General features: G+C 39.5%; 12 protein-coding genes and 6 non-coding genes across 23 annotated transcripts; 4 read left to right on the top strand and 14 right to left on the bottom strand.

Moving 5' to 3' along the window:
* Positions 1-2,263: 2,263 nt before the first annotated feature.
* On the bottom strand, positions 2,264-6,451 carry clec3a (C-type lectin domain family 3, member A). Of its 2 annotated transcripts, none has more exons than XM_017477365.3 (3): positions 6,213-6,451; positions 5,995-6,075; positions 2,264-3,391 (listed from the first exon to the last, which is right to left on the bottom strand). In XM_017477365.3, the coding sequence occupies exons 1-3, from the start codon at positions 6,313-6,315 to the stop codon at positions 2,994-2,996; spliced, it is 582 nt and encodes a 193-aa protein (XP_017332854.1). In that variant the 5' UTR covers positions 6,316-6,451; the 3' UTR covers positions 2,264-2,993. The 2 variants fall into 2 exon arrangements, with proteins under 2 accessions (XP_017332854.1, XP_017332855.1); XM_017477366.3 differs by having other exon boundaries at positions 5,995-6,072; positions 6,213-6,449.
* Positions 6,452-10,609: 4,158 nt separating this feature from the next.
* vat1l (vesicle amine transport 1-like) lies at positions 10,610-45,658 on the bottom strand. Its single transcript, XM_017477339.3, has 9 exons — positions 45,246-45,658; positions 44,580-44,709; positions 43,342-43,557; positions 42,254-42,396; positions 40,401-40,504; positions 38,555-38,610; positions 38,244-38,438; positions 15,053-15,136; positions 10,610-13,595 (listed from the first exon to the last, which is right to left on the bottom strand). The coding sequence occupies exons 1-9, from the start codon at positions 45,458-45,460 to the stop codon at positions 13,497-13,499; spliced, it is 1,242 nt and encodes a 413-aa protein (XP_017332828.1). The 5' UTR covers positions 45,461-45,658; the 3' UTR covers positions 10,610-13,496.
* A 2,597-nt stretch (positions 45,659-48,255) lies between these two features.
* bola3 (bolA family member 3) lies at positions 48,256-52,837 on the bottom strand. The gene is made up of 4 exons (XM_017478984.3): positions 52,672-52,837; positions 52,056-52,188; positions 51,875-51,963; positions 48,256-49,762 (listed from the first exon to the last, which is right to left on the bottom strand). The coding sequence occupies exons 1-4, from the start codon at positions 52,699-52,701 to the stop codon at positions 49,697-49,699; spliced, it is 318 nt and encodes a 105-aa protein (XP_017334473.1). The 5' UTR covers positions 52,702-52,837; the 3' UTR covers positions 48,256-49,696.
* A 2,555-nt stretch (positions 52,838-55,392) lies between these two features.
* bco1 (beta-carotene oxygenase 1) lies at positions 55,393-62,133 on the bottom strand. 2 transcript variants are annotated; one of them, XM_017478143.3, is made up of 11 exons: positions 61,966-62,133; positions 61,639-61,767; positions 61,222-61,351; positions 60,186-60,333; positions 58,876-59,023; positions 58,573-58,790; positions 57,189-57,440; positions 56,309-56,414; positions 56,147-56,238; positions 55,928-56,039; positions 55,393-55,794 (listed from the first exon to the last, which is right to left on the bottom strand). In XM_017478143.3, the coding sequence occupies exons 1-11, from the start codon at positions 62,027-62,029 to the stop codon at positions 55,598-55,600; spliced, it is 1,596 nt and encodes a 531-aa protein (XP_017333632.1). In that variant the 5' UTR covers positions 62,030-62,133; the 3' UTR covers positions 55,393-55,597. The 2 variants fall into 2 exon arrangements, with proteins under 2 accessions (XP_017333632.1, XP_017333631.1); XM_017478142.3 differs by having other exon boundaries at positions 58,864-59,023; positions 61,966-62,131.
* A 2,908-nt stretch (positions 62,134-65,041) lies between these two features.
* Positions 65,042-74,206, bottom strand: bco1l (beta-carotene oxygenase 1, like). The gene is made up of 11 exons (XM_017478145.3): positions 74,083-74,206; positions 73,204-73,332; positions 72,136-72,265; positions 71,905-72,052; positions 71,645-71,810; positions 69,326-69,537; positions 67,561-67,830; positions 67,375-67,480; positions 67,138-67,232; positions 66,483-66,594; positions 65,042-66,382 (listed from the first exon to the last, which is right to left on the bottom strand). The coding sequence occupies exons 1-11, from the start codon at positions 74,144-74,146 to the stop codon at positions 66,219-66,221; spliced, it is 1,596 nt and encodes a 531-aa protein (XP_017333634.1). The 5' UTR covers positions 74,147-74,206; the 3' UTR covers positions 65,042-66,218.
* A 3,372-nt stretch (positions 74,207-77,578) lies between these two features.
* Positions 77,579-102,452, top strand: pkd1l2a (polycystic kidney disease 1 like 2a). The gene is made up of 42 exons (XM_053683067.1): positions 77,579-77,932; positions 78,467-78,472; positions 80,814-80,972; positions 81,055-81,243; positions 82,502-82,612; positions 82,917-83,064; positions 83,147-83,376; positions 83,465-83,951; positions 83,993-84,095; positions 84,179-84,326; positions 84,455-84,644; positions 87,377-87,485; positions 87,575-87,707; positions 87,810-88,076; positions 88,168-88,310; positions 89,496-89,678; positions 89,763-89,900; positions 89,976-90,131; positions 90,454-90,578; positions 91,135-91,255; positions 91,422-91,553; positions 91,816-92,038; positions 92,603-92,793; positions 92,890-93,120; positions 94,147-94,248; positions 94,330-94,508; positions 94,837-94,983; positions 96,182-96,381; positions 96,481-96,728; positions 96,826-97,027; positions 97,133-97,578; positions 97,657-97,753; positions 98,154-98,294; positions 98,369-98,554; positions 98,642-98,972; positions 99,942-100,075; positions 100,162-100,289; positions 100,398-100,558; positions 100,696-100,906; positions 101,283-101,384; positions 102,039-102,170; positions 102,248-102,452. The coding sequence occupies exons 1-42, from the start codon at positions 77,611-77,613 to the stop codon at positions 102,368-102,370; spliced, it is 7,515 nt and encodes a 2,504-aa protein (XP_053539042.1). The 5' UTR covers positions 77,579-77,610; the 3' UTR covers positions 102,371-102,452.
* Positions 102,453-103,374: 922 nt separating this feature from the next.
* Positions 103,375-125,879, bottom strand: ipo7 (importin 7). Of its 2 annotated transcripts, none has more exons than XM_017478139.3 (25): positions 125,669-125,878; positions 122,060-122,141; positions 119,108-119,261; positions 118,854-119,012; positions 118,615-118,771; positions 118,422-118,511; positions 116,615-116,709; positions 116,363-116,447; positions 116,123-116,257; positions 114,731-114,830; positions 114,496-114,572; positions 113,252-113,368; positions 113,045-113,134; positions 112,392-112,557; positions 112,126-112,286; positions 111,834-111,962; positions 111,484-111,550; positions 111,256-111,381; positions 109,487-109,584; positions 109,127-109,222; positions 108,816-109,036; positions 107,497-107,705; positions 107,178-107,384; positions 106,658-106,774; positions 103,375-104,561 (listed from the first exon to the last, which is right to left on the bottom strand). In XM_017478139.3, exons 1-25 carry the CDS (start codon positions 125,750-125,752, stop codon positions 104,464-104,466), a joined length of 3,120 nt encoding a protein of 1,039 aa, XP_017333628.1. In that variant the 5' UTR covers positions 125,753-125,878; the 3' UTR covers positions 103,375-104,463. The 2 variants fall into 2 exon arrangements, with proteins under 2 accessions (XP_017333628.1, XP_047013912.1); XM_047157956.2 differs by having other exon boundaries at positions 104,534-106,542; positions 125,669-125,879.
* LOC124628617 (small nucleolar RNA SNORA23) lies at positions 113,876-114,054 on the bottom strand. Its single transcript, XR_006983204.1, has one exon. It is a non-coding gene; the product is annotated as a small nucleolar RNA SNORA23 (small nucleolar RNA).
* A 3,747-nt stretch (positions 125,880-129,626) lies between the features above and the next one.
* Positions 129,627-141,186, top strand: tmem41b (transmembrane protein 41B). 2 transcript variants are annotated; one of them, XM_017478146.3, is made up of 7 exons: positions 129,627-129,868; positions 132,460-132,577; positions 134,983-135,111; positions 136,033-136,126; positions 136,270-136,374; positions 137,241-137,379; positions 139,446-141,186. In XM_017478146.3, exons 1-7 carry the CDS (start codon positions 129,778-129,780, stop codon positions 139,613-139,615), a joined length of 846 nt encoding a protein of 281 aa, XP_017333635.1. In that variant the 5' UTR covers positions 129,627-129,777; the 3' UTR covers positions 139,616-141,186. The 2 variants fall into 2 exon arrangements, with proteins under 2 accessions (XP_017333635.1, XP_017333636.1); XM_017478147.3 differs by having other exon boundaries at positions 132,463-132,577.
* Positions 141,187-143,791: 2,605 nt separating this feature from the next.
* On the top strand, positions 143,792-198,428 carry dennd5a (DENN/MADD domain containing 5A). 2 transcript variants are annotated; one of them, XM_017478561.2, is made up of 23 exons: positions 143,792-144,145; positions 173,667-173,738; positions 174,677-174,786; positions 174,887-175,487; positions 179,434-179,621; positions 179,869-180,183; positions 182,735-182,950; positions 183,211-183,445; positions 185,727-185,877; positions 186,771-186,864; positions 189,061-189,192; positions 189,331-189,483; positions 190,270-190,357; positions 190,472-190,556; positions 192,416-192,544; positions 192,911-193,032; positions 193,123-193,268; positions 194,826-194,944; positions 195,026-195,207; positions 195,294-195,376; positions 195,472-195,595; positions 195,733-195,901; positions 197,010-198,428. In XM_017478561.2, exons 1-23 carry the CDS (start codon positions 144,046-144,048, stop codon positions 197,191-197,193), a joined length of 3,798 nt encoding a protein of 1,265 aa, XP_017334050.1. In that variant the 5' UTR covers positions 143,792-144,045; the 3' UTR covers positions 197,194-198,428. The 2 variants fall into 2 exon arrangements, with proteins under 2 accessions (XP_017334050.1, XP_017334051.1); XM_017478562.2 differs by lacking the exon at positions 173,667-173,738.
* LOC124628610 (U7 small nuclear RNA) lies at positions 161,380-161,439 on the bottom strand. Its single transcript, XR_006983197.1, has one exon. It is a non-coding gene; the product is annotated as a U7 small nuclear RNA (small nuclear RNA).
* LOC124628613 (U7 small nuclear RNA) lies at positions 162,407-162,462 on the bottom strand. Its single transcript, XR_006983200.1, has one exon. It is a non-coding gene; the product is annotated as a U7 small nuclear RNA (small nuclear RNA).
* On the bottom strand, positions 162,917-162,974 carry LOC124628612 (U7 small nuclear RNA). The gene has a single exon (XR_006983199.1). It is a non-coding gene; the product is annotated as a U7 small nuclear RNA (small nuclear RNA).
* LOC124628611 (U7 small nuclear RNA) lies at positions 165,025-165,081 on the bottom strand. Its single transcript, XR_006983198.1, has one exon. It is a non-coding gene; the product is annotated as a U7 small nuclear RNA (small nuclear RNA).
* LOC128633845 (U7 small nuclear RNA) lies at positions 168,097-168,151 on the bottom strand. Its single transcript, XR_008397142.1, has one exon. It is a non-coding gene; the product is annotated as a U7 small nuclear RNA (small nuclear RNA).
* Positions 198,429-200,157: 1,729 nt separating the features above from the next.
* On the top strand, positions 200,158-206,443 carry sinhcafl (SIN3-HDAC complex associated factor, like). The gene is made up of 6 exons (XM_017479018.3): positions 200,158-200,214; positions 201,854-201,993; positions 202,597-202,696; positions 202,801-202,915; positions 203,180-203,330; positions 204,673-206,443. Exons 2-6 carry the CDS (start codon positions 201,866-201,868, stop codon positions 204,857-204,859), a joined length of 681 nt encoding a protein of 226 aa, XP_017334507.3. The 5' UTR covers positions 200,158-200,214; positions 201,854-201,865; the 3' UTR covers positions 204,860-206,443.
* Positions 206,444-209,969: 3,526 nt separating this feature from the next.
* adgrg3 (adhesion G protein-coupled receptor G3) lies at positions 209,970-222,871 on the bottom strand. The gene is made up of 12 exons (XM_017478824.3): positions 222,668-222,871; positions 222,121-222,184; positions 220,668-220,764; positions 216,867-216,989; positions 215,192-215,305; positions 215,026-215,071; positions 214,722-214,813; positions 214,478-214,596; positions 212,328-212,596; positions 212,028-212,115; positions 210,789-211,075; positions 209,970-210,661 (listed from the first exon to the last, which is right to left on the bottom strand). Exons 1-12 carry the CDS (start codon positions 222,747-222,749, stop codon positions 210,561-210,563), a joined length of 1,482 nt encoding a protein of 493 aa, XP_017334313.2. The 5' UTR covers positions 222,750-222,871; the 3' UTR covers positions 209,970-210,560.
* A 49-nt stretch (positions 222,872-222,920) lies between these two features.
* Positions 222,921-238,666, bottom strand: LOC108271315 (adhesion G-protein coupled receptor G2). The gene is made up of 13 exons (XM_017478820.3): positions 238,532-238,666; positions 238,048-238,140; positions 236,129-236,229; positions 235,905-236,040; positions 235,079-235,195; positions 234,836-234,958; positions 233,968-234,007; positions 232,524-232,630; positions 232,275-232,399; positions 228,184-228,452; positions 226,053-226,158; positions 225,600-225,880; positions 222,921-223,671 (listed from the first exon to the last, which is right to left on the bottom strand). Exons 1-13 carry the CDS (start codon positions 238,535-238,537, stop codon positions 223,592-223,594), a joined length of 1,584 nt encoding a protein of 527 aa, XP_017334309.1. The 5' UTR covers positions 238,538-238,666; the 3' UTR covers positions 222,921-223,591.
* Between the last annotated feature and the right edge of the window lie 4,522 nt (positions 238,667-243,188).

Consider the following 243,188-nt stretch of genomic DNA (forward strand, 5'->3'; position numbering starts at 1 on the left):
ATTTTGAATGCATGTATCTTCTAAATGCGAATTCTGTCATTGTTTTGGAGCACACTAGCTTATAGAAAACCTTACGGCCGGCGTATTCATACGAAAAGCCAAAAACTTTTCTGAAATTTGGATTTCATGGAGACTTTAAGCTGAGGTAGTTCTATTGAAATTACCAACATATATAATAAATATTTATAAATGCATGGTAATACAGGATAAAGCTGAAGAGAAATGAATAGAAAATGTATTATAGTTATATACAGTGCTGTGAGTACTGATTTTTTCTGTTTTTGTGTATATCTCATACTAAATAGTTTTAGATCTTCAAACAAAATACAACATAAAACAAAGGCAACCTGAGTAAACACACAATACAGTATTATTTATTGGTTTATTTATTCTGACTGAAGAAAATAAGTTATTCAACACCTATCACCCATGTGAAAAGTAATCTGGTTGTGCCACCTTTAGCAGCAATAACTGCAACCAAACGCTTACGATAACTGGAGATGAGATCAGTCTTTCACTTACTTCTAGGACTAGGATTTACTCCTATGCTTTGGATCATTGTCTTGCTGCGTAATCCTGTTGCGTTTGAGTTTCAACTTACGCACTGAAGGCTGGACATTCTCCCTTAGGATTTTTCTTCTTGTTGTTCAAAAAGTTCTATTTAAGTGTTGATTTGATTGAACAGGGTTTACAGTAATCAGGCCTGGTTGTGTTTAGTCCATCTGAACCCCATTATTAATGCAGTTTCGTAGATTTGGGGAATTAGTAACTATGGGGGCAAATACAATTTCACAAAGGCCCAGTTGGAATTGGATAACTTTTTTGCTTCAATAAATAACATTATCATTCAAAAACTGTATTTTGTGTTTACTCAGGTTGCCTTTGTATTATCTTAGATATGGTTTTAATAATAATTAAATTTTTAGATATGGTTTTAATTTCTGAAATAATTTAGTATGAGATATACACAAACGTAGAAGAAATCATGGTGGGACAAATACTTTTTCACAGCACTGTAGGTGGTGTGGGTGTTGCGTAACCAATTCCATGCTCTAGTCCTTGGTGCTGTCCTGGTTGAAGGCCTGAATGGTCTGTGGGAAGAAGCTCCTCCTTATTCTCTCTGTGTTGGCCTTCAGGGAGCTGAAGCACTTCCGTGACCACAGCAGAGAGGAGTCTATTGTTAATCCAGTCTGAAACTGTCATTTTTTATTTTATGCCTCTTGAGTTCTGGATTGTGATTGGTCAGAAGGTGTTGATCTTTTTTTTTTAATTTAAAATTTTTTTTTTTTATAACAGCAGCTCTGATAATAATTCAGACCACAGATTTTCATATCAATGTGCTCTTCTAATACATTATTGTTTCCATAGTAACAACTACTTCACAGTGACTTGTATGGCAGGCACTACACATATCTAAAAAAAAAAAAAAAAAAAAAAAAGTTGTCACTTTACGAATACAAATGTACAATCTGTGATATGGTGAAGCTTTTTGTAAGGAGTCTCCAGTTTCAGGAGGTTTTCAGACATGGGACAGTCTTCAGAACAGAGGGCTTTGCACTTTCTGGTTTCTCAGTAACATGGCGAGCTGAGTTGTTGTTGTTGTTGTTTGTTGTTGTTTTTTCTCTTATTAATAATATAAAAAGACAAACAAGAGAGAGGCTGATGAAGGAACAGCTGTTTATAGGTGCTGTAATGTAAGTGATATCTTGAAGTAACTTGTCATATTAAATGTAACTATAAACAGTTAAAACGCATGACGTCATTTGTTACTAATCTCAAAATTGAAAGCGTTGACAGACTGCTGTGGTATTAGAGGAATTAAACACGTCAGGATGGGCTGTTGTAGGAAAATAATCCACCTTGGGGTGGTAACAGTTACTCCGTTACATGTCAGATGCATCATATAACAGCCTGCCACATTGTGTTTTATTCCCTACGTATAATATAGGTTCACAACATTTTTCAGAACACAATCTCATCACATTGTTATTTTCTATAGTAAGGGTATAAATACATAGTGTACATTTTGTTTTTCGAAAATTGTAATAAATATGTGTGTGTGCATGGACTTTATATGGAAATAGAGGCCTACTGTATGTTGTAATGTTTCTGCTGTGTAACCAACCATTAAATATGCTTATTATTTATATACATATTAAATATTTGCATATTTGTGAATATTTTATCATATTATATTTACGTATCATTTGAATTAAGGGTGGAATGTAGGTCTGTGTAGCAGTATGGCATGATACCAAAAATGTCTTTATTTATTTATTTATTTATTTATTTATTTTAAGTAGACCAATCACTGATGACAGAATTCGATATGCAATATTAAGGTAAAGTAGGCATGAGGACAGATTCAAAACAAAGCCAGGTTAAGAAAGTGAAAAGAAATTTACCCATACACACACATTCTTGTACTTATAACATAAGAGGACACTAGACCCAGAAATGCTTTCTGAGGACATGACTTTCCTGTGATCCAGATACAGTGTGGAGAAAAAAGTATGCTTGGAAACCTAAACATGAGCTCAAATTCTGGATTTAAATGAGTAAATCAGTTAACTCAAATGAATCTGTGTTTAACTCGTTATGAGGAAATAATAACATGTAATTAATGGGGACCTAATAAGCGTACACAGAAAATATCAGAAAGTGAAACAATGAACACACACACACACACACACACACACACACACACACACGGACACACACAGCCAATCATATGGTTAAATTTTGCAACAAAGTTATGTAACTGTTATGACTGTATTCCTGTTACAACCTTGTGTATGCTACTCTAAATATTGAAAAACAATAATACAGATAATAAAGATGTGATTTTGCACAGACTGAAGTCACTCTCAGACCAGACTTTTAATGCTACAACAAATATGTGGAACATGACGTCACATCCTTAGACAGCTTTAATAACCAGCATCAGTGATGAAATTGTCATCATGCATAGAGCATTGGATATTAATGGCAGATTAAGGAATGAGGTATTCACATATGTATCTCTTCTCAGTGCGACACACCTCGTCGTGCCACTTGCCCTGTGCTGAGAGCGAGAGCACAGCACAGCTCTCTCGTTTTCCTCCTGTCGGCTCCTTCTTGGCACGATCCCAATTGAAGTAGGTGATGGGCATGCTGTTGACATCGACGTACTGGCCTTCTTTAACAATATCGGTCACACCTATCCAGACGTCTTTGGTGCCTGGCGAGCTGAGTCTGGCGTAGTCTCGTAGGTCGCTGTTTTCCCTCGGGTTTCGGGGTGTGGCCAAGGTTCCACCCTGAGCAATGCAGTCCTCATTGGCCTCATGATAATGCTTGGGTTCCTCAACGACCAGGTAACACTTCTTGTGAGCTTTGATGCCACGAAGACAAACTGAAAACATACAGAAATAAATTCATTCTATCCTTTTTGGCTGCTTTTTTAAATAACGTAATATGAGAGGATATGTCTTTAATCGGAGCATTGTGGTAATATACTGGCGAGTTGTTTTCTTTCCATAGGAACAATGGAGGATAACTAGTAACCAATGATGATGATGATGATGGTCCAGCTATATCAGTATGTGTAGCTTCAGGGCTACCAGTAGAAATTTGTTCGAAGTGTTAATGCATTTCCCCCACTGTCTTGGTCAGTTACTTTTCTCCTGAACTATACCTTTTCACTAGGGCCTCCTTGGGACCCATTTGCGCCAGCCCTTGAAATCTGTTTCAATGTCTTGCCCATTATCTCCTTCAATCACCTCTGTCATTTTCTTTCAATTTGATATTTCAGGAGGCTTCTCTTAGTTTAAGACCACTTTGTGCTCACAACTACAGTATTTTAGCATAATGGAGGACTCTAACAGGAAACATAGTCCACCATTGAAATATTTGAAAACACTGCACCCCTACTGCTCCACAATAAGATTGTAGGATTGTATGCTGTTGGTTCTTGATGTTTTTTTGTATTTATATATTTTTTTTAACTTTCCCATATCACTTCCTGCTGAAACATTTTCACCTCTATGAATTTAGGTATTATTTGTCATCCATTAGGGGCGCTCGGTGACTTAGTGCTTAGCACGTTCACCCCACACTGGCAGGGTTGAGGGTTCAATTCCCGTCACTGCCCTGTGTGTGGGGGGTTTGCATATTCACCCCATTCTTCCGGGTACTCCGGTTTTCTCCCAGAGTCCAAAGACATGCGTGGTAGGTTGATTGGCATGTCCAAAGTGTCTGTAGTGTATGAGTGGGTTCCCTGTGATGGATTGGCACCCTGTCCAGGTTGTACCCCACCTTGCTCCCTGGGATAGGCTCCAGGTTCCCCGCGACCCTGAAGGATAAGTGGTATTGAAGATGGATGAATGGATTGTCATCCATTACTGTGATTATATGATGCACAGATAGTTCTATCCAACAGCAGAGGGCAGCAAAACACCCCAGTAGATCACATACACACATGCAGAAACAGTGCTCCAGGATAGCCAGGTTGGTTTTATAAGCCCTATCAGGACAGGATTAGTTCCACTAGGTGAGGTCTGTAATAATATAAACTTATTCAAACTTTTGCATCTGGACAGTAATTAAGTGAGTGTGAGACCACATTTAAATGTATTCATAGTTTTAATATTTGAAAAAGAATTACTGGATCATTTATGAGTATGTTTATTTATTTGGTGGCACGTAATTTTAGACAACTTAGGTGCTGACAGCAATACAACTGCTCATGCATTTTTCAATAAAACTAAAAGTTCATTTGTCCTAGTCAGTGTCCCGGTGGATGTTGAGCCTGTAAGAGCACTGGGCGTGAGGTGGGAATACACCCTGGATGGGACCCCAGCATTACACACACTGAGTAGCCAATCATCCCAGTATGTTCATGAGAGGAACATGCGAAATTCCACAAAGACAGTAATCTGTTCACGGGATCGATCCAGGGAGCTGTGAGGCGCCAATGCTTCTTCCTGAACCACCATGATATTGCGTCATAAGTGGCTTAATACCTGTAGCTATCATTATAATAGCACCTTAAATCAGCCTACAGAACCCGCTCTTCTAATTTCTCCATGTGGAAAACGTTTAACATGGATACAAACCCTATGTGACTACTTATGACACGTAGCGGTGGTCAAAACCATTTTCCTAATGCAAGAGGCAGCCTGTAAAATTACAGAGATGTCGATCGATCGTGACAGGACTAAACTGATCAGACCAGCGCAGAGTAGGTAATTTAGTAGGTAATTTAATTTAGATAAACAACAATATTGTTCATCTGGATGGAAATAAAATCACAGAGAAGCACCTGGAAATTGTGGAATTACCCCAGGCCCCCATATAAACTTAATCTGTCTGAATAGGGCTTTAGAAAGGTCCAAGAAACCACAGGATCATAAAGTGGGCCTCTGTGCAAGCTGCTACACTGCAAACAGACTTGCGTATGGTTTCAAAACGTGCATTTCGATTAGATACCGTAATTGTTTCGAGAGATGGAAAATAATGGAAACGTTAGGGTGTTTGCATGGGATATGGCAAAACTACTAGGTAAAAGGGTGACATTTGTGACTTATATTATTGCTATTAAATTTATTCAGACGTAATGAATTACACCTACTTCATATCAGTTTCAATAATTATTGCATGGTTGTAGGTGTTTTGATTTGAATTCTTCAGTATGAAGAGCTATAGACCAACTATGAATCCAATACAGAAATACACAATGTGGGCATTTTTTATACAATAATCCTACCACTGTGTGTGCTCCTGCCTCCTGAGGAACAAAGATATCAAATAGAATTATAGTTGAGAAACGTACCCTCGTACTGTCTAAACATTATGTGCCATTAGCACTGTCTCATTAAGATTCTTATTGCTAGCATAATGCTTATTCCATGTCTGTAATTATATGGAACATTTTTCAAGCCATGCATCTTCCTTGTTAAAAACAAGCTCAGTATATCTAAGCTGAAAATTAGCCGCAGTGTTTGGGTGTGTATCTACCTGTTTGCAGCGCTTGCATCTCCTTCAAGGAGTTCACCTCTTGCCATAGTTTATCAATTTGTGCCTTCGTGTCGTCATCTTCTTAGTCCCATCCAGAAAGTAACCGAATCAACAGAAGAAATTTTGCACACAGTATACATTCAGCAATTCGTTGAAATAATGACATGCTTCTAATTATTTTCTGTAATTCATTTCTTCCCCTCTACTGAAAACGTTACCTTGACCTGCCGCAGCTTTCCTGGAGCGGGAAGGACGAGCACATCCCTGATGAAGCAAGGTGCAGGACAGCAAGCAGAGAAGAAACGAGCGAGGAAAAGCCATGGCAACTGTGAGAAAGAAGCCAGCTCACACAGAGGCTACATTTATACGCGTACAAGAAGCCACTGAGAGAGCGGACAGCTCACCAAATATACACCAGTGCTCGCCATGCAGTCTCCCAGCTTATTGGCTGAAAATGTCGAGTTGGAGTGTGAGCTCTAAAAACAAGGGCATTGCATACCAGAGGTGCTGTAAACAACCAGCTCACTGTATCCACCCATTCATAAATATTTACCTGGGCCAACATGTAGCTCGTTTCCTCCAGTCGTCAGTCAACAAGCCACCTCAGGGTCACAGGACGTTCTGTTCCGATTAAAACGAATAACTCTCTTTCGTCCCACTTCGTCTACAAAATCTATACCATTTACATTTATTCAGGAGAATATAAAAGGATGCATAACCAACAATAAGAGCAACACTCTAACCCCATTTGACATGGAAGAATGGTTATAACTGTACTGTATAAATTCTAGGTTTAGTTAAATCCCAATCCCAAAAATCCTGTGCAGTACAATTTAATCCAATATATTGGAAAGAATATATTGCACAAACTTAACTACAGAAAGGAGTCCACCAAAAGTCAGCGACCTGGTAAGCAGGGTATTAGTCAGATGAGGCCAAGGGTAACTCTGAAGGAGTGGGAGAGCGCCACATCTCAGATAAGAGAAGTTCTTCACAAGATAAACATAGCTGACACACTCCAAGAGTAGTGAGAAGAGATGAAAAAGCCAAAAGGAACCATGGAGACTCTGTAAACATGTAGAAAAGTGTTCTCTGTTCAGATTAGACCGATATTTAACTTTCTGACCTCGGCACAAAACACTATGTTAGACTCAAACATTGCTCATCACTCTGAACACATTACCCTCACAGTGAAGCATGGTGGTGGTGGTATTTCATCTGCTAAATGCACCATGTTGTGGGGATGGGTTTCATCAGGGACTGGGAAACTGGCCAGAGTTGAGGGCATGATGGATGAAGCCAAATAGGGCAATCTTAAAAGTAAATCTGTTCCAGTCTGCAAGAGATTAAGGATGGAGCAGAGGCTAATCTTCGAACAGGACAATAACCCTAAACATACTGCCAAAGCTACACTATAGTGTTGAAAACCAAGAACCTGAGTGTGTTAGAGTGGCCTATTCAAAGCCTGGACCTTAATCCGATTGAGAATCTGTGGCAAGATTTGAAAACTGCTGTTCACCAGTAGTCCCCATTGAATCTGACAATTGCTTTGAGCAGTTTTTTCCAGGAAGAAAATCAGGATCCAGATGTGCAAAGCCTGATAGAGACATTTCTCAAAAGACGCGGTAATTTCAGCCAAAAGTAGTTCTACCTTTGCTGTAGGCGTCACAAATGTCTGCTTTTATTGTGTTTAATTAACCTTGGCGTCACAATAAAAATATTTTTGCAAAAATGTTAAACACAACATGTAAATCAAACTGTAAAACTCCCAAGTCAGTTTCAAATTCAGGTTGTAACACTACAAAATGTGGAAAGGTTCAAGGGGGTGAATACTTATGCAAGGCACTGTAATGCCAACTCACAACTTGTATTTGTACAACACTTGTATTTTCTTGGGTTATACAGTCAGAGAGACTGGTGAGGAAGTCCAGTTTATTGCCGTGTGTTCTGACAGGAATATTTTTAGCCCTGATGCTGTGAGACACATGGTGGGAGTGGAAAGAAGGGTGTTCCCATGGTCCATCTCTCATACACACATATAAACTGTTACACTCTGGAATCCTTGTAGGACTATTTATGTAAAATGGCATTAATCATATCAAATATAGAAAGTACATGGTTGTTGGTGCCATATGGGCTGGTTTAAGCTTTCAGAACCTGCTGAGCTCTAGAGTTTACACAGGGTTTACACAGAATGGTGCAAAAAAACATCTAGTAAGCATCAGTTCTGACGCTTGTTTGCTTCACACCTCCAGAGTCGGGCGTTCGATTCCCACTGTGGCCCTGTATGTGCAGAGTTTGCATGTTCTCCACGTGCTGTGGGGGTTTCCTCTGGGTACTCCGGTTTCCTCCCCCAGTCCAAAGACATGCATGGTAGGCTGATTGACATGTCTAAAGTGTCCGTAGTGTATGAATGGGTGTGTATGTGATTGTGCCCTGTCCTGTGAAGGACTGGCACCCTGTCCTGGGATAGGCTCCAGGTTCCCTGTGACCCTGAAAAGGATAAGTGGTATAGAAGATGGATGGAGGGATGAATAACTCAAACAACCTCTCTTTATAACCGTGGTGAGCAGAAAAGCATCTCAGCTTGCACAACACATCAACCCTTGATGCTGATTGGCTGCAACAACAGAAGACCACATCAGGTTCCATTGCTGTCAGCCAAGAACAGGAATCTGAAGCATCATTTGCCACTCTCTTCTGACCTCTCCCATCAACACCTTGCCTCCATTGGGGAACTGACTCTCGGAGAATGTTTTTTGTTTTTCACACCATACTGTGTAAACTCTAGAGAATGTTGTGGGTAAAAATCCCAGGAGATCGGCATTATCTGAAATACTCAAACTAACCAATCTGGCACCAACACCCATAAGACGGTCAAGTTACCGATTGAGTCAGCCGTTTTTTCCCCATTCTGATGTTTGATGTGAAGCTCTTGACCTGAATCTGCATGATTTTATGCATTGTACCGCTGTCACAAGGGGGGCACAGTGGCTTAGTGGTTAGCAGGTTTGCCTCACACCTCCGGGCTTGGGAGATCAATTCCCCTGTCTGCACAGGGTTTGTTTTGTTCTCCCCATGATTTGGGGGTTTCCTCCGGGTACTCCGGTTTCCTCCCCAAGTCCAAAGACATGCATGGTAGGCTGATTGGCATGTCTAAATTGTCCGTAGTGTGTGAACGGGTGTGTGATTGTGCCTCGTGATGGCTGTTAAGTGTTGAAGGTTTATACAAAATAAATTTTTTACTCTTCAAAAAGATGAAAAAGCTGGATATTATGCTGAAATTGTAGAGCTTTTCTGAGGAAAAGATCTGCATTATATCTTAGTCATATTTAATACATTTATAGCAAATCTAGTGAAAAGGTCAGCGGCTGATATTTCTGTAGGTCGAAAGGGCTTCGTTTTAATCACAGACGACATTGTCATTTCTCACGCATTTCCGTGCTGCTTAGCAAAGTGGAAAAATCTGCCGTGACCTTATAACATCTCATGGCCGCCATCGAGTGACGGCAAAAAATAGGCTTTTATTTTGATGTGACCTGAATCTAAACGGAGTGGCACGGTGGATTAGTGATAAGAGTTTGCCTCGCACCTCCAGGGTTCAGGGTTTGAATCCTGCCTCTGGGTACTGCACAGATCTGTAGTGTGTGATTGTGCCCTGAGATGGGTTGGTACCCCGTCCAAGGTGTCCCTCATCTTGTGCCCCTTGAATCCCTCGTGGGAACTCTCTCCAGGCAACCCTGTGTACGGGGCAGTGGTGGCTTGGTGAACATTTTCCTCAGTAAATAAATGACCAAGTATAATATTTCTGTCTCATTTGTTTAATTGGGTTCTCTTTATCTACTTTTAGGACTTCTGATGATGTGTTATTCTGATATTTATGCAGAACTGTACAATTCTCAACTCACAAACTTTCAAGCAGCACTTTACAGACATATTCGCATGCTAAACCTATAACATTGACTACACAGCTCAAGCTTTTTGTTCTCCCACTTCGTAGCTCGAATGCACAGAGCTCGAATATTATGCTGCGTTTGACATGAAGTTGCACCTTGTATTTCCCCGCGCACAACCGGTAAAACGAAACTGTTTGCCCATCCACCCATCCATCACCTTTTCAGGGTCACGGGGAAACCTGGAGCCTATTCCAGGGAGCATCGGGCACAAGACAGGATACACCCTGGACAGGGTGCCAATCCATCGCAGGGCACAATCACACCCATTCACACACCCATTCATACACTACGGACACTTTTAAAACGCCAATCAGCCTACCACGCATGTCTTTGGACTGGGGAAGGAAACTGGAATACCCGGAGGAAACCCCCGCAGCACGGGGAGAACATGCAAACTCCACACACACAGAGCCACGGTGGGACTCGAACCCCTGACCTGTGAGGTGAACGTGCTAACCACTAAGCCACCGTGCGCCCCGAAACTGTTTGTTTCGTTTTGAAAGTCAGTAGTAGGGTGTTTAATTCTCAGGTTTAAAAAAAAAAACTTCTGCCGGTAACTACGAATAAAATACGACACAAAATCGTCTTGTCCTGGGCTTCCTCAATATGATTTGTCTTTTGGATGTAAATCCAACCCAAGAAGAAAGACAGCACACGAATGCTCCGCAGGTCTTTTTATTTCAGTAACCGTAACGAATTTCTATGCACACCATAGTAAAAGCACTAGCAGCTACACTACATCTAAACATTACTCCGTTTCTGCCTGGAATGACTCGAGACACAATTACCAAGCATGAAGAGTTGTACTTTTTAAGGCAAGTCAATGAGCTTTCACACACTTGAGACTATAGGCAAAACAAAACAAAACAAAAAACAGGAAAAGCTGTTTTATATCCTGGGTTTGTAATTTTACACAACATACTGGAGGTCTGGAAAGACTGGAGTGTGCAGTAGTGAGTGTAGCGTATCACTGACCTCTTCACTGTTCATCATCATCAGTTTCAGTTTCAGTCGAGGAAAGTGCAATGAAGATTAGAGACTAGTTTCTTCTCAAATAAGGTCACTTTTAATAAGTGTTCAAGTTGTTTGTTTCTGTCCTTTATCTAAAGGTTAATTGTTTATTATCTGAGCTGTATGAGTACGAGATGCGTTTTATATGAGCTCAACATTTGGAAGCTTTAATAATTAAAATAATGTTCTTTCTTTTCTTCTTCCCTTTCTTTCTTTGTAAACAAAAATGTAAAAAAAAAAAAAAGGTGTAAACAAAATGTTTTCTTATTCTTATATTGTCTTTCCTTCTTTCACTTTCTTTATGTCTCCGACTTGTGATTTTTCAAGTAAATTTTTTTTTCTTTTCTTCTTTCTGTTTTTTTTTTTGAGAGGGTTAGAAATAATGAAAGATTCTCTCCTCTATTCCCTCTTTCATTTGTCTCCCTCATCGTTCCAGACGTTGCCGTTTACATTTTCAAAAGTTAAGGCGTAAAGAGTATAAAAATAATTTCACATTTCCCTCCATTCTTTCTTTCGTTCTTTCTTGCGCTTTCAAATGTTCTCTTATTCCTCTTTCTTTCACTTGATCGATCTTTCAAGCGATTTTTGCGTTCTTTCAGCTCTTCCTTTTCTTTCCTTCTTTGTCCTTTGAGAGTTTTAGAAATAATGAAACATTTTATCTTCCATCTTCTTTCACTTCTGTCTTCCCATTTAGATTTTTTTTAAAAGTTAAGGCTTAGAGGGTATAAAAATAATTTCACGTTCCTTGAGCGCAAACTGGCACTAAAGTACAGCCACCCTACTGTCTTTCTTTTTGAGATCATGTAACGCCTTTTATCTGTCCCCTGTTGTCGTACTAAGACAAAGGGTGATCGAGCCTTTTCTGTGGTCGGTCCCAAACTTTGGAACGTTCTCCCTTTTCCGGCTATTTTAAACCTTCTCTTAAAACCTATTTTTATCCTTTGTGTTATAATGTTGTTTAATGTGATGAATTTGAGTGTTTTGTACAGCACTTTGGATCAACTGCTGTTGTCTTTAAATGTGCTTTATAAATAAATTTGACTTGACCTGACTTTCTTTCTTTCTTTTCACTTAGTTTCGAATTAATTCGTTTTTCTTGCTATTGATCAATGTCCCGAAAGATAGCTAGTCTCTTTAATGGTAATGTGATATAACTGGATGATTTATGATGGAGATATGTGTGATTACAGGTATGTACGATGCGTGTTGTTTCCTTCTTTCAGAGTACAGTAGAAGTGATACAGGCACAGAACACGGTTCAGTTATACGATATGGAGAGGTACAGGTGCAGGTACAGGTAGAGGTACAGTTACAGTTCTCTCTGCACACCATTACTCTTGCAAAAATATACTTTTGAAAACAATAACTCAGCACAGGCACCAGAGTGTAAACACAACACAGAATCACACACACACACACACACATGCAGAATCACAAAAGCCAACAGGACTCAGAAATTCACATCCACTGCTTTTCCTTCACGCTGCTGTTCAGCTTTTCCTTTCACTGAGAATCTCTAATCAATTGTTTGTGAATTATAATCTGAGAAAGGAAGAGTTTCTTTCTTTGACCTTGCCGTGTGACCAACATGGTGGCCCAAAGGCTCTGGGAAATCTGTCTTTGAAGAGATATTGAGTATTTCTTTCTTTCTCATTAAATCTTTTAATTCATGAACATTTCCATCAATCATTTAAAATTCAATCTCCCATTTTCTTTCTCTCCTTCTTTCTCATTATTTCAAGCATCATTTACATTTTTAAACTGTAAGGCAAGAGTTTAAAAAAAAAATAATTTGATCTTTCTTTCTATAATTTTGGTTTGAAACGTTTGACACTTTTATACTGTTGAGCTTCTGAAAGCCTTAAGAATAATTTGACATTTTTCGCACGTCTTTCTTTCTTTCTCATAATTTCACTTAAAAACATTTACACGTCTAAATTGGTAAGCGTTCCAGAACCTTAAAATTAGCTTAGTACAATGTGCTTACGTATTGTTTCTTTCTTTCCATAATTTCAGTTAGAAATTTTTATGACTTTAGATAGTTAAACCTTTGAAAGGCATAAAAATAACTTCACTTTTTTATAACCCTCACTCTTTTTTCTTCCATTCTTTCTTTAAAGATGAATTGAAATAGCTAATCCTCTGAAAGCCTTAAAAAAGAAACAACTTCACTTTTTTCTAATTCTTCCTTTTTTTTCTTATTTTCACTTTGCCCTACAGGCTGTGGGAAACCTGAAGGGACACAGCAGACACTGAAGCTTGCTTTCCTCAGTCACTAATACAACAGAACTACACACGTTCAAAACATCCACAGACATGTAGAGAAGAAGAGCACACATGGTCAGGAAACACTGGAACACTTCAGCACTGTGCTGGGAATGGCACTTCAGTTGGACAGTCGGCAAGAAGGATATTTTCAGACGCGCTACAGTCACACACTCGTACACTTCACTACAGCGTGGGGGTGGGGTGGGGGGGACACGGGAGACTCATCCCGTCACAGTCTCTCCGTCCACCGGGGCTCATCACTGGGGTCTACTGGATGAAGGGCATTCGCTCCTTATTATCACTGTCTCCTTCGTGCTCCTCCTCTTCCTCACCTGCCTCGCTCGTCTCTGTGCTGTCGCTCGCCATCTGCATTAACAGCACATATCCTTTAACACACACTGCCACTCAACAAAGTACCATCCATCCTTCTTTCTTTCTCTCTATAATACAAATGATAAACATTTACACTTGAAAAAACAGTTAAGCTTATGAGAGCCTTAAAAAGAGCTTATTAACAATTCTTTTCCTTCGATTTGCTTAAATAAAAAGCCTTATTCGTATTAAACTCACTTTCTTTCTTTCTATAATCTCAATGATAAACATTTACAGGTTTACATTTAGCTCGTAAAAGCCGTAAAAAAAAAAAGTCGAACATTTTCCCCCTGAATCTTTCTGTCTTTCTTTCGTTTTCATCCCCTTCTCTAGAGGACGAAACATTTTTCTCTTTGAAGAACATTTCATTTTCATTTGAACTTGTAGTGTTCTTACTTTGTTAATATTTTCCCTTACGGTCCCCTCTGAAACTACTGGAACGACGAGACCAATTCATTTGGTTTTTTTTGCTGTAGACTGAGGTCAAAAGATGATTATGAGAAGAGAGTTTAGAATTTCAGCTTTTATTTCCTTGTATTTATACGTAGATTTGCTAAACAAGATAGAACATAGAACATTTTGTATCAATATTGGAAAGTGTAACTGACAGGTGTTTTCTTTAAGACTTAACTGTTCCTATACTTTTGCTCACCTAAAAATTGGGTGGTCTGATACAAAACCTTTTATATTGTTCGACACATTTAGATGTAAATACCAGGAAATAAAAGCTGAAATCCTAAACTCTCGTCTCGTCTCGTCATTTGAGTTTGGATCTCAAACCCAAATGCCTTTGGTGTATAGCACAGACCAAATAAATTGCCGTTCCAGTAGTTTCTGACGGGCCTTAAAAATCAGCTGTAAGGCTTCAGGTATAACAGGTAAGATTATTAAAAACCTTTCATGAACTAATTACTTTCATCTCCTTGCACGCTGATCTCCATCAGCAACAGCACATGTGCATTCAAATTTGGGAATCAAGGTAGTACCTCTGTTACGAGGCATAGGTGCACACCTAATATCCTGATCTCAGGAATGGCAGATGAAATTGTGACAGAAACCGTAGTCCTAGCAAGAGGTTAAAAGTTCTTGCTGTGCTTTCATAAGCCATTATTTGTGCCGACTCTCTCTTCATCGTACTGACAGATCTCCATGGAAACTAAGCCCTGGAATTTCTCAATCACTGTCATCGAGTTGTGTTTCTTTTGGCTTTGCTTTTTCGCTCTTGTCAGCATGGAAAAGGTGTGCTAAATGCTCCCTTGTGCTCTGATTTCAGCAGCTGTACTTCATTTATTGATAGATCTCACTCGCTGTTTCGTAGAAAAGAAAAAAAAACTACCAGAATTGATCATAGTTTAGAAATCACCGACATTTCTCATGTACGCTTATACAAAACCAAACACAGATACAGAGTACAATGTATTTGTGTGTGTGTGTGTGTGTGTGTTACTCACTAAAGGAGTGGGAGACTTTTCCACATCCAGAATCAGCTTTCCGATGTTTCCTCTGTCGTGGATTCTCTGCATGGCCTCCTTCACCTGAGGTAGCGAAGAAGATACACACATTTTACAAATTCATTCCTGTACCTAAAAAGACAGCTCTGACTGTAACCCTTTCATGACCAAATGAGCTAAAAGCAAATCCAGATTCTTTAGATGGTTATTTTATTACTTACAATTGCGTGTCATGTGACATTTGACATTTTTCTAAACATCACCTATATTAAAAACGTAAAACCTGAAATAAAATTCTTGTTTAAAAACCAAAACTGTTAACATTCACATCTGAAATATTCAATATTGATAAGCAAAATGATCGAAAATGTCATTTTTCAATAGAACGTGGAACGATTTTTGACTATTCTTGAAACTGTAAGCACTGTGGCAATATGAGTACTATTACAACAGATCTTAAGTATAACAAAGTCAATACCTCGTATGTGGTTTACAGACTGGAGTGTTCATGTGGTTGTTTTTATATAGGGAGAACAATGTACAAACTGAGGGCGCGAATGGCCGAACATAAACATGCTACAGTGTAAGAACTGGCAACCCGCAATCCACCATGGCTTTACATTACCAGGAGGCTGAACACAGCGGCTGCAACACATGAAAAATATCCGGTATAGACCATATTCTGTAGCAAACTCAATGAAGGCTCTTACAAAGAGAATCTTTTTTTGGATATACATTGAAAGTAATGCAATATCCTGGTGAACTGAACTTCTCCCATTTTCTGCAATGGTCTCTGATTTAGTCATCTGGGAACTCTGCCTAACATCATGTGCAGTTTTTGCAGTATGTATTGAAAACTAAAATATTAAGGCGAGGCTTAGTGGTTAGCACGTTTGCCTCGTACCTCTGGGGTTGGGGGTTTGACTCCCATCTTCTCAAGTTCCCAAGTTTTCATGTTTTCTCCTGTGCTTTGGGGGTTTTCTCTGGGTACTCCGGTATGGAAGTATAATAGTGCCAAATGTCCTCAAGGCAAAATGGCATGTTGAATTACATAAATTGAATAAAAACATATTGCAATGACAGTACTTGAATTTTTCTGCCCAGCAATTTGACACAAATAATAATAATAATAATAAAAACACAGCAATAACAGTGCTTGAATTAGTTTCCTCTGCAATTCATTGGGTTTGCATATTTTGTTTGAAAACAAAATTCCAGCATACAAAATTCAATGCACACATATTCACCTTCCTAAAATACAGTTCCAAAATATTCAGTTGTTAAAATACCATTTTTATTATTCGTCAGGAAGTATTTCAACACATCATTTGTCAACCTCAAAAATTCAGGCTGCAAAAATTCAGGTCTTAAAATCCGGGTCTTAAAATTCAAGTCTTCACATCCGGGTCTCACAGGAAGAGCAATGTGTTGCCGATACTATTGTAACACGCTACTCTGGGGCGGCCCCTAGTGGTGGGATTGTGCTGAAAAGCCACAAGAGAAGATGAACCTAAGTTGGCTCGACTTTGGACGTTCGGTATTCAAAGATATGCGCAAATTAAGGGACCGTCTCTAAAGTTACATATTGGTATACATGTTTCTAACTTCAACAGCATTTGAAGGGAATGACTTGGTCATAAAACCAACTGGAAAGTGTTCATCTAGGTGTCAGCTATCACGCACACAGGCTACACGCTCCCGGCGACCCTGTGTAGGATAAGCGGTACAGAAAATAGACGGATGGATGGAACATGGTCTGCCTTGTGACTACTCACCTGTCCATGCTGATCATGTGATTACTTGTTAACATCTAGAAGAAACAGCCCTAAAGCACCCATTCTGACTTGCCCCGATGAAGGCCTTAATGGCTGAAATGCAGCATGTTTTTTTTTTCTTCAGTAATGGCTGAATAGCCAAGAGATATTAAAGGTTTTTTTAAAAGTCATTACTTTCCTGAGTGCCTTAGATTTCTTAAACAATACTAAACTATTCTTGACTCTTGCATGATGTTGATGCTTTCTGACATTTAAAAAGTCTATCTTCAATTTGAAAAAAAAAAGAAAAAAAGAAGTAGTTTTAAGTGAGCCAACGTGTTCGATAGTCTTCAAGTCTCCCAGTGTATTACACTGCAGTCTGAAAAGATGCGGTCAGCTGCCCTCATGTGTCTCAGAGAGAGCACTGTTTGCCTTCACCCTCCCTGGTTGAGAGCTGTCACGTGATTGGGGAGAGCTGGTGATGAAACGGGAGAAAATTGTGGGGGGAGGCTTAGATGAAATACATTTTCAAATATCTCAAATAACTGGAGACTGGAGACCCTTCGCAACATGAGACTAATAGTATTTTCTCTCCAAAAAACAAGTATGGCAAAATTACTGATGAATATTTACAATAAATGCTCATTTTCATCATCATCAAAATGTGCTTGGATTCAAAGAACTCTAGTGCTGCCTTCAACCAAATATTAAATTACACATACGCATACCCTGTTTGTCATCCATATTTCTGGGGGCAGAAACCAAAGCGCAACAGATGGCAAGTCAAGCAGTGGATATAATAATACTCATTCATATATCAATACCATTTAGGCAAATAAGCAGCATAGTGGGGGGGGGGGGGGGGGGGGGGGGGTGAGAGAGATACTCCCTGGGATAGGCTCCAGGTTCCCCGTGACCCTGTAGGATAAGCGGTATAGAAAATGGATGGATGGATGGATGGATGTTTGGAACTTGCCAGCAATTGGACGCATGAACAAACTGTCCCTCTGTACATTGTCCTGTGAGGACAATGCAGTTAGAGGCAAAAAGACTGTAAAGATTGACCATTTTAGATGTCTACAGGTTAGCTGATACTTGTGCGTGTCAAGTGTCGCAATCACATTACACATCAACATGCGGTTTGGAAGAAGTGCACTGAAGAAGCCCTTCTGGAAGCAACCCACAAAAAGCAGTGTGTACTGAAAAGCTCCGATCCCCATATATTTCATCAGGAATTCATCACTGATTGCATGTGATGGATTTGCATTTGCATGAGTGGCAATAATACTGTAGTGCATTATTTCAACACAATTCAGTTTCCTCCTACCTGTCAGAAATGTGCCGGTAGGTGGACTGGCTAAAATTGCTAAAACTGCCATTTCAAAAAATGAAAGGTTGCAAAGCTTCAACTTTTATGCTAACACTGCAATCAACTAGATCAGGCTAGTCATGTGGTAGATCATTATCTAGCCGAGAGTAGTCTATGCTTCAGTGCATTTTTGCTGGAAATTTGCTGTCTCTATTACTTCCTTTTAGGATTTTTCATTAATATGACACTGAAATCTGCTGGGAAATGGTGAGTCAGAAAAGAAGCTCTTGCTCTTTTGTTTTTTTTCCGAGCGAAACCTTACAGTTATTGATTTTGTTCTCCTATTAAGCCCCATTATAACTGCGCTAGTGATGTCTTCTTGTGCCGCCAACCACTAACTTCTCGCAAGATTAAACACAAATTAGCACCAGGATCTAAAGCGAAGCACCATGTGTTTCCCTATAAACATATTAAACATGTTTCAGGGTGGATTTTCCTTTGAAATGTTTTAGCCCCAGCCTTTGTGTCAATTCTGCAAGTAATGCTTTATTACGTGTGCTATTTTCTCTTATTGCTTGGCATCCTTTTCTATTGTGCACAGGCTATAATCACGACTGTCCTCATCATCCTTATTCTGTGTTTCTTGCAGCAGATGCAGCCTGTAAACAGGACACACAGTGTGTTTCAGCCCTAACAGCAGCTCAGAGTATATTGCCAAACCATGCACGGTTTTTCACCACTTATCCTCCACTGAGTGTCATTCGCCCCATAAACCACGAACCGCAACGCCTCCTGCATCCCCCCACTCAAATCTAGTTTCATCCGAGCGGCACTGCAAAAAAGGCTCGATTGCCTTGGGATGAAGCCACTGCGCCGGGAACGCTAAAATGCGTCCAGATCTTCAGGCTAATAATACACACAAACACAAGACTGACCCTTCATATGGTGTGATAATTTTATCATATGGTTTACCAAATACACACACATACATTATATACATACATATATCTATATCTCTCTCTCATATATATATATATATATATTTGTTGCACCATCTTTAGCTTTGATTATAGCGCACATTCATCATGGCATTGTTTCGACAACCTTGTGCAACTTGACAGCATTTATTTCCATCCAGCTTTGCGTTCAGTTTTGGCCGAGATCTTGTATTGAGCACGGGAGCGTCGAACCACTCCGTAAAGTCTTCTCCAGCACGTCCCACAGACTTTCAATTTAAGGGTTAAGGTCAGGACACTGTGGTGGCTAATTCATGTGTGAAAATGATTCCTCATGCTCCCTGAACCGCTCTTTCACAATTTGAGCCTGATGAATCTTGGCATTGTCATCCTGGAATATGCCTGTGCTGTCAGGGAAGAAAAAAAATCCATTGATGGGATAACCTGCTACATTCAGTACATTCAGGCCCTCAGCTGATTTCATTTTGCTGCTGCATCATGTTTCAGAGTCTAGACCTGACCAACTGAAGCAAGTAGGCACAATGGATGATGGGTGCATCGCTCCATGTGCTTCCCTTCTTACCTTGACGCACCCATCGCTCTATGGAATAGGGTAAATCTGGACTCATCATACCACATGACCTTTTTCCATTGCTCCAGTCTTTATGCTCCCTAGCAAATTGAAGTCGTTTTTATCTGATTAGCTTCACACCGATTAGGCCACACAGCTGTTTAGTCCCAATCCTGTAAGTTCTCATCACACTGTGCATGTAGAAATGCTCTTACGTTCACTATTAAACCTAGCCATGAGTTCTACTGTCGATTTTTTTTTACGATGTGACTTCACCAAGCGTTTTAAAGCTCACCGATCACGATCGTTCAAGATTTCGGACGTTCATATTTCCGTACACATTTCTCTCCTCCAACTCCTTCCAGGTTTCAATAATGTGCCGGACAGTTCTTAACCCAATTCCAGGGATTTCAGCAAGCTCATTAATTGTTTTCTTTGCATGATGCAGGCCAATAGTTTGCCCCTTCTGAAACACAGCAACATCTGTTCCACGGCCAGGGCATGCATCTATAAACAACATATGGTTGTTTAAGAAATGAGAAGCTCCACACTGCATCAGTTAGGCTTAAAAGAATTGCTGCCAGCTGAAAGATATTTAATCACTGCAATAATGATCCAATCATAGGCTCTTAAGTATGTGTTTATTTAAATCCAAACAGCGACTGTTTTTTTTTTGGATAGGCAGTGTATATGGAGATACAATATGGAAATTTAACATAAAACAACATTAACTGTCTATGGGCATAAAATCCAAGCATATTGATTTTCATAATAAAACACTGAGTCATATCTGTTTTCGAAAGAAGAAAAGCTGGCTTGTTGTTCTGGTAAAATCATGACTCATTATTCGCTGGTGAATCACTCTGATGACTCTCTCCAGTGTTTCATGGACAGAAAGCATATTTTTGTGAGCTGCACCCACACTGTATGATAATGTGCCTGGTTTACAGCGTTAACCTGTATTGAGATAGATCATTTGCAGTGCAAAGCTTGCTTTTTACCATTGTGAGCTAGGACTGGCTCCCCGGCTGGACCGTTCTTAAAGTGCACGTTTGACTCGGCATCAGCCGGGAATACGGCTAGTGGACCGTGCCAGCTTCCTCACTCTTACGTGACCTCGATGGTAGCTCAACTTCATTTCTGGCGAGTGAGCAGATCAATTAGTGTACTTAGTTTGGAGAATAACATTAATAATTCAGCCTTCTTAGTAGATTTTTTATTATCTGGTTCCCTGAGTTTTAAGTAAGGAATAAAAGAAATTGATCGACGGGGTGGTGTGATCCCTGACGCAGAGTGACGCAGAGTTCCTCTTACAACCCTGAAGTTGATTCATTTCCTATATGTGCACGTCCATCAATGTTTTATTCCTCTTAAACCACAGCAATTTGCCAAAACTAAATATTTATTTATTTATTTAAAGTTTACCGTTTATGTTTAAAAAAAAAAAAAAAAAAAAAAAGTCTACACACCCCTGTTATAATGACTGGTTTTTGTGGTGTAAAAAAAAAAAAAACAAACAAAAAATGAAGCCAAGATAAATAATGTGAGAACTTTTCCCATCCTCAATGTGAAATTATAACATATAAATTAAGTGGAAAAACAATCAGAAACACTGAATGGAAAAATATGAAAAATAAAAAAAAAATACAATTACCTGGTTGCACACCCTTTTTCAACAGGATGTGGCTGGGTTCAGAATGAACCAATCACATTCAATCTTCAAAAGTAATTATCATACAGCTGCCATCAATGAAATATGAAATTATTCTGATTAACCCCAAATAAAGACCAGCTCTTTCTGTAGGATTCATATCTTCTCCGTTTCATCTGATTGCTGAAGCCTTGGTCCGGAAAGAACTTACAAACCATGTATGGTATCTAACTTGTCAAAAGGTATCGATCAGGAGAGGGGTATAAAAGAATTTCCAAAACATTATATCTACTATAGAACACTCTCCACAAGTGGAGAAACAAGTGGACTGAGGCTTTTAACAAGATGGAGGGAATCATGACTACTATGCTGTGAAAAAGTATTTTCTTCTGTGATTTCGTGTATATCTCATACTAAATAGTTTTAAATCTTCCAACAAAATACAACATAAAACAAAGGCATCCTGAGTAAACACACAATACAGTTTGTATTTATTATTTTTTTACTGAAGCGAAAAAAGTTATTCAACACCTATCATCAATGTTAAAAACTAGTTGCCTCCTTAAAATTTAAATCTGGTTGTGCCACCTTTAGCAGCAATAACTGCAACCAAACGCTTCCGATAACTGGAGATCAGTCTTTCACTTACTTCTAGGACTAGGACTTACTCGTACGCTTTGGATCATTGTCTTGCTGCATAATCCAGTTGCGCTTGAGTTTCATTTTCTCATTTGTAAGTCGCTTTGGATAAAAGCGTCTGCTAAATGAATAAATGTAATGTAATGTAATCTTACAGACTGAAGACCAGACATTCTCCTTTAGGATTTTCTGGTAGACAGCAAAATTCATGTTTCCCTCAATTGTTGTAAGTTGCACAGGCCCTGAAGCAGCAAGCATCCCCACACCATCACACTTCCACCACCATGCTTGAGCGTAGGTATGATGTTCGTTTTGTGGAATTCTGTGCTTGGATTGTGTCAGATGTAACGGGACCCCTGTCTTCCAAACAGTTCCACTTTCGACTCATCAATCCACAGAACATTCTCCCAAAAGTTTTGAGCATCACCAAGGTGTGTTTTGGCAAAATTCAGATGAACCTTAATGGTCTTCTGGGTTAGCAGTGGTTTTCATCTCACCACTCTTCCATGGAAGCCATTTTTGCCCAGTTTCTTTCTGATAGTGGAGTCATGAACGGTGACATTTATTGATTCAAGAGAGACCTGTAGGTCCTTTGATGTTGTCCTTTTCTCTTTTGTGACTTCCTGGATGAGCCAGTGCTGTGCTCTTGGTGGAGTCTTGGAAAATCGGCCATGTCTGGGAAGGTTTACTATCATTCCGAGTTTTTCCATTTGGAGATAATGGCTCTCACTGTGGTTCTTTGGAGTCCCAGAGTCTTTGAAATAAATTTCGTTACCTTTGAAATAACTTTGTTACCTTTGAAATAAACTTTGTCTTTGAAATAAACTTTGTTACAATTCTCAGGCAGCCAGAGAAAATTTTGTGTTTTCTCAGGCTGCCTTTGTTTTATCTTAGATATTCTTTTCATTTCTGATACAATTTAGTAAGAAATATACATAAAAACAAAAGAGACCACAGCACTGTATTCACAAATACCCACTGATTTTAATGTAATACCTTCAGGTGTCTGCTAGTAAGCTGAAGATGAAAAGGAATTTCACCTTTCAGCAGGACGATGACCCGAAGCATACAACCAAATCAACAAAGGAATAGCTTAATCAAAAGACGACGTTTTTGAATGGCTTAGATGTTTTGAGTGACCTGGAGAGGGCTGTGCACACGAGATGCTCTTACAATTTGACGGATCTAGAATGTTTTTGTGAGAAAGAGTGGGAAAATATTGCCAAGTCTAGATGTGCCATGCTGATAGTCTCTTCCCCAACAAGACTGAGTGGTGTAATAAAATCAGAAGGTGCATATACTTATGCAACTATGTTATTTTAACTCCTTTATTTTTCTCTAAAATGTTTTTCCACTTAATTTCTAAACGTTATAACTTCACTTTGAGGGTGGAAAAAGTTCTGACATGATCTATCTTGGTTTCATTTTTTTTTATATCACAAAAACCTGCCATTTTAACAGGGGTGTGTAGACTTTTATATCCACTGAGAAAAACTCCTTCCTGATATTATAGAAAATAAATCAATAAAGGTTCATTAAACACTTTCTGACCAATCAGAATCAAGCATTCAACAGTGCTCTCTATATAAGACTATATAGCGCATTATGATGAAACCTAAAACATAATCAAAAATCCTTTTGTCATGTCAATGATATTTTTTGTTCACCTTTTTTTTTAACTGTTTTTTTTTTTTTTTTTTTTTTTTAAACATACGTGATTATTGAGTCAGGGAACAAAAAATGATTTTATAGCATGCTGTTCATGTGCTGCTATGAGTCACCTTCACCATCCTGTAACACATGGCAAGCACTTTGTATGTATACGTCATATGCCAGCTTATATCCATCAAATCTCATCAACTTTAGGCACGAAATAAGTCTGACTTCAAGGTGACAGACAGGAGACAGACAGAGTGAGAGTATAAACAACCAGAAAAGAGTGAGTGACTATCCAGGATGGAACCTGATGGATGATCTCTAATTTGGAGAAGTGCTGATAGCGGGATAGTGATGAACAGCAAGAGTTGGTGAATTTCTAAGTATCTCTGAGCTAGCGTGCTAACACTATTCGGCTTGTTCTAAACTAAAGAACAAACTACACAGATTCGATCAAATACACGGATAGCAAAGATCAGGTAAACAAACAAAAAGCGTCTTTTGTTGTTAATATAACTATTGACATTCCCAACAGTTTTGTCACGTTTATACTTTTTGTCACTATGCACTTGCTAGCTAGCTCAATCATTAGCATGACTCATTAGCCAGATTATTCTTGGAATCTGTATTTCCCAGTTGCCTAGTAACAGTGTTCTCTCTACTTAATTGGCGAGCGGACCCTGTCTTTTGAATGCCCTGAACATTATAAGAACATTGTGAAGCAGGCCATTGGTTTTGTTATTTTTTCCCCCAGAAGATGCAGGAACGTTATTTTTGTAGGATGAGAGTCGAACCTTCTCAGAACACACTGCTGAATGATTACGTCCTTCCTTGATTTCTTTGTCAAGATAATAAAATAGAATTATTAACATGGATTATCTCTAAATGCATTTAACACACACACACTGACACGTATTCATGGGAATATTTTTCACTTCTGCTTGGACACCTGGAGGCTCTTATGATTTATTACACTTTATACCAAAGTGCTGGTGGATTCTCGAATCAGAAGGTGTTTGTCACGATTTCCCCTCGAGCTAGCGCTGTAGCATGTAGCGTGTTCGGAAACCCGAAGCACGAGCTCTAAGCGAGCGCATGTTGTTTTTTGTTTTCAGTGACACTGACTTTGTTTACTTTTGACACGTGTATTTGTTATGGTTTATGTCCTGTCTCCTCCCCTGTATTGTCATTGGTTGTTTCCCATATGTGTCATCATTAGTCAGCTGTTTTGTGTTTCACCCCTGATTACGTTTGTTATTTAAACCCCTCGTGTATCTTGTACGTGGCAAAGTATTACGTGAATTTTCCGTATACCATGCGGTTGTTTCTTGGTTCATGTGTTATTGTTTCGATCTTGTTCTCGATTCCTGTTTTGCCTAATTTTTGCCCGTTTGCCAATCGCCTGACCCATTGAGTGCTTTTTGACCACGATATTGTCTCATGATTTGGATTTGTCTGCCTGCCTCTCTTTAATAAAAGCTCTTATCTGCACTTGCATCCGTCCTAACCTCCAATACGTGAAAGCATCGAGTAATTTTCTACAACAGCATTTCTGACAGTAGTTTCAGCCGTAACGTAAATGACAGGTTTATATTAATGCGCTCTTTATAATATGTTATCGTTTCTATACTAACAGCTCATTCACAGGGACTTGTAAGGAGGACACGTCAGATAATTTATGGATAAAGACAACGTGTTATTTTACAGACAAAAACGTATAATCGTTAACAAGGTATAGTTCTGTTAGGAGACGTGTACTTCATATTTTAGGAAGGAGTCTCCAGTGTCAGCGCAGTGTAACGGTCAGCAAGTTTTGCAACATGGGAAAGTGTTTCGGATAGAGGACTTTCTGGTTTCTCTGCTTTTTTGTGTCCTGTTAACTTTAAGACAGAGAAAAAAAGAGTGGCTGGTGAGTAAACGACTGTTTATAGCTGCTGTAACGTAAGTCATAACAGGAAATAACTTTTCTCACAGACGTTCCATAACATTAAATATACAGTGCTGTGAAAATGTATTTGCTGCCTTCTTTGATTTCTTCGGTTTTTATGTATATTTCATACTAAATTGTTCCAGAAATGAAAACAATATCTAAGATAAAACAAAGGCAACCTGAGTAAACACAAAATACAGTTTTTAAATGATAATGTTATATATCAAGCAAAAAAAAAACCTCCTCAGATCTATGAAACTGCATTCATAATGGGGTTCAGCTGGACTAGATGCAATCAGGCCTGCTTACTGCAAAACCTGTTCAATCAAATCAACACTTAAATAGAACTTTTTCAACAGCATGAAGTTGGTTAAAAGGTCTTACCCAGTAACACACTATGCCAAAATTGAAAGAAATTCCACAAAAGATGAGGAAGAATGTGATTGAAATACATCAGTCTGGGAAGGGTTACAAAGCTATTTCAGAGGTTCAGAGGTGAGAGCCATTATCTCCAAATGGAAAAACTTGATACGGTAGTGAATCTTCCCAGAAGTGGCCGATCTTCCAAAATTCCTCCAAGAGCACAGTAATGACTCATCTAGCAAGTCACAAAAGAGCCAAGGACAACATCAAAGGACCTACAGACCTCTCTTGCATCAATAAAGGTCACCGTTCATGACTCCACTATCAGAGAGACACTGGGCAAAAATGGCATCCATAGAAGAGTGGCGAGGTGAAAAACACTACTAACCCAGAAGAACATTAAGGCTCATCTGAATTTTGCCAGAACACACCTTGATGATCCTCAAACCTTTTGGAAGAATGTTCTGTGGACTGATGAGTCGAAAGTGGAACTGTTACATAGCATAGGAGCATAGGAGTAAATCCACCTGTGAATGGCTCAAAAAAACAATATCAAATCACTCGTTTTTGAGTGGCCTAGTCAAAGTCCTGACTTGAACCAATCGAGATGCTGTGGCAGGACCTTAAACGGACAGTTCATGCTTGAAAACCCTGCAGTGTGAGCTAATCTAAAGCAGGTCTACAAAGAAGAGTGGGCCAGAATTCCATCACAGCGCTGTGAAAGACTGATCTTCAGTTATCGGAAGTGTTCGGTTGTAGTTATTGCTGTTAAAGGTGGCACAAGCAGATTTTAAGTTTAAGGGGGCAGTTAGTTTTTCACATGGGTGAAAGGTGTAACAGTAAGTCAGCTTCGGATTGGGCCGTATCACGCGACACAGATATGGTTTATTTTCCTATGACATAATCTAAGGATGAATACGGCCTGTTATTAAACAAAGAACGGCATCTAATCTTTGATATGGTGACGTTTTCTGTTAGGAGCCGTTTATTTAACAGTTATGGAGGAAGTCTGCAGTGTCAGTGTCACAGGGCCATGGGGGAGATTGGAGCCTGGACGGGGTCAATCACACAAGGATGTATTATTTATTACTTTTATGTTGTCACAATATGTTTTATTGCACTTAGAGATGTGGATATATATATTGTGTTATGTCTTTGCATGTTTTTTCCCCCCTCTTTTTCCTCTGTGGCTCCATCTACTCTTCTCGGCAGGTAGCTAACTGCCACCAGCTGGCCCTGAGTAACCGTCAGCAAGTTTACCTGCGCCATGTTGTTTTTGTACTACAGTGGCTGTGTTGAAGCCCTTTTTTTTCTTGTGTATTGACGGTTGTGATCTTAAGTTCGTGCCGCTAGTGAGCATTGAACTTAGACTAGTAGTTTATGTTAAATTGTGCTACGGAAGCTGTAGGGAGGTGGATGCCATATTGTTTCTATTTCTCTGTTTTCTCCTGTTTTTGGCCAGCCAGGGAATTAGTGTATATTTCTGTTGTTTTCCTTTCGATAGTTTAGCTACAATTTTCCTACTGGACTAGGTAGCGGGTTTATGTTGGTTGTTTTGGCCGTTCCCCCTCCTGAAGTTACTCACTTCCGTTCTGAGGTACTATTTGGGTCTTTGTTATATTTCGTATAATAAATGAACTAAACTGTAAAGTCGTTGTCTGTATTGCTGGGACAGGGGACAGACCATCACTCACTACACCATTCTTCTTTTACTCCTCTCTGGCAACCTCTCAAGACAGTTGCAGGGGAGGACGATACACTACGGATAATTTGGAAATGCCAATCAGCCTACAGCGCATGTCTTTTGAATGGGGGAGGAAACCCCAGAAGCAAACTCTGCGCACACAGGGCGGGGTGGTGGGATTCGAACCTCCAACCCCAGTTCACGCATTAAGCTTGATTTCCATTGCGCCACTAAGGAACTCTTATCTCGGTATAAATTGGCAGCTTGTACCAAAGAAGCTCAGCATGGTTTAGTGAGGAGTCAGTGTTATTTCATCCTTCTCTAATCTTTCCCCCTGCACACTCAAGCCAGCAGAAACCTGAGCTCCACTGCAATGACCGTAATAAAAGTCTTCAGTATTGACATTTTCACCTAAAGGATACATGATATAGCCTATATATTTTTTAAACCTCAGCACTTTTACATCATTTTATGCAAATGTGCATTAACAAAAATTTGCAAGCACATTGCAGTTAAATGGTCAACCTTTGAATTAAACTCAGCACATTCGGTAACCAAGAAACCGCTTCCAGCCAATCTGTGTTCAAACCTGAGGAACGGAGAGACTGTGCATTAACATGCTTCCTGCTGAGCGGTACCAGCCTGAACCAGGCTTTCCGACAGCTTGCACGATCATTAATATTTTGCAAGACGCATCATCATGAACCATCTTCCGACTCTTCTTGGCTGATTTTCGATGAGCAGAACATTCACTGGGATAACCTTACAGAGCCGGCGGCTACATTCCAAATGAATGGAGAATGCAAATTTACATTCAGAACCACTCTCATTAAAGACAAGATGATAATAGATTTCTTTTAAGAGAGAATGCAATCACATTGAGCGCTTTTATTAAATTAGTCATCAAAATTCTTGCTTCCAGAGTCTGTCCACTCCTCTGGAACTTAGGGAAGCTCAGACCTTTGGCATTTTTAAAGCTTAAGACTTACTTTTTTTTTAAACTTGCATTCGACTGCTGATGTCTACTTTTATTATTATTATTATTATTATTATTATTATTATTATTATTATTATTATTATTAACTTTTATCATTATTTTTTCAGTGCACTGCTTATTTTGTGTACAGCGCTTTGAGAAGCTGCTTTTAAAGGTGCTCTATAAAATAAAGTTTATTATTATTATTATCTGTCCAATTTCTATACCTCTTATCCTACACAGGGTCGCGGGGAGCATGGAGCCTATCCCAGGGAACTCGGGGCACGAGGATGGGGACACCCTAGACAGGGTGCTAAACCATCGCATGGCACAATCATACACATTCACGCACTACAGATAATCTGGAAATGCCAATCAGCCTACAAGGCATGTTTTTGGACTGGGGGAGGAAACCGGAGTACCGAGAGGAAACCCCCAAACTGTCTGACTGACTGAGCGTCACTGTTGAAATGCTAGGAGTCTAGCTAGCTGAACTTCAATCATTACCCTTAGCTAGCATGCAGTAAACAATACCAGGAACATTCTGTGATATACAGTACAATACACGCATCTGCGGTGTTTGTTCGCAAACTAGCGTCAAATATTATCGAAGCTAATAACTTATGTTAATAGAAGGGGTGCGAGGATGTTAAATGTATTTGTAGCTACATATTTTCTTGACCTTTATGTTGTTTTATTTACAGTAGATTATGTGTTCTGCGCATCTAGCTAGCTATCGAACAGTGCCACAGCACCTTTTTTGAAACACAGGGCATTGCCCAAAACTCGAAATTACATCTCAAGGACTTCTAATAAGAACAATATTAGACAATTTAGTCCCTACATACTGTAAATGACTGCCTTGCTGCTCTTGAAAAGCCTTTGAAACTTGTTCGACAAATGCCATGTAGCCGATGATTTTTTTTGTTGTTGTTTAATTTAATGGAATTGAATTAGATTTTTTTTTGTTTAATGTGTTGCATGTTATTTTGGATATAGAGTAAGACTTAATGAAACAATTTCAGCCATAGAACAGGTAAAGAAGACCAACCACAGCTATCATAAATATTGTACTAAAAATATTGAAATTTGTCCGGTTGTTGAAAAAAAAAAAATGCAATGAGCCATTCGGGAGTCGAAAGAGTCGACTCATGGGTGAGCTGAACCAAATGATCTGACTCACTCACTATTTGGGCAGGTGCAGCTTTGGTTTTATCTATCGGAATTTGATTGGCTTATAAAAACTGGATGTTCCAGAGACTCTCAGAACTCATTCTGGTGCATGAAGATAAGAGTTTTGCCCCAGGAGTGAAGCCTTATTTATTCGAGCCTGTTCATGCTGCCGGGAACGGAGGTGGTGATGACTCAGATGCTGAGGTCAAAGTTTCTCCTGCAAGCATCTGCCTGTTTTTTTCCCCAGCCGCACCTCTCACAGTGACGTAGTCAAAAACCAAAGACCATCATGCCCAATCTAAAGAAAGGAACGTGAGCTACGGGTGTAAAAGAAGGCCGATTTTGATTTGAGCTTGTCTTTCGATCGCTTTTGGTTGTTAAATTTGGCTGAAAACAATCATTTTCTCAACAGTTCATACATTTCAAATTCCTAACCAGCTTCAGCTTGCGTCAAGTCCTTTCGTTCTCACAATCAAGCTGGCAACTTATTTCACCTAACCTTACTGCATGGTCATGAAGGATTGCCCTGATCTGCATTTAAATTAAACCTTAAATTAAACATTCTTAGTATAATAGATCCTGAGCAAAATTCCTATTTTGTTAACATTAAATATTCATAAATCAACCATTTGATGGATGAATGACTAAAAAGGCCAAGAATATTTACTATGGAAAGTCCCCAGAACCTGCTAAAGAGTTGGTCAATTTTTCTTCCATGTCAGGCTTGGGATAAGGTGAGCAAAAATAGCCTAAGAATTAATATTTATTGTAAAAACTTACAATGAAGTGCAATGACTTATTGTTCCAGTGTTAGTTCCTTTGCTGCTGGATTTCTTGATGACCATGACCAATGACTACTCTTTTCTTTAAGAAAAACGTTCTAATCTATTGTTTTCTATTCTAATACAATAATTCTTTGCATTCAGAAATGCTTCTTCGTATGGCGTCATTTAGCAACTTTTTGAGTTTTGAGCATGCTTTAGCTACTTTCTCCTGAAAAGAGTTGGAAACACAGCTCCCAAAATACAACCTCTACCTTCTCCAAGCTTAAAATACAACATACAGTCCTCTCTGCCAAGTCATTTGTTTGTGCTATACACCAAAGCCATTTCGGTTTGAGATCAAAAGATGGATATGACACAAGAGATTAGGATTAATTTTATTTCCTGGTATTTACATGTAGATGTGTTGAACAACAGAAAACATAGAACCGTTTCTTCTACCATCACGAGTTTCATCATCCATTAAGATTAGTGAGCCTGTTCCAGAAGCAGCCATGCAAGCCCAAGCCATGACACGACCTCCACCATGTTTCACAGATGAGCTTGTATGGTCTGGATCATGAGCAGATCCTTTCTTTCTCAAACAAATGCAGTCTTCACAGGTGAAACTGAAGGCTAAAACCAAGAGCAGATGTTCAGAGCTATTTATGTTTCAATCTATCAATCTATCAGGACATACCTGGGTAACAAGAAACACCTGTCAGTCAGTCACATGTTCCAGTATTTGTGCTCACCTACAAATTGGGTGGTCTGATACAAAAATTGCTGTGTTCTATGTTGTTTAACACATCTACATATGATACATACAAGGAAATAAAAGCCCAAATCCTTAACTCTCTTCTCATGTTCATCTTTTGATCTCAAACCCAGTGTACTGGAAGAAAAAAAAAAAAAAGAACTGACCTTGCCGTTCCAATAGTTTCGGAAGGGACTATACCCCGTTGACTTAAAACAGTACATGACTTAACGCTGAGAGAAAACTGATTATGTGATTGACGTTTTATCCTCCAATGTTGGAGTATTTATTGGTACTATTTCCTCTCAGATAGTCCATTCGAATTATTTATAAAGCGTTTTAGAAAGAATTCCGAGAGCTCTTTGCCAATAAAAACTATTTCAGAGCCGTACCCATGACCAGAACATGACCTTTCTGGGATTCAAGCCCTGTCCACCAATTCTCTGGTTGCATCACTCATAAGCAAATGAATCAAAAGAGAACCTGAAGATGCAGCAGATGTTACATTTTACACCCGTGTCTTGCCCTTGTATTAGTGCATCATTTCACCTGGATACTGCAGATTTGCTCCTATGAGCTGCTCCGGTTATCATAAAGACTGTCCCAAGACTCTTAGGAGTCCATTTGAGTGTGGTTCCTCTCAAGGTTTTTCCTTTTTTCTTGCATTTCTCAACTGCATTTGGCTTGTTCATTGGAAAATCGAACTCTATATCCGGATTTCTGTACCGCAGCTTTCTGACAATTTCTATTGTTAAATCAAACTGAATTGAGGTTACCGCTCTGGTCGTGCAATAATCCCCCCCCCCCAAAAAAAATCCTTTATTTAAGATTCAGCCTACACAGGTTCAGGAAATAAGCTTGCACAGATAATAAAATCTCTGCAATGTTACATAAGGTCAGATTCCTCTTGTTCAGTTCCACCGGGTGCTCCTTTCACAAACAACCCACCGTTTTATAATCAGAGAAAAATGGCTCGCCAACCTCACCACAGTTACACACTATTCGAAATCTCACTAGTCATTTCACCCTTGACAAGTTTTGTTCCATGGTGAATAACGTATGACATACTGAGTAATTCAATTAGAGGGAAAAGCAATAGAGACCTAATTGAATTGTATGGATCTTAGATGGGACTGATTTTGTTACACGTAATAAGCGGCAGAGTGAGAAAATGTCAGTAAGGGAAAATCAAAAACGAATGCATCGACTGAACTGTAAGCAACAGTTTAGTCGACAAGTCACTAATGCATTTTGTGTATCTGTATCTGTAATAACAGCCCGAGCTGTACAAGCCATGTACCGCTGGTTAATGCATCATGGCATGGGGTTGTGTTGACGATGGCAGCAATTATACGTACATACAAAAGTTCAGTCAGCGGTCACACAGAAACCTGGTGTTAATTACAAGTGTGATGAGGCTGGGGGAAACATCTGAACAAATAATATGTAGTCATTTTGGATCAAGGTATAATTATAGCTGGAAAAAAAGAAGCACTTACAGTACATTAGGATTTCCTGTACTACTAGAAGAAAATACTAATAATACTGTCAGTCAGGGAAGTGCTTGAATTCACCACACCATGTCAAATCTTATATTACGCACCGTTTACTGCTCGATTCTGATTGGTCAGGAGGTGTTTATTCATTTTCTATAACAGCAGCTCTGACAAGACAATAATTCCAGCCTCAAGGAATATCAATTTTATATTAACGAACTCACTTGAATACTTTAGCATTTCTATTGTAAGGGCTCCTTCAGAGAGATTTGTAGAACTGTTTATTTAGCATTTTTTGGAAGGAGTCTCCAGTGTCAGCACTTTGCAACAGTCAGAGGTAAAGCTGTAACGTAATGCTTTCAGACACTGGACACAAGATCACTGTAATACATGAGAGCCCCATTAAGTTATGTGAACTTAGTTCTTTTCTCCAACTGTCCAGACGAGTTTTAGATCTTGAACTCAAGTTTATAAGTTTTCAAGAAAAAACGAAATTTAACGTAACCCATTGTTTTGACTTGGAAAACTTGTCAAACGTAACTTTTTGAGTTGAAACAAAGGTTATCTTCAAGTTGAGTTAGCTAACATTTTTAAAGCAGCAGGTGAACTTGCGCTTCTAAGGTTAACCACCTGAAATGTTTTACACTGATGCGCTTTTTTGTCTTATTAACTTCCAAGGCAGAAAGAAAGAGAGCTTGGTGACAGAACAACTGTTTAGAGCTAGTGTAACATAAGTGATAGCAGGAAGTACCTTGTCTCAAGGACGTACCATAGCATTATATGTAGCTGTAAATGGTTAAAAAGTATAACTGGTCATTCTTTAATAAATACGAAGTGTAAATGTTGGCTAATTGCTGTGGTATAAGCAAATGAAGCACTTGATTGCTGCCTCAAAGTTTGGAGTGTTATTCGTTTTGAGATGCTTTTCTGCTCAGCATGGATGTAAAGAGTGATTATTTGGAGTTAAAGTAGCCTTCCTGGGAGCTCGAACCAAACTGGCTATTCTCCTCTGGCCTCTTTCATCAACGTTTTGTTGTTTTGTTTTCCCCACCATTTTCTGTAAACTTTATATACTGTTGTGTGTGAAAATGCCAGGAGATCAGCAGTTTCTGAAATACTCAAGCCAGCCCATCTGGCACCAACAATAAAGCCACGATCAAAGTGGCTTATCTTAACATTTGATATGAACATTAATTGAAGCTCTTGACCTGAATCTGCATGACTTTTCGGACCGCACCGGTGCCACACGATCGGCTGATTGGCTAATCGCATGAATGTGCGGCGGTAATAACATGGTTGAGTGCATATCACATTATATCGACAATACTCGTGAGAATTTGACAGGAATATGTATGAACGTTATTCAAATTTCTTAGCGTAATCACAGACCGAACCACAATCTGGTGTGATTTCACACCCGAAATCACATCAATCATACTGACAATATTCTTGAGAATTTCCTGTGAACACAAGTAAGAATGACTTTAACTGTGCCTCATGCTAATCATTAAGACTAAGATTCATGCAGATGAATCGACTGACGAACGAAAACGGCACTTCGCTTCGATTTCAGACACATGTTCGCAGATCTCAATCGCTCAGGGTTCATTGAAATCTCTGGCTGTCAGACAAATACTGGCTGCGCAGTGCTCATTATACCGGGTCACCAGACTCAGTCATCAGAGCGGCTCCCAGGTTAGCATGGCAACTGATGTGGTTGCTAAAAGCATGGCCACGTAGCTGTCGCTGACGTGGAGCTTCACAGCAGGATCGTGCCAAGCTGAATCACATGCTTCTGAGAAATTTGACCCTGCGCAAAACGGATCAGTGCCAAAATCAATTTAATGCAAACACCTGCTGAGGTCACGATTTGTATATAGAACATTTAATGCAGCACACGATTGCATACAATTCCTTGCATATTCAATTAAGGCATGGAACTTATTGCAAATGTGTACGCATGAGAACGCAATCCCTTTTAAAGCCCTCGGAGAGGCATATGAGAAGGCATCGCCGTTGCAGAGATATTGCACTGCAGCATAGAAAAAGGTTCACGGCGATCCTAATGTTCTATTGAGCGTCCAGATAGACATCTTCCTTCACCCCACAGGGAGGGGAAAAAAACAGAGGAACAGCATCTGGACTGCGCATAGGTAATGAGATCCCAGGCTCTCCTGGTGAGCATATTACTGTCTGCACTTGGACTGCCACCTTAGGCCACATTCTTATTTCCTCCTTCTCTTCTCCATTATTCTTTCTGCTTCCCTCAAATAAAACTGTCTTTCCTTCTCTCTTCCTCTCTCACTTTCTGCTAACAGGAACAGCAGTGAGATCACACTCTCAAGGGAAGGCGTCGTCACAGTCATGTGATTAGGCCCATACTTTTGTCTGTTGTGCGTAACAAGGAGATATTTTGAATTACACTGGGCACACATTAGTCTAATCTCATCCCACATGAAAATGAATGATATAGTCCAACGTTGTTATTGTCATCATTATTAGCTACACTCTGTGGTGCAGCTGAAGTGTTCCACCACCGAGGGACGGTTAGTGTGAAAGTTCTGGAAAGGGACCTTGAGCCACGCTGAATAGGATCTACTAAGCGTAGGTCGTTAACCCATCGCAGATTGCGTGAGGGAACGTAAGCCTTCAGGAGTGTGCTGAGGTAGCTTATCCTATACAGGGTCATAGGTCCTGGAACATATCCCAGGGAACTCGGGGCACAAGGTGGGGGACACCCTGGACGGGGTGCAAACCCATCGTAGACCACACACACACCCATTCACACACTATGGATAATTTAGAGATGCACCCTGGAGGTGCACGGCGAACCCCCATGACAGTAGTAGAAGAGTTTTTACTACTTGAAAGCTTTAAAGGTAGAATCTAAAAGTCCATCCTTTGCTGTGGCTCTGGAGGCAGGAAATGAAGTATTTGAGCTGCTCGTGTGACTTGGCTGTATGCAGCTCCAGTTAAAGTGAGACATTACATTGAGCGTCCCAAAAATAGCAAAGTTAATAGTTGTGAGGAAATTCGGCAGTGAAATATGATCAATTCAGCTCATCGTTATATTTGCACACACACACACACACACACAACCTTTACAGTTGTTACTGCTCACCTAGCAGCCGTAAGAGGCTCTTCTGAAATGCAAGCACAAACACAAACATAAAGAGAAATGATACCCTGAAGCCTGTGTTGGCAGGAACTGGGCGTAAAATGGCACAAAAACAAAGAATCCTAATGCATGTTTGTTTTTCCAGCACACACATCGTCCACACTCACATACACATTCACAGATGATGCAATAGAGCAGTGAGATATCAACGCTGTATCCAGTTGGATGTGGGGAAAACGTGACGAGCATTAGGACGTACGTGTGTGTGTGTGTGTGTGTGTGTGTGTGTGTGTGTGTGTGTGAGCATGACGTAAAGATACCTAATGCAACTCCACAGAAAAAATGATAAGAAGGAGAAAAGAAACTAGCTCTGACACCATGCCAGTAAATAAATAAATAAATAAATAAATAAATAAATGGGCTTGGGATTATGACCTAACGATATTTCTTACCAAGAGAAAAGATCAATCAATCATACAAACAGCAGAATGGAAGAAACCGCAAATGACAGCCAGTTCTTTAAATCATCGCTGGTTCCACAACATGTGCAGGTCTGTTAATCTTAATCAAAAGTGATGGAGGACCGTCTGGCTGCGTAGGCAGGGGAGAAAAAAAACCAAAAACACACAACCGGATTTATAAAAAAAAAAAAAGGGCTGGAAAGTACACCTGTCATTCGATCCTGAGCTCTTACTGACAGCTCCTGATTGCACTGCTGAACAGATGACGCTTAGCATGCCACTTCCTGTTAAAATACCGCCGCTGCCCACATTTCACCTGACTACCTTTGGGCTTTGGGGAAACTTTGACTGACAGCAGGCTTGGAAGCAGTATTCTTATTGACAGCTGGAGGAAGACAAAAGAAGATGTCGACTACGATAAAGCAATGCATTTCAGACTAGTGGTAATGAAACAAAGCGAGTGGACTTTAGTTAGTTTTTTAGATTAAAGCTGCAGGATTTCGTGGAGTGCATTGAGATTGGGATCCAAAAAAAAAGTCACAGGAATGGGCATTCAGACAAAAAAAAAAAAGTATGAGAACTGGCCAAGACCAAATTAGGGAGAAAACTTGTGATTAAAAGTTAATGACTACACAACTCAGACATAACATTAAAACCACTGACAAGTGAAGTGAATAATTGATTATCTTGCGACAATGCCACCTGGCAAGGGGTGGGATATATTAGGCAGCAATTGAACAATCAGTTCTCGAAGCTGATGTGTTGGAAGCAGGAAAAATGGGCAAGTGTAGCGTGAGGATCTGAGCAACACTGACGAGGGCCAAATTGTGATGGCTAGACGACTGGGTCAGAGCCTCTCAAAATGGCAGGTCTTGTGGGGTGTTCAGTGGCTGGTACCTACCAAAAATGGTCCAAGGAAGGACAACCGGTGAACCGGCGAGAGGGTCATGCCTGACTTGCTGCGTATGGGGCTGTGTAGCCGCAGAACTGGACCAGGAAGCAATGGAAGAAGGTATACAACCCTTCATGGCACAGGTAGTCCCTAATGTCAGAGTCCTCTTTCAGCAGAATAATGCACCCTGCCTCACTGCAAAAATTGTTCAGGAACGGTTTGAAGAACGTGACAAAGAGTTCAAGGTGTTGACCTGACCTCCAAATTCCCCAGATCTCAAAACAATCGAGCATCTGTGGGATGTGCTGGACAAACAAGTCCAATCCATAGAGGCCCCACATCACAACTTACAGGACCTGCCGCTAACGTCTTGGTCCCAGATACCACTGCACAGCTTCACAGGTCTTGTGTAGTCCATTGCCTCGACAGGTCAGAGCTGTTCTGGTGGCACAAGGGGGACCTACACAATATTAGCCAGGTGTTTTTATGTTATGGCTGGTCGGTGTAAAACAGTATGCTTTTCTAAAAATGAATGGACGGAGAAGTACGTGTTGAGTGTCCTCACGTCAAATTCAAAACAAATGGTGTCTCATCTGTTCAGAGTGTGTGGCGCTAAGCAAAAACCGTAACAAAATATAACAACTTCTTTTATAGCCAGAAACGAATCATTAACGGTTAAGTATTAAAAGGTAACTGCTGTCACCACTCGCTTATGTTATTTTTATATCCGAACCTTTGCAAAGCTATTGCACATGCTATTATATGCTATTATTTAGCATGTAATATTTTTACTATATATATATATATATATATATATATATATATATATATATATATATATATATATATATATATCCTATTCTTCTATAAATCCCTTCCTCAAAAGTTAATACGGCACACGTTAATGAAACCATGAGATACTAAATCATGCTGCAGATTTAGAACAAACAGTCTGTTATCTTGAGAAACCGCTACTATACAGCACATTGCAAATGTCCTTGATAATTTCCCGCCACGTTAACATCATTCCATTCGTCTGCTTACCTCCTCAAGAGCCCAGAGAGAATCCACTAAAGGTTTGATCTTCTTTTCACCGTAGAGCGAAAGCAGACTGTTGACGGCGGCCTTCACTCGGCTGCAGCCGCCCTGCTTAAAGAGGAGGCTGAGCAGCGAAAATCCAGCCATGACTTTGTTTTCTTCATACAGTTTTATGGGGTTCACCTTCTCCACCTGCCACCACTGGAGATGAAGAGACAAATTGGCATTTGATGAGAAGTTAAGTTGCGTCGGGAAAAAAAAGGATGGCGTTTAAATCGACTGAACGAGGAATAAACGACAGTCCGGGTAGCACTTACAGATTTGGCGAAGGTGAAGAAACTTTTCGTCTCGCCTGTCACCATGTTTGAAGAACCTACAAGCATTGAAGTAAATCACAAAGTTATAACTTGCAATAAAACTCCTGCTTTGGGGAAATAACAGATACACCGTTTTACGTTTACATGGACAACAATAATCCGATATTAACCCGATTAAGACTATACTCTGATTAAGAAACTAGCATGTAAACAGTGATTATTGATGACCTTAATCCGACTAAAGTCATACTCGAAGTAAACACAAATGGAATTTGTGCTCCTGTTTTAGTCACATTACCGACGTGTATTACAGACATGTACACACCTTAATCACATTATTAACGTCGTGTGGGAGTTTTCACTGCAATTAGCGACAGGACACGACCGTGTACTTACCTACTATATAGTAGTCAAAATACATGTATCTCTATATACTATATAATAGGCAAGTACGCGGTTTGGGACGCAGCCCACGGCTTCAAGCAGTCGTCTATTTGCACGTATAGCATGACAAATAATTAACTGCACTTGAAGCTTCCATAAAATTAAAAATGAAACACCCAAAACTGTATACGGTTCCATAACGAAGACCAACTGTATGTCGATACGCGAAATTCTGGAGGGAACGTCGGACAACGTGGCTTGGGGAAGTAATGACGTGTGCCATTAATCGCTCTATGTTCTATAACATGTAAAACATGAACATGAAAGGAGTATTCTAAAAGCGACTCATGTCAACACCTTAATCACAATATTGTCTTATTCAGAATAAGGTCAATAATTAGATTACTGCTGTCCATGTAAACGTACAGCATAATGAATTCATTTGTGATGCAGCAATATGTGTTTGTCAGACCTGACAGCTTCCTCGCCAATTAAAAGGTCCACGCTACAACATAAAATTCAGGGATTATTCATTATTAACTACTAACATTCTGTGAATTAACTACCATTTTGTCCTTATACGCTGCATGTAGTTCGTTTCAAACCAGAGCCAAAGGGTTAGAAATTCAGACCTCTGACTCAGCAGGAGGTTAATCATTAATCTTTTTTTTTTCTTCCCTTATGCATGAACCTTAACACTGTATTTCTATTATAATCATTATTACTGGACCACACACGGATAACGGATGCTTTAATATGTCCAGAAGTAAAATGGCAAAGTTTGTTTTTATCATCGGTTAATAAAGAATATTCGTTGCAATTGGATCTATCTTTGTTAAATGGTAGTCGATGTCATTTTGAACTCTTTTCCTTTTCCAGGATATAAATGATACAGTGGATTGCAAAGGTTTTCCCACCCTTAGGACGAAATAAAAAAGAAGGACTATTATTTCTTGCAGCGAGACCGTTAGTGTGTTCATTTTCACTAGTACAAGTAACAAAGATTGTCCAGTGATGAATATTAACATATTAGTTTTAAAAAATAAACATAATGATATGGGTTCAAAAATGTGCATTTCCCATTCTGAACATGAAATACATATTCGCCAATAATTTTCTTCCATAACGACAGACCAGATTTCGGATCCTCAGCCAATTATTGGCAAACATTTTGCCACTCGTGCTGGCATAGTTCTCATAACTCTGCCTTCAGATCAGTTCCAGCGAGCCAGAAGCTTACAGCAAAACTAACTGTTTGACTTTTGGCTCTTTTCAAACTATGCTTTCAGTGAATTTGCTTTACATTTTGGATTGTTAATCATTTTGCAGTATACACACACGCATTTCCTTTTTAACCACCCCCCCTGCCCCCTATATTTTTTTTCATTTCTTCCACCCAATAACCATGGAGGACGAAAACGTTTGCACTCAAACGCATTTCCGATTCACCGAAAATACCAACCGTAAAGGATGTAAGTCCCGAGGGGCTTCAGGAGACTCAAACCTTTCCCTGTGTTCTCCCCACACAGACAATCGAGAACAATGTCCACTCCTTCAGGGGAGATCCTAAGCGAGAGAAGGGATTATCATTACTGTTTAGTTAATCATTTTACCAAGGAATGCATCCAGATCGCTACTGATATACCGTGCTCATTTTTCCAAAAAAATCTGTGCTAAAATGTCGCAACACCAACATTCGACACCACATTCTACTATGTAACGTGAAACTAGAATACTGTTATGCTAATAAACAAACAACACAAATATCCAGAGGAGGAACTACAGCAGTATCAGCGAGCGTTGTCGTTGAAAAATATCCACGAAGCAGGAGAACTGAAGCGAGTGTCCAGAGAAACTGTCGCGCAAGATAGAGAGCGTTTCACTTCTGCGAGCACTGAGCACCTAGACACATGCACATCCTTTTCCCTTTGCTCTCCAGAGTCTATACTTTACGAGTTGAGGCGCGATTCATGACTCATTGCGCTCAGATTTAATGACTACGCTCCCTGATACTGCTCTCTCTATTTGAAGATGCGGTTTAAATGTCAGCACATCCAACAGCTCACAGCAGCATCCGATATTACCAGAGCTAAACAATATGTCCGTGATTAACACTAGGTAGGTAGGTTACTTGTATCTGTATTAGAATGAGAATAAATGAAAAAATAAATAAATCTGAAAACAACAGTGTTAACGCATGTTTAATTTGATCCTAAATGATGTTGGTCTTCTATTCATTATACTTCTACGTAGTTTGGGTTTCAGTCTGCAGCAATCAGCCTTTCCCATGGAAAGGGAACTCTTGACTAATGACTAAACAAGAGGCAGAAATTCGACATGATCAAGACCAAACAGTTTTCAATGCTGAGTCCGACAAACAAGACAAGCTGAAAGGCATGAGAACCATGTCATTAAAATGGAGTGGTCCCAAGGCCTTTTTCTTTTCTGCTCGGCTGTTCTGGCTCGGACCGCCTGCATTGTGGCCTTGTGATGCAAAGAGTCTCACCTATTATAAGGACCGACTTGAAAGAGCAATTTAATTTTGCTTTTCTCCTGATCCTGAGAGGAATGTGGGGCGACGGAGATGAAAGGAGTATTAATCTCCGCTCTCCTACTCGTTTTACTTTGGTTTATTAGCACTCAAATGTGCACAAGGGCTTTACTCAAGCGATATCAATCAGCACGTGAAGCTGAGCGTGGATCTCAGGGTGTTCATATTGATTGGATGGAGCGCTAATGTTACACTAAAACTGAATCACTCTATGCTTGCTGTGTGTTTGGCAGATCAGAAATGACTCTGAAATGAACAGATTTGTTGAATTACTGCCAATATGCGAAGTAAGACGATTCAGAAGGAAATCTGGCCAACATGACGTTATTCTTCTGCAATCTGAAATTACGTTAAGTAATATCTAGGGAAAGTCCACTGTGGGGCAAGGGCTCAAGGCCTCTGTGTGTGTGTGTGTTTGAATGAGTGTTCTGGTGCCCCTCCTTCTATTAAAGCACTACAGTCGAGCGGAGTGTTGCCATGGGGACGGCAGCCACACAGATCCAGAGAAGGTAAACGTCTGCCTCCTCAGACCAGCGCTGTCCTCCGAGCGTGACTCACATTATCATATCCTGATCATTCACACACTCCATTCCTTTCTAAGCGTACCATCTTTTGCCTCACGTCGCATCTTTAACGTACCTACACGCAACCAAATCCTTGGAAAAACCGTCGAATTGGAGAACACACATTAAAATGGGCCACAAATCATCTTTGGTTTAAAATCGGTCCCCACAACATACACGCATAGACGTCGGTCTGCTTACTTTCGAACTTCTGCTACGTAGTCGAGGTTTCTGTCGAACAGGTGCGTGACGGAGTGCCGAATGGCTTCGTGTTTGAAGGGCGAGGCCGTGCCGAACACTGTGACGCTGGGGACGGTGGCGCACAGCTGAGCAACAGCTTGACCCTGAAAACAAAACATACATAAATAAACAGGAGAGGTCTTCGGCATTAAAACTGTCACTGAGGAAAATTGGAAATAATACAACATGAGAAAACCGGCGTGTGCAATATTGAAAATGACGACGCTGGTATGATTTAATTAAGCGTTCATATGTTCATACAACTAATACAGCACATCCTTGACAGAAGTGATTTGATTTTCTGCACAGCAATATTAAATTATGCATTGGGAGTATGTGGAACAACACAGGACACAGCAGGACTGTGTCCAAACATCAGTTCTGTCAACATCCACACAGTGTCTTTTCTTACAAAAATCTTTCATTGATATTTTGCATGAATGCAGCTTTTTTACTTTTATTAAATAAACACCCTCATACCACAGTGCTGTTTATTTCTCAGTCCTGATTGGATAGAACTGTGTTATTATTTAAGAATGAAAGAGATATAGTCATTGACAAGGTGAGATTTTCTGTGAGGAGATGTTTATTCAGCTTTTCTGGAAGGAGTCTCTACTGTAAGCACTATTTTAAAAACGTATTAACTTCAAGAGAACATGAAGGAACAGCTGCTATAGCTTAAGTGAATACAGGAACTTGTTTCGTGGATGTTCTACATCCTTAACTGTATCTATAAGTGGATTAAAAAAGTATGATGGCACTCTTTGATACACAGAAAACTGTAATTGTTGCCAAATTGCTGTTATAATAGGAATAAAACATTTATGCTTTATTGCTTACACAATAACTATAAAACACTGCAATAGTGATATTCTTATATAAAGGTTTTTCTTGGATGTGCTTCAGTATGTTCCCATAACCACCAAGAACTATGTCATAAGCCTAAAATATTAAAATAATAAGATCCTAGTATTAAAGTGTTTTTTTTTCCCCTCCTCTGGTGCTGTTTTTATGTCCTCATACCCATAACCCCAGGCTGAAAGGCTTACCACTCCTCCCCCTGCTGAGTGAATTAATACAGACATCCCCTCCCGGAGATTGGCCACTTCAAACAGCATCATGTACGCAGCCACAAAGTTCATAGAGAAAGCAGCAGCCTCTGGGAAAGTCATCTCATCAGGTATCTTATAAACCCAATCCTGCAGCGTGCACACCACCTCGGCCCAAGCGTTGTAGTTTGTAAAGGCCATCACCCGGTCGCCGATCTGAAAACACACCGTAAAAAAAAGGTACACTTATCTAGAAGGAAGTCCAACAAAAAAATGGGAGGGAATGAGTTAATGATATCTCATTTGCATAACCGTCTAAAATCGAATCTATTATAAAAGGGGTTCTCTACATAAAATGTTTCAGGGTTCTCAAAGAGGGCCGACCCAAGCACCCTTAAGGGAGTGTATTCATTATTAGAAATTGTGCAGTTTTTAGGTGGTTTCATCCATCCATCCATTTTCCATACAACGCTGGGTGGCCCGAGGAACGTGGAGTCTATCCCAGGGAACACTCAGGGGACAATCTGGACAGGGTGCCAACCCATTACATTCCAGACAAGTTGGAAATGCCAATCAGCCTACAACACATCAGTCTTTGGACTGGGGAAGAAACCCCTGAAGCACGGGGAGAACATACAAGCTCCGCACATGCAGGGCCGAGGCGGGATTCGAACCCCCGAACCAGGAGGTGCGAGGCAACATCCACCATGCAATAATATAAACAGTAATAATGTTTAACAGTGTGCAGATCTTTGGTTGTTATAAGCTACCGATGATACAAGGAATAAACATGGATGTTGAACGATCATGGTGATTGGCTGATCATTTAATGGAACTAATCTAAAGTGGCATGTTGTACCAATATATTTAACACACACAGTTCCTCGAGGGTTCTTTGGATAGTTAAGAGCTCCCAAAGCTTCCTAAAGGGGTACTTGAAATCCTCTATACATAACCCTCTGATAAGGTACTGTCTCTGATACATCTCCTGCCGTGATCCTTAAAATGGTTCTGGTAGAAAGACAAGCCAAAGGACTCTTAAGGGTTGCAGTCAGTTTTAACCATATACATCACATCCTATCAGCTTCCACAAAGACTTTTATCCTAAGCATAAATATTCTCATTTTCTATGAAAGAAAAAAAGATCTCTATATCGTTAGGTATATTTAGCTATATAGGTTTCTAGTTAGATACATACAGTACGAGTGTGCACGAAAGTGTACAATCATGTCACGTACCTCAAAGCCTTTAGTATTTTCTCCCACAGCTTCCACTATTCCAGAACATTCAAATCCAGGTACTAGAGGGGTTTTTGGAGGACTATCAATGTTTCCTTGACGTACCATGAGATCGAGGAAATTCAAGCCGCTGCAAAAATTCATATATTACAATCATATATCTTGATTACAACGAGATATGTCTTTTTTCAAGCTGGGTGAACAAAATGGTGCTGATGACAGTGTTTCCTTTTTTCTTTTTCTTTTTTTTTCTTTAACAGCCACAGTGCAATCCCTCACACATGACTATCCTCTCTATATCTACTCATTTATATCTCCAGCCCATTTTATCCAAAAGGTAACAATATAGCCTACTAAAACTGAAATGGCTCATATGAATCAGCATGTTCCAACATCTTTGCACTTGTGCCTGTTAAAAAAGATTCAGAAATTCAACTATTCAGAAATGATGACATGATTCTTCTCATCTCCATTTATCCTTAAACACCTGTTCATTATGACAGTTTTACTGCAACATGTTGCTATAAAACACACAATCATTTTCAACATCTCCCAAACACATCACATTTTAAAAACATAAACAATATACATATATTTTTTTAAAGAAGAAGAAGAAGAAGAAGAAGAAGAAGAAAGGGGGGGAAAGGATGATTAAACATGCTGTACCATGCTTTAACCCGAATTTTGACTTCTCCTTCTTGGGGTTCAGGCATGGCTTTCTTGGTCACTTTGAGTTTGTTTAGACCTCCAAAGCCTGAAAGCAGCACAGCGCGCATTTCCTTTGAATCTGGCGCATTAACGGTGCTCTCCGGCTCTTTAGCTCCATTCTTCTCGATCATCTGCTCGGTTTCCTCCGCTGTCTCTGTTCCCTCCTTCGCCATCTCTGCCGGTCTAGCGGTCCTCACGATGCTCCTCCAGCAGGTCTGGCGCGACTTCAGCTCTGCCCGGAGAGTAGCGGTCCTCAGCTCGGGCTATTCCAAGATTTACGGTAGACTCAGAAGATACCGTAAAAATGGTACAGAAAGCGAACACAGACTCGTTGTGCTGCTGAAAGATTTCCACACCACCTTCTACTTATTTCCTTCTCTCGAAGTCTCTTGGAAATTTTACTCTAAGCAAAAACAACAAAAAAAATACTACTATTAAAAGTTATAAAATAAAGCGTATATTCATAACAACCTGTTATGGTAGTTCAGCTAGGCTAAGACTGTTATGAAAAGTGTTGAAGTGTTAGCCTCCTCACAAACACCTCACCTACTGCACTGTATCTATCACCTCAATTTAAAAAGTACTGTTTTACTAGCGTACTATTCCATTTAAAAGCCTAACAGTACAGTTCATTAAGATGCAAGAGGCCATTTTTTTTTAAATATATATATTTTGTGTGTTAAAACAATGTAAAATTAATCCCTGAAGCAGGCGTATACAGTATTAGCCTTTGCCTCACAAGCTTGTTATAAACTTTCCCTCAAGGTTTCTCACTACTTTTAGTATTTATAGATAGCTTGTTTGTGAGGGCTGTGAGTAAAAAAAAACAACATACTGTTCTGAATAATAATACATGTGAAGAAATGAGAGAAAAACCTGTTGTGCAGGATGGTGATTTAGCTCTACTAAAATCAATAGTGTTTTGATTAATGACTATCTCTTTTGATTAATAGCTGTCACTACCTCATCATTTAGTTAGCCCACAAGGTAAAGCAATAATTTTTGAATAAACAGTCTTTTAGGTAATAAGTAATGAATAAAACATGACACAGGAAAATAATCCACATCAGGCAGCCCAAAGTGAAGCAGTTACTGTTACTGCTCCAATAACAGTACATTATAAAATGTTTTATTCCCCTAAAACCACAGCAATGCCAGTGCCAACACTGTTTATTTATTTATTGATTAAACAGTCATGTCATACTTTTTATCCGTTTTGTTTAATGTTGTGGAACATCTGAAAAACAAGTCTCCTATTATCACTTACATTATAGCAGCTATAAACAGTCATTCCTTCAATCTGTTTCTTTCTCTTATAGTGAACACAACAAAAAATACAGCTCGTCCTGGTACCAATTAACTGGAGAGCACCAAGTCTCAGCACTGACACTGGAGACTCCATCCAAGAAGGCGAAATAAACATCTCCTCAAAGACATATCAACAATTCTGCACGTTTTTTAATCTGTATATGTGGCTCGTCTGCCATTCAAATTTCTGTATACCACAGTGCTGTTTTTCTATCAGTTAAATCAAGTGCTTTAATATCAACCTTGCCGTCATAACATCTGTCAGTGGTTAACATTGGACTATTGATTGGAAGGTTGTGAGTTCAAATCCCATCCCAGCCCTGCCAAGATGCCATTGCTGGGCCCTTGAGCAAGGCCCTTAACCCTCAACTGCTCAGTTGTATAAATGAGATAAATGTAAGTCTGGATAAGGATGTCTGCCAAATGCCGTAAATGTAAATCCTGGCCAATCAGAAGTGAATATTCAACATCGCTGTGGGACAATACTTGTAAGCTAACTAGGTTAGCTAATTCCTGTAACTAGTCACTTGGCTGAACTAAAGCCAGAGCTGTTATTAAATTGTGAGATTAAAAAAAAGTCACTTGGGATATTGTTATCCTTTGGATTTCATAGTTAAATTGTGTCTCTTAGTGTTTAGCCCATTAATGTTCATAAAATACACATTTTATAAAATGAGGTTGTGTGGATGACAGCAGGAGTTCATTTTATATTATAATCCAATTAACTAGCAGTTTAACAGTTCACTAACCTGACAAATAAAGACAAATTCTTCCTTTTAGGTGGGGATTCGTGTACATGAGCATGTCTAGGAGGCAGGGTTCCATGTACATGAGCATGGATGGGAGGTGAGTGGGGTTAATGAATAAACAAATCATCCCAGGGTTACTGTACCAAAGCCTGAAGGCAGGGTGGTTTAGAGTTTCAGTTCTACCCAGTGCCTCTTTAAGGGATGATGTACCATAATTCTACCCAATGAAAGCGCTTTAGATATGTTCTTCTCAGGTTTAATCCATACTGCTATGACATTGAAAGTTGCAATGGGAGGCATATGAGATCCTGCATGTCTAAGCATTCACTCAAAAAACTTAATCTAGAGCAATGATGGAAATGAGCAATTTTTCCTACTGCATTTTCAATATTCTGTGTATATTATGTTAAGTGTTTCATTTTTAAAAATCAGCAGCACTTGCAGGAAAAGGCAATCTTATTATCTAGTTCTGATACAGTCAACTTCAAAATTATTGGCACTCATGTAATTAAACAAAAATTACTTTTTTTTTTTTTTTTTTTAAATAAATATATTGGTTTCAAAATTATTGGTACTCCACAACAAATAGGGATGGTGATGCCTCCTCTGGAAAGCATAACAGTACCAAGCCATTTTCTGTTAATGGCTTAGTTAATGACAATGTAGAGAATCTTGAACCACTCCTACATGTACAAAATTACAAACTCCTTCTTAGCTTTGGGCATGTACGCACTGTTTTCAGTTAATAGGGTTCAAACCCAGAGACTGAGACGGTCGTTGCAAAACACTGATTTTCTCTCCTGCATCATTTGAACATGCACTTGTGGTCACTGGATCTGTCCAACAGCTAAGTTGTATAATTCTGCCAGTTTTCTGCTTTACTACTGAAAAGAAAAGAAAGAAAAGTACACTTGTAAGTACCAAATAAAATTTATTCGGTAATGCTTCATCCTTATAAAAAGTTCAGGAACATTTAACGTTTATGGACTTCAAGGAAAACCTGACATCTTGTGGATCAACATGTCATTCACATCATTTTTAAGGAAATTCATGCTAAATACACTTAAGATGATGTTTGTGCCTGATAACATAATCTGTTTTATCCGTGCACACATGATATTTTTCCAAGATCTGTACTATTTGATCATATATAAGAAAATGACAACAGAAAAGGAATGAGATTTAATGGCTTTCAATTCCTAATCATCATAATCAGAACACGGAGAAAAACATAGAAGTGTCATAAATAACAACAAATGCAGAAGTGTTTGAAAGCAATTATTTATGATTAGTCAAGTATCATCAGTGTTGTGAATAACACCAACAGTAATAGCTTTTCTGAGTTGCTTTCCATGTGGTTTTCTCAAGATACAACAGTGGCTTTGTGATATTGTGTTATTTCTGTGCGCATTGCAGCATTCAAGTCACGTTTTGTGCGTACGGTAGAACAATAATACCAACAATAACGGGCCTCATTTACCAAGCTGCGTTCAAAGAATGTATTCGTAAATCATTCACAGGAGCATTTACACAACAAATGTAGTTCATGAAAATCCACTTCATTCAAAAAAAACAAAAAACTTTCATATCCTATGAGAACTCCTGACTTTGTGTACACGTATAACGATGGGCTTCAAACCATATTAAATCGACAATACTGCAAATCAACCGTGAAGTTTAAATCACTTACTTCAGCGTGAAATTTAGTCATTTCAGATTAATGATTTGAAAGAAAACAGTCCATGACAAATCCATAAATGAAGACGAATAAGACTAGCCATTCAATTAGGACAAAAGTAATGACACCCTATATAAAGGGGAGGTGTTAGTGTGTGTCTATAGTGGTTGATGCACTGCAGTGGCAAAACTGAAATTCTGGAAGATTTAGAGCAAGCCACACTAACGAGGTGTTCCTTCAGCGTTTAGTCATCATTTTTGGTCTTTTTTTTTTTTTTTTTTTAACTCTGTGAGCTTTGCCTTTTATGGAGTTTTGTGGGCATCACTCAATGTAAATCAGCTTTGTCGTGATCACACTTGGTCATTTACGACTGATTTGCATTACCGACATATGTGAGTAGGAAGAAAATCGAATCTTTTATAAATCTGGCACAGATTTTTCGTTTGGTCTGGCCTACAAAAACTTTTACACACGGCTGTACTAAACGATCGATAAATGAGACCCGTTAAAGCTTGTCTTTCAAAGGTTTTCTAGATTTTTTTTTTTAATGTCATGTAATAGTTTATCTGAGATACTTAAAATATATATTCATTAGTGATAATCAGGTCCAACCCATGACACCAGTTTCCAGCATAAGTCTGGGCTTGGTGGAGTGAAGAACTCTAGTGCAGATTCTACTTTTTTGGAACTTCTGTGAAGATCCGCAGTCCATGCATCTCTTTAATCTCTTCTTTGAGCGCCTGTGAAATAATACATTTTTACAACAGTGAGTAACTTTAACAAACTTACATGACCTTATCAGCTCAGTGCAAAACAATTATATTGCTAATGATGTGCAAGAAATGTAATGAAAGAAGTACAAGTAGTCAAAAAAATGTGATTGAACTGCTTATTTATGATTTTTGCCTTATACCTTGTAATCTAAAGTCCCCGATCATTATTCAGTTACTTATCTTAAAGCATATTATACATGAATTACTATGAATTATACCGCAGTGGTGTTGAATTCTCAGTTCTGATATATATATATATACAGAGAGGGAAAAAAGTATTTGATCCCCTGCTGATTTTGTACGTTTGCCCACTGACAAAGAAATGATCAGTCTATAATTTTAATGGTAGTTGTATTTGAACAGTGAGAGACAGAATAACAACAAAAAAATCCAGAAAAACGCATGTCAAAAATTTTATAAATTAATTTGCATTTTAATGAGGGAAATAAGTATTTGACCCCCTCTCAATCAGAAAGATTTCTGGCTCCCACGTGTCTTTTATACAGGTAACGAGCTGAGATTAGGAGCACACTCTTAAAGGGAGTGTTCCTAATATCAGTTCGTTACCTGTATAAAAGACACCTGTCCACTGAAGCAATCAATCAATCAGATTCCAAACTCTCCACCATGGCCAAGACCAAAGAGCTCTCCAAGGATGTCAGGGACAAGACTGTAGACCTACACAAGTCTGGAATGGGCTACAAGACCAGTGCCAAGCAGCTTGGTGAGAAGGGAACAACATTTGGTGCGATTATTCGCAAATGGAAGAAACACAAAAGAACTGTCAATCTCCCTCGGCCTGGGGCTCCATGCAAGATCTCACCTCGTGGAGTTGCAATGATCATGAGAACAGTGAGGAATCAGCCCAGAACTACACGGGAGGATCTTGTCAATGATCTCAAGGCAGCTGGGACCATAGTCACCAAGAAAACAATTGGTAACACACTACGCCGTGAAGGACTGAAATCCTGCAGCACGCGCAAGGTCCGCTGCTCAAGAAAGCACATATACATGCCCGTCTGAAGTTTGCCAATGAACATCTGAATGATTCAGAGGACAACTGGGTGAAAGTGTTGAGGTCAGATGAGACCAAAATGGAGCTCTTTGGCATCAACTCAACTCGCCGTGTTTGGAGGAGGAGGAATGCTGCCTATGACCCCTGGAACACCATCCCCACCGTCAAACATGGAGGTGGAAACATTATGCTTTGGGGTTTTTTTTCTGCTAAGGGGACAGGACAACTTCACCGCATCAAAGGGACGATGGACGGGGCCATGTACCGTCAAATCTTGGGTGAAAACCTCCTTCTCTCAGACAGGGCATTGAAAATGAGTCGTGGATGGGTATTCCAGCATGACAATGACCCAAAACACACGGCCAAGGCAACAAAGGAGTGGCTCAAGAAGAAGCGCATTAAGGTCCTGGAGTGGCCTAGCCAGTCTCCAGACCGTAATCCCATAGAAAATCTGTGGAGGGAGCTGAAGGTTCGAGTTGCCAAACGTCAGCCTCGAAACCTTAATGATTTGGAGAAGATCTGCAAAGAGGAGTGGGACAAAATCCCTCCTGAGATGTGTGCAAACCTGCTGGCCAACTACAAGAAACGTCTGACCTCTGTGATTGCCAACAAGGGTTTTTAAACCAAGTACTAAGTCATGTTTTGCAGAGGGGTCAAATACTTATTTCCCTAATTAAAATGCAAATAAATTTATAACATTTTTGACGTGCGTTTTTCTGGATTTTTTTGTTGTTATTCTGTCTCTCACTGTTCAAATAAATCTACCATTAAAGTTATAGATGGATCATTTCTTTGTCAGTGGGCAAATGTACAAAATCAGCAGGGGATCAAATACTTTTTTCCCTCACTGTATATATATACAGGGGGGGCATGACGATCCAAGTAATATGCAAATTCGTGATGTCCTCTGACCACCTGTAGTGACTTTTTGGAGCATGCATTACCTACTTTCCCCTGAAAAGAGTTCAAAACACTGTGTGCCATTCTAAACAACACTGTGACATGCTTACACCCGTTCTGTGCCCGACTTTAAATCTAATTTCACATCTCTGTTTGGGACATACCTCATTCACTAACTGGTGCTGCTTCACTGTTCTCTTCCCTCTGAATTCATCTGACTCGATGTGGATTTCATACATCGCTCCGCAGCCGCCTGAAATAAACCGACAACAGCTGAGCACAAGCAGACAAGTAATATTATATCAAATATAAGAGATTATAGATGTTAATCATACAAATGCTTACCGGATATATCCACAACTTTGAGAGACAAAGCTTGGGGAAACTTCTCTTTCAGTATTTTAGTAATGCGGATCTCTCCTGCAGTGTTGGTCGAAAAAGACCTCTGTGTCTGTCTACATGATAACGCCTGAAGAGTCTGCAATGACAACAATTAATCTAAACTGATAACAAACACAGCAACTCCTAATATGCAAATATTTATTATTTTACATTTACACTGATATTGACTGCTATGCAAAGCTGGCGAGTCTACTCTTTACTAGCTAAGTAGCTGCTGAAAAAAAAAATCAAAAATAGCAAGCTAGTTTACAGTATGGAGTAAGATTACTATTTGTTTTGTTGTTGTTGTTGTTGTTGTTGTTGTTTTTACAAAAAATACTCATGCGTGCTTATAGTGGTAGATTTTGAAGTTGTATTCTCGCAAAAACACACACAACATTAGGATTTTTCTGAATTATTATGATTTCATTTGTGCAAGAACGCATGAATACAGATCCTCGTGCACAAATGTACATAAGCACGCGCGACCATTTAACAGTAATCTTCCATACACGCAGTTGTAGCTTTCTAGCTAGCTAACTAGCAAACAGCGGTAACCGGAAGGGTTCCAAATATTTACTTTGCATTTTAGTAATCTGTGAAAAGACATCCCGAACCTGACCGCTACACGGACTGATATAAATAAACAAAACAAAACAGAACAAACAATTCTTCACAGAGTGCCTAAGAACTTGACGGGAAAAGTCATGCCCTGACGGCTGTTGTCGCACAAACATGACGTAGGTCTCTCGCTTTGGTTATGTTAGTCGCAGTACATGTGTCCGCCATATTGGAAAGGGCCAGATTCGCTTCAAAAGCCAATGCAATTGTAAGCCAGGTGCAGGTTTTTCCATAAATTTCTGCATATTATGGGTGATGTAAATATAAATATAGTCAGATTTTGATATGAAAATCAAAAATGTTTTATGTAGAATTATCCATCCATCCATCCATGTTCATACCGCTTATCCTACACAGGGTCACAGGGAAGCCAGGAGCCTATCTGATGGATTTCAGGGCACAAGGTATGGGACACGAAGGACAGGATGCCAACCCATCGCAGGGCACAACTGCACACACATCACACACCCATTTACACACTATGGACCATTTGGAAATGCCAATCCACCTACAACGCATGTCTTGGGACTGGGGAGGAAACCACCCTGCTGAAACAAATAAAAAACAACAACAGAACCCCTCACAGAATTTGTAATGGTTTTAATGGTTATAATGAGAATTGTATTGGTTTTAATAGAAACTGTAACTGTTCCTGTGGGTTTCTACTGGAAATATGTTGCCTTCTATCGGTGGGATGTTATATCTAGTGGATACCATTAAGAACCAGTAATGGTAATGGTAATGTACTTTAATGGTTAACTGATGGTTTGTAATTGTTTTTGTAGTGTAAACCATTAGAATTTCCGTGATGGTTTCTATTGGGATTTTTTTTTCAGCATGGCTGAGTACCCGGGGGAAACCCCCGAAGCATTGTGAGAACATGCAAATTCCGCGCACATAGGGCAGAGGCGGGATTCGAATCGCCAAACCCTGGAGGTGCAGGGCAAACGTGCTAAACATGCAGAATTATAACATCATGAATTGATCATTATGGTCATTATGACAAAAATCTATTAAAGTAAACGCTGAATAAAGTAGCTTCACCTATTACATAAACCTGTATGTTTCTACTGAAATCACCACACCACAAACCTCTATCAGCACCTCAAAGGTTCCCAGTAAGCATATAACATTCCTACCGATGGTTATATAAGTCTGAATATAGATGGACTATGACCTACCATATATTGTAATATAGTCATTGTATAATGGCTTTCATAGGGAACAGCATACAAAATAAATCCTGAAAATAGCATAATTTACACACATTTCAGGTTAGGAATAAAATGGTAATCTTTACAGGGCCTTCATTGCACAATTTCTATATTTACAATTATCTTATGTGGATTGAAAACACGGTCATACATCTTACATTTCTTATGACGAATTCTAACGAGTCCTTAAACGTGGCTGCTATAATTACATGTTTTGGCATTATACGAGAACAGTATAACTTTTCAGTCAACACCAGCATGTTTAATGTTATATATTGAAATTTACTGTATCAGTACTCCTTATAAAATATCTCATTACCATAGTGAACAGGACTGTGATGGCTGAGGAAACCTTCAAATTCCTGTGAACCATTATCTCTCAGAACCTGAAGTGGGAAGCCAACATTGACTGTATTGCCATATAGGTCCAGCAGAGGATGTACTTCCTGTGAATGCTGAGGAAGTTCAAGTTTGCACATGAGCTATTGGCCCACATGTACACAGCCACCACTGAGTCTGTGTTTGCCACTTCAATGACCGTCTGATTCAGCTGAACAAGCTGCAATGTATTGTCATGTCAGCAATACAGCAAAAGTACTGATAGGAAAAATCAGGGAGTGTTTTCATCCAGAGCCAGAAAACAAACAGAAAAAAAAAATCATTAGTGTACTCTTGCATCCAGGCTACCACACACACACACACACACACACACACACACACACACAAAGTCTGAATTCCTTCCATCCAGCAGCTTTAGATCAATGTGCGTCAAAAAAAAACATCACTTACCAGAGTAGCTTTTTTCCAAATGCAATCATGTTTATGAACACTTATTTTCCTCCCAAACATTATGTAATTACAGTACAATAGGTGCACTTCTGCACATAGAAAATGTGTTATATTACCAGTCTTTTATTATTATAAAGACAAGCCATTGTCTTGGGGGGCACGGTGGCTTAGTGGTTAGCCTTGCACCTCAAGGGTTGGGGGTTCAATTGGTTTCCATTGGTTTCCTCCGGGTACACTGTTTTCCTCTCCAGTCCAAAGACGTGTGTTGTAGGCTGATTGGCATTTCCAATTCTCTGTAGTGTGTGAATGTGTGTGTGTGCGTGATTGTGTCCAAGCTCCCCATGACCCTGTGTAGGAGAAACAGTACAAGAAAATAGATGGGAGCATTTGTCTTATTGGCTTGTCTTTGGGAGGTGGACAGAAACCACAGAAAACCCATGGGGACAGCAGGCAAAATGGCTTGTACTATATTTTCCTGTATGAAAGTATTGTAATATAAGATAAGATGTACTTCATTATCCCCACAGGGAATTTTTTCTTGGATTCAGATCTTTGAGCGACAACTGTATACAGAGCATATTCAATCATAAATTCACATACATACATCACACACACAATATCATCATCTGCTGTTGTCTGCTCCCATGCTTTATATACAGTGCAAGAAACCACAAAACTTTACAGGACTTCTGATTTTTATTTTTTATTATACAAAACGCTTTGCATTTTGATATTAATATAGTGTCCCATTTATTTACTGCAAGAACCTTGTATCCAAAGTGACCCTATAGACAATCTTTCATAATGCCATGAAACGTCTTTAACATTTAGTCCACTTAGTTAAGTTAAACTAACTAACACATTCTAGTCCAAAGTACATATTCAACAGCGGGTTGAAGATTCTTTAGCAGCACGTGGAGGTTCAATATCATGTTGTGGTATAAATAAGCCATGCATGTCTATGTGCAGCTCCACGTTCACGCTAGCCCGGGCCATTTCTTGGAACGACTTCCCATCAAGCACCAGAAGAAAGTCAGACTCACCCGGATTACCGTTTATGACTGTAGTTAGGACTACGCCTAAACATAGTAAGCAGACAAGAACAAGTCAGTAAAACTCACAACCAATCCATTCCGATTTGATGACTCTTCCATGCCTGCTTCACTGAATACTGACAGGAATGAGAAAAGTCATGATTCTTAAACAGCTCACCATCATGCTCTTCACTCGCACCAGGTCTAGGAACAAACACAGGCTCGGAAGGCCAGCAGTTCTCTGCGCTCCATTCAACTTGCAGCTTTGTTTCAACATCCAACTTGATAACCTGGATAAAGATTTCACCATATTCTACAGTGATACAATCCAACAAGACCTGACATGTTTGTTCTTTTTTTTTAATGATGAATTTGATTAAAATGTCTATCTCCTCACCTTTGTAGCTGTTGGAGTCCCCACGTCGGTCACATAAGCATATCTGTGCTTCTGTCCGTTGTAATTGTAATTGATTCTGGGAACTTCAGTGCCTAGTTTCCAAACAACAATCAGTAAATATTATGGTACAGAGCTGCACGAATTCATGAACTGTCAAGTTACCTTCACTCATAACCTCTGGCTTGCAGAGTAGTTTTCCTTCTTTCTCTTTTACGGCAGTCGCTGTCGTGTATTTCAACTTGACCAGGTTTTCTCCAGTCTTGGCACACTATGGATAAAATGCATCAATGTTACAGCTTCACTGTTAAAAGAAAACTCCACGCTGAAACACTTTAAACATGTTTATATTGAAAGAGAAAAGGTAAATGGCGCAATTATATGGCACTTTTATCAAAAGCACTTTACACTGGTTCTCATTCACACACCAATGGTAGCAAAGCTGCCATGCAAGGCGCTAACTTGCCATCGGGAGCAACTTGGGGTTCAGTGTCTTGCCCAAGGACACTTCAGCATGTGGAGTCACGTGGGCCGGGAATCGAACCGCCAACCCTACGATCAGTAGACAATCCGCTCTACCACCTGAACCACAGCCGCCCCACATGGGGGCACATTTTTACTGCTAGCACATTTACAATGGAGTTTAATAGGAGATCTTTTTAAAAATGTGAACAATTTCATATAGGTTTCACTGTCATCTCCAAAAAACTTTTAAGTAGTGGAAATATTTGTGCAAATGTTGGATTGAAAGTTCCAGAATGAAATGTAGCTATACAATACAGTTGGCTTACAGCAGAGGGGCATAAAGGTATTAGCATGAAAGCTTTGGATCTGTTTGAGCAGATCATACAGATAAGTAGGCGAGAAAGCAGGATAGACTAAAAAAGGGTACTATCAGCAGGTAGGCAAATGACATTGTGGGTAATGTAGGAAACCATTAGGCAAAGTAAAATAAATATTGCATACCAATGACAATCATGTGTCACTTATGAATATTGATATGCAAGTTTGCACTAAGGAAGCAGGAGTGCCAAAACTAAAGTACCTTGTCAGCAAGTGGCAGCACAAAGCGTTTGTACTGTGGCTTGACTTTATTACTGCTTGCAGATCGTTCTTTCAGCTTGTCCAGGTAGAACATGTCGTATAGGCCGTAGTCATCATAAGCGATCACGTCAACTATCACATGTCCATCCTCTTCAAAAGCATTGACGTGATGGTATACCACCATCGTGTCTGTGGAGTATTTCACGTCAACTTCTTTCTTGGTGTGTCGGTCAATGAGGTGAATTAGGACTTGCTGCAGGAATGAAAACGCACTGTATTCAGTATCAACGACTTGAGTCCAACAGTTATGTCAAGATTTATACATGTATTCAGAGACGGGTTACGCAGCTGGTTAAGCTGCGAGGTTGCACAATCAGGAGTTTTTCTGATATCAGGTGAGGCCAGTAAATTGTATGCACAAATTAATGAATTCACAAGTTGCTAAATCAAGATCATGAAATTTTAATGTGTGCATGCACTCTAATAAACCAATGGGTTAAAAACAACTGAATTGGTTTATTTTTAGCCAAACGACTGGGTAAATATAGGACAGAACACATTTTGGGCTAAATTAACCCCTCAAGTTGGGTTGTTAATTTTAACCCAGCAAATGGGTTGCTGTTCAACCCAAAGTATGGCTTAATTTTTTACAAAAACGCTGGGTTAAATTTATTTTGTAAATGGGTGAATATTTTCAGAGTTCTTTTTACCCTTTGAAAATGTCAAATATGCCACATCATAAACAAATATGTCTACATGGAATCTCCTTTATTTAGACACAAGAAGGTGTTCAGAAATGTATTGCTAGAGCTGCTAAAATTGTTGAAGTAAATGACTCAAATAAGTCATCTGTTTAAGACGAAAACCTCAGATTTTGATCAAAGGAGGCGTTTAAAACATCCAAAAAACCGAATAACCAACTTACGATCCAGTGGTGGGCGGTACAAACAAGTAAGCCAAAGCTAACGATGTTCAGTCCATGTAAACCGGACTGTTATCGCACATTTTTGCTTTTTCTAGTGAACAGTAATGGTTTTATGGATAAATATACTGATTTCTCCAAATAAATCTAACAGTCTGTCCAGGTGAAAACCGTTACCTCCACCTGAGGTGAATTCAAACAGTTGATATGACCCAAGGAGCTGGGCTGATGGGTCGGGTTTATATTGATTCAAGTGACAGTGAAAATGACCCAGCCACTTACCCAGCGGTTGGGTTACACAAAACTACACCACAACTACCCATGACTGAGAAAATAACCCAATTAAATGTCCCAAAAGGCTCAACCCAGCATTTGGGTAGAAAACATAACCCAGCATTCAACTCTGAATACGGCCCAAAAATACTAAACCCATTAACAAGAGTCTGAAATGAGTGATGCTTACATGCTCAGGCTGGAATTTCATGCAGCTAGCCCAGCTCACCCCCCTCATGTAAGCAGTGGCCATTTTGACAATGTCCAGCTTTAAGGGTTGCTCAATAAAGATGAAAAAGTTCTCTGTCATGCCAAAGCTGTGGTAATAACTCGGAGTGAGGAGGGAGTGGCAAGGAATCGTGGCCATGATCTCAGCATTCTTCAAGGCTGGAGTCCAATCAGAGGTAGCTAAAAAAGTACAAAGACAGCGGGTTATAAGCGGCAAACAATAAACAGATAAACATCAGATAACCATAAGCACCTGGAGTTTTACCACGTTCAACTGCAGGGACCTTAAATATCACAAATTTGGTCTTGCCCTTGTCTGCAATTGACGTTCCCATGTTGTAGCTGTTTCCTTCTTTATCATAGTGTGGGTGAGATATAGCAAGGCTTATAGCAATGTATTTTTTGTAGTCCACCTGGACAAAATAAGAACGTGAACTTGAGAACCTGCGTATAACAAATATCCATATTATTTAAATAGTAAAAACCAGAGGCATTATGTAACTGTTTTGTGGAGGCACACTAGTATGTACAAATGATAAAGAATGGTAAAGATTAACTCAAGTCTAGCATGAATACCAGTTCTTTATCTTGGTAGTCATAGCTTGATAGCTTAGATCAGTGGTCACCAGCCCTCTTCCTGGAGATCTACCTTCCTGAATACTTTAGTTCCAAGCAAAATGCCCACCTGACCATCTAATCACTGCCTTAAGAAGTTCTTGATCAGCTAAAACAGATGTGGTCGATTTCAGTTGGAGATGAAACCTGCAGGAAGGTTGATCTCCAGGAACTCCCAATGTTTTTGACCACTGGCTTAGGTAATAGCAGTAGATGAGTGTTATTGTGTAGAGTACAAATTCCATGCAGTAAGGGAAAGATTGGGAATTAACATTCATTTTACAGACTTAAACCTGCTACATGTACAGTTTTGGAGTTTTGTCCTCTCTGGTACAACGAAAAAAAAATGCTATTCTGAGCTATTTACAGAATAACAAACTGGGCTGCATTCCAAAACTGTGTCATGTAGGGTTAGCATAGTTCTTATTTTGGGCTATGTTTCTCAGATAATAATAACCAGTCTAGAGTTGTTAATTACATGGGAATCAAATTATAAACCAGAATCCAGGGTTACACCGAGGTCTTTAACTGTAGATCTTGGTTTTAAAGAAAAGCAGTCTTTTTTTTTTTAACGTAGTACCCACTTCAGTATTTCTGCTTTGGTAAAATTTTGAAATAGTAAACTTTTACTCATCCAATTTTTGTTTCAAAATACTAATGTACAACAGTTTTAATAGGGGACATAAAATAACACCTTGTGAGACACCACAGTGTATTTTTTTAGGCTTTAGGATTTATGATAACAGACTTCTAACGGTTAAATAAATTCCAATCCAAACAGAAAATAATCTTACCTGACTGCATTTTACAGCCTGTCTATTACAATATTATGGTCAAAAGTCCCACACTTTTTGAGACTAAATTGTTATTGTTGTTCGATAATAAATTGCTGTGAAATATCATAAACTTACAAAAAAAATGTAAGGCCATGAGACCCCTGGTGAGGAGTAACTGCTTTACCTTGTCTTGAGTCTCCAAGGTCACTGGGTCAATTTTGCGAATGTAATTGGTTTCAGAAGTAGCATAATAATCATTTCCATATTTTATTATGTTACTAGCACAATTGTCTGTGAAGTCTGGGACGGTGTGATTGATAAAGGTGATCACTCTGGAATAAACAAAAAAAGCCATTGGTTTATCAGAGGTTCTTAATCATTCTGAATTCCCTCCATCTATTTTCTATACCGTTTATCCTACAGGGTCACGGGGAACCTGGAGCCTATCCCAGGGAGCATGGGGCACAAGGCTGGGTACACCCTGGACGGGGTGCCAACACCCATTCATACACTACGGACACTTTGAACATGCCAATCAGCCTACCGTGCATGTCTTTGGTCTGGGGAGGAAACCCCCGCAGCATGGGGAGAACATGCAAACCCTGCACACACAGGGAAGCGGCGGGAATCATACCCCCAACCCTAGAGGTGTGAGGCGAACGTACTAACCACTAAGCCACGTGCACCCATTCTGAATCGAATTGACCAAATACACTCACTCACAGACCCCTTTGCACAATTAGGAACACCTGTACACCTATTCGTTCATGCAATTATCGAATCAACTAACCATGTGGCAGTGGCACAATGCATAACATCATGAAGATACAGGTCAAGCTTCAACTAATGTTCACATCAAACATGAGAATGGAAAAATGCAATCTCAGTCACAGTCAAATAACCTCTCTTGATTACTACTGTGCAGAAAAGCATCTCAGAACGCACGTCAAACCTTGAGCTGGATATGCTGCTACAGCAGAAGACTACATCGGATTCCTCTCCTGTCAACAAAGAACAGGAATCTGAGGATAGAGTGGGCTCAGGCTCACCAAAACTGGAAAGTTAAAATCTGGAAAAAGACAAGGCAACATTTTCCTGTTTGACGTGTTGTGCTTTCTGATATGTTTTTCTGCCCTTGGCTGTAAAGAGTGATGTAGCCTGCCAGCTCAAACCAGTCTGGCAAGGTGTACCGGTGTTCCAAAATGAATTATAATGCCTACTTGGTGAGCACGTTTTTGGATGGATGCGGATATGCCATGGTCCCCATTTCTGAAACTACGATTCTATTGGCTTCCATGTTGCTGTTGTACGTGTCACTTCTGAGATACTTGCTTCTGTATGTAACCTCTCCTGCAAAGACAAATCCAAATGAAGCAAATCCAGGGCTATCAAACCAATCCAATTAATATGCTATACAGAAATGGCATCATGCAAAGCTGACAATGATTACAAGTTTATGATGATAATGATTATAGTTTTAACTGGTCTCAAGATCAAGGTACTTAGACTAGCCCTTCAGGTGTGGTGGAGAGAAAAAAAAGTAAGAAATAAATCTAATCTTATAAAGTGCAAAGGAATTTCTAAACCTTAGATCCCATCTATTTGACCAAAGGCATATTAAGGGAGAAAGTATTTACCATGTTTGATTGTGAAACTGTGCAAGAGCGCCATTCCATCAAACCAGTGATTATAAGAAGTCTCTCCACATGAGAAGAGACCTGGGCCATTTCGCACAAGAGTGCCTTGCAGCCAATCAGGAAGAGATCCTGCATAAAAATCAGTACTTATTCTACATGTGTGCTTGCTTTAGAGGGTTTTGAAGAGAAAAAGAGACCAAGCAAAAAGAGTCTTGGAATATTTGATTATATTATATGCTAACCATATTCCTGCACTAAAAGCAGCAAAAGAATCAATATTGTAAACTTTTAGGAGACAAACATTATCATGAGTATCTTTTGACTTACCTTTTACATCTGCTTTTACAGGTTCAGTTTGTTCCTTCTTGTTTTTTCCATAATCATACTGCATCTCTTCCTGGATTCTTCAGGCTTCAGGCTGTTTACAGACTCTACAAATGTTTTGATTCAGAATGCACTCTGCCCTGTTCAGAGACTTAGTCACATTTAAAAACCTCCAGAGGACTGGCTTGCCTTATCTCACACTCAACCTGATTGGATGTTCTGGCTGGAGATTATCAGTGTAAAGGTACAAGGTTGCTATTGCATCGCATGCCTCTTTATTATTATGGACATCAAGTTCATCTTTTGTGTTGATTGAGTATAGGATAAATGTTAATGTGTTCACCATGCATGTACAATTGAGATAAAAAGGCTAAGGATATTTCATTTCAGTTTTTCATTTTTATTAGATGTTAAAAATGATAATAGATATTCATTCTATATCATTTTGACAAATCAATCAGAGCATATACATTGCTCACATCAGAGGTCATTTTAAAACAATCGATTAGAGGCAGATTTTTTTTTTTTTTTCAGACAGACATAAAAAGTCAGATCGGTTTGCAAGTGATCACCAGAGCATTTTGGAGGACTGTTCTCTGGTCAGATGAAACAGAAAGAAAGAAAACTTGAACAGTTTGGCCATAATGATCAACGATGTGTATGGAGGGAAAAAAAAGGTGAGGCTTTTAATTCTAAGAATACTATCCTATCTGTGAAGCATGGGGGTGGTAGCATCATGTTGTGAGCGTGTTTTCCTGGAACAGGGACTGCTGCGCTTCAGAGAATAGATGGCATCATCGGGAAGGAGGATTATATAGAAATACCGAAGCCACACATCAAGACGTTAGATAGGAAGTTAAAACATAGTTGAAACTTTCATCATGACTGTGTTCCCAAGCATACCTACAACGTTTCCAAAATGTCTCCCAAAAGGCTTAAAGACAACAAAGTGAAAGTACTGAAGCAGCTAATACAAAGCTCTGACCTGAATCCCATATAAAATTCATGGACTGAACTGATGTTCAAGAATGGAAACCCACAATCCTGACCAAGTTACACCACTTCTGTCAGGAGCGGTGTGAGATGCTTGTAGAAGACTCCCCCGAGCCTTTGGTTCAAGGTTAAGCAATTACAAGGCAGTGCCATGCAATATTAACAAACTGTTAGTATTGACCCACTTAAAAGCTGACATAATAAATAAAAGCTGATATAAACCTGTCTCTTAGCTATTACCTATTTTGAAATGATCTCTTATGGAAATAAAGTAGATACCCTAATTGACTTAACACAGTTGTGAGAAATTGAGTTTAGCCTATGTCATTAGCCTATGTGTATGTAAAGCTATGGATTCACCTGGATATAAGTATACTATCTAATACATGGGATAAAGCATTTAAAATGTGAAAATAATATGTTTTATTCAGAAAGGTCTTGGCAAACTGTGTAGGTTGCACTAGTGTTTTTATGTTGCACTCCAGTCAACAATCAATTTTTTTTTTTGCATGTTCCATACAGTCCATACTTATAACTTCCCTCGAACACTACTGACGTTATTTAACACACGCACAGTAAACATTCATCTTCCTACACACTGATCCCAAACTTATAACTTATTCTAGCTTGTTGTGCTGAACTCATGGATTGTAGACAATTGAGCAACTGTTGAGCGACACAAGGGTTACCCAAACTTTTTGGTCAAACAACCCCAAATGGACACTGACCTCCCTATTTTTTTTTCATTGTTAGCACTCTCACTGCACGTTACATCCAGAAGAAGCGACATCCACACACTTAAACACAGTTAAACTCATTCAGTCGCTCAGTCTTTCTCAAAATTGTCCGCTGTCATCGTGATTGTTGTCATGATCTGCGTCTTAAAATCGAAAACTCTGACCTTACATTCAAACGTATCTACTAATCTAGAAAATCCAGAAGGCTGGTACACTAAACAGACCTTTGGATAGGTTTGAAGGCAACATTAGAGGGTTGTTGTTTTTTTGTTTGTTTGTTTTTTATTGTTATTCAAACAATAACTGTAAGAAATTCTTTTGTGTTAGCTACCTTGCTAACATGGCTAGAGAATCAAAAATTTCTTTGATGTATGTTTCTGTACTATATCCCTTTAATATGAGGGTAGCCTATATGAGGTGAAAGTGTGTCAGTAGCATCTTTTTGCATTAAAATACATACATTATATCTTCTTGTTTTGTTTTCTGCTCTGCATTGCTAGCGTGAGAGTGCCTTAAAGTGGACTGCTAAGGTGCTTGGCGTCTTTGTCTCTGCGTGAGATTCGATTTCAGTTAGAGTTTTGGCAAATTAGCAGATAATCTATACAAGTCTAAACTGTTTATGATATTAAACAACTGGTTACTTTCACTTTAGAATAGTGCTGGCTTGTACCTCAGAGAGTCATTTTTGCTGTTTGTACTTTATGCATTTGAAAAACCAACATACACATATACACACACACACACACACACACACACACACACACACACACACACACACACTTGGGTTCATCACACAATGTCTTTTGCAATAAAAAATATTAAATCTAATCTCTTTAATGAACAAACAGGAACATGAGCACGATTAAATAACAGGGTATCTGCAGCTTTGAGATCATGATATGTAAGGTCTTTAATAAAGACTTTTTTAAGGCAAAAGAAAAAGAAAAATTATGTTACACCACGGCCAGCAGAGGGCACTGTGGCACGGCTCCGGACTGGTCACATGACTGTTTTGTTTTCATTCGCTTTCTGCCCGAGTTCTAGTTTCTGTTTTTAGGTTGTGCTTGATTTAACCCAGGTGTATTTGGCTTAGATTAATTATGTTGGGTATTTAAACCCCTCGGGTCTATGCGCACGTTGTGTGATATTATTTGTAGTTGGAATACCTGTGTGAGAAGGATCAGTCTTAACGGTGTCGCAGCTATGTTTAGCATGCTAAGCGGTCTTTGTTTTCATGTCCTGTTTTCTGCCTCGACTCTAGTCCCATGTTTTCTCGCTAACTCTGGATAGACCGCGTTCCCGTGTTTGTTTGTGTCATTTATTTATTAATAAAGACAGTGCTCCTGCACTTACTTCCTGTCTCTCCCTCTGTTTTGTAACAAATTAAGACAAAATGGTTTAAAAACACATAAATCATTTCTAAGTCGGTTTATAAAAACTGAAGATGTCAAAAATCAGTACTAACAAATCAAGTCCACTATACGGCTATTTGGATGCCTCTGGAAAAATGTTTATTTTATTATAATATACGTTTATGTATATTCTTTTGTAAATAGTGTTAATACATATAGATAGAGAACATACACAAAGAACATATGCTTATTTATTCCAAATATCCTTCATTAAAATACAGGTTGAACTGCTTAAAATGCATTGTGTAGGCCAACACATCCAGTGACAAGACTGAATTAAACTTCATAAGGAACTTTAGGGATAAAACATTTTAAAGAAAATGATCCCTATAATAAGCCCTATAATTTTAAAGAAATGATCACGTTGCTTGTTCTTGGTCGTTTTGTTTAGATTCTCATCAAACATGACCATAAATGCACCATTGTTTTCTGCCCTTGTAAGGGTTTTTTTTTTTTTTTTTTTTTTTTTTTTTTTTTTTTTTTTTTAAAGTAGTCGATGTTGTTAAAAATATATGAGTGATGATTCGCCACTGTCCGCAATACACAGATGACCTCCGCTTTCAGTGTGTTGGCGTAGAGCCACAGATTGCTGGAAGTTGTTGCTTGTATATGGTAGCTGGGAGCAAGAGAGAGCAATAGGATTTTGCTGACAAGCTTGCACATATTGCTTGTGCTTTTCCCGTTGCAGGTGCAATTCCTTGGCTTTAGCACCCATAGAGCCAAGTTTAAAGCGTTTCCTACAAATACTACAGTGGGCATCCAAAAGATTTCCTGATACTGGTTTCAGTCGATCCGAGAATTGATTATTTTCGAGCCACTTGCTGAAAAATGTACATTTCTCCATTTCTTCACGTCCACGTCACCGCATCCCGTGCCGCTCTAGCAGCTCTGTTAGCATGCAATTCATTTACCATAATAATTGCCATCCAAAACCATGTTTTCTGTTTCAAGCGTCTCCTCTGTTCACGCTCCAAAATTTAAGACGATTTTAAGACTCCACTATTTATATTTCATATTTGATTTATGACTTTTTATGGCCTTAAATTGGTGAAAAGGTTTTTCAAGGACCTGTGTGTACCATGAACAACCGTTTTCCCAGAAATGTAATTTGATTTTATTTTAGTTCAGTCTCCTGCGGGATGAAAATTCCATGGAGGTCCAGGTGAACAGTGGCGTCAATTGAGGCACGAGCGATCTCCTTGAGGGTCTTCGCATCCAGCACCAACATAAAGGGTGACTTTTTGGGATTGACTGAGACCACAGATGACAGGATCACACCTAAAGAGAAACCAAATCTTGCCCTTATTACACAACTAGAACTAGAATTCATACATATTTGCTTGCTAAAATGTATTTACACTGTATTCAAGATGTTTACCGTTATCCTCATCCACAGCGCCCGGTGATGCCACAAACTTTGGTTCAGATGGGTAGCAATCCTCTTCTGTCCACTCAAGGTGTGTTTTGGTATCCACGTCCACTTTTGCGATCTGCAAAGTTGTTACCATCAAGCTCAAACTAGAGATATGCATTGGGACTGGAAGGCAACAGAAACGTCATGCAAGGAGGAGGTTTTAACATAAATGTGGGTACGAGGAAGCTGTCAGATATTAACATGAAATGTTCATTAACATGACCATTATAATGGTCCTACTTGATTTATAGTGTTCATTCATTCATTCATCCTTAGTAACTCCCTGGTCAGGGTTGTGGTGGTTTACAACCCCAATTCCAAAAAAGTCGTGGCGCTGTGTAAACTGTAAATAAATGTAAATAAAAACAGAATGCAATGATTTACACAACGAATCAGTGCCCCTCTACACCATCAGTGCCATCGGACAACCACTGATCAGATATTGGGCCTCATTTATCAACCGCTTGGTAAAGTTATGCATAACTGTTTTTATAGGCAAAACTGAACAAAAAATTCCTGTCAGATTTACAACATACATTGATAAATGCCAATTTATGTTTCGTGAACTATATCTACACAAAGTTTGAGATATAGGGTATAAAGTTTAAGTGCATATTACCTTGTTTGCTTGTGGTGACCAATCCATCATCGAGCCATAGAAATATCTGTACTTCTTTCCGTTGTATTGGTAGTTAATGGAAGGTAACTCTAAACCTGTAGAGAAGCCAGACAGACTGCTCTACACATCTGATTATCCAAACATAAATATACAGTAATATATCATTACTGCTAGTGATGTTCTAGCTGCTTGACTAATGAAACTACTTCAAAACAAATCAAACATTGTGATTCTAACCCTGAAACAGTGTTTCTGGAGTACAGTATAAGGAACCGTCCATCTGGAACACTGCTGTAGCTGATGTGTCCTCTAGCCTCACAAGGTTCTTGCCCAGTGGATTTCCCTTTAATGCCAAAACAAGAAAAAGTTTGAGACAAGTATTGAACAATTAACAGGCATATTGTTATAGATGATGATTATTACCTTGAGGTCAGCATTGAGAGGGATGACGAATCGCTGACAGACTGGTCGAGAAAAAGCCTTACTCGTCTCAGTGAATTTCGGTGCCTCCTGCTTCATGTAGTCTATGTAGAAAAGGTCATAGAGACTGCTGTCTTTATATGAGATCAGGTCAAACACTATATGGCCGTCCTCCTCGTAGGCATTGATGTGATGGAAAACCACTAACGCATCCCCATAGAACTTAGTGTTCACCGCGTCCCCAGTCTTCCTGTTGATTATGTGGAACAGAGTCTGTGAGGAAGCAAACAAAAAAGATAGTGTATAAGTTCAGCCTCAGTGAATCTTTACAAATTGAGCAGTGTTCCAATGTGGAACTGAACTGGACTTAACTTGGGTTTCGGGTTAATTTGATTTACACAATATGTCTAACATTTAGGGTTTTTTTTGTTGTTGTTGTAACAAACATTCCCCCCCTTGTCGATATTTTTTGGCCTTGACACAAAGCTCTATCTGTACATTTGGAAAAAATCCAACACTGCTCTTCATTCTGAGAATGAAGCATGGTGGTGTTATCAGTTGTGTTACAGGATGCTTTCATCAGCAGGGACTGGGAAACTGGTTAGAGTTGAGAGCAAGATGGATGGATCCAAATACAATTCCATATGAAAACCTGTTCCAGTCTGCAAGAGAGGATCACCTTCCAACAGGACAAATAATCCAATATTAACCCGATTAAGACGATACTCTGATTAAGAAACTAGCATGTAAACAGCAATTTTTTCATCACCTTTATCTGACTAAAGTCATACTCGAAGTAAACACAAATGGAATTAAGACGTGTGGAGTACTTGCATTATTGACGTGTATTACAGACCTTAATCACACTATTAACGTCGTGTGGGATTTTTCACCACATTTTGCGACAGGACAAGTACACACACGGCAGTGCTCAACCATTTTACGGCAAACGAGAGCACGGCTGCGTCCGAATCCACGTACTTACCTGCTATATAGTAGGAGAAATACATGTATTTCTATATACTATATAATAAGTAAGTACGAGGTTTGGGACGCAGCCCACGGCTTCAAGCATTCGTCTATTTGCACGTATAGCATGACAAATAATTAACCGCACTTGAAGCTTTTGTAAAAATCAAAAATGAAACACCCAAAACTGTATACGGTACCATAACGAAGACCAACTGTATGTCGATACGTGAAATTCTGGAGGGAACGCTGGACGGCGTGGCGCGGTGACGTAATGACGTGTGCCGTTAATCGCGCTATGTTCTATAACTGTAACACAGGAACATGAAAGGAGTATTCTAAAAGTGACCCATGTAAACACCTTAATCACAATATTGTCTTTTTCAGAATAAGGTCAATAATTAGATTACTGCATCCATGTAAACGTAGTTACTGATTCTAAGCATAATACATGCTGCTAAAGCTACAGTGGAGAGGTTAAAAACCAAGACCCTAAATATTCTAGAAGGGCCCAGTCAAAAGCCAGACCTCAATTTGTATAAGAATCTGTGGCACAAACTTGAAAATCACTGTTCACCAATGGTCTGCAGCACGTATTCTGGGATATGCTTCTGTCACCATATAGTCCCAATTCAGTCCGTTTCAGTTCCAAGATGCAAGACGACAAAATGTGGAAAAGTTCAAGGGGAGTAGGATACTTATGTAAGACACTATATCATGAGACAATGACAACAATTATAAACTGATCAAAACAAGGGATCAGTAAAAAAGAAAAAAAATCAATCAATGTTTTGCTTACAACATCATCTTGGTCATAAAAGAGGCACTTGCCCCAGGTGGTTCTTCTGAAGTAAGCCGTGGCCAGTCGGATAATGTCCAGCTTGAAGGGCTGCTCAACGAATATGATGTAATTCTGTGTCATCCCAAAGCTGTGGTAGTAGCTTGGGTAGAGTTTTGAGCGGAAAGGAATGGCGCAGATCTGTTGCAGATTCTTCAGTGCAAGGTTTGTTTCTATATTATATAAATGAATATAATATATAAATGATTTCAATTATATAAATGCAATGATTTATGGTATAACTACTATATATATATATATATATATATATATATATATATATATATATATATATATATATATATATATATATATATATAGACAGATAGACAGATATCGTCAACGGTCACTATAATGTTTTCTTTTTTTGTTATCAGATTTAATTTGAACAGTTTTATTGAATATTTCTGATTTCTTCTGTTTTTGTGTATATCTCATACTAAATATTTTAGATCATCAAATGAAAAACAACATAAAACAAAAGTGTCATGATTGCGGAAATGGAGGCACTTGAGGATTCAAAGTTTAATAAGAGTTCAAACCAAATACAAACGACACTAAGCATATGTGAGCAAGGGAAGTAAACAGAAACCAATACTTAGGCCGCGAGAGCATAACGGGACAACCTGGGACAACCAAAGCCAGACACTGAGTGCTGTACAAACCGTGACTAAATACACACAGGTGCTCGTTAACCAGGATGAGAGTCAGGTGAGTGGTCATGTAACCGTGATGCAGAGGTGCAGTGGATGCTGGGAACTGAAGTCCATGGTACCTTCCGGAGATTTATAATAAAAGGCAACCTGAGTAAACACACTATACAGTTTTTATTTATTTATTTTGTTATTGAAGCAAAAAAAAAAAAAAAGCTTATCCAACATCTATAACCAATGTGAAAAACTATTTGCCCCCTTAAACTTAAAATCTGGTTGTGCTACCTTTAACAGCAATAACTGCAACCAAATGCCTCCAATAACTGGAGATGAGATCAGTCTTTCACTTACTTCTAGCACTAGGATTTACTCCCATCCTTTGGATCATTGTCTTGCTGCATAATCCAGTTGCGCTTGAGTTTCAACTTACAGACTGTGGACTGGACATTCTCCTTTAGGACTTTCTGGAAGAGAGGAGAATTCATGTTTCCCTCAGTTAGTGAAATTTGCCCAGGCCCTGAAGCAGCATCCCCACACCATCATACTTCCACCAGCATGCTTGACCGTAGGTATGATGTTCTTTTTGTGGAATTCTGTGCTTGGTTTACGAAAGATTTAATGGGAGATCTGTCTTCCAAACAGTTCCACTTTCGACTCATCAGTCCACAGAACATTCTCCAAAAAGGTTTGAGGATCATCAAGGTCTATATTATTTAGAGTCCCAGAACCTCTGAAATAGCTTTGTAACCCTTCCCAGATTGATGTATTTCAATCACGTTCTTCCTCCTCATTTCTGGAATTTTTTTCAACATTGGCATAGTGTGTTACTGAGTAAGACCTTTTAACCAACTTCATGCTGTTGAAAAAGTTCCATTTAAGTGTTGATTTGATTGAACAGGGTTTGCAGTAATCAGGCCTGGTTGCATCTAGTCCAGCTGAACCCCATTATGAATGCAGTTTCATAGACTTGAGGAATTAGCAAGGGGGCAAATACATTTTCAAAGTTTTTTGCTTCAATAAATAAAATTATCATTTAAAAATCATCTTTTGTGTTTACTCAGGTTGCCTTTGTTTTTATCTTAGATTTTGTATTAATTTCTAAAACAATTTAGTATGAGATATACAAAAAACAGAAGAAATCAGGATGAGGGCAAATATCATAATATATCATCATCAACAATCATAATATATATTTATGTACTGTATGTATGCATAATTATTTGCATAATATATGAAACATTTTAGACTTACATATTAAATATAAATAAACCTGAACTCATAAACTTTTAATATCTTTAAAGCATTTAAATTTTCAATTGCAGTCAAGCCACTCAATATGAAATAAACATCTCCATATGAGTGATTATAGATTTTTAAATCTGTTTATGTGCAGCATCTGCCCTGCAAACCCCTTTGTATGTTTTTACTGTAGAAATGACGACGGGTAAATAAATAATAATAAAACTTGTGATTTGCCTTGCAGCCAGAACTACTGTCAGAGCTGCTGTTATAGAAAACACCTTCTGACCAGAATTTTTTAAAAATCAATAGCACTATGATATGAAAAGTGCTTACAGTAAATTCATTAACACCGATCAAATAATTAAAGAGACAGTTAATTGCATACTTCCGTTGTCCTTTATATCTGATGTAGTAGCAGGCACCTTGAAGATGACATATTTGGGTCCGCTCATAGCCAGGATAGCAGTGCCCATGTTATAGGTATTTCCCTCATCATCATAGTGAGGGTGTGCTGTTGCCAAGTTCAAGGAAATATAGTTTCTGTAATTGGCCTGAAACAGTTCAAAACAAAAACCAGATCCAGACATCATTTGATGCTGGCAAAAAAAAAAAAAAAATCAAAGAAATTATAATATTTGCACTTACTCTTCCTATAGTGTCAAGAGTCACTGGGTTGATTTGGTTGATGTAGTTTATTTCCGATGATGTGTAGTAATCATCTCCATATTTTATAATGCTCACAAGGTTGTTGTCTGTGAAATCTGGAATGCTGTTGAGCAGGTATGTGAAGGCTCTAAAAAAGTGTTAAGAATTCTTAAATCAGATTCATCCCTTTCTTGGCAAGAAAAATGATTCTTCAAATAAGGGTTGAATTACTTTGAGAATATATTCTTGCAGGGATCTGGGTAGACCATTGTCCCAAATTCTGACACCACGATCCTGTTGGCAGCAATGTTTTTCTTGTAAGTATCACTTCTGAGGAATTTGCTTCTGTAATATACATCACCTGGGGAAAAAGAGAGTCAACCAAATGACAATTGCTCTTTTTTTCTCATGTTTGGACGAGTAAACATTCGATCCTCTTTGAAACAGTGCCTTTTGATAATACATTATCCAATGGCACAGACAAGTGACATTTTCTAGCTATCTGTCTCAAAGTCGAAATGAAAGTGGACCTTTCAAAAGGATAATGATCCTAAACACATTAGCAAATCCACCAAGAACTGGTTCAAAAAGAAGAAATGGAGGGTTATGGAATGGCCTAGTCAAAGCCCGGATTTGAATCCCATTGAAATGGTGGGGGGGTATTTGAAACGGGAAGTACATATAAGAAAACCCTCAAACATCTTGCAACTGAAAGAGTATTGCATGGAAATGTGGTCAAAAAATTCCAGCAAGCCTGGTGGACAATTATATATGTATATATAGGATACAATACTAGCTTCTGAGGCCAAGGGTGTACTTACTTTTTCTACAGACTAACATCACATCAATTGATATTTATGTTGAACAAATGATTTAAAAAGCTCATTTTCCTTGTGGTTTTGTTCATGTACATATATGTGTGTGTGTGTATGTATATATATATATATATATATATATATATATATATATATATATATGTATATATGTATATATACACACACACACACACACACACATACATACATATATATATATATATGTATATATATGTATATATACATATATATATATATATATACATATACATGTATGTATGTAAGTGTGTGTGTGTGTGTGTGTGTGTGTATATATATATATATATATATATATATATATATATATATATATATATATATATATATATATACATACACACACACATAACTAGTTTCGTTGCCATATGAGTTTGTTTCAGCATGAAACCACACAGTGGCACTAGATACCAGGGGATACAACACATTTATTAAGGGATTGACCTACCATGCTTAAACGTGAAACTGTGAATAAGAGACAATCCATCAAACCAGTGATTATAGGACGTTTTCCCAATGGAGAAAAGGCCAGGTCCATTGCGTAGAAGTGTCCCCTGAAGCCAAGGTGGGATTGCACCTTCATGAATACAAAGTATTAGTCCGTGATACTGAAAAACCAACTCCTCACACACTATTTTACATTTTACATTAATAATAACAGAGATATTAACACTAAGAAATACTACATCTGGAACTGTGCAGTGACCAGGAAAAGTATTAAATGCAAACCATTTTATATTTTAAATTCTTCTCATCCAGCTTCATGATGGGACTTCAAATTGGCCAAGCTTCTACATGAGCAAGTTCTACATGCAAACTACTTGTTTGGGGAAATGGCTTATGCAAAAGCTGCCTATTTAAAAATATATATTCACATAATATTACAGAATAAAATTATACATGGGCATTAGCTTCACTATTCACATTTGTCTTAGAAACTAATTTCAAACTTCAGCCTTTATCAAAATGTCTTTAAGACAATAAAAAACATATATTCAGCCCAGTGTGTTGAAATTTCAATAGCTTCGTTATTATTATTCTAAAATAGTAAAAATGTGGAAATCCTTTCGATGAGCAGGGGTGTACAAACTTATGTTTCATAGTGTATGTCTATGACTTATGTTTGCTCAAATATGTAATTCTGTTTCATTATAAATCAGTCAGTGTATCTCTGAAACTTGCATAAATGTGTACTGTCCCTTTGCATGATGAAATCTGAGAGCAATAAAACAAGCAGTTGTATTACAGTTGCACCCAAGAGCTTTTCACTACTTGTTATCTGAAGTTATGTCTCTAAAAAATATTAGCTGAATTATTTTCTGCTTACCTGACACCACTGCTTTGACCGGTTCAGGTGTCTCTGTGCCATTTCTGCAGAATATCGCTTCCATGATGTGAGCTGATTCTACTGAGGTTTGCACGTACGGAGTTATATCTTCATTTATCTTATAACTTTGACCCTTAGTACTTCAAATAGATAGGACATTGACCCTGCTTCCATTAGCTCTGCCACAAACCTCTTTCCTGAGTTGCTAGCTTCAAGGTAATACATATTTAAGTATTTCACATATGGTATGCCCATACTGTATGCAGAGATGGAAAAAGTACTGAGAAATTGTACTTACGTGAAAATAAAGATAATGTGTCAGAGTCTTGATCAGTTAAAAGTGAGCATATCCAGATCAGAAGTGTACTGTGAAAGTGAAATGAAAAAAATCTGCTCCCTTAAAATGTACTCATTTATTAAAAAAGTAAAACATAATGGGCAAGTGGAAGGATCTGATTGACTTTGACGAGGGCCAAATTGCGATGGCTAGACTACTGGGTCGGTCAGAGCATCTCCAAAACGGCAGGTCTTGTGGGGTGTTCCCGGTATGCAGTGGTTAGTACATACTAAATGTGGTCCTCCAATATCACTGTCGTAATACATTAAACCATGTTAAGCGTTTTCTTTATAACAGTTTTCTATCAGGGAGAGAAAACTTAACGTGAAAATACTGCCTTTCTGCCGCTGTCTTAGCAGTAGATGAGCGTTTATGACAAGATAAATGTGAGAGAAAATGGTTTTCTCTGGTCGTTTTAGTACATTAAGCCACGTTAAGCGTTTTTCACAGTAATCGTTTTAGAATATCCCCGTGTAGCTTCCCTGGGGAAGAGATGGCACCAGGATGCACTATGGGAAGAAGGCAAGCTGGCAGAGGTTGTGTGATGTTCTGGGCAATGTTCTGCTGGGAAACCTTGGGTCCTGGCATTCATGTGGATGTTACTTTGACACGTACCACCTACCTATACACTGTTGCAGACCAAATACACACCTTCATTGCAACGGTAGTCCCTAAAGGCAGAGTCCTCTTTCAGCAGGATAATCCGACTTGCCTCACTGCAAAATTGTTCAGGAACGGTTTGAGGAACATGACAAAGAGCTCCAGGTGTTGACTCGGCCTCAAATTCCCCAGAACTCAATCTGATCAAGTATCTGTGAGACGTGCTAGACAAACAAGTCTGATCCATGGAGGCCCAATTTCACAACTAATATGACTATATTTCTTATATGTCTTGTGGAGTCCATGTCTCAAGGGGTCAGAACTGATTTGGTGGCACAAGGGGGACCTACACTATATTAGGCAGGTGGTGCGTGTGTGTGTGTGTGTGTGTGTGTGTGTGTGTGTGTGTGTGTGTGTGTGAGAGAGAGAGAGAGAGAGAGAGAGAGAGAGAGAGAGAGAGAGAGAGAGATTTGTAACTTCTAAATAAAAGTGTAAGGAGTAAAATGGTGTCTTTGTTTTTGGTTTGTTTTTGGAAATGCAGTTAGGTAGGAGTATTCCATTTCAATAATGAAGTACACCAAAAATAATACATAGAGTAATAAAGTACAATTACTCACGTATTTTCCACCCTGTTACGGATGCTTAACTAATTTAAATTAAATATAATCACAGTTTCTGCAGAGAGCACAGTTTCGATAATAAAATATCACACACTACTAAAACTCGTTTGGAAAACTTTCTTTCCGGAATGTTTTTGTTTGGATGTGCCTCCTGTCCATCATTTTATAAACACTTAATTTCATAGTTGACCTAAGATCCTGGGGTTGGGGGAGCTTCGTGAACAAGGACAGGAATCGTTCAACTATCTAACCTTTAGAGAACTACTACTGGGGGAAAAAGACTCATTTTTCCCAATGCACCTTTAAGAGATAGGGTGACTTAAGATATATATACACACACACACACACACACACACACACACACACACACACACACACACACACACATATATATATATATATATATATATATATATATATATATATATATATATATATATACACACACACACACACTGTTTTTTTTTTAATGTCCGCCTTCAATAAGATTTCTGTGCATTAATTAAAACAAAATACCCCAACACATGATTCATTTCTGAATTCCTAGAAGTGTTGACTATCTATCCAGTCATTTCCACTGATCACTAACCTCATGACCTTTGCATCTGTGTGTGAGACCATGCTGCGTCATGGATTTCTATTTACTTTTGACCTTGGAAATTGTACATTATCTGTGTGGCATAAGTTTTGTCTAATGCCAATCAAGGTGTAGATTTTACTCAGTCGATAAAAGTGTTACTTATGTGAAATTACTGCTGTGTTCATTTGGATGCCTCAGTTAGTGTACGTTAAGGATACATTGTAGGTCATAATTTCTTTATCACAAACCAAGTGAATGTTTCGAGTCTTAATAATGGTGTTTAGTAATAAAACGTTACTGTTTTAATATAGGAACTTACCTCCTTATTCATTATGTATAGGGCACACTTCCTAACTACTAAATAATCAAGGAAAGAGTGGTGTAATTCATCTGGATGCCAAGCAGAGGTACTGTATCCACCCCAAATTTTATTATTTCCCTATAACAGCACGTCCTGAAGTCCTTTTATTCCTATTACATATAACACAGCATTTGCCAATAACAATTTTTTTTAGTTCATTAATGAATGACACATTATACATTTACTATTTATAGTTACACATAATGTTGTAGAACGTCCAGTTAGTTCCCGTCATCATTTACATTAAACACCAGCCATTATTATTTGTCTTTCTTAAATTTAATGAGACAAAATAATACAGCTCACTATGTTGTCCTCTGTCCTCTGTCATGAAGACTTTCCTGTGGTGGAAAACATACTGGCACTGGAAACTTCCATCTCAATTTCCATTCGACTTGATGCTCATAGATTGTATTTGGTGCTTTCCATTGTAGGCCTTTGAAATTTTAAACCAAATATTCCAAGAAACAAATGTAAGTTGTGTCATATGATCCTATAAAACTAAAGAAACACTGATAAGCCTCACCATATCAATGACTGTATGTTTCTTAGGCGATTAAGATTATGTGTTGTTTTAAATAACAATGTATTACATTTATTATTAGCCTTAGGTTATGTAGAACATCCAGCATACAAGTCCCTGTGTATGAGTTGTTACTATAGAAATGAGAATGCATTAGATCAAGGGCATCAATATAACCCTGTGATTTGAATTACAGCCAGAGCTGCTTGGATATCACAGGACTGTCATTCATGACCAGTCACTGCTCTTATCTCGGTCCATGCAGGCTGTGTTTTGAGATGTTAAAGGCTGCCTGTACAAGCAGAAAGAATGCTCTTATGTACACATGAGCCATTATTGCACTGTTCAGGGACAATTCTTCCAATTAGTATATTGAAAAAGTGCAGAACCCAGCCAGCCAGAGCTACTAGTATAAATACATTGTCTTTGGCAGACCCTGACGTCAATCCCCTTTAAGTAGAGATGCACACCTGACTGTTTGTGTATCATGCAGGAGAAGAGGGGAAGATGAATACACATTTTCTCTCCACTCTCCTCCTTTTGGTCGTTCTCAATGTCAATTCAATCTATAGTGAAGAAGATACAGAAACTCTGCTCTGTCTTGAGCACCAAAAAACTTTTGAAGGCTCCTGCTATGAGTTTGTGACCCTGCAGCGTAGCTTCCTCGAAGCTCAAAGTTGGTGTGAGCGTGGTGGTGGACACCTGGCCTTCATCCAGAATGATGAGATGCAGCAGTTTCTCCAGAGACATTTGCAATTGGAGCAGGACTGGTGGCTAGGACTGGCGCCTGCCTCCTTCAACCTCAGCATGGGCTCGGCTGCCACAGAGGGCAAGTGGTTTTGTCTTAAATAATGCTACATATTTAATTTCGTATTTGCCCTATTTTAAGCTGCGTGTTAAGGTTTTTAATCATTTAACTTATTGACTTGGCATGGAGTAACTGCTGAACATGCGTTACAATCTTAAAGGCAGTTTGACCCTCATCTAAGTTGCTTACCATAGGGTTCTGTAGACAAGAAGATAAATGTCTTAGAGATCGCAACACAAGTGTGAGTATCGTTTTACCCTTGGAAATGAAACCGACGCAGTACATTCTTTACAGTATATGTTAAGTAAATGTTGATTAATGACTGGTCATAAGATCGATTAATTTTCTATAACAGCAGCTTGGGCAATATAGCCGCTGTAATTTAAATCACAGGTTTATATTAATGCGTTCCTTCGAATACTGTATGTTATTGTTTCTATAGTAACAGCTAATTTACAGGAACTTCTACAGTATGCCTGACAATATGCATAATGTTACAATAAACAGATTTAACATATAACATATAATCATTGCTCTGGTAAGGTTTTGTGTAAGAAGATGGTTATTTAACATTTATGGAAGGAGTCTCCAGTGTCAGTGTTTTGTGAGAGTCAGTAAAAAAAAAAAAATCCTGACACTTTAGGACGTGCTGTAATGGGAAAATATAATCTTGCCATTCTAATGCAGTTTATTTTCCTATAACAGTATGCCCTCAGGTGTTTTATTCCTTTACACAGTAACAGTGTACAAACACTATCTCACAAGCTGCACCTTTGTTCAGTAAAGTGTCTGCAGTTTATCACACACTGTCATGCTTTCCAGTGATATCTGACAATCTACCTCGCATGCATTTCCTTCATTAGATATCTCGAATAGCCAGCACCCTTTTGATGGCTTTTTTGCTTCATTCACTGAGGCCCTAAACGTGTCAGTCTCTTTGATTTGTTGGAGAGCCTTTTGTTGCTGTGAACAAAGAAGCTGGTGTTATTGTTCAGACACTGACACAGCTCCTATGGTGCTGCGTATTTTCAAATGCTGTTGTTTTCCATTCTTTACATCCTCATCGTAGGAGATGGAAGCAACAAAACTGTCAGCTTTTGTTTTGGGGTCTTTTCTTACTTCAGTTTTAGCAATGGGTGATAAGCATGTTGGAAATAAATGATGAGAAATATTTGAGTAATTGTACTTTGCTACTATATTTTATGCTAAACATCGTGCATATTATATACGGGCTCTTGTGGATTTTATATACAATTATAAATAAGATATATTATTTATAAAAATGTTTTCATCACATTCAACACAATGCTATAGCTATCTGTGTGCACTTGAATAAGGATAAGGTGTTGAATTTTTCAAGGATGAGTGCCCCTGGCCCTTACATCAGTAAAATGTTACAATATGCTGTAGTAAGCAAAGACTCGATAACATGAGGCATCTCCTTTGCTTCCCTAATTAGAGCTCCAGCATGTTGAGGTATGTTTTGCTAATTTGGTAACATTAACTGGCTAATAAGCTTGTTTTCTTTGCTTGGTAATGCTTGGTTTGACTAGCATAGATTCCTGTAGTAATTGGCTAGGCAGCAAGTCAAATTCTAGCTAATCTAAATATTTGTTATTTACAGTTGTGGTCATAAGTTTACATATGCTTTGCAGAATCTGAAGAAATGTTAATAATTTAAAAAAAAAGAGGGATCATACAAATTACATTTTATTTTTTATTTAGTACTGCCCTGAATAAGCTAATAACAGATGTCTACATATAGTCAACAAAACACAATAAAAACTGAATTTACACAAATGAACCAGTCTAAAAGTTTACATACGCTTGATTCATTATACTGTGTGTTGTTACCTGGATGATCAACGAGTGTTTTTATGTTTTGTGAGAGTTGTTCATGAGTCCCTTGTTTGTCCTGAGCAGTTAAACTACCCACTGTTTTTCGGGCCCTGCACATACATTGCTTTTCCAGCATCTTCTGCATATTTGACCTCTTTCCAACAGCGGCTATATGATGTTGAGATCCATCTTTTCACATTGAGGACAACTGAGGGACTCGTACACACTATTACAAAAATTTGCAAACATTCACTGATTCTCAAGAAGGCAACATGTTACATTAAGAGCCAGGGGGGTGTAAACTTTTGAACAGGATGAACAGTGTAAATTGTTATTCTTTTGTCTTCTGGGAAACATGTAAATATCTTATGTAGCTTCTGAAGGGGCAGTATAAAATTACAAAATAAGAACTTTAAAGAAAGTAATAACAATTTACACCGATCATCCTGTGCAAAAGTTTACACCCCCCTGGCTCTCAATGCACTGTAGTGTGTTGCCTTCTTGAGAATCAGTGAATGTTTGCACCTTATGTAACAGCTGTGTACGAGTCCCAATATCATTGGGATATGAATATAACGGATCTGAATACCATGTAGCCGCTGATGGAAACTGGTCAAATATGCAGAAGATCCTGGAAAACCAAAGTATGTACAGGGCCTGAAGAACAGTGGGCAGTTTAACTGCTCAGAATAAACAAGGGACTCATGAACAACTTAAAAGCAAAACTTAAAAACAGTTATTGAGGTAACGACACACAGTATTAAGAATCAAGCTTATGTAAACTTTTTAACTAATTAATTTGTGTAACTTCAGCTATTATCTTGTATTGTGGACTAAATGTAAACATCTGTTATGTGAAAGAGCTTATTCAGGGCAGTACTAAATTATCTTATTTATAAAAAATAAAATAAAAAGATTAACATTTTGCAGATTCTGGAAGGCCTATGCAAACTTATCACCTTAACTGTACATGGTATTGTACTTCTGATTAATTCCTTAACAAACTATATTATGTGTCATGTATATGACCAGCAAATATCCTCTTTGCTTCTTGCATCTATAGGTTCCTTGTCCTGGCTTGATGGATCTGACGTCAGTTACTCGAACTGGCTCCGTGAACCTGAGATTGGAGAAGCTTGTGGTTACATCTTGAAGGAATCCGGATTTCAGTGGGCGTCGACCAAAAACTGTAGCCAAGAGTTCCACTTTATCTGCGAGTTTGGTTAGTTTTCTTTGTACACACACGGGCAAGTTTCTGATTCCATATCTGTAACGTGAATTCATATTAGTCTGATTTGTTGTAGAGTCGGGACATGGTCTAGCCTGTATGGACCACAACGCCACGCTACAGTGTGGCTCTGGTCAGGTTATAGAGATTGATGACAGCTTCTACGGCAGGAAGACTCTACACTACTGCAGGGCCGGACGCTCTGTTCCTCATACATCCTTACAGGAAGAGTGCAGCTGGGTCGACGTGGTGGATACAGTGTCAGGTATGAATGGAACACTGGTAGAAATATTTTTAAAATATACTCTATTGGGAACACCTGTACACCTGCCCACTCATACAATTATCCAATCAGCCAATCAGTTGAAGATTGAATAGTGACCAGGTGACATTTTTCCACTTTCAGCTGACAGGAGTGGAACATAATGTGGTCTTTTGCTGTTGTAGCCCGTCTGCTTCAAGATTCAACATTCGTGCATTCTGAGCTGCTTTTCTGAACAGCCCTGTTGTAAAGAGTGGTTATTTGAGTTACCATAGTTCAAACCAGTCGGGCTATTCTCCAATGACCACTCTCATCAACAAGGCATTTTCGCCCACAGAACTGCTGCTCGTTGGATGTTTTTTGTTTTTCGCACCATTCTGTGTAAACAATAGAGACTGCTGTGTGTGAAAATCCCATGGGGATCAGCAAGCAGTTTCTGAAATACTCAAACCATATGAGATACCAGTGATCCTGATTCCTTCTGTTTTCCCATCTGCCCAATCCATCCTGATGCCCTACTTCTGGTTGGAGTTCTCATCAACTGGAAATCACGCTCTGCTGCTAAGGATGGCCCCACACGGTGCAGCCTAAATCCTAAATATCATTAAGATTACTGAGGATGGTACCACTTTAAACCATAAAGATGGCTTTGGACCTCAATATGAACAGTTATGGACTTCACTTATGGACTTGGTGGTTTAGGACTTCGATTGCTATGATAGCTTTAAGACTGCAATTGCCATGAACAGTTTTGCACTCAGTGAACAGTGGATAAGTTCAACAAAACTGTTGAAACAACAATGAAAACTGTAATGAATTTCCTGGTTACACAATTGCACTATTTGACCATGTAGTACACAGTTATAGAAGGGATTTGTTTATAATCGCACTATCCGGTGTCACGCAGATACCGTCTTAGGAAGTTTTTCTTTGCCATTGTTGTCTCTGGCTTGCTCATTAGGGATACATTTATCCATTTAAAATCTATATCTTGAATTTATATATTTCTGTAAAGCTGCTTTGGGACAATGTCCATTGTTAAAAGCGCTATACAAATAAAACTGAATTGAAATGAATCGAAACCATTCCATCTGGCACCAACAACCATGCCAGATCATTTTTCATCATTCTGATGTTTGAAGTGAATGTAAACTGAAGCTCTTGACCTGTATCTTAGATGATTGACTGATGAGCAGGTAAATAAATCGGTCTGTGAGTGTATATTTATATCTATAATTACTATTTACCTTCCTCTCTCTAGGGCACTGCCATGGGTTGCAGGTATGCCAAGCTGTTGCAGATGTAGCATTGTTTGGAGAACCGTGTCCAGGACTAGGAAGCTATTTATCAGTGGATTATCACTGCAAAGATGGTCAGAGACTTTTCTAACTCTTTATCACTCTCATTGTGTTAACATATGGCAATAACAATTAAGTTGATGTAAATATATTTAGCTAATTAAAATAATCTTGATAGCAGATATGTCTCAAGATTACAAGAGCAGTCCTAACTGTGTTGCAGCTCAAGCAGTAAATGAACTATAACCTTTAATCATTACAGTTATATGTATGTTACGTGCCATATTACAAGGCTTCAAAGTTGTTGCGAAATTTATTGGATTATATACAAGTTTTTATGTTTTAATAATATAATAACACTGCTGTGTTGCTTAACAGGACTTCATTTGCTGATTAGTAAGCAAGCTGCTGTCTCTGATAACGTCACCTTGACTATAAAGTGGTTGCTCCATCCTTTCCAAGGAAATCTCACATGCACTTTGAATGCTGGTGATGGGCACACCATCGACCCCTACATGCCTGAGAAGTAATTACAATACCTTTGTAGAATACCTTTAGAATTCATCGAGAAAGCTAAAAAATTAGGTTAAGTCTCCTTGTCTTTTTAGGTTACAGAGTTATGTAGTGCACAGATACCGACATGCTGGAGTCTATACTGTTACAGTAGAGTGTAGCACCAGTGAGTGGCACGTGACAGCTCAGAAAACCATCACCATCCAAGAACCTGTTGGGGAATTTAACACAATTGTGTGCCACAGCTCAAACCAGACAACGGACAGGGAAAACTGCAAAGGTCTTAACCACCATGCGCTGGGAATCCAAGTGCAGCTCAGTGCTGGTAAAATATAACACTGTCATCATCGTCTTCACTAATGAAAACCTCAACCGCAATATAGATCCACTTTAAAATCCTTTTATTCCGTCAGGTACTAACGTCACATACAAAATCCAGCATGGGATCACTGAGCTTGTCCGCTCTTCTGAAGTCAGAGGGATCATTCCTCACAACATCACTATCCCTCAAGAAGCTTTACAGCTTTTGGGCTTGGGATGCCATCAACTTACTCTCCTGGCCTCCAATGGAGTGACCGCTCCAGATGTGTCTGCTACTCTGGAACTTTGCTTGGTGGAGCCAGTGGCTGGTCTTCAAGCCTCTGTGGCACCAGAACAGGATCTGTGCTCAGACTCAGCTCTATATGTTAATGTCTCTCTGGACCATGGTACTCCAGTTGAGGTGCTCTTTCTGGTCTCTGGGGATAACAGCAGCTTCTCTGAGACCCATCACATGCGAAATGGGAGTTTACAGATGTTCAGGGTCTCCAGCAAAATAGAAGGTTCTGTTGATATTGTTGTAATATTGTTTTTTTGTTCTGTTTTATTTTTTTATACCAGGAAATCAATTCTTTCTTCTTTGTTTTTTTTTTGTTTTTTTTTAAGTAACCAGAGGAATTTTATTTTACAGGGTCAATGCAGGTAAAGGTCAGGGCGTGGAACTTGTTTTCATCAGTGGAAGTTGATGCCGGAGAAACACTACTGGATTGCCAGGTGGACAACTCAGTATGTAAAAGAAACTGTTTCCTTCATGTCATCAAAATTGCAAAAGGCATATATCAACCCTATTAATAATTCCGTCATTTTAGACAGAAGATCACATGGGAGGGCTAACTGGCAATAACCTGATGATCACTGCAAACCCTGAGAACCCAGTCATAGGCATGAGTAGCATAATGTTGGGTGTTAGTGGCCTAAATGGAAATGCTGAACTTTACACATTTGCCTGGAACTGCAGTAAGTGGTCATTTATTAAAATAAAAATCCAGTGTGCTTTACATACCTACCTAGATGCAACTCCCTTTTCTGACCATACAATAAAGAATAATGGTATTGGAATCCACTGCCATTTCTTTTTCTTTCAGGTGGAACTTGTCCCTGTAATGTCAGTACTCAGACTAAAACCCATCAGATAAGTGCTAGTTGTCTCCCTCCACCCTACAGTTTTTCAGTCTACTCTGTGACCGCTACAAAGGCAGCGGGACAGCTAGAGGAACGGACAGCAAGCAAATGCATCTCTGTGTCTCCAGGGAATGATTTTAATCCAGTGATTACGTAAGAGGATGTTTTATTTACTTCCTTGTGTAACTTGTGCAGAGTTTGTTCTTTCTGTTATTTCTGAGGCAGATGGCCGGTCTCTATTATTAATTATTGACTTTGTGTGTTTGTCTGTGTGTGTGGGGGGGGGGGGGGGGGGGGGGGTGTCAGGGTTAGACTTCAAAACAGTGTTACTATGAATGCAAACTTCAATACACTGAAAAACACAAACTATTAGCATCATATATATATATATATATATATATATATATATATATATATATATATATATATATATATAAAAATACTAATTATATATCAGATGCCATGAGTGTATCTTCTACCATCAGTTACACATTTGAATGACCATGTAATACGAAGCAATATGATAACATGGAATGAAAATGACCTTATATACCCATGGGCATTGTTTTCGACTCAAGACAGCTGTCATTTGCTGCTATTGTTGAGCAACTGTTTGATGCTGTACACAACAGCACTTCACCCTTCAAGCGTTCACTGAGAGTAGGCTAATGATTGGGAGGCAGGAATTTGGCCAATAGTTGCTGCAAGTCTTTTATAATCGACCAATTGGTGTGCAAGAAGGCGGAAATTACAGAGAGGGGTTAAAGCAATTCAAATATGCACACACATGATGTAGTATTAGACCATATTTATTGCACATCATGAAAATAAATTTCCCAGATGCTTTTATATGGTCCAAAAAAGAGGACATATCCGGGAAAAAGAGGACATGTCCGTGAAAAAGAGGACGTATGGTCACTCTACTCTAAGTTACAAAGCCATTGCGTCATGTTTTGACAAACAGAATTTAAAAAATTTGTTTATTGTGTGTTTAGTGTACTATAATGTTGTTGTATTTCTGTTAATGTTTTCTTGCCTAACCTAGCCTAGCCTTGCATTGCCTTGCCTTGCCCTGACCGGCCTTATTCTAGTCCTTTGTTGTTTTTTTGCTAGTTTTGTTCCTTTAATTGCAGAAATTTAATCTGTTAGCATTTAATAAAATTGTCTGCACATCCTGCCCGGATTCATTACAGAATGCTCAGCTAATATGGATGCAGCAGACCTGGGGGTGCTAGGGCAGGAGTTGGCAGCATAAGTTCTTCTCCTCGGGCAGCACCAGCAGCAGCTTGAAAACCTGGTCAACAAGCAGAAGGAAATAACTGAACTACTGTCTCTGTAAAAAATGGTCAGGGGTGGGGGTACAACTCCAGATCAGTGATCTTGTTGTCCCCCCACACCCCAGCCCTACTGAGTATGTTACTCCACCACGTTGCACGTCTCCACACTTCCTGGTTCTGGAGGTGTGCAAATCCAGCACGGTGGGCAGCTTTACACTGATGGTCTTTTCAGAGCAGCCTGATGATGCGCTGCAGTTTGTGAATGTCATGTTTGGTGGCTGAGCTGCATTAGACTGTGATGGAGGTGGTGATAACAGACTCTACGATGACTGTGTAGAACTGCACCATCAGCTCCTGTGGCAGGTTGAACTTCTTCAGCTGGTGCAGGAGGTACATCCTCTGCTGGGCTCTCTTAGTGAAGGAGCTGATGTTACTGTCCCACTGCAAGTCCCTGGTGATTGTAGTTCCCAGGAACCTGAAGGACTCTACAATCATCATGTTCTGTCGAGGATGGTGAGTGCTGGCTGTGTTAGGGGGCTTCTCCTGAAAAATACCAACATGTCCACTGTTTTGTTCAACTCCAGGTTGTTGTGACTGCTCCAGAGGACCACCTGTTCGACCACCTGTCTATTAGCAGACTCATCACCGCCACAGAAAAAACAGATGACTGTAGTGTCATCTGCAAACTTCAGGATTTTGACAGGAGGATCCATGGAGGTGCAGTGAGAAGAACAGAAGGGAAAGCACACAACTTTATGGGGCACCTGCACTGATAGTTTGAGATCCTGAAATGAATTCTCCCTCACCTGCTTCTCTCTGACAGTGAGGAATTTGGTTATCCACTGGCAGGTGGAAGCTTGCATGCTAAGTTCGGTCAGTTTGTTGTGTAATAGTTCCAGGATGATTGTGGTAAACACTGAGCTGAAATCCAAGGACAGGAATCTTGGATATGTCGAGGTGTTGAAGGATAACGTGAAGTCACAAGTTCATTGGGTCATCCACCAACCTGTTGCCCCAGTATGCGAACTGCTGGGGGTCCAGTAGGGTGTTTGTGATGTCCTACAGGTGAGTCAGTACCAGTGTCATGACCACAGAGGTCAGGGTGACGGGTCTGTAGTCCTTCAATCCTGTGTTGGTTGCCTTTTGTGGATGGTATTATTGTGGAACATTTGAAGCAGGAAGGTACTTCACACAGCTCCAGTGATCTGTTGAGGATCTCTGTGAAGACAGGTGCAAGCTGATCAGTGCAGGCCTTCAGACAGGAGACATGTCACAATTTACATATAACTGATGAACATTTTTATTTAAAAATTTGGTATGTCCAAACTTTTGACTGATAGTATAGATTCTTGGCCTATGGTTACTGGAGCAAAACATGATGTAATTTTCAACAATAACTTATGTTGCTTAGCCAGTAGGCGACTAAAGGTAAAAGAGATAAGTAGACAAATAATATTTTCACTGCAATAGGTTGTCCCACCATGTTATCATGTACCGTGGCCTGCTTTCTGCTTTTACTAGGAAAACAATCTTTTAGTGTCTTTTATTGCTCATGTTATTATTACGTTCTGGCTCACTTTCTTGATATTTATGCTATTCTCTCTTCAGATGTTCCAACTGTGACCCAGTGAATGTCAACGCAAATGTTAAGTTGCAGTTGCAGTGTGAAGGCTGTCAGCAAATTGTTTGGTACTTTGAGGACACAAACCCTGTACCTGTAAGTGCATTTATACTTCCTGCAATAGCTCCATATTCATATAATATAGTGTCTAATGAGACATTGTTTCTTTGCTTTGTTGCTTTTAGGATGTTTTGAGTTCCTGCTTTAATGAAAAAGCACAGAAGGCACTGATCAAACAGAAGGAAGGTGTCAGCTCTTTTGTAATCGAGAGTGCAACCCTAGTCAATGCAGATCAGAATATAAATGTTGTTGCTTATGGTGGGTATCACTTGATTTTATTTTTATTTGGACTTCTTCAGGGATTTACAAATGAAAAGGCCACACCTGCTAGTGAGGCTTGCATCAATTTCTGCATTCTAGGTGTAAGAGATGGTTTATCTGGAGCGACTGAATTCACCATCCCAATATTCGGTGCCTCGTCTACTTTGTTTCCATCATTACTACCTGACAGTCAAGCCACAAATGGGCAGCTTGCATCCCAACCCCAAACTGAGGTTTTCTCTCCACCGTCCTGTAACATTAACCCCACTGTTGGAGACATTCTCTCTCCCTTCAACATCACATGCACTGTGGCTCCTTCATTCTGCAAAGCTGGACCCTGTATGTACTGCTTCAGAACATCCACTGGTGAGAAAACCTTTACCCAAATTTCATGATGTTCTCATCATTCGTCCAAACAAAAGGTACTTTACTGCCTTTTGTTCTGCCTCTGCTATAGGTGTCTACTTGTACTGTGGCCATAACCAGATGGTGGAGTCATTCTTTCTCCCTGTGGGGAGCGATGGTAACTACAGCCTGGTTGTAGCGATCACTGTTGAGAATGTGGAAGGGGAGAAGATTAACACAACCTTATCTGTCCAGGTTTGCACACAACTATACCACAATCTCTAGCTATATTACCCTACAAAGGCAAACATTTATAACTACATTAACATTGAAATTGAGAAAGGTTTGTAGGTATCCCAATCAATGTGTTGTGGTTAGATAGTTGGCACCAGATTTTCTCCAAAACAGAGCAATTTGTCATAAAATAAAACAGATTTCAAGAAGGCCATTTTCAGTCATAGATCCATTTTGACCAAAGTGTCATTACTGAATTGCAGGGGTTTTTTTTTTAACACTCCTAGTTAAAAAAAAAAAAAAAAAAAAGGATAGATTTATTACCCTAACATGTCTTCAGCTGGTGAAGCATGGTCCAGATACAGCCACAGTGTCATATCACAGCAAACCAGTGACTCCATTTCCCATCTTGCACTGTGGCCTACAAACATGGCCGCCATGGACTGCAATTCCCAGAACAATTACATTCATTCTAATCACGCACACCTGCATCAAATTCACAGCACTCACAACCACAGCATAAAGAGACTGTTTGAACACAATGACTTCGCGAAGTATGGAGTGTTATCACCGTACCAAACGTTTATACCCTGTTTCCTCGTTTTGTTTCATGTTCATTGATCTTGTTTCTCGTTCTCGATTCTTGCCTTGCCTCGTTTATGCCTGTTTGCAGATCGCCTAACCCATTGCCTGTTTTTGACCACGCTATTGTCTCATGATTTGGATTTGTCTGCCTGCCTCTCTTTATTAAAAGCTTTTATCTGCACTTGAATCCGTCCTAACCTCCAATACGTGGATTTTGTGACACACAGCAAAGTATTTCATGGGACCAACCAGAGGGCTTTATAAAATATTGTAACAGAGACATTAAATGCTCCTCTGTTGTTGTTTATTCAATCACATGCATTTATGTATCTTATTTAGCTAAAGATAACTCATCAGACCTAGGTACATGGCTAAAGACATTATGTCGGAACTTTCATAGATTTAAAATTTAATTTACGCTCTCTGGGCCGATCTCACAACATGGTTTGTTTAAGCAAAAACAAGTGGATGACAAAAACATGTAAAGACAAATAGATAAGGAAATATGCATTTCTTCACACATTGAATTTGAAATAGTATGTCCGGAGAACATTTGAAGGACATTTTTCTAAGAGTGTAGTGCAGTATATTGTATTTTCTTAATTCACATCCTGTTCTCAGGTAAATGATGCTAGCATTGGGAACACAGTGGAGGTTCTGCAGAGCTTTGTGTCCAAGCAGATGGACCAGTTGTTGCAGCTTGGGAAGTTGACAGGGGCAACATTAGCCCAGATGTTCCAGCCGGTGTCTAATAAGCTGAATGGGGACACAACCGAGGGCCAAGAACAAGATGCAAAGATGAAGGTGCACATACAGAATCATTTCTAGATTGTTGACCATTTCACATCTCTGCACATATAGTAATAAATGTGCTTGTCCTGACTGAAGCTACGAGAGCAGATGCTGTTAGACCTGGGCAGAGCTGTGAACACTGCCCCCCTCAGGAACCCTTCAGAAGTGCAAAAGACAGCTGATGCTGTTGTGGGCCTCACTACACAGAGTGAAGAGCTAACGTCTACATCTCAGGTAGTACTCCTGTTCCAGCAGTAGACTAATCTGGATAACGTGCAGTTCTGTCAAATATTTCTTTCTCATTTGCAGCTAGAGGCCAGCTCACTTTTGTCAAACCTCAGTATGTCCCTGGTGTCTTTCACACTCTCTGAGGGGGGTGACAAAGAAGTAATATGGCAGGCAGTCACATCTATCATTCAGGCCACCAGTAACATCCTCAAAGTTTCTGCCAGCACAGACCAGCAGGTATCATACTCCAACTGGTAGAATCTCATCTGTAAATACATATTGAAGGATTACTGTTACCCACTGTTACCCACTGAACATTTTCATTCATTAAAGAACAATACGCCATGATGTAGTAACGAAGAGAATTAAAATGTGTGCAATAATATAAAACCTGGAATTTTTTTTTTAATTACAGATGGCACTGCAATCAGAGCTGCTGTTACAGAAAATGAATGTATTCTAAAAAAATCAAACACCTTCTGGCCAATCCGATTCGAGAATTGTACAGCACTGACGTATAAGTTACTGTATCTCTCCTTTGGTTTTTTCTTTGCTATAGGAAATCATTTCAGAAAATGTGCTAAATGCAGCAGACAACGTCCAGAGTGTGCTGCTAGCTGGTGCGAGCATAGACCAAGAGCCCATCATTGTTAGCACCTCCGAAATCAGTGTGTATGTAAACAGGTAAGCTACAGGCAATACAAAAACAGACCAGCGTGAGTGAAAAAATGAATCTTAATTTATACATAACACACAGAAAATACCAACTCATAATATTATGTGGCTTTCTATCCTCAATCGTCAGTCAGCTTTCCAGCTGAGCCTTTAACAAACAGACAAAGTGAAGAGGCAGAATTGTGACAGAAATATGGCATCATGAAGGTGGCTGATGTATAATCAGTGTTAATATTAGTGTTAAGATGCCTAAAAATACTTATATGGAATTATGAAATAAGGAAAATTTGGGAGAAAACCCATGCCTGAAGCTCAAGCTTCATCCTACTCAACTTCCTATAAGTTCCCATCTCTGTCTTTCTTTACTAGTTATCAGTTAAGGGCCCAACAGTGGCAGCTTGGCAGACTTGGGGCTTGAACTTCTGATCAGTAACCCAGAGCCTTTAACCACTGAGCCACCACTGCCCATATACTATACACATTATGATTTATGTGTGTATGGAAATTTGTTCAATTTGAAGCTTGAATGTCTTTTTACAATAACATTTTCTTTAAATTTCATTAGAGTGTCACCAGTGGCACTTCAGAAACAGTCCTTAAGAATTGGATACAACAGCTCAGCCAGCTTTGTGCTTCCGTCTTTGGGTCCTAACGTGCTGCCTTTAGAAGAGCCAGTGGATGTGCGGGTGTGGATTTCAAGTTACTAGTCTGTGATTGTCTCTTTGTACCAAGAAAGCACTTTTTCATGCCTGTCTTTTTACTTTATCCTTCAATTCGCATAATGTTCTGTTCATTGTACAGCATATTAAATGGATATTATTGTTCTTTTACTGTGTTCTTGTCTGGACACAGATGCTGAGTTTTGCGATAAACCCTTTCCCCTGGAGGGAAGGTGAGCCCATAAATGGAGCGGTAGCATCTCTCTCCATCACCCGAAAGAATGGATCAGTTATCTCAGTATCAAACCTCAGTGAGGAGATCGAGGTAAGATGTTTTTGGTATTAAAACCGTTTTAATCTTGATGGATGCACATACCCGCGATGGACTGACACCCTGTCCAGGGTGTACCCCGCCTTGTGCCCGATGCTCCCTGGGATAGGCTACAGGTTCCCCCGCGACCCTGAAAAGGAGTAAGCGGTTGAAGATGGATGGATGGATGTACATATTCATTAAAGCAGTAGCATCTAGGATTGTTCATAGCGACTATATAGTACGAATGTTCTGTTTATGTTGCTTTGTTTTCTAGATTATCTTACCAAGACCAGAGGCTGAAGTTAACAGTACATTTCTGGACCTGGGGAACTACAGTACCTTGGTCATTAATGTGACCAAGCCAAACATATCTCTGGTTTTGAAATTGCACCCCTCAGAAGAGATACCTTTACATTTACTCCTGGGGTTTGAACACTACCCAAACAACACTCACTACAAGACCACACTTCAGCTCCCTCAACCAGGAAATTCAGCAGGTTATTCAATAACTGACATTTAGACAGGACTAAAAGGAAAACTCCACCTTGGACGACTTGCGTATGAATCTTTATCATTAACATGTGGCATGCAAGATTTATTTTGTAATAAAATTCTTCTTTCATTGGCATGTTCGCTTCCGATAAACGGTTTCCTACATTACCCACAATGCCATTCGAACCACTCTACCTAAAGAGTAAATGCAGCAGTGCTTTAGTCCTTCATTCAGTCCAGCTCTCGCACCTCCTCACATCGTGACTCGACACAACTGTGTTTTTGAGTCCAGTGTTTGCTGTCTTCACAATTCTATGCTAGATTTCTCATCAGTAGAACATCATGTCCTCATATGACATCAGAACAGCAGACAACCACTAACTTCTCACGGGAATTACGAAATACAAGTACCAACTAATAAATTAGCACTAGAATCGCTAAGCACATCAGAAATATTTCAGTATAGACATTTCATGTGTATCAGAGTGGAGCTTTCCTTTTACCTTAAAGATTAAGATAGTAATTGAAATTGATTACGATTATGATTGTGTTTGTGTGATATACTGTAGAAGAGAGGTATGCATGGGTTCTGGACCCCAGGGATATAGCACTAGAAGTTGGGGTTTACTATCTTCTGGTGAGGCCTATTGGCCAAGCAGGTGTAAACTCCTTGAATGCCTCAGTGTACATCACGTCGATAGCTGCTCAGTGTAAGTACTGGGATGAGACGGTAACCAACTGGAGTGACTCTGGCTGCAGGGTAAGTTTAAGTAGTAGATTTCCTCAAAGGAAGACTATACAAACGATTATCTATTGTAGAAACGTTCACTTATTATTCACTTATCTGTCTCCGCAGGTTGGACCTCGCACCACACCACTTCTTACTCAGTGCCTGTGTACACATTTGACATTTTTCGGGAGTTCCTTCTTTGTCATGCCGAACCTAGTCGACGTGTCCCGCACTGCTGAACTTTTCGCCACGTTCGTCAGTAACCCTGTGGTGGTGTGTTTTGTGGGTGCCATTTTCCTCCTCTACCTCATAGTTGTGGTTTGGGCGCGAAGAAAGGACATCCAAGACACAGCAAAGGTCTTCTTTATTGCAGTCATTATTCCTGAGTACTGATTATTTATTTATTTTTTTATCTTGTTATATTCTGGTTCTAATCCAGTATAAATATAAAAACATATACCCATACTATTTTATGAGTTATTTCATGGTTGGGGTGCCATTTGTGTCCCATTTATATTACATTTACAAATATGTATGTAAAGTAAAGGGAAAAGACATTTTAAACATACGTAGAGTGACATTCACAAAAGAATATGTGCATTTTTCCACAAACAACTTTAAAACATTCATAAAATCCATGTACAGAACTTTGAAAACAATATTTTACCCATACCAGCTTTTTATAATTACACCTTACCTTGAAATATAATCATTAAAATACATCAACTCTTATTTTTGCATTGATGTGTAAATCTATTTAACATATCATGCATGAAACATCCTTTCCCATGAGTCATCCGTTATAGTTTATGAAAATTTTTAGTTCAGTTCATTCACTCAGCCCTTTTACTTCAACACATTCACCCCTATACAATGTTTGGAATATTTCCGAAGTTCAACAGGAAGTTGCATTTTTTCGAATTTTCTGAAGATCATAGGAAGAAGAAAATGAAGTCGTCTCATTCTTTTTCCTATGTATTTAATGATCTTAACAAGAGTTTTGTACCCAAATTATAGACTGAAAGTAAATGATCAATTTAGGGAAACAAATTTGAAGTAAAAGTAGAATGCCTCCAATGTTCTTATCCCATTAGCATAGATGCTAGTCAGCTACATTTTGTGTAATTTCTAATTCGATGCTAAAACACAACCCTGTTATTTTAAAACCTGTTACTCAAATGTGATTCCTGTCTGAGATGGGTTAGTATATATTTTTTTAATGATTAGATGAGTGTTTTCTTAGATTCATTGATAACATACATTAAAAAAAAGAACTGTTTATAGGGATAAATGGCACCCTAATCACGGAATCGCCTTCATAGCTTTTATCTGAAAATGATATTGATGCATGATTTTTATGTACGGTGTAACGTGATCTTAAAGGTCAAAGTTACAGTGCTAGAGGACAATGATCCCTTGGCTGAATATCGCTACTTACTGACCATCAGCACTGGGCATCGTCGAGGAGCTTCTACATCCTCTCAGGTCGGTATGTCTACCTCAGTCCGAATGTCAAATCGGGAATAATGTCTAAGTGTCGTTACATGATTACCATTGCTACCACAGGTTACAGCAACTCTACTAGGTTCTGAGGGAGAAAGCGAGCCCCATCATCTAACTGACTCAGACAAGCCGGTATTTGACAGAGGAGGAACAGACATGTTCCTCCTCACCACGCCTTTCTCACTTGGAGAGCTGCAGAGCATCCGATTATGGCATAATAATTCTGGGAAACATCCTGCTTGGTAAACAATTGTTCTGCACTCCCATAGCCTATATTTCATATATAATATTTATACCACAAGGCTGTTAAATATTCAAATTTATCTGTTTAGATTAAATGTTGATCAGCTCTGACAGAAGCAAGAATCATTGAAATGATAAAGGTTGTAGATAACATTTTGGAAGAAGCCTCAGCAAATAATGTACTTTTGTACGCCAGGCCACATCACATTACTCTGCTGTTGATTGTTTTCCTATAACCGCATGCTGTCATGTTTTACTGCACGCATTTATTTCTAAACTGCCATTCATATTGGAGCTGCTTGATGACCATGGATATCTACGATTCAGGTATGTTAATAAGGCGATGGTCCAGGACCTGGAGACAGGGCAGAAGTGGCATTTCTTATGTAGTTCATGGCTGGCCATTGATGTAGGTGACTGCACCCTGGACAAAGTGTTTCCTGCAGCAACAGAGATGGACTTAAAAAGATTTAGGTGGGTAACTTTGGTTATTTAAATCAACAATATTCCCCTGAAGATGCACTATATGGACAAACGTCTGTGGACACCTGAGTATTGAACATCCCATAACAAAACTAAGACATTTAATATGGAGCTGTGCCTCCTTTGCTGTTAATAACCTCTATTCGTCTGGGATGGCTTTCCACTAGATTTTGGAATGTGGCTATGGGGATTTGTGTTCATTCAGATACAGGAACACAAGAGGTTGGGCACTGATGTCAGGTAAGGAGGCCTGGTGTGCAGCCATCATTCTAATTCATCTCAAAGGTGTTCAGTGGGGTTAAGGTCAGGATTCTGTGCAGGCCACTTAAATTCTTCCACACCAACCTTAGCAAACCATGTCTTCATGGATCTCAAATTAGTTCCAGTGAAAGGAAATATTAATGCTACAGCATACAGAGACGCTCTAGACAATTGTGGGCTTCCAACTTAAACTGCGCTTCCAGCAACAGTTTGGGAAAGGCCCACACATGGCTGTGACCATCAGGAGTCCACATACTTTTGGCCATATAGTGTACATCATATAATCATACTATAATAATAATAATAATAATTCGCTAGATTTATATGTTTTTCTAGACACTCAAAGCACTTTACATAGTATGGGCCCCGCCCCCATAACAATGGGGATCTCCTCAACCACCACCAGTGTGTAGCATCCACTTGGATGATGTAGTGGATAGTGCGCCAGAACACCCACCACACACCAGCTATTAGTGGCGAGGAGAGTGATGTAGTCAATTCAGATCATGTAGCCATGATAGAGAAGGGCCAATGGGGGAATTTCACCAGGACACTGGGGTTATACCCTACTCTTTATGAGTGTTTTAATGACCTCGGTTAAACGTCTCATGCGAAAGCCGGTGCTGTTTTTACAGTATAGTGTCCCCATCACTATGCTGGAGCATTAGGCCCCACACAGACCACAGAAAGAGTACCAATTACTGGCCTCACTAATACCACTTCCAGCAGCAGCCTTAGTTTTCCCCAGGTGGTCTCCCATCCAGGCTCAACCCTACTTAGCTTCAGTGGGAAACCAAGTGAGAACTGCAGAACTAAGAACTGAGATATGGTTCTGGTGGTATCAGAAGCTATCAGAAGCTATGACAGCTTCGGAAGTTGTTTTTTATCTTGATATAAGTGTTAACGCTTCACATTTCTATTTCAACAGTAATCTGTTCTTTATGAAAACCACAAAGGATTTCCAAGATGGTCATATTTGGTTTTCTGTGATCAATCGGCCCCCCAGCAGTAACTTCACTCGAGTGCAGCGTGTTTCATGCTGCTTCTCTTTGTTGCTCTGCACCATGCTGACCAGTATGATGTTTTGGGGGATTCCCACTGACCCCTCTGAGCAGACCATGGATCTGGGTAATGCCCGTTTATGTGCATTTATTATACTACTAACTTTGTCATGACAATTTGAAGCGCTTTAATCAAGAATAATGCTCTGTTAACTTCTGACTAAAGGTAAGATCGAGTTCACTTGGCAGCAAGTGATGATTGGAATCCAGAGCTCCATTATTATGTTCCCCATCAATCTTCTTATCGTGAGCATCTTCAGAAACACCCGACCAAGGGAACGAAGGACAGATCAAACTCCTAAACAGCCTAAGACTGATTCTATTAAGCAAGGAAAAACAGGACGGGTGTCACCAACCCAAACTCCTTCTCCACAAAGTGACCATAGGGAGATCACACCAGACGCTGTAGTCAAGGTACACAATAGTACACTGACCGGTAAAAAAAAAAAGAAGATTCCCATTTTCTGGAATATTTTAAATGTTTGTCTATTTGCCCTTGTTAATATTTTAGGATATCAAAAAGATAGCCCAATCACTCTCCAAAGCTCTGAGAAGCCCCATGCCAAGGATAGACCCTGAGAAAATGGATATCAACGCTCTCCTATCACTAGTCGAAGATATTATTTGTCAGCAGAACTGTATAGGAGGCGAGTTTTACTCTGATGCCTCCAAAAAGCAGTTTGCCATCTCTCTGGGGGCTGTAAATCTTCATGGTATGGACTGAAAATCGAAACATGTACAAAATCAGTTCCTATGATCTCTTACATTTTTGCAAAACATGCTTTAGTATCATTTTGTTCTTTTCACTACATTTCCAGAGAGGAGTCCTGAACAGATGCCAAAACAGAAACACAGTATCTACAGGCAGTATCTCTACAAACAACTCCAGAATGTGGAGAAAGAGCTGAGACTGCTGGGTCCTTCCCGGTTCTCTAAACCAGAGAGCTACATTCAGGCAGTGCTGCAGGTTCAGGGCATGAAAGGATTGCTTGAGCCGTATCTCTCCTCCAGCTCCAGTAGGGACCAGGTCTCCTCCGGCTCCAGTCTGGGGGAGGGCCGCAGAGGTGATCAGAAGTGCTGCCAGAAAGGCTTGCCCTGGTGGTTTGTGTTTGTTGGCTGGATTCTTGTTGCAGCCACTAGTGGAGTCTCAGCATATTTCACCATGATGTATGGGCTGACGTATGGAATGGATCGCTCTATTAGCTGGCTCATTTCTATGACTGTGTCTTTTTTTGAGAGCCTCTTCATTACCCAGCCTTTGAAGGTAGGCGGTCCTGCTTAATTTGGCTCTTTCTTTGTGTATTAAGTGGACTCTAAACAAATTTCAACTCTTTTTATTCAGGTGCTGGGATTTGCCGTCTTCTTTGCTCTAGTTTTAAAGACAGTTGATCAAGAGGAATGTGGAGATGTTCCTATTGAGGGGGCTCTATCAAGTACAGGTAACCTTTAAAGAAGGCACATTGGTGTAAGCAAGTAGTGTTGCCACCTCACAGCTTCAGCTCTGGTTAAATCCTAAGCTCAGGTGACTGTCTGTGAATGTTTTCCCCATGTCCATGTGGGATTCCTCCAGGTTCTCTGGTTTCTTTCCAGTTCCCAGAACTAGTCCAGTAGGAGTACTGACTATGCTAAATTGCCCTTAAGTGCGAAAGAGTGTGTGAATGTGTATATGCATGGTGCCCTGCAATGGGCGGGAGTCCCACCCGGGTTGTATTCCAAACTCATGCCCGATGTTCCCGGAGTAGGCTCGGATCTACCGTAATACTGACCAGAATACAGCGATTACTGAAGAGGAATGAAAGAATGTTCCTTATCATGTTTAGTATGAATTATGCTCCACAGATAATCCTGATGGCATATGCATTGCCAGGAGGGACAGCACATGCAGTTTCTATCAGCCTCCTCCACCCTCTGATATTGAGAAGATGAGGAACAACATGATCAAAGAACAGAAAGTCTTTGCACTCATCAGGGAGATTCTCAGTAAGAAATGCTGATTTGTAATGCAATGTTTAACTGAGAAACCGCTTAGTGTAAGACAACTGTTTCGTTTACAGTTTATGTCGGCTTCCTCTGGATGCTGCTCCTGGTGGCTTACGGTCAGAGAGATCCAAATGCTTACTACCTCACTCAACATATTCAGCAGCGCTTCGGGAACAGTATTGCTGACAGCATGAACTACAAAGATGTGTTTACCTGGGCGAACACCACGCTCATAAATAGCGTTTTCGGACGACAACCAGGTACGTATTTTAACCTGTGTATAAAGTAGATGTCCACTTTGACCAAATGTATTCATTATGTCTGATATACTTTGGTCATTATGATAGGCTTTATCACAGATGGAAACTCGAAGCTTGTAGGTAGTGCTCGACTCCGGCAGGTGCGAGTGCACAAGGACTCCTGCAAGACCTCCAGCTTCATGAGCCGCTCCATTCATGACTGCAATGCTCCATACTCTTGGGAGGTGGAGGACATGGGGTCCTACGGTCCAGGCTGGAACAGATCGGCAGATGTAAACGCGTCTAAAAGTCTCCTCATGCCATGGCGGTACCAAACCCAGTCCAGACTCAGGGCGCATCCTATCTGGGGTGGGGTGGCTTTCTACAGAGGTGGGGGCTTTGTTGTGGACCTGGGGCCTAACAAACAAAATGCAAGAAGGTATTGATATATCATACTAATGTGCAGGGTTGAAGAGAAGCTTGTAGTAGCTTACATTTGAGAGACACAATGCCATTTCAACTGAATTGTTTTTACAGCTACGACACTAGCCTGTTGTGGGCGTCTTTGAGCTCATATATGCAGAAGACGTTAGATAGCACTTTCCTAAAATAATTTTATATTAATATAAAATTATAAACTATTAATATTAATAGTTTTATTTTCTTAACATTCAGATGGAACACTTCCATTTTCAATGTTCAAAGCATATACAGCGTCCTGTAATTCATTCATTTTATAATCCTGTAATTGCTTGCCTGCACAAAGAATTAAACATGACAAGGCTTTACTGTTATAGGAAAAGCGTGATGCCAGTTTTCCAATGACAGGACACCTCAAAAGTGTTTCATTCTTCTTACACCACAGCAGTTTGCCAATGATTACATAATTTTTTAAATCAGTTTTTAAAAAAGAAAAAAAAAATGAAAGAAGAATACGTCGTACTTTTTAATCCATTTATAATTATTGTTGTGGAGACGTCTGCGAAACAAATGAATTCCTGCTCCCATTATGTTATAATAGCTACAAACTGTTGTTCCCGCACCTCTTTTTTTCCCCTAAAGGTTAACAAGACAAAAATAATAATAATTACGTTGTTACCAAGCTACCGCGAAGACGTCCGTCCTGAAGATTTTCCCTTGTCTGAAAATTGGACAGTGGAGACTCCTTCAAAAAATGTTCAATAAACATCGCCATAAACAAATCTCACCATATTAATAGTGGATCATAGAAGTCCATACAAGTCTCTGTAAACTTGTTACTCTAGGAACGCTAATACTATAGAAATGAGAATGAGCCGTGCTGTTATAGATCATTCAGCCCCTTCTGACCAATCACAATCACGCACCCAACAGCAGTTATATAAATTATTCAGAACTATATTCTGAACCCCAGTGTTTTGCTTCACAGTTTGCTTCAGTACCTTTTTGACAACACCTGGGTGGACAGATACACTCGGGCTATCTTTGTGGAGTTTACAGTGTATAACGCTAATGTCAACCTCTTCTGTATTGTCACGCTGATGTTTGAGACCACAGCAGTGGGTGAGTCTCATTTTCTCCCAATTTCTGGGCGTCTTTGGTTTATATGCGTTCCAGGAAGTCCATGTTGTTGTTTTTTTGTTTCACAGGAGCATTCCAGTATCGCAGTGATCTACAAAGTGTTCGCCTTTATCAGTCAACTGGTGGTTTTCATATTTTCATGATGGCCTCCGAGGCCATCTATTTTCTCTTCATTCTTTATTACATGTTTCAGCAGGTCAGTCCTGTTCTACGTAAACTGTGCAGTTTGATTATGGTTGATTTAACAGAGAATCAGAAAATGGGCACAGAGAAGGATATCCTTTTTTTGTTTTTGTTTTAACAGGGCAAGCTTATGAAGCAGCACAAGTGGGAATATTTCAGGAGCAAGTGGAATGTTTTGGAGCTAGCCATCATTATTTTAAGCTGGAGTGCATTGTGTGTTTTCATCAAGAGGACTCTGTTGGGCAACCGGGACATTGAGTACTATCGAAACCACAAAGACCAGTGAGTTCATTTAGGCATTTTAATCCCTTGACGTCAAGATATGAAAATACGGGATTATCTCCTAAAATGTCAATCGGTTATTTGTGAGCGAAACTTTGCTTACTAAAAACTCCGCTAACCCTTTGCTCTTCCGCCAGACATGCTAGCTTCCATGAAACCGCCACAGCAGATGGAGTTCTTGGATACCTAATAGCTTTCCTGGTTCTGCTGGCTACGGTCAAACTGTGGCACCTGCTACGCCTCAACCCTAAACTGCAAATGATCAGCGCAACCTTGCGTCGGGCATGGAACGACATCTCTGGCTTCCTCATCGTCATGACGATTATGTTATCGGCGTACTCCATCGCTGTAAGCAATCTGGAATTGAATTCGATCTGTGTGTGCTTTCTCAGCTCTAACCAGATTAGGCTATGTTCACATTGCAAGCTTCGTTGCTTATTGCTTCTTCATTTTTATATGACTCACATGTATCACAAACAATGAATAGTGTCATATTTGTAAGACAATCCAGCATAGCAGAAGTAATCCTGTAAGCTGTGATCCTTAACGATGGCACGACAAGACTCGTGGTGTAGAAAAAACCATTTCCATCCAAAAAAGTTCGAAGGACTGGGAGAAGGAAATGTTTTTACAGAAACGTAGCGTACAGTGACTGATGATTCTGAAGATGATGAAACCATGAACTTTAAATGAGATGTTTCTCATCTGGTTTGTTCTCCCACAGTGTAATTTAATGTACGGTTGGAAGCTTTATTCATACAACACTCTTCTACATGCTGCCAAGACCATCGTAAGCTTACAACTGGGGATCTTCAACTATGAGGAAGTATGTGAGATCATCATTTACATTAGTTTATTAATTTAGCAGACGCTTTTTTCCAAAGCGACTTATAAACGAGGAAATACAAGCAAAGCGATATATCAAGCGGGGAACAATACATGTAGTGCCTACTAAACAAGATCTGTGGATTGAGTTCTAGAAGAAGCAAAGTGCGCAGAGTAGAGTGTAAGTGCAAGAGTAAGGAGGGGTTGTTTTTTTTGGGGGGGGGGGGGGGGGGGGGGGGTTGGTTACGTGCTCACGGAAGAGGTGGGTCTTTAGCTGTTTTTGGAAGATAGTGACAGATTCTGCAGTCCGGATTGAGGTTGGAAATTAATTCCAGTACTGAGGGACAGTTAGTGTGAAGGTTCTGGAAAGGGACCTTGAACTGCGCTGAGTAGGCGCTACTAAGCGTCGGTCATTGATTGATCGCAGATTGCATGTGGGAATGCAATCCTTCAGGAGAGTGTTGAGGTAGGGGGGGGTGCTGATCCAGACAAGGTCTTGTACGTGAGCATCAAGGCCTTGAATTTGATACGGGCATCTACAGGAAGCCAGTGGAGGAAGATGAAGAGGACATGGGTTCTCTTGGGCTGGTTGAAGAACATAGGCATGCTCCTCAAAAATGATGAATCTCAATGTTTGTAATCTCCCCTCCCCAAGGTTTTGCAGTACAATCCTGTTCTGGGTGCATTTGTCATTGGTTCCTGCATCATCTTCATGACATTTGTGGTTCTGAACCTATTTATATCCGTTATCCTGGTGGCATTTTCTGAAGAACAGTTACACCATAAGGTACAGACATTCACCTTTTTGTTTTTCAAAACTATACAAGGAGCTCCTTTTTTTAAAATGTCGTCTCTACTTCTCAGCCGTCCGAAGAGGAAGAAATCGTAGATCTGATGCTGATGAAGATATGCAGTCTTTTGGGAATCAAGGTCAAGAAGAACCAGTTACCTGAGGAACCGAAAGCAAGACCGTTTGCCATATCATAAACGTACGATTGGGATCGAAACATAAGAGTAGCACATGAAGTGGATTATAGAAGCTTTTATGTAATGCTCTTTTTGTCTTTGGAAATTGTAGAACTATTAATCTCTCCATGCACAATGTGGTCATTATATTTAAAAGCTTGATGTGAAAGGTGTTACATGTACTGAGTGTGGGCTTTTATTATATAAGCTGTAAAACGCAGCCCTTTGGGTCTCTGTACCAGGCTTTTAACTGCTTGATTTCTTCCTGCTGTCCTTAAATAACAATCATAAAACCTACAAAGCTTGGTCTGAGGAGTTACTTTTTGAGTTTTCCTTTTCCTTTGTGTTGGATATATGAAGCTTATTCATCAGTCCTGACATACATCCATCTAGCTAATCAAATTTATACCACAGCACTGTTGGATTCTTGAACGATTGGTCAGACAACGTTGATTAATTTTCTCTGACAGTAGTGCCAGCCGTAATATCACACTCGTACAACAACAAATATGACAAAGAAAAAATGTATAAGCATTGATACGGTGAAGTTTTGTGCAAGAGGTCCATTTACAATGAATGGAAAGCATCTCTAATGTCAGGGCTTCATAACAGTCAGTTTTCCACCGCAGGAAAGTCTTCCTAGGTGAAGATGCTCTGGTTTCTCCGTGACACAAAGAACTGCATCTTATTTACTTCAGATAAGAAGAAAAGGCGAGCCTGGTGATGGAACCCGTGTTAATAGGTGCTGTATTATAAGTAATAACAGAAACTGACTTATTTTATTGACCTCCATTGTTAAACGTATGGTAGTTATTGGTCAATATCTGTAGTACAAGAGGAAGAAAACTTCGAGATGCTGTTACTGGAAAATAACACCACCATTACACCACCCAGTCTTTATTTTCCTATAACAGCATGCAGTGTCGTGTTTTATTCTTTATGTAGTAAAAGAGCTTACAAAAATGTATTGAGAATTTCCACACGTTTATATGACCCCATATTACAAAAAAATAATAAATCACCAATTAAGTCGTTTTTCTTTTTAATGTCATATATAGATGGTTCATCCATACATCAACCAAATGCTTGAGACCTTCACAACCCAGCCCAATTGTACATGCGGCAATTAGTTAATCAAACCTTCACTGCTCTTTTAATGTAAATGTCCGGAATTGAACATTAAGAGCATTCCATTTTGTGGAAACCTTAAACATTTCCAATACAAGCGGCAGAAGTAGTGCCCCTCCACTGAAAACGAATTCATCAACCAGACAATCACGGGGCAACCTGCCTGCCAAGTAACAAAGTTACAGGTACTCTGTTTTAAATAGCTTCAAATTGTGTTTTTAAAAAAAGAAAAAAAAAATTGAAGTCTGATACAGAAGGCTAAGAGACCTGAACAATATGAAAGTGCTAGTTATTAATTTACAGATTTCAGGCATCACATAGTGCTATGACAAAATATGCTACATTTGAATACACATTTGTCACCTTACAAATGCCTCTGGTTGGTTGTCCAGGCTGCTTAAAAATTAAGAGCCGTTGCTTGTATATACAATAACGTGATTTCCATTTACGCAGAAAAAAAAATGGACACTACTGCCAGAGGTATAATCTTACAGTGGCCCCTTGGCCAGAACAGTGAAAATGATGAATCAGTCCCACTAACAATTTCAATTATTTATAGCCCCCGATGCATGTAGGTGGTAAGAAAGAAAAGAAGAAAGAAAAAAAAAAAAAAAAAAAAAAAAAAAAAAAAAGAGCTGCCGTCATGGTATCCCTCTTGTAAATGGATTCCATAAGGCAACATTGTTCAGAGCTTCTTTGTTTGTTTTTTTTTTTCCTCTTGAAAGTTCGTTGGTTTGTTTGTTTTTTTTCCTCCCCCAGCCATTGGTTGTATTTGGTTGCCTTCCCCACGTCTTCTGGTGCTGTCTTAGATTGATAGTCAGATTGAAGAGTGAGTGAGAAGAACCAGTTCAGGAACCACTACTTGAGGGAACAACACAAGCTTTTTTTTTTTTTTTTTTCACTTCACTACAATCAGGGTATAAAAAAAAAAAAAAAAAAAGAAAAAAAAAAAAAAAAAAAAAAAAAAAAGGAGGAAAAGGGACGACTCAATTCATTCCAGGTGCGCTGCCGCCGAAGTTGAACGTAGATGGCACCACTGGAACTGTGAATTTGTAACCCCCGTGCTTCTCGATCATCTTTGATTCTGAAACCAGAGAGGGAGAGATACACGGACACCAATTAGCAAAGACGAGTTGGATTTCGATTGTAAACCTTATGAGAAATAATAATAAAATAGTGCGTATGTAAAACGTATACAAACTGAAATGATAATACTAAATCATAGGCATGGGCAAAATGATATCAATACTGTTAAGACGTCACAATATACTTTTCTGAGATATCGCAATCTCTCAATATTAGAACCGTGACGCTCTGATAGAAAGGAGCTGACTAGTAATGAATCCTAAAATAAACAGATGAAATGTTTTGCTTTTTTTCCCCTTTCCTATTCAGTGCGACACTTTTGGCTGACATTAAATAGAAGCATTATTGAACTATAAGTAGGTTTGAATGCTCCATGTATACTCATATTATAATAAAATACTCCAGGTATACTCCATGTGAGTGACAGGGGCACTGCTGCCAACTACTTTCAATGGAAAGTCTCTAATTGTCGATAGAGGATGTCATGCGCTAATTAGCATATTCATTACATCATAGCATACTTGCATTCTGCCTAGTGTTGGCTGTTTACATCCGTTTAGTTCTCTCCTGCTCTCACATGCTGTATAATGATACAGCCGAATTCGCAATAAAGCAGTTCTCGTTGACATCTCTGTTTTTGTTGTCGGATGACAGAACGAGTACGAAACAGTGACTGAAAAGCGGCACGTCACGACTACGTGTTAACCAGCAGTCACTTCCAAGCTGCTGCTCTGCACTGCTAAAATCCTGATTTTATAACCACGACGTTTTCCGACAAAAATCACCAGACACACAAGTTAAAGACAACGGTGGTGCTGTGACGTTTGGTTATATTAACATGTAAAAGGATCACTCAGAAAGTTTCTTCTTTTCTCTCGCACACTGAATGTGGGTTGTGTGCGTGTGCTAAAAGGGCCTGAAAAGTGGACCGGAGCTCGGTCTGTTAAAATGAGTGAGTGAACGAACACAGCAGGAGGAGAGGGATTGTATTCATGGTCCGCTCAAAAAAATAAACCCCTTCACATTATTTAGCGATTCCGTACTTATTGACTTTTTATAATTCAAGCACTTTTTAAGCACTGCTTGATAGAAAATTAGGGATGCACCAAATTTCGGCCGCCGCATTTTTGGCTGAAAATACGAGCTGCAGATACACGCCACTGTGCTCCGTCCTGCCCCTCAGTGCTCAGATTTCATTCTAACCGTTGTTCGGTTATCATGGCGCTACATGGCAAAGGGCGATCACGTCAGTGGTTTTGGAAATACTTCAAAGTTTCTGATAAGGACATCAAATTTGTAATCTCCAGTGTTTGCTCTGCAGAAATTTCAAGAGGGGTTATAGTGCACAAACACTTTCCCATGACAGGTTTGATACACCGCCTGAAAACACAACGTCCCGTTCAATATGCAGCAAAACACCAAAACAGAAGAGCGGGCCTCTCCCATTCTGTGTTAGTCTGCTGTTTTGATTAAAATGATTCTGTAGCATATTTAAACTGTTTGTATTTGTAAGACGCTAGCCTAGAGCTGCTAAGTTCATTACTCGTCTGTTGTTTTGCATAAGTTAACGTTACATTATTTGGATAAAAAAAAAATTATTATTTTTTTTTAACTGTTAATTTGAATAGTTACAGAACTGAATGAAGATATTTTTTGTTTTGGTGTGTTATCAATAAAAATGTGATCATTTAATTGGTTTGTAGTTTTTCAATTCAGATTCATTAAATTCATTAAAAAGTCTAATAACAATTACACACAAAAAAACAATTTTAAAATGCGTTTTTTTTTATTTTTTTTTTATTTTATTTTTTTTAAGTGCTCTTCAAGCAGCTTGTATGAACCCTGTAACAACATCCCTTGCACCCAATCACAGTGACACTAACCGATCATGTGACACTGGTTTCACTTTTCTCAGAGGAGGCTCATCTTAGCGGTCACTCTCCCTGGTTTGGAACCATCATGTGATTGGTGAAAACGGGCTAGTGGGTGAGAACAGTTTCTTCAAGCATCACGATATACGCGCGTCATATCGCCCACGCATAATTTGTCAAACGCACACAACACAAACTTATAAAAATAAAAGCCATCTCGTACCATGTGCTGCTCGTCTCTGATCTGCAAGTGTGCCGATGTCCTGGAGCTGTTTACCCTGCTCTTCATCCAAAGCCTGAGTGAGCGCCTGGTACCATGTGGGATCACGGCTTTGGAGATCTACAGAAGAGAAAATCCATCGAGTTAAAGGAACAGTTAGGAGATGAAATTTTCCACAGCACCCCACAAATGCCACTGCTCACCCAAGACATGCCCAGTGTCTACAGTTTGCGTTTAAGAGAGTAGCGTATAGGGGAAATAATCTCCAGTTTAGTACTGTGATAACTACATGCCTGAATCACACTATTGCTTCAGAAATAATCTAATGATAATAATAAATCTAATAATTACACCTATTGAACAGAAGGTTACGAGTTCAAATCCCTGGAAGTGCCACTTCTGGGCCCATGAGCAAGACCCTTAATCGTCAATATAGCTTTGGATTTAAAAAATAAATAAATAAATAAATAAATAAATAATTAAAAAAATTGCAAACAAATGCATCTAAAATAAGAGTTCTTACTCTGTAATATGGCTTTGAAGATCTGGTACTCGTCAACAGGATTCTCCTCGTCGTCGACAGCGGTGGCGAATCCCTCTAACGCGGTCTCTTCAGCATCATCTTCCTCCCACTCCTCATCGTCACCATCTTCTCCTGCTTGCTTGGCGAGCATTTCGAGGTATTCCTGCCCTTCGTCGTCAATGTCGTCCTCGTCGCTTCCGAGTTCAGCTAAACGTCGCAAAAACACTGTGTTAGCACATGCACACCTTCAAACACAGTGCTAATGTAATAACCCACGCAAACTTTATTTGCTACTCAGAGACGCTTTGTGATCGGTTACCGTTCTCGTCCTCCTCTTCTGCATTTTCGTCGTCGTCGTCGTCCTCATTCTCGTGCTCGGCCCTGCAGGCGTAGGCCCTCTTCAAGCCGCTAAACAGGAGGATGGCAGCAGGGAGGAGCTGTCCCGCTACTTGGTTGACCGCTTGCGGTCTCTGCTCCAGATCCATCAAAGCGCACAGCCCCAATACGCACATCTTTCTGTCGTGAAGCCTACAAGAGCAACCGAAGGACCTTCTGTTACAGCAGATGCACACAGACAGCCCTTCTGGCTTAATTTAGCAGCTCATAAACGAACAGTCAAAAGTTTTCACACACTTATTCTATATATTTTTCCCCCTATATTTTGTAATAATAATAATAATAATAATAATAATAATAATAATAAACAACGTCATCAAAATTAAAAAACAACACAAATGGAATCACGGGAATTATGTTGATTAAAAAAAATCCAAAATAAATCAAAATAATTTAGTATTTTATCATCTTCAAAGTAGACCCCCTATTGGCCTAGAATTTCCAGAAATGTATTCTTGGCATTTTCTCATCGGATTTCTTGAGGAATTTCCCCGAGATGCTTTTTAAACAGTATTAAAGGAGCTCACACCGACACTGGACTCTTATCGGCTGCTTTTCGGAATATTTCACTCCGAAAAAAAATCACTGATAAAATCACTCCGAGTCATCTGCTTAAAACAATTGTTTTTGTAAATAAAATGTTAGTTTTCGAATGAAAGAAACAAATACGTCGGCACAATTATATTTTTGTCTACAACACTGATTTCAAACATTTAATCACACACCTTCAGATCAAAATTTTTAAGATTATGAGAAACATTTCAGTCCGTTAGTGTAGATACCAAAAAAAAAAAAAAAAAAAAAAAAAAGGTATGCTTGTTCATTTCCTGCAGATGAGAGATGAAAGACTTTCTTAGGACAATCGAAATCGAATTTAGACACAGACTGTTTCGGTCCGCACCAGAGTTTGAACGCACCAGGGTTAGACTAAATGTCTTGCTTGTATATTCTCATTTGTAATTTGTCAATATGAAAAAATGTAATGCAAATGCCGCACGTGAAACCTACCCATAAATAAATAAATTTTAAAAAATGATGGTACACACATTGGACTAATATGCGATCTGCTTGAATAATTGGATTCGACTCATAAAAAGGATCTGTGCTTCAATGATAAGGACAGGTTTAGTGAACTCCTGCTCTAGAGAACAGTTATTTCTAAAAAAAAATCTGCAAACTGATTTATGAATGACTTTTTTTTTGTAATTTAAAGTGAAGAGGTGAAAGCTGCAAGGTAAGTACCCGAGGAAACAGTCGACATCTTTGAGCCACTGAGAGATAAAGTGGTTGGTGATGGGCTCCGTGTTGTTGGGGAAGCGCAGATTCTCCAGCGTGTTGAGCAGCAGAGGAGGGTTATAGTAGAGTGCCGCGATGGCCACCTGCAAGCACATGGTCCTCAGCTCGCTGGTCTTCACCTCTCGCGTCAGACGCTCCAGAGCTGTGGTTACGAACAGGGGAACCACCTGCGCAAGACGGACAGGACGACGTGACTTTCTCGAGCAGCTTTATTACAAGAGACAATGGATTGTGAGAGTAAGGCTGGTTTAAAGTACCTGGTCGATGCCACGTCCTTTGCACTGCAGGATGACGACTTCAAGCAGCTTGGCAGCGTGGCACTCTGGGTCCTCTCCTGGGTCACCTGACAGAACCTGAGAAGAGAACGCACTACGATTAGGCGCAAATCGTCTGACCGACAGCTCAATCCGAATATAAAAAACACTAAATGATGAAGCCCTTAAACGAGAATATAGTAAATAAGCAAGATGTGTAATCCTTTAAACCACCCGTTAAACAGAATTTTTTTTCTTGATCTTTTAATCCAACTAATCGATTAACCGAAGAAATAATCCACAGATTAATCTATTTTATCAAGATAATCCTTAGTTGCAGCCCTAATGTAGAGGTTCTCCTACCTTTTTGCACATGCTGTAGATGATTTCAAGGTACTTGGTGTCAGACAGAAGCGTGTCCGTGTCGACTGTAATGTAGTTGTGGAGGAGTGGCATCATGTCTGCAATTAAAGCATTCAGTGTGCTTAGAGAAGCAACAAAGGCCGTCCCGAACAAACTTGTACATTCTACAATAAAGATGCTTTGACCAGCTTTAACCCTTAAACACGTGTACCTCGGATCGTTAGCGATCTGGGACATCATCCTGTACCCTCCACCCCGTTCATTTTTTTACGTTAGACCTACAACCTTCCTAGTATTCCTCAATCTATTTACTACCAACAATATAACAAGAAAAAAAACCCACCAAGCTTGTCAAATGATATCCGTTTTATAATTCATTCATTGTTTAATAAATAAATAAATAAAATGTTTATAGGGTTGCTATTCCATAGAATAGTGTAATATATTTACATAGATTTACAATACAATATAGTGGATACATTTCTGTGCAACAATATCGACTCTCATGGCTCAATAAGTGCAATTCACTTTTATTCCTCAAGGTGGGAATGTTTGGTAAAAGATGATGTAACGTGTCGATCATAATGGTAAATGGTCTGCACTTAGATAGCGCTTTAACCTTTGCAGTTCCAAAGCGCTTTACACCGTGTCTCATTCACCCATTCACACACACACACACACACACACTCACACCAATGGTAGCAGAGCTGCCAGGCAAGGCGCTACCTTGCCATCAGGAGCAACTTGGGGTTCAGTGTCTTGCCCAAGGACACTTCAGCATGTGGAATCATGTGGGCCGGGAATCGAACCTCAACCCTACGATCAGTAGACAACCCGCTCTACCACATGAACCACAGCTGCCCCAATCAAAATGACCCCAGGCGTAAAAGAAACGTTACAAAACTCGACATGGCTCAGCGATTTACTGCAGAACAGGCTTCTATTCAAATATTAGCATCATTTGATGGATGATATTGATTTTGATGATTATGAACACGATAGTAGCCTATCGAGCGTAACGTATCGGATGATCCGGTTCCCGAATATGAGCCAGATGCCGAATTTACCGGGCAAAGCGCAAAGACGTCATAATATTAGGCTACTTGATATTGTTTTTAGCCATGAAAATTACTCATGATAAAATGACTTTAAATATTGTAATGATTTTACATTACAAACCATTGAATGAACTCAAACCATTGAATGAAAATGCTACAATACTTTCACTATTTTGGCGTGTGAATTATAAGTGTGTAATTTTAACAGTGTGTCCCAGGCTATTTTTTTTTTTGCATCTGTTTAATGACTAATAAAATGTCAATATATAACGGAATATGCTGTAATTTTTAAATTATTTTGTAACTTAAAATATTATGACATTTTATACTATTGGGGCGGTTTAGAGATGCGTTCGCTAACGACCCGAATATGTAATAATGATTGGCGAAACGTATGTGTTTAAAGTTTAAAGGTTGACTACAAGCCCTGTTTAACCTTTAGTATAAATTCGTCAGTTAAAAGATATTCAGAAATGACATTCTGCATCCATACAGGTCAGGGAAGAAGGTGCATGTATACCTCCAGCAAAGAACCATCTCAGTGTTTTCCGATGAGCACCTGGCATTTTCAGCTGGCTTAAAAAACGTTTTGGTGTACACACAGTCTAAGGGGTGTAGGTATAAACGTTCTATACGTGTTGGTCGTGTTATAGAAGTCAATGGGTTTTCTGTTCTTTTCTTAGAAATAAATCCATTTAAATCTGGATTTACCTGTGAAATAGTCGAAACCGTCCTGTTGGAAGACCTCGTAGACCAGTGGGAGGAGCTGCCACATCTGTGGGGACACTTGCTGACACGTCAGACTGTGAGCCAGTGACAAGATCTCTTCATAGAATTCTGTTTATAAAATAAATTTAAAAAACCAAACGGCGAGGAGTCAGAGTAATTACAGGCTGCTTTGTGAAACGCTGTGGTAAGGAACTGAAACGCAAGACTCACCTAGAACGTGCTGCTGCAGAACTGTGCCGATCACTTGCAGACAGATCCCTTCCAACTGCTGCGTGATCTGAAACGAGCCAGTAAACTAGTCAGCGATTGGCTAGCTGCCTCCAGCAGCAAAGCAAACTCACACAAACTGTCCAGCAAAAAATTTCCTTTGCAAAATACCAAGCGCTGTATACTGTAATCACGCTGGAGAAACAGTACGTGTTTCTTGGAACTTGTGGGTGGCAGGAAGTAAGTCAGCACTATGATACACAGCAGGGAGAATTGAAGGATGGAGACACAAAACACACTGCACTAGCCTGTTCTGTTCTGAGAGTAGCGCGTGGGCGTGTGGCTGCACTGACCTCTTTATGGTCCTCCACTACACTGAGCAGTGTGTCGATGGTGTTGAGGATGCCCATGGCTGTGACTGCTTTATCGTCGCCCCCTTCCTCGTCAGGGCCAGTCTGAATCACCTGGTTGAAGGTCATAGCCTGAGAGAGGAATATAACAAGGCGTTCGGACAAGTTATAAAAACCACACTAGTAAAATATTCATAAGGGAAACATTAGCAGCTACACGATGTGCTTGTATTACATAAAAACCTGGATGCAGAGTAAAAATACATTTCAAAACATTCAGTCTCGGTGACCTTACCAAATGCTGGGTCATCTCGACGGCGATGGGAGTCACCTCCTCACTGTACTCGCAGATCATCTTCTGGATGACGTTGGTGAGGTCGTCGTTCTCGGTCTCGCGCACGATGTGAAGCAGAGCCTGCATCACTGGCCGGATGAACGGGGTGATGTACTCTTTGGCTGTCGATGGAGCGAGAGAAAAGAAAAAAAAAGTTGTCTGTTATAACTGACATTAATGCCTTCAGGAGCTACTACGAAGGCGAGTCAAGAGGAAAGCCGCCTAACCTTTCTCTTGATTGCTGATGAGGACCTGCAGGGCGATGGCAGCCTCCACTTTCACGGGCATCTCGTTGTCGTTGATGAGGCAGAGGCGGGTCAGCTCCAGGGCTGTCTGTAAGTTCTGGTCGCTCTTAAACTTCACCTCGCAGAAGTAGTGCAGCACCCAACATGCCTGGGCACAGAGACGGTCAATTCAAAAGCAATCAGATTTCTAGACACTTATAAGCTAGCGACACAACACCACTGCCCGACGGTAATTATATCAAGTAGAGCTGAGCTAGAGCAAAGAATTTGAGAGTGCTGCGGAGTTAAGTAAACTTAAGCATATGTGGGTTGAGACATGGGTCTTAAATCAATTCATTTGCTACTACAATTTTAATACTACAACGATCGGCTCCAAACCCTTGCATATAGCAGGATGTGTTTGGAGCAGCACTCAACACTTTCCCAATGTGAAACTGAAAACTATTCTTCGGTTTAATACATTTTACTGTTTAACAGCGTTAAAAAACAAGAGTTGCGTTAATTCACTTCATTGTTTAAGGCCCTTTGATCTTTTAAAAGGCCAACATTCGGCTTTAGAGTTCAGCACCGCTGCACACTGGAAAATATACGTTTTTAAGAGAATGACCCCAAATCTACTCTGGCCTGCTCCTTACCCTCGCTCTCATGTACCCCAGCTCACTGCGGAACAGCGGAAACACGTGGTTCTGCAGCATGAACTCCATCTGGTCTTTGTAGATCTTTTTCTGCAAGACAAGAGACAAAAACATTTTAAAACGGACCGTGATCCAAGCACAAGAGGTTTCGCATGATGGAATTTCGGGTCTCGAGTTTTAAAATAACGATCAGGTAACGGTTGAGACCTTGAGCAAGATCTCAGCCAAGGAGCCGATCATGTGTAGAGCGCCATCCTTCTTGCGGGGATCGGAGGTGAGCTCGGTGAGGATCTGATAACAGAAGCCCATGGTCTTCTGCAATACCTGGAACACAAACACACGACAAACGCTCAAAAACCACACATGCGTTATTTCTTCACTATTTCTAAAATGGATCTCCGAAAGAAAACGGTTTCTCTTACGCCGGTCTTATCTTAACACCTGCATTAGCTCTCGCTCTAATCGTGCATGGTTTATAAGAAAGTTTCAGTTAAACAGGTTTTCGGTTTCTTTTTTCACTTCAGTCCAAATGCTTACCGGCTACAGACAGCGCCTAAGCTGAAGATTAAAAAAAAAAAAAAATAGTAAAAAGTATTTCTTTACATGTCAGGCAAATTTCAAGCCATCTGCTAGTGTTGTTTAGACAGTACTGGCTGGGGCGTAGCTTTCCATTTGCATATCCCGTGTTCCTGGTATTTTGTGCTTCAGGTTCTGCACATATCTTTTGTTTTCTTTCCCCGATCAGTATGCATGTCTTGTTTATGAAGTTTTCATACAGAGTAATCTTTTTCTCTTTTTTTAAAGGACAAACTATGTTATCCCTTTTAAGAGTTGTGTAGGAGAGAATGGAGGCTGACCAGTGGTAGACGGTCGTGATGACGTCACTAGGCCAGTACTATGATCTCCAGTGGCTCTGTGGCTGCAGGTGTGGTGTGAGCACGGTCACAGACTGTAAAACACAGACTGGAGACGGCACTAAACGCAGACAGGCACCACGCACACCGCTTTACCCGCAGCCAGTAAGATATTTGCTCCTTTTTTTTTTTTTTTTTTTTTTTTTTTTTTTTTAAATAACAGGAAGATCCCAGGCATTATACAAAATTAGAAAAATCAACAAAGTTCACCTAAAATCATCACGATGCAGTCAAATGAATGGGAACTTGCTTTTCATTAGGAAAATATAACCCCGCACTAATTTCCTAGTTTTTGCATTACACAAAGGCTGCAAATCTGTCTATATAACGTGCAGCTCTATGTGAATTCACAGCGCCACGCTAGTTTTCCTAGTATTCTGAAAATCCACCTCAGCAGCTGTTCAACAGTGACGCTATACGAACAGCAGGGTGCTGATTAGATACATCAGCATGTTGGCAGTAAGACCTACACAAATGGAAGTGAGCCCGAACAGTCAGAGGCCTTGTAGTGCCAGATGGCATTTTGTGAGCACTCACTTCTTTCCTTTTGTTACAGGCGGTGAAGAGCAGGGTCTGAGCGGCCGTCGTGGGCGAGATGAAGTCCTCGAACACGTCTGAGCAAAGGCAATAAAAAAAAAAAAAAAATCATCATATATATATTTAAAAAAAAAAAAAAAAAAAAAAGACAAACAGTGAAGAGCTTTCTCTTTCCCGTGGCTTGATTTCCTATGACGAGACCGTAGAAGACCCGCAGCTCATTGGATACCCTTACCGAACTTCATGCGAATGTACTCGTAGGGATCCTCCTGCCACAGCTCCTGATCGCTGTCTGTGTAGCACATGAGGGGGAAGACCACGTCCTGAATGATGCCCTGCAAACACACACATTCATAGAATCTGATCTCCACTGACTTTTTTTTTTTTTAAATTTCATTGGAATACATTTATTTCCAACAAATGGCTTCTCAAAATCCATCACATCTAACAAAATAACCTCTGATAATGACGAATACGGTCTTCGGTATTGCTCATTATTATTACTCCTGGCTCGGGTGAACCTTTAACTGTCTAGAACCGTTACATTTGTCGTAGTTGAATCAAACTTCTGGACCTTTACTGTACATGCCGTACACAAGTCCTACGTTCTGACGCACTTAAAAGCACACAAAGGACCCAGGAATGCGGTTTCCGCATAAGACCCTACCTATTGGGTGACAGTTCCTGGAACTTTTTTTTTTAGTTCCTGCCGCAGTGTGGGTGCTTCATTGTGAACCATTTGTGTGGGACTAATCATAGTGAATTCATCAGTTGGTCAAAATTCGGGAAGCTTCCAAAAACAAACAAACATTCAACTCAAATAAAAAAAATAATTATTCAATAAAAACATACAATAAATAAAAATAGAAACGGCACCAAGCGACTACCCAGGATAAGTATCAGGCAGATACCCGATAATGTTTACGTATAACGAGATCAGACAGTACTCGCGTTAGAATTTATATTATTCACAATGCAAGAGATTTTTATAGGAAAGCTGCACTTTTGTGAAAGCTGATTTTTTCCAGATATGTCTTTTTCCTGTAAATCCATCCATAACCGCTTCAGTAAAAAAAAAAATTATTTCAGAGAATAACTTTAAAATAGCGGTTTAAGAAAAAACATCAGATGGTGATTGATAATGGCTGATGCGCAAGGGTTCACTATCTGTATCGGAAAGAAAAATCGGTATTGTACCATGTCAAAATAAAATAAAACAAATACATTAATTAGAACCGTATAGAGACGTAATTTTTTTTTTTTTATTATTAAAAACAAATAGAATGATTAAAGCCTGTTTAATACCAGAGACAACTGGCAAAGCAAACATTTCCTTGACACTTTTTTTAATGCTAGTGGTTTAGTTTAAATAAATAAATTATATATTAAAAAAATTTTAAGGCTGTGGGAATGTGTTTTGAACATTTCTCCTGGCACACAAGATGTGTTAAGCAAGAGAAGAAAGAAAGAAAAAAAAGTCTTGAACAGTGAAATCTAACTAGTTCCTCAAAAGAGGTTTCACAATGCATCAACAATGACCACTGAAGGAAAGAAAACAACAGTTGACCGTTACACACACTGCCTCGTAACACACATCGCACAAGTACACAAAGCAAAATCCCTTTACCTGGATGTGAGGCTTGAGGTTTTTCCAGGTGACGGCGTGAGCAATACCCTGGTTAATATAGTTCAGGGCCTGCTGCAGGACTCGGGGTGCTACGTATTGCTTCTCTTTATAGTGATACAACACCTTCAGCAGCACCTGTGAGGAGATGCAGGAAGTAGAGATCAACACCACTGCACCAACGATTCAAGGAGACATCCAAGGTGACGATGATGTATTCACCATCACGTATCCGCTCCTTACCTGCTGAGCAGCCACGGCATAACCCTTGAGGAAATGTTCGGCAAACTCCGTGTACTCTTTGGTAGTGTTGCCAGGGCTGCCGTATCTTAAGAGACAAAAACAAAACATTTGGGAACGAGGTCAGTTTACAGTTTCATAAACACACACGAAAAGCCTGCCGAAAATAACCAGTGTGGTGTTTCACGCCGTTCAGCGTGGGCTGCGAATTCAGCAGCGAGTTATCACAGAGCTGAGAGCGAGGGCGTGTTGTACCTTTCGAACAGCCGAGCCAAGATGTGGAGAGCCCACTTCTTACACTTCCACCAGGGCAGCTCGGGTCTCTCGTCCTCATCCACCTGCAGGGTCTCCTGTGGAGAAACGTGAAAGCATGTGGCACTCAGCGCTGACTAAGACATGGGTATCAATGATGATTTCTTCTTTACTACTTAAAGCATAGGACAGATCAATACAGTATATGAATGTATAACTATAAAAATGTATACATACACACACACACACACACACACACACTATGGACTGACTCACAACTGTAATCATTAGAGAACGTGTCCTTATAATGTGGGTTTCATACACTAAGGCCAAAAGCATGCAGACATCTGATCATCACATCATCATACATGCTTGCTGAACATCCCATTGCAGGTGTATTCCCCTCCCCCTCTATGCAGTTATAATATCCTCCACTCTTCTGGGAAGGCTTTCCACTAAATTTTGGAGTAGGGCTGCTCGATTATGGTGAAAATCATAACCATGAATATTTTGGTCGATATTCAGGTCGAGATTATTGAAGCCGATTACTCACTGACTTTGGAAACATCATACATTTACTGAACTTTTGAGAAATAAAAACTTTTTTTTTTGTATTTTTAGTAGTGGAATTCCTTGAATATAATTCAAGTGGAAAAAAAAAACATGTAAAACAAAATTAAATAAAGTAAAGTAAACAAAGCTAGCGCAGCAGGTCACGTGACTCATTTTGGTGAACCGCATGGCTGGAAATGAACTTTAAACTTCCTTAGCTGATGAAATTCTGTCTTCTGGTTTAGATCAGCCTGCAGTTTCTCACTATTAGTGAGCTCTACAAAGGAAATGACCGATTTTAGACCAGCTGTCATGACGCTAAAGGAAACGAGCTTTCCAATGATAACAAACGTTATTTCTTTTTGTTCCACATCAGACTCCTTGAAACCAAATTGTTTCCAAACAGCTGAAACGGTTCAACCTTTCTTGTCAACCAAAGGCGCTCTCTCTCTCTCTGTCATCTTGGCTCGAGCTGAACTAAAAATGCCACAGCCTGGCAGGGAGCGCGTCTGGCCTTTTAGGGAGGGGTGAAAGCGTACCGTTGTGAAGAAAAACGGCATGCGGTTTTTAAAAAGACAAACATTGCAAAACGGAATGCAGCACAATAATCGTTTTATCTCGTTTATTTTGCTTTCATAATCGAAATCGAGAAGTAGATTAGTCTCACAGTCCTATTTTGGAGCGTGGCCGTAGGGATGTGTGCCCGTTCAACCACAAGCGTTATCGAGATCAGGCACTGATGTCGGTCGAAGAGGTCTGATGCGCATTCGCCGTTCGGGTTCATCGGGGTTGAGGTCAGGGCTCTGTGCAGGCCACTCGAGTTCTTCTGCATTCATCAACCTTGGCAAACCATGTCTTCATGGAGCTGGCTTTGTGAACGACCCACGGTCATGCTGGAACCGGTTCAGGCCTCTTCGTTCCCGTGAATGGAAATCGTAATGCTAAGACATACAAAGACGTTTTATACAATGATGTGCTTCTGAATTTGTGGCAAGAGTTTGGAGGAAGAACCTCATACGGATGTACTGCTCAGGTGTCCACATACTATTGGCCATAGCGTGCATGTTGACTGGCTCATCGGACATTTTTAGCGGGAGAAAAACCGGCTCTTTTTGGCATATTTTTGAGTGATAGCTCATAACAGCGACCCCAATTTCTTAACGTGTTAGTCTTAAAAAGTGAGTAAACGGCATCGACTGCCAAAGTTTCGCACAGCCTGTCACATAGTCCACACTCGCGCGAACCCAAACAGCCATACCGGAGGCACATCTCTGTCCACGACGGTCTTCATGATCTCCATCCATTCGGTCAGGTTTTGCCTGTTAATCAGCTCCAGAGGGAGATTGTACTGTGGAGAAGGAATGAAGATCAAGTCTCAAAGTTAAAACACTTAGCTCAATATAAATAAATAAATAAATAAATAAATAAATAAATATCTCACGCAAGACTACCTGAAAGAGCGCATAAAGGATCTTGAAGATCTGTTTCTGCACCAGCACAGAGTCGCTGGAGGGGTCTGGCAGCAGCTGGATGAAGCGGTCTTTCAGCATGGGCATGAAGATCTGCATGGCAGCGATTAGTGGCTGCCGCTCATCTGGTTTCTTGTACCTGTGATGCACACAACCAAATCAGCAACCCTCATCCCTAATAACACTGCACTGACATGTTACCATTTGTGCTCTAGCCTTACTCGTAGTTCTTCACTAGCTGGTACAGGCACAGCAGGATGCCCAGCCAGTAGGCACTGTTGTCGGTCTGCAGGTAAATGCCAATCTTGTCCACGATGGCCGTCCATTTGTTGGGGTAATCGTGCTTAATCATGTGGTGAATGCAGGTGGTGAGCTGCACTCTGTAAGCATGCAGCGAATAGAAAAACAGTTAGGAGACGAACAAACCAATCCCGTCTGCAGCTTGTACGTGTATAGACACACACACACGCGTTACCTGATGCGCTCTGGGGACTGAATGATGGCCTCGACGATGTGGTCTCGGATGAACTGGCGGTCCTCTTCGGGGATGTTACTCCCAGGCGCTTCGCTGTGCGTGTTGTCACCTTCGCTCCAGTACTGCGTGATCATGTTCTTCAAATAGATCACGCCTAGGCGAGGAAAACACATACAAGTCGCTGAATTTTCATGCACAATAGGGGATAATAATGGTGTCATGGGAAATCTATTAACACTGAGAAAAGGCGATAATGCCAAACCTACACAACCACCTTGCCTGATGCATGCCTTAAAATCACTAAACGAAACATTAAATATGAAAGAAATAAGAACACGGGCGTTTAGGGCATGGAAAAGAATGGCTGTGTTCAGATGTGTACTGAAGGGTTGATTTATAGCAGGCTCCCTGTATCAGTGCAGCTGAGCTTGCACTCAATACAAGCAGGTGTGCTTTTCAGGCACAGCTCTTTACTGTATTCATCTCCACACACACACACACACACACAACAGAAAGAGAGAGAAAGAGAAAGAGAGAGAGAGAGAGAGAGAGAGAGAGAGAGAGAGAGAGAGAGAGAGAGAGAGAGAGAGAGAGAGAGAGAGAGACAGGATCTGTTACAAAACCTCTATCCACTCATGTATTCAGCAGGCACAACGGCCTGTGGATCAGCCTCTCCTTCATGTGGAAATTGGCACTGCAGGCCAGATGACAGTGGGGGGAGAAACAAGTTCTGGTTGGTGTCAATAGGGTCACCCCAAGAGTGTGTGTGAGAATGTGCTAAAAGTAAAACAGTAGCAAGACATGGGGGTTTAGACTCACTCTGTATGCCCCATCGTTCACCCTGCACTCTCCAGCTATATGCCTATGAGATGCTTTAGATGGATGTGAATCAGATAACAGACTGCTGACACAGACATACCCATGGAGTTGAAATCCTTCCCACTGCCGATTCAGCAACTCTGTCTGCAGTACTGCATGGAACGGGTATCAACCCATTCCAGAACTATCTGTGACTAGGAAGTACCTTTACCACCCGCTCACAATCACATGACAGTACATGTGACAGTTCTCTGTCCTGGACAGGGTTCTGGAGGCAAACCAGCCGACCGAACGGAACTTTCCAGGTCTGCTGCACTTGATGGAAATGCTATGAGACACTACAACATGCTGAGGAACATGGCTGTGTGGTCTAAATAGAAAACTAAACTACATCTCAAACCACACACTATATTATTCAAAATCAGTGGTCATAAACCCTGTTCCTGGACCTTCCCGAAGACTTTAGCTCCAACCATAATCGTGCCCACCTGACCATCTGATCATTGCCTTAAGAAGTTCCTGATCATGTACAACAGGTGAATGGTAAATGGTCTGCACTTATATAGCACTTTACACTGGTTCTCATTCACACACACACTCAGCAGAGCTGCCATGCAAGGCGCTAACTTGCCATCAGGAGCAACTTGGGGTTCAGTGTCTTGCCCAAGGACACTTCGGCATGTGGAGTCACGTGGGCCGAGAATCAAACCGCCAACCCTACGATTTTTTTCCTGGGTTCTGCAGAATCACAGTCACCTCTACGATATAAGATACGTTTCAGTTTGTAGTAGTTTTTTTTCCCCCGCATAATTGTTTACTTTTTCTTTTTTTACACTTACAGCTGTGCATGACCAATCAGTAGTTTGCTCCACCTATAAGTTCCTGTTCAGTACTTTTGGCACCCTCACATGAAAGACCAAACCCTGCATGGGTACTTACAGTATAGGTCACTTAGCAATGGAAGTGCCAAAGTGCAGAATCACGGAGTTGTTACCGTACCCACACCATGGCGTAAAAGTGCTATATTTGTCCCACGACGTCCGGCTCTGACTTTGGAGGACCTGTTTCGAAGAGTTATACTTTAACTGACCTGATTCTTATTTGAGCTCAACAGGTTTAGATGTGTTTCTAGAATTAGGAAGTCTAACGGACTCTCAGGCATGTACATCCTTGTAGTAAAAGATCCCAAATCACTAAAGGAAACAACTGAAGGAAGCTTAATCAGATGTGTAATCTGGGCAATCCCGCATCAGGACCATTTCTAAACAAAAGACAACTTGTGACGCAGAAACAGCTTGGACATCCTAATTGTTTTTCCAGGAGCGGCTTGATTTAGCCGTGACCGCACCTCAGTAAAGGTTCTCGCGTCGGAGGATGGGTTGTGTAGTGTGCTGAGCTCCACACACAAAAGTGATGGCAAGCTACAGTAACTGCCAGCCAAATTAAACCTGGTGACTGAACTAAAGATGTGTTTGCACCGTCTGTCTCTTGTACCACCCTCTGGGCATTATAAACGCTCCATATTATGACGGCTTTATTCTTTTCCCAAATTGGTGCGTGGTGTCACAGCCGTGAGTTGACAGATGTGACAATTCCAGGCAGCAATGCGCCGAGGGGTAAAATGAATCGTAAAAAAGTCGTTTGGCTGCCCTTACCACTCACACACACACACACACAGAGCAGCTGTCGCAAGCTCTTCGTAAAGAACTCTACATACATCCGAGGAATGTAGGCAAGCGCTCCTCCTGAACTCTATACATACAGCCATCCTGTCTTGGAGCAGTAAAGTACTGAAAATAACTGAATCAAGGCCAAAATACAGGAAGGCAGCTCAGAGAATGGTGCAGAAGTGTCTCCATGTGCACTCATCAGTGGAGCCATATCAAAAAAAGGAAGTATAGACTAGGTTTAAAATATTTTAAAAAATAAATTATATTACATGTGGACAGAAGGTCCAAGCTGTGCAACTGTGCTACTCCACATATTAGACAGAGACAGGTGGTAGATTGAACCAATAAAACAGTCTTGACATGTTAGATATCTCTTTCAGTCCTTTGAAAGTAATGGTCATGGGGGGGGTGTGTGTGTGTGTGTCTCTCGAACAGACACTGGTACATCTGCGAGTGCATGTACCTGCTTGTCGGACCGGCAGATCCAGCTGGTCGGACATGGTCAACTGCAGTAACGTGGCTGTGAAGTTCACCTGAGAGTGGCCCTGTTAGGGAGGGAGAAAAAGAAAAAAAAAAGAAAGGAAAGAAGGCATCAGTAACTTTTTTTGGCTTGAAAATACAGGTACAGGAGCCGATAAAACAGAATTAGCATTTCCAAGAATTAGTTACGATGCTGAAATCCAGTAACATGAGAGCGCAGATTCTCAAGCCCTTAACAAACCCAATGCTTGAGCTCACGGTAAAAAGTCCCTGTTTATTAAACCCTCTCATCTGTTGCCTAATGAACCCGTTGTAACACGTGACGTAATATTGCCACTCTTATACTCAAGTAGCTGAAAAAAAGTACAGCAGTCACTGGGACATTCCTGATTGGTCAAGGGAACATGTTTAAACATGGGGTTTTTTTGGTGTTTTTTTTGAGGGCCTCGCTTACAGACACTTCACACAGACTCTGTTTTTCCTGCAGAAAATATTTAATTAGTGACCCTTAAACAGACCAAAAAAAAAAAAAAAAACTGTAAGGAAAATGAAATGCCCTGTCACCGCTCTCGCATGTTTTCAGTCTCTGTACGTGTCAGCACCCTGGAATCCAAGCCTGCCGTCCACATGGAGCGTCTGGAGCCGGGCCAACACGGTGGCTTCGGCAACAGGGAACGCATTCCTGCGTTCGAACGGACTCTGTCTCATTTACAAAGCATTTCCTCTTTAACAACCGAGCGCTCGGCACATCAGGAGGCCACGGGGAGGACGAATTATCTGTGGTCAACATATTACACCGAGGACATCTATACAGACGACAGTGCCGGACTGAGTCCCGGATGCACACTTCCTGCACACGTCTTGCAAACGCAAAAACGGTTAAACTTGCTGGTCAAATTTAAATAAATAAACACGGACGTGAAGGCAAACGTTACGGCAGAATCGTTTCTCGAAGTAAGGATGGGAGATAAGGCAAAAATAAATATGCTACGATACTTCCCAGGAACAGTTTTTCTTTTTCTTCGACGTTGATGTCATGAAAAGTTAAACAATTTCTACAGAAATAGCTTTTGAAAAAATGTTTTAATTAAATCGCCATGTTACAATAAGTAAAAGGAGTTACACGAGCACTGACGCACGATAACCACGACATTTGACGTTATAATTATATTGTGATGTATAGGATCTGAACATGAGAGCATGTGATAAACGTAGAAGTGCATTTGTGAAAGTCTCATGAACAGCACTACGGGACGTTTCTAAACTACGGAGGCAAAAACGACTATCACGGATATTAAAATGAGCAGGGCTTTGTTTTTTTGTGCTAAACCTCCAAACAGCTGACGGGTAAAGTAGTGCATTGAAAGCATTCGATTATAGTTCTGATACAAAGTATGAGTAATTACCACTGATTAATACCACCAAGTTGTATCAGCACATATCTACAACCACCTCATCCATATGGTATTAGTCATCAAAACTCAGATGAACTTGAAGGATCATTTCAGATCCTATGATGATCCTAGAGATCATCTCATAGCCCATGTTGTTCACTTGAGATGCAGCTATTAGGTACGAAATAACACACTCTGGGTCGTGTCGTTATAGGAAAATAATCCACAACAGGGTGGTGTGACGTGGCTAGGCACAAAGCTGAGCCACTGTTACAACCCCGAGGTTTAGTATTTTCCTTTAACAGCATGTCTGAAGTTTTATTCCTTTACTGTCGCTTTCTTTTATCATTTATTTCATTACCCCATGTGTTTCTGTTCTGTCATGAAACAGCAATCCACTTTTATTTCAATATTTGTTTTTAAATTATATATATATATATATATATATATATATATATATATATATATATATATATATATATATATATACACACCACAAAAAATTACATGTATTCAAGGTTCATCATTTCAAAAATGACTTACGACCCAGGAAACGTACGTCAATCGAGACACATTTTAATATTACGGAGCGTCTGAGAAACAAATTACAATCTCTTTTAGTATTCTCTCAAAGTTAATAAGACAAAAAAGAAAAGAAAAGAAAAGAAAAAAGGAGCCCGTCTAAGACTTTCCTGAAGTGAGAAAGCACTGACACTGGAGACTCCTTCCCTACTGCAGAAAAATAACCCGACCAATCAGAATCGAGATCCCAGCAGTACTGTGGAAGAAAGCAGCGTTAAACTGAACTACTTCTCCTGCTATAGACGTCAGTGTACACACACTTTTTCAGCTGTGACAGATTTCTCTCACCTCTCCCTGGATACCACACAACATGACTCACCTCGGATAACACTCAGCACTTCCTCACAACATTGTTTACAGCTGATTTACCTTTTAGTCAAACTGTACATATAAATAGCTGAGTTCTTATAAAAGGACAATGTGGTTGTCTAAGCTAATGAGATACTACACTTTCCTTACTAGACTAGTTGTTTATTTTTATTCGGGGGGGGGGGGTTAAAAAATTACAGTGAACCAAAAACTCAGTTATAAGAGTTTATAAACTCGGATTGACCATAATATAAACGACACGTTTGGGAGTCTTGAACACCGCTTAGTCACTTCAGCTACTCGCTAGTTCCTCTGCCTTTGCTCTTAACTTGAAAACTAACACCACGTCGTTGTTTATTTATTTGTTTTTGTTTGTTTAGCTAACATCGATTAGCACTCGCAAAAAAAAAACTAAACAAATGTCATTCCCAACGCAAATATACACACCAAAACAGCGCGTCTAATCCTAACCAAACTGCTAGCTAGCGCAATTTTAGCACTAGCTATCAACTCAACCAACTTAGCAGACCGTATCGGCCCAAGAAAAAAAAACACACACAGTCCTAGCTACATGCTAACACAGCTTGCTAACTTTTCCTAGTGACGTTTTATTTAGTCGAAACGCTTTGCTAACATGGCCGACGGCGTGTTTTCAGTGAGTACGAGTGTTTAGCTGATAATGGTCGGGGGGTTTAAACTTTATAAAGACCGTCCGAGTCGCCACGAAGAGCAACAGCAGCGACATGACACGTGAGAGACTCGCTGATGTGAGGTGAGGTAAGCTAAGCTAAGCTAAGCTAAGCTAGGCCAAGCTAGCGCGCAAGCTACATGAATGTACGTCAATGGGTAAATGTTAGCGCGAGGACGGTTTTGCTAGCGAGACGTTTAACCGGCTAAACAGCGACCAGAGATAATTTGTCAGATAAACTAAAGAATAGAAGCAACGATGTGGTTTCTGGTCGCTTCAGTGGGGGAATGAATTCTGATAGTTCATTTCCACACGCTAGGAAATGATGGTTGGCTTTAGAGCTAGTTGTTTTTAAAGAAAACAACGACCATGAAATGAAATCTAAGTGGCGTCGCGTGACAAAATAACTACTCATCGAGGCTAGTCAGTAACACACACACACACACTGCTCACAACTCGGACCAACATCCAGGTGTGCGGTGTAACGCACACAAACCCGAGAACGCTGATTATTAATTCACGCGCTGTACGGAGACTCCATGCTGAGCGCGAGGCCCGATGTATATACGCGCGCGCGCCGCCACCTCCACCACCACATCATCCCGCATCAAGTCTTTACCTCATTCAGTTGTCTCTCAGCGGCCTCCCGTAAATTCGGGTCCATGGTGCCCCGAAGGGCCTCGATCAGAGTGTTAAGATCCATAACAAGGCTCAGACGTGTGGCTCGGTGTGTGAAAGGCTCAGCGATCTTTACAGGTCCGGGGCGATGCGCACATGGGACGCGCGGCTCTCCAGCTACCGGCGCGAAAGGAAGAAGGCTATGACCGGGCCGGATAGATCAGCGCCAAAATTTCCCCACACTACTTCCTCTCGGCGCGTAAGGCATTCTGGGATATGTAGTGTTTTTCTTTCCCCTCCGCTTCTTCTTCTTCTTTCTATGAACCAAAGGTACTACAGAGAAGCCTTTCCTCACGGGAATAAAGTTGGCTTGACGTTGGACGTTCGATATTCACAGATATGCGGAAATTAAGGGACCGTCTCTAAAGTTACATACGACATTGTCAAACACGATTCTAACTTCAATATAATTTGAAGGGAATGATGTACAGTCATATAAGCAACTGTAAAGTGTTCATCTAAATATCAGGTATGAGGCACACCTTTTAGATTTTTGATATTTATTAAAATAAACTATTAAATCATATGTAAATTAGATATGAATTTCACTACAGAATGGGGTCATACACAAAATATACTATAATTTAAAGCTCAATAGCATTTGAAGGGAGTGATGTACAGTCATGAAGCCAATTGTAAAGTGTTCACTTTACGGTTGATTATATGACTGTACATCACTCCCTTCAAATGCTATTGAAGTTAGAAACGTGTTTGACAATGTCGTATGTAACTTTAGAGAAGGTCGAACGTCAAATCAACTTTATTCCAGTGCTTTACTGGAGGTTTGTTTGATATGTTGTGCAATAATTCCCATATTTTCGCATTTGGAGCTCGTTATTCACTCGTTTTTCACTCTTCGAGCAAAAATAAATGGATATTCAGACTGTACACTGTCCAATTCATCCACCTCAGCATAGACGCCATATTGCATTTTTCACCCTTCAACAGTTTTATCTTGTTTTCTTTTATTTATTATTTATTATTTCAAGTACTATTAGAGGGCAGTGGTGGCTCAACAGTTATGGCTCTGGGTTACTGATCAGAAGGTTGGGGATTTAAGCCCCAGCACCACCAAGCTGGCACTGTTGAGCCCTTGAGCAAGGCCCTTAACCCTCTCTACTCCAGGGGGTCTGTATTAAGGCTGACTCTGACCCCAACTTCCGAAAAAGCTGGGATATGTGAAGGAAAGAATTTCACTGTGCTGTAATGTATATGTGACAAATAAAGGCTTCTTCTTACTATTAGGTACTATTGCATATGGGTAGGTGTATAGATGGGGTGCTTCTCAATACTCAAATCGATGCTTCCTCGTTTCCTCGCTCCTCCGTCCTCCAGCCCATGACCTGGAAATCGATCAAAGTCAACCATCTTAAAGGACGTATCAATTCTCTAATTGCACCGCGAGGAGGCAAGGAGCGAGAAAGCTTCCAGAGGAGCTAGGAGCGAGGACACACAGGTGTATCCTATGCGGACGTGTTTCTTGTCGAAAAACCCGACACGCATATAAATTCCCCTCCTTCTTTACATCTGCCACAATCTCAAACAAAAAGTCCTATGATGTTGTGACGGAATTTTGTGTGAAATGTAATTAAATAATAATATGCTTACAATGAGCATTGTAATGAATTGATCCTTGCATGTTTTGGATATGTGATAAAAGATGCGATGAATTACGGTTTGTTCATTAATTCATTGTTGAATAACGCAGACATTTCACATACTATCAGTGCATTTTGCTTTATTAAGAATGCCGTTATTAACCAAGCTCCAACAACATAACGGCAGATCCGTGAAGCGCAGTGAGGTGATCCAGCTGAGCGCAGTCATCATTAATTGACGTCGCTTTGAGGCGACGCTTGAGAGAGCGAGGATATTCCATTCGACTTACTTCGATTCCTCTCTCCTCGGATCTCATCCTTGCATCCTTCCCTCGCATCCTAAGGGGGTGGAGCTAAGACAGAAGGAAAGGAAGCGAAGAGAGGAAATGAGGATGCACAAATAAGAAATGAAGCACCCAGGGTATCGGAAAAGTCAGGAACTGATGGGAATACGTTGAGGAAATACGTCATCCAGCGAAATCCGCAAAAACGTGATACATGCAAGAGTCTAAGGGTGAGTATGTAGACCATATGTCAAATCAAGTGGGTTTTTATTGTCATACCTCTATATGGAATGAAATGTCGTTTCTCCAGGACCATGGTGCAACACAGTGCGCATAAGACAACGTAAATTACAATACACATTCAGTGTGAGGCAATAAATACATATAACAGAACAATAGATACACAGGACAATAAATACACAGAACATGGGCTGTAAACTGAAATATTTTGTAGTGTAGCAGCAATATTGGCAGCAAAAATGAGCTCCATAATAAAAGTGACTGACGCAGCTTTATAAGGTGCAGGTGTGCAGTGGTATTGAGCCATGCTGAGTGAGGTGTTTGACTAGCCCAGGTGAGCATTCACAGGCAGCAGGGTGATGAGTAATCGGACTGCCTTAGGGAAGAAACTGTTGCGGAGTCTGCTGGTGGTGGAATGGACGCTCCTGTACCTTCTGCCAGATGGCAGGAGGGTGAAGAGTCAGTGAGAGGGGAGAGATGGGTTGTCCGCAATGCTGCTGGCTTTGCTGATGCAGCAGTTTTTGTATGAGGTGTCTGGTGTGAAAAGAGACTCCGATGATCTTTTCATCTGTTCTCACAATTCGCTGTAGGGTCTTGCGGTCGGACGCTGTGCATTTCCCGTACCACACAGCGAGACAGCTGATCAGGACGCTCTCTATCATCCCTCTGTAGAAGGTGTCGAGGATGGGAGGGAGGAGTTTGGCTCTCTTCAGCCTCCGCAGGAAGTGGACTTGCTGCTCGGCCTCCTTGGCTAGGCAGGTGGTCTTGATAGTCTGGGAGAGCTCCTCCATCATGTGCACACCAAGAAACTTGGAGCTTTTGACTCTTTCCATAGTTGTTCTGTTGATGTGCGGTGCTGAGTGGTCCACTCGGATCCTCCTGAAGTCCACAATGGTCTCTTTAGTCTTGTCAACATTAAGATATTGACGTCTCTACACCATTTTGTGAGCTTGTTCACCTCCTCTTTGTATGTTGTAAATAGTAAATGCCAAATTAAGCATGTGTAGTTTTACTGTCATTGGTTCCTAATTATAATATTTATTTTATTCCCACATTATATATATGCTGCTATGACACTTAAACTTGCTTTCTGGGATTATTCATGCATTCATTTATTTTCTGGTTATCTTTTTACAGCTCTGTGTAACCAGCTCTCTTTATATTCTTAATATTTCTAATCAAGCTGCAAAGCATTCTATGTACATCCATCCATCCATCCATTTTCTATACCGTTTATCCTACACAGGGGAGCCTAGAGCCTATCCCCGGGCACAAGGTGGGGGACACCCTTGACAAGGTGCCGACCCATCGCAGGGCACAATCGCACACATTCACACATACGGACAATTTGGAATTGGTTGGGGGTTCTATTCCCGCCGCTGCCCTGTGTGTGTGGAGTTTGCATGTTCTATCCTTGCTGCTGGGGTTTCCTCCGGGTACTCTGGTTTCCTCCCCCAGTCCAAAGACATGCATGGTAGGTTGGTTATCATGTCCAAATTGTCCATAGTGCGTGAATGTGTGTGTGGTTGTGCCCTGCGATGGATTGGCACCCTGTCCAGTGTGTACCCTGCCTTGTGCCCGATGCTCCCTGGGATAGGCTCCAGGATCCCCGCGACCCGGTAGGAAAATGAATGGATGAATGGATTATTATTATTATTATTATTATTATTATTATTATTATTATTATTATTGAGTAATCCTGTATGTCATGTCCTTGCAGATACAGCAGAGTCCCGGCAGAGGGTGCTCTTCATCTCCAACTCTCTCGTCATCACCGTCGAAGAAGACGAAGGTCACGAGCGTCATTCCGCTTCATCGCTCATTAGGAAATAACCCCAGAGTGTGTCTTGAAGTAACCGGCTGATCAGACGGTTCTCAGTGAGCGACACTACACGCCGATTTCTAAGCGCCATTTGAAATAAACCAACATGGCGAAGAAGAGGAGCGGAGTCCACGAACCTGAAGGCACTACTCTCATACAGGAGGAAGCAACGACAAAAGAAACGCAACCTCTTAAAGGTAACTAACTGGCTAGACATACCCGTATTGTGACAAGTCCCGCCCTCTGCTCTATGATTGACGGCTGAGTCAGGCATTCACACATCGGCAATAATCACGAGCCCGGCTCACGCGTGTGACTTTTCATCCAATCCTAGCGCTGGGGGCGGGGCTTGCCTGTATACGGTTAGGAAAATAAAACCTCTACACTGAAGTGTTTAAAGATTACTCAGCTTTAACATGTAGCTCGTTTAATATGTTTTTTAGTGAAGCTGGCCATCTTGTTTTCCAAAGCTCAGTTTGAAAAATGTTCGCTTAGGCAGCTAATTCAGGATATATTTTTAGGATGATGGCTATATTTTGACCAGTTGTGTGGATATAAATAAATCACACAGAGTAATATCCGCTCTAAGTGAAGGACACAGTAAAGTGATCTGATTTGTGTAAACTGAAGTGTATTTATGTGTAAGCTGTTTAAGACAGAGGTCCCTGATGTCCCTGATGTACCTGGGGATTTTGAAACCCTTGACGCAGAGTTGAGCAACTTCCTGCCCTTTAACACGTCACCTCCTATAATAAACTACTATAATAAAAGTTGTTCTAGCTGTTCTAGTTATTTAGTTTCGCAATAAATGATTGGCACTTGAATGAAATGGGTTTAAACGATGCAAGGTACTTGCATACTGTATGGAATAAAACACTTCGTGCTGTGCTGCTTAAGGAAAATAATCAATGAAGCAGAGTCACTTTCTGTGTCCCAATTCACCTATTATCCGTCCTAAATAGTGTTCAAGATTCGAATCGGTACATCCTGAATCGTAGTACGTCGAAACGAGCATCCCGAAGGTAACCCAGATGGGCTACTGTTTCCAGTGGATTTTCAAAGTGGACAGTTTTTCTGCTAATATTTCCCACAGCCCCTTGCGTGAGGGAAGGAGGCGGAGTTTCGTGACGGTTTGCTTCGTGTAAGAATGTAAATATTAAGCACTAAACAAAGTTGTTTTTTCTTAAAATTATTGTTACGTAAGTTTAACAGTTGGATGTTGTGTAAAAAGACCGCCTGACATAATCTGCATTAAAAGTATGTAAAATAAATAAATAAATAAAAAATTCTTGTTTGTGAAGGAAAAACGACATACTTTTGAGTGTGTAGTAAAAGAGTACGCAAGTACCGGGACACACCAACACGCCATGTAACGGGAGCGAACGTCGTCGCGTAGTCACACACACTGGCAGTGTGACTGTAAACAAACTCCTCTTTGCATTTCATCTTTTCTTCATTCATTCATTCATTAATCCTTATATAATTTATACTATGTTAATAGAATTTACAATTCCCTTGATTTATTTTTCTACATTTCATTTACACCTCTATAAAATGTGTCCTTGAATTCAACAAAGCAAACAGTCATGAAAACTCCTCCTCCTCCTTCACACAAGGAGTTGTGGGTAATATCAGCTGAAAAAGCGTCCACGGATCAACACTTTGAAAATCTACCAGAAGTAACCCATACGGGTCACTCGCTCTAATCTCTAATTGGGACCTAGAAACAGCGAGCGCAACTAGGCAACAACTAGGTGGGTTCAAACAAAAGGTTCCGTGTGCTAAGTTGTTTAACACATCTAGATGTAAATATGAGGAAATGAAAGCTGAAATTCTGATCTGTAGTCTCATTCATCTGTTGATCTCCAACCCAAACGCCTTCAATGTATAGGATATACACGGAAGAAAAGAATAGAGTTGGCCTTGCTGTTCCAATACTTTTGGAGGGGTCTGGGGAGAGAACAACTGATACCGTGTATCATAGACATAACATTTAATGTGGCTTTAAATGGAGAAAAAGTACAAGGTAAAAAATTGTTAGTGTTAAAGTACACCTTTTATGGTTTTTCAAATATTACCTTTCATGCAGTGTTAGAGCAGTTTGTGAATGTAAAAAAAAAAAAAAAAAGTCTGCAAAATTTCAAACATCAAAGCGCACGACAAACGGAGTTATCGACTCCCAAAAGAAGGAATCGATTCTGAACAGCTGAAACGAGTCGTTAGTGATTCCAGACGTTACTTCCTCTACTAACCTACGTAGGTTTGTAACAAAAAGCCCCGCCTCCGGTCTTCATCCGCTGCTCGCTGACAGCGGTAGACCAATCACAACAGACTGGGACATCTGACCAATCAGAGCAGAGTATGCTCTCTGAAAGGAGGAGTTTATAATGAATCATTTAGAACAGATCATTTAACGAGTCGTTTGTGACACTGGGGGGAGAAAAGGTAATGCTGCAGTTTAGATTATGAGCACGTTAAAGTGTTTTTTGACCTCGGATGCACGTAAATCTATTGTACGAGACCTTTAAAACAAAAACCATAATCGGTGCGCTTTAACAAACCGCTGTGCTATAAGAGCAATAAAACACTGATGTTAGGATGCGTTATTATAAAATAATCGGCATCAGTGTGGTAATGGTAACTCCTTTTAGTCCACAATTCTTGAATTCTTTATGAGAGTATAACAGCACAGATTGAATTCATCTTGGGACTGCAAAAGAAGTTCGAGCGGCCCTGCTTGATGTGAGACGTTGTCTTGACGTATTTTGTTCCCATGTTCCCTGTACAGCAGCGCAGTATACCGGAGGACGATCTGCACGCATGTCCCTCCTCATCCTGATCTCCATCTTTGCCTGTGCTGCTTCAGTCATGTACCTGGTTTACAGAAATTTCCCAGAGCTGAGCGAGTAAGTGAGCTGTTTCAAGGAAGACTTCGTAACTAGGTCATTTAAATCAATAATAAAAAGTTTTTTAAATCTACATGTTTGATCATTTCCAGTCATGAGTAAAGACTTCAGGAGAGGGGACTTTCTGAGTTACACACTCATTGTTTATTTTAATTTTTTCGCCCGCATTTTAGAATAATAATAAAGTCATCAAAACTCTGGAGTAACACAAATAGAGCGATGGGAATTATGTTGTGATAAAAAATCCCAAATAAATCAAAATAATTTAGTATTTTATCATCTTCAAAGTAGACGCCCTTATTGCCTAGAATTTCCAGAAATGTATTCTTGGCGTTTTCTCGACCGATTTCTTGAGGAATTTCCCCGAGATGCTTTTTAAACAGTATTAAAGGAGCTCACACCGACGCTGGACTCTTATCGGCTGCTTTTCGGAATATTTCACTCCGAGTCATCTGTTTAAAACGATATTTTTTTGTAAATAAAATGTTCGTTTTCGAATGAAAGAAACGAATACGCCGGCACGATTATATTTTTGTCTCCGACACCGATTTCAAACATTTAATAACACACTTTCAGATCAAAAGATTTTGAAGATCATGAGAAACATTTCAGTCGAGTGTCCACAAACTTTTGACCGGTAGAGAATGTGACAAGTGGAATTCATCTCTCTTTTTTTTTTTTTTCGTTCTTCTTTTTTTTTTTCCTCTCCTCGTCGTGACGGAGAGAAAAACGAGAAGCTGGTGAAGATATGACTGTTGTTAGTTAGCGTTGTTATGAGACAGGTGATCGCAGGAATTAACTTATTTTTGAATTTCTACAATGTTTGAACGGAATTACAAATGGATTAAAAGTATGACATGTTTAAGACATCTTTAAGAAATAAAAATGGATGTTACTGGGACATGAATTCACTTTTGGGTTGTAAAGGTAACTCCGCTTTGCTTCCTGTCACGGATTATTTTTCCAGAACTGCATGTCCCCAATATGTTAAATCATTCCATACTGAGCTGTAAAAACAACTGGAAGGCAATAATGTGAAGGCGAAAACCAGGGTCATCTCATATCATCAGTCTTTTATGGATTTAATGACTTTTTTCCACTTAATTTAGGAACGCCCCTATTCCACATTTTCATTTCCAGTACAATACCGATATCGATGCTGAGATTCAGCTATGATGATGCTGACTCCTCACAGTACCCGAGCTGAGCGCCTTCAAGCTACGTGGAACATCAGAGTCATAATGTCTTATAGCACGTGGCCAAGTTGTGTTCTTCGCTCACATCAGATATTGATATTTTTGTGAGTTTATGTGAATCAGCGTTGACGTTTTTTTTAATATGACTTATATCCCCAGAGTGTCTTGGGTTACGAAAAGGCAGATCGGTATCTTTACATTTACATTTATTCATTTAGCAGACACTTTTATCCAAAGCGACTTACAAATGAGGAAATACAAGCAAAGAGATATATAACAATACAATAACAATACAAGTAGTGCTACCATACAAGATTTATAATTGAGTTCTAGGGAAGCAAAGTGTGCAGAGTAGAGGTGTAAGAGCCAGAGTAAATCATTATTATTATTATTATTATTATTATTATTATTATTATTATTAGGTGATCACGGAAGAGGTGGTTCTTTAGCTGTTTTTTGAAGATAGTGACAGATTCTGCAGTCCGGATTGAGGTTGGAAGTTCATTCCACTACTGAGGACAGATAGTGTGAAGGTTCTGGAAAAGGACCTTGAACCACGCTGAATAGGAACTACTAAGCATCGGTCGTTAAGCCATCGCAGAGGGAACGTAAGCCTCAAGGAGAGTGTTGAGGTAGAGGGGTGCTGTTCCAGACAAGGACTTGTAGGTGAGCATCAAGGCCTTGAATTTGATTCAGCAGCTACAGGAAGCCAGTGCAGGGAGATCAAGAGGGGTGTCCGATATCAAGCGAGATCGTATTATATCATAAATGGAAAAGCTGGGATTGGTACATCACTGGGATCAGTCAACACAACACGCATCTATAACATTAAAATGCGTTAAAATATATCAGGCAACAGAAAAGCGTTCGGAAGATCATGAGGTTGAAGCTTGGCGATGCCACAGTCGTCCATGGCCGGGAGTCCACTAGAGGAAAAATTGTCCTTACTGTCTTGGTGGTAGAGATAGCGCATTCTCACCGCTATCCATCACAGAGATACTAGCGAATCGTGGGTGTCCACGAGCTCATGTATGCGGGAGAGGGTAAATAGCGTGCTTTCCTCGGAGTGTGTTACCCTCCCATGTGATGTACCGGTTTCACAATTTCTCTTTGTAATGAAATATTTTTTTAAAAGTTTAAAACCATGAATTATGATTGTGTTTTTGAGAGAATAGCCACATTTTATGTTCAAAACATTTTCTTTTTCAGAGACGAGAGGGACAAGATAAAAGTCCCCAAAGACATGGACGACGCTAAGGCACTGGGTACCGTGCTCTCCAAATATAAGGACACCTATTATACCCAAGTGCTTATAGCATATTTCGCTACATACATCTTGTATCCTTTGCACCAAATCAGACAAGTTTACAGAGTTACTAATTTACCACTTGTTGAAGCTTAGTGGTTGAGAATCTTCTCCATTGCTCAGGTAAATAGTTTTGTCTGAAGCGTCTGAAGCTGTTCTTTGCTCCTGACACGAGATTTTTAAACATCTTTAATTCGACCAAACAGGAATTCTGCTGCACTTCTATATGAGGTCTTGGAATGATGCGGTTCTAATCAAAGTATTAGAAATATATCATTTAGATGTCCTTGAGTGCGTTTTAAAAAGTATATTAAAAATAAGGGGGAAGGGGGGGGAAAGTCCTACGGTAAAATCTGATCGTAAATCTAGCATGCACAAATTCTACCGTTTTCCGTGTTCGTCAAAGTAAACATCATCCTTGCCGTATTTGTAAAAATCCAACTCGCGTCTGATTGGAGTGCTTGTAGATATGATCGTAACGTTTTTAACAACCTGACAAAAAGCTTATTATGATACGTACGCAAAAATAATACCAATAATTATCACAAGTAAACAGAGTAGTAGCTTATAATTAGTAATAATAATAATAATAATGATGAATAACAACACTGATAACCACAAATGTGCAGGTGAGAATCTTGTGCTTTTAAATGTATGTAATGATGTTTAGTGTCAACATGTCATTTTATAAATAAAGCTCTGTTTTACTGTTTTATAATTTTGAAAATGGTGCGAAAAACAATACAAAAAAATCCAGAAAGGGAGCGGCAGTTCTGCTGGAGGAAACGCCTTGTTGATATGAGAGATCACATGAGTAACTCAAATAAGCACTCTTTACAAGCGCGGTGAGCAGCAAAGCATCTCGGAACGCACACGACCGGCGACGTTTAATAAATCCGTAGTTTGGAATATAAGGACGAGGAGATCTGTTCTTGTCCTTAATAGTTCTTCAGCCTCCAGACATTTGCCATTCCAGGTTCAATTTTCCTCAGTATCCTGTCTGGTTATCTGTATCCCTTCCCCCTGGCCCTGTTCCTGGTTTGCCTGGTAAGTGTGACCAATCCTACACAATCGATCGCAAAGCAACCAGTTAAACATTGTGATATATTTACACCGTTGTCACTTTACTTTTTATTCTGCACCACAGTGAAATGTTCTGCTTAGTAACGTACGGATATTCTGCTCTTCAGTGCTCAGGTCTGGGAGCGTCTTTCTGTTACATGCTGTCCTATTTAGTGGGCAGACCCGTGGTGTACAAGTACCTCACAGAGAAAGCGCAGAAATGGTCACAACAGGTAAGATGTTCATGTAAACATAGACCGAACAGCCATAACATTAAAACCGCCTGCTTAATATTGTTATTGTAGGTCCCCTTACAAGGCATGGACTCCACAAGCCCTCTGAAGGTGTGATGTTTTATCTGGCACCAAGACGTTATCAGCAGATCCTTTAAGTCTTCTAAGTGGCGAAATTGGGCCTCTATGGATCAGACTTGTTTGTCCAGCATATTCCACATATGCTGGATTGTTTTGAGATCTGGCGAATCTGGAGGCCGAGTCAACACCTTGAACTCTTTGTCATGTTCCTCAAACCGTTCCTGAACAATTTGCAGTGAGGCAAGTCGGATTATCCTGCTGAAAGAGGACTCTGACATTAGGGACTACCGTTGCGATGAAGGGGTAGAGGTAGGTGGTACGTGTCCAAGTAACCGGACCCAAAGTTTCCCAGCAGAACATTGCCCAGAGCACCACACAATCTCTGCCAGCTTGCCTTCTTCCAATAATGCATCTTGGTGCCATGCACAAGTACCCGGAACACTTTTAGTGGAACACCTCACAAGACCTGCTCCGACCCAGTCGTCTAGCCATCACAATTTGGCTCAGATCCTTGCGCTTGCCCATTTTTCCTGCTTCCAACACATCAGCTTCGAGAACTGACTGTTCACTTGCTGCCTAATATATCCCACCCCTTGCCAGGTGCCATTATAATGAGATAATCAATGTTATTCACGTCACCTGGCAGCGGTTTTAATGTTATGGCTGATCGGTGTGTGTATATATACTGAAGGCAAAATCAACTAATGCATAATTGTAACATTCTTCTGTTTCTCCCCTTTTATATACAGTTAAGTGATAAAGCCTTGCCTTTAATTTGTCTGCAGGTCGATAAACACAGAGAACACCTCATCAATTACATCATCTTCCTGAGAATTACGCCTTTCCTTCCAAATTGGTTTATCAACATCACTTCTCCGGTCATCAACGTACCACTGGGAGTCTTCTTCTTTGGTACATTCATTGGTAAGAAAGAAAAAGAGCACTTTTTAATTCTCATATGTACAGTGTCCTCCACTAATATTGTCACCCTTGGTAAATATGAGCAAAGAAGGCTGTAAAAAATTGTCTTTATTGTTTGATCTTTTGTTTTTTTTTGTTTTTTAAATCACATAAATACTCTGCTCTCATAGATATCAAACAATTGCAAACCCAACACTGGTTTACCAAAAAAATCTTTGTAACATATAGGCGTGCAACATTTATTGGCACCATTATGAATTCATATGAGAAAATTATATTTCAAGTATATTCCCATTGAGATTTTTTTTTTTTTAGTACACCTGGGTGACTAGAAACAGGAAATTGTTCAGCCATGAATTCCTGTTTCACAGGGATCATTCTTAACAATGGGCAAGACCAAGGAATATAGCTATGATGTGCAGCAAAAGGCTATTGAGCTTCAAAAAATGCGAAGTGGCTATAAGGAAATAGCACAAGCATTGAAAATAACCATTTCCACCATCAGGGCAATAATTAAGAAGTTCCAGTCGATTGGAAATGTTGGAAATCAACCTGGAATTGGACTCGTGTCTATATTGTCTAAACACACTGTGAAGATGGTTCGAGTGACCAAAAACTCTCCACAGATCACAGCTGGAGAATTGCAGAAGGTAGATGCATCTTGGGGTCAGAAAGTCTCTAAAACTACCATTCGAATCAGTTTGCCAGACACTACTGAAACTTCAAATGGGATGTGGTGCACACAGAGAGGTAGCCATATGGAAAAGTACCTCATGCCCACGGTTAAATATGGTGGAGGCTCTTTAATGTTTGGGATGTTTTTCTGCCAGAGGACCTGGACATTTTGTTAGGATACATGGCGTCATGGACTTTATCAAATATCAACAAAAATTAAACGAAAACCTGACTGCCTCTGCCAGAAAGCTTCAAATGGGCCGTGGTTGGATCTTCCTGCAGGACAACGATCCAAAACATACATCAAAATCAACACAAAAATGATTTACTGACCACAAAATCAAGGTCCTGCCATGACCCTCCCAGTCCCCTGACCTGAACCCCATAGAAATCTTGGCAAAGGGAGGCAGCACAAAGTATTGACTAAAAGGGTGCCAATAATTGTTGCACACCTATATTTAACCAATATATATATATTTTTGGATAAACCCGTGTTTTGTTTGCAATTGGTTGATATCCATGAGAGCAGATTATTTTTGTGAATTTTTTGAGCAAAAGATCAAAAGGTTAAACAATAAAGACAATTTCTTCACAGCCTTCTTTGCTCATATTTACCCAGGGTGCCAATATTAGTGGAGGACACTGTATAACATTCTCCAAAGAGATCATAGGTTTCATGTGTGAAAGAACACGATGAAATTCCTAACCCAAAACACCTCGTTGGTGTCCATTAAATATATAGTTTAATATACAGTATGTAATTAGAGCTGTCTGAGGAAGTGTCAAAACAAAGCAAAGCAGCCTTTTGCCTTGGAAAATGTAACAGCAGTGAAAGAATTCTGAAAACCACAAGATGAAGTGTTTTTTTTTTTTTTTTTTTCTTTTTTCTTTTCTTTTTCATTTAAAACTGGAAACAAACCAAGGTTTTCAAATTGTTCTTAAAAACCGTGTGCTGGTGAAAATCTCTTCGTATTGCTAGTAAACGAATACGATGATGTTTTACGGCGTGTTGAATTGAAATGATTTCATCGTCATGACATCGCCAGTACTGCTGCAGTCGAGATTGAAAATCTTGTCTATTTTTTGGGACATTCACAGGTATGTGACGTGACGTCCCACTTCTCAGGTCGCACGAGCGGCTCAAATTCTCTTGATTTTCTAAAGCCTTTAAAGCAACAGCAAAGACCAACAACCTCCTCATTAACCAGAGTTAAACCAATCTGTATTACTACTGCTAATAAATCTATACTAGGAAGCAAGCAATGCACACACAGGCTCACTCAAACCAGCACTCAAAATAAAAATAAAAAAAAGTGAAAACATCCTGCTGGTAGATATGAATATCATTTTAGACCGGTTTCATTATTCAGTGTACTCTCGCATCTCTCTTTCAGGAGTCGCTCCTCCATCTTTCGTAGCGATAAACGCCGGAACGACGCTGTACAAGCTGACCACAGCGGGCGAGGCCGTGTCCTGGTACTCTTTGGCCGTTCTGGCCGTTCTGGCCGTAGTCTCTATTCTCCCGGTGTGTTTCCAGAGAAAGCTGCAGGAAAAGATGGCGTAAAGTTGCCTCCTCACTTCTTCTGCCTGTCACCCGGTTCACACCTGCTTATCTTGGTCCTCAACCACACAGCTGTTTTTTTTTTTTTCTTTGTCGTCGTGGAAAACGGGCCCAAAACTGTAGAACTCGGACTGGCTCGTGATCCTACGCTTGTTCTTTTTCTCTGTAACAGAATGAACGATTATATCCATTATCTTTTCATCGTTTTATATGTTTTTAACAACCTTGTGTAGTAGGTCCTATATTGAGTCAGTGTCTTTTTCTTTTCTAACTTTAAAGCAATACCCCCCCCCCCTTTTTTTAAATAAATGTTTTTAGCCGTGTTGCATCGGCAGCACAAACAGGGTGCTATGCCAGGAGAAATTTAAATACAACACCTCTCACATACGCCGTGCCATAAACATTATTTTTCCTCACAGTTTGACTATAACAGTAAATTTAAAAACGCTGATTTGTTCTGGACGATGCACCATACTGTCTGTCCTGCTGCCGCCCAAATGTAGGACATTCTCCTGGTAGTTCTTTTTCAATATATAAATATATATATCTATATATAATCTCAGAAAATACGATTTCCGACACCGAATTGTATTTCTAATGCCTCATATGTATTGTATTTTTTTTTTTTTTTCATTTATATTTTATTTATTTAGCTAGTTTGTTTTTGCTTTCCTTATCCATTTTGTCTTAATTAGCAGGTTACTGGAAATAGACTGCGGTGACCCTTTTGATTTCGTTCTCCACCTCGGACATAAAAAAGGAAAAAGAAAAGTAAGAATGATGAGTTTTAAACGATTCAGTAATGAATAGTAAAAGACTGAAAGTCTGAAAGGACCTCATGAATCTTAACTATATTTTAAAAGAAAAACAGTTTAGGACATGCATCTCTACACAGCGAGCAGTCTTGTTTGCACTGAATATATGCATTTTAGGAGGAATTTTCTACCCCACAAAGGTAGAAGCCGGATACCTCGTCGTGTACGAGTTCACTGTTTACTACTCCTTCATTGAAAGCAAGTTGGTTAGTCCCTTAGTTCCCAATCCTGGTTCTGGAAGTACTCCTGTTCTGTGGAGTGTTTTCTTATTCTTATTCTTATCTAATTGCATCAGCTGATAAATAAATTGATCAAAATGTACAGGGTGTGGCTAAGCTCCTGTAGGACCAGCATTGGAAACCTGCGGTTTAGTCCCTTTCAGTCTGATCGCGTTCCGTAGCTTTGAGACATAATGTACATCCATGCATAAGTCTTAGTGAACCCTCTGTGTATAAAAAGCACATCAACATGGATAAGGTGCATTTCTACAATGTAGGCTTTTACTTTTACTTTTTTTCTTACATTGTTCATGACTATATTCTCTCCTCCTCTTCTCGTCTCTTTGCGTTGCCTCCACACACACACTCACTCACACACACACACACACACACACTCAGACAGACAGTATTACATGGAACTCTCTGGATGTTCTTCATATGTAAATGCTACTAACTGATCACTTTTTCTTTCAAATGTCATTACGAAATGTTATATAATGAAGATATTTATTAAGAAATGATTAAAACATGGTTCCCTTCGCGTGTGTTTAATGAGTATTGTGCTTGTGATTGTGATTTCTACTTCTGGTGATAAAACTACACTCTAACAAGAACAGGACAAACTTTAAAGGGGTCTGTAAAGAGGTAGTAGCGCAGCAAATACACGGGAGGAATAAAGGACAGGAAGCTACTGTAGAGGTGGTTTCACTTCGAGAGTAGTAAGCATGTATTTAGTTAAGTTTTAGCACTTGATGTGGGTGGATATCGAATAAGAATCAACTGAATACGACGGACAACCAAGTAATTTGTTAAGGGCGGGGTTTAACACATCGTTTTCTGTCTTCATATTTTAGCAGAATGCTTTCTCAGATGTTCCTCAGAGACTCTCGATTTCTTTGCAGGAGTTTTAGACATTTTTGTGAACACCAAGTTGGACATGTCTCTTCAACGTTTCAAACCAGCTGCTCCATTAGTAGATCACTTGGTTAAGGTCAAGTAAATAGGCCATTTCCAGTACAGAAAACAAATAACTCTGCTTTGTAGAGCTTTTGAACCAGCTTCAAGGTTCGTTTCTGGAAATGATAGAACTTTTCTAAAGAAGAAGAATATCTGAAGAAGAATGCAGAACTTGTACTTGTGGACGCAATGAACATTAAGGGTAGTAAACAAAGTTTTTGGTGTAACAGGATGTTTCAGAAATGCCTTTCATCAGTCCAATACCTAACTGCATCACCTATAGCCTTTAGAGGCACTTTGTGTTCACGGCAATTATATAATTACGCATATATACATGTTACTTTTACATATTCTGGTATACACTAGACGCTATGGACGGTTAGACATTTGAATATCCAAAAAATGTGTGTGCAAAGACAATTGCGTGGATACGTACAGTATAGTATGTTCTGCACCATAGATTTGTTCATAGCTTTGCATTGATCATCATGCTGTACTGTAAGCAGTTGCTTTAGTCAGACAGAAGAGGGCAGGCTGTCTCTACATCTCATGAAACTGATTCAAGAGACTTGTTTTCGGTCTCTAAAATTTCCACCCAAAAATTATACAAATGGATGTAATATTATAAACCTTAGTGCTGATCGTTGGTCGGGTCACAGCTCCAGGGTACCCGGTTCGATCCTGAGCTTGGATGATTGTCTGTGGAGTTTCACAAGTCCTTCCCATGTCTGTATGGGTTTCCTTTGTATGGGGATCTTCGGTTTCCTCGTACCTCCCAAAACCATGCTGATACGTGGACTGTATTGTCAGAAATTTGTGGACAGCTGACCATCACACCTATATGTTCTTGATGAACATTGCATTACAGATTTAGTTCCCCGTTGCTGTTATAATATCCTCCACTCTTCTGGGAAGGCTTTCCACTAGATTTTGGAGCGTGGCTGTAGTGACGTGTGTTCATTCAGTCAGAAGAGTATTAGTGAGATCAGACACTGATGTCAGACGAGGAGGCCTGGTGCACTGTCAGAATTCCAGTTTATCCTGAAGGCGCTCAGTGGGGTTGAGGTCAGGCTCTGTGCAGGCCACTCGAGTTCTTCTACATTCATCAACCTTGGTAAACCATGTCTTCATGGAGCTCGCTTTGTGTAAATTGTCATTGTCATGCTGGAACAGGTTTAGGCATCTTAGTTCCAGTGAAGGGGAATTCTTAAAGCTATAACATATAGACATTCTGTATAATTGTGTGCTTGAAATTTTGTGGTGTCTACAAACGTTTGGTTATATAGTGTAGGTGAATTGGTTATGGGGACATAATGGCTTAGTAGTTATCATGTTTGCCTCACAACCCTCTCCAGGGTTGGCGGTTCAATTCCTGCCTCCACTCGGTGTGTTCTCCACGTGCTTTGGGGGTTTCCTCTGGGTACTCCGGTTTCCTCCCTCAGTCCAAAGACATGCATTGTCCATTGACATTGCATAATGCATTGACATTATCCAAATTGTCTGTAGTGTATGAATGGGTGTCTGAGTATGTGTGTGATTGTGCCCTGCGTTAAGATGACACCCTGTCCAGCCCTCCAGGCCTTGTGCCCTGAGTCCCTGGGATAGACTCCAGGCTCCCCGCAACCTTGTGTAGGATAAGTAGTACAGAAAATGAATGGACGGATGGATGGATTGGTTATGCTGTGTGACTGAATGAGAGTGAACGAATGCCGTCCAGGGTTGTATTGAGACGGCTGTGGCTCAGGTGGTGAGCCACATTCCGAAATGTCTTTGGACAGACTCTGAACCCCAACTTGCTCCCAATAGCACCATTTGTGTGTGTGTGTGTGTGTGTGTGTGTGTGTGTGTGTGTGTGAGAGAGAGAGAGAGAGAGAGAGAGAGAGAGAGAGAGAGAGAGAGAGAAATGTGAATAATAAAGTGCGTAGTAGAACCTCTAAGGTTAAAAAGCGCTATATAAGTGCAGACCATGTACCATTTATTCCCGCTCCACACCCAGTGTTCCCAGGATAGGCTCCAGGTCCAGACTCCTTTTAGATATACTCCCATGTTCAAAGAGATGTAAACCACCAGTTTGACTTTCACGGTCGCTTTAAAACAGTGTCCATGCGTGATGCTGCAGAGCGCGCGTGCGTCTGGTGTAGTGTGGGTAATCCCATAACGTGACCGTCGTCAGAACAGCGGAGACTGCGCAGGCGCACAAACCCGAGCTCGAGGAGCGGTCGAAAAAACAGCTGTGCGCGCGCCCACAATGCAATTCGTTCGCCTTCACGGGCTCGTGCTTTGATTTTTTCCCCCCTCTCTCTCTCTCTCGGTATATATATGTGTATATATAAAGCGCGTCCGTGATGGCTACGCCAAATAACCCCCGAGTTATGGTTGTGTAATAATAATATGCACCTTAGCAGCACGGCGGACACACGGCCACGACCGGACCAGCCTCAAAATGAGCACCGGCTTCAGCTCCAACTCCTGCCGGTTCGCGGATTACTTCGTTATCTGCGGACTCGACACTGAAAGCGGGCTGGAACCAGACGAGCTGTCCGGTAAGCGTCCAGACCTCGCCAGACGTTTCAACCATTTTGTTAGTTTGTGCTTGTGTTTTGATTGTGTTGCACTTCTTGTACGTATTTCACTCAAATGCGTTGTTTGTTTGTTTGTTTGTTTACTTCCTTTTATGTTCTGGATGAAATTTCCAAACAGGAAATGATTGAAATATTTTGCTGTAAAGTTTAACAAGCTCATGTTTCTCCAAATTGTAGCGGCCCAGTATTTATCCCGAGAACACTATCACATTACCCTGAGTCTTCAGGTCGGAGGCCTTCAGGTTTTTATTTATTTATTTGTTTATGTATTTATGTATTTGTTTATTTGAACATTTCTTCTATTCACCCTTTCAGGAGCGCGTGACACTTTTATGTCCTTCAGCAGCCTCTCAGTCTTGTGCTTGTAAACAAAAGATGTGTTTGAGAAGGGACTGTTTCCCTCTTCTCATCTGCATATTTCTATTTAAATGCACAGATCGTGATAAGAGATTTGTGTTTTCTTGTGGTTTAACATTTCCCTTTTTGGCACCGAAACTAAATTCCCTTTCGCGGGGTTTCCGAAACACCAGTTTCTCACACTTAAAGGTGCAATAGGCGTTTTTTTTTTTTATTATTATTACGTACTTGTAAAAATAACCTGGAAGATTTGTAGAACATGATTACAAAATAAAAAAAAATCCCCCAAAGGATTAAGTTGTGGCCTTTGGCAAAAGTTTATTAACTCGGTGAGAAAACACGTTTGGAAGTCTACTGACTTCTGGTCCGGAATGCTTGTTTTTGTTTGGATGTGCTTCCTGTCAGTCATTTTATAGACACTATGCTCTAAAGGTCACTTTTCCACTGCACGGTACGGCTTGACTCGACTCTGCTCGCTTTTTAGGGGCTTTCCACTGTACCTGGTACTTCTTTTAGTACCACCGCGGTCGAGGATCCAAGCGAGCCGAGCCGATACTAATGGTCACTTTTCCACTGCACGGTACGGCTTGACTTGACTCTGCTCGCTTTTTAGGGGCTTTCCACCGTGGATAGCACCTGGTACCTGGTACTTCTTTTAGTACCACCTCGGTCGAGGATCCAAGCGAGCCGAGCCGATACTAATAACGTTCAAGTCACTTTGGTCAGAGCAAGATGGCATCGTTACATCGTAATTATACGATGCTATCGTATTTTGTTCAGGCAATTAGTTTGTTATGTAGTAAATAATTTTTTATAAATAAATAACAACTCAAATCCGCTTCTGAGACGATGAAACGTTCAATTTCAACAAACTTTACCGTCAACTACGGACGTTGCGTATTTTGATTCCACCATGTTTTCTTACTGACACGCCCCCAACTCAGAGCTCAAAGAAAATCCTGTTTCTCACTCGTAATTACGACTTTGCGGTGGCGTTCATGTTCGTTCAACTCGTAAATACGATCTTTCTGACATGACTCGAACGCACCAGTTGATCCTGGAGGCGGAGCTTTGTGAACTTGGGCAGGAATGTGGGCGTGAAAACAATGACGTGTTTTTTTTAGACATATGACAGTTATGTGACCCATTCAAATAAAAGCAAGCCAACTTTATAGTCTCGGGTTACCCGCGGCAACAACTCCACCTCTTCATCTGTCCGTTTTCCTCGACAATGCTGCATCAATTCGAGTGTGTACGGTAAGTCAAATAAACGGCTGACAGAAACATCGTACGCCAGAGCTTCTTGCGTTTTTACGCATGCGCAGTACGGGCATGTAAGCGCTTTCAGATGTTTCAGCGTGGACCAGCGATTTTTGGAAAACGTTTGAAAACACCAGCGTACGCGGAGAACGTTTTCAAACGAAACTGCAGTTTTCAGATCTGTATGGATTAATGTGGATGTAGCCTTACATAATGCACCTTTAAAGACGGGACGTTTCAAGACTTGTCCCCTACCTTTGATTCAATCAGTCTAACGCAACTGACTCGACTGGCTTTCTGAAGAAGTTTGTCTTATGCATAAGCTTCTTCAAGATGCTGCTGTAGAAAATAAAAAATAATAACAACATCAGCTAAAACATAAAAGGATATGTTAAACACATAAATGTCATGGACATTTTTTTTTTTACCTAATCCTAAACAGATATGTGCAATATTGTCCATCAGATACTGGGAAAAACGCTAACACTATGGCTTAAAAATAAGAAATAGGACATAATTACAAACTACATGTAAGACATAAGTAAACGTCATGGTTAAAGAAATACAGTCAAAGTATTCTTGATCATATTTACACGGGGTGAGGTTTTGTAAATATTCCTTTGTTATTACATTGTAATCCTGTTCTTTTTGATAAAAGCCAGAAGTCTCGTGGCTTCATGGCAGAGGCGGAACATCAGCTAAATAGCAACAGCAGTGAAATGACTGAGAAGTTGAATAATTTTCTCTTCTTATCATGTTCCTACCTGAATCGAGACCATAGTAACGCTCCTTTACCCGTGTATCTCACGAAACAGTTGTGAATTGACATCAGACTTCAAGAAAAACTCTACCCCGAACTATACTATATGTGTGATCTGCGTAAAGATTCTGCTGCTACTTTGTTGGTCGACACTTTCTTTTCATCATTTCTGTTAGCGGTTCTACGCCGCATCGATGTCATAGGGGGGACGTTGTTATTGTTAGCGCAGTTACTATGCGGTTTAATAGGAGAAAAGAAATGTGAAACACACGCAAACATAGCATTTGCTCGTAACGCCTAAAACGCAAGAGCTTCTTTTCTCACTCACAAATTCCCAGCGACGTTCAACATCCTCCACGGAACGCAGCACGGCTATGCGGCTGAGGTGGCGAGCACGATGGCGTCGACTACGGTATTAGCATGAAGCTCTGGACGCTGATCTGTCCGAGCGAGCCGGACGGACTGAAAAACTGTAGCGCTGCGTTTACGTAGAGAAGAATTTCCACGAGCATTGTGGGAAATGTCGGAAACCAAAGTGAAACCATGAAAGAAATTGACTTATTTGACACGTTAAAACCTTATCGATAGTTGTTCTTTTGACTGTAAAGGAATCTTGTTTACAGCATCATATTTACAGTAAGTCTTTCTTCAGTGTCGTCATACGTCATGTCTTCTTTCTGTGACACACGTGTATCGTGCACGTGGAGGTCGTAGCACGTCTCACGATCGATTATTCGCACATAAATAACGAGTAATGAGGTTTTTCCAAGTGCTTGCCTTGTGGATGTGTATTGCATTTGGTTACAACAGAAGATAAAATACCTAGCCTGATCCAACTAGGACTCTGTTTACGAAGCCCTTTTGTGATTTGGGTCACGTTTGTTGCGAGTTGCGAAACCGTGGAAGAAACTGCAGGTCAGCTGGTCGCTTGAGTTGAGGAACTAAGCTTTTAGTAGATTAAGTAAAAGTACTTGTGGTTTGAGTAGCTTTACTTTTTGTCTCTTGGTCATAAATAAAAATCACACTAAATAGCATACACTAATAAAAAAAAAAATCACACATACACGTGATGATTAAATGCAGTTCATTCGGGTCTTTTCTGATGAGGCTAAACCTGAAGCAACTTCTTGTCAGAATCTCCTGAGATGCCATTAGCTGCTCAGTCGTTCCCCTGGTGATTTCAGGAGCCTTTGTTTGGCAGTTGTTGACGCTCTCTGTATGAAAAGCCCCTGTTTCAGCATGTTTCGTAAGGAGACGCTTTTATGCTTTCCCATCATTGATTTGTTGTTCTTCATTAATATTAATAGTGTAGGGATCATAACGTTATAAGTAAACTGATTGGAGCTGTAACATGTTCTTGGAGATGTAAAAAAAAATCAAAATGTTAGATAAAGGCATTTTAAGCGCTGGAACTATTGATAATAAGTTAAGATAAGATAATACTTAAGATAAGATTAATCCCCAGATGGAGACATTTTTGTAATGAAATAGGAATCGCTTGTTTTAATGATAGTTGAGATCACTCACGATTCTTTGACCGGATTTGTAAGGAAGAGTATGTATATTTATTCAATTCTTACAAAATTTCCCAGTGGAAGATTGTGAATTACGCCGCGTACGGCTTCCCTCGGAAACGGGAACTCGGAACTACGTCGACCTCTGTGTGTTCGAGCTACAATGTGTGGGGAAAAACTACGGACGTCTCCATGTTCATCTTTTTTTGTAAGCAGACAAGCTAGCCAGCTAGCTGTGATGACTGATGTATATTTGCCTCCTCAGAATAGTACTGTATAGTCGGTGTTACAGATTTAACATGTCTGTATGTTGATTGATCTAAAGCGAATACGTTTACGTCCAGCATAACTCATTTAAAAGTAAGAAGTGCTACTTTGTTTACCGTCGATGCTGTGAGCGACCGTTTTGATTTGATTTGACATCACTCGCCGAACTCTCGGACGTGTTTCTGAGTAGAAATTCCAGATCGACGGGGCGCTTTTTCTTTCTAGTCTGAAATGGCGAGTTATGGGTTTTAGTCGGATGCAGCGTTAAAGCTTGTCTGCATTTATTGGCACATTTGTACCGCAAACATTGAACTCCTGAGCAAAATAACTGCAATTACTACAAAACCTGAAGCATATTAGGGTGCCAGGAGTGCAGCGTGTAATCCCAAAGTTACACAGAAAGCAGCAATGTTAACGGCTGGGTAAATGATTTGTTTTTGTTTTTCTGTAGCAGCTCATTACCCATTTGTGGGTGAAAATTGCTCTTGTTAATGCGCTCTATGTGCAATGGCGAGTTTTGAGTGAGGTGACGCACGCAGCCGTGACTCACTTACCACATTCATTCATTTCATACGTTTATTGTCATTTGTTGAGTAATTAGGAATTTAATATACAGTACATGGGGGGAACCGTGGCTGATTGGTTAGCACGTTTGCATCACACGTCTGGGGTTGGGGGTTTGATTCTCACCTCTGCCTTGTGTGCATAGAGTTTACATGTTCTCCCCCTACTTTGGGGGTTTCCTCTGGGTGTTCCGGTTTCCTCCACAAGTCCAAAGACATGTGATCTAGAATGATTGATTGGCATGCGATGCCCTACGACGGGTTGTGCCACCTTGTGCTCGGACTTCCCCGGGACAGATTCCAGGCTCCCCTGCGAGCTTGTGTAGGATAAGCAGTAATGAAACGGGATGAATGGATATTCAGTACATAATATGAAACATTTGTTTGTTCTAACTAGAACATTTCCTGACAGCTTTCCGTTTCTCCCCTTCCTCTTTCGTAGACTCGCTTTCACTCCAGGTGTGCTCTGTTCTGGACTTGAATAGCATTGAGAAGCGAATAATGCTTGAGATTTTCATACAAATTTTTGTGCGTGCCCTAGCTCTAGCCCAGAAATCGTAGTTTATCGAAAGATAAATAGATAATATACTTAACTTCAATTTTTGGTGCCCTTTATTCAGCAAAACTGAACAACACATCCAGTGGGTGATATTCTGAACTGAAGTATATATGGGGGTACTGTTGTGTTTTGTTTCTTTCTGCATAACACTAGCTTTAAAATAAACTTTAAACTTTATATTTTGTGACACCTCCTCTCCGGAAAGACCAGCATTTTTTCTGTAATGTCTAACAAGGTTGGGGATATTTGTAAATGGTCTTAAACCAGACTTTATTTAATTCAGATGACATGTTTTCAAGAGGTTTCAAGAGGTCTGGAGACTGACATGGCCATTGCAGAGCATTGATTCTGTGTCCCACAGTCATTTCAGTGGCATTTCTGGATGGGTTTGAGGTCATCATTTTGTCATTTTGGGCAGGTTTTAACCTCCTGGGAGAGGCAACCAAGTTTTTTACTACAGACATCCTGGCACTTTGCAGAATTCTTCACAGAAGCCTTTGGACCACCAGCTGCAAAACAGTTCCTAAAGCTACGCCTCCATATGGGTCAGAGGACTTGCACACAAATCTAGTTACAAAGAATTGTGTAGTTTCTGTATAGTGTGTGTAATACAATAATTTATGCCCATTCTATTGAAGGGTGCCAATAATTTAGGAATTGCATATATGGTGAATGACCATACCACCGCACACAATATACAATATGTTTTGTAAATGTGTTCACAATATGAATAATACAGCTCCAGTTGCAGTGTTTGCAGTATAATGTGAATGTCCATATTACAACCCCAATTCCAAAAAAGTTGGGACGCTGTGTGAAATGTAAATAAAAACAGAATGCGATGATTTGCAAATCTCATAAACCCATATGTTATTCACGATAGAGCATAGAAAACATATCAAACGTTTAAACGGTGGAAATGTACCATTTTAAGAAAGGGAAAAAAAAGGTCATTTTGAATTTGATGTGCCGCAGCACGTCTCAAAAAAGTTGGGACGGGTGCAACAAAAGGCTGGAAAAGTAAGTGTTACATTTGATATGTTTTCTGTGTACTACTATGAATAACATACGGGTTTATGAGGTTTGCAAATCATTGCATTCTGTTTTTATTTACATTTATTTACATCTTACACAGCGTCCCAACTTTTTGGGAATTGGGGTTGTAAATTCTATCAGTTCGAATGGAGTTGAAAAATCTTGTTGTCGCTTCAGCTGATTTTCTGATTCGATAGATAAAATTCAAAACCAGAGTTACGATTATGAAAATAACCCTGCTGCTTCCTCCTTGCCGAAGGCCGTTGTCCTCCGCGTTTGGGGTTAAAGTGGATACACATGTGATGAACTATTGCACATTCTGCTAAAACACAGCACATCCTTCCCCTTTTTTTGACGTTCCATTTAGCCTGTCACACACTTTCTCTCAGTTTTGTTTTTTCTGTGTAGCAGAACCAAGCACCTGATTTATACCACAAATAGCTCCCCGTCCTCAGCTGAGATTATATCGTGTCGAGTTGTGACAGGAGTGCTCTGAACTACTCGACACAGTCCCGCTGTCATGTTCGGTATGCTGTCTGCATTTCCCTGTGGTGACTCACTCCATCAGTGTGAATGCCACACATGTTTCGGGGGGTTAGTATAGCTCTTGGCAGCGTTGCAGCAGTGCAGGCAGTTGCCATTCGGTGTAGACCAGACACGTTTCTGAAACTTCTCTTGACATTTTTGTGGTTATGTCTAGGGTGCATTCTGAATCTGGGTCACCTGATGCAGTAACCAATAACAATGCATACTTAAGCGAGTTTATGGCGTGCACATTAAAGAGTGTACCTGCATAGCATTATATCACAGGCTCACCCTATATATGTTTAACCATCTGGTGGTAGAATATTAATTAACTATTTGTTACTTATTAATTCATTATTAGAATCTGAATAAATGCTCATGGCTGTGTTTTCAAAGATGAATACAGAAATGATAGTATTTTGAATAATTGCTATGAATAATCATGATTGTAATTGTAGACATTACTGGCCAGGCATGATATGACAACACTGTAATATTATATTCCTAAAATTCTGTATTCGATACAAAAGTGATATCTATTTATCTATCTAACTATCTCTCTCTCTCTCTCTCTCTCTCTCTCTCTCTATATATATATATATATATATATATATATATATATATATATATATATATATACACAGTGAGGATAAAAAGTATTTGATCCCCTGCTGATTTTGTACGTTTGCCCACTGAATGAAATGATCAGTCTATAATTTTAATGGTAGATTTATTTGAACAGTGAGACACAGAATAACAACAAAAAAATCCAGAAAAACGCACGTCAAAAATGTTATAAATTGATGTGCATTTTAATGAGGGAAATAAGTATTTGACCCCTCTGCAAAACATGACTTAGTACTTGGTGGCAAAACCCTTGTTGGCAATCACAGAGGTCAGACGTTTCTTGTAGTTGGCCACCAGGTTTGCACACATCTCAGGAGGGATTTTGTCCCACTCCTCTTTGCAGATCTTCTCCAAGTCATTAAGGTTTCGAGGCTGACGTTTGGCAACTCGAACCTTCAGCTCCCTCCACAGATTTTCTATGGGATTAGGGTTTGGAGACTGGCTAGGCCACTCCAGGACCTTAATGTGCTTCTTCTTGAGCCACTCCTTTGTTGCCTTGGCCGTGTGTTTTGGGTCATTGTCATGCTGGAATACCCATCCACGACCCATTTTCAATGCCCTGGCTGAGGGAAGGAGGTTCTCACCCAAGATTTGACGGTACATGGCCCCGTCTATCGTCCCTTTGATGCGGTGAAGTTGTCCTGTCCCCTTAGCAGAAAAACACCCCCAAAGCATAATGTTTCCACCTCCGTGTTTGACGGTGGGGATGGTGTTCTTGGGGTCATAGGCAGCATTCCTCCTCCTCCAAACACAGCGAGTTGAGTTGATGCCAAAGAGCTCCATTTTGGTCTCATCTGACCACAACACTTTCACCCAGTTGTCCTCTGAATCATTCAGATGTTCATCGGCAAACTTCAGACGGGCATGTATATGTGCTTTCTTGAGCAGGGGGACCTTGCGGGCGCTGCAGGATTTCAGTCCTTCACGGCGTAGTGTGTTACCAATTGTTTTCTTGGTGACTATGGTCCCAGCTGCCTTGAGATCATTGACAAGATCCTTCCGTGTAGTTCTGGGCTGATTCCTCACTGTTCTCATGATCGTTGCAACTCCACGAGGTGAGATGGAGCCCCAGGCCGAGGGAGATTGACAGTTCTTTTGTGTTTCTTCCATTTGCGAATAATCGCACCAACTGTTGTCACCTTCTCACCAAGCTGCTTGGCAATGATCCAAGCCCATTCCAGACTTGTGTAGGTCTACAGTCTTGTCCCTGACATCCTTGGAGAGCTCTCTGGTTCTGGCCATGGTGGACAGTTTGGAATCTGATTGATTGCTTGCTTCTGTGGACAGGTGTCTTTTATACAGGTAACAAGCTGAGATTAGGAGCACTCCCTTTAAGAGTGTGCTCCTAATCTCAGCTCGTTACCTGTATAAAAGACACCTGGGAGCCAGAAATCTTTCTGATTGAGAGGGGGTCAAATACTTATTTCCCTCATAAAAATGCAAATCAATTTATAACATTTTTGACATGCGTTTTTCTGGATTTTTTTGTTGTTATTCTGTCTCTCACTGTTCAAATAAATCTACCATTAAAATTATAGACTGATCATTTCTTTGACAGTGGGCAAACGTACAAAATCAGCAGGGGATCAAATACTTCTTTCCCTCACTGTGTATATGTATATATATATATATATATATATATATATATATATTCATTCATTCATTCCTTCATTCATTTATTCGTGATATACCACATAATATAATAACATCAGATCCTAAGTTAATGTTGTGGAAGTTAGTTCCTGTTTCCACTTGCGTTACAGCAGCTATAAGCTGTCATCAAACGTCAATCGTCATTCCATCACCAACCGCTCTTTCTCTTTCTGTTTTCAAGTTACCAAAACCAAACGAAGTTACAGCTTATAGAGAAAGAAGAAGAAGGAAAAAAAGCACAAAGCCCTCTACCCTTAAGACTTCCCTGTGTCAGAACACTGCTTTACCTCTGGCTGTTATGAAGCTGTGACACTCGAGACTCCTTCTAAAAATGTTAAATAAACATCTTGTAGCAGAAACCCTAGCCATATCAACAACAACAACAACAACACGAGTATTGTTATTCCAGTATAGAAGAACAAGCTGAACAAGATGTTTTACTGTATAAACCTGTGATTTGAACTGAAGCAGGCACTACTGTCCAAGCTGCCGTTAAAACAAATGAATCAACCAATCAGAATCGAGAATTCAACAGGGCTATGGTTTAATACAATGCAGTAAAGTTTTAGATAGTAAAATAGTCGTACTGCATATACTGGATTCATACTGGTGGGAAAGCCTGATCACTTTAGCTATTTCAGTTAGTTCGATGTAGATGACGATGACGACTCTTTCATTTTGGCTTTGCCCGTGAAATAATAACCAAGGCGACATCTTGTAGCACAAAAGATCGTAAATTAAAATGTGTGTTTTTGAGCAAAACGTGCATTGCGTACATTTCCCAGGACTAGACTGCATCCACACAGCCACAGTTACAGACATAAACACACACACACACAGGTGCTCGACATGTTTACAGTAGCAAAAGAAGGATAAACAGACTTAATGTGTCTCAGTTTTAAGCTGGGCCCATGTGCATCTCGAACTGATTGAAGCCCCATTTCTAATTACAGTTTGTGCAGGATCTGTTTTCGGCCCCTTTGCTTTCGCACACAGACCCAGAATCTCAATCCACAGCTCAGGAATGACCATTTTAATCAAAAACACAAGATATGCGTTCGAATACACAAATCCCATCCTCACAGATTTTACACGGCTATAGAATATAACTCTTTTGTAGAAAAAGTGATCTGCGAGCAGACCTTGGATTCCACTTCTTGTTCTTTTTCCTCGTTTTTTTTTTTTCCTTCCTGTCATTACACAAGCCCACTTTCTCTATGTCCTCTAGCCAAGCATGTGACGTTTGCTAGAACATTGAGAGCAGCTCTCATTCTGCTTTTCCCTTCCTCCCACACTGCGTAGGGGCGAGGAAGTGCTCTCACTCCCACTGAAAAACTCCACAAAGCCAGCTCTGTCGGTGCAGGTCTGACTGTCTGTCTCGGTGCACGACTCTCTTTGCTGCAGAGTTTCAGGGAAAAAAATCCTCTCTCTCCTCATCTGATGGTCACATGACCGATTTTGCCTCTCTTTCCAGTTCAGAGCAAACAGACGTCTTAATGGAAGCTTCTGAGGGAACATCTGTGTACGCTGAATAAATGTGTGTGTGCGTACAGACTCAGAAATAATGCAGAAGAGGCATTCTTGGCTTTTGTTGCTTCATTATTAGATTGGTTTATAGCAACGTGCAGATTTGACTTTGTCTCTGGTTGTGTAAAACTCTTTCCCTGGCAGCTCTGCACTGCACCCTGCTTATGGCCGAATCATATTTTTTTTCATCGTGTCAAGTCACGTTAAGGCTTACTGATAGACGTAACAAGGTCTGGAAAGCTTTCTGTGAATGTGTGGTTTTCACGGTTGCTCAACAGTGATCTTTGACTGTAATCTCAACTGGGAAAGAAAGTGTGTTGTTGTTTTTTTATTCAAAGACTTTCCAATCAAGGGTATTTTTTCTGAATCATTTTAGGGCCTTTTTTGCAGATAAGGGCTGTCCATTGATCTGTCATCTGGCTTACATTTAAAATGTCATTTATGATTCACTGTCTTACTGATGGGTCAGGTTTCTTATGCACTGATGAATGTTGGGATTTCCTGTGGTTCTGTAATGATCACGCTCAGGCTCTGAAGTACCTTTTGGACGGAGATGCTGGCCGTGTCTCAGATTACAATCTTATGCACTATTTTAGACGCTTGTTGAGTATGCATAACTGCCTAGCCAGTTCATAGTGTGAAAAACCGATTTGACTATATTTGAAAAACAAATGACATGTATATCAGTGGGTACTTCAAACGAAATGTCCCATTATGCACCACAAAAGGAAAGGGAAGATGTTTCCAGTAGATAAGGAGAAAACAGAGAAAAGTAACACGGTTGCTAATGACAGCGGCATATCTTCGGCGGCATCTTTGGTCACCACTCAAAATGTGAATTTTTAACGAGCTGCGCATTAAAATACACAGATTATAGCATGGTTATTTAAAACAACAGTGCCCTCCATAATTATTGCCACCCTTTAAAAAAAAAAAAAAAGTCTCTCGTTCTCGTCTCATCTGACTACAACCCACGATGCCAGGTGTGCTTGTAATGATGCTTGATGTTGTGTTTTTTTGAGTCTCAGAAAGGGCTTCTTTCTTGCAACATTCCCTTAGCTTGTTGTTATGAAAGCGGCCTTTTGAAACTTGACAGTAACAGCCAAACCGTGCAATTATAACCGTCCTCCTCAGCATGTGGGTGAACACTGTTCTCCCGAGTCCAATTTCCAAATGTTTCAGACGCTTGTGAAACTTTACAGCCCTGCTTTTATCCATCCATCCATCCATCCATTTTCTATACCGCTTGTCGTACAGGGTCACGGGGACAGCCCTGGTTATACTTAATACTTAAAGGTGTTTTTCCAGTACTTATGTATTTTTATATCCATTACCTGATTTGTGCGGGTCAACGACCTTCTGTTTTTCCCCCAAACTCACCGACTGCAGATGGATTTTTAGGTGTGCAAAATCCAGTACAGCTAATTGTTTGTATTTATTTCAAATATTCTTTAGGGGTGTCAATAATTCCGGCACATGTATTTTTTTAAGGTAAATACTATTATTTAAGAGCGTATTTGTAATACGCTAGAATGAAGTGAGTGTTAGAATGAAGAAATAGTTTATCTTTTTACTTGAGTGGAAATTTTAATTTAGTGTGTGTAGTGGGAATTATTATTACTATTATTATTATTTATTTATTTTTTAAAAAATAAAAATGGTTCCTCATGTTTATAAAGGGTGCCAATCGTTCTGGAGGACACTGTAAGATTGATATTGAGATCAATTACATTACAGTACACTTTTCAAGATATCCTGTGATATCCAATAATTTTGAAACCACGTTTTAAAAAAATATATTTATTTATTTATTTATTTATTTATTTATTTTATCTTTTATTTCTTTTCTTTTCTTTTTTTTAAAATAAATACTGCACTATTGTTTGGCTGGCACTTTGTTAACAAAGCAAAATATATTGTGTAAATGTCTTCAATTATGATATTGCCACCACATCGACCCGTCTAATTAGATTCCGTCAGGAGCAGAGATTAGGATTTCTCCTTTGTCACATCCATCCATCCATCCATTCACTTTCCATACTGCCTATCCTACACACAGTCGCAGGGGAGCCTGCAGTCCCTGGAGCCTATCCCAGGGAACTTGGGGCACAAGGCAGGGGACACCCTGGACGGGGTCCCAACCGCACACACGTTCACACACTATGGACCATTTTTGAAGCTGGACGGTTGGAGGAAACTGAGATACCTGGAGGAAACCCCCACGGCACGGGGAGAAGATACAAACTCCGTGCACAAATGGCAGAGGTGGGATTCGAAACCCCCATCCTGGAGGTGCGAGGCAAACGTGCTAACAACTAATCCACCGTGCCCCCTCTCCTTTGTCACATTTTCTTTCTTATTGTTTTAAAATTATATTTCTTTCCAAAGTAGCATATGCTTGGCTCAAATTATTCTCCTATTAAATAATCATCGCAAAGCAGGTTGTCCTAGGCTAGACTCTCTCCATCTGTCACTCTTCTGGTATTATGCTTTCTTTAACGTGACCCTTTTTGTACTGTAATTCATGTAGGCCAAATCTTTGATATGATAACACTCGTGTGTCTTTTTTTTTTAATTAGACGCCTAATTTATTATCTATTAAAGTAACAGCATGAGTCAAAATGCTTCAGAGCTATCAACAAACCATCTCCTTTTATCCACAATGACAGGGCACAGGGTGAGAGCCTTATTAGCGTATGTATACGGAGCGCCTCCTGCACGGACACTGTGATTGGCTGGCTCATGGCCTGTTTGCACCACCGGACCTTTAGTACATTGAGGCACACAGCTGGGCTCGACACATTTAAATGCACAAACCCCCCCCTGGAGTTTCCCATGCACCCCCGCTGGCCTTTCTCAGTGACGTCACTCATTTGAGTGCATCTCTTTACTTTCCTGCTGGTCAGTTACTGATGCGCCTGTGAAAGAAGCTCTTAACGCAGCTCTAAACTGTTTGTTTTGTCACAGATTAGGATTTCTTTCTAAATTACAAGCTGAAATGGCCTGCACCGTTGATTTTGCTTTACTTAGAGACAATGACCCTCATGGCATTGTTTTTAGATTTCAGATCTTGTATGCTCTCATAAACGTCTAAGAAGCTGTAAAACTATGATTTTTGATGATATTTGATCCAAAAATCATCTAATCAGATACTTGTTACTGTGATTTAAAATGGATCAGTGTTATAAAAATACTGATAATAACCACGATCCACGATAGTGCCTATTTTTCAGTAGATATTAGTTTCTACGACATTTCCACACATACAGACATGTTTCATGATATACAGGATAGGTTTGCTAACAAACTGCCAGGAAAACATTTAATATCTACAAAAATACATTTATTTATAATAAATAAAAAAATGATTATATTTAACACTAAAAAAACTTAATTTTTTTTTTTTTTACATTTGACAATTTTATAGATTAAAAACTAAATTTAAACATCAAGTCAGATGCTTCTAGTCAGATTATAATTTATTTAATTTTTTTTCTAAAAAGATTTCTCAGAAAAGCACATTATGACATACCCTAGTTTCTACCTCACCACTTGGCTGGTCTCATCCTGGCACTCTCTCCTCACTCACTCCTTCCTTATGTCCTTAAAGCAAACAGGATTCGATCACAAGCCAAATGAAACGCTTCTTGTCTGGAACTGTCGCTTTCTAAACCTGATCACAAAGCTCATATTCATGGCTGCGGTCGAAACCTGTGAATGAACGCTGTTCCATTACCGAGCTGCACCCTGCTGCCTGGGTCGCCTCATAACATACAGCGTTTTTATGAATGCTGCAGACTCCCGCTGAGCTCCTGAGGAACTCAAAAGCACGTTTGGCTATAAGCATACTGCGGCGCAATAAAGCGGGCTAGATTCATTTCTGCCAGTAAATCTCAGATGCTGTTTGAAAAGGTTAGAATATTTTGGGTATTTTTTTTATACATTGGACTGTGAATTAAACCTGGGACACACCATGCTTACGTTTTTTCCCTTTCTCTGATGTAAAGTGAGTAATAATCAAGCCTTATAGGCACAAATAAAATATCTGAAATGTCCGTCTAGGATCAGCTAATAATAAAAGCACTCACTAAAAGTGGTGTGTATTTAGTCCATGTGAGAAACTGAAGGATTAATTTGGAGATATTAGGATTCCTCAGAAATTAAAGCACCTACTGTTACAAATTTTAGAAGTGCAGCTTTTCCTATAAATGCACTCATCTTGCGGAAGTGGTGGTTGTTCTGTAAGGTTACTGCATTGATGGTGATCATGAATGAAGGTGATTCACCGTGGGTGTATCATATGCAAATTATCCCATGCCCCGCCCACTAGGACAGCACGATACGTAGTTTGTGTTCTCAATTCAATACAGTTTTATTTGTATGGTGCTTTTAACAATGGACGTTGTCTCAGAGCAGCTTTACAGAAACATATAAACACAGGATACAGATTTTCTTGCTTTATTGTCTTGTGCAGTACCGATAGTGCAGAAACCTGTACTATACAAACAAACGCTATAATAAATTGCAGTCATTTTAATGTGCACTTCAAGCATTCCGACCCCTTAGAAGCTCCAGGTAATTCATCTGAGCGTGTTAGCATGGTGTAATATAATAAAGCCGGCTAGATTAATGGCATTTACTATTACTATTATTACTATTTAGAGGGCACGGTGGCTTAGTGGGTAGCATGTGTGCCTCGCACCTCTGGGGTTGGGCGCTTGTATCCCACTGTGTATAGTGGGATTTACATGTTCTCACTGTGCTTTGGGGTTTCTTCCGGGTGCTCCGGTTTCTCCTCCCGGACCAAAGACGTGTGTTGTAAGCTGATTGGCCCTGCGATGTGTTGGAACCCCATTCATGGTGTCCCAGCCTTGTGCCCTGAGTTCCCAGGGATAGACTCCAGGCTCCCCTGCGACCCTGCGTAGTTTAAGCGGTACGGATGTATGGATGGATTATTGCTCTTTATTACTATGAAGTGTGGTTTTGCCGTAGTACGTTTGTTCTAATGTATTTCAAAGTATCACAACCACAATGTGGAGCAATGTAATTACAGTATGCTATTTTCTCTTATCTATTATTAAAGCCACTTGTGGGGGAACTAAGCTTTTCAGGAACCTGCTAAAAAATACTAAAAGAGCAACTTTTGCTAAGAAGTATGTACATTTATGTAAATAGTGGTTGTTTCTGTGAGGTTGTTGCACTGATAGTGACCGTATGTACCTTGTGATAAGCAGTGGGTGTGTCATATACAAATTCCCCACCCATACAATAGTTAGATACAATTGACGTAGTTAGAGAGACTAAGAGAAGCAGCAAAGTGGTGTCCCGGTGTTAGAAGTAGGCTATGGTTTTTATCACAATGTATTTTAATGTATGTTTTAGAGCTCAAAGTCTGCTAACTCAGCGTAGATCAAAGCTAAACATGATGAATGACAATTTTTTTAAACTCCCACTCCAAACCATTTATGAACGTTAGAAGCACTTTTCGTAGTGTTGTTACCTTACTATCTTGGGTATATTTGGAAAAATACAATGCTTTAAAACCCAACCGTGAAGTTTGTCTGTAGACTTGAGGTACTGTTTTAGCATACTGTTACGGTATTAAAAGTAGTGATTAAATAAAAATTTGTTGCGAATACCAAACTTGCTAAAGCATTTTAAGCCACTTCATTTAAGTAGAATTTGTTCAACTTTTTCTTCATACACATCTCCCAAACTCATTCCAGTGTACGTTGTGGGTTCACGTTACCCAGGAGCACATGTTCTCAAAAGCACAGTGTACTACTACCTTCAGAGAACAGCTTTTTCTTTAGAACACATTGTTAAATTACTGGTCAGGAAGCAGCTCTTAACATGCTGTTGGATTAAAGTTCTGCAAAGTGATAGATGGGGTTTTTTTGTGTGGGTCCATTATGTCTGACTGGTTGAACTGTCTGATCTAATAAAGCCAGGGAACAGTCAGTACAACAAGAACCAAAAGTGTTTCAGTGCTTTTTGTGTATCAAAGAGATGAAAATAGTTGAATAGTTGAATGTAATTTTAGAAACCTGAGCTGTGAAATCAGTGGAGGTGTGTTGAATAGAACATTGATTAATGTGCACATGATGGGAACAGACAAGTAAAGGCTAACGCCCGTATACTCAGCAGCCTTTTTGGTGTTTCATTCATACACAAGCAGGCTCCTATCTGTTTGAATAGGGAGAGACAAGTATTAGAAACAGATCTACAAGATGTGTTTTTTAAATGTAGATTCAACATCACTGTTAAAATCTGACAAAACGCTAATGATGTTAGTAATTAACGTGTGATCTTTGGCATCAGTGATGTGTTTTTTTTTTTCCTCATGCTCATTTACTTGTCATTAACAAAGCAAAGCACCCTATATCTGTGATTATATTAGTGTATTTTGCTGCTAAAGATTAGATTACTTGTGTGATAGAGATCAGTATTACACACTTTTACATATAGACATATAGCTCATTGTTAAAAAATTATAAGCATATTACAGTGCATAGTGTTTTCTAACATCTGTCATTTATACCAAATATCATGGAGTCCTGAGAAAACCTCAGGACCCTTCTAGACAAATACTAAAAGAGCAAATTTTCCTGATTCCTCATTAGACTCATGTAAGTGGTGCTTGTTCAGTAAGGTTGTTCCATTGATGGTGACTTTGTGCACGTACATGAATTCAGGGTGTGTCATATGCAGATTACTGAATACCCCGCCCATTAGGACATCTTGGTAAATGCTGTTGTCAAAATATTGACCTAATACATACTGTATATGTGAACAATCTAAGTTGCAGAATTAATCATCACATTTAGTTTTAATGGCATTTTGAATCTGGGCTAAAATATTTCAAATGCAACAAATGCTTGAGAGACTAAAAGTGTCATGTGTTAAGTTAATGGTCTGCACTTATATAGCACTATTATCCAAAGCACTTTACACTGGTTCTCATTCACCCATTCACACACATTCTCACACACAAATGGTAGCAAAGCTGCCATGCAAGGCACTAACTTGCCATCAGGAGCAACTTGGGGTTCAGTGTCTTGCCAAGGACACTTCGGCATGTGGAGTCACATGGGCCGGGAATCAAATGCTCTACGAACTGAACCACAGCCACCCATATGTTCAGAGAATCAGCTGCAGATAGTTCATTTACAGATGTGGCATTTGGCAGACACCATTATCCAGAGCGACTTACAGAAGTGAAAGAACATTTATCTCATTTATAGGTACAACTGAGCAGTTTAGGGTTAAGCGCAGTGGCAGTTTGGCTGTGCTATCATTAGTCCAATATTTTAACCACTGACCTTCCACTTGCTTTGTTGTCATCTAGGTCACTAGGGTCATCTACCATTTTGTGGGTCAATCAATAGATAGATTCCCAATGAAAATCCTGTCTAATAGTTTTACTGTTTTGTCATTGCACACAAATTATGTCTGCCTATTGAAGCTACATATAATGTAACTGATTCTTGGTCAGTTATTACTTGATAAAATAAAGAAAAAAAATGAAACACAAATCTAACAATTTTATGATCTACATTTACACTAAGTAAGAGATGGGGTCTTCAATATTACAAGACTGTGCTAGACAAATACTAAAAGAGCAAAATTTTCCTGGTGTGGTGTTGGTCTCGGTGAAGTAGCGGTTGTTCTGTAAAGTTACCTGACTGATGGTGACTGTGCACATGCAGGATGTGGGCGTGTCATATGCAAATTTCACTCGCCTCTTTAATTGTTGTCGAAGGCGTTTCAACACCTCTTTGTTGTATTTGCTGTGTGTCCTTGTAATTTTCCTCTGGAGAGTCTTTATCTTAAGAAAGTCATATGCAATCTTGGCAGCTTTTTAAGGTTTGAGGCCAAAACCCAATAATGATAAAAAAAAAAGCTTCCTATTTCTTAAACATATCACTTTCCAAACCCCATCACCAATTAAGCCATAACCTTAATAACTGACCCAAAATCAGTTATTACTACAAAGGCTTTGAATTGGTTGGAAAAACTCAATTGTTAAATCTAAAACTCAAGACTCACAATCAAGTGAAAATATCTATTTTTAACTAGGTGAGAGATGGAGTCCTGAACATTACAGGACCCTGCTGGACAAATACTAAAAGGGCAAAATTTTCCTGGTGTGGTGTGGGTCTCAGTGAAGTAGGGATTGTTCTGTAACGTTACCTGACTGATGGTAACTGTGCACATGCCGGATGTGGGCGTGTCATATGCAAATTTCACTCGCCTCTTTGATTGCTGTCAAAGTATGTCCTTGCAATTTTCCTCTGGGGAGTCTTTACCTTAAGAAAGTCAGTCATATGCAATCTTAGCTTTTTAAGGTTTTAGGCCAAAGTCAAATAATAAAAAAAAAGCTTCCTATCTTTTAAACATATCACTTTTGAAACCCCATCACCAATTAAGCCATACCCTTAATAACTGACCCAAAATCAGTTACTACTACAAAGGCTTCATATTAGATGGAAAACTTCAATTGTTAAGTCTAAAACTTAAGCCTCACAATCAAATGTAAATATCTATTTTTAAACTAGGTGAGAGATGGGGTCCTAAACAGGAACAGGGCCCTATTTAAAAACTTTATCATCTAATCAACTTCTGCACCCGTTGATAGCACAAGTATGAACCGCAATGCATAAGGACAGTTTTTAGACGGTGTTTTTAATTATTGTGGAGTGTAAATCCTATTGATTGTCCCACAAAATGGCGACCGTGCAATAAATCTTGGGAAACGTGACTAAAACGTAGGTATTAAATAAGCTAGTCATCATTATATAGTCATGTCTCACCTATGGTAACCATGTACACGTCATGGATTATCATTTTTGATGGTTACCAAAAGCATTAAAGATGACCTTCAGATAGTGTACTATTTAATCAGAGATGAATTGAGTTGAGCAAAAGTGAAAATTTTGGCCTGCTTCTTCTGGAATTTATCACAACCTTTTAATAATAAGTCATATGCTGCTCTATGATGAGCTCAAACCACAAGCTTTAGACTGAGGACAAATAAAGCACTGCTCATCTCCATTGGAAACCATCGAACATTGGAAACCCAGTGGCCTACATTTACCAGATGAAGTGATAAGTGTAGGTGAAACATTGGGCCATTATTCGTGTGCTATCAGGGGCGGCGGCTATTGAATAAAAGACCACAGAGATTAAATACGCTAGTCATCATTATAAATTGACTCAACTAGCTAACCAAAAACACAAGTGAGTGTTGGGGTGTGTTGATTTTTGGTATTTCATAGCTGTTTCCATATGCTTGATGTCATGGCCCATTTTCACAGGAAACCATTAAATATGTGCTCCCCCTTTCTGTTGTTCTGTTTTGTCTGCTCTTTCTCACACACTCACCATCTCTGGAGAGTTCATAGTCATCAGCTGTTATTGTGTTGGGCAATTCAGCATTGTCCTCCCGTCAGCTCTGTCACTCTGGTGTTGTGTTTTTCTATTTATCAGCAGCATGGCTTTCAGCCAGCACTTGGATCTGCTCATTTTTGATAACATAAAATCAATTAAAAGAGCGCAAAAGTTGTGACTGTAGTCTGTGTGTATACTGTAGCTTGTTTGAGTCATAAAACCTGATCTGCGTAGGCCGACAGGCGTCTAAGGCTGGAATTAAAAACCTTGATGTATAATTTACCCCAAATACTTTCTGCACTTAAAAAGTGTTTCTTTACAATCCTAAAATTGTGAAGAAAGCAATTAGGCCATAACCTTAATAACTGACCCACAATCAGCTATTACTTAGCAAAGATTTCATATTAAGCCGGGGTGATTTTTAACAGTCCTCTGCGACTGTTGCTCGTCAGACTGTACGAACACGATCACACTGTAGGATCTCGGTTATCATTAATAACTGTACGACAGTCAAGACGTGAAAAACGGACTTGTATGGAGTAGGAGAAGCCACACTACAAGACTGTGCCTCAAATCTTCTGACACTGCCAGAATTTGATCAGAGGCAAAATTACAGAAGACTACAGCTTTTGCTCTCGGATTATAGGAATCGTTTAGGATTCTCAAAATTTGCCTCACATGACCAAATCATAGCTGAAATCATACAGTTTAAACCCAGCTTAAGATGGAAAACTTGAGTTATTCAGACTTAAAGTTAAGACTTATGATCAAGTGAACATATCTGTTTTTAAACCAAGTAACAGATGGGGTGCTGAACATTACAGGACCCTACTGGACAAATACTAAAAGAGCAAAATTTTCCTGGTGTGGTGTTGGTCTCTGTGAAGTAGCGGTTGTTCTGTAACGTTACCTGACTGATGGTGACTGTGCACATGCAGGATGTGGGCGTGTCATATGCAAATTCACTCGCCTCTTTAATTGTTGTGGAAGGCGTTTCAACACCTCTTTGTTGTATTTGCTGTGTGTCCTTGTAATTTTCCTCTGGAGAGTCTTAAGAATATGACCTTATGAAAGTCATATGCAATCTTGGCAGCTTTTTAAGGTTTGAGGCCAAAGCCAAATAATAATAAAAAAGTTTCCTGTCTCTTAAAAACATCACTTTTGAAACCCAAAATCACAAATACAGGGCTCACACCAGGAACAAATCTAACAGAACTACATTGTAATAATTACCCCATAATTTCACCATTATTTTTTGTCGAAATAAAAGACATTCTTACTATAAATTCTTGAAGACCCATGCACAGAAATGGATTAGTTTGTAAATATCTATCCTTTAGACTCAGTTGTGTGGGCCACCTAAAAATATTTAAGACCTTGCTTGAATAGAATTTTCCAAATTGACTTATTCTCATGTAAGGTGTGACATATAGATACTTTGCGCCGCTCAGATAAATTACGTATTGGTACTACTTTGAAGAATTTACATTTTGTGGTCAGAGTGTCTTATCATAAAGCCAGTGTTATTTTATAAGCCAATAGTGCCAATGTATATATGATTTGTCCTGAAGTTTTCTTAAAAGATGACTGGCATAATTTGGGCCAAAAAAGTGGCATTGATATATTTTGATGTTCTTTTAAAAAAATATATACAGTAAACAAAGGACAATAGGGCATCCGTGTTAAACACAATTAGAAACAGAAATGCCAGTGGCATTGTTTTTATAATTAGCCTTGTCTATGACCTCAGTCATTTGTGCCTGTTGGAAATACAGGGGGTTATTTGCATTGTTAATGATGTATTGTTCTATGGTGGCCTCTTTATACTGATGGATGGGGTGTAAACACTAACAAAGTGTGCTTATCAAAATGTATGTTTATACAAATGTACTGTTTTTTTTTATTTTTTATTTTTTTATATCGGTAGGTTGTTTGAGTCCTAAATCCTGAACTGTGCAGGTAAATGCATATCTACAACTAGAAAAAAAAATACAGAGCTCTATAGTTTACTGTAAAAGATTGATTTTAATCCTGCACACTTAATAACAAGCTGGATCTTAAGTTAAATCAGTGATATTAAGCCTACTCCATCTCAAAATATACTTAAATAAGCTTGATTAATTGTTAAGAAATAATACAAAGCAACTTGAGTAAGAGTATCGATCATTAAAACATAACAGAGAAGAGGTCTGGAAGATTACAAGACCCTTCTGGATAAATACCACCTAAAAAAAACCCTCAAAAACTACTTCTTCTGTTTTTCTAGATTGTTCTGCGAGGTTACCTCACTGATGGTGAAGTTTGTGGGCGTATTATATGCAAATTACGACCTTCACTGTTATCAAAAGCATTGTCGATGACTCAAGTCTTTGTTGTACTTGTTCTATGCCGTTGTCATTTTGTATGGCAGCTTCCATTTCCGCACATAGAGAGTGTGCCATCTTGTCAAGTTCTGCTCCAGTCAGAATGAACTGAGTTGTACAAAAGTAAAAAAAAAAAAAAATTGACTGTGTATAAAAATCATGCATGATTTTGGCAGCTCTGTTTGAAGCACACGGCTTTAAGCCAAGCTAAATGAAACACTCGCCGTCTTACATACTAATCATACCATTCTTGTGATTCTGTGCTCCACATAGAACCTTTTTTTAAGGCCAGAGGTCTCCGCAGAGAAACCTTGACTTGTGAAAGACGAATTACACAGAAAAAGCAATAAGTTATAAGAAAAGAGTACGGTGAAAAAGATTCACATGAAACGATATTTTTGTATTTTATGTTTTTAATACCATGTTAAGGTTGGGGTTCATAAGAATTATAGAACCATTCCTGGACAAAGAAAGAAAGAACAGGTTATCTTATCATGAAACAGACTCATTGTAATAGGAATTGTTATGCAAAGGTACCTGAATGATGGTAGCCGCGCCCAAGTCATGAATTAGGTTGTGGGTATGTCACATGACTCTTTATTGTTGTAAAGTCAATGCAGATGACCTACTGATGACCCACAGCATCTTTCTGTACTTCATTGTCAGCATTATTGTATGTTGTCTACCATATACATCCAAAGACTCTGTTTGTGCGTGAGTGTGTGTGTGTGTGTGTGTGTGTGTGTTGTATCTGATTTGAATAGATATAAAAGTCCCATTGATGTGGTGATTGTTCTACAAGGTTGCATCCTTGATAATGGCAATGTTCACCTTATGAATTAAGCAGTGGGTGTGTCACGTACAACCTTTAAATGACTCTTCATTGCTATCAAAGCCATTACTCGACTATAGTCATTGTTATTTTATATGCCAGCTGTCAGACACATTCGCCTTACCTGTACACCCTCTCATTCATGTAATCATGTAGCATCCAATCAGCCTGGTCACTTCTTTTTCCAGTCTTCAGCTGTCCAGTTTCAGTCAGCCTGTCCTCACTGTAACTTCAGATTCCTGTTCTTTGCTGACAGGAGTAGATGTGGTCGTCTGCTGTTGTAACGTATTCACCTCAAGGTTTGACACAATGTGCTTTCTGAGATGCTTTTCTGCTCACCTTGGTTGTAAAGAGTGGTTATTTGAGATACTGTAGCCTTCCTGTCAGCTCAAACTAGTTTGGTCATTCTCCTTTGACTTCTCTGGACAATAAGGTGTTTTCGTTTGCTTAACTGTCATGTTGTTTTCACATTGCTTTTTGGTTTTCACACAGTTTTGTTCAAATGTTAATCTCAGACTAAGTTTTTGCACTAGCCAACAAAAAAGACCCCACATGCTGCTTTTTAAGCATGTTACTTTTCAAATCTAATGAAAAATATAGGTTTTAAAACAAACAAGTATAAAAAAACAGAAGCAATTTTTAAAAATATATGTGTCTATTATTCAAACCAGTTTGGGGGGGGGGGGTCCTTAGTATTAAAAGACCCTACTAGACAAATACTAAAACAGAACATTTTCCAAACATACAGGTCGTCTCATGTAAGTGGTCATTGTTCTGTCAGGTCACTGCGTTGATGGTGAATACGTGTCACGCCCCTGTGAATTAACCAGTGGGTGTGTCATATGCAGATTTCGCCAACTCCGCCCATAGAAATGTATATCACGTAAAATGACTTTTTTTTATGACACTCAGTAACATTTCATGGTTGTGTTATAGATGGCATGTTTAATACATTAGTACAAAAAAAGTGCATCAATTTAGAAGCAATGAAGTCATATTAAACTCTATCTCTTAAACTCTTTTAAAACCACAAATGCTGTATATTAAATAAGACCCGAAATAAATTGCTGTATAATTAGACATTTAGTTGACTTTCAGTTAAATCTTACTTCTACATTGATTTCATAAGCTATACTTAAAGAATAACTATAACCAAAAAAAAAGAGGAATACCTTTTTGTATATAAATATCTGTGAATAAAAGCACTGTTTAGGTGGAAAAGGTTCCTAAAATATTTATATTCTACTTAACAAACACTAAAAGAGCAAATTTTCCTAAGAGTAGTACAGTCACGTGTAAGTGGTGGTTGTTCTGCCAGGTTGCTACATTGATGGTGACTTTGTGTCAGTGGGCGTGTCATATACAGATTTTGTAAGCTCCGCCCACAGGAATGTGTATCACAGGAAAAGTACTTTTATGAAGTGACAGCTTGCTTCGAGTGCCTCAAGGTCATAAAACCAGGGTTATTTTAAGAGGTGTTATTTTATTTAACTCATAGGTGATTTTTTCCCCCCTCAGAATTTTCCCTGAAAACTTTAAACCATTTCAGACCCAGAAATAAGTGGCATCAAATTTAATATTGTTTTTTTTGTTGTTGTTTTTTTTAAAAATTTTATTTATTTTAAATTGATGCAGAATACAAAAAGGGGGTTAAAAATTTCAGTAAAGTCCCTCCATTTTAAAGACAAATTTGAGGCAGGCTTATATGGTTCTCTAAAAAAACCATCTTTTTTTTAATAAAGACATCTGAATTATTTATTTAAAAAAAAAATCCTCCACATAACCAGGCTTCATACATTTTTATTTATTCATTTTTCATAAATTTTTTATTAAGCTGAGATTTGTGTTGTGCCTCACTTTCAGTAACCGCTTTAGATCAGGGCCACGGTGAATACAGAGCCTATCCCGGGGAATACTTCGCATTAGGCGATATATCTGGTCTCTGTTTGGTTTTAGTTTCAGTTAAAAATATGTATCTTATCTGGGTTATTATTAGGCCCGATGTAGGATTTTGGACCCACTTGTACATGTTGAGAAATGATCATTTGTTTTCCACACACTTAATGTTTTGGCTTCTTGTATTATTTGTTGCCGTTTTTTGTTGAAAGGGGCATGAAATTGTGTTGCCCTATGGCTGATTTACAGCGCTAATTCCCATGGTGTCTGAAAACCATTTTTATAATCTCGAAAATGTCTGTGGTTCAGGTGGTAGAGCGGGTTGTCCACTAATCGTAGGGTTGGCGGTTCGATTCCTGGCCCATGTGACTCCACATGCCGTGTGTGTGAATGAGACACAGTGTAAAGTGCTTTGGATAAAAGCGCTATATAAGTGCAGACCATTTTCTTAGTAGTGATGCCTGGCACCAAGAGGCTGAGATGGAGTCACGTCCTGGCACCCTGGAGGAGATGTAGGAAGTGTTAAAAAAGGAAACGTGACACACTCTCTCTCCCACCTTCCATATGCGCTCTGCAGTGACATCACTGTCAGTCTGGGGGTTTAATCATAGTATTTATCTGCTTTGTGTAAAAAGATAATGGCGGCCTTACTCTCTCTGTCTCTCTCACACACACACACACACACACCTGAACACCTCTCTCGCGATCCAGACCCATGTGAAACCATGCCCTCACCTACTATAGTGTAGTCATAGGGTGCACCAGAAGTAATAGCACCCTCAATGGTATAGCATTAAAGTGCACATGCAAAATGTCGTATTTAGACGCAAAACAATTACTCTTTGCTCTACAAAATACATCCTTTGCGTTTGTAAAGATGCTAAAACACTGAGTAATCTTGACGAATACCTGATATCTGTAGTTTATTTAATATGGTGACAGCTCACTGCCATTTTATTCCTTGCTAAAAAAAAAAGTTTTTAGTAGCACCTAACAATTTTATCTCGTGCTCTTTTAGTCTCGGCACCAGAGTACATTTCTTACCGCTCTGGACATCTAGCATTTGTTTCTGAGAAGATGGACATTTTGAATTTTTGACGAGCTTGTAAGCACGACTGCAGTGGAACATTTCTGCTGCTTATTGCTGCAATTAACGCACATAACGCACGTAACGAGGTCACTTCCTGCAGAAGAGCCTTTATGTATGACTTAAAATAAAACACGCCTTGGGCTTTTCTTAATTCTTACATTTTAATATACTGTTTGAAAGAATATTTCACACTATTGAAATATTTGACCCTGCGGTCGTTTTGTACACGTGTGTATGTTTCAGAGCTCTATGTTCTCGCCTCTCTGTAGCTTTTTTTTTCTTCAAAGTGCTGTCTGTTTGTAGCACTATCGATCCATGTGCAAATCATGGTTGATTATTTTTGAGAAAATTAGATAAAGAAAAAAAAACTTTCCTCGGTTACAGTCCGAGACTGAGAGGAATTAGGGGACAGTCTGGGTACCTGTGAAGCTCAAGACACGCTGAGAGTGTGAGTGGTTTTGAGTGAACAAAGCAGATAAACTGACTTGATCTTTAAACTCTGCCTGCTCTTTTAGCCCAGAATACACTGTTGTATGATAACCGAGTGATTATGGAGATAACTGTAAACCAGTGGCTTTTCGAGTCCATTGATTTCATGACCATTTGTTAATGTGTATAGCCATGTCTATTCCTAGCTGTAAAAGTTAGCCGAGATATAGAATTAATCAAAAAATTATGAAAGAAAAGACTCCTATTTTATTTCTGATTCATAAACTATGTAAAACAATCAGCATTTTTGTCTGCATAAAGCTATACAAATCAAAATATATTATAACGTACATGTACTACAGGTTCACCATAGCTTAAAAATAAAGAAATATCGTCTCCCAAAAATTTGACTGAATAAACAAAGTCTCTGACCCCGGGGGAAAATGATCGCCTGAAACATAATGAGCTCGGGAGCAGCACCCGAGGCGTCATTTTAACCAGAAACAGAGCTCCGAAGTCGGCTAAAAATGCCTGACTACCTTGACCTCGTTCTCAGGCACCGTAGAACGCACGGGCGCGGGGCTGGTGTGATTTAAAAGCTACTGAAGAGCTATTTAGGAGTTATAACATGGTTGTGTAACTGTAAAACCTATACTGCGTGTGTCGAGTCATTGTAATCAGGAGCTATTTATATACTTTAACTCTATGGATTGCGCAGATTGGGACCTCTGGTGTTCAAACTGTGCAATTGTATTAGATGCATAATTAATAGAACACTCGTATATCAGTCCCTCCAGGATGTGACGCTTTTGCGACTGTAGAAATGAATGAAACGCTGCAATATTCGGAGGAATGTTTCGGAATGACCGCAGATTTGGCCCGAGACGCGTCATGTGACGTCATCACGATGCGCATTCAGTCAAACCTATGTGCGTTGAACATGAGTACAGCTAAAAGGTCTCATTTACTCATTTCACCGCGAAAGACCGTGCAAAACTATTTTGTGCAATTGCAATTTTGCCGATTCAAATAGTTTTCTGGGGAAAAAAGCACAAAAAAAAAACAAAGCATTTCTGGCCGCAACAATCACAAAAAAACTCAGCGAGATCCTGTACGGACTGACAGGCACAGTGTGGGATTTGCATCCTCACACTTTTGTGTGACAATCATGTCACGATGTATTGTTACACCCTACTGCTATGTTTTGGTTGATATTCAGAGCTTTGGCTTTTGTGTCTTATCGAAAATGTGACCAGGACATATCTGTCTATTAGATATCAGATTGAATTTTTGGATACGGTTTCAATATCTCAATCATTTCACCATGGGATAAAAGGTTAATGCTTGTACAAACAAGCTGAAGTATACTATACTATTTTGATCATTTTGAATGATTTCATTGGTACAACTTTTGAGTCCTCTGGTACTTGTAGTTGGTCCACCTGACTTATCAGCTACTATAAGATACATTGTATGGCCGAACATTTTTGGACACCTGACCATCATACCCATATGCGCCCCTCCCCCAAACCTGTAGCGTTACAATTTTCCTTCACTGGAACGAAGAGGCCCGAACCTGATCCAGCATGATAATACCCTTGCGCACAAACCTAGGATTATGAAGACGTGGTTTGCCAAGGCTGGAATGGAAGAACTCGAGCGTCCTGCACACAACCTCAACCCCACCGAACACCTTTGGGATGAACTGGAACGCCGACTGCACACCAACCCTCCTCACCCAATATCAGTTATGCTCTTGTGGCTGAATGAAAACAAATCCCCACAGCCACGCTTCACAATCAAGGGGTAAATCTTCCTGGAAGAGTACAGCAAAGGGTGAATAAATCTGGAACGGGATGTTCAAATTGCACTTATAAGTGTTATGGTCGTGTGTCCACAAACTTTTGGCCTCATCGCGTAAATACACGTCTTATTGTGCAGCAATTGCTTAATTGTTTGAACAAATGAATATAAACTGAAATATCCCTCCATAACCGGTATGTTTCCATTCCACATAGTCTTGCTCTTAGTCATGATGTTCCGTACTGACCCTGTTGCCATCTTGTCAGTATCAAGAGGGGCTTTGACTATGTTTAGACTTGTCTGCTATCTCTCTATAGGGCTTTGTCTAATTCCACACATTCCTGGCCTACATTCTAAACTCAGCTCAGAAACTTGGTCAGATGTGAGTTTCTTCCTACAAGTATACATTTTGCACTTCAGTCCTAAAGCAAACTAAGCTTCGGTCTCGTACAGCACCCAAAACAAATAAACAAACGAAAAACACTTCTGGATTGCGTGGCGAACATCAAACCGTTAAGAAACACCACAAAAGCGAAAGAAGTGAATATTTTGTTGCGTCGTGTTGTATGCATTGCGCTTCATGTTAACGTTGGGCCTCTGGACCTATCGAGCTATACTGAGATCTGTCTAATATGTGCGTGATATGTCTAACGTAGTCTGATATGTCTAACATGTGCGATATAGATTATAATAGAAAAATCTGAATACTGAAATGAGGAAACGCTGAAGGATGTCCTTTGGGTTTGGTTATATTCTTTTCGCACATGTGCTCTGCATGGGCTCTGGCCAGTTTAGTGCAAGCTCATCAGAAATAGAAGCAACAGTTCGTAGTTATATTCGCTTTCCAGAAGCAAAGTCGCTCTTTTTCTGTGTATCTTCTGTGTTCCACACGAACGAACAGACACAGACATGCCTCACATGTCAGAAAAACGCATTTTGGTCTGATTTGATTGATTTCATTCTTATTCTAAGCATCTCATAAGCGTCCTCATGGACTGTGTTATTAATTGTGTTGTTTTATCTGTTGTGTAGCTTTATGCCAGTATATACAAGAGTCTAAATTCAAAGAAGGTGCCCAAGGAAAGTTGGCGATTGCACGTGAAGGTAATCCCCCCCTCTTTCTCCCAAGCTTTTTTTTTTTTTCCTCCCTCGCTTCCATCTAAGACGATGCTGCTGTTCCTGTCCCGAATGATTCTGCTTGTGCCCTCTAACCTTTTATGTTCAACCTCACGCACACGCACAAGATTTCTGCGCTGCGGTGAAGGGAATTACAAGACGATCACTTTTTTCTGATCTCCTTTTTCACATTCATCTGGCTGTCCCCCTTTTTCGGCTACAAAAAAAAAAAAAAACAGGTCGACAAGACGATCTGTCTGGCTCTCACTCTCACTGCCGATCTGTTAGACTTTCACTGCTGGTCTTCACTTCCTGTCATACTGATTTGGCGTCAGAGGCTCTGGCGCCTGCTTGGTCCTTGTGTGCGAACTGTACTGCTCCGTCACTCTGAATGAGGTTGTTGTGCCATGTCACTTCTGCTGCACTTTGCATTCGACAAATCCATTGATCATGTTCTTTTTGTCAATTCATTAAGTCAGGGTGCTTCTGTTCTGCTTTCTTTCTCTTTTTTTTTCCTTTCTTTTCCACAGCAAATCTAAATAATAGAGCTGTCAGTCTGGCAAAAAATGTCTAAAGCAATAAACATTTTGTGACTGGAAATCTGCCTTTTTATACAGAATTCTGTTCCAACCCTAACCAGCAGACATGTGATGAATTAGGGTTTAAACTGAATTCTGTAAGCTCTCCAGGATCAAGATGGTGCTCTAGATGGTAGATGCATGAATACAGATTTGATACAACGTTCAAGATGAACTGGTGTAACCTTTCCAGTCACTTTTAAAATGTTCAATCTAGAACGAGCAAGAACGCAGCGAAGTAACCGCTTCCTAAGAGTTTTGTGCGTTACTACTAACGTGCTTCTTCACGTCCTCTTCGTCTAATCCTGTCTCTCTGTCACTTGTCTCTGTCTGTCTCATTGCTACCAGGTGAGAATTTTGAGCAGAGTCCACTGCGGAGAACGTTTAAATCCAAAGTTCTGGCTCATTACCCCGAGAATGTGGAGTGGAGTCCGTTCGACCAGGATGCTGTGGGCATGGTGAGCAGATCAGTTTATCTCTATGTGATAATATCGTAATCATAACACCATAAAAACCAATGCAGCGTGATATTGCAACACAAACGTCTGTGTCCTTCAGCTCTGCATGCCCAAAGGCCTGTCGTTCCGCACTCAAGCAGACGTACGCGAGCCGCAGTTCCACTCGTTCATCATCACTCGTGAGGACGGCTCACGCACCTACGGCTTTGCGCTCACCTTCTTCGAGGAAGTGACCAGTAAGCAGATCTGCAGTGCCATGCAGACGCTCTACCACATGCACAATGCCGAGCAGCAACACGATGCCCAGCCGCGTCTGCAGCGCTTCGACTCTTATGACATCGGCCGCGACACGCTGTTCGTGTCCAAATGCATCTGCCTGATGGCACCCATGGCCTTCACACAGGCGAGTCGCAAAATCCTCCAGCAGCTGCACCAGGCCGTGACGTCTGCACAGCCTCCACCGCTGCCACTCGACAGCTACGTGTACAACGTCCTGTATGAGGTGCCGCTGCCACCTGCTGGCCGTTCGCTCAAATTCTCAGGCGTCTACGGGCCTGTGGTGTGTCAGCGACCCAGCTCTGCCGAGCTGCCGCTCTTCGACTTCCCCATACGGGACGTTATCGAGCTGCTCGGCGTCGAGAACGTTCTGCAGCTGTTCACCTGCGCTCTGCTCGAGATCCAGATCCTGCTCTACTCGCAACGTGAGTCCGGTTTTTAGCCCAGCTCTCAGTAACTAGTCAATCCTGATCTTCGTGTTCGGAGAGTTTGGGATTAGGAAATCATGCAGATTTAAACCTTACACAGCACAGCGGACGCAGCGAAAAGGGACTGACATACGTATCAGGCAGGGTTTTGTCAGGAAAGCAATATTTTAACAGCGCTTCTCCATCTTCTCAGCAACCCAGTACTGTCTGTATCCTGGCTGAGTGTGGGTCATGTTTGAGTGCAAACCTTACTACATTTAAACAAACAAAAAGACTTGTGCTTTTCCTGAGGCTGAATCTCGTAATATCTTTACACTCGCTAGGGCGTCCATATTATATTCTATGTAGGGTACACTCAAAGTGAGCCGGAAGCCATTTTGGAAGATTTAAATCAGATCACAGGTAAGAAATCCAGCTAAATACCAATCTGAAAACAATACAGGGGGGAGATCTGGTTATAGTGTGTGAGTGTGTGTAAATAGCCAATTATGAGCACATGCTTAAAACACAGCATTAGATTAATACGTGTGTTACACTTTACCTCACAGAGTCCCCATTTAACCGCCTTACTTTCTGAACTATTGCTAACGGGCTGTAGCAGGCCAAGTGGTATTTATAGCGGTTAAATCCAGGTTAACACTGAATTAGGTGAAAGTTTACTCACTGAGACCTATGATTATGTATAGCAAGGTCAGAGCCTATAATGACGGAGCGTATGAATATTGATTGTACGACAGGAGATAGCAGAGTCAGAGTGATGTCAGTCTGCAGTGACAAAAAAGGGAAACACATTACTAAGCCTTTTGCTGAATGTTAGAATTGGAGTATTCGGTGAACTACACATACAGATCATAATTGGTAAACGGATCAAGCCCAAATAACTCGCATCAACACGGACTAATGATTAATGTGCTGTGTAAATGTCTCATGCAAACGTCAGTCTTCCCACATGGCCCTCTTTTAGCTCAGCGTGTGTGGGCTGATGTAATGTGAGGTAAGCGTTATGATATAACAGTGTATTTCAAAGAACACTTTCTCTGTTCACTTATGCCTACACATACAGTGCACACTATGAAGTAAGCACAGCTCTTTATTGGGATGTAACATAGGGATGTAACCGAATGTAAATACATTATTCGATAGATAATGTGTTCTAAACAGATACAAATACACACAGAAATAGGAGGTGCATTAAACCTAATTAAAGACCAAAACACTACCTTCTAGGGATCGGAGATCACGCGCATCCCGAAGCGGTTTTCTGCCTTTTGCCCTTTATGCACCGAGATTTGACCGGATTCCTTGAATCTCTGAATTATATTGTGCGCTGTAGAAGGTGAAATACCCAAAATACTACTTACTTGTCTTTGGGGAATGTTGTTCTCAGAGTGTTGGATTATTCGCTGATGCATCTGTCGGTAGATCGCCGAGCCTCAATCTATCCTTGCTCTTGAAGGACTAGGCCTTTTTTGGAGGCTCCTTATATACTATGATTCGATGACTGCCTCACCTGTTTCACATCACCTTCTTATTTCAACTTGTCACATCGCTATTAGTCCTAAATTGCCCCGTCCCAACTTTTTTGGAACGCGTTGCATGCATCAATTTCAAAATAAACATTTACCTTCGAAAAACTATGCAGTTGATTAGGTAAAACATCAAATACATGGTCTTTATACGTTTTTTGTTTAAATACAAGTCAAAGTACATTTACAAATTACTCCTCTTTGTTTTTAGTAGCATTTTCCCTACTGTCCCACCTTTTTCAGGGTTGGGTTAGGAGATATACTAATATATATATATATATCCTAACCCAACCCCGAAAAAGGTGGGACAGTAGATATATATATATATATATATATATATATATATATATATATATATATATATGTGTGTGTGTGTGTGTGTGTGTGTTCTAGATCACATTTTCAGTTCTCAGTAGTTGAACATTACTTTGAACAATAATATATGTAATATTTCTTTGTATGATATGACCTGAATAAGCGTTTGTTTGGCTCAGATATCACATTCCTACTGCTGACATTAATAAAAAGAGAACTCCTCAGTGGTTTGTTTTTCACAGAACAGAAAAGCGCTCGGTTAAAAAGTTCAGAATTCGAGCAGCAGATGTAGGGATCATATTTATTACAGAAACAAGGAAGAACAAACATTCGACAGGGGGCCTGCTCCAGTGCATCAGTGGGGTGTTGCTTAGCAACCTCCACCCCAGTCGAGTAGGACGGTGGTGATGCAGCAGAAATCTGATTGGCTAGAAATGACATCATCCCCTTTTTTTCCTCCAGAAGGCGCAGCAGAATGTGGAAGGGTGTGAGATTCCAAACGAAAAGCATGTAATTAGACGGAGACACACACACACACACACACACACACAGGCGAAGGGATGCTGCGTACCAAAAAGGAGATGGCTGCTACTGTGGGTCTACAAATAGAAAAGTAATTTATAGCTTTACATGGGCAAACCTCACTTGTGTTTATATTAATCTGTTGTTTTGCGTTTGCCATGTAGCGAGATCTATGCACTGCTATTTCTCCCAGATTTAAAGCATTCGAGTGAATTTATTTACTATCGAGGGCGGTAAAGGACCTCGTTAACCCTAAGCACATGATGATGAAGTGATGAATGATCTCATTAAAGCGCAACATTTTCCTAACTCACGACAGATGTGTGCGACTGAATAGGCCTATTGTTGGTCCTCAGGGTCACAATACACTGGATAGATTAGTATTCCTGTCTCTTAGACACTAGCCATTTCCTGGAGGAATAAAAAACCCTAAAGGGAGTGCAGATCAGCCAGGGAGTAAGACCAAACTGAAATAGATGTTTGGAAAATATATACGTCTTTCCTGAACTCAACTTTATCTCTTTTTTTTGGCAACATGTAATCGTTCCTTATTCGGAATAGTTCATAGGTTTGGCTTCTCATTTCTCATTTAAGATTCTGCATAAATAGAACAAAAGCATGATATTTTAAACTTAAAGTGTTCTCGTGGGGGTTTATGAACGTATTGTACACCAGGAAAGGGTTAGAAAAATAAAGCTTGAAAGCTACGTGGAAATTCAGAAGGTCATCAAGCACCACTCAGCTGTGCAGACTCTCTTTGTTATTTAAAAGCCTGCAGCTTTCACAGGAAGTCCCATAGAAATATTAAACCTTGGATTTTTATTTTTTTTTTACATAGTCGAGAACCCAAATACAGGCTTAAACGGCACTGAAGTTATTATTTTAGACAGAAATAAGGAGTTAAAGGAATAGTCTCCATTATTTTAACTTAATTTCTATCCACTGTGTCTGCAGCATATGTGCAATTTCCACGGTTATTAGTATTGATGCGTTTCCTTGTAGTGAGAAAGGTAGGACAAACCTTGTTTACATGAAACTCCCACATAATTGAATTCTAAGAGCAGTTGGTGGGACATTTGATAAACATACAATGTTATATAATGCAAATTAAAAACTACAACCAATACGTTATACTCTAACAGTAAGGGTGTTGCTAAAGAAAGAGAAATTAGACAAAAGAGAAAGTCTTATTTTGAGATTTATTCAGTTTTATCCAGATTTTGCACACTAAAGCCATATCGTAAAATGTGAGGTGTAAGGTGTTTAAAAAAAAAAACCTCATTGGCTACAGTGGTAAAAAATAAAAATAAAAAGTTGGATAGTTTCTAATAGGACGAATGAGCTTGAGTAAATAATTCATGAAAAAATGGTTGTTAAAATTCTTGTCTGTAATCGCATACACACTAGTATGCAGTAGGTAGACACTAAGTGGAAAAACACTGGAAAAAATATTCCTTTAAGTGATTCCTTCACAGCAGTCTCAAACAATAACTTTCCTTACTACTATATAATAATATAACGCCACTCATTTCAGCCAGACGTGCTCTTACTTTGTATCTTTTTTTCACATGTTCGAGCAGATTACCAGCGGCTGATGACCGTGGCCGAGAGCATCACGGCTTTGATGTTCCCGTTCCAGTGGCAGCATGTCTACGTGCCTATCCTGCCCGCCTCGCTGCTGCACTTCCTGGATGCGCCCGTGCCTTACCTCATGGGCCTTCACTCCAACGGCCAGGACGACCGCACCAAGCTGGAACTGCCTCAGGAGGTCCGACTGAGTCGTAGATGTAGACAGTCTGGCTTTAATACCATACCGTTTTCTTTATGTATGGAAATTTAGAGTAGGAGAGGTAGTAGTGGGCAATTTTGTTTATTTGTCGGAGACGTTAAAAAGGATCCTGGCTGTATACAATAGATGCTGTCGTGCTAATCAAGTCAGTAGACCATGCAGCAGCTTAGTTGACCAGGACGCTTCAGTTTGCTTGACATAATAAAAGTGAGATCTTTTTTTTCAGGCCAATCTGTGCTTCGTTGACATTGACAACCACTTCATTGAGCTGCCGGAAGATTTGCCACAGTTTCCCAACAAGCTGGAGTTCATCCAGGAGATCTCAGAAGTTCTGATGGCATTCGGTGTGTCCCCAGAAGGGAACGTGCACTGCAGTGAAGGCCCGAGTAAGCTAAAGGGCTTCCGGGCGGCGGACATGGCTTCAGACAAACGCAACGGGAACCTGGCCAGCTCTCCGCTGAACTCCTATCTGCTGAGGGAGAACGAGACCATCGCACGGCTACAGGCCCTGGTCAAGAGAACCGGAGTCAGCCTGGAGAAGGTGAGTCTACTGAAGACTAGAGAGACTTTTGACTTGTAAATACACTGTATGGCCAAAAGTTTATGGACACCTGACCATCGCACCCGTATGTGCTATATCAACATCCCTTTCCAGATTTATTTCCTCTTTGCAGTTATAATAACCTCCATTCGTCTGGGAAGGCTTTCCATTAGATTTTGGAGCGTGGCTGTGGGGAGTTGTGTTCATTCAGACAGAAGAGTATTAGTGAGGTCAGACACCCATGTCGGACGAGGAGGCCTGGTGCGCAGTCGGCGTTCCAGTTTATCCCAAAGGTGTTCAGTGGGGTTGAGCCTGAACAGTCAGGGCTCTGTTCTTCCACTCCAACCTTGGCCAAGCATGTCTTCATGGACCTCACTTTGTGCACAGGGGCATTGTCATGCTGGAACAGGTTTTGGCCTCTTGGTTCCAGTGAAGGGAAATAGTAATGCTACAACACACAGAGACAGCAGTTTGTGTGAAGGGTCACATATGGGGGTGATGGTCAGGTGTCCACAAGCATTTGTCCATATAGTGTATGTCTACACCCTTGACTAACACAACACTAGTAATGCATTAAAATTGCAGCAAGTAAATCTTTATCTTTGCTACTAGTTGACTGTGTTGGAGCATCAAGAGTGGACAAGCCATAAATTCATTCACTAGCCCAGCCCATCAGACATGAAGGTCCAGTGTGCTCCCCAGTCCCATGATTTTGTCGCCTAGATACCTTATTGACTTGGATAAAAACTGGTAGCTAATGAATTGTAATAACAAACGGCAAGCTATTTAGCTGGTTAAGTGCATTAACGCAGACTAATGGAAATTAGTAGCCTTGTGTTTGCTCAACACAAAAAATCATTCAGCTATGAGATGCGCTTCTGTCCTCACATTATACATAAAATATACTAACTCGTTTTTGGAGGACAGTTGCTAGCTTCCTGTTGTGTCTGTCTCTTTTCTCTTGTACTGCACCGATTTCACTATCTGCCTTGTCCTTGACCTTGACCTTGACTCGCATACAAAAATGTTTCGGCTGCCGCCTGGAAATATTTGTTCCTAACGCGCATTAGTTGCATACTGTTTGTGAATCTGTTTTTATTGGGTATGTGTAATGGCATCCTTCTGACAACAAATCAAACAAAATTCAACAAATTATTCAAAATGAAATGATTAAATATCGATTATTACTTGTATTAATTACTTTTATCACCGCTATTGCTCACTTTGCACCGTTCTCACTTCGCACAGGGTCTTTGCCTGTCTCATTAGTATGTATTAAATGTGTTAAAGCAGTACGTATATTACTGCAGTGTGAATTTACCATTAGGGACGGGAGATTAGAGTAGAATCGGATGTTACTGCGTGATGTATTACCACAAGCTATCGTTGCCTCATCGCAGATCCCAAGCCTTTTTCTGTTATTTTTGTCCGTGAGGAGCGATTGAAGGTGATGGCCCGTTCTAGTACTTTACAGGTCTACACAACTGAAGAGGAAAAGTCTCCTTTATTGTGTTTCTAACTCGATCAGCAGCGCTGCTAGCAGTATTTCTTTCTGATTTGACGTCTGTTGTTGAGGGGTCGGTCGTCGATGGAAGCTATATTGTTCTTCTGTGATATAGTAGTTCGTGGATTCTCTGCCTTTTTCAGACTCCTACATCTAACTGTAAACTTTATTCCATTGACAGACAGTAATAACTAAACTGTTATTACAGTTAGAACAGTAATATTCAGGGTATGTAGTGTGGCCGCAGAGGTCTTTAGTCCTGAAATTTCCACGTGCGGAACAAATTACGTCTAGGTTAATGTGTTCAACGGTTATTGAGGTTTGGATTTACACAAACAACTGCACGTGTCTGCACTTTATTCAAAATACAGTCGTTAGTGTTTCTGCCACCGACCCCCCCGATGTAGTTAGTACTTCTACCACATTTGATGATTCTTAGCAAGTCTTTTTGTTCATTAATATCATGCTGAAACCACAACAACAACAACAATAAAAGAACTGTTCCAGCACACTGAAAACAGTCTGACCAGCAATTTGGAGAGATTCTTTCAGTTCCTGTTCTTGCATGTTCAGACATTGTTCATGTGCAGGAAACCAGTTTGTGGCTGCTTGTGTTTACATTTTCTGGACCCAATTTTCCACTTCATAAGATTTCTGTGTGGTTTTACTGTTTTGCCCCCTTTTGCTTCAGGAGCAGGGTCTCTTTGGGAAAATACTCCCTCTTGGCTTCTTAGCTCGGGCACTTCCGTTCCCAGGCTCTTGTGTGATACTGAGATAAGCCAAGCAGCCTTCTGACTTTGAAACCCTGCTCTGAAATTTCCCACCCTTTTATTTCTTAAAAAAAAAAGTTTCTTCCCAAATCGTCACAGTGGATTATAGGGAGGAAACTTTAAAGTGATAGTGAAGCTTTATTCTTGGACACGTCTGATCAGATCATTTTCCTTTAAGGATAAGGGCTTTTGATGTCTTTTTCCAGCAGATGCTTTGCAGGGTGTTTTTTTTTTTGTCTGTTTGTGAACATGGTCTGCTCTCTGGTTTGTCTGGCAGCTGGATGTGAAAGAGGACTCAGGCACTAATAAGGATATGAAGATGCAGTGTGATGAAGAGGAGATGAAGATGCACCAGCTGAACATTCGAGTGCGGGAGGTTTTCGCCAACCGTTTCACACAGATGTTTGCCGACTACGAGGTCTTCGTCATCCAACCCAGCCAGGACAAAGAGTCCTGGTTTAGTAACCGGGACCAGATGCAGAACTTCGACAAGGTGAATATCTGCTCAGGTTCTACAACCTGCTCATGATGGGGAACTTTTCATGTTATATCCTGTTTGTAAAACAACAAGGAAACAACATTACCTTTAACCAATCACTACCAGATGATGTCATCACTGTGCACCTTTTTCTCCTCGCTCTTCTGAGCTGTTTGAAAATGTCCTTTTGTTTATTTTAGAAACGTATTTCTTTTCAGAATTTAGCTGCTCATGTGCTATGCAGAATATAATTTTTGAATTTTTGTTCCTCTCAGGCCTCCTTCCTGTCTGACCAGCCGGAGCCCTACCTGCCCTTCCTGTCCCGCTTCTTGGAGACGCAGATGTTTGCCTCTTTTATCGACAGCAAGATCCTATACCACGACGACGAGGACAAAGAGCACACGCTGAGAGTGTTTGACGGTCGTGTGGAAAAGGTGCGGCTGCTGAACGTCAGGACGCCGACGCTGCGCACCTCGATGTACCAGAAATGCACCAACATTGAAGAAGCAGGTGAGAGCAGGCACAAGAGGAAATTCAGACATGTTTCCTAAAAGTCAACCAGGCCCTTTTGCACATTTCACACTCTGATCCAGACAACGGTCATGTAAAGTGGTGGAAATGATCAGTTGCTCAAATGTAAAGAAACAATCCACAGTCCGAAGCGCATAAACCATAAACAGGCCAAGGTCATACACAAAATGCACTAAACCTCCAGATCCAGAGGGTAGTTAATAAATGAGCTCAGCAGAAAAGGCAAAGGTCAGAGCACAGAACAGATACATGATTACCAGAATCAGAAAATAAAAACGAACCAGGACAACCAGGAAATGTAACAGTGCTTATACAGGACTAACAAAGGCTCAGAACTCACACAAATCACTAAGCACGGCTGCACACCTTGCCTATCGTCCTTTATATACTGTATGTGCTTTATATACGATACCTTCAGTAAACAATGAAAGAGCTCAAAGCATTCCCTCTGGTGGTGTGGAGGTGAATTGCCCCTACTGGACGTGACAGAAATAGTGTGTTAATAAAGAAGAATATTAAATAAGGACTCATGTCAGAACATGTAAATGGTTAATACAGCAAATTTCATTACTCATTGGGTTGAAGTTTTTTTTTTTTTATCGTATATTAAACTGTATTACAAACAGTCTTGCAGTTGGCTGTTGTTTCTATAACATTTAGAATATTTGTAATGCTACAAAAGTCCTATTTAGTGTTTCTTCTTTTTTAGACATAGGAAAACCTGAAGTGTGTTCAGAACATATGTGATACGACCAGAGAGGACATCAACCGATATGGATTTTACCGATAACTAAGTTGGACAGTACCTGTCGATAACCGATTAATAACCCATAGTTTTTTAAAACCGATACCGAATAAAAACACAACACTCGAAGTATTGCTGAAGTTTATTACAGAAATAAACAAACAGTACTGACTGTAAAATGGAGACATCCAAAATGAATCAAAAAACACCTGTCAGGGATTTTTTAATTTCGCCTCTAGAGGCCGCTCTCATACTGTATACTGACGGCAGACCCGCCTCAGCCGCTCCCAAGGACGCAACCGGGAAAAACTGAGAGTGTGGATTTTTGCCGATAACCGATAGTTCTAGTAATCGGTTATCGGTGCCGATTAATCTGCAAAACCAATCAATCGGTCGACCTCTAGACCAGAGTTGCCAGATCTGCATGATCTGCAAAAGCAGTATTAAAAGATGTAGTTTCCCTAAATAGTTATTTTCCCAGTTTTAAAAAAAAAATAATTTAAATATCTATGAGAAGGAATAAAAGACCCTCAGTGGCAGAAGGAAAAGGCTCACGTTGCAAGTCCAGGTTTCTCGTTCTGTTTAGTCTGTTGTTAAATAATGAACGAAGGTGAACAGACTGAAGCGTGCAGTTCTTCTTGGAAATCATACTGATTATCATGTACTGTCATTAACCTTCACGTCTCCCTCATTAGTCCTGTTTGTTCAGCTGTGAGAAATATCGTCATTATCTTTCTGAAATATACTTCGAAATGTACTTCATTATGGAAATGATGAGATACCAGCCCTGAGCAATGAATGTTTCTAAAAATAATATTGTAAAAGGTGTCTCTGTATGATTTCCTGCAAATGGGCCACGTTTGAGTAATTCGTTGTGATTTAATGGTAAATAAAAAAAATAATCTGTCCTTGTTGTCCGATGCTATTAACACTGACTCTACCTACTAGATGATTTTTTGAATACTGTACATCCTCAGACTCTTTCAGATTTAAAAGGAGTTTTTCTTAATTATAATTATCCAATATTTTAATGAACTACACATAGTTTATGCTAATTTGCATAAAACTTGCATTGATATATAATATTATTCTGATCTAACCTTTTACATCTCGAGGAGATGCAAGTACTGAGAAGGAAGATATTTTTGTATGTTTAAATATTTTTTGCAAAATGATAGTGCTATTGCAAATAACCTTCTAATCGTATCCATATTTTCACTTATCGCAAATGGATGCTGTCAAATTTTACATGCTTATCATTGAAGAAAAAATAACAGTGCTAACAGGCTGAACCCACCAGAATGCCGTGTGGAGATTCTTGGTGAGAGGAGGTGTTGGGTTGTGTAATGCTTGCTCACAGCTTGGCATGTGGGTGAGATTTTGTGGTTTGATGGTCCTTTTTCATTTCTCGCTCTGCATGAGTCATGTTGGCTTACACATGACGTAAGCGAGCAAAAGAACAATGTAAATTTTCAGCGTGTTTTAATGTTCCTCTTCCCTTTGCTTGTCCTCCAGAGAAGGCCATCGAGATGCGGCTCTCTAAGATTGATCACACGGCTGTGCACCCACACCTGCTGGACATGAAGATCGGACAGGGCCGCTATGAGCAGGGCTTCTTCCCCCGACTGCAGTCCGATGTGCTCGCCACTGGACCCACCAGCAACAAGTGAGACACTGTACCATCAGCGAAGCTAGAAAATACACTATATGTTGTTATTCGGTACCTGGTTCATAATCTCTGTGATGCTCCTGCTGTATGTAGTTTCTAATGTTAGTGAATATGAGTGTAATAGTCTTTGTTCTTCAAGTATACCATAGAGCAGTGTTTCCCAGGGGTGCCGTGTAAAAATCCTTCAAACATTTCTAAAATGCTAAAATGTGTATGAAACATTTAATATATCTGATAAATATCCAATGTCTGAAGTAATAGCACAGACATCCACATGCATAACAATAATAATAAAAAAAATTATATGTATGTGCATGTGTGTGTGTCTATATGTATGTGTATGTATATATATATATATATATATATATATATATATATATATATATATATATATATATACGTACACACATAATTAAATAATAATCCCCCTTGCACATCAACATCAGTATGCATAACGTATGCGTGTGTTTTATGCTAATAATTAGCGTGTGACGATGCATGTGTAGTGCAAAAGAATATGGACAGATTTCTTAAAAGAAAAGCTCCAGATGCTTCTGGACCATCAACTTCATCCTCAAGTAGCTAACGCTGTCTAGCATTAGTGTTTGTGTAGGCCGCAAATTTTTTTATTGATTTTCAAAGGGTGCCGTGACTGCAAAAAAGTTTGGGGAAACGCTGCCATAAAGATTAATTTGTATATGTGTTGTGTAATGCAGAGCATTAATCGGAATGACAGTATTGCGCTGTAGAACTTTTATTTCTCTCCTAAGACGTGAAGTTAAATGGGAACGGGATCATGGAATATTAATGCATAGTAATAATTCTCCGCAAAATGAAGATCCGCGGTCCGTGTTGGTTTATTATCGATGAGCCCTGCTCTGGTGTTTTAGGTGGACTAAGCGCAGCGCTCCTGCACAGTGGAGAAGGAGGGACAGACAGAAGCAGCATGCCGAGCACCTTTATCTGGACAACGGCCAGCGAGAGGCAAGGACTCCACCTTTACTTTATTTGACTTCTTTTCTGCATGTTGCTTTATTACTCGCTTTGATTTCTGTCCTTTCTTTTGTTTGAACTTTTCCGTGTAGCAATTGATCTATTATTATGTTTATTATTGTCCATCAACTGTCACCTGGTCCTGTTTTTCGTCCTCCCTTTTCTTTTCCTGCATAATCATGTGACCTCTCCTTTACATGTTCACACACACACACACACACACACATGCACACGCACACTTTCAGCATATGGAGTGTCTGTTTCCAGAGCTCCAGCTTCTACTGTTTCTGGACTACTACTGGTATTCGCAGTCCTTCAGGCCGTGTATAAAGTCTGTCACGGTGGATGCGGTATGTGCTGGTTATGAGGTTGACCTGCAGAATTCATGTGTTTCTGACATCTGAGATTTCCTTGCATTAGGGCCCTGACACATCAAGCCAGTTGTCAGCAGTAGAGAACCTGTGGGTAAGCACTGCGTGTAGTTTTTGCTGCTGGCACTATTCAGTACCTCTCGATGCCAATCAGGCTATTGGGTGAGAGGGTGATTGTGAAGGAGAAAAGAAACTAGTTCTAGTTGAAACTCATTGAAACTTCTACTTGACAGTAGCCATGAGCAGGCAGAGGATATCATTAAATTCCTAGGACATGTTTTTGTTTTACGGAATTTTCTTCCAATTTAGTCATCTGACAAATCCTATTTATTAGCTAGTTCTCCCCATCATACCACAGCTACCAAACAGGCAGGGTGAAGCCTTGAAGCAGGTGAAGCAGGGTGTGTCCTCCGAGACAAGTGAAGCCAGCCACATCAACATGTTATGTCACAGGGCAAGCACACAGACGCTTGTGATTGGCAAGTGTTGCTTGAATTCTTCTCTCTTGGCTCCTGGCCATGGAAGGCGATAGGCATCATCAGGATTTGAACTCATGATCTCCTGATGACAGGGCAGATGTGTTACTATCGTCCCACTCGGGGGCCCATTGGAGATCAGTTAAATGATGTTTTCCCCCCATATTCCCCATCTTTTATTATGAATTTTTCACTGTCACCACCCCGTGATGGGGCGAGTTATTACCTTTCACACTGACAGAACAAAGCCTGTCTATCATCTTTACAGTGTCTCAGAGTGCAGCTTTGATTAAAGTACACCTATTACGTTTTTTTTTCTTTCCAAATATTACCTTTCATGCAGTGTGTTATAGATCTGTTTGTGAATGTAAAAACGTCTGCAAAGTTTAAAAAATCAAAGCGCACGACAAACAGAGTTATCAACTCCCAAAAGAAGGAATCGATTCTGAACAGCTGAAACGAGTCGTTAGTGATTCCAGACTTTAATTCCTGTACCAAGTCTACGTAGGTTTGTAACAAAAAGCCCCGCCTCTGGTCTTCATCGGCTGCTCGCTGACAGCGGTAGACCAGTCACCACAGACTGGGATATCTGACCTATCAGAGCAGAGTATGCGCTCTGAAAGGAGGAGTTTAGAGTGAATCATTTAGAACGGATCATTGAACGAGTCGTTTGTGACACTGGGGGGAAAAAGGATAATGCTGCAGTTTAAATTATGAGCACGGTAAAGTGTTTTTTGACCTCGGATGCATGTAAAGCTATCGTATGAGACCTTTAAAACAAAATTAGGCACGTTTCAAAACCATAATAGGTGCTCTTTAAGAGTGGGCCTTGGTTAGCGTTATTTCTCCAACATTATCTTGATGTGTCAAAGCCTTTAGACGGTACGCCGTTACTTCTGATCAATTTCACATTTGTGAACAAGGTCTTATGTACCTTCTGTTGCATTCTTTTTACTGATCAGCCACTCGGTTGGTCACTCGTCAGGAGCAGAGATGCTTTCAATGCGAAAGAGTTTAAAAGAGATATGCAGACTTTTGTACAACATATTGCTGTTTTCTACCTGCTGTTTTCTCTAAGTTTAAAGATACACTTTACAAATGTGAAATTGGTTCATAGCTGAAACCAGACTACAAGAGAAAGTAGTGGCTGTGCTTGATGTGAAGTTGCTTTACTTCCCTTAAATAAAATGGTCCAAATCTACTGCAGTTTGAGGTCATTTGAAGTTAAATACACCCCAGTACCTCATGATAGCGACGTGTGGGACCAGCACTATATAGAGCAATGCTGCACTCTGCACTAAATCCTGCATTGTTTCACATTTTCCACTCTGCAATTGCAGAAGTACATCCAGGAGGCTCGTAATCTAGGCACCACCATCCGCCAGCCCAAGCTGTCCAACCTGTCCCCTTCTGTCATCGCTCAGACCAACTGGAAGTTTGTGGAGGGTCTGCTGAAGGAGTGCAGAAATAAGGTATACCGTCGGAATAATTGGCTTAGGGAGAGGGATCTGTTTATCCTGGTTCAGTTACATTGTGTAAAAAAAAAAACTTCTGTATGTGGTGACCTCTGGAGTAGTTGTTCTGTTATGTGATCGTGTTTCTTGGTCCAGACAAAGCGCATGCTGGTGGAGAAGATGGGCAGGGAAGCAGTGGAGCTCGGTCACGGTGAGGTCAGCATCACCGGCGTGGAGGAGAACACACTCATCGCCAGTCTCTGCGACCTGCTGGAGAGAATCTGGAGCCACGGGCTGCAGGTTAAACAGGTACAGCAGGAGCACACATACACTAATACACAAATTTTCAATTAGTTTTCATTCAGCTTCCGTCTTGTGGCATTTGAAAGTGCCTGTGCAAGAGAGTGTCAATTTAAAATATATCTATTACGTATTTGTACTAGTAGGAAATTGGGGGAAATGGAAAACAAAGAGAAGATACCATAAAGGGCAATGGAAAAGGGATTATTTATTTATTCATGATGATTATGATTATGATGATGATTATTATTATGTGGCTTTTGAGGACATCTTGACCATTAAAAAGGTGCTAAAAGTCCCTTGTTGAGTTGTTAAGTAAGCTGATGAGATGGAAAAAGTCAACCAAAATACTCTCACTGGTTCAAACTATACTACCAGACTCTTTTTAAAACACACTTTGATGGCGTGTCTTCAAAGGTTTTATACTTCATATATATATATATATATATATATATATATATATATATATATATATATATATATATATATATATATATAAATATATATTACTAAAGCAAATCTGGTCTTAAATTACATTTTTGTGAATTGGAAAAAAAAGGAAACATTTAATGACAGCCTATCTGTAGACACTCTGTATTTAGTATGGTAGTATGCAGGTGTTGGGCTTCTAAGGCTGCAGATGACCTTTTACATGATAGAAACTTTTTAAAACCCCCCCTTTAAAAAATACACTAATAATGATGCAAAAGTTAGCAACTTGTTCATGATTGTGTACATGTGTCCTCGCTCTCTCTCTGTTTGTGTGTCTCTCTCTCTCTCTCTCTTCTCTACTAGGGGAAGTCTGCCTTGTGGTCACACCTGCTGCATTATCAGGAGAGCAAAGAGAAGAGAGATGCCACGCCAGCTGGCTTAGGGCCTCCTGGTAATGAATATTCTGTCTTTTCTCGACGAGACAAACACAAATGAGTTGCTTCTGTGATGTGTTACTATTCTGTACTTTGATGGGGAGGTCTGATGTTTCTCTCATGTCTCTCAGGTCTCATTCACGACACAGAGAGGCGGAAATCAGACGCCAGCTTCGCGCTGCCACCTCTTAAAGTCTCTTTGATTGAGGACATGAGGTCAGTGTGAGAGAGAGTGAATAGAAATATTTTCATTTTCAATAGAAATCCTCATTTTCATTACATCAGCAGTTTGTTGTCAATCCCTGGGTCGGTTAAAATCTAGACTGCTTGTGGCATGTGAATGAAAATGTGAAGCTGGATTAAGGTGAGATAAATTAGACAACGTTCTTTTAGAGAAGAGGGAGCAAAACATAGCTTTTTTTAAAAAATATATATTTTAACATCCAGACTCCTGTATCTAATATTGAAATGTAAACAGAGGAAGTCCTATTAGAAATATATTTTTGTCATGTCGTCTTCCCACATTGCGCGAAGAAGATGGAAAGGGGGTCACTGTGTCTCGTCATGTTACTTCCAGTCTAATTAGCACAAGCCCTCCAGCAGGATCTTCTGGTGAACCAGTGCAACAGTACAGGAAGTCCTTTAACATGCCATACCAAACACACAGCGTTCCCTTTGCAGACTCAACACCAACCAAATATCAATTATAACTTGCATTTTAGCTAGTGAGTGAATAATTTGACCATATCTGATGGTTAATGCCTTATATTAAGGTTACCTTAACTGACATGATTTACTTATTTACTTAGATTAGTATTAAATGACGTTAGAATTCAATTCTAGCGTGTTACTAAATACTGATAACGACAGAGCTCAGGTCTCTGGGTGTAAATATCAGTCCCTGCCATTCAGCTTTAATTATTCATGAATGAAAATGAATACAGGTGTTTATTTGACTTGTTTGGTTCATTTTAAAACATTATTTAATATAAGCATTAATGACTACAATATGTTAACATTTTGGTGTATTAATATTGAAGTTGATCTAATAGTTTTATTTATGGAACTGATATAAATTCTGAACAGCACGCATAATACTAAAATGAAATCTAATTGAATTATATATATATTTTTTCATCGTTGAGGGATATTTTATTGTATTTTTATTGATGACAAGTTTTCCAGGGGCACGTTTTTTTTCCCGTTTCACTAATTGCCACTTCATGCTTGTTCCTCTATGGTTATTGAAGAAAGAACAGAGTGGATGCTGTCTAGAAGGGATTAGACTACTTTAGTGGGAATCTTAGTGGATTGGTTGGCACGTACATACTGGAAGTGAATGTGCCTGGACAGCTCTGCCTGGATACTGGACAAAAGCAGGCTGGTTGATGACGTCTGGGCCGAGATTAAAGCTCATCATTCTGCCTTCCTTTCCTCTCCAAGTCCTCAGTGCTAGTGGACATCATAGAAGACAAAACTCCAGTCCAACTCTTCTGAAAAATAAACAATATAAAAATCTAAAAAGCTGGAAAAGTTGTGCAACAATATTGAGAAAATTGATTATTTAAAAAAAAAAAAAAATCTTGGATGTCTGCTTCAGTTGTATTAGAGTAACACAGCCAGGATTTGAGATATTTTACTTGTTTAAAGCAAGATAACAATACCCAAGGATTTGTTGATTTCCTTTTGTATGTTAGTTGATAACATTTAGTTAATAGTTGTCTAAATCCAGCTCTGTTCCCACACTAGCCCCAGAACTGTCCTCTTGCATCCCAGCTAACAGTATAAAAGTATATTATTGCTGAAAAGTTATTCACTCAGTAAGGGTTCGATTCACTTCTAAAAAATAAAAAATTAGACTGTAAGTTTTCAGAAATGATTTTCCTTCTGAAATAAATGATCTTCTGTGATAATAGTTTGCTTGACAATGTTGTTAGTACATCACTCACCCAGGTTTCACGAAAAATAATATTGCATATACATTCGTGTTAACATTACTACAAGTAAACGATTTGTATCATGTTGTGAAAACGTTCGCGGAACACCGAGAGCATAACTGCTTTTTTTTTCTCAAGGCACATTCAGAACATCGGCGAGATTAAGACAGACGTAGGGAAAGCCAGAGCCTGGGTGCGTCTCTCCATGGAGAAGAAACTGCTGTCCAGACACCTCAAACAACTCCTGTCTGATCACGAGCTCACCAAGTAAGACCACCATGTGACGCTCTACGAGTATTCCTCGAATCAAGTTCTTCTGTGACTGTAACTTCTGAGTGGAGCTCTTTTTTCTGATGGCTTGGCTTTAAACCAAACCCTTTAAATCTGTTCAACTCAGATGAAGATTTATATCTGTAATAAATGAACATGGCTGAAGTATGTAGCAGTGTAGCAGTCTACCCTTGAAAATAAAAACAGGTTTTATTATTAATAATTCATCATGGTAAAAATGGGTCATGTTTGTGCTAGGATTCTTTCGAAGTGTCTTCTTTCCACGTTCTTGTCTTTCAACATGAAAAAACATGCCTTCTGCTGGAGCGTTTCACATATCATTTTCTCTTTCTTTTGTTGCAGGAAGCTCTATAAGCGTTACGCCTTTCTGCGCTGCGATGATGAGAAGGAACAGTTTCTCTATCATTTGCTGTCTTTCAACGCCGTCGATTACTTCTGTTTCACCAACGTCTTCACCACGATCAGTGAGTTGCAGCGCAGCATCACACAAGCACCATGGAACTCGGCGCGTACGTTCTTCTGACTTGTCCCTCTTTTTTTCCTCTGTGCTGCAGTGATGCCGTATCATGTGATAGTCATTCCTAGTAAGAAGCTGGGTGGCTCCATGTTCACAGCTAACCCTTGGGTGTGTGTGTCAGGGGAGCTGGCTGAAACCGGAGTGCTCCAGGTGCCGAAAAACACTCTGGAGATCACTTTTGAGGTGAGGAAGGTTATGTAATTTTGTTTGGGTTTTCATTTCATACCAGAAAGGCACGCTTCCAGCATTCCAACCCACATTGACTTGTGTCAGTGTGCAAGTCTGGTCATGTGACCTTTATTCAACAGTGGTGGTGTGTTCCAGTGAATCCGGGAAAACACATTTGACACCTGGCAAAGCGGTTAACGGCATCCGGAATATCAACACTTCCTACAGATGATTGTGATTGTGAACTGCCAAGTCTCCATACAACTACAATTAAACTGTAATTACTGTAGCATCAACTACAGACTGAATATCCGTTGCTTTTTAAAAAAAAAAAAAATATGGAATCTCTCAACAGAGTGAACAAATGATCCAGTCTAAACATAGCAAATCATATTTATGTACATATTAACATTATATACCAGTTTCTCAGCAGAGAATTTTGTGAATTTAAGATATTGTAATACAAAGTTATCGAAACTTTTTCGACTTTGCAATTCTTTGTACTTTTGATCAATATTTTGGTGTAAAAAAAAAGATTATCACATACATTAAATGCCACGTAAAAAAAAAATTATAACGAGAATTCATTGGTGGGGAAAAAAAAAAAAAGTCAGACAGATCCTTGTCATTCTGAAGTTTCCACTCAAGGTCAATAAAATTACTATCTATCTATCTATCTATCCATCCATCCATCAGCAGCCTACAAACATGGCCACCATGGACTACACTTCCCACACATACATGTTCACCTTCTTCGGAATACTAATCACACACACCTGTTTCCAATCTCACACATACTCACACCACAGTATATAAGAGACTGCTCAAACACTATGACTTTGCGTAGTATTGAGTTTAACTCACTTACCAAGCGGTTGTCCTTGTTCTCATATCGTTTCATGATCTCTGACCTCGTTTATAGTTTCTCGACTCTGATTATTGCTTCGCCCTATTTATGCCTGTTTGCCGATCGCCTGACCTTTTTTTTTTTTGCATGTTTTTGGACCACGCGTTGGATTACTGATTTGGATTTGTCTGCGTTTTCTCCTTTAATAAAAGCTCTTAACTGCGATTGCTTCCGTATCCTACTCCCTTACGTCTCGCGATGTGACATCTATCTCTTTCTGTATTTCCAAATGTGACTGTGATAGTCTTTCACAGTCTACAGGTTAACTGCTATGATAAACAACTGAAGCAGAAATAAATTAAAAAAAAACTAGCAAGTTTGGTATAAACTTAAGCAGCAGTAAGTCAACTTCAAAGGTTGACATTCATTTGCAAGGAAAGGCCCATGAAGATACAGAGTTATTTTGTATATTACAGATAAAAAAAACATTAACATACATTTTTTTTCATCAGCAGTAAAATATTGAGACTAGGTGTAGGTGGATTGTTCAGTTCAACACACCCAACACTGTAAACCCAGATAGTCCATTTAACTCAAAAAATGTGAGGAAACTAATTACCTCAAAATTTTTAAGTTGATAAATCAATTTATTTAAGCCAAATACACTTAAACATAACAAAAATTTAACTCAAACTTGCTAGATTTATTGTGATTTTTCTTCTCAGTGCCAGAACCTGGGCAAATTGACCACAGTGCAGATGGGCCATGATAACTCAGGACTATACGCCAAGTGGCTGGTGGAGTGCGTTCTGGTCCGAAACGGGATCACAGGACACACTTACAAGTGAGAGTCAGATTTATTAATACCAGCGATAAACGTGACGTGACGTCGAAGAACAGGAGATACAGATGTGTTTGTGTTCAGGTTCCCATGTGGCCGCTGGCTGGGGAAAGGCGTGGACGACGGCAGTTTGGAGAGGATTCTAGTGGGAGAGTTGGTGACTGCAGGCTCGGAGAACGATGAAAGGATGTGTCGCACTCCTCCCATGCAGCAGTCGCCTGGGATGATGCGCCGATTCGTTACCATCTCGCCAAACAGCAAACCAAGTGAGTACCAACACAACAAATGTAAACTTAATGCCGTTACTATAACTGCCTGCTACATGAGTAGTGTGTGTTTTTCTTTTCCTCAGAGCTGAACACGGGGCAGATCCAGGAGGGGGTTGGAGAGGCAATTAATGGAATCGTGAAGCACTTCCATAAACCAGAGAAAGAGGTATTGAGTTGCTTTTTAGTATCTTTGACAAGTGTCATAATAAAGAAGATTATTGAGTATGTGTATTGAGAATCATTCTCTCTGTCTGATTTCAGAGAGGAAGTCTGACTCTTCTTCTCTGCGGAGAATATGGTCTGGTCTGGGCTCTCGAGCAGGTGTTCCAGCATGGCTTCAAGTCACCACGTCTCTTCAAGAATGTCTTTATTTGGGATTTTCTGGGTAATAAACAAGTTGATTTATGCCCCCTTTTGGATTTTCTGGATCTGATATGCTGTTTGAATTAATCCTGAACGACTCTGGACTGTCTTATTTATGAACTGATGTTGTACCGTGTCTGTATGATCCTGTCCCTTCAGAAAAGGCGCAGGTTTATTTTGAAAGTGCCGAACAGAGTCAGGTAACTCAGGATGAAAACTATCAGACGAGGGTGCGCCATTTCTGCCGCTTCATGCGCGCCATCAGCAGCACCCCCAGAAACATCGGCAAAGATGGCAAGTTCCAGCTCCTCGTGTGCCTCGGAGCCAGGTTAGTCTGTAATCTTGTTTAAATTATGTCACCAACCAAGCACTTTCATATCTGAAGGTTAACAAAATATCACACATGGAACACCAACATACTTGCTAATACGGCTTTGTTGTTGTTGTACCTTCTTCTCTTTCATCATTAGAAATGTTAATTACAGTGCATTGCAATTATTTATCCTTTGAACCCCCTGCTGGTTGCTATAAAACTCCTAAATTAGTCCTGGTGCAACCAGTTGCCATTAGAAGTAATATAATTAATTGAATGTTGTCTATCTGTGTGCGATTAAGTGTCATGTGATTTCAGTACAAATCCACCTGTTTCTGGAAGGCCCCAGAGATTGTTAGCGAACATACCTTAATAAAAATAAGACCAGTAAGCTATCAAAACAAGTCCCGGACAAAGTTCTAGATCAGTAAGGGGTTTGGTTATATAAAAAAAAATAATAATAATCCCACATTTTGAACATCACATGGAGCAGTAAATTCATGATTTAAAAATTGGAAAGAATATGGCAGAGTATGGGTGCACAGTGGCTTAGTGGTTAGCACGTTTGCCTTAAATCCTGCTTTTGCCCTGTGTGCATGGAGTTTGCATGTTCTCCCCATCCTTCAGGGGCTTCCTCTGGGTACTACGGTGTCCTCCCCCAGTCCAAATACATGCTTTGTAGGCTGATTGGCATTTCTAAATTGTCTGTGGCGTGTGAATAGGTGTGCGATTTTGCCCTGCGATGCATTGGCACCCCATCCAGGGTATCCCCCGCCTTGTGCCCCGAGTTCCCTGGGATAGGCTGTAGGCTTCCCACGACCCTGTGTAGGATAAGCGGCATGGAAAATGGATGGATGGATGGCAAACTCTGTCCACCAAAATTCAGGGACTGGGCAAGGAGACATTAGTCAGAGAAGCAACTCTGAAGCCAAGGGAAACGCTCAACATGATGCTACCACCACTGTGCTTTACTATGGGAATGGTGTTCTCAGGGTGATGAGTAGTGTTACTGATATAAAATTCGTATACTGAGTACTTATGCAATCCACTATACCATATAACCAATTACTGACACATTCCTAGTAATGATTAACCATCCGGGTCTTTCTATTATCCCCTTCAGAGATCACTTGCTTCACCACTGGATAGCTCTACTGACCGATTGTCCCATCACAGCACAGATGTACGAGGACATGGCACTGCTAAAAGACCGTTCTCTTGTGAACTCTTTGATCAGAGTGTTACAGACTTTGCAAGAATTCAACATAACTCTGGAGACCTCTCTCGTCAAAGGGATTGGAATATAAAACCTTGCCCTCCTGCTCCTCCTACTCCTCGTCCTCTGAAGAAGAAAGACATAATCCAGGCAGATCAGCGGGGACCATGGACTAATTTGCATTTGTTTTGTTTTCTTTTGTTTTTTTACAAGAAGAGACTTGAACAAAAGGACTACACCTGGCTTACATTAAATCTACTGTCATGTTTGCCGTATATAAAGTGCAATGAGCCTTTTCAAAACGTGTCATTATTTTTATCCTCGGCGCTGTCGCTGTTAGACATTTAAAATATGTTTTGTATTATGATCCCACCTGTATAGCCCACCTGCGCGCTATACTGTTTTAATCGAAAGCTCGATATTTTCATTGCTATTGTGAACTCCTGGCGACAGCTGTATTTAAAAAAAAGAAAAAGAAAAAAAAAAAGGAGAGCAAGAAAAAGGGTAATATATTTTCGAAGAAGAGCAGTATTATTTTGATATGTCTGTGAAGTTGCTTGCTCTGTGGTCTATCTTATCCATACTGTCACAATGCAGAGTGAAAAGCAAATTATGTAGAAGTATGCTTTATAAGTATAACTCATGGGAATCTCATATTTTAATTAAAACACACACAAACAAGAAATTAGCTCTTGTTTTTTTAAACCAGGGGACTTTATAAATCGAAACGTAGTATGCAAATCTCCATGAGCACATGCTGAGATTAGACTATGTTAGATGATAGGGTGCATAAAAAGGATGACAAAGTGTATTTTATGAATGTGAAAGAAGAGAAAAATTTTTAAAGTTTAGCTCACACATTTTCATAGCCGGAATTATCTCAGATCCCAGTGTAACCAGTGTATCTCTATTAAATAAAATACGACATCAATTTGTCCTCTTTTTTAACCCTCAGATCTGCACATCAGCCAGTAGTCAGCCCAGAGACCTTACAAAGCAGCACATTGAGGGTTTTATTGGCCTCCATGAAAGCCCCAAGCTCAGCGGCATTTGTTTCTGCTATGCAATATTCACATCTCCATGAAGCCACCACTGATATACAGTACAATACACTGATGGAACGGAGGCTTCATCCAGATGTTCTAGTGTAGCATATGATGTGTAGTCCAGAAGCTTCTGAAGTTTTCTGGCAGTCTCCACACCAAAATGCTCTAACAAATGCATCATATGTCTCATGGTACATTTTAGAAAGGACTGTGTAATGTAGTGTTTAATAAGTGAGCAGCAGTGTACAGTGTATAAAATGTATTAAAAGTGAGAATTCTATGCTGGTGTTATGGCTCGTCATTAAAGTTTAAACGATTAGATGGAGAGAAGATTAATAAAATGAGCACAAGTCTCTGTTTTTTTTACACTGGATGCCCTTTCTGACACAATCCTCCCATTTCATCCCAGGCTTGGGACCAGCACTGAGCGTGCACTGGATGGTGCAACCCCCCAGTGGCTGGGCTGGTTCCCTGAACAGTTATTAAACCCGGGCTGTGGTGGTGAGAGTGCAGGATCCTTAGCCGCTGGACCACCAGGGATAATATGTCCCTATGTAGATATACAAAAAATTTATCAAGGTACACAGTACTTCAGACCAAGCACTTCTGAGGCTGTAGGAGGTGAAAGTGGTTGATATTATGAAATGGTTGTTGATCTGATAGTTGCTGAAACAACATATTAGGGTTGCAAAGTTCTGAGAATATAGATGAGCACATTGTCCTTACCTTTCCTCACTTCATTTATTTCACGTGATGGACAAGTTTGTACATGTCCAATTGCCGGAAAAAGAGAAAACCTTCATTCTGATGATGTTCAACAAAATGATCGGCCAGTCTTTTCTTGGTTTCTCATCATCAGCTGGTTTCTCCTACAGCTTTAGGAGCACTTTGCGGGACAGCTAATGAAGGACTTTTGTTCTTTGTAATTTCTTTATGTATCTATATTCACTGACCACTGGCACCTACCATATAGGTACACTTTATATCCATCCATTGCTGTGTTGGCCCCACTATGCCATCCATCAATGTACCAGTACCATCACTTAACAGATATTAAGTACTTGACATACTTGAAATACTTGACACTGACATTGTGGTGTGTGGTGCTGGGACGAGTATATCACGTACACTTACTGTTCACGTTATCAGACTTACCAGATTTGTTACTTAACCTTGTATGTGTAGTTAGTGGCTGTACCTCATATTTTTCCAAGAACAGTGTGTATTAACAGTTTCTGAGTACAGCTCTGCTGGTGGCTAGATATATTTTGGATGTTGGACTGTTTCTCTGCAGCGACACAAAGGTGTTAAAAACCATTGAAATGCTTCTCTACATGACACTCTTGTACCAGCACCACTCAGTAATGTTAGTGTCACCACAGTGCTGATAATGGCCATCTGACAGATGGAGTTTGGCATAGATAGACAGAGAGACAGAGAGACAGACATGTAGATAGATAGATATCAGTGTATCTATAATTATATATAATATATGAGGCATATATAATCATCTCATTGCTCAAATATAAGTGATGTACTACTTCGGGCCAAATAGCAGTGTCTATATATTTCTATCTATCTATCTATCTATCTATCTATCTATATATATATTGACTAATTTTTCAGACACTAACCAGAAGGCAGATTGTTTATTATGTGCAGGAGGCGGGATTTGTCTGAATACTGGTGGAGATTACAAAAAAATGATTTCGCGCTCTTTTCGTCGCCTTTGCAAAAATAAACACGACGCCATTTACGCCAGAGCAAAGCATTCTGGGAACGCGAGTCCTCTAAACGCTCGCTAACATGTCGGTCAGAGTACATAATCCTACACATCCCAGGATGCAACATTCTTAAAAGGCGAAAAGAGAGCTCGTCCATTGGTGGAGTCGATGTTTAAACCGAGGCGCCGACGCTCCTTATATGGACTTCCTGCGAGCCGCCGCGCCGTTTTCCTCTGGTATTTGTATGCTAATGAGGCGCCTCCATTCATGTGCGTGCGGTCCGTAGTAAGACATGCGCAGTGCGGAGGAATAAAAACGGACGGAATTTCAAAGTTTCCGACGGTAAGCTCTCTTTGTTGTTATCGGCATGAAGTCGTAATTAAACGCCGTGACATGTCTGTAACGCATCGTGTTGCGTGTATTTGTGCGGATTCGCGTGTTTAGTTTGCGTGTGCGGCGAGAATATGTACGTTTAACAATGGTGTAGCGCTTGCAACGGACGCGGCGCGTGGCATGGCATGGCAGCATGCTAACAATAGCTAACTCCTGTCCGAGGAAGATTTGGCGCTCTCCTTGGCTGAAAGTTTGAAGAAAGCGAGCGGAGACGCGTTAATTCGGACGTTTCGCAGAAAGATGTTCGGAAACGAGTGTAGAAATCCAGTCTAGACGAGGTTTGGTTGTAAATACGTGTTTAAGAAAGAAAGAAAGAAAGAAACGCACGCACGGGACCTCCCACTCTCTTGGAGTGTTTTTTTTTTTTTTTTTTTGTCTCGCGCTTTCATGAACACAAAACGCGTTAGTTAACCAAACTCGCTGCTTTCAGATTTAAATATTGTTTTAGTTATATTAAAACGGATAAGAAAGACGCACACTCTGCAGAACTATCTCAGCATTTCTATATTTCCTGGTTGTAAACAGAGGCTTTGCGGTTGTGTTTTTCGTGTTGAAACAGAGACTCTTCAGCTGTTCAACACTGAACTGATCAACATGCGCGCGCTTTAACTTGAAGGCATGCGCACACACGCACTCGGTTATTAAAAATCTTCTAATGCACAGTGGCTTTATTTATTTATTTTTAAACTTCATCCAACTTCCCTCTTTAAAATCCGTTGTCCTGGTGTACTTTCGGTTTTGCGAGTCTGAGTCTGAAAATAAAGCAGTTTGTCTTAAAGCAGTGAAACATCACACGTCTGGCTGTTGTGTAATGAAGCCTAATGTTGTTTTTGTGTTTGGAGAGGATTCTTGAACACGAGTCCATGACTTGTTTTTAACTAATTGCTAGGAAAAAATATGTAAAGCAGTGCTTTACTGATGATGCTTATGCCATTTCTCTTTGGCATATATTTCATAAAGGTGTGTGTGTGTTAGTCACAGAAACCTTGCAAAAAAAAAAAAAAAGTGCAAGTGTGTGTGCATGTAAATGTAAAGAGACTCACTAGATCTGGATGGAAATTCAGGGAAGCTGCTTTTTTATTTTTTATTTTTATTTTTTATTATTTTTTTAATAAAGGGGGGGCATGACTAGAAATTAAATATTTTGTTGTTAATGTAATATAAACTCAAAAAATATAGCAGAAAAATATCAGCATGAAATTTTCCCATTAAAGAAAAAGTTTCTGAAAATTGCCGTACTTATTTTTCCCTACTTTATTTTTTGGAGGGAAAAAGTATGGAAATTTGGGAAAACTTGATCAGAGTAACACGGTTGCAAAGCACTGGTTATAAATCAGATATTTCCATCATATTGTATGTAGTCTGTTTGTTTGAATGCAGTTTTGCCTTTTCACTTTACTGACATGAACATTTTTGTGTGTGTGTATTATAAAATATCTGGGGGGGGGGACCCCTCAACATCTGGATTTTTGCACTTAACCATTTAACCAGCGTGTTCTAAAGTGTCGTATCTACCTCCTTTAATACACCCCGCCGCCGAGTGTGACTTTTAAACCTTCATCCCAGTCTGTTTTGAATGCTCTTACAGGATCAACCAGAGATGTTTGGATTTCACAAATCCAAGATTTATCGCAGCCATGAAGGCTGTTGCATTTGCAAGACCAAGTCCTCCAGTTCCCGGTTCACAGACAGCAGCAGATACGAGGAAACCTTCCGCCTCTGCTTCGGGTGAGCATTACCGCAGCAGAGTCTTGAGCCTATAATATTAACGTTGGTACTGTTTACTGTTTTCATCCAGCTGCTTATTCGTGTGTTGCATAGTGCAGCATTTTCCCTCTCGGTCTAGACATAGCAAGTCATAGTGACTGGTAAACATTCATCTGTGCAAGAGGGGGGATAAGATGTCTTTTAGTTTTTATTGGGTTTGATAAGAACGTTTTGCTCATACAGGCGTCAATCACGTCATATTTCAAGGCCTGTGAAAGATGCTAGGCAACAAGGAATTGGTGGGAACATAAAATTTGTGTATAAAATGGTGTAAAAGGCAGTGTAATGTCCAACCAGTTTCTTATTACTACACTAGAATTGGTCTAATTTTTAAATTTATTTTATAAACTCTGCAATTAGTGGTATAGACTGGTGGCAGTATCTACACTTGTCATGATGATTGCATGTGATCATTGCACACCTGTCACTTGGATGCCTGAGAGCCTAAACACTGATCACAGATTTCACGGAATCGATATTACGCTTTCATCCAGCTGTTCTCGCACGGTTCGATATTAACCGATTTCGTCGTCTCTGCTTCGTTCTCGGTATTTGTACTTTTAGTTTATCTGAAGACCGAGTCGGCGACATCTGCAATGCCTGTGTACTGCTCGTAAAGCGATGGAAAAAGTTACCACATGGCTCGAAGAAGAACTGGAGTCACGTACGTACCGGGTTCATTAAGCTCACGAAGTGATTCGTGTTTAAAATGCGTGGCTGATTTTTAAAAAAAAAAATTAATTTTGTTTCTTCGCCAATTTCTTTAAGGTGGTGGATGCGAGAGCGGGACCCGGCTTCAAGCTGACGAAACCCAAGAAAGTGAAGAATATGGATGGGAAGAAGAAAAGCAAGCTGAAGAAGCTTCACAAGTTTAAACGGCAGAGTGAGTTGTCTAGTTTGATTCCTTTATTTGTGGGGGGGGTGGGGGTGGATAATGGCTGTAATGTGGAATGTGCTTATCGTCACAGAGAGTAAGTGGCGTTGCGTCGTGCAATTGGTGTACAGTGCAGTTTCCAAACTGTAACTAGAGTTTGTGGAGGAGTGTATGGTGTCTGCTAAATTGTATATGCATATGTTTATTTTAAAATGACTGCTTTTCACTAATTTTATTCATATATCTTTTTTTTTTCTTTTTCTTTCTTTCTAGATTCTGACGCCCACAGCACTACATCCAGCATGTCTCCCTCTCAGTCTCCCAGCCACAGCAACCAATCTGACGACGGCTCGGACGTTGAGACCAAGCAGAGGCGCCCGACACCAGCAGGCTTCTCGTTTCTTGACCTCTCCTACTGGAAGAGGTAAAATACAGATATACAGATAATATAATGTGTCTGTCTGTCTGTCTGTCTGTATGTCAAACGGAATGGTTTTCCAGGCTAGAATGCTACTAGCAATCTGGACGCTGTCTGAGAATGATAGAAATCTGTAAGCAAGGGAACCAAGGCTTGATGATACGAACAAAACACATTAGGAAATAGAGTCCTCCAAAACGGCTGTAGTTTGAACACTTTACATTGAAAATCAATCGCAAGCCCTAACTGTTTTCACCTACGTTTAAGTAATGCATGTAACTGAAGTCTTTTGAGTTTTCTGTTTATAAAATGAATCGAACATGTGGATGGATAACCTGAGTGCGCAGAGCAATATTGGCGAGTGTGGTCGTTAAAGATGAGCACATGACATGTGTTGCTCAGTGCTTGCAGAAATGAACTTCTCTCTGTCTCTCGACAATTGCTGATACTGCACGCTCAAGCACTTAAAACATCACAGTATCTAACAATGTCTCTATCAGGTTACTTGTATTGTAGGATGATGCTGTATTTCCTCCTCTTGATGTAGTTTGCAGTCTGCTTTGCTTTGATTTGCGTTATTATTTGGGAAATATGTCCGGACCACTGCCATTTCATGTCTTCTGGTCATTATTATGACAACATAGACAAGGCTTATGTCACATACCAAATGGTATCAAATGTTTGCATTGGAGCGGTTTTGAGTGCGAGTAAATGAGCACAGTATCGGACCAATGCCAGTATCGGTGTCGACGCGTCAGTTTAACGGTTTTACCGCAATCATTTTTAAGCAATTTTTTGACTTGTTCATTTTTTTTTTTTCTATTGCTGTACTGTCCGGTCCCTCCAGGATTTCGCGAAGTCATGCAAACTCCGCAATATTCGGAGGCGCTTGCAGTTTTTCAAATTTACCGCAGATTTCGCACGTCATGTGATGTGATCACGGCGCGTGTTCAGTCAAAGCCCTCTTTGATTCACATGCATTGCAAGTATGAAAGTACCGCTAAAGGTCTCATTTACAAACAAACGTCACTGTGAAAGGCTGTGCAAAAAATTCAATTTCAGCAATTCAAGTAGTTTTCCACACACAAAAAGTAAGTTACTTTGCAAATTTTTTAAAAAATACAGCAGCAAACTTTTTGGCCTGAATAATAAAAAAAAAAACAAAAAACAGCAACTCTGAAATCCTGTACAGACTGACCATCACTGCAATCAGTAACCCCAACACACACGTCTGTTTACCTCTTATGCTGACTGTATATTTTCCTGCAAGTGTTATTTGAAAGAATTTTACGGTCTCTAAATTTTTACACTTTAAAAGAAAAAAAAATGTATGCTTCTACATTTGCAGACAGAAGGTGTGCTGTGGCATCGTGTACAAAGGGCGTTTTGGTGAAGTCATCATCGACCCTCGGCTCTTCAAGCCCTGCTGCGGGGCAAAGCAGCCGCCGGCGGTGACATCGCCCGCTGCCGACTCCCCGTGTGCCGCCGACACACTGCCATCTCCCCTCGCGGAGGATTTGAAGGAGACCTGGTGACCTCGTTGCACCTCCGAGCGTCTCCTCGAGGCTCAGTTGCTTTGTCTCCAGTGGCAGACTCTATCATTCCCACACAGGACTGTATAAATGCTGAATCCTGCTCCTCCCCCGTTTGTTATAACAATTTCCTTTTGAGATTTTTTTTTTTTTTTTTTTTTTTAAGAAAACCAAAAAAAGCTATTAAAAAAAATTTAAGTATGGGCATTAGTACATATTCATAGGATCAGGATCGAATTGACGGTTTATGACGTGTAATCCATTTTGTATGGTTGTTTTGTCTTATTATTTTTTTTTATATACATATATTTTTTGGCACTGTAAAATATTTTGCATTTTTGTAGTGCTTGTAAATATCTTTTTCCAGTGCACCAAAAGCCTCCTATCTGGCTCCTAGTTTCCTGTGTGTAAATTGAGTTATAAATGTTCATGAAACATGGCATAATTATGTGTCCCTGACGTTGCTCAGTTGTGTTGATGAAATGGTTTGAATTTTTAAACAAGCTCTACCGTCTCTACGAGCTCATTTGATCTAAATGTGCCGGTAGCTCGGTCAGTTTTATAACAGCATTTTGGTTGGCGAGGTTTAATCGGGCTGATTAATATTTGCAAAGTGAATATAGCTCAGTTTATGCCCACCAAATGCACCCGTGTCTGTTAATCTCTCTTTCCTGGTTGCTATTGTCACAAGCCCATGAAATGCAGGACACACACTTTTTTTGCCAGTCCATTCCCAAAAAAAAAAATAAGTGCATGCTAATATTGCTATTCAAAACGATATTTATTATAGCATGCTAAGTCGGCATGCACTAAATGTGTCTTGGGTTATATTGCTTAGCACTCAGTGTAATGGTGTGGTATTTACATTTTTTTATTATGATTATTTTCAAAAAAAAATAGTGCTCACTAGTTATTGTTCCACTACAGATTTTAACAGCATCTGTTGATACCATGATTTAAAAAAAAAAAAAAGCTCTACATCTGTTTTGGCAGATGCTTCTAACCATTGCATGCTTCTCATTATTGTAAATGTGTTCATGTACAAAAAAACATCAGCAATAATGTTCACTGTTTTTGCATCATCATACAGTGTGCAGCTTTTAAATTCAACAATGTGATGGCTTTTCGCCTTTTGCAACGGGTTTTTTTATTTTTTTTATTTTCCGGACTCAGGCAGCTTATAATCCGAAGTAACGGTGCGAAGAAATTCATGTTTTTAAATGCGTTGCATTTGTAGGAACTAAGAAATGACATTAAGCCTTTCTTGTATTATTGGAATGAATTAACAAAGCAATAGCGCTCTCTGGCTTCCAGACTACCGAGCTGGTTATTTACATAATGTCAGTAAGGTTCAGGGAAACTATTTACTTGGTACATTTTCAGTCACTGTTAATGTGCCTTATGAGAGATTTAACATGAATTTGTGTTTTCTAATTTATACTATTTATTCAAACATATCTGTACAATTGATGCTGTAAAAGAGGTTTTGTGCACTTTTTTATATACATTTATAATGTTTTCTTTATATATTTTTTATCTTGATTGTCATTACATTTTCAATTTAATAAATCTTTGTATGCAAAATCATTTCTGATGTTGGGCCTCATTTATAAAGATGTATCATTTTGAAATTATGTTTTAATTAAAAAAAATAAATAAATTCGTATCCCACTTGTGCTCCATTTAAAACTTTTTGTGTGTGTGAAACTTTGTAGTATTAGCATTAATTAAAGAATATGGAAAAACAAAGAAAGCAAACCGTTGTGACCTTTTCCAGTGCTGTTACATTGCTAATTTTTTATATTCAGAAACCTACTTCTACTTTCTGAACATTTCATCAGGGGCCTCCATACCACTTATCCTTCTTCAGAGTAACAGGGAACCTGGAGCCTATCCCAGGGCACAAGGCATGGTACAGGGCACAAGGCAGGCACCTGGACAGGGTGCCAATCTATCACAGCACAACCACATACACGTTCACACACCCATTCATACAGTATGGAAGGGGAAGGAAACCAGAGTACCCTCAGGATGGGGGTTTGCAAACTCCACGCACACACACGGTGGGAATCGAACCCCAGACCCTGGAGGTGTGAGGCAAACCTGCTAACCACTAAGCCACCATGTGCCCTAGTTGAAGAAACAATAAAACAGAAACAACTAAACAAGAACTATATATACAAGGACTATAAATGAGGCATTTCACCGAATGGGTGCCATTTCCGTTCCAGGACATTATATGTCCTGCACATTTTCTAACTGCAAATGTAATATATCTAATTAAAAACAATCATTAAAAAAACTACCTAAACTAGCATCTTTACTCTCTAGCACTACACTTTACCATTAAATATAGTGATGAAAGTCCTTTAGAAATCTTTTTTTTTTTTTGCATTGTTGTGTTACTCCATATCTCATCTATACTTTAAATATATTATAAAAAATAAGAAATCTATAATATTTTAGTTAAAATACACATTTTAGCTGTGTGCCAAGGTTTTCACTCTGTGCTGTTTTACCCTAACACTGAAAAGTTTGGAACAATTCACAAGTCACAAGTTCACCAGGAAGTTCAAAAGTAAGTTCTCTCATTTTCTTTCCTGTATATGTGATGATATTGTAACTATGACTGAGAAGGTCAATCTCAGCGTACAGTCCTGTTACCTAAATCATTTCTTAGATGTTATTTGTTTATTTTAAAAATACACATTTTTGGTAAATCACTACTATGTGCTCCGAGTCCTCGTGCTATTTTCATGTATACCATGTGGCTATATTTAATTTATTTTCTAATCCTCTGCTAAAAACTTTCAGTCCTGTTATTTATATAAAGAGAAGGCTTCTTAGAAAAAATGGTTTCATAAATTGAATGCAATTCTAGCTAAAATACTATTGGAAGTAGTTTTTCCAACTGAACCGTTTAGTGTTTTGTAGACAAGCAAGAGTTGATCTTAGGTAGTGGATGCAGAGGTCTGAGGACTTGCATAATATCTTCAACTTTTTGTGTTTGTCTTTCTTTCCTTTTGTAGAAGATGGAGAGAGCACATACTATGCAGGGGCCAGAAACACCCACCCATGGCATGCTGCAGGGGAAGGAGCGAGACACACCCACCACCCTCTCTATCTCCCCCTCCCCTCTCTCTGTCTGTCACTCTCTCTGTCGCTCTCCTTCCCTCTCCCTCCCTCTTCCTCCCTTCCCCTCTCCCTCCCTCTTCCTCCCTTCCCCTCTCCCTCCCTCTTCCTCCCTTCCCCTCTCCCTCCCTCTTCCTCCCTTCCCCTCACTCTCCCTCTTCTTCCCTTGGCCATGCACACTTACACACACACTCACACACACAGCCTGCACGCACGGCTATGCACACTCTCTCACACACACACACACACACACACACGCACGCACACTCTCACACATCCACACTCTCATGCATGCGTACACATACAGACACACATTCACCTTACTCAGTGTTCATTCCTGATACTAAAATGTTTGTTTTTTTCTAAATAAAGTCAATATTTTTTTTTTTAAATTATGTTTGGTCCATCATTTATCCAATTGTTTAACAAATTACATGGTAAAAAATTTACAACTTGAGGTTTTGGCTTTGCATTTTGAATTAATTTTTTTTTTTTTTTTTTTTTAGAAAAATACAACTTGCGTGCATATATAGTGATTTTTTAAAAAGTTACAAATATCAGTTATTTGAGCATGTAACCAACCGTTTCCTTAAAAAGGTCGTATCGTGATTTTTAAATGTTTTTAAATGTTAATTATGTTGTTTATTGGGTGTAATATGAAATTTGAGCTTGTTGTGCCACAGGTTAGTGTATACAATGCCAAACGGGCACCGATTATGAATTCTATTTTAAAACATGCAATGTGTAGAGTTTCACTGCTGTTGAGCCATAGGCAATCACTGAAAGAGCCATAGGATCCCGACCGCAGGGCTACATGACGTTCATGCAGACCAATACCATAAAATTTACACAAGAAATGTCTCGTAAAATCTACACATCATTCACACAATCACGTCCTGTAAAATCAGTAAAACATTTACACCGTTCTGTCCTGTAAATTCTACAGAACATTTCAGGATGAAACATTAACAAACACTATACTAACTGCACGGAATCAAATTCCTTTTATACAGTAGCTCAGCTTGCCTTGTTATTGCCAAAGCCTTTGTCAGCTCAGGTAGCTTAGATTTCATTATGTCATAAAATATTATAAAATATTTCTCAGTAACTCTGGTTTCATCTCTGTATAGCCTCAGTTGGGAATTATTTTAACTTGATTCAAGTATTTCATGTTATCCTGAGCCTCCAGGCTATAACACCTGATTACCTCTACGTTTATAACCTAATCACGTTTAAAAAGTAAATAAGGTGAGTTGTCAAAGTATGCTATAGACAGGGGTGAAAAATGTCCAGAATTTAGCCACAGTCCATCCATTTGGTTTGCCACCAGGAACAGAATAAACATGATATGGATGGGTGCTCTAGAAGAAGATTAAAGAGTCAAGGAGATGCTGGAGCAGGACAGGAGAACGACAACCAACAACAAGCTGGCTGGGTCTACTGGAACAGAAAGGAAGGAGAAAATAAAGAATTGGGGCTTGTTCCAATGGTTTAAGATGGTTTAAGAAATGAGATGTGGAAAAATAACATGGACATATGTAGAAGTACAACAGGGCACTTGTTTATGGCATTCAAGCATGATCTTTAACGGAGAGCACAAGGGCGGAGTGAGAAAAGCAGTACCAAAGAGTGTGGTCATTAAAAATAAGTACAAGGTGTCGTAAGTTCTACATGCACGAGAAGGCAAATGTATAGCAGTGAAGTGAGCATGCAAAAGAAACTATTGCGTGCTACACTAGTTCTCTTCAGAATGCTTCAGCTCAATGAGCACTTATCACTGAGGCACTGTAGTTTTATTTAAATGTCCCTATTTATACCCTATTTATTTACCATGAATGGTTTTCACTGTTGTTCTGCTGCTCAAACTGTTCGAACATCTCTGTGCTGACCAGTGCAGGAGAGCGACATCATTTCAGCAATGTGTCCCGTGTCATTTCACATTAACATTTCTCATTAACATCTTTTACTCTCCACCCAGATATTAATTTGTGCAAGTCGTTTTTATTTTTAACTGAAAAACAAACAAAACAACAACAGCAACAACAACAAACCATGCCCTTATAGTAAAGATGCTATAGATTGCTGTATATACACAATAACAATAATAAAAAAGAATAATAATAACACAATGATTATTTAATTTTCACAGTTTAGATTATATTTAAATAAGCATGCAAACTACATATTACAGAGCCCTAAATCGTTAAGCCATTGGTTGATTTCAAGAACACAGATAAAGACACTTGGGTTTTATCGCATTAATCATAAATTGAACTATCTTGAAGATAGAGATTGTTGTATTCACGTAAACATATCTAAAAATGAGCTCTTTTCTACAGACGCTCTTATGCAGAAGACATAAATCTAAGTTTCCATTTCCGTTGAACTCTCCATAAAACATTAATATTTTGCAGAATTCGTATTTCTTAAATTGACTTTTAATTTATGAATTAATGACAGTGTTCAAGTTAGATGATTCCAGGTACATCACAGTTATGTCTCATGACAAATCTTCATCCTCATCGAATGCATCTTAATTCAACCCTTTGTGGCTTAGTGCTTTGTGCCACTATCAGGAGCTGATGTTACTCATGGAGAAATTCTTGGTTGAATTCTTCTCCCCGTGAGTTGACTTGTATGTGATTGAGAAGAACCACAAGAACATAAAAAAACCTGGAAGATGAAAACACATAATGTTCATCCAGTGCTTCAAAGACAGAAAAGCGTTTGAGACAGTCCATGACTAGAGGAAAGAGTAGTGGAAACAAGTCAAGAACAATTACAACCACGGTACACTTACCTTGAAAAGCATTTAGGGTGGTGAAGAGGTAAATCCCTGGTAGACTCAGGGGTCCATAGGTGCTAAAGGCCAGTCCCCATGGGAGACCCAAAACCACACTGAGCCCCAGGACAGTGACCCAGTCTTTCCACAGCCTTCTTATTCTGTTCCCATGCTGGACACTTCGAAATTTTATGTGCCACATTTTCACCAGAGTCACAACCAAGATCGCTGTGTTGAAGAGTAACACCAGCCCCAAATAACCGTTCACTGTTATGTAACTCACTAACCTATTGGTTATCCAGCACCTGCACAACGGACAAGAAATGTAAATGTTTTAATGAAGATACACAACATAGTCATAAATGATTGTTTACTTCAAGGTTTCCTTAACTAACCTTATTTACTGAATTAGTTAACATTAATGAACCATGTATTTCAGCATTAATGTAAACAAAATAACTGAGTAAATTAAACAAGTAAGAACCACTGAAATCTCAAATCTGACTGGTCAGAAGGTGTCGATTAATTTTCTATAACAACACCGCTGACAATAGTGTTGGCCTTAAGGTTTACATTGCGGTGCTTGTTCTATAGTTACCAACTTACACAGAGACTTACACAGGGCCGATCAACATAAATTGATTTTTTTTAAATGTGTGCATTTTTGTAAGGAGTTTGTCTCCAGCACTAATAGTCAGAGATAAAACTGTCACATTAAGTATTCTGGAACAGAAAATTGTTCAGGACAGAGTGCTTTGTGGCTTCTCAATAACCAGACAAGCTGGAAATTTCACCCAACTAACTACAAGAGAGAAAAAAAGTATGGCTGGTAAGGGAAGTATTATTTATAGCTGCTATAACGTAAATGATAACTTTACATTAATATAACTAACTTGTTTCATGGTTCTTCTATAACAGAATCATAACTATAAACAAATATTATTATTTGTAATTTACTGTTCATTCAATGCATGACTAAGAATGAGTCAAATAAAAAAATTTAAACAATGGCCTCGGGTTGTAAATATGTAAACAATTTCAGCCTCACAACCTCAAACGTGTTCATTAAGGGGTTTTTCAAGTTGTTCATTGTGGACTTGATTTTACTCATTTGTGGTGCATTGGTTAATCTTAAATACAGGCCTAGGGTATTAAGGCTGAAGTACATGTTTTGTTACTGTTCAGTAAGTAAATAATTTCAGTTATGGGAACCTTAATGTAAAGCAGTACTGTTTATTTCAGAATTGTTGGTCTTACAGATTTGTTTCATTGTCACTTTCTGTTAGGCTGTAATTTCCATATTCACCAGTCAGTCCACAGATCACCACTGTAATTATAGGAACTCCTATAGCAAAGAGGGGGAAAACAGTCCAATGCCTAAACATTAAAAATCCAAAGGGACACCATGGCTTGTACACGTCTATAAAAATGATTCAAGTTTTTTGATTAAGGTTTCAAAAACCATACAATGTTCTAGATTTAAACATTTTTTAATAGAGTGCAGTCATGACTAAGAAGAAATGATTGTGATCATCATGATGTAGGACCTCAACTTACCCCAGCCCAGTAAGCTTAATTTGAGCAAATATCTCCTGATGTAAATGTTGAAGACCCGCACGAGAAGTAGGTACAAATGGAAACCTTCAATAGTGGTCCATGTGAAAGTGGCTAACAGAGCCCAGTGTAGGATGAGGCCAAGGCACTGACATACTATCTTATTTTCTGAACCTGACCCCAATGTACTGGCCAGAAAGAAGAGGTGCAGCAGGAATAGTGAACCTGATAGCTGCACATGAATGACAACAGAGTGCTCTGACTTCCTCTTCCTGTGGAGACAATGAGAGCATGAAATGATGTGGTGATCTTAAAGACTTTTAAAGCCACTGAGTTTCCACGACATGTCTTTGTATTTGCACACAAACAATAATATTTCAAATATAAACGGCACACACAATTTAGGATTAAAACACTTGGGGGGTACCTACAATTTGGCAGCTATTTGGCAGCTATTATTTTTATTTATTTATTTATTTATTTATTTATTTATTGCAAGTGTGCAATTCTTTCAAGTGGATTCAGCGCCATCTACTGGTCAGCTGTCGCTAGTGCAATATAAAGCTGAGAGATCTTTCTGGAAAGAGTGGAGGTCCACTGGTAAGTTTCCTGCTAAGTACTTCCATATAAATAAAACGCTAAATTCAATAAACTTCGACAAAAGTGGACTACTAATCGAACTATATATATATATAGCAGGCTTTTCTGACTATTTGTCTCATATGTGCTTTTTGTCATGGTTGAGGTAAATCCAGGACTATATTGTTAGAATTTTGATGCTATATCCTGATTGTATGTTATACAATAGTGCTCAAAAGTTTGTGAACCCTAGAATTTTCTATATATCTTCAAACATAGGACCTAAAACATAATCAGATTTTCACACAAATTCTAAACATAAATAAAGATAACCCAGTTAAACAAATGAGGCATATAGAAAATGAAAAAAACCCCCAAAACTTTCAAGCACCACTGTATAATCAGTGCCAAGTCTGTCATATTATTCTGTCCTACTAATTATTTAGCCACTAGCTATTGCTAGTCATGCTACAGAGCTGTATGGGGGGTGGGTTGTTATGTATGATATATACATTCAGAATGTTCTTGTCTGATAAATTGTGCTGTGTTGGCTGCCTTGGTTTATGCCATCACTTCATTCAGTTGTGTTTGTTTGCTTGATAGTTCAGTGAGCTGTAAAGTCTACAGTTTTAAGTTTTAAGTTGAAGTTTGCCGGGCTGCAATCTCAGTAAGAGCTTCGGGTCCATGTTGGAAAGTGTGTGGACGTTCATGAGGCTCCATTGCAATTTCTATCCCAATCCAAATCCGTCAATCACCTCTTCAACCACGCCCTTTCATTTATCATCAAACAACTACTATAAATGTTTTTGCGGAGCGACTTAATCTGAATGAAAGTAAAAAGGCATTTAGGCAACATATCAGTATGAATGTGAAAACAATGACGAGAGTCTAATCTGCTGACAAAAAAAAAATGGAGAGAGGGCTTGATCTCAAACGGAAAGGTGGCAACAGGAATGAGCGATCAGTGTTTGGATGTGCGTATGTGTGATTTGTGTGTGACAGATGCTCATCGCCAAGCTAATCAAACAGCTGATTGGATATTTCTCTGTACTGTCACCTTGGGATGGTAGTTACAACCATTGACTCGGATAAGCAAGTTGCAAACCATCGATAAGGTAAACCTCAACAAACAATAAATGAAGTATAAACTTTTTTTTGTATGCGACAGAAGAGAGAGCATAGAAAAATATACAACTAAGAAATCGCTAAACTTGATAACTTACAAATATGGTAATGATAATGGACAAAAACAACATGAAAAATATTTAAAACTTTTTTAAAAATTCCTTTGAATAATTTCAACACCCCTCCAAACACCACCATCCCCCCAGAACAAAAAGTCATAAAAAAAGCCACCATGGCAACCATTACACATTTTTCAAGTCTTATGTGGCGCACCCACCCTAAAGGTCCCTGTACCACAGAAAGAATAAAGTATTACTACAAGCACATTAATTTAAACCTTGCAGCTGGAACTACTGTCATCAATGTGGTCTTAATCAACACAGAGAAGTGATTTATTCTGTTTAACTTTGCCTGAATAATGTGAGAACAGAATATAGTAGCCTACATACCTTTGAATTAAAAACATCATGATGATGATGGCTGTGAACAGCACAGAGAAAGAAGACCCAACATATGTGATATATTCAAGACGGCGAACATCTTCAGCGTCTTGCACCCTCCCGGGACTCTGCCAGTGCCCCACATTAAGAACAAGAGAGATATCCAGAAACAGATATGATAAAGACGAACAATCCAAACATTTCTTGTTGGAAGACAGTATGTATATGATTATGTATTGAGGCATCAACTCACGATGAGCACTGCAAAGAAACTGAGGTGATTGCAACTGCAGACAAAATCTATGTCGTTCCTGCTTGTGTTACACCCGTCACTACTCCAGTCACCTGATGAACAAATAGCAATATGCACATCTAAATATACAATCATAATAACATCCTGGAAAAGCAACTGAACTTCATAATGGTATCTTTCTCCACCAATGATAAGCATAAGAATAATCTATTTCTTTTCATCATCTCATTATTATTTTCTTATGAAAGTGATTGTTATTAATGATTCAAACATTTTGGAAATATCTGAAAATATGCTCCAGGACCTCTATTATTCGACTGCTTCCAGAAGACACATTTCCCATTCATAGTCTGAAAAATATGTTAGTTTTTTTTTTTTTTTTTTTGGAAAAACACATCAGAAAAACAGTTAGAGTATACAAGCAGGCAAGTTTTGTTTGTATCATAAATTGGAAAATTGAGGTTTCTTACTTGAGTGGTATTCACAAATTGCATTGTAACAGGTTGAGAAAGGTTGTGGAGATCGTTCGAACCAAGCCACACACCTAAGACGTTCCCATGAACAGATCCTCGAACAGAAGGTCCCTGTGTAACAATGTAAGAGAGGATTTACAGAGGAACAATCAGGGATAGCTGGTATAAATGGTCTAGCAACGATAAGCTGTCCTGTCTTCAAAGATAAAAAGACATCATTGTACAGTGGTGCCTGAAAGTCTCATTTGTTTATTTGTGTTCTCTTCGTCATATTTAGGACTTGTGTGAAAAATCTAATGATGTTTTAGGTCATATTTATGCAGAAATCTAGAAAATTCTAAAGGGATCACAAACTTTCAAGCACCATTGTATGGTTTCATTTTTGATGTCCACGTAAGATTATTTGCTAATAACGAATGTCGTAAGGCAGATTATTTTGGACTATTTTGTGGAACCATGCACAACACCACCACCACAAATGGTCCTAAGAGAGGACAGTGCACTTTTCGCTTGCCCGACCTGGACACACGGCTTCTCCATATGATGAGATCTCTCAAAGGTGCTGTAACCACCTGCCAATCTTTGAAACGGTAATGAACATGACTGACAACTCAAAATTAAACATATTGGGAGTGCCGGTCAGACTCGCCGAGTTTTCGGAGCTTCAGCAACCAGTAAAAAATTCCATAGCAGCTTTACACAATAGTATACCTTGTTATTTTATCGTTGTAATTCTTTGGTTTATTTATAGGTCTAGATATCTAGCTGTCTCAAACGTCTTTTAATGCTCTTACTTATAATGAGAGACTGATAATTAAACAGGCCAGATCAATAGATGAAACATAAAACAGAACACACACAGACATGTACGTCAATAACCGACATCTGTGCTTCCCCTATTTTAAACCACCAGCTGCCACTAGTGGTAGCCTACATAATCATGCCCTTTATGTACAGCCGGTCTTTACTGAGGGCAAGTACCGTGAGATTTAGGAAGTAGATTAGTAAACATAAAAAAGAAAATTAATTCAAAGTTAAAACAGAGATTAATCAATGTACTATAATGGTATAGGAAAGATATCTAGAATTGTAGGGGATTTTTTTGTATGTGGACATTGAAATAACACAAAAGGTTAACCGTTTAAGAGGGTTCTTATGGGGTTAACTTTTTGTGTTATTTCAATTTCAATTTTAAAGGTTCTTTGATTATCCCTTTTGGGAAGTCCTTAAAAGTTAAATATAAATCCTACGACAGAGTGGGTTTTCATCAGAAAGAGTCGAACCCTTTAAGGAAGTGAAATAAGAAGTTCATGTAACCATGGTTCTATGACTGAATGGACTTAAAGGGTGGTTTCATTTGGAACAAGTGAAATCTTCCCTTTTGCTCATTTCCTTGCCGAATAAGTTTTCACCTTGTGAACATGAGCCCATGTGGGTAGCCTCAATCTGAGTTAACTGAATCAATCTGAGTGACTCACGTGGACTAGTGGTCCTCCATTTATAACCATGGTTACATACATAAACTAATTGTTTTCATAATTATGCAATGATTTGAATCAGGTGTATAAAATAGCTCAATTGCGTAATTATTTAGTGTTGTGGTACTCCAGGACTAAAATCTAAAAAAAAAGAAAAAGAAAAGTGATAGCATTGGCCAAAATCTGCCACTAACCTTGAAAATGCTGTTGTCGAGTACTGATACAATCAGGCGCACGCTATTATCCGTCCAATTACTTTTCATGAGGGCTTCAGGGGGAATATCAATTACATGCCCTTGCACTGTCTTCAGTTTGGCCTGTGAAAGCAGTGGGTTACATATTACTTCTGAATTCACATCATGATACTAGAAGTGATCAGATTTCTCAACATATTTCTCAGTTAAATTTCTCACTTCATCCAGTAAGCTTCCTATTTTTTTTTTTACCAACTCATAGCCATGCATATTGAACAACAATTGTCTATTATGTGTATTTACCATACATAATACAGTGGTGCTTAAAAGCTACCAGATGCAGATAAACGTTCACCACATACTAAAAGCAAAAGTTCACATTCTTTTGCCACTTACAGATATGTAATACCATTTTCCTCAATAAATAAATGACCAAGTATAATATTTTCATCTCATTTGTTTAGTTGGGTTCTCTAAAAACTCACCATCTACTTTTAGGACTTGTGTGAAAATCTGATGTTTTAGGTAATATTTATGCAGAAATATAGAAAATTCCAAAGGGTTCACAAACTTTCAAGCACCACCGTAGATGCAAGAGAGAAACAAATAAATAATTTATTATTACGTGGATATAAAAGACCCCTCAAGGCCCCTGTTGCAGGTTTTTGTGACCAAAATAAGTCATGTCAGGTCTAAAATGTGATATGGCAACCAACACAATTAAAGTGAAAGAAAAAAAAAACTTACAATAACCTGGTTGTGGCATTCAAACTCAAGTTCAAAAGTAATGATCATAAACCTATCATCAGTGAAGTGATTCTGATTCACAACAAATAAATAGCACTGTGTCGATCGGATTTTCTTGACATCTTTTTGGTTTTATCCGACTGCTGAAGCCGTGGTCCACAAAGAGCTTACAAAGCATGTACAGGATCTTATTTTTGAAAAGAATTTCCAAAACAAATTCCATGGAACAAATGTACCATGAAACAGTGTGAATGAAATCATCAACAAATAGAGAAAATGGAGAAGCACAATGACTATACCAGGAAATCTGTCCAAAATAGCTGAAATGACAATACGTCTTATTACGGAGGCTGCCAAAAGACCTACAGCAACATTAAAGGTTCTGCAGGAATATCTGGCAACTCACTGTCACTCATGTCACTCATATTGCAATGCATGTGACAGCAGTCTCTCGTATTCTTTACATGTTTGGGCTATGGAGTATGGGTGGTTATAAGAGACGAAAAAAACAAAACAAACCCAAATGTCCCAAACCACCTAAATCACCGTGAAGTACGATGTGTTATAGTCTGATAAGACCAAGGTGTAAAATTTTGGGTATAATTCTAAAAGATATATTTGGTGCAATACCAATCTCTTTTGGCAAAAAGAAACCCTGCAGGCCTTCTGTTAGACAGCTGAAGATGAAGAAAATATTCAGCTTCCAGCATGATAACAACATAAAGCACAAATCCAGTTCAGCAAAATAATGGCTTCAGAAGAACATCAACATTTTGGAATGGTCCTAAAAGAGATCGGATCTAAATCCTGTTAAAACCTGTGGAGTGACTTGAAGAGGGCAGTGCACAGTTGATCCCCTCGGGATGGGATAAACCTGGAGCATTTATGCAAGTATGAGTGGAATAGAACTGCCACATCAAGATGTGCTACATTGGTAGACTCTTACCTAAAAAGCTTGAGTGCTGTATTACAGAACGGAGTATTAGTTAAGAGATGTGTACACTAGATGTGTGCAACTAGGTTATTAACTAGGTTATACTAAGTTTTTTTTTCTCCCTTCAACATTTCTTTGTTTCTCACTCTTTGTTTGAACCAGTTTTGTGGTTGCTACAGGTTATCATAAAAATTTAAAAAAGATCAGATTTATCTTGGTTCCATTTTTTTTCATCGCAAAAGTCTGCGAATTAAACAGGGGTGCGTAGACTTTTTATATCTACTGTATACTACTTCAAATATCTGGGTTATAAGAGTCACTTGTAAAGCACAGTTGTTGAATCTACAAATGTATGATTCAAGATTTTGTTCATGGGAACTGCACTTCTCTTGAAATACTGGGAAAGAAGAACCTTGTAGTGACAATAGTTTTGAGAATGTTGCAAATAAGGAAAAGGAACTTTATGACATAACACAAGCAAAACTGAGTGAGTATCTTGTCTTTGGTCAAACATGGATGAAAGATTTCTAATTATGTTGTGCTCAGAGTGGAGTCCATGAAACATAGCCAGGGTGTTCATAATATTTTAATTTAGTTACAGTGATGGAAACCAACCCACTGTTAACAAAATTATTATACGGTCCACTCTGAAAGTATTGGAATGGCAAGGCCAATTCTTTTGTTTTCGCTATACACTAAAGATACATGGGTTAGACATCTGTATATGAATATGAGATGATAGATTAGAATCGCATGCTTTCATTTCATAATATTAAATCTAGATGTGTTAAAGAACTTAGAACATTTAGGAGGAATGGTGGCTTATTGGTTAGTGTATTTGTCTCCGGGGTTGGGGGTTCGAATCCCGCCTCTGCCCTGTGCGCATGGAGTTTGTATGTGGAGTTTGTACTTCAGGGGTTTCTTCCAGGCACTCTTGCTTCCTTCCCCAGTCCAAAGACATGTATTGTAGGCTGATTGGCATTTTCAAATTGCACATAATGTGTGATTTTGCCCTACAATGTGTTGGCAGTGGCACCCCAATAAGTGTGCCCAGAGTTCCCTGGGTTAGGCTCCAGGCTCCCCCGCAACCACGTAGGATCAACCTTATGGAAAATTCATGGATGGAACATGGCACCTTTTGTTTGAACTGTCTATGGGAGAAAAGCAAGTTGAGAAAACAGGGAAAATCAATCAGAGCTATTGCACAAGCATTGGGCATAACCTATACATCTTGGTACAATTTGGAATGTCCTGAAAAAGAACAAAACCACTGGTGTACTAACAACCAAACATTGTACAGGTCAGCCAAGGAAAACAATCGTAGTTGATGACAAACCTCGTGACAGCTGTGAAGAAGAACCCCAAAAAACAACAATCAGTGGCATCACTAACAGCCTCCGCAGGGCAGGGGTGAAAGTATCACAGTCCACTGTTTGAAGAAGACTTCAAGAGCAGAAATATACTCAAAGATGCAAACCACTCATCAACATTAAGAATCAGAAGACCAGACTGGAATTCACAAGGAAATCACAGAGATGAGCGTTACAAAAGTTCTGGAACAAAGATTAACCTCTACCAAAATGATGGAAAGGCCAAAGTGTGCAGAAAAAATGATCTGTTCATGATCCAAAACATACAAGCTCAATAGTCAAACATGGTGGAGGTAATGCTCGGGTGTGCATGGCTGCTTCTGGAACAGGCTTACTAATCTTTATTAATGGTGTAAATAAAGATGGTAGCAGCAGAGTGAATTCAGAAACTTTCTGTCTGCCAATTTGCAGAGAAGTGCTTTAAACCAAATTTGGAGGAACTTCATCATGCAGCAAGACAATGACTCAAAACACACAGCCAATGCAACAAAGGACTTCATCATGGGGAAAGAGTGGAAGGTTTTAAACTGGACAACTTTGAAGTGTCTCCTAATGTTTTTATTAGCATGTTGCATTGCCCTTCTCTTTGCCTTTGTTATATGACTCCCATTATTTATGTTATTTAAGTGAGTGTTAGTAAGTAACACTAAGTAAATTAACTTAATAAGTACATAACACTAAGTAAGTAACACAAAGTAATTTATGTGTCATTTATATGCTGTCATGAATATGAGAATGTTAGACATTTACCTTGTCTGAGAAATCCACTTGTTTTATGTACAAGTCTTGGCTTTGAGTAACTTCAGACCTTCCCTGGATACAATCTTTCATTTTTCTATCAAGACACCTGTTCAAAAAGTTCTGCATTAGCACCGCATATTATGTACATGTTTCATCCTATCGATGTTATAATCTGAATTGGTTCACTGGGTACAGCTCATTTGAGTGTTGTATAAAAGTCAGTAATACAGTGAGTAGTGTCAGTATGGTGAAAATTCTATTCAGAGATCTATTGCAGAAAGTTACAGAATGGCCTAATTTTGTAATATTTATATATAAAATATTGCAAGAAATAAAATGTGATTGGGCACCGTGTTATAGGAAAATAATTAAGAGTGGGGTGGTGTGAAGTGGAGTTAAGCTGGGTGCACACCGTGCGATTTTTACTAGCTCTTTGCGACTGTTGCTTGTCAGATTGTACGAACATGATCCCCGCTGTAAGCCGTGTCACTCTGTAGGATCTCGGTTATCATTAATGTCAGACTGTACGACAGTCAAGACGCAAAAAACAGATGAACGCATGAAGACTCGTACGGAGTAGGAGAAGAAACACTACAGGACTGTGCCTCAAATCTTCTGACACTGCCAGATTGAATCTGAGGATAAATTTTATCGCAACGGCCATTAATCGGCTGTCAGGGAGCACGTCAAACTAGCGATCAAAGACTACAGATTTTTATAGGAATCTTGTAGGATTCTCTAAATTTGTCTCACACGACCAAATTGTGGCCAAAATCGTACAGCGTGAACCCAGCTTTACTGTTGCCACCCCTCACCAGTCTCTCTTTTTTCTCTTGACGTTAATTATATGAAGAAACGTAGCTTGTCATGTTACTGAGAAACCACAAAGACAGACCTGTGTCTGAAAACTTCAAGGAACAGCTTTACCTCTGACCGTCACAAAGCGCTGACACTGGAGACTCCTTCTACAAATGCTAAGTAAACCCTCACCATATCAACAGTTACACATTTTAAAAATGTATTTACGTTGAGTGTTCACCATATAAAATCCTGCTAAGGATAAGTTGTTACTATATAAATGATAATGTATTAGAACAAGTGGTCAAAAGGTGTTGCGAAATTAAATAACATGGCAAGCTGCATTTTTTACTTCAAAAGAAGTTATTACATTTATATTAAAATAAAAGTTTACAATACATTTATACACATTAAAACACCTTAAACTCTCAGAACCCTTCAGTGGGCCGAGATGTACATATTCATTCTCATACGTACGTTTTACTTTTTGTTTCACTATTAGTCGTTAATGAAAAAAAATGATAGTAGATAATAAATAATATACTTTAAGACAAAGAACATCGTAATTTTTTTTTTTTTTAGATATCTGAGAGTTTAAGAGGTTAAATCGAGAACATTGGTACTTGTTTTTTATTCAGGTGTGTTTTTAAACTTGTGAACTCACAGAGGGATGCTTTCTGTTGTCTTTTCTTGACAATATTTAAGAACCTGAGAACATCCAATGGCTCCTTTATGGGATGTGGGACAACAGAGATTGTTAAACATTTGATCAACATGCTCTTTCTCAAGCATAATGCTGCAGATTGATAGAACAAGGTTTTTCGATTTCAGCACTTGGTCTCTAAGTCAGTATACTCTTTCTAGACTCTTAACTATACACAGGTACTGACATTACTGTCATACATTCTCCATTTGATTTATTACATCTATAGTGGGTCCAAGGGCATTTGTGTTATGTACAAATTACAATTACAAAATATTTCCCTGCTATAATATCTTTAGCTAACCATTTTTTCCATAATTATTTATGAAAAAACTATAAAACTATAAGCCAATAGACACTAAAAGTTCTAACAAACAGGAATGAGTTAATCATTTTAAGGTGTAAAGTTTAGAATCATGTCAAGTCCATCATAAAAGACCAACATACGCTGAAGAGCATACTTTAAATCAAACTGAAATCATATCAATTAAGATGTTATTTATCCTACCTGTTACGTCCAGTGTCACAGAGAAAAACATATAAATGATAAGCAAATCAAGTGGCCACATTTTTTCCGAATAATATCTCATTTGTTCACTGCCGCTACTCTTGAAGGTCTAATTTCACAGTCTGTGGTTTCCAGATAGAACGGAAGGAACTAAATAAATCACATGGTGCATATGCTTGTCATCAACTGCCAGCCTGAACTGGAACTGTCATATGGTACCATTTTATTTATCGAGAAGAATAAGGACCGCAGATAAAAAAACAGGTTTTATTTTGAGGAACACAAAAAGGCAGAAACATGGGAGGAAGTAAAGGAAACAACATGGCAAAAGAAACCCTTACAATATGAATTAAACACGGTATCAGATTATACAGCGCTCTTATATTGTATTAATCAACAAATAAAATAATTAATATACAACGTGTTTACAAACAGACGTTTCCGCTAGTTTGAGGATTAGCGTACATATATGTAAACCAAAAAGATCAGATCTGTGTAGTCAAAAGTAGAGGTGATGGAGATTTAATAATTATTCAGTTTAAAATGTACTGGGCCATTATACATATACCCACACACACACACACACACACACACACACACACACACACACACACACACACACACACACACTATATTTTCTCTAAAGCAATGGACATCATTTAGTTTTGCTATGTCGATAATAAGGAACTCTGTGGCTCACAATGGAAAAAAGTGAACTGCGACTGGTTATGAAACTCGTGATGGGTTACAGAGTAAGGTGATGAAGTAGGTTTTAAATCATGTGATCACTTGTGTAGCTTGTTGCGGTGCTTGTCGTTATATCTATCAGTATATGATGTATAACAACAACAACAATAAATGACATGTAATATCTGATCAGTGGGTAAACCTGCATTCATAGGTATTCATTGTAGAACCGCAGGGTTAAGACAGAGTTGAGGTTTGTGCCTCCGGACGCCTGTTCTTCTTCATTGTACCGTAGAACCACAGGAAGAGAAACAACCCTGGATATCAACAAGATAAAATTTATGTTCTGCAGCCTCACTGAAATCACTTCCCCCCCTTTATGGTTTCCTAAAAATGCCTGTCTCAGCAGAGCGCGTGCTCTAAAATTCAGCTTGTTTTTACTGGAAATTTGTGTTGTTGCTCAGTCGGATCAGTTGTCATTTCAACTCTGACCACACCCACCATGATGATGTCAGGTCAGTGAAAACAGTGTATGACTAATACTATAGGAAGCAGTCAGTATATTTATTGATTGGCTCTTGATGCTCAGATAGAAATATAGTGCGAAGTATAAAACTGCTGAAGGAAAGATTTGGGAAAGTCTCTGGTACAAAAACGCTACAGTAAGCTACTTGGAGAAATAATTCTGCCTTTGTAGACTGTGGGTGGGGGCAGGGTCATCCTGGAATCCCATCCCATCAGGTTTCACAGGTTTACTATCAAATAAGTAGGGATGTCACGAGAACCGATACTTTGGTACCAAGTCGGTACCAACATTCTTAAAATGTGACGGTACTTGTTTTTCTGCAGTAGCATTAGTACTGTATGTAACTGAAGTACCGAGGTTGCGATTCTTCCAGACCTGATGGGGGCAGCAAATACGCGCAAGTGTTTTAGTCAGTCCACAAGTGGTGAAGAAGATGAAGAACGCTTACAAGCACACGGGAAAAACTACAAAAGATTAGCTTAACAAGTTTAGCTCCGCCCTGCCTCGTTGAGAGGAAAAGGGTGTGCAACCGGTGCTATCGTTCATTTCAAACAAACAAACAAATCGAGGAAACACCTGGAATTTGGCGAAGCACCTGAAAGACGGTTCTATATCATATTTATTCGAGGCACCTGCATTGTAGCCGTGAAACCAGCTAACGTTATGCTCCATGTAATGTTAGCGATAGCCTGTTATTTTTTTTACGACGCTAACACATTGCGATGTTATAAACTACCTCCGAATCGGCCACCATGCATCGCCATTCTGCCCGTGTCCTGTCAGCTAAATGTAGCCTAATGTCACTAATAATTATTCAAACGTTCATGCTTTTAATAAATCTTTCTGTCCTGCCACCATATCAGTGAATTTAAACTAATGCTTGCATTCAGAGTATAAGCTGTGTGTATGTGTGTGCGCATGTGTGCGCACGCGCGCGTCTGTGTACAAGCGTGTGTGCGCGTACCTTTAGGAGTGCACCTCCACTCATTGTCAGACAGTGTTTGATAACTAAAACACGCCCTCCCCTCTCTCTCTTTCTTTGCCAGTATCAGCCAGAGGAGGATGTCCTCCAGGAGAGTTTTTTAAATTTTATTTTATTAATTTTATACCACATCGTGGTATCGATTTTGGTATCGAGGATCATGTACTTTTGGTAGTATCGGTTCGGACTACTAGATTTTTGGCATCGTGACATCCCTACTAATAAGAACAAAAAATTCTATACTCTAGAGCTTTAAGAGTACCTCTTCACCTGATGTCCTACTTTTACTGAACCGAGAGCAAGGAACAAGGAAAAAGGAAATAAATCAACATGTGTGATGCAAACATCCCGTTTTATACAAAATTCAGGTTGTGTTAATTCAAAGCTACCTGGAGGTGAGAGTTTAATCATTGTGTAGATATGCAGATATTTTTATTACAGTCATCACAGTGAGAAACTAATTCTAAACTAAAACGAAACTTTTTTCAGAAATACTGTCATTTGAAAATGCTACTCTTCAAACACGCTAGTAAGCATGTATCTATAAAACAATACATCATACGTATATATATCATTTATGCACATTTAGTGGTTTGTGCTGTGCATCAGCAAACATTATGCAGTTAGGACATCGTCTACATTACATTTGTAGGCATAGTTCTGCACTAATATTAGAAATTGAATATGTAATGTTTATAAAGCATTCTTTAGTTCTACCAGTAGTAAAATATCAGTACCTTGCAGGCTGTTGCAGATACAGAAGAGGTATAAAATGGGGTAGTTTGTGTATCCTGAGGTGAAGAATGCCAAACCCCATGTCATTCCCAGCAGGACAGTCAGGCCCAGGACAGTGCAAATGTCCTTATAAGATGGACGCTTACTGTCTTGGACGTCCAAGCAACGCCTCTTAAAGATCTGCTGCGTTGCTGCCAGCAGAACGCATGTGTTGAACAGGTACATTAGGCAGAAGTAGGTGATGTTCATGCCATACAGAAAGTGAGGTTCAGTAATCCAGCAGCTGTGGTACAAATTGTACATGTTATTTAAGATCAGACAGCAAAGGCACATAATACAGCCCTATAGGGTTGTTGACTGGCCATTCACTCGAAAGTGTTTTGGGGATTTAAAAAAAAGTTTTAGCTTAAAAATCTTTTGATACATACTGCAAAATGTTTTGTTTGTTTACTTACAATTGCATTGTTTCATTTGTGCCTGATAATTTTGTTTCTGTGGTGCCATAAAAAGGTTTACTACTATACACACACAGACTTCCACCAACAAGGACAGCGGGCATGCCTGGAAAAAGACCAAACAAAACAATCCAGAATCTCGTGTGTTATACACTCACTGACCACTTTAATAGAAACACCTGTACACCTGAACTTTCATGTAATTATAAAATCATGTAAACATGTGGCAGCAGTGCAATGCATAAAAACATGCAGATACAGGTCTCATGCATTAAGCTTCACTTAATGTTCACATCAAACATCAGAATGGGGAAAAGATGTGATCTCAGTGACGCTGACTGTGACCTGGTTCTTGGACTGGTCTGAGTATTGCAGAATCTGCTGAGCTCCTGGGATTTTCATGTACAACAGTCTCTAAAGTTTGCATGAAATGGCATGAAAAACTAAAAACATCCAGTGAGCAGCAGTTCTCCAGGTAGAAATGTTTTGCTGATGAGTTAGTCCAGAGGAGAAGGTGCAGTTGAGGAGAATGAGCTGTTTGAGCTGATGGGAAGAGTACGATAAAACAAATAACAATCTTTACTACTGTGGTGAGCAGAAAAGCATCGAGAATACACAAGACATAGGACACTGAAGCAGATAGGCCACAAGAGCAGTAGACCACATCCGAGTCCTCTCCATTCTGCCTAAAGCCAGCTTTACACTGTATAAAATTCAGCCTGATTTTGGTATCACAGCACAATTGGACATTGTAAAACATAGTCCTTGGTTAGGAGTTAAAGATTGGTGGTATTGGAATGCGTATGACGTGCTCATCGGCAGCCGATTTAGTGTCACTACGCCCAAAGACACCCAACAACAAAGTTCTGGCAGTGTCAGAAAATATTGATTAAAATCTCATAGTCTGACCACTGCTATGAGACTCATCTAAAACTCCTCCAATAGGAGGACGGAATAGGATGACGTGAAACTCACGGGACGTCTACAGTAGTGGCAATGGTTTGCTCAATTAGAGAGAATGTCTCATCAGTTATATCACGACTGGACAAAAAGGGATACGACATGGAAAGAAATAGCAGCTCAATTACAGCTTCCAGATGTGCAACTAACTAATTAGCATGCAAACGCTCTGTGCATTGAGTTTATGTACTATTATGACAATGGGGAAACTATTTCAGTCGATTGATTTGCAGTCAAAGAGCTACACGCCAGTGCTACATCGCTGCACACCAGAGCATGTGAGAGCGGGGACCACATTTCTTAAGATTCCGCTCAGTGCTACTCGCTCGATCCAGAATGCACTTTGTAATATGCTGGTTTTGCGAAATAAGCATTAAAAATTAATAAAAGGTATACAGCCTTTAACCCACAAATATAATAATTATTATCTTTATTACCAGAGCCGTTTCTAGGCATAGTGAACTAGGCAGTCACCCAATGCCCCCGTTCAACTCACCAACCCACAAGAAAGAGAGTACCAGAGGTAACCTGGCCTGAGCATTGGGGCTGTAGCCCTGAAATTTTTTTCTTTAGCCCCAAATAATTCTCCACTTGGAGCAGTGTATCACTGTGTAACTGAACGTCAGGAATCTCGCCAAAATGGTCAGAAATGGCCCTGACTACTACTGTAGTTGAGGCATTTATTCAAGCAATGTATTTCAAACTGTAAGAAGTATACTACAGAAAAATGTTCATGTTCGAGCAGGATTTGAGCAAACTTTGTTTTACCAGTGAGCGGTACATGAGTGGACTATTTGCTTGGACCATGAGTGATTGAGCTCATGCACGCAGAGCGGAACATTAAGTGGAGTGCCACACCGGTCCGCATCACTCCTCTGTTGCACACCCAGTATGACAGAACATACTAATTTTCTTATTCGTAGGATCGACTTTGCCTAATTTGACATGAAGAACACATCACACAGGAATCTGAGGCGACAATGGTCACAGATGCACCAAATTGGAGAGACTGGCATTGTGCTGAATGGATGGCATTGTGCTGCTGCCACATGAAAATGTTTTTTTTTTTTTGGAGTGTAATTGTTCTGTATTGCATTTTACTTAAATAATCATTACTTATTGGGCTTATATTATAGTGTGTTTTGCAGTGTAGACCACATGGATTCCTCACCCCATCCAAACAGCGACAGCTTGACCATGTAGTGCTTGAAGTTAGTGTTGAACACTTTGATTAGAAGCAAGTACAAGTGTATGGCTTCAATGGCCATCCAAGAGAAACAGGACAGGAGGCTGTACTGTATTATTACAGCTATTAAGACACATGCACTTTTTTGAGACCACGTGGCTCCCCATTCAGTGAACAAGAAGCTGGTGTTCAGGAGGAAAAGGGCTACACTCAAAGACACATGGATACCCATGGAACTGTCTTTGTTTGAGCTCCTGTAAAAACAGAGTATATACATTTGTCATATTTGTGTATGCTGCTGAATCTTACATACAGCTAGGTCACTAATTAAAGAAAAAAACAAGTGGCTCTGTTGTACTGTGGGGGCATTTATTTGTTTTCCTTACATGGTTTGGATCCACTTTAGATGGAAGAAGCACTGCAAATCAACAGATCTTATGACTGCTCACTATTACTTTATGATGAAACATTTCTACCCTGATTCCCATCATTCCAGGATGACCCTGTCCCTGTCCACAGGATACGAGGGCTCCCTGAATGGTTTAATGAGGTTAAAATTGATTGAACCTATCCAGTATGTTAAGGTGCACTGAAGATGTTCTAGTGGTTTGTGGTTCTTTTTTTTCCTTTAATTTATATATAATGAATATACAGTGGTGCTTGAAAGTTTGTGAACCCTTTAGAATTTTCTATATATCTGCATAAATATGATCTAAAACATCATTATATAACAAAGAGAACCCAACTAAACAAATGAGACAAAAATATTATACTTGGTCATTTATTTATTGAGGTAACTTTTCTAATATTTCACATATGTGTGAGTGGTAAAAGTATGTGAACCTCTAGGATTAGCAGTTTAATTTGAAGGTGACATTAGAGTCAGGTGTTTTCAATCAATGGGATGACAATCAGGTGTGAATGAGCACCCTGTTTTATTTAAAGAACAGGGATCTATCAAAGTCCGATCTTCACAATGCATATTTGTGGAAGTCTATCATGGCACGAGCAAAGGAGATTTCTGAGGACTTCAGAAAAAGAGATGTTGATGCTCATCAGACTGGAAAAGGCTACAAAGCCATTTCTGAAGCGTTTGGACTCCACCAATCCACATTCAGACAGATTGTGTACAAATTGAGAAATTTCAAGACCATTGTTACCCTTCCCAGGAGTGTGGACCAACTAAGAATACTCCAAGAACAAGACAGGTAATAGTCCACTAGGTCACAAAAGATTCAAGGTAACTTCTAACCAACTAAAGTGGTGTGCATTGCAAGGTTGCAAGAAGAAACCACAGTTCTCCAAATACAACATTGAATGTGAAAGTGGGTCATGCAGCAAGACAATGACTCTAACCACACAAGTCCTTCTACCAAAAAATGGTTAAAGAAGAATAAAGTACATGTATTGGAATGGCCAAGTCAAAGTCCTGACCTTAATTCAATAGAAATGTTGTGGAAGGACCTGAAGCAAGCAGTTCATGTGAAGAAACCCACCAACATCCCAGAGTTGAAACTGTTCTGTACTGTACTGCTAAAATTCATCCAAGCTGATGTGCAGGACTGATCAACAGTTACTGGAAATGTTTAGTTGCAATTATTGGTGCACAAGAGGGTCACACCAGATACTGAAAGCAAAGGTTCACATATTTTTGCCACTCACAGATGCAGTATATGTGATATTGGATCAGTTTCCTCAATAAATAAATGACCAATTATGATATTTTTGTCTCATTTGTTCAATTGGGTTCTCTTTATCTACTTTTAGACTTGTGTTAAAATCTGATGATGTTTTAGGTCGTACAGCGCCCTCCACTAATATTGGCACCCTTGGTAAATATAAGCAAAGAAGGCTTTGAAAAATTACTTTTTAACCTTTTGATCTTTTGTTTAAAAAAAATCTCCCTTTGCTCTGAGTCTTCTATAATGCCTGATGGGGTTGGAGAATACATGGCAAGGGATCTGAGACCATTCTTCCATACAGAATCTCTCCAGATCCACATAGAAAACCTGTGTACCGGTGAACTGAAGAGGACAGTCCACCAGCATGACTGTCCTCTTCAGTTCACCGGTACACAGGTACCGGAACACAGGTTTTCTATGTGGTTCAAGTCAGGGGACTGGGATGGTAATGTCAGGACCATCATTACAATCATTGTCAAACCACGACCCATTTGAAGCTTTCTGGCAGAGGCAGTCAGGTTTTCATTTAATGTCTGTTGATATTTGATAGAGTCTGTGATGTCATGTATCCTAACAAAATGTCCAGGTCCTCTGACAGAAAAACAGCCCCAGAACATTAAAGAGCTTCCACCATATTTAACCGTGGGCATGAGGTACATTTCCATGTGGCTACCTCTCTGTGTGCACCAAAACCACCTCTGGTGTTTATTACCAAAAAGCTCTATTTTGGTTTCATCTGACCATAGAACCCGATCCCATTTGAAGTTCCAGTAGCCTCTGGCAAACTGAAGATGCTTGAGTTTGTTTTTGGATGAGAGTAGAGGTTTTTTTTCTTGAAACCCTTCCAAATAACTTGTGGTGATGTAGGTGACTTCAGATTGTAGTTTTGGAGACTTTTTGACCCCAAGACGCAACTAACTTCTGCAATTCTCCAGCTTTGATCCTTGGAGATTTTTTAGCCACTCAAACTATCCTCTTCACAGTGTATTGAGACAATACAGACACACGTCCAATTCCAGGTTGATTCATAACATTTCCAGTTGACTGGAACTTCCTTATAATTGCCCTGATGGTGGAAATTGGCATTTTCAATGCTTGTGCTATTTTCTTATAGACACTTCCCATTTTGTGAAGCTCAATAGCCTTTCGCTGCACATCACAGCTATTTTACTTGGTCTTACCCATTGTTATGAATGACTAAGGGAATTTCGCCTGTGTTACCTCATATTTATACCCCTGTGAAATAGGGTCGAACAGCTTCCTGTTCCTAGTCACACAGGAACAGTAAAAAATGTAAAATATCAATGGGAATATACTAATTGTTGCACACATATATTTAACAATTTTTTGGGGGGATAAACCTGGAGTTGTTTGCAATTGTTTGATATCCATGAGAGCAGAGTATTTTTGTGAATCTTTTGGAATAAAAGATCAAAAGGTTAAACAATAAAGATATTTTTTCTCAGCCTTCTTTGCTCATACTTACCAAGGGTGCCAATATTAGTGGAGGGCACTGTATTTATGCAGATATATGGAAAATTCTAAACGGTTCACACTTTCAAGCACCACTATGTATGAATTTCAACTGATATGTAATTAATGTTTAAATATAATCAATAGTTCTATTCTGAGCTTGTGTTACTGTTTGTGTTTACTCTTGGCTCTTTGGTTTCACTTCCCAGAAAAATGCTGGTGAGTGGATTAGTGACTCTAAATGTATGTGATTCTCTTGAATCCCCTCCAGAATGGATTCCCACCCCATGCCCACAATCCTGATTAAGAAAGAGCATACTGAAGATGAATGAATGAATTTTGTATATAAATATGATATTTTCCTCTTTACAAAATGTATCTAAATGAATATTTGACATCGGTCATTTGGCTGATGCTTTTATCCATTACAAGTTATAACTCAGATTTTGTGAGTTAAGGGTCTTGCTTAAGGATTTTAGTGGCTTTGGGAACTCGCCCCCTTTCCGATCAGTAGGCAAAATCTTTGAGCACTGACCACAACTTCCACATGAATAATGCCCTATGTGTGGAAATACACAGTATGGTAACCAGTAGTGCTTTCTGGGCCCTGTGAAAATTTATGAGGAGCCCAATTCCCACATTTGTTTCTTAAGGACCCTCTAAACCCAGGAGTCTTCGGTAGTACAGATTAGCCCTTCTGTGACACTCACTGTGTAATCCAATATCACTGTTTTTCGGTCTACCATGCTATCTTAGTTACAATATCACATTTCAAAAAAGAACAGCATCAAATTACATGCAAACAATTGATTAGAGAATCTACTAGAATATTTATATATACATTTAAAAAAAAAAAAAAAAGAATTGCTCTTAGCCAGGTAAAATGTATTGTTGGTATATCATCACGTTTATAATACCCACTTTGTGCAAATGTAGAGGAGGATGGTGACTGCTGAGAAAAACAACGAAAAAGTACAACCTATATAACTAACATAGGACAGGATTTTCCACTGCACACGATCAATTTGCAAAACTTTCATGTCAACCTAATATGACACACACACACAGACATAGAGAGAATGCATATTTATTAGCAAAACTAGTATAACTATATTAAATACAGTATAACTAGTTTACTCACTTGATTTCTGATACTAATTCAGTTCTTACCAGAAGTACAGCGAAGGGGGTCATATGACTGTATGAACAGGTTACAGTGTTGCTGCTGTTAAAGTTACTCAGGTTGGTGAAAGACCCCATGTCATCCCACTTTTGCTCTATTTGGGACCAAATAAGAATCTGTGGTTAGTTTTAACATAATAGCCACCAAAAGGTATATGATCCTGTATGAGAAGTTGTTCAAATGAATGCTGTACACTTGAGCAGTTTTCATATGAGTAGAGTCAGTTGTGTTTCTGCGATGTTCCTGAGCTGCTGTGAGTCACCCTGACAAGCCTGTACTATTAATCCAGATCACTTTCTACTTCATGTCTAGACATTCTAAACTTCTGCAGTCCTTTTATATTTTTCTTCAAAAAAAAAAGTTTTTCTTATTTTTTAAATTCATTTTTAATTCAAACTTTTCATCACCAGTCCAAATGAATGAGTACCATAAAAAAGCATTTTTAACTTAATACTACTATAATTGTTTGAAGAGTGAAGGTTGTGGTTGGGCAATTGACCTCTTAAACTCTAGCTTATTGTTAAGCTAGTAATATTATTTAGTAACTACAATCAATTATGATTATATGAATAACATGATTTCAAAATGAAATTAATAAATAGAAATTATTAAACAAAAGTAAAGCCATTAAGAAGGTTACGGTAGCCTAGTCAAGAGTGTGAGAAATTTAGAGGAAATTTGCTTTTAGAGGAAATCACTTGATTTTTACTTGCATAACTAAATAAATGTATGTTATAATAATAATAATAATAATAACAACAACAACAACAACAATAATAATAACAATCATCATAATAATAACAATACTCATTTATTATTATTATTATTATTATTATTATTATTATTATTATTATTATTATTATTATTATTATTATTATAAGTCCCTTTAAAGATTGGAGAGTTCTTGGCAAAGTCAGTAGGGGGCGCTGGTAGGGGATTACTGATACACAAGCACATTTCAACACATACTTGATGTGACAGGTTGTGTTATAATAGAGAAAGTTATTGTCTGTATAACCTACCAGTCTAAATCTAGTCTAAAGCTCTCACAGTGTGCAAACCTTAACAGTATTTTCTGTAATGTATTTCACCCAGTATATTAGGTAGCCTTTACTTTAGCCTTTACTTTTACAGGTCTTTACTTGTCAGGTGTACAGTATTAAAGTGATGCATGCATCATTAACAAATATCATTCAAATTATAGAGCTTATAAAGCACTTTTTATTTCATCATAACCAACCAATCAATCATCACTACAATTCACAATTTTTCATTTTGTAAAAAAGTTACAACTTAAGATTAAGTTTAGAGGTAATGTAACTATTTGTTACTATTTGTTAAGTGTATTAAGAGATCGGGTTTTCATTACTGTTGGTTCTCATCAGCAATAACAAACTAAAACTTTGTAGCACTTGACAAAATCCTACATACCTGCTATATTATAGAACTGGCATGACAGGGTATGAGTTCCCTATGAGAACAAACACAAGGGCAGAATGAACAAATAGAACATAGAAACCTTTTCAGAGCTTTTCATGTGATTATTTGAATAACATTGTTTCATGTGAAAAACATGTAAAGGTGCATTTCCATCTGTTATGCCCTATAATTGCACATGTGAGTTCAAATAACGACATGTGGTGTCACATGAACAATGGGGATCAGGGGTGACAATAAAGGAATGACGTAAGAAAGTCACATCTGAAAAATTAAACCAACTGCACTACATGTGAAACAGCAACATGTGAAAGTAAAGGAAATGTGTGTAAAAAGCACATGCACTACATGTGAAAAAATAATGTAAATAAATCATATGTAAAAATCATGCAAAAAAATAAAAACGCTAAAGTTAATGCACTACATGTAAAATAAATAAATAAACAAACAAATAAATAAATAAATATTTTTTTTTTTAGCAAACTAAATCAATCATATGTAAAAATCACATCTGAAAATAAATGAATTATGTATAAAGGATCTAACGAAGTAAATATAGAAAAGTAATGTGAAAATGACATGAATCGTGTATAAAATAAATAATAAATGATAATAAAAGCACATTCTCTACATGTGTAAAAAAAAAAATTACATTTGAACAATAAATGAATCATGTGTAAAAAATTTTTTTGATAAATGTTTGAAGCATAAAATATAAGGACTCTCAAACCATGTGTGTCAATTTCATATTTGAATCATGTGATTTCTCTGTAAGGGGAAAAAATGCCATAACCCAGGACAGGATCCTAAGGATGACAATACTATGATCTGAAAGGTATATACAGTACAGATGATCACTTACGTGTATTATTTCACTACTGTTCACTGTAAACATGATAACCAGTAGATTGGACAAGTTTTTAAGCTCCAGTCCAAGAGTTTCAACACAAATGACTTTGGACTTCAGCACAGTGTTTGAGTTGTTCTGTGAGAATGTAGAGAAAATGGATATAGCTTTATAGTTTTTGGGAAGAAAAATAATTCAAACATCCAACAGGAATGCACATTATTTAAAAGAGATTATGAAGGTTTACTGAAGACTTACTGTAAACTGTTGGGCAGAGCGATATGTCGCTACACCAACTTTGCGCTGATCCATTGAGAAATTCAGAAATGGTTCACTGGGGACGAATACCTCTATGGGAGGATCATAATCAGACACCTATCAGACAGTAAAGAGATATTATTCAGATAAGATGCCATTCGCTTAATACTTTGAAATGAAAGATCTTCATTATCTTGCTTGCGTTAATTGTCAGATGTTTTTATTACTAATATTCCTAACCTGTTAATCATTATATCACAGCATGATTGGTTCTCGAATTTGATCGTTTTCTATAACAGCAGCTTTGACAGTAGAAACAATTGTAAATCGTATGTTTATATTAATTTGCACTTTCTAAAAAGTTATAGTTTCAATACTAACAGCTCATTCACAGGTTCTTGACACTCCACACAACCGTATCTTACTAATAAATGGATTCAATGAAAATAATGTGGTGTTATTTAACAAATAAAAAGTCTCTAATTAGTGATACAGTGAAGTTTTTTGTAAGCAGACTTCTGGACAGAAGACTTTGAGGTTTCCAATTTCTCTCATAGCGGCTATTAGTTTTCTTGGACATTCCACAACATTAAATGTAAATAGAAATGAATAAACATTATTGCAATTTTTCAAGTGCTCCCAAATTGCTGGATTAAAGCACTTTGAGGAATAAAACAGTTTGACTTGGATTTATTGGAAAATAATCAGCTTTGGAGTAATAAGAGTAACTGTGCTGCATGTTGGGTCACATCACACACCACTATTGATTATTTTTTTATTACAACACATTCACATGTGTTTAATTTCTTATTTAGCTGAGTGTTACCTTTGGAGCAGAGATCTTTACATGCCCCTGATCCATGGTGCTCATCTTATTCATCTTAACGACAGTCATATTAAAGTTCCCGTAATCACAGGTTATGGTTGACCCGTGAAACTCCTTAAACTTCGCATTGATGTTCCTGTGTTGCACAATGACATATCTTTCAGTTTAAATTTCTGGACACATACAGATCTGAGTAGTATATTTGAATTGAATTGTTTTCTTACCAGATTAATTCAGATGGATTTTTTTGGGTAATTGTTGAACACACAATTTTCTGCACATCCGTTTCAGCCAAACCATTTATGTGTGTTGACTCGAATTTAGCCTATTACCCAAAAACATTTAAAATTCAACTTAGAAGCCAATACTCACATCTACCTCTGAGACCAGTTGGAGATAGAAAAAATACACCAGCCGTGAGTGAGAAGAAGCAAGGGTCCAGCTTTATTGTTCCATTCCACCACACGAGATCCACACCAATGAGAATTCTCAGAAGTGATCCCAATATCCTGAGCTTAAGCTCCAGTATTTATACTGTATTTACACACTAGATAACCCATAGGTTTCCAGAAAAGGCCTATTTCACTTACCCATAGAATTGAAACCAGGGGTTTTAATTTACACATAAAATCAGAACCCAGGCATTTCCAACAACCCAGGAAACAAAAACCCAGAGTTTCTAGTTACCCAGGTTGTCAAAAACCAGGACTCTCATTTACCTAGGTTGTCAAAAACCAGGATTTTCATTTACCTAGGTAGTCAGAAACCAGGATTCCCAATTCCCTAGGTAAAAAAAATGACGTAAGCAAGACGACTAAACAACCGGGAGTGACCTTGGTCTTATCGTTATCTTGAGGGGGGGGGCAGCCACCCTTATAACTGGCTTTCTTCATGGTTCTCTAAAAATTAAGGCTTTCCTTGCGAGACGAGAATCTTCACCATCTGAATCATGAGTAAGTTATATTTTCCTTTTTTTCCTGTATTTCTCGTTTATAATTTATTTTCATATTTGCACTATGTTTCTTAGTTTATATATATGTATACTACTTGAAAAGCGGTTTACTGTACTTCCAACTTCTTAATATCATTACAGTTTTACTGTCCTGCATATCCTACAATTCTGTTTTTTTATAGAGTTTCTCTATTACTATAAGATTCTATTAAAGTTATTCATGTGTGTGTATGAGGAAGAGAGTGTGTGTGTATGTATGTTGTGTCTACCTGCCCGCCCTTGACGGTACGAGTGTGTGTGTTTTTAGCACTCCTCAGCTCGTACACTTCTTTTTGACTTTTTTACTATTACTGCTCTTAAATTGCTCGTAATTCCAATCCACCTAATCCCGCTTCTATGTGTCTAGGTGCCGGTGCCCGTCGTCAGTCCCCTCTCTCTCTGTTACTGGACCTGGATCAGGGTTTGGACCTGGATCTGGACACTCATTACCAGCTTGTGCATCTCACTGCTGATATCATGATGCTACTTAACTATCTTCGCAGCACCCCCCCTAAGAATGGAGATCCGGGGTTCCCCCCTCTTCTTCGGTACAGAATCTGCCCCACGAACGTACGTGTTGACGCCTCTACACAGTCAGACCCAGAACCCCCCTCCAGCTTCCAATCCGAGGATGATGATGTTGTCTTCTCCGATCCGGGCCCCGACCATCCGTCCCTCTTCTCACCCACCAGTCTGCCCGACTCTCAGTGGTCCGCTCACTTCACCCACCCTGATTTCCCCATGTCCCCAGGACGCACCCCATTTTCCTCTCCCTCTTACTCTCCTCCAGACTACGCACCCACCCGTCCTGTGAATTACCAATAAAATTACATTTTTACTCATACTCAATCTCCCTCGTGTTTATTTCATGTCATTTTTATCCACAACATGTGCTTCGGAGAGATGCACTCTGGTATTTTAATTCTCTCTGCAATTACCAAGAAGAAATAAGCCACAGTCCAGTGGATAACATACATGGGATGGATGGATGGAAAAATAAAAAATGTAATTTCGTTTTGTGCAGTATGCATTTCACACCACCATTACAGAAAAAGATAATGAAATGGTTAAGTCTTAGTTGTGCATCTGATGTAAGAAATGCCATATCTTTATTAAAGTCTATTTATAATAAAATTAAATAATTGTACCCACCTTTTCACCCGATGTTTTGTAGTCATCGCTAGAAATGGCACCAAAGATCAACAGAAGCATAAAGTATAGGAGTTTCATATCAGCAGCTCTCGGCTATGAATAAATTGATAGATGGATAACTTTAGTAGAGAGAAAATAACAGTGTACAAGACAAGACATGAATTAAATGAAAGAAATGACAAGATTGTAGGTTAGCTTAATAAAAATAAACACAAATAAACCTAAACAATGACAAGACTAGTTAAAAATGATACAAAACAGATTACAAGATACAAGGAATAATCAAAAATGACAAATTCATCTCTGTGAATACTGTGATGAGATGGAAGAACAATCTATTTCAGGAATTATTCACATGTCTTATATTATTATTATTAATACTGAATCTTGCCATTCTCCATAAATAAAACAATCAGCCTCATACTACTTACTTCATGAACACCTCACACTCACATAAATCAAACCTATAAAGTGTAAAACTTACCCACATCTTATCCAAATAAACAAAACGGAGGTCAAATCTCAGATATCATATAGTATCTGGTGAAATTAGGGTCACTTAATAAAAAAAAGCCCCAAACACACAAAAGAAACCCAGCACAAAAGACTGAACTGGAAAAATTTCTGTTGTTTGTTTTATACCTGTTATAGAACTTCTTATTTATTTGCATACACAAATACCAGAGCAGCAGTAGTGGGCATGCACATTGCTCCACATATCCAGAATACAAAGCCTTATTTTATTACACTGTGTGGTTTATTTAAATTGGTTATGGCTTTCAATGAAACTCTTTCGTAGTATTACAGGATGTTCCGTATATTAAATGTGTACACACATACAGTATGTGTACATGTGTACACACATACAGTAGGGAAATACATATTGGACACGTCAACATTTTTTTTTTCAGTAAATATATTTCCTATGAATTCCAATGAGGCTATTCACATGAAATTTTCACCAAACATCAGTATTAACTCAAGAAATCTGGAAATATAAAGAATTCACAACATTAAAGTCCATAAATGAAGTTATGTGTAGTAAAGTGGAATGACACAGGAAAAAAGTATTGAACACGCTAAGAAAAAGCAGTTCTCCAAGGCAAGGTAAGGCAAGGAGCCAGCTGAAATCCGTAAGTAATTATACCCCCTATCTGTGCAAATTATTATCAGCTGGGTTAGTAAATTGATGATCTATAAAAAGGCTTTTCGTTACCAAGGTGTCACACAAGAAACATCTCATGATGGGTAAAAGCAAAGAGCTCTCCCAAGACCTGCGCACCCTTAATGCTGCAAAACATATTTTTGTTTATTTTTTATGTTTATCATTTCATCTCCGGTCCAAATGAATGAATACAAATCCAAAGCAATGTTAACTTACTACTGTAATTATGGAGGAGCGAAGGCCGATGTTAGGCAATTGACCTAGTCAAGAGTATGAGGAATTTACGTACGTCCGGACCAATCGAAGCAGTCAAGCTCATACACTCTTTAAACACCATTTGAATTTTTATCTTTTTAATTGCCAATTAATTGGAAATACTTCCTCTATTTTGGTGGTTATAGTTAATTTTTTAAAAAAATTAATTATTTGAACATTCTTTGAATGACTTTAATCTTACTTATATAACTAAGTGAATTTAAATTTATACATTTACTTTATTATTTTATTCAATTTAATTTTCCTAATAAAATGCTGAGGGAACTCCTTGGTGTGAAGCTAGCACTGGAAAAAAAAAAGCTGACACTCTCTCCCTTCTATACAGCCCCTTGAAGAGAAACATCTGAAGAATGCATTCTTCCACAGTCCCATATTGTAGGGGCTATAACCTGGCACATCAATCAAGTGATAAAAAAACACATCAGAGGTGAGAACCCTGGAGGTGAGAAGTATGTGCCCTTTCATCTCAGTGACAAGCTGATAATGTGGGCTCACAGCTCCCTGGCTATAGGACTTCCCAGCACTCACAGAACTACTCCAGAGCAAATATTGTGGGGCATCCACATGCTCCAATACATCCACAGCTTCATCTCATCCTGTTCCATCTACGCCCAAGCCAAAGTACCTCGCAGGAAAACTACTCCCTCTGCCTATGCCACAAACACCATGGTCACACATTGCTATAGACTTTGACACAGATTTCCCCTCACTGCAAAACAACACAGACATCACGGTGATTATTGACCATTTTTCAAAAGCCCTTTGTCTACTTCCTCTCGTCGGCCTGCTGTCTGCCTTCGAAAAGGCCAGGCTTATCTTCAACCATGCATTCAGGTACTTTGGCATCCCAGTGGACATAATGATGTACCTGGTAGCTCACGTTACATCTCATTTATAGGGACGGTTCATGGCCTGACCTTAGCTTGTTTTTTTACCTTGTTTTTGCTTCACATATTGGTTTTGTCTGCAAGCTTTCACAATAAATCCTTTGTGTACCTGCAACTGTGTCCATATCTGCTGCCTGACAATGACAACTTGTGTTTTTTAATTATAACTGATAAATAGTTATTGTATATTTTGCAGTTGCAATTGTGCCGTTATTGGAAAATAAAATAAACTTCAGGGTAGTAATAGTAGCGTTGTGTCACGTGGGGCCACAACACACCACCATGTCTTTATTATTATTTTCCTATAACTGCGCGCTCCATTGTTTTTATTCCTTTATTTATTTTAGAATCAGTTATAGCTGAGTGTAACCTTTTGGAGAAGAGGTCTTTACATGCCTGTGCTACATGGTGTTCATCATATCCATTTTAACTACAGTCATTTTAAAGTTCTCTTGATCATAGATTTTGGCTGCCCCATCAAATGTTAAGTTGATGAGCTAAAGGATGTACTATTTCTCTGCCCTGTGTTGCACATCGACATATCATTCAGTCTAAATTTATGGACACGTACAGATCTGAGTGGTGTATTTAAATTTTTCTGTTTTCTTACCTGATGTATGTGTTCAAAGGAAATTATTTCTTATACATGTTTATATAATTCTGTTAGTCTTACTACATTCATGTTGGGGATGAATGCATTCATTTCATCGGATTCACACTTTGTGACATTACAGGTGGTATTTTTCTAACCTAAAGTTTAGTTAAAAAACAACAACAAACAAACAAACACATACTCCTCCCCCCCGGAAAACATAACGAGCTTTATAAACAGTTTTTAAATAATTTAACTGTTCAAAATGAACTTATTCAGGAAAATCCAAACTGTGGCTTACCCATTTTGGAAGACAAGCTGTAAGATAGATAGATAGATAGATAGATAGATAGATACAGACAGACAGACAGACACACAAAGCAACCAATAAATAAAAAATACATGAAATCTTGGTTTGCATTTCACACCACCATTAAGAAAACATCTGAAATCATAATAATGAAAATATTAAATATTTTCTTATTTTGCGACTGTGTTTATGTTATTGTGGCAGGATAAGTGATTTAACTATCCTATTTGCTCTGCTCGGGGTTTGGCTTCGGAGGACCAATAAGGTCAGAGCTACCCGATTATTTAAAGGCCCTTATTTTGGTAGGCGCATATGTGTCTTGGTGATTCGCAGTTTCCCGCCCCCAGGCATTTCCGGTTCCCAGGCATTTCTGGTCCTAAGGCATTTCCAGTTCCCAGACATTTCCGGTCAGCCTTAGTGTGGCGCTGGTGGCGCGTGCATTGTGGCGACTTTTTTGTTTAGTGCCGTTAGCCATTGGGTGAATATGTATATGTATGTTGAGCCGTGGTAAGAGAAGATAATATAAGATGAGATAACCTATATTGATGCCACACTGGGAAAATTCCCTCATTTCAGCAGCTCAATTACACAAAAAACAGATAGGAAACCTGTGAGTAATCATACAACTTCATGTCTGGTGTTTGTTAAACCCAATGGAGAGTGGGGATAATCTAAATCTTCTCTAAGACAAACCCCTAGCCCAGTGCTTTTCAACCCTTTTTGAGCCACGGCACATTTTTTACATTGGAAAAATCTTGTGGCACGCCACCAACCAAAAATGTTATAAAATGACACTCTGTAGCCTAATACAGTATATGTAATTACAACATAGTTTCTCAATTTATTTATACTCACTCAGTGTGAAACCTGGGCCTGTTTAGATGAACACAAAGCCGATATCCTGGCAGGAATTGAAGAAAGACACACACAAAGCTCTTCTTCAACAGCTCTCAGTCTCTCTCTGTTTTTAGTTTTTATAGCAGTTAGGCTTGAAAAGCTCAGCTCACACAGATATGTTGTGGAAAATGGGAGTAATGTCAAAACAGCTTTGTTGGCCAGAATTGGGGAACTCTTTGGCTTGGCAGCAGTCAACCAAAAACTGTCCAAAGGAAGATCAGCAAATCTTATCTTTAAACCGTGATCTTATTTCAGTTCAGTTAGTTCCTCCTGCTCCTATTCAATTCAATTCAATTCAATTTTATTTGTATAGCGCTTTTTACAATAGACATTGTCTCAAAGCAGCTTTACAGAAATATCAACACGGTATACAGATATTAAAGGTGTGAATTTATCCCAACTGAGCAAGCCACTGAGTGGCGACGGTGGCAAGGAAAAACTCCCTAAGATGTTTTAAGAGGAAGAAACCTTGAGAGGAACCCGACTCAGAAGGGATAGATAGACTCCTATAAAGTCATATCCTTTCTAACAACTGATGCTGAGCTGTATGGGTCCCTAACCCAGTCAAGACATTCAGTGGAGGCTGAAGAGAAAAAAACGACAACTTCTCCTCAACAGTTTTCAGATGTTTACCTATTACCTTACAGAGTGCAGTAGTGTGATCTTGCCGTTTCTCTGCGAGTGGGAACATCTCAAGGTTGGAACTTTGCACATGTTGTTGCCCGAGGTGCACCTTTATTTATTTTATCTGTGCTTGTAAGCAGGTTTTCATTTCAGTCCTGCATCCGTGTGTTCAGTTCATTCAGATGATGAAATATATCTGCCAGGTATGCCAGCTTTGCACACCACTCATCACTTGCAAACAGATTTGAGTAATTGGACCTCTCATTTGTCAGAAACACTTTAAGTTCCTCCCGCAGCTCATACACACGGGCCAGCACCTTGCCGCGCGACAACCATCGGATCTTTCGTATGGAGCAATAAGGCTTTACTATTGATGGGGTGTATCTTATG

The sequence above is a fragment of the Ictalurus punctatus genome, chromosome 10 (genome assembly GCF_001660625.3).
Source record: "Ictalurus punctatus breed USDA103 chromosome 10, Coco_2.0, whole genome shotgun sequence".
Lineage (NCBI taxonomy): Eukaryota > Metazoa > Chordata > Actinopteri > Siluriformes > Ictaluridae > Ictalurus > Ictalurus punctatus.

Bases quoted from the DNA above. Each gene is read 5' to 3' on its own strand.
- clec3a (XM_017477365.3), bottom strand. From the start codon at position 6,315: ATGGCTTTTCCTCGCTCGTTTCTTCTCTGCTTGCTGTCCTGCACCTTG. The intron at 6,076-6,212 runs GTAACGTTTTCA...GATGGGACTAAG, and splicing joins GAAAGCTGCGGCAGGTCAAG to AAGATGACGACACGAAGGCA. The intron at 3,392-5,994 runs GTAGATACACAC...GTATGTTTTCAG, and splicing joins GATGCAAGCGCTGCAAACAG to TTTGTCTTCGTGGCATCAAA.
- vat1l (XM_017477339.3), bottom strand. From the start codon at position 45,460: ATGGCGAAGGAGGGAACAGAGACAGCGGAGGAAACCGAGCAGATGATC. The intron at 43,558-44,579 runs GTACGTGACATG...GTGTGTTTTCAG, and splicing joins AAAATACTAAAGGCTTTGAG to ATCGGCGACCGGGTGATGGC. The intron at 13,596-15,052 runs GTGAGTAACACA...CTGTTAATGCAG, and splicing joins AAAAGTCTCCCACTCCTTTA to ATGGCGAGCGACAGCACAGA.
- bola3 (XM_017478984.3), bottom strand. From the start codon at position 52,701: ATGTCTTTTCACAGATTACTAAAATGCAAA. The intron at 51,964-52,055 runs GTAAGCATTTGT...GGTTTATTTCAG, and splicing joins CAAAGTTGTGGATATATCCG to GCGGCTGCGGAGCGATGTAT. The intron at 49,763-51,874 runs GTATGTCCCAAA...ATTATTTCACAG, and splicing joins AGCACCAGTTAGTGAATGAG to GCGCTCAAAGAAGAGATTAA.
- bco1 (XM_017478142.3), bottom strand. From the start codon at position 62,029: ATGCAGTATGATTATGGAAAAAACAAGAAGGAACAAACTGAACCTGTA. The intron at 61,768-61,965 runs GTAAGTCAAAAG...ATTTTTATGCAG, and splicing joins TGTAAAAGCAGATGTAAAAG to GATCTCTTCCTGATTGGCTG. The intron at 56,239-56,308 runs GTAACTTGACAG...TTTGGAAACTAG, and splicing joins GCCAGAGGTTATGAGTGAAG to GCACTGAAGTTCCCAGAATC.
- bco1l (XM_017478145.3), bottom strand. From the start codon at position 74,146: ATGGAAGCGATATTCTGCAGAAATGGCACAGAGACACCTGAACCGGTC. The intron at 67,831-69,325 runs GTAAGCAAAACA...GCTTCCTCACAG, and splicing joins TTTATGACCAAGATGATGTT to ACTCTGTTCCACATAATCAA. The intron at 66,595-67,137 runs GTAATATGCACT...ACAACTTTGCAG, and splicing joins GGTCACCACAAGCAAACAAG to ATCGCAAAAGTGGACGTGGA.
- pkd1l2a (XM_053683067.1), top strand. From the start codon at position 77,611: ATGAATACACATTTTCTCTCCACTCTCCTCCTTTTGGTCGTTCTCAAT. The intron at 80,973-81,054 runs GTTAGTTTTCTT...GATTTGTTGTAG, and splicing joins CCACTTTATCTGCGAGTTTG to AGTCGGGACATGGTCTAGCC. The intron at 81,244-82,501 runs GTATGAATGGAA...TCCTCTCTCTAG, and splicing joins CGTGGTGGATACAGTGTCAG to GGCACTGCCATGGGTTGCAG.
- ipo7 (XM_017478139.3), bottom strand. From the start codon at position 125,752: ATGGATCTTAACACTCTGATCGAGGCCCTTCGGGGCACCATGGACCCG. The intron at 109,585-111,255 runs GTAAATCCAGAT...CTTTAATTGCAG, and splicing joins CGGTTTCGACTATTTCACAG to ACATGATGCCACTCCTCCAC. The intron at 104,562-106,657 runs GTACGAGATGGC...CTCTGGTTTCAG, and splicing joins TCAGAGACGAGCAGCACATG to AATCAAAGATGATCGAGAAG.
- tmem41b (XM_017478146.3), top strand. From the start codon at position 129,778: ATGGCGAAGAAGAGGAGCGGAGTCCACGAACCTGAAGGCACTACTCTC. The intron at 135,112-136,032 runs GTATCCTTTGCA...ATAGTTCTTCAG, and splicing joins TATTTCGCTACATACATCTT to CCTCCAGACATTTGCCATTC. The intron at 136,127-136,269 runs GTAAGTGTGACC...TCTGCTCTTCAG, and splicing joins CCCTGTTCCTGGTTTGCCTG to TGCTCAGGTCTGGGAGCGTC.
- dennd5a (XM_017478561.2), top strand. From the start codon at position 144,046: ATGAGCACCGGCTTCAGCTCCAACTCCTGCCGGTTCGCGGATTACTTC. The intron at 173,739-174,676 runs GTAATCCCCCCC...CATTGCTACCAG, and splicing joins GTTGGCGATTGCACGTGAAG to GTGAGAATTTTGAGCAGAGT. The intron at 186,865-189,060 runs GCAAGGACTCCA...CTGCAATTGCAG, and splicing joins TGGACAACGGCCAGCGAGAG to AAGTACATCCAGGAGGCTCG.
- sinhcafl (XM_017479018.3), top strand. From the start codon at position 201,866: ATGTTTGGATTTCACAAATCCAAGATTTATCGCAGCCATGAAGGCTGT. The intron at 202,697-202,800 runs GTACGTACCGGG...AATTTCTTTAAG, and splicing joins CGAAGAAGAACTGGAGTCAC to GTGGTGGATGCGAGAGCGGG. The intron at 203,331-204,672 runs GTAAAATACAGA...CTACATTTGCAG, and splicing joins GACCTCTCCTACTGGAAGAG to ACAGAAGGTGTGCTGTGGCA.
- adgrg3 (XM_017478824.3), bottom strand. From the start codon at position 222,749: ATGAGATATTATTCGGAAAAAATGTGGCCACTTGATTTGCTTATCATT. The intron at 222,185-222,667 runs GTAGGATAAATA...CATCCCATAAAG, and splicing joins TGTGACACTGGACGTAACAG to GAGCCATTGGATGTTCTCAG. The intron at 211,076-212,027 runs GTAAGACCAACA...TCCGTTGTGCAG, and splicing joins AGTGACAATGAAACAAATCT to GTGCTGGATAACCAATAGGT.
- LOC108271315 (XM_017478820.3), bottom strand. The intron at 235,196-235,904 runs GTAACACTCAGC...ACTGTCTGATAG, and splicing joins TAAAGATCTCTGCTCCAAAG to GTGTCTGATTATGATCCTCC. The intron at 223,672-225,599 runs GTACTGATATTT...GTTGATATCCAG, and splicing joins TATCTGCAACAGCCTGCAAG to GGTTGTTTCTCTTCCTGTGG.